This window comes from Mya arenaria, chromosome 8 (genome assembly GCF_026914265.1).
Source record: "Mya arenaria isolate MELC-2E11 chromosome 8, ASM2691426v1".
Classification (NCBI taxonomy): domain Eukaryota; kingdom Metazoa; phylum Mollusca; class Bivalvia; order Myida; family Myidae; genus Mya; species Mya arenaria.
This window is the reverse complement of record NC_069129.1, coordinates 63,249,134-63,492,926: the sequence shown is the minus strand read 5'-3', so window position 1 is coordinate 63,492,926 and position 243,793 is coordinate 63,249,134. Positions and strand designations below refer to the sequence as shown.

General features: G+C 38.1%; 12 protein-coding genes, 1 long non-coding RNA gene and 1 pseudogene across 16 annotated transcripts; 13 read left to right on the top strand and 1 right to left on the bottom strand.

Moving 5' to 3' along the window:
- Positions 1-8,591: 8,591 nt before the first annotated feature.
- LOC128244461 (sushi, von Willebrand factor type A, EGF and pentraxin domain-containing protein 1-like) lies at positions 8,592-71,481 on the top strand. The gene is made up of 3 exons (XM_052962463.1): positions 8,592-8,860; positions 67,133-71,310; positions 71,465-71,481. Exons 1-3 carry the CDS (start codon positions 8,592-8,594, stop codon positions 71,479-71,481), a joined length of 4,464 nt encoding a protein of 1,487 aa, XP_052818423.1.
- Positions 71,482-71,771: 290 nt separating this feature from the next.
- Positions 71,772-73,318, top strand: LOC128243474 (sushi repeat-containing protein SRPX-like). Its single transcript, XM_052961270.1, has 2 exons — positions 71,772-72,078; positions 72,750-73,318. Exons 1-2 carry the CDS (start codon positions 71,781-71,783, stop codon positions 73,184-73,186), a joined length of 735 nt encoding a protein of 244 aa, XP_052817230.1. The 5' UTR covers positions 71,772-71,780; the 3' UTR covers positions 73,187-73,318.
- Positions 73,319-76,726: 3,408 nt separating this feature from the next.
- LOC128244460 (sushi, von Willebrand factor type A, EGF and pentraxin domain-containing protein 1-like) lies at positions 76,727-82,498 on the top strand. Its single transcript, XM_052962461.1, has 3 exons — positions 76,727-76,732; positions 78,238-82,327; positions 82,482-82,498. The coding sequence occupies exons 1-3, from the start codon at positions 76,727-76,729 to the stop codon at positions 82,496-82,498; spliced, it is 4,113 nt and encodes a 1,370-aa protein (XP_052818421.1).
- A 290-nt stretch (positions 82,499-82,788) lies between these two features.
- On the top strand, positions 82,789-84,335 carry LOC128243473 (sushi repeat-containing protein SRPX-like). The gene is made up of 2 exons (XM_052961269.1): positions 82,789-83,095; positions 83,767-84,335. Exons 1-2 carry the CDS (start codon positions 82,798-82,800, stop codon positions 84,201-84,203), a joined length of 735 nt encoding a protein of 244 aa, XP_052817229.1. The 5' UTR covers positions 82,789-82,797; the 3' UTR covers positions 84,204-84,335.
- A 7,404-nt stretch (positions 84,336-91,739) lies between these two features.
- LOC128244459 (integumentary mucin C.1-like) lies at positions 91,740-93,795 on the top strand (annotated as a pseudogene).
- Positions 93,796-102,394: 8,599 nt separating this feature from the next.
- On the top strand, positions 102,395-108,952 carry LOC128243465 (chitinase-3-like protein 1). Of its 4 annotated transcripts, none has more exons than XM_052961260.1 (10): positions 102,395-102,410; positions 102,796-102,875; positions 103,143-103,341; positions 104,145-104,397; positions 104,674-104,777; positions 105,043-105,166; positions 105,428-105,613; positions 106,883-107,005; positions 107,271-107,520; positions 108,343-108,952. In XM_052961260.1, the coding sequence occupies exons 2-10, from the start codon at positions 102,812-102,814 to the stop codon at positions 108,513-108,515; spliced, it is 1,476 nt and encodes a 491-aa protein (XP_052817220.1). In that variant the 5' UTR covers positions 102,395-102,410; positions 102,796-102,811; the 3' UTR covers positions 108,516-108,952. The 4 variants fall into 4 exon arrangements, with proteins under 4 accessions (XP_052817220.1, XP_052817217.1, XP_052817218.1 ...); XM_052961257.1 differs by lacking the exon at positions 102,395-102,410 and adding an exon at positions 102,435-102,512; XM_052961258.1 differs by lacking the exon at positions 102,395-102,410 and adding an exon at positions 102,454-102,556.
- Positions 108,953-108,987: 35 nt separating this feature from the next.
- LOC128243460 (uncharacterized) lies at positions 108,988-134,450 on the bottom strand. The gene is made up of 19 exons (XM_052961251.1): positions 134,324-134,450; positions 130,967-131,066; positions 130,525-130,610; positions 129,588-129,652; positions 129,096-129,241; positions 126,389-126,516; positions 125,643-125,708; positions 124,193-124,265; positions 123,641-123,810; positions 122,784-122,972; positions 122,363-122,475; positions 119,440-119,975; positions 118,229-118,392; positions 117,518-117,641; positions 116,684-116,767; positions 116,340-116,510; positions 115,532-115,630; positions 113,420-113,537; positions 108,988-112,833 (listed from the first exon to the last, which is right to left on the bottom strand). The coding sequence occupies exons 1-19, from the start codon at positions 134,414-134,416 to the stop codon at positions 112,788-112,790; spliced, it is 2,571 nt and encodes an 856-aa protein (XP_052817211.1). The 5' UTR covers positions 134,417-134,450; the 3' UTR covers positions 108,988-112,787.
- Positions 134,451-134,486: 36 nt separating this feature from the next.
- On the top strand, positions 134,487-156,538 carry LOC128244458 (protein O-glucosyltransferase 2-like). The gene is made up of 6 exons (XM_052962460.1): positions 134,487-134,821; positions 138,904-139,109; positions 140,633-140,828; positions 154,189-154,212; positions 155,588-155,683; positions 156,442-156,538. The coding sequence occupies exons 1-6, from the start codon at positions 134,625-134,627 to the stop codon at positions 156,536-156,538; spliced, it is 816 nt and encodes a 271-aa protein (XP_052818420.1). The 5' UTR covers positions 134,487-134,624.
- Positions 156,539-159,170: 2,632 nt separating this feature from the next.
- Positions 159,171-160,330, top strand: LOC128244456 (uncharacterized). Its single transcript, XM_052962459.1, has 3 exons — positions 159,171-159,401; positions 159,651-159,953; positions 160,250-160,330. Exons 1-3 carry the CDS (start codon positions 159,171-159,173, stop codon positions 160,328-160,330), a joined length of 615 nt encoding a protein of 204 aa, XP_052818419.1.
- Positions 160,331-189,951: 29,621 nt separating this feature from the next.
- LOC128244455 (uncharacterized) lies at positions 189,952-194,339 on the top strand. The gene is made up of 3 exons (XM_052962458.1): positions 189,952-190,056; positions 192,308-192,410; positions 194,034-194,339. The coding sequence occupies exons 1-3, from the start codon at positions 189,952-189,954 to the stop codon at positions 194,177-194,179; spliced, it is 354 nt and encodes a 117-aa protein (XP_052818418.1). The 3' UTR covers positions 194,180-194,339.
- Positions 194,340-199,726: 5,387 nt separating this feature from the next.
- LOC128243479 (uncharacterized) lies at positions 199,727-200,903 on the top strand. Its single transcript, XR_008262840.1, has 3 exons — positions 199,727-199,741; positions 200,302-200,365; positions 200,788-200,903. It is a non-coding gene; the product is annotated as an uncharacterized LOC128243479 (long non-coding RNA).
- Positions 200,904-215,442: 14,539 nt separating this feature from the next.
- On the top strand, positions 215,443-220,600 carry LOC128244454 (heat shock 70 kDa protein 12A-like). Its single transcript, XM_052962457.1, has 6 exons — positions 215,443-215,457; positions 215,809-216,031; positions 216,964-217,163; positions 218,222-218,440; positions 218,741-218,885; positions 219,522-220,600. The coding sequence occupies exons 1-6, from the start codon at positions 215,443-215,445 to the stop codon at positions 220,598-220,600; spliced, it is 1,881 nt and encodes a 626-aa protein (XP_052818417.1).
- Positions 220,601-222,000: 1,400 nt separating this feature from the next.
- LOC128244453 (heat shock 70 kDa protein 12A-like) lies at positions 222,001-226,917 on the top strand. Its single transcript, XM_052962456.1, has 6 exons — positions 222,001-222,122; positions 222,901-223,129; positions 223,347-223,490; positions 225,076-225,294; positions 225,550-225,685; positions 225,845-226,917. Exons 1-6 carry the CDS (start codon positions 222,001-222,003, stop codon positions 226,915-226,917), a joined length of 1,923 nt encoding a protein of 640 aa, XP_052818416.1.
- A 6,318-nt stretch (positions 226,918-233,235) lies between these two features.
- On the top strand, positions 233,236-238,830 carry LOC128243461 (uncharacterized). Its single transcript, XM_052961252.1, has 2 exons — positions 233,236-234,446; positions 236,854-238,830. Exons 1-2 carry the CDS (start codon positions 233,793-233,795, stop codon positions 238,198-238,200), a joined length of 2,001 nt encoding a protein of 666 aa, XP_052817212.1. The 5' UTR covers positions 233,236-233,792; the 3' UTR covers positions 238,201-238,830.
- Positions 238,831-243,793: the final 4,963 nt, after the last annotated feature.

Genomic DNA, 243,793 nt, shown 5'->3' with positions numbered 1-243,793 from the left:
AGACTTACGAGAAACTAGAATCTGGTAGCATTGTAAAAGTCAGCTTAGTGGTTAAATTGAACTTAAAAGAAATGTATAGTTTGCACCTTTAACACCACAGGGTGACCCACCAACATTCCTATGAACTTTCATTAGAGTAGGTTCATGCATCTCTTTAAGCAACACGCTTTGGTGTCGTATGGCATGAAATACATTTAGTGGCATTTAACCTAAATAATTTCAGGTCACATGACACAAAGGCAGAAGTTAATTGCTATCAAATAAGTCTGACTGGAGCTACATGTGACATCAGATTTGCGATAGCTTCTTCTCTTATCAATGGACAATTGTTATGAAAGCTCGCAAACAGCCGATGTTTTCTATTGAACTTCCCATTATATTTACACATAAAACAACAATAACACTAATACACAGAGGGAAGAAAACATGCATTTAATTATGATAGTCCTAACCTGTAAAACGTGTGGTTATATATGAAATGTACAAAATATTAGGAACACGCCCTAGTAGTGAAACAATAACAAATGAGCTAAATTAGTATCTATAGTTTAATTCTTACACATTAATGACTTTAGTGCATGGTAAGATAACTTACCAGACTGCGTGACAGTACAAATATGAACAAAAGTCCCTGGAAGTACCAAAGGCAAGATATTATGATTGAGTCTCGGTGAACAAGTACAGACTTGAACCTCGCCGTTCGAGTGCTGGAAACATAATGCCCAGTAGTCCCAGGGCGGTGAAATCATAAATAGAACCAACGAGAAAGCAAGATCAACATAGAACACTTGTTCAACCACTCAAACATCACACCATACATACATACACTGAGAACATGATATTTACATGGACAGACACGTGACTATACACAACAGGACAGTCGGGGCGGAGTTACACTTGTCTCCACTCAGTACAGCTACTTGATACTAAATAGTTTAAGATACGAAAAACACGCTCGCGCCAATGTTTCCTATTGAACTGCGGATGCGCCCTATGTTTTTTTTCAACTGCACATATTTCTGACGGATAGGTAGATCGATAGATCTTTTATTTTCCTCCATATATCGAGACCATAACACATATATAGCAGGTTAAGTTGGTACCAAAAAACAATATTAATATATATATACACATTAATGCAGTGCATCTGTATATATATATATATATATATATATATATATATATATATATATATATATATATATATATATATATATATATATATATATATATACAGATGCACTGCATTAATGTGTATGTGGTCACCAATAGGGACAAGTGGGTTTCCTCCGGGTACTCCGGTTTCCCCCACAACACATGACCACACTCTCGCGTAAAATCGTGCAAACGAGAGTGATTAATATAATGTTGTATAACTTGTTTCACAGTCGTTGTAAAACAAATAAGTTTAAACTAAAACTAAATTTAATGTGTATGTCCAGGTTATATTGCTCTGATTTCACGCACATTCTGACATTTTGCTAATCCCCACTTAGCCAATTCACATTTAAACATTTTGCTAATTCCCACTTAGCCAATTAACATTTAAACATTTTGCTAATCCCCACTTAGCCAATTCACATTCTGACATTTCTGCCGAAATCACTATGTATTTATATAATGAATATTTCATCAATAGCCGAAATATGTCCGGAACAATGACGACCGTTTGTTTGTCACAGACGAGAGACTTTATAATACTATGGTTAAATAGTCGACATAACTGGCCCATAAGTGTAAGTTTCCTATGGTCTATAAACACTTCAATAGGGTGACTCATTAGTGCTTTTGTTTAGCTTTTTTCTGCATATGTTTAATGCAATACCTATGTGCTGCTTCGAGTTTAAATTTACCATAATCAGGGGCAAATCAAGGAATTGACGTTAGAGGGGATGGAAGTTATGGGCACATCATTTTGACATTCGCCCATTTCCTCTGTCTAGAAAATGTTAACAATTTCTAGTCCTATTGTGCTTTTTGTGCTTATTGTTTACTCTACAATAGTTTCATTAAAAAATGGACGATTTAAGGGGAAGGTGTGCGTGGGGTGTCTCCTTCTAAATCGTCGTGTGCTTGTAGCGCACTTCACGTCTTGACTCTCCAACGGTGTTTAGTGGTTAAAGGCGGCAACACAAACACGATGTTTGACGTTAGAGGGCACCACCCGTCTGACCGGAAAATAGCAACATTTTAACATGCCAGGGTCTTCCTCCAATAGTGGTTAATTTATGCTGCATTCTGGATGTTTTACTTTCACTTAAAATTTGATGAAATACTTAAAAAAGTAACAAGGTACAATAAATGTTACAAACTACGGCGCGATTGTGGGGGAACAATTGCTTATAAGAAAAAAAAATAAAGGTGAAAAAATCATTAAATACTAAATATGTATAAAAGCTGCTCTCTCACAGATGGACAGCTTTGACATTGGTTTAAGTAATTGTCTCAGAATCAGCTGATTTTGGTATCAATGCTTTCAACTTTGTCATATGAAATAACTCGAAATAGAACAGATCTAAATTTTTGGGAAACTACCAAGAAATTATTTTTTTGAAAAGCGTGTACGTTATTGATACCACAATGGCATCGTGTTATGTACATGTACCTCCATTTATAATATGTAACGAAACATGGAAAACCGTTTAAAGCACATGTATGTCACAACATTATTGTAGCTCATGGCATTCATATCATCACTGCGATTTAGGCTATGTTGCCCAACTTAATATTCAGCCAAGACAACACATTGGTGTTAAAGCCGATTCCTAGCCACTTATTGTAAGGGGAAATCTTTATAGTACCCGACGATATGTCCCTAAATGACATATGACGCGTGTTGAGTGTATTGTCATCACATTCACACCTCTGGCATTAGGGGTCTATCGTTGTAAAAACAAGACAAGCGGACTTTATAAACAAAAAACAGTGCTGTAGGCAAAAGGTTTTTATTCTCTTTTTCGCACTATTTTTTCGAATATTCGAATAACGATTTTGACATTCGAATACCAAACGTTTGATCGAATATTCGAATATTCGTTTGCATCCCTAATTTATATGCATGCAACTTGCCCTGCGGTTCGTGTTTGGACTTCGGGTCGATCCCTGAAAATACATTTTGCATCCATGATATCCCAATTTCTTCTTGTAAATGTTAGTAAGTGAAAAGGGCGGCTAGCGCGTAAGCTTTCCTGAATGATATATAATTGAGTTGCCTCCCTTTGACCATAGATTTCCAGTCTGCGGCTTCATTATAAAGGCAACTCCAAGATTTCACATTAGTGACACACATCATGATTTCATTTTGTCTTAGTTCGTGCTATTTAGTGACACTTAAGATGTTTTCACTTCTCCTTTAATAGCTTTTTTAAATTATACAGATATTTATGGTAAAATGGCGTCAATTGATTTGCGTGAAACATAACGTCGTGACTTCAATTTGGCTACGTCACTTACATAAGATCAGTCCCGCATTGTGGACGCTAAATTGTTGCATTTGTTCTCTGTATCTGTATCTGTGCTGATACGTAGAAGGGCCACTTCTGGCAAATATCTACGGGGGTAGGGGTTGTAGTAACGCTGTGGGAGAGCTTTTTTAAAGCCCTCGACTGTAGATGCGCACACAACACTGTCTTCCAGGTTTTTCCAATTTACAAGTGTTTCCACAAAATATGAATGCGTATACTGTTCAGAGTGAGCAAAGGGAATATTATATGAACGTGTGTTATTTGAAACACGTCTATCTATTAAATCAGACGTTAAAAAAAATCCGCGTTTGCCTTTGCTTATGCAGCGATTGTTTTTTTAGTCAGGTAAAGATCAGGGTCCACTGCCGGCACCATACCCCCTGCTATATTGTAGAGCATCACTAGTCTGTAGAATACACGTTTTTTCTAGTATTTCATAATCTTTTTTCAGGTATGGGTCCCATATAATTGAGCCATATTCTAATTGAGATCTTACGAGTGCAATAAAAGCAGTTTTCCGGCACGGAATCAACACTCTAAAGCAGTAAAAAGAACACAACTAATTTTTTTGAATGAGGTGATTTTTTTTATAATTTCATCTTAGATTAAATCTGTTTATCATTGTAATTTAGTGATATGATTATTAATTCGCTGTTGGTCCTTATTTTTTAATGTTTTATAAAACTGCTTTTCAAGTCAAGCCTAGCACACACTTTCGTTTACGATTGCTGTTTTTTTTGAGAACAAACTCTTCCTTTTTTGCGAGCAAGATATTTTAAAAGACAAAATATACGGCCGGTGTGCCACATGTAAGCGTCCACAACACGTCGATCGCTTTGTCGGGCGAAAGTATGAAGCGTCACTACTACGCTGTAAGCCTGTCGCGTAGCCATAAGACATATTTTCCGTAGCCAAGGCCCTACAGGCTCATCACCGGTTCGTCGCACAGTCTGTACAGATCTATTTTAGAAGTGCCGTAACACATACATCGACGGTCTCGCCGTTTGTCGCCAATCCGGACGTCCCCGGAACACGCTTTGTCGGTCCCGCCCTCTGTTGTACAGCCGGACGTCCCTGGAACACGCTTTGTCGGTCCCGCCCTCTGTTGCCAAGCCGGACGATCCCGGAACACGCTTTGTCGGTCCCGCCCTCTGTCATACAGCCGGAAGTCACCGCAACACGCTCTTTGGTCCCGCCCTCAGTAGCAAAGCTGGACGTCCCCGGAACACGCTTTGTCGGTCCCGCCCTCTGTCACCAAGCCGGACGTCCCCGGAACACGCTTTGTCGGTCCCGCCCTCTGTCGTACAGCCAGACGTCCCCGGAACACGCTTTGTCGGTCCCGCCCTCTGTCATACAGCCGGACGTCCCCGGAACACGCTTTGTCGGTCCCGCCCTCTGTCGTTCAGCCGGGCGTCCCCGCAACACGCTTTGTCGGTCCCGCCTTTGCTGTACAACTGGGGCGCACATAATAACACGTATCACTTATCTTGCTCCCAGACATGCAGGCTCTTTCAAACGTCCTTGTGACGCACATGCTCGATAACAATTCCACTTTCTTTGTTTAAAATACAATTATTGACATTTATTTGGTCCTACGTTATTCGTATTACATTTTACACTCGTGAACACATGCAATTGATACCGACATCAGATGTGGTTACCACTGGAATCAAAATACCATTTACATTGTAGGTATTTCTATCAAATACCAGAATACATGTATATGCCGGACAAGCGAACATCTGCCAACTGTGACATTTTCCAAGACTTCGTCCCACAAACATGGCCCAAACAATTCCGAAAACAAATTCCAAATGATTCCATTCCATGTTTACGGTATTTCCGACTGTTAAGGATACAAACAAGGGCGCCGCGGAGGGAACAGTAACGCTGGTCTGGTGGTTTGTTCCCACTTTTCAAACTGCTATTCACCGACCGCTAAGCACACAATACACCCCCGAACCCCGACCTCAATTTTTATAGGAAAAAATAGCGGTTGGGGAAAGTGGGAACACACCGTCTGGTGACGTTGGTGTTTTGCACAATCACCCCGACGATACCAAGCCGAACAGAGACGGTGACCTCACATGTTCTGTCGCAGGTGTGCATTTGTTATGCGTTGTCCATTACGAAATGAATGTTAAATAGGTTTTCATGTACTTGAAAAATATAACCCCAGAACCTGTTACATAAGTGTACACCGAATACACCGAATGCCGCCTTGATAGAGGAATAGCAAAGTATTAATATAAAAAGTGGCCCTGACTTAGAGGTTATGGTAAAATGCATTGCCACTAGTCATGATTAAACATTGTATAGTGTTTTTCATTAAAATCATTCAAGTAAAATAAATCATCAGCTGACATAATCAAGTAACGAAGGGCAATAACCCAGTATGTCATAAGCTGAAAAAGAGTAATGGTTCTCGTACACTGGAGTTTCCTTTCAATGGCAATTTGTTTCACCATTCTACCAAGTGTAATTCAAATCCATGCAGTAATATTCAATGGCGTTCCGGATAAGGAAGGGTACCAAAGGGCAACAAGTATGTAAATAGCTGAAGAGTTATGGTTCTTCTACACTGCATTTCTTTTTATTAAAAAGATATTGTTCATTACCATTGCGTGTAGTGTCATGAAATTAAAAAGTATGCTTCAGACAAGGAATAGTAGCAAAGGGCAATAATTATCTGATAATGGTGGACAGAGTTATAGTTCTTATATGCAGCATTTCCACTCAGTATGCTATGAACAAGTAAAATTGCAATGGATTGACCACAGGTTAACTACAATATATCCCTTTCAAAGTATGCTTGTCGGGTTTATTTCATGTGTGGGGTGTAAAGATTGAGACAATGTGTAATGGGTCTGATGTGCATGTGTATATAAACGCTATTTTAAGTTTAATACAGAAAGACAACATTGAACAAAAGATATAATTTCAAGTGTTTATTTTTGAACAAATGAGCATGTACGATCACGAATATCAGCAGCATATTGTTCTTACCTTAAATGGTGTAACCAAGTGGCACCTTTAGGTGGATATGTGCTATAATGATAATTATTTGAATTGCTATTGATTATGTGCCACAATATACATTTTCATTTTTCAGAACATCTTTCGCCGTGTGTTCGTGAACGTAATGACAATACACTTCCTTACAAGTCGATTAAGGACCATGGTCGGGTACTGGATAAAGAGTTACAGTTAACTGGATGATAATGTCTTTAAGACGTTGTTTTATCTACATCGTCCATATATAACAGTTATTATAAGTATATGCCTGACTGCGAATATTTTTGGTTTTGATGTAAAACCTGATTAAGTCTCTCAACTATCAATGTTAACAGGTTTTTATTTTCTTGGATACCGGACGTGTGTTTCCGGTCATGTGACAGATGCTGGAAAAACTCATCTTACACCCCCCATGTAAGATGAGTCACATGCAACAACGCGCCACTTCTTATTTCTTTTATTGTATGGTTTATGAAAAGTTTATTATGCAATTTATATAAAGCGGAATAAAAAATAGAAGTATACAATACTTTTAATTAAAATTGAAAATAAATAACCGTGTAAGTTCGATTTTTAAAGGAACTATTTGACGTCGATAGTGATTTAAAATTACTGCGCTTTATGACGTCAGTACACAACGTCGCACGCGCAAAAGTGCGTTTTCTACGTCAATTTTTCCACAAATTCATAATTTTGGATATGCAAGGAAATATATCAATCATGTTTTTTCCGGTTCAGATAGAAAAATCCGACCCTCGGGCACGCTGCGTGACCGGTAACTCGGCAATCCTCGTTACCGGCTTACGCGCGTGCCCTCGAGTCGGACACATGATAGATACTTATAATCTGTGATGTCTTGTATGCACGTGTAGTTTCAGTTCAAAATTCCACGCAACCGTGAAAGATGTTTCACGTTAATTTCTAAAAATTCGTATACAAAAAAAACTGCATTATAATGTCCATAGAGTATCAGCAGAGATCTGCGGAGATAAGGATCTAGGCTTAGACAAAAATATTAAATAAAGCTTGTGGCATACATTTCACTAACAAAATAGAAGGCGGGGGGGGGGGGGGTAGCTAGCCCTGTATTCATGCAATCTGGTGCAATCTGGTGCATTCTGAGGTGCTTTTTTATTTAGTGATGGAAAATGGTTTAACCAAGGATTGTTTTTTTCTAATTGGCCCGATCTGTACCAGATTATCCCCGATGATTTATTTTTTTGATCGGCCAGATTGTCGTCCTGAATCGCCTCCAATCGTCCCCATTTTTAAGCCGATTGAATTCCGACCAATGAACCACGGCGAGGGACGATTCACGGACGATCCTCGAGCGATCGACACGTTTCAGGGGCGCAAGTATGCAAAAGTACGCGCAAGTACCCGCAGGTACAAGACAAAGACCCGGTAGAGACCCGCATCTCGTGCGCAAGTGAGCGATGTTCGCGCGTTGTTCGGCCGAGAGGGCCGAAAATGGGCGATCCCGGCTCGAGAGAGGACGCTTTCGGCCGCTCTGCGGCCGATGTCCGCCGTCCTTACGCCGTTCTTCCCGCGATAGTGGCCGAATGTAGGCTTATGTTGACGCAGGTAGCCGCAGAAACCCGGAAGTAAACGTTCTTCGGACGATTTAAACGATCTTTGGCCGACTAAATTTGCCCAGAACGGCGAGAGATCGGTGTTTTTGTGGCCCGACTATATAAATCGAGCCAGATCGAAGCCTTTCACCATTTTCTGACAAGCCAGTGATGGTCATGTACCAACAAGCAGTGCTGGGGCTTGTTGTAGCTTAACAACTTCGTACTGCTATAGCACAGCAAAATGTTACAAGACTAGAAAGTATGCTGAGAAGAGGGAACAGGGTCAAGAGAAGATAAGCTAAAAAGAAGTAAGTTGTTGTGAATTGTTAAAGGTTTTTCACCTGTGTTTTGTTTTCAGTACCTGTTCTGAGAAAAGTTTGCAGTTTATTTTTTTTATTATAAAGATTCTCTGGCATTGGTATTAATTTGTACATTTGTTATTATTTATAATTACTTTGAGTAAATATATGCGTTGCTGTTCTGTTAAGTAACAATTAATTATTTGTGACATTTAAAAGGATTTCTATATGTTCTGGTGATGGTCGGGTGCTTAGACTCCGACGACACTACGCACGACCCTCGGAAGAGAGCGGCAGAGGCTAAACAAAAGCTCCAGAAGGCTCCAGAGGGCGGGCGAGACAAGTGGACCTTCAGAGGACTCTCGGGCTACCAAGGCGACCACGGGCCGACTGTTTTTGATCGGCTACTGGTTTTCAACTTGTTTAAAAACAGTAGCCGATCTCTTTTTAGGTACCCGACCCTCGGGGGACTAATGCGATCGCGCCAGATCTTACCCCGAAGATATAGGTTAGTGCACGTTAGTGCACACAGGTTCCCGACTTATTTTGCAAAAATAGGGCCGATCGACTTAAAAATAGATCCGGTACTCTCGGGACCAAAACATTTCACCAAGGATTGTGATGTCGTTTTCCAAGTAAATGCATTTGCATTAAATACATTTGAGAACGCTATGTATTATAGCCTTATCTGCGATATTTAACCTTGGATATGAACTTGTTTGCCAATAAACACGTCCGTGTTGGATGGTGTAACTCCGTGTTGGAAAGTGTTGCCTAATAATAAAATTCCCGGAAATTCTCCGAGCCATAAAAAAGGCGTCATGGCATGTGCACCAGATCAGAACCTTAAATCCGTTAACTCTTCTTAAAAGTTCATCTGAAATAAACGAATTGTTTTACTACAGAAATGCCGGTAATTGCAGTTATACATACCATAAAACGAGTCTCAACACGGATTTATTATACTGTTTAATAATGTTTTATTGACTATTACAAAAACTGAACAGGTCTACATAAGCTGCTGATAAGCCTCGATGTGAAGTTTTGGCTTTCAGAACTGAGTTCTGAGTTAAAATGGACAGTTTTGTTTTCATGTAGTCAAGTACGCATACTTCAACTTTGGCTGATTGTTTTGATAGTTTTTGTCAGAAGCAATTGGTTTCAGCCGTGTACTCGCGTATAGGCAGAACATATAACTTACAATCCAAAAAAGGATAATCGGCAGAAATATGTACCGCATTGTCATAAGCACTAGCGGATTATTCAGGCGATGGATGCACCCCCCCCCCCCCTAAAATTGTCCAAGTTAATGTATATATCGGAGTAAAATGTAAAGCATTTTTAAATGTTTTTTCTCAGTTTTGGGTTTAAGGGAGGGGCGAATGTCAAAAGGTTATGCCATTAAGTAACACGCCCTTTAACGTCAATTCTTGGAGTCGCATCTGATACGTACCTTGCATGCTACTATAGGGGTCAGTTTTGGGATCTAAGTTCGATGTAGCCAATCGGTAATCGTTGAATGAAAAACATATTCAATTAATAATTTCAAGCAAGTATGACCATGCGACTGATTAAGTCTGATATGGAATATAACCCCTTGATCAACTTTCAACGAGAGTCATTTGCCACGCAGTAAAGGGTAATTAATTAACGTTTGGGCGGGTAGAGTGAGGTCATTTATTAACGTTAAAAATTGAACCATCACCCGTTTAACAGATAATATTCAACGGGGTCAAAAATGAATGTTACAGCGGCGATAACATTAAACATTACGTATTGTGTATGATAATTCTGTTTTTATGTTTGCATGCGTGTACGTTTGCGTGTGTGAGCTATAACAGCCCTTAACCAAATGAAATCATAGAAACTATTGAATGTGTTAATTTATAATCAGTGCAAATTTGACTGAATAATGTACACTATTCTAACTCTAACAAAAAAGAATGTTGAATTATTAATTTAACATATTTAATAAACAATATGTTTTTTGGCTATAAATATAAATAATCAGAGTTTTATACGAAACGAAACCCCCTTAGGTTTCTAGTCCGGCCATCTTATTAACATAAACAATATTTTGATTTACGTCATATAAAAGTATAAAACGTTTTAATACAATAAGTATTGAATAAGAAAACACATATAGGGGTTTGATTAATTGATATTGCGCCAAAAACGAAGTCGGTATGGTCCAATTTTCTTGATATCGGGCGATTTGTAATGGAAATTCGAATAAATATATTAGACAAAAATCCAAAAGTAAATGAATAGTTTTAATCAACAATTAGAGATAGGCGCACTTTTTTCAGAGAATACGACGCCGGTTTTCCCGCGAAAACTGACGTTATAGGCGCTTTAAGAATAAAATACGTGAAACAAGAGAAAGAAAAATATATGGCCTTGAACGTTTTCACAAGACGTACTTGACGGGGACATTTCAAAACGGTAAACGAAGAATTGGTGAAAATATCCGCTATTAGGCTGCTGGAACGCAAAAAGACTCGTAGTTTGAAAATTATTTCAAATATTGAAAATGTAAAAATAGTCTCTAAATGATATTTATACCAATTTTCAGACATTCAAAAATTCGCACAGGATCGCGTTCCACCTTAAGACGATCTTTTTGCACAGTGCGATACATGTGGTTCATCTTTAAAGCTGCTTTGTAAAGTTTTTATATTTTACGACCACTATCGTTCTTTAAATTTGGTGATTTTCAATCGCATTACCAAACCTTACTATAGCTTGACTTTTCACAAAACTACATATAACCTTTTACTGATATTTAACTTGAGGTTTCCGACCCATATTTTTTTGGTATAATTTGAAAGATTTATGTAAATACTGCATTTCATATTCAATATAAATTACCGACTATATCAACCTTGTCAGTAGTAGATAAAATCATTTTTTGTACATACAAGCAATACTCTTTTGACTAACTATAAGGAACTTTAGAGGAAAATGTTTGCATTCAACCAAGTAAAATATTTTCGTTGTTGTTTACATAAAATAAATGAGAAAACTACGGTGAAATAGAGGTGATATGTGTGCAATTATTTTTATCAAGTGGCAATGACTCGTTCCGACGAGTTACTTACTCTTTCCCACAACTTAATATCTCGTTGTCACGACTTACCTCTATCGTGGCCCCGACTTAATCAACCAATCAGAAAATAGGCAAAAAATCATATCTTTTCTTGATTCCTGTTTGCTGATGATGTCATTCAAGGTTTGAAGAAAAGTTTTCAAAAACAGAACAGGTAATTCGCTCATAACAGTATATGATCATCCAACATCACTCACCGTAGATAAGTCTACTTGAGCTATAACAATATCACTGTGTGGGAACGGACACCAGATATAGCTCAAAAAGTGATAAATCGATAAGCGTTTGATTTTGACACATGGAAAGTTTTCAATCATTTTTTTGTATTTTATGGTTATATATTCATCCAAATCGAAGAGTTTTGAATAACTTGATCCTGTGCAATATACGACTTTGATGGAAATGTGTCTCCTCTTTTGTATAATAGCCCAATTCTCGCCGAAAGTTACATGATCGCTCACAAATGTTAATTTATGTGGTACGATTTCAACCATAAAACATCAAATTGAAAATAAGAATACAAACTAAATCGAGCGATTTCATTGTAATTACATTATCTAGTAATGTGTAAGATATCAATACGATATGTTTTGTTGTTACGGAGATATTCATACCTTTTGATGCCCTAGCGGTGTACTGGGTATAGATGAAGCAAATAAATAACTGCACAGGGGATAGCTATTAAGTGGACTGAGGATAGTAACGATGTATTTAGAATAACGAGACTGTTAAAATGAATACGGTCATTTACCTCTACGCGAGCTCGAGGGAAATTGTTCGATGTTGTCCATATCGAGGGATGAGAGCAAAAAACATGTGTTTTTTTTGTATCTGTATGCGCTTAAAACTGTTTTATTCATACAGATTAGTTAACCATGATGTGTTTTTCACAAGCACTACGTTCGAGTTGAAATATCTAAATATTTGAAATACGCCGGTAATCTGATTTATTGTGGAACACAAAACATATGGCCGTAGAATTTATTTGGTGTTTGCTATTCATATATATAGTATTGCTTTGTAAATCAAGTAGGTACATTATTGCACACAGAAAGTCATCAGTAGGGAATGAGATATTGTGATCACAGTTGGTTCACGTGAAGCTTTTGTCTAAGCTTGGGTCGATGTTGTTATTACATAGAACAAAATAATGGTCTCTGCTCGTTCACTTCAGTAAGAAAGTATATATTGTGACCAACCCCGATATTTAAGCAGCTTGCATATATACGTACATTTAGGAGAGCATGGATCAAACTCATTGTTTACTGAAGATATTGCTAATCTGTTCAAAGAATCGGCTTTTAAAACATTCTCTCAAAAAATAAGTAATAACATCTATCCAATAAAATATACATATAGCACGAAAAGGCCGTGGTTCGGCCTACAGTGCAAGAAGGCGCGGTCGCTATACAATAAAGCACGGAAAGCTTATAATATGAATAAATCGACTTCGAACAAAGAAAAATTACATATTGCGAGTAAGCATTATAAAGTTACAATGAATACGTATGTCGCAAAACACAAGCATACAGCAGAATACAAACTTCGAGAACTCCATTCAAAACACCCTAAAGATTACTGGAACCACTTGAACAAGGTTACCAACGTATCTAAACATGAGTCACCCCCTATAGACGATTTTTTTCATTATTTCAAAAAAATCAATGACGTCGTTGACGCGAATGATCATATATCGGATATTAACCACCCGAGCTTCTCTAGCGCCGAAACCGATCTGTTAAATAGGCCAATAGAACATGACGAAATTAACAAAATGATACTGAAAAGTAAGAATGGTAAAACATCGTCGCAGTTTGATAATATCAATGAATAATTTAAAGCCTCGCGCGCCAATATGGTCCCAACCTTCTGTACACTTTTCAATATAATTCTTGACACTGGTATTCTCCCGGATGTATGGCTAATCGGGACAATAAAGCCAATTTTTAAAAACAAGGGTTCTCCTACCGACCCCCAAAATTATAGGCCGATTACCATTCTTAGTTTTTTAGGCAAATTATTCACGTCTATCCTTAATGAACGCATCAACACATTCCTCTATAATAATAACTTATTAAACGAGAACCAAGCCGGATTTCGCGCAAATTATTCAACCTGCAATCATATTCTTACATTGCATTTCCTTATAAGTAAACTAAGGGCCCAGAAAAAGAAACTGTTTTGCTCATTTATTGATTTTTCTGCCGCATTTGACTCTGTCTGGCGAGCTGGCTTGTGGCATAAGCTAATGCAAACTGGCTTACAAGGTAAAATTCTCACAGTCATAAAACATATGTATAATGATATAAAATCATGCGTTTCCATCAATGGGCATCTGTCTCCTATGTTCCCAAGCTTTTGTGGAGTTCGTCAGGGAGAAAATCTTTCTCCGATTTTATTTTCTATTTACCTAAACGATTTAGAAGAATTCCTTAAAAGAACATGTTCTAGTGTTTCTTTAGAAGTAGATGCTAATGAGACAATTATGTACCTTCAGTTACTTATTCTCTTGTATGCTGATGACACTGTACTTTTTGCAGACAATGAACGTGATTTTCAAAAAAGTTTTAACTGTTTCCAAGATTACTGTTTGCAATGGAAACTAAACATTAACCTCTCAAAGAATAAAATAATTGTCTTTGGTGCCAGAAATCTGAAGAAATTTAACTTTAGCATTGCTAACCAAGCGCTAGAGATAGTCAAGGAATAAAAATACCTAGGTGTATATTTCTCGTCCACCGGTAGCTTTTTATACAGCCGTAAATATTTAATAAGCCAGGCTAACAAAGCAATGTATGCTCTATTTCTTAGAATTAATAACCTAGACTTGCCTTTGGACATACAACTGAAGCTTTTTGATTCTACCATTGTCCCGATTCTAACGTACGGATGTGAAGTCTGGGGTTTTGAAAACCTTGATCTGTTGGAGCAACTTCACTGTATTTTTTTGCGACGGATTACATATACTAGAAAAAGTACTCCACGGTACATGCTCTACTCGGAACTGGGTAGATACCCCCTTAACACCATAGTTAAAACCAGAATGATTAGTTACTGGAGTAAACTCGTTTCATCCCATGACTCGAAAATAAGTTTTATGATATATAAAGGCATTTTACATAGTAATAATTCAGCCTGGACCAGTTACATCAAGTCAATACTTGATTCAACGGGTTATTCATACGTTTGGCATAACCAAACAAGAGTACCTGTTAAACATATCAGTAAACTTGTGAAATCTAACCTTGTAGACCAATTTCGGCAAAACTGTTTTGAACAATTTAATCTTTCGTCTAAGGGTAAAATGTATTCTCTGTTTAAGTCTGATATTAAATTTGAGGAGTACCTTAATATTTTACCCAAATCCCTACGTTTTACATTCTTGCATTTCCGCACTAGTAATCATAAATTCCCTATCGAAGTCGGTAGATGGAGACAGAATGCTGTACCACATGTCAATAGAAAGTGTACGTTTTGTAATCTAAACGATATCGGTGACGAACTGCACTATTTACTTACATGTCCATTTTTTAATCCTACCAGAAAACAATACATAAGTAGTCGTTTTTACTCAAGACCTAATGTCTTACACTTTAGTGAAGTTTTAAATTGTAAGAACCCGGATACCTTAAGGAAAACAGCATTTTTTGTTAAAATCTTAGTTAATCACTTTAAACGAATCTGATCATGTATTTTATAGTTTTTCATTTGATATCTCATAACTATATCGATTATATTGTATCTTAATTCAAATAAATGAATTTGTTTTGTTATAAAAAAAATAATAATACTATTTAAACTAACCACATTCCCCTTACGTACTAATTATATTTGTTTTGTATAATGATAAACTCTAAACCTGTTGTGAAGCCGCCATTAACCCACATATTTATACCTGTGTTAACATATATATATTGCGTTTTCACATGCTTTTACTTAAATGTAAACTGTGATATAATAAAAGAATATTGAGTTGAGTTGGTAACGGCGTAATGTTAATTTAAAAAAAAATGCAATTAACGTTAAGTTTAAGGTGTTTAAGATTTCATTATTGTTCTTATCATGTTGATAAATGTACTACATGTAACATCAGACTCTGCTGAACAAAGGCCGCATATGTCATCTCCATTCGTCCGTCGTATGCGCATGTATGCGCCCGTCCGTCCGTACTTCCGTTTACATTTCATTAAACGAGCTCAAGGGCAGAAACATTGGCTAGTGGTCCTATACCAATTTCTTTTCAATAAGTGACCATGTAGCCAAAACAGACCCCGCCCTAGTTATTCAGTGACAACGGAATACATAGAAGCATTTTGTGATGAAGTTGAATATCGCTCATCCATTTGCTGAATTTTACCAATTATGTATCGTCGGAATGGTGGAAACTAACTATGCTAACCCAAAGAAAAAGATTGAAGTTGTAACACTTTGCAGGTTTAAAAGAACGTAGTCTGTTATGGATAAAGAATCTAATTAATCGGTTTTTAATGCAATGCTGTAGCCTTCTTAAAACACAAAGACTAGAGCAGCATTTAACAGTTAATATATCAGAGAACATGTATATGCGAATGTGAATTGTTACATAAAAAGACAACACTAAACATTGTAAATTATTTTTACGATTCTTTAAGACGAACATATTCATTGTGTGGGAACGGACACCGGATATAGCTCAAAAGGTGATAAGTAAACAGACAATTATGCAGTTGTTTTTCTTTACCAGAGGTAAGATCTTGCCGTGTTAACGCTTATCTACCGTATCCACAAATGAAGCAAGTGTTTGAACTGATAGCTGAATGCTTAATTTTGACTATGGTATACTTTACTTGCTTACGATTTAGCAGACCTCGAAAAATGTTTCTTCAAATCTGAGACGATCACCTCAAACTTACAGAATTTAGACAAGTATTGTTATTTTTAGGAAATATATCGAATAAATAAAAAATCTGAATCGAAGGATTTCACAAGCATAAGCTCAACTATTTTTATTGTAAGAAATGGCAATGTCACTTTTAAACTGTTAAAGATATGTCCTGAGAAATGTTCACAGTACTGTACTGGGGATAGCCGTATTATATAATGGGGATAGTTTCAAAGTTTAGAAATTTGTCCTGGTGATAACATGTAAAATGGGACAGAAATTGATAGTAACACTGTTAATATACAATATACATGTATGTCTATTTCGAAATTTCAAATTATCTGCAAAGGTGAGAGTAAAAGAAATAATGAGCAAACTTAAGTATTGAGCGGACACGAAAGTGTTACGGGCGGAAAGACGGACGGACGGACTGACAGACGGAGGCCATTCCTATAATCCCCTTCCCGCTATGCGGAAGGGGATTAATAAAGGTTGGTACCTTCTTTTAAATATTGTTAACAGAAACTGATGGAATAATTAGCAGTAAGCACTCATGGTGCATAGGTAAATAGGTTACCCATATACTATGACCAATAAGCCGCACCGTCAAATAGAGATGATCTTCATTTTTATTTTCTTGTGTAATGTAACACCCAAGGATCATTCCTGGTCAGTTTCTATTTTAAGTTATCGCGGCAAACTTATTTAACGGACCGGGGCGATTTTAGCTATTTTTGTACAGTACCACCCAACAATAACTACTGTATAGTTCCATGGCTCTCTGACCAAGATGCTTAGTTAAGATTTGCTCATGCATCAGCAACAACAATTTTGCTTCTCAAATGCTTATACAGACGTTCTGCCTCGTCAAAAGTGTTTGGGGGGAGACAGTTGTCTGCTGCCATAATGTATGAACACATGTCGTAGACAACTGGGTCGCAGCACACTGTGGACCGGAACTCGACTTGACCACGACAAGCATCAACTTCCTCCCTGGATGCGAAAGACATGTAGTCTCTTATATTCCACAGTTCGGGGAAGTTAAACATTCCATTTGGTTGTCCACATGGAACGTTGGAGTCTCTACAGCGCCGTATTGAATGATTGTTCCACATAGTAACCGCCAATGATAGCTCGCTCTGAAACATACGAACTTAAAAGTATAAGCATTTAATTACGCCGCCATATTGAAGTACTGGATAAAAAACGTTTCAAAAATTTAGATAATCTTATGCAATGTGATGTAAATGTAATAGTATGTAAACCTCAGTACATACGTTGCAAATTATGAATGAATTTTGGATACCGTAATTCCTCCCTTCAGACTTTTTATACAATAAGTCAATTCGTAAAACAAAAACAGTGCATGTCGCAAAAAATTGACTTATAAAATTGGAATACAATTGAGAGGAACAGTCGATCAATACGCATGGTTAATTATATCTATCTATGAAACTATAATAAAACATATCCCTAAATATAACAGGCAAATTTTAGGAAAATATATATCCCCCGCCGAAATGACAACTGTATACTTAGTATATGGTATTTGCACATTAAAGAGGAGTGAGCTACAATGAACACAATTTTTCTTACATACCTAAACTTTCAAATAAAACCAATACTATCATTTACATATGATATTCTTATGAAATAATCCCTGAAGAAGTTGTATTGTTAAACGCCTGTGTGCTTCAGAAATCGCGATCTAATATGTTACAATAAAAATAAACGTTCGCGATAATTCGTTAATTCGCGATAAAACGTTAATTCGTTATATACAAATTATAGGCAAAACCGAAATCTGTTTGAATAGTATGATCGCTCTCGATGTTTTCTTACTTTTATTATGGTACTGTTTATAGTCATATTATTAGTTATAAAGATTGTTGACAGGTTATATGGCCCTACATAAACGGTTGTTTGGAAATATAACTCGAGCCGCTAGGCGAGGGTTATATTGCAAACAACCGTTTATATACGACCATATAACCTGTCAGGAATATTAATAACGCATTTATAATACAGCAAGCATCTTTTTTAGTGATTTTTTTTAGATTTCTTTACAAATTGACAGCAGCCGTGTATATAAAACTTTCTTGCATATCAGACAGAATTATCTACTGTTTACACCGGTGCTAGAAAAACCTGTCTTACACCACCCATGTAAGACCACAGTGGCTTGATGACAAAGGCTCATTAAAGTCACAATAAAAAAATTCAACTAGCCAAAATTATATTTTATACATACTTGAACATGTATATCATCAATATAATACATTGCCATAAACATAAAATGAGATTTGAAAAAAAAATACCCTATACTGTAATATGAAACAAGTGAAGAATGGTATTTTTTTTTTCAAATCTCATTTTATGTTTATGGCAATGTATTATATTGATGATATACATGTTCAAGTATGTATAAAATATAATTTTGGCTAGTTGATTTTTTTATTGTGACTTTAATGAGCCTTTGTCATCAAGCCACTGTGTGTAAGACAAGTCGCGTGCTTCGAATGACGTCATCCCCGCGCGCCGTTTATGAATGAACTGCGTTCTTAGAATGACGTCATTTTGCCGTCATGAATGAAGTTGTAAATTCATACGCAACTATAAGAAAAAAGTGTTAAATGAAAATATTAGTTTTCGTGATTTCTTCTTATTATGATTAATAAGTCATATGCAAGAAAAAGAATCATACACCGGCTGTCGATACATACACGAATATCTAGCTCTCGGGTAACTGTTTAGCGGAAACCCGGTGTAAGATACTTATAATATAAACGTCACGATTATCCAATGAAAAGCGACGTTACAAATGTGCAGTATTATAAAGGGCACTTTACATGATGAACATACTTATTTTCAATTTTAACAGACCTCAAATGTAGCCCATTTCACTTTAAGGCTGTGTCAGTAAAGTAGTATTACCAACAAAATGATATTATATAGGCACCTTATTGTCAGTTATTGGCCCCCTACAATTGCCATTCCTGCATATATCATAATATATTTTTTTTACCTGTTTTCTAATCATATGCCCATTTTCCATTTCTCATAAATGCAATTTCCATAAATAATGCATTTTACAAAATAACCAATTTCTTGAATATCCAAGCTCCTTTCAATGGCTATTTGAAAGTAACAGAGGGCCATAACTCTGCTATAAACACGTGGATCACGGTGGGAATAAGTGTGTATCATCATCCCCGTCCATGAACAATCTCTTGTGAAGTTTCAATTAAATCTGGCCCATCATTTCCAAAATATGGATTTTTTTTTGCTTTACAAAATGTTTTTTTTTTAAGTAACAAAGGGCCATAACTCTGATATAAATAAGTGAACCATAATGGCATTTGGCATGCATCATCCCCCAATACATATACATGTACAAACTCATGCAAAGTTTCAATGAAATCTGACCAACCACTTCCTCGATATGGCTCCGGACAAACACTTTTCCTATATAAAATGGCTATTTCAAAATTACAAAGGGCCATAACTCTGTTATCAGTGGATGCACGCCGTGCATCCCCCATTCCATATACACACTCATGCCAAGTTTCACTGAAATCTGACTAACCACTTCCAGTATATGGCTCCGGACGGAGGAACAATGCCAAAACAATATCCATCCGCTTTCGACGTGGGATTAAAAACATGATGAGCAATTATCGGTAATGATATTGGTAATAATATTGAAATGGCAGTTTATAAAAAAGAAACCCGGACAAGGGAACATAAATATATTATATTCGCTAAGCAATACAAGTGTTAACTCTCGCATGGATGGATTTAAGTTTGCTTTTTGATTTACTTCGCGACACGCACATTACGATATATAAAATTAGAGCTCTATATCAATTACTGTTATTAATACATCAACATATAATTTCTGGTACGCATGCAGTTATCTGAAGGTGACATTGCAAAATACAAATTTATTGAAACTACTTTAGCAGAACTTGCAATCCTTAATGCCACCAAAGCGTTTGTCAGGCACTTCAGTAGGATAAAATTATTTTTCATAATCGAAGCCATAATGCATCATAAACTGTGTGTTATGTTGTAAATCGAAAACCATTCAAGTACGTACAATAGCAGTCATTTGTACATTATTATTTTTTGTTTGGTTCTAGGCAAAATTTCTTTCGGTCTGTCGGGCAATTGTTTTAACTGTCAGTCTTTAACTATCACTAAGACTGCAAGGGCAACTCGTCGCTCAGTTTAGGGCTATTTTTTAACATAATACATGTTATAGCAATAATAATCATAAAAAATAAATAAATAATAATAATAATAATAATAATAATAATAATAATAATAATAATAATAATAATAATAATAATAATAATAATAATAATATACTTGGAGTATCGCCATGAAGCAGAATTGAACGAGGCTCTTGTCTACTGCGCTACCAGAAAACTCGCTATCTTCCTGCAACTGCCTCAGCTTGTTCTTCCAGTATTGCACATGTTGTCTTCTCAAGTAACCCCACCAACATTCAATTCTTTGGTTAAGGGTACTTGCACATTCTATGTACGCGTTGCCGTTTTCAGCATTTCTTCTGAGCCACAGTTGCAGTTCTTTTACCAGAACATTTTCTGTCCCAAAATCACCTCTGATAACACGAGCGGTACCCCCATATTTTTCCAAAGACTCGACAAAGTACCCCGCTATAATACGTGGATTGTTATTTGTGTTGTAAACATTCAACCACATAACTTTTCTGGAGAATCCACATATACAACCATGAATGCAGAGTCCGTACGGTTTCAATTTGTCATATCCATCGATATGCCAAATAAAATTTGGCCCCGGCACATTGTAGGACCTTCTGTTGAACCGTCTGGCAGTGCGATGCTCAACACCTGCAAAAAAATCAATACACTATATTCAGCTTGTAAAAGATTCACACACAAGAAGAGAACTAGATCAAAGCATTGCGATGTGGCGATTGTTTTAACAGCTGTAACATAGGTTCTGCATATCGTCTTGATGTGGTTAACATTTGACACAAGGTGTATGAAAATCCTTCATGGGGTTTAGGAGATAAGGAGCGGACATGAAATTCAAGTCTCAAACCTTTGACCTCGAGGTGTGACCCTGACCTTTAGCCGGCAAACCTCGCATATAAGTTCTGCACATTATCTGGATGTGGTAAATAATTGATCCAAGTTTCATAAAAATCCTTCAAAGCTCTAAGCCTTTATTCTAAACCAGTGGGATTATAAGGACCTATTTAGATCTTTTATTGTGCATTATTGTAATACACCAGTCATTTGTAACCACCACCCTCGCCTCCGGGGAAGTACGGGTTAAAAAAGAATCGTGTTTTGACGTTGAGCTGTTCCGGGGCATAAGGCATGAATGTTATTAACTGCGTATCCCCCGCAGGGCGAAGATTTTACCAGAGGTCGGCTTGGTTAAAAGTCAATGCCCCCCGCTATTCTCAGGGGGTGGAGCTAAGTGGTACATATTCATGAAATAAACTGATTGTATATGTTCAGCATTATCATTATCTTAATATACCAAGGCTTACCATCAGGATCACAAATCCGCAAAATAGCAGCCACATCTTACATGCGTGTTCTCAATCCACTTTCCAGACAGCGTTGTCGCATTATTCGATAACCATGGCTATCCTGCTGGACCGCGCTCATGACAAAGTCAACAACCCTTCAAGAATCGCTGTAGTCTCTTCTGCTCAATGCTAACGATCTAAGTATTCTATGCAAATGGCGCAAGCTTACGGAGATTCCGTGCCGTTCGTACAATACATGCATAATATCTCTATACCTTAGCCCTTCGCGAAAATATTGAGATATCAGTAAATCTCTTTCTTCATCCATTTTGAACAAGGAAATGGCGTGATTTATATGGGAGATTACTATTACTATAAGATGTAACGGCTGTTTTGAATGGCTAAAAAATGTGTACGAAAAACTAAAATAAAATATGTATGCAAAACTAAAATAAATTATGTATGCAAAATTAAAATAAAATATGTATGCAAAACTAAAATAAAATATGTATGCAAAACTAAAATAAAATATGTATGCAAAACTAAAAAAAAATATGTACAAAAAACAAAAACCAAAAAAAAATATGTACGAAAAACAAAAAAAATACGTATGAAAAACAAAAAAAAAATAAGTATGAAAAACAAAAAAAATATTTTTTTTGCAAATGTCACTTTCATGCCACCGTAGATTTGTCAATAAACTTTGAAGTTGAAGTTTTTGTTACTTTCAAATAACCATTTCTGCCTGTATACAAAAACATGTCCAATCAATAATTGATGAATGGTCAGAAATAGTGTCCTCAAACTTGGTAGTTTGTTGATATTGACAAGTAGATGACCCCTATTGTTTTTGATGCCAATATGGTACTTCAGGAAGTATTTTTTCTCTATTTAATGTTTATCACTATACCGAAATTTGATCCCCACTTGAAAATCATTAATATCCATAGGTCACAATTAAAACATGTAACCCAATGAACAATGTTCTTTAATCATGAGCTAATTGCTTCAAGCGTTAACAGGCAAATTCGTGTGCAGAGGAAACTTTTTTTTTTAACAAGCACAAAATTTGTATTTAGCATTGACAGTTTCTTTGTAAGTCAATTGAAAGTTCTTTTTAACCATGATATATCAAATATTAAGTCACCATTCACTAGCGGATTGAGAGCGGTCCAGCAGAATAGCCATGGTTATCGAATAATGCGACAACGCTGTCTGGAAAGTGGATAATACTCCGAGTCAATGGCGTAGAGATGGGATGAACTAATACTCCGAGTCAATGGCGTAGAGATGGGATGAACTAATACTCCGAGTCAATGGCATAGTGGTCGGATGAACTAAAACTCCGAGTCAATGGCGTAGTGGTGGGATGGACTGTAATACTCCGAGTCAATGGCGTAGTGGTGGGATGAACTGTACTAATCAGAGTCAATGGCGTAGAGATGGGATGAACTAATACTCCGAGTCAATGGCGTAGTGGTGGGATGGACTGTAATACTCCGAGTCAATGGCGTAGTGGTGGGATGAACTGTACTAATCAGAGTCAATGGCGTAGTGGTGGGATGAACTAATACTCCGAGTCAATGGCGTAGTGGTGGGATGAACTAATACTCCGAGTCAATGGCGTAGTGGTGGGATGAACTAATACTCCGAGTCAATGGCGTAGTGGTGGGATGAACTAATACTCCGAGTCAATGGCGTAGAGATGGGATGAACTAATACTCCGAGTCAATGGCGTAGAGATGGGATGAACTAATACTCCGAGTCAATGGCGTAGTGGTGGGATGGACTGTAATACTCCGAGTCAATGGCGTAGTGATGGGATGGATTGTAATACTCCGAGTCAATGGCGTAGTGATGGGATGGACTGTAATACTCCGAGTCAATGGCGTAGAGATGGGATGAACTAATACTCCGAGTCAATGGCGTAGAGATGGGATGAACTAATACTCCGAGTCAATGGCGTAGTGGTGGGATGGACTGTAATACTCCGAGTCAATGGCGTAGTGGTGGGATGAACTAATACTCCGAGTCAATGGCGTAGAGATGGGATGAACTAATACTCCGAGTCAATGGCGTAGTGGTGGGATGAACTTATACTCCGAGTCAATGGCGTAGTGGTGGGATGAACTAATACTCCGAGTCAATGGCGTAGTGGTGGGATGAACTAATACTCCGAGTCAATGGCGTAGTGGTGGGATGAACTAATACTCCGAGTCAATGGCGTAGTGGTGGGATGGACTGTAATACTCCGAGTAAATGGCGTAGAGATGGGATTAATTAATACTCCGAGTCAATGGCGTAGAGAAGGGATGAACTAATACTCCGAGTCAATGGCGTAGTGGTGGAATGGACTGTAATACTCCGAGTCAATGGCGTAGTGGTGGGATGAACTAATACTCCGAGTCAATGGCGTAAAGATGGGATGGACTGTAATACTCCGAGTCAATGGCGTAGTGGTGAGATGGACTGTAATACTCCGAGTCAATGGCGTAGTGGTGGGATGAACTAATACTCCGAGTCAATGGCGTAGTGGTGGGATGAACTAATACTCCGAGTCAATGGCGTAGTGGTGGGATGAACTAATACTCCGAGTCAATGGCGTAGTGGTGGGATGAACTAATACTCCGAGTCAATGGCGTAGTGGTGGGATGAACTAATACTCCGAGTCAATGGCGTAGTGGTGGGATGGAGTGTAATACTCCGAGTCAATGGCGTAGAGATGGGATGAACTAATACTCCGAGTCAATGGCGTAGAGATGGGATGAACTAATACTCCGAGTCAATGGCGTAGTGGTGGGATGGACTGTAATACTCCGAGTCAATGGCGTAGAGATGGGATGAACTAATACTCCGAGTCAATGGCGTAGAGATGGCATGAACTAATACTCCGAGTCAATGGCGTAGTGGTCGGATGAACTAATACTCCGAGTCAATGGCGTAGTGGTGGGATGAACTAATACTCCGAGTCAATGGCGTAGAGATGGGATGAACTAATACTCCGAGTCAATGGCGTAGTGGTGGGATGGACTGTATTACTCCGAGTCAATGGCGTAGTCCGAGTCAATGGCGTAGTAGTGGGATGAACTGTAATAATCAGAGTCAATGGCGTAGTGGTGGGATGGACTGTAATACTCCGAGTCTATGGCGTAGAGAAGGGATGAACTAATACTCCGAGTCAATGGCGTAGTGGTGGGATGGACTGTAATACTCCGAGTCAATGGCGTAGAGATGGGATGAACTAATACTCCGAGTCAATGGCGTAAAGATGGGATGGACTGTAATACTCCGAGTCAATGGCGTAGTGGTGGGATGGACTGTAATACTCCGAGTCAATGGCGTAGTGGTGGGATGAACTAATACTCCGAGTCAATGGCGTAGTGGTGGGATGAACTAATACTCCGAGTCAATGGCGTAGAGATGGGATGAACTAATACTCCGAGTCAATGGCGTAGTGGTGGGATGGACTGTAATACTCCGAGTCAATGGCGTAGTCCGAGTCAATGGCGTAGTGGTGGGATGAACTGTAATACTCTAAGTCAATGGCGTAGTGGTGGGATGGACTGTAATACTCCGAGTCTATGGCATAGTGGTGGGATTGACTGTAATGCTCCGAGTCAATGGCGTAGTGGTGGGATGAATGTAATACCGTAATACTCCGAGTCAATGGCGTAGTGGTGGGATGGACTGTAATACTCCGAGTCAATGGCGTAGTGGTGAGATGAATGTAAGAGCGTTTTTGTTGATACCAAACCAGTTTCAGTTTTGGTGTCAACGGTTTCAGCAGTTTCGAACTCGGTTTTGATAGTTTGGCTTGAGGTAACAAATGCATGGTTTTGTGTACAGTTTAAACAACATGGCGGAGCTACTGCATGAAGGCATTATTTCCAATTATAACTATAACCTTTATCATTTAGCTCATTTGCCCATTGTAAGGCATTGTTATCAAAAGGATTGAGTTTCAACAATCGTGCTTGATCACTTTCCGCCATGTTGGTTTCAAAGTAAACTAGTTTTCGGATGGAACGAACCGATGAAACCGCCTTCGGTAGGGGTTTCAATAGTTTCGAAAACCGGTTTCGGTTTTCGTTAAAAAAACGATAAAACTTGTTTTGGTTTTATTTGAAACTGTAACAACAAATGCACAGTTCGTGAAACCGAAATAAAACCGAAACCAGTTTATAACCAACAAAAACGCCCTAATAATCTGAGTCAATGGCGTAGTGATGCGATTAATGTAATACTCCGAGTCAATGGCGCAGTGGTGGGATGGACTGTAATAATCTGAGTCAATGGCGTAGTGGTGGGATGAACTCTAATACTCCGAGTCAATGGCGTAGTGGTGGGATGGACTGTAATACTCCGAGTCAATTGCGTAGTTGTGGGATGAATGTACTACTCCGAGTCAATAGCGTAGTGGTGGGATGGACTGTAATACTCCGAGTCAATGGCGTAGTGGTGGGATGAACTGTAATAATCTGAGTCTATGGCGTAGTGGTGGGATGAACTGTACTAATCGGAGTCAATGGCGTAGTGGTGGGATGAACTGTACTATTCCAAGTCAATGGCGTAGTGGTGGGATGAATGAAATACTCCGAGTCAATGGCGTAGTGGTGGGATGGACTGTAATACTCCGATTCAATGGCGTAGTGGTGGGATCAATGTAATACTCCGAGTCAATGGCGTAGTGGTGGGATTGGACTCTAATACTCCGAGTCAATGGCGTAGTGGTGGGATGAATGAAATACTCCGAGTCAATGGCGTAATGATGGGATGAATGTACTACTCCTAGTCAATGGCGTAGAGCTGGGATGAACTGTAATACTCCGAGTCAATGGCGTAGTGGTGGGATGGACTGTCATACTCCAAGTCAATGGCGTAGTGGTGGGATGGACTGTAATACTCCGAGTCATTGGCGTAGTGGTGTGATGAACTGTACTAATCTGAGTCAATGGCGTACTGGTGGGATGAACTGTAATACTCCGAGTCAATGGCGTAGTGTTGGGATGAACTGTACTACTCCGAGTCAATGGCGTAGTGGTGGGATGAACTGTAATACTCCGAGTCAATGGCGTAGTAGTGGGATGAACTGTACTACTCCGAGTCAATGGCGTTGTAATGTGATGGACTGTAATACTCCGAGTCTACGGCGTAGTGGAGGGATGAATGTACTACTCCGAGTCAATGGCGTAGTGGTGGGATGAACTGTACTACTCCGAGTCAATGGCGTAGTGGTGGGATGAATGTACTACTCCGAGTCAATGGCGTAGTGGTGGGATGAATGTAATACTCCGAGTCAATGGCGTAGTGGTGAGAGGAACTGTAATACTCCGAGTCAATGGCGTAGTGGTGGGATGGACTGTAATACTCCGAGTCAATGGCGTAGTGGTGAGATGAATGTAATACTCCGAGTCAATGGCGTAGTGGTGGGATGAATGTACTACTCCGAGTCAATAGCGTAGTGGTGGGATGAATGTACTACTCCGAGTCAATGGCGTAGTTATGGGATGAACTGTACTACTCCGAGTCAATGGCGTAGTGGTGGGATGAACTGTAATACTCCGAGTCAATGGCGTAGTGGTGGGATGGATTGTAATACTCCGAGTCAATGGCGTAGTCCGAGTCAATGGCGTAGTGGTGGGATGAACTGTAATATTCCGAGCCAATGGCGTAGTGGTGGGATGAACTGTTATACTCCGAGTCGATGGCGTTGTTTTGGGATGGACTGTAATTCTCCGAGTCAATGGCGTATTGGTGGGATGAACTGTACTAATCTGAGTCAATGGCGTAGTGGTGGGATGAATGTAATACCGTAATACTCCGAGTCAATGGCTTAGTGGTGGGATGAATGAAATACTCCGAGTCAATGGCGTAGTGGTGGGATGGACTGTAATACTCCGAGTCAATGGCGTAGTGGTGGGATGAACTGTAATACTCCGAGTCAATGGCGTAGTGGTGGGATGAACTGTAATACTCCGAGCCAATGTGGCGGGATGTGGCGTAGTGATGGGATGAACTGTACTACTCCGAGTCAATGGCGTAGTGGTGGGATGAACTGTAATACTCCGAGTCAATGGCGTAGTGGTGGGATGGACTGTAATACTCCGAGTCAATGGCGTAGTGGTGGGATGGACTGTACTACTCCGAGTCAATGGCGTAATGCTGGGATGGACTGTAATAATCTGAGTCAATGGCTTAGTGGTGGGATGATTATAATACTCCGATTCAATGACGTAGTGGTGGGATGGACTGTAATACTCCGAGTCAATGGCGTAGTGGTGGGATGAACTGTAAAAATTTGAGTCTATGGCGTAATGGTGGGATGAACTGTACTAATCGGAGTCAATGGCGTAGTGGTGGGATGAACTGTACTTTTCCGAGTCAATGGCGTAGTGGTGGGATGAATGAAATACTCCGAGTCAATAGCGTAGTGGTGGGATGGACTGTAATACTCCGAGTCAATGGCGTAGTGGTGGGATGAATGTAATACTCCGAATCAATGGCGTAGTGGTGGGATTGGACTCTAATACTCCGAGTCAATGGCGTAGTGGTGGATTGGACTGTAATACTCCGAGTCAATGGCGTAGTGGTGGGATGAACTGTACTACTCCGAGTCAATGGCGTAGTGGTGGGATGAACTGTAATACTCCGAGTCAATGGCGTAGTGGTGTGATGGACTGTAATACTCCGAGTCAATGGCGTAGTGGTGGGATGGACTGTAATACTCCGAGTCAATGGCGTAGTGGTGTGATGAACTGTACTAATCTGAGTCAATGGCGTAGTGGTGGGATGAACTGTAATACTCCGAGTCAATGGCGTAGTGGTGGGATGAACTGTACTACTCCGAGTCAATGGCGTAGTGGTGGGATGAAATGTAATACTCCGAGTCAATGGCGTAGTGGTGGGATGAAATGTACTACTTCGAGTAAATGGCGTTGTGATGTGATGGACTGTTATACTCCGAGTCTATGGCGTAGTAGTGCGATGAATGTACTACTCCGTGTCAATGGCGTAGTGCTGGGATGAACTGTACTACTCCGAGTCAATGGCGTAGTGGTGGGATGAATATACTACTCCGAGTCAATGGCGTAGTGGTGGGATGAATGTAATACTCTGAGTCAATGGCGTAGTGGTGAGAGATACTGTAATACTCCGAGTCAATGGCGTAGTGGTGGGATGGACTGTAATACTCCGAGTCAATGGCGTAGTGGTGGGATGAATGTAATACTCCGAGTCAATGGCGTAGTGGTGGGATGAATGTAATACTCCGAGTCAATGGCGTAGTGGTGGGATGAATGTTCTACTCCGAGTCAATGGCGTAGTGGTGGGATGAATGTACTACTCCGAGTCAATGGCGTAGTTATGGGATGAACTGTACTACTCCGAGTCAGTGGCGTAGTGGTGGGATGAACTGTAATACTCCGAGTCAATGGCGAAGTGGTGGAATGGATTGTAATACTCCGAGTCAATGGCGTAGTCCGAGTCAATGGCGTAGTGGTGGGATGAACTGTAATACTCCGAGTCAATGGCGTAGTGGTGGGATGAACTGTAATACTCCGAGTCAATGGCGTAGTGGTGGGATGGACTGTAATACTCCGAGTCAATGGCGTAGTGGTGGGATGAACTGTACTAATCTGAGTCAATGGCGTAGTGGTTGGATGAATGTAATACCGTAATACTCCGAGTCAATGGCTTAGTGGTGGGATGAATGTAATACTCCGAGTCAATGGCGTAGTGGTGGGATGGACTTTAATACTCCGAGTCAATGGCGTAGTGGTGGGATGAACTGTAATACTCCGAGTCAATGGCGTAGTGGTGGGATAAATGTAATAATCTGAGTCAATGGCGTAGTTGTGGGATGGACTGTAATAATCTGAGTGTATGGCGTAGTGGTGAGATGAATGTAATAATCTGAGTCAATGGGGTAGTGATGCGATTAATGTAATACTCCGAGTCAATGGCGTAGTGGTGGGATGAACTGTAATACTCCGAGTCAATGGCGTAGTGGTGGGATGGACTGTAATACTCCGAGTCAATGGCGCAGTTGTGGGATGAATGTACTACTCCGATTCAATAGCGTAGTGGTGGGATGGACTGTAATACTCCGAGTCAATGGCGTAGTGGTGGGATGAACTGTAATAATCTGAGTCTATGGCGTAGTGGTGGGATGAACTGTACTAATCGGAGTCAATGGCGTAGTGGTGGGATGAACTGTACTATTCCGAGTCAATGGCGTAGTGGTGGGATGAATGAAAAACTCCGAGTCAATGGCATAGAGGTGGGATGGACTTTAATACTCCGAGTCAATGGCGTAGTGGTGGGATGAATGTAATACTCCGAGTCAATGGTGTAGTGGTGGGATTGGACTCTAATACTCCGAGTCAATGGCGTAGTGGTGGGATGAATGTAATACTCCGAGTCAATGGCGTAGTGGTGGGATGAATGTACTACTCCGAGTCAATGGCGTAGTGGTGGGATGAACTGTAATACTCCGAGTCAATGGCGTAGTGGTGGGATGGACTGTAATACTCCGAGTCAATGGCGTAGTGGTGGGATGGACTGTAATACTCAGAGTCAATGGCGTAGTGGTGTGATGAACTGTACTAATCTGAGTCAATGGCATAGTGGTGGGATGAACTGTAATACTCCGAGTCAATGGCGTAATGTTGGGATGAACTGTACTACTCCGAGTCAATGTCGTAGTGGTGGGATGAACTGTAATACTCCGAGTCAATGGCGTAGTGGTGGGATGAACTGTAATACTCCGAGTCAATGGCGTTGTGATGTGATGGACTGTAATACTCCGAGTCTATGGCGTAGTGGTGGGATGAACTGTACTACTCCGAGTCAATGGCGTAGTGGTGGGATGAACTGTACTACTCCGAGTCAATGGCGTAGTGGTGGGATGAATGTACTACTCCGAGTCAATTGCGTAGTGGTGGGATGAATGTAATACTCTGAGTCAATGGCGTAGTGATGAGTGGAACTGTAATACTCCGAGTCAATGGCGTAGTCCGAGTCAATGGTGTAGTGGTGAGATGAACTGTTATACTCCGAGTCAATAGCGTAGTGGTGGGATGGACTGTAATACTCCGAGTCAATGGCGTAGTGGTGGGATGAACTGTACTAATCTGAGTCAATGGCGTAGTGGTGGGATGAATGTAATACCGTAATACTCCGAGTCAATGGCTCAGTGGTGGGATGAATGAAATACTCCAAGTCAATGGCGTAGTGATGGGATGGACTGAAATACTCTGAGTCAATGGCGTAGTGGTGGGATGAACTGTAATACTCCAAGTCAATGACGTAGTGGTGGATGGACTGTAATACTCCGAGCCAATGTGGTGGGATGTGGCGTAGTGATGGGATGAACTGTACTACTCCGAGTCAATGGCGTAGTGGAGGGATGAACTGTAATACTCCAAGTCAATGGCGTAGTGGTGTAATGGACTGTACTACTCCGAGTCAATGGCGTAGTGCTGGGATGGACTGTAATAATCTGAGTCAATGGCTTGGTGGTGTGATGAATGTAATACTCCGAGTCAATGACGTACTGGTGGGATGGACTGTAATACTCCGAGTCAATGGCGTAGTGGTGGGATGGACTGTACTACTCGAGTCAATGGCGTAGAGGTGGGATTAACTGTAATACTCTGAGTCAATGGCGTAATGGTGGGATAAATTGTAATACTCCGAGTCAATGGCGTACTGGTGGGATGAATGTAATAATCTGAGTCAATGGCGTAGTGGTGGGATGAATGTAATACTCTAAGTCAATGACGTAGTGGTGGGATGGACTGTAATACTCCGAGTGAATGGCGTAGTGGTGGGATGGACTGTACTTATCCTAGTCAATGGCGTAGAGGTGGGATGGACTGTAATACTCAGAGTCAATGGCGTAGTGGTGGGATGAATTGTAATACTCAGAGTCAATGGCGTAGTGGTGGGATGAATGTAATAATCTGAGTCTATGGCGTAGTGGTGGGATGAATGTAATACTCCGAGTCAATGGCGTAGTGGTGGGATGGACTGTAATACTCCGAGTCAATGGCGTAGTGGTGGGATGAATGTAATACTCCGAGTCAATGGCGTAGTGGTGGGATGAACTGTAATAATCAGAGTCAATGGCGTAGTGGTGGGATGAACTGTACTACTCCGAGTCTACGGCGTAGTGGTGGGATGAACTGTACTACTCGGAGTCAATGGCGTAGTGGTGGGATGAACTGTAATACTCCGAGTCAATGGCGTAGTGGTGGGATAACCTGTAATACTCCGAGTCAATGGCGTAGTGTTGGGATGAACTGTTATACTCCGAGTCAATGGCGTAGTGGTGGGATGAACTGTACTACTCTGAGTCAACGGCGTAATGGTGAGATGAATGTAATACTCCGAGTCAATGGCGTAATGATGGGATGAACTGTACTACTGCGAGTCAATGGCGTAGTGATTGGATGAACTGTACTACTCCGAGTCAATGGCGTAGTGTTGGGATGAACTGTACTACTCCGAGTCTATGGCTTAGTGGTGGGATGAACTTAAATAATCTGAGTCTATGGCGTAGTGGTGGGATGAATGAAATACTCCGAGTCAATGGCGTAGTGGTGGGATGGACTGTAATACTCCGAGTCAATGGCGTAGTGGTGGGATGAACTGTAATAATCTGAGTCTATGGCGTAGTGGTGGGATGAAATGTACTAATCGGAGTCAATGGCGTAGTGGTGGGATGAACTGTACTATTCCAAGTCAATGGCGTAGTGGTGGGATGAATGAAATACTCCGAGTCAATGGCGTAGTGGTGGGATGGACGGTACTACTGCGAGTCAATGGCGTAGTGGTGGGATCAATGTAATACTCCGAGTCAATGGCGTAGTGGTGGGATTGGACTCTAATACTCCGAGTCAATGGCGTAGTGGTGGGATGAATGTAATACTCGGAGTCAATGGCGTAGTGGTGGGATGAATGTACTACTCCTAGTCAATGGTGTAGTGCTGGGATGAACTGTAATACTCCGAGTCAATGGCGTAGTGGTGGGATGGACTGTCATACTCCGAGTCAATGGCGTAGTGGTGGGATGGACTGTAATACTCCGAGACATTGGCGTAGTGGTGTGATGAACTGTACTAATCTGAGTCAATGGCGTACTGGTGGGATGAACTGTAATACTCCGAGTCAATGGCGTAGTGTTGGGATGAACTGTACTACTCCGAGTCAATGGCGTAGTGGTGGGATGAACTGTAATACTCCGAGTCAATGGCGTAGTAGTGGGATGAACTGTACTACTCCGAGTCAATGGCGTTGTGATGTGATGGACTGTAATACTCCGAGTCTACGGCGTAGTGGAGGGATGAATGTACTACTCCGAGTCAATGGCGTAATGGTGGGATGAACTGTACTACTCCGAGTCAATGGCGTAGTGGTGGGATGAATGTACTACTCCGAGTCAATGGCGTAGTGGTGGGATGAATGTAATACTCTGAGTCAATGGCGTAGTGGTGAGAGGAACTGTAATACTCCGAGTCAATGGCGTAGTGGTGGGATGGACTGTAATACTCCGAGTCAATGGCGTAGTGGTGAGATGAATGTAATACTCCGAGTCAATGGCGTAGTGGTGGGATGAATGTATTACTCCGAATTAATAGCGTAGTGGTGGGATGAATGTACTACTCCGAGTCAATGGCGTAGTTATGGGATTAACTGTACTACTCCGAGTCAGTGGCGTAGTGGTGGGATGAACTGTAATACTCCGAGTCAATGGCGAAGTGGTGGGATGGATTGTAATACTCCGAATCAATGGCGTAGTCCGAGTCAATGGCGTAGTGGTGGGATGAACTGTAATACTCCGAGCCAATGGCGTAGTGGTGGGATGAACTGTTATACTCCGAGTCAATGGCGTAGTTTTGGGATGGACTGTAATACTCCGAGTCAATGGCGTAGTGGTGGGATGAACTGTACTAATCTGAGTCAATGGCGTAGTGGTGGGATGAATGTAATACCGTAATACTCCGAGTCAATGGCTTAGTGGTGGGATGAATGAAATACTCCGAGTCAATGGCGTAGTGGTGGGATGGACTGTAATACTCCGAGTCAATGGCGTAGTGGTGGGATGAACTGTAATACTCCGAGTCAATGGCGTAGTGGTGGGATGAACTGTAATACTCCGAGCCAATGTTGCGGGATGTGGCGTAGTGATGGGATGAACTGTACTACTCCGAGCAAATGGCGTAGTGGAGGGATGAACTGTAATACTCCGAGTCAATGGCGTAGTGGTGGGATGGACTGTAATACTCCGAGTCAATGGCGTAGTGGTGGGATGGACTGTACTACTCCGAGTCAATGGCGTAATGCTGGGATGGACTGTAATAATCTGAGTCAATGGCTTAGTGGTGGAATGGATTGTAATACTCCGAGTCAATGGCGTAGTCCGAGTCAATGGCGTAGTGGTGAGATGAACTGTAATACTCCGAGTCAATGGCGTAGTGGTGGGATGAACTGTTATACTCCGAGTCAATGGCGTAGTGGTGGGATGAACTGTAATACTCCGAGTCAATGGCGTAGTGGTGGGATGAATGTAATACTTTGAGTCAATGGCGTAGTGGTGGGATGAATGTAATACTTCGAGCCAATGTTGCGGGATGTGGCGTAGTGATGGGATGAACTGTATTACTCCGAGTCAATGGCGTAGTGGAGGGATGAACTGTAATACTCCGAGTCAATGGCGTAGTGGTGGGATGGACTGTAATACTCCGAGTCAATGGCGTAGTGGTGGGATGGACTGTACTACTCCGAGTCAATGGCGTAATGCTGGGATGGACTGTAATAATCTGAGTTAATGGCTTAGTGGTGGGATGAATATAATACTTCGATTCAATGACGTAGTGGTGGGATGGACTGTAATATTCCGAGTCAATGGCGTAGTAGTGGGATGAACTCTAATAATCTGAGTCTATGGCGTAGTGGCGGGATGAACTGTACTAATCGGAGTCAATGGCGTAGTGGTGGGATGAACTGTACTTTTCCGAGTCAATGGCGTAGTGGTGGGATGAATGAAATACTCCGAGTCAATGGCGTAGTGGTGGGATGGACTGTAATACTCCGAGTCAATGGCGTAGTGGTGGGATGAATGTAATACTCCGAATCAATGGCGTACTGGTGGGATTGGACTCTAATACTCCGAGTCAATGGCGTAGTGGTGGTATGGACTGTAATACTCCGAGTCAATGGCGTAGTGGTGGGATGAACTGTACTACTCCGAGTCAATGGCGTAGTGGTGGGATGAACTGTAATACTCCGAGTCAATGGCGTAGTGGTGGGATGGACTGTAATACTCCGAGTCAATGGCGTAGTGGTGGGATGGACTGTAATTCTCCGAGTCAATGGCGTAGTGGTGTGATGAACTGTACTAATCTGAGTCAATGGCGTAGTGGTGGGATGAACTGTAATACTCCGAGTCAATGGCGTAGTGGTGGGATGAACTGTAATACTCCGAGTCAATGGCGTAGTGGTGGGATGAACTGTAATACTCCGAGTCAATGGCGTAGTGGTGGGATGAAATGTACTACTCCGAGTCAATGGCGTTGTGATGTGATGGACTGTAATACTCCGAGTCTATGGCGTAGTAGTGGGATGAATGTACTACTCCGAGTCAATGGCGTAGTGCTGGGATGATCTGTACTACTCCGAGTCAATGGCGTAGTGGTGGGATGAATATACTACTCCGAGTCAATGGCGTAGTGGTGGGATGAATGTAATACTCCGAGTCAATGGCGTAGTGGTGAGAGGAACTGTAATACTCCGAGTCAATGGCGTAGTGGTGGGATGGACTGTAATACTCCGAGTCAATGGCGTAGTGGTGGGATGAATGTAATACTCCGAGTCAATGGCGTAGCGGTGGGATGAATGTTCTACTCCGAGTCAGTGGCGTAGTGGAGGGATGATTGTACTACTCCGAGTCAATGGCGTAGTTATGGGATGAACTGTACTACTCCGAGTCAGTGGCTTAGTTGTGGGATGAACTGTAATACTCCGAGTCAATGGCGAAGTGGTGGAATGGATTGTAATACTCCGAGTCAATGGCGTAGTCCGAGTCAATGGCGTAGTGGTGAGATGAACTGTAATACTCCGAGTCAATGGCGTAGTGGTGGAATGAACTGTTATACTCCGAGTCAATAGCGTAGTGGTGGGATGGACTGTAATTCTCCGAGTCAATGGCGTAGTGGTGTGATGAACTGTACTAATCTGAGTCAATGGCGTAGTGGTTGGATGAATGTAATACCGTAATACTCCGAGTCAATGGCTTAGTGGTGGGATGAATGAAATACTCCGAGTCAATGGCGTAGTGGTGGGATGGACTGTAATACTCCGAGTCAATGGCGTAGTGGTGGGATAAACTGTAATACTCCGAGTCAATGGTGTTGTGGTGGGATAAATGTAATAATCTGAGTCAATGGCGTAGTTGTGGGATGGACTGTAATAATCTGAGTGTATGGCGTAGTGGTGAGATGAATGTAATAATCTGAGTCAATGGGGTAGTGATGCGATTAATGTAATACTCCGAGTCAATGGCGCAGTGGTGGGATGGACTGTAATAATCTGAGTCAATGGCGTAGTAGTGGGATGAGCTGTAATACTCCGGGTCAATGGCGTAGTGGTGGGATGGACTGTAATACTTCGAGTCAATGGCGCAGTTGTGGGATGAATGTACTACTCCGAGTCAATAGCGTAGTGGTGGGATGGACTGTAATACTCCGAGTCAATGGCGTTGTGGTGGGATAAATGTAATAATCTGAGTCAATGGCGTAGTTGTGGGATGGACTGTAATAATCTGAGTGTATGGCGTAGTGGTGAGATGAATGTAATAATCTGAGTCAATGGGGTAGTGATGCGATTAATGTAATACTCCGAGTCAATGGCGCAGTGGTGGGATGGACTGTAATAATCTGAGTCAATGGCGTAGTAGTGGGATGAGCTGTAATACTCCGGGTCAATGGCGTAGTGGTGGGATGGACTGTAATACTTCGAGTCAATGGCGCAGTTGTGGGATGAATGTACTACTCCGAGTCAATAGCGTAGTGGTGGGATGGACTGTAATACTCCGAGTCAATGGCGTAGTGGTGGGATGAACTGTAATAATCTGATTCTATGGCGTAGTGGTGGGATGAACTGTAGTAATCGGAGTCAATGGCGAAGTGGTGGGATGAACTGTACTATTCCGAGTCAATGGCGTAGTGGTGGGATGAATGAAATACTCCGAGTCAATGGCATAGAGGTGGGATGGACTTTAATACTCCGAGTCAATGGCGTAGTGGTGGGATGAATGTAATACTCCGAGTCAATGGTGTAGTGGTGGGATTGGACTCTAATACTCCGAGTCAATGGCGTACTGGTGGGATGAATGTAATACTCCGAGTCAATAGCGTAGTGGTGGGATGAATGTACTACTCGGAGTCAATGGCGTAGTGCTGGGATGAACTGTAATACTCCGAGTCAATGGCGTAGTGGTAGGATGGACTGTAATACTCCGAGTCAATGGCGTAGTGGTGGGATGGACTGCAATACTCCGAGTCAATGGCGTAGTGGTGTGATGAACTGTACTAATCTGAGTCAGTGGCATAGTGGTGGGATGAACTGTAATACTCCGAGTCAATGGCGTAATGTTGGGATGAACTGTACTACTCCGAGTCAATGTCGTAGTGGTGGGATGAACTGTAATACTCCGAGTCAATGGCGTAGTGGTGGGATGAACTGTACTACTCCGAGTCAATGGCGTTGTGATGTGATGGACTGTAATACTCCGAGTCTACGGCGTAGTGGTGGGTTGAATGTACTACTCCGAGTCAATGGCGTAGTGGTGAGATGAACTGTACTACTCCGAGTCAATGGCGTAGTGGTGGGATGAATGTAATACTCCGAGTCAATGGCGTAGTGGTGGGATGAATGTAATACTCTGAGTCAATGGCGTAGTGGTGAGTGGAACTGTAATACTCCGAGTTAATGGCGTAGTCCGAGTCAATGGCGTAGTGGTGAGATGAACTGTTATACTCCGAGTCAATGGCGTAGTGGTGGGATGGACTGTCATTCTCCGAGTCAATGGCGTAGTGGTGGGATGAACTGTACTAATCTGAGTCAATGGCGTAGTGGTGGGATGAATGTAATACCGTAATACTCCGAGTCAATGGCTTAGTGGTGGGATGAATGAAATACTCCGAGTCAATGGCGTAGTGATGGGATGGACTGAAATACTCTGAGTCAATAGCGTAGTGGTGGGATGAACTGTAATACTCCGAGTCAATGACGTAGTGGTGGGATGGACTGTAATACTCCGAGCCAATGTGGTGGGATGTGGCGTAGTGATGGGATGAACTGTACTACTCCGAGTCAATGGCGTAGTGGAGGGATGAACTGTAATACTCCGAGTCAATGGCGTAGTGGTGGGATGGACTGTAATACTCCGAGTCAATGGCGTAGTGGTGTAATGGACTGTACTACTCCGAGTCAATGGCGTAGTGTTGGGATGGACTGTAATAATCTGAGTCAATGGCTTGGTGGTGTGATGAATGTAATACTCCGAGTCAATGACGTAGTGTTGGGATGGACTGTAATACTCCGAGTCAATGGTGTAGTGGTGGAATGGACTGTACTACTACGAGTCAATGGCGTAGAGGTGGGATGAACTGTAAAACTCTGAGTCAATGGCGTAGTGGTGGGATAAATTGTAATACTCCGAGTCAATGGCGTACTGGTGGGATGAATGTAATAATCTGAGTCAATGGCGTAGTGGTGGGATGAATGTAATACTCTAAGTCAATGACGTAGTGGTGGGATGGACTGTAATACTCCGAGTGAATGGCGTAGTGGTGGGATGGACTGTACTTATCCTAGTCAATGGCGTAGAGGTGGGATGGACTGTAATACTCAGAGTCAATGGCGTAGTGGTGGGATGAATTGTAATACTCCGAGTCAATGGCGTAGTGGTGGGGTGAATGTAATAATCTGAGTCAATGGCGTAGTGGTGGGATGAATGTAATACTCCGAGTCAATGGCGTAGTGGTGGGATGGACTGTAATACTCCGAGTCCATGGCGTAGTGGTGGGATGAACTGTACTACTCCGAGTCAATGGCGTAGTGGTGGGATGAACTGTAATAATCACAGTCAATGGCGTAGTGGTGGGATGAACTGTACTACTCCGAGTCTACGGCGTAGTGGTGGGATGAACTGTACTACTCTGAGTCAATGGCGTAGTGGTGGGATGAACTGTAATACTCCGAGTCAATGGCGTAGTGGTGGGATGAACTGTAATACTCCGAGTCAATGGCGTAGTGTTGGGATGAACTGTAATACTCCGAGTCAATGGCGTAGTGGTGGGATGAACTGTACTACTCTGAGTCAACGGCGTAATGGTGAGATGAATGTAATACTCCGAGTCAATGGCGTAATGATGGGATGAACTGTACTACTGCGAGTCAATGGCGTAGTGATTGGATGAACTGTACTACTCCGACTCAATGGCGTAGTGTTGGGATGAACTGTACTACTCCGAGTCTATGGCTTAGTGGTGGGATGAACTTTAATAATCTGAGTCTATGTCGTAGTGGTGGGATGAACTTAAATAATCTGAGTCTATGGCGTAGTGGTGTGATGAACTTAAATAATCTGAGTCTATGGCGTAGTTGTGGGATGAACTTAAATAATCTGAGTCTATTGCGTAGTGGTGGGATGAACTGTACTACTCCGAGTCAATGGCGTAGTGGTGGGATGAATGTAATACTCTGAGTCAATGGCGTAGTGGTGAAATGAACTGTAATACTCCGAGTCAATGGCGTAGTGGTGGGATGAACTGTAATACTCTGAGTCAATGGCGTAGTGGTGGGATGAATGTAATACTCCGAGTCAATGACGTAGTGGTGGAATAAATGTAATACTCCGAGTCAATGGCGTAGTGGTGGGATGGACTGTAGTAATCTGAGTCAATGGCGTAGTGGTGGGATGAACTTAAATAATCTGAGTCAATGGCGTAGTGGTGGGATGAACTGTAATAATCTGAGTCTATGGCGAAGTGATGGGATGGACTGTAATACTCCGAGTCAATGATGTAGTCGTGGGATGACTGTAATACTCCGAGTCAATGGCGTAGTGGTGGGGTGAACTGTACTACTCCGAGTCAATGGCGTAGTGGTGTGATGAACTGTAATTATCTGAGTCAATGGCGTAGTGGTGGGATGAACTGTTATAATCTGAGTCAATGGCGTAGTGGTGAGATGGACTGTAATAATCTGAGTCAATGGCGTAGTGGTGGGATGGACTGTAATAATCTGAGTCAATGGCGTAGTGGTGGGATGAATGTAATACTCCGAGTCAATGGCGTAGTGGTGGGATGGACTGTAATACTCCGAGTCAATGGCGTAGTGGTGGGATGAATGTAATACTTTGAGTCAATGGCGTAGTGGTGGGATGAATGTAATACTCCGAGTCAATGGCGTAGTGGTGGGATGAACTGTAATACTCCGAGTCAATGGCGTAGTGGAGGGATGAATGTAATAATCTGAGTCAATGGCGTAGTTGTGGGATGGACTGTAATATTCTGAGTGAATGGCGTAGTGGTGAGATGAATGTAATAATCTGAGTCAATGGCGTAGTGATGCGATTTATGTAATACTCCGAGTCGATGGCGCAGTGGTGGGATGGACTGTAATAATCTGAGTCAATGGCGTAGTTGTGGGATGAACTGTAATACTCCGAGTCAATGGCGTAGTGTTGGGATGGACTGTAATACTCCGAGTCAATGGCGTAGTGGTGGGATGAACTGTAATAATCTGAGTCTATGGCGTAGTGATGGGATGAACTGTACTAATCGGAGTCAATGGCGTAGTGGTGGGATGAACTGTACTATTCCGAGTCAATGGCGTAGTGGTGGGATGAATGAAATACTCCGAGTCAATGGCGTAGTGGTGGGATGGACTGTAATACTCCGAGTCAATGTCGTAGTGGTGGGATGAATGTAATAATCTGAGTCTATGGCGTAGTGATGGGATGAACTGTACTAATCGGAGTCAATGGCGTAGTGGTGGGATGAACTGTACTATTCCGAGTCAATGGCGTAGTGGTGGGATGAATGAAATACTCCGAGTCAATGGCGTAGTGGTGGGATGGACTGTAATACTCCGAGTCAATGGCGTAGTGGTGGGATGGACTGTAATACTCCGAGTCAATGGCGTAGTGGTGGGATTGGACTCTTATACTCCGAGTCAATGGCGTAGTGTTGGGATGAATGTAATACTCCGAGTCAATGGCGTAGTGGTGGGATGAATGTACTATTCCGAGTCAATGGCGTAGTGCTGGGATGAACTGTAATACTCCGAGTCAATGCCGTAGTGGTGGGATGGACTGTAATACTCCGAGTCAATGGCGTAGTGGTGTGATGAACTGTACTAATCTGAGTCAATGGCGTAGTGGTGGGATGAACTGTAATACTCCGAGTCAATGGCGTAGTGGTGGGATGGACTGTAATACTTCGAGTCAATGGCGCAGTTGTGGGATGAATGTACTACTCCGAGTCAATAGCGTAGTGGTGGGATGGACTGTAATACTCCGAGTCAATGGCGTAGTGGTGGGATGAATGTAATAATCTGAGTCAATGGCGTAGTTGTGGGATGGACTGTAATAATCTGAGTGTATGGCGTAGTGGTGAGATGAATGTAATAATCTGAGTCAATGGGGTAGTGATGCGATTAATGTAATACTCCGAGTCAATGGCGCAGTGGTGGGATGGACTGTAATAATCTGAGTCAATGGCGTAGTGGTGGGATGAGCTGTAATACTCCGAGTCAATGGCGTAGTGGTGGGATGGACTGTAATACTTCGAGTCAATGGCGCAGTTGTGGGATGAATGTACTACTCCGAGTCAATAGCGTAGTGGTGGGATGGACTGTAATACTCCGAGTCAATGGCGTAGTGGTGGGATGAACTGTAATAATCTGATTCTATGGCGTAGTGGTGGGATGAACTGTAGTAATCGGAGTCAATGGCGAAGTGGTGGGATGAACTGTACTATTCCGAGTCAATGGCGTAGTGGTGGGATGAATGAAATACTCCGAGTCAATGGCATAGAGGTGGGATGGACTTTAATACTCCGAGTCAATGGCGTAGTGGTGGGATGAATGTAATACTCCGAGTCAATGGTGTAGTGGTGGGATTGGACTCTAATACTCCGAGTCAATGGCGTACTGGTGGGATGAATGTAATACTCCGAGTCAATAGCGTAGTGGTGGGATGAATGTACTACTCGGAGTCAATGGCGTAGTGCTGGGATGAACTGTAATACTCCGAGTCAATGGCGTAGTGGTAGGATGGACTGTAATACTCCGAGTCAATGGCGTAGTGGTGGGATGGACTGCAATACTCAGAGTCAATGGCGTAGTGGTGTGATGAACTGTACTAATCTGAGTCAATGGCATAGTGGTGGGATGAACTGTAATACTCCGAGTCAATGGCGTAATGTTGGGATGAACTGTACTACTCCGAGTCAATGGCGTAGTGGTGGGATGAACTGTAATACTCCGAGTCAATGGCGTAGTGGTGGGATGAACTGTACTACTCCGAGTCAATGGCGTTGTGATGTGATGGACTGTAATACTCCGAGTCTAAGGCGTAGTGGTGGGTTGAATGTACTACTCCGAGTCAATGGCGTAGTGGTGGGATGAACTGTACTACTCCGAGTCAATGGCGTAGTGGTGGGATGAATGTACTACTCCGAGTCAATTGCGTAGTGGTGGGATGAATGTAATACTCTGAGTCAATGGCGTAGTGGTGAGTGGAACTGTAATACTCCGAGTCAATAGCGTAGTCCGAGTCAATGGCGTAGTGGTGAGATGAACTGTTATACTCCGAGTCAATGGCGTAGTGGTGGGATGGACTGTAATACTCCGAGTCAATGGCGTAGTGGTGGGATGAACTGTACTAATCTGAGTCAATGGCGTAGTGGTGGGATGAATGTAATACCGTAATACTCCGAGTCAATGGCTTAGTGGTGGGATGAATGAAATACTCCGAGTCAATGGCGTAGTGATGGGATGGACTGAAATACTCTGAGTCAATAGCGTAGTGGTGGGATGAACTGTAATACTCCGAGTCAATGACGTAGTGGTGGGATGGACTGTAATACTCCGAGCCAATGTGGTGGGATGTGGCGTAGTGATGGGATGAACTGTACTACTCCGAGTCAATGGCGTAGTGGAGGGATGAACTGTAATACTCCGAGTCAATGGCGTAGTGGTGGGATGGACTGTAATACTCCGAGTCAATGGCGTAGTGGTGTAATGGACTGTACTACTCCGAGTCAATGGCGTAGTGCTGGGATGGACTGTAATAATCTGAGTCAATGGCTTGGTGGTGTGATGAATGTAATACTCCGAGTCAATGACGTAGTGTTGGGATGGACTGTAATACTCCGAGTCAATGGTGTAGTGGTGGAATGGACTGTACTACTACGAGTCAATGGCGTAGAGGTGGGATGAACTGTAAAACTCTGAGTCAATGGCGTAGTGGTGGGATAAATTGTAATACTCCGAGTCAATGGCGTACTGGTGGGATGAATGTAATAATCTGAGTCAATGGCGTAGTGGTGGGATGAATGTAATACTCTGAGTCAATGACGTAGTGGTGGGATGGACTGTAATACTCCGAGTGAATGGCGTAGTGGTGGGATGGACTGTACTTATCCTAGTCAATGGCGTAGAGGTGGGATGGACTGTAATAATCTGAGTCAATGGCGTAGTGGTGGGATGAACTGTAATACTCCGAGTCAATGGCGTAGTGGTGGGATGAATGTAATAATCTGAGTCAATGGCGTAGTGGTGGGATGAATGTAATACTCCGAGTCAATGGCGTAGTGGTGGGATGGACTGTAATACTCCGAGTCAATGGCGTAGTGGTGGGATGAACTGTACTACTCCGAGTCAATGGCGTAGTGGTGGGATGAACTGTAATAATCAGAGTCAATGGCGTAGTGGTGGGATGAACTGTACTACTCCGAGTCTACGGCGTAGTGGTGGGATGAACTGTACTACTCCGAGTCAATGGCGTAGTGGTGGGATGAACTGTAATACTCCGAGTCAATGGCGTAGTGGTGGGATGAACTGTAATACTCCGAGTCAATGGCGTAGTGGTGGGATGAACTGTAATACTCCGAGTCAATGGCGTAGTGGTGGGATGAACTGTACTACTCTGAGTCAACGGCGTAATGGTGAGATGAATGTAATACTCCGAGTCAATGGCGTAATGATGGGATGAACTGTACTACTGCGAGTCAATGGCGTAGTGATTGGATGAACTGTACTACTCCGACTCAATGGCGTAGTGTTGGGATGAACTGTACTACTCCGAGTCTATGGCTTAGTGGTGGGATGAACTTTAATAATCTGAGTCTATGTCGTAGTGGTGGGATGAACTTAAATAATCTGAGTCTATGGCGTAGTGGTGTGATGAACTTAAATAATCTGAGTCTATGGCGTAGTTGTGGGATGAACTTAAATAATCTGAGTCTATTGCGTAGTGGTGGGATGAACTGTACTACTCCGAGTCAATGGCGTAGTGGTGGGATGAATGTAATACTCTGAGTCAATGGCGTAGTGGTGAAATGAACTGTAATACTCCGAGTCAATGGCGTAGTGGTGGGATGAACTGTAATACTCTGAGTCAATGGCGTAGTGGTGGGATGAATGTAATACTCCGAGTCAATGACGTAGTGGTGGAATAAATGTAATACTCCGAGTCAATGGCGTAGTGGTGGGATGGACTGTAGTAATCTGAGTCAATGGCGTAGTGGTGGGATGAACTTAAATAATCTGAGTCAATGACGTAGTGGTGGGATGAACTGTAATAATCTGAGTCAATGGCGTAGTGATGGGATGGACTGTAATACTCCGAGTCAATGATGTAGTCGTGGGATGACTGTAATACTCCGAGTCAATGGCGTAGTGGTGGGGTGAACTGTACTACTCCGAGTCAATGGCGTAGTGGTGTGATGAACTGTAATTATCTGAGTCAATGGCGTAGTGGTGGGATGGACTGTAATACTCCGAGTCAATGGCGTAGTGGTGAGATGAACTGTAATAATCTGAGTCAATGGCGTAGTGGTAGGATGGACTGTAATAATCTGAGTCAATGGCGTAGTGGTGGGATGAATGTAATACTCCGAGTCAATGGCGTAGTGGTGGGATGGACTGTAATACTCCGAGTCAATGGCGTAGTGGTGGGATGAATGTAATACTCCGAGTCAATGGCGTAGTGGTGGGATGAATGTAATACTTCGAGTCAATGGCGTAGTGGTGGGATGAACTGTAATACTCCGAGTCAATGGCGTAGTGGAGGGATGAATGTAATAATCTGAGTCAATGGCGTAGTTGTGGGATGGACTGTAATATTCTGAGTGAATGGCGTAGTGGTGGGATGAATGTAATAATCTGAGTCAATGGCGTAGTGATGCGATTTATGTAATACTCCGAGTCGATGGCGCAGTGGTGGGATGGACTGTAATAATCTGAGTCAATGGCTTAGTTGTGGGATGGACTGTTATAATCTGAGTCAATGGCGTAGTTGTGGGATGAACTGTAATACTCCGAGTCAATGGCGTAGTGGTGGGATGGACTGTAATACTCCGAGTCAATGGCGTAGTGGTGGGATGAACTGTAATAATCTGAGTCTATGGCGTAGTGGTGGGATGAACTGTACTATTCCGAGTCAATGGCGTAGTGGTGGGATGAATGAAATACTCCGAGTCAATGGCGTAGTGGTGGGATGGACTGTAATACTCCGAGTCAATGTCGTAGTGGTGGGATGAATGTAATACTCCGAGTCAATGGCGTAGTGGTGGAATTGGACTCTTATACTCCGAGTCAATGGCGTAGTGTTGGGATGAATGTAATACTCCGAGTCAATGGCGTAGTGGTGGGATGAATGTACTACTCCGAGTCAATGGCGTAGTGGAGGGATGAACTGTAATAATCTGAGTCAATGGCGTAGTGGTGGGATGGACTGTAATACTCCGAGTCAATGGCGTAGTGGTGTGATGAACTGTACTAATCTGAGTCAATGGCGTAGTGGTGGGATGAACTGTAATACTCCGAGTCAATGGCGTAGTGGTGGGATGAACTGTACTACTCCGAGTCAATGGCGTAGTGGTGGGATGAACTGTAATACTCCGAGTCAATGGCGTAGTGGTGGGATGAACTGTACTACTCCGAGTCAATGGCATTGTGATGTGATGGACTGTAATACTCCGAGTCTATGGCGTAGTGGTGGGATGAATGTACTACTCCGAGTCAATGGCGTAGTGGTGGGATGAACTGTAATACTCCGAGTCAATGGCGTAGTGGTGGGATGAATGTACTACTCCGAGTCAATGGCGTAGTGGTGGGATGAATGTGATACCCTGAGTCAATGGCGTAGTGGTGAGATGAACTGTAATACTCCGAGTCAATGGCGTAGTGGTGGGATGGACTGTAATACTCCGAGTCAATGGCGTAGTGGTGGGATGAATGTAATACTCCGAGTCAATGGCGTAGTGGTGGGATGAATGTACTACTCCGAGTCAATGGCGTAGTGGTGGGATGAATGTACTACTCCGAGTCAATGGCGTAGGAATGGGATGAACTGTACTACTCCGAGTCAGTGGCGTAGTGGTGGGATGAACTGTAATACTCCGAGTCAATGGCGAAGTGGTGGGATGGATTGTAATACTCCGAGTCAATGGCGTAGTCCGAGTCAATGGCGTAGTGGTGGGATGAACTGTAATACTCCGAGTCAATGGCGTAGTGGTGGGATGAACTGTTATACTCCGAGTCAATGGCGTAGTGGTGGGATGAACTGTACTTATCTGAGTCAATGGCGTAGTGGTAGGATGAATGTAATACCGTAATACTCCGAGTCAATGGCTTAGTGGTGGGATGAATGAAATACTCCGAGTCAATGGCGTAGTGGTGGGATGGACTGTAATACTCCGAGTCAATGGCGTAGTGGTGGGATGGACTGTAATAATCTGAGTCAATGGCGTAGTGGTGGGATGATTGTAATAATCTGAGTCAATTGCGGATGGACTATAATAATCTTGGTCAATGGCGTAATGGTGGGATGAACTGTAATACTCTGAGTCAATGGCGTAGTGGTGGGATGAATGTAATACTCCGAGTCAATGGCGTAGTGGTGGAATGAATGTAATACTCCGAGTCAATGGCGTAGTGGTGGGATGGACTGTAGTAATCTGAGTCAATGGCGTAGTGGTGGGATGAACTTTAATAATCTGAGTCAATGGCGTAGTGGTGGTATGAACTGTAATAATCTGAGTCTATGGCGTAGTGATGGGATGGACTGTAATACTCCGAGTCAATGATGTAGTCGTGGGATGACTGTAATACTCCGAGTCAATGGCGTAGTGGTGGGATGAACTGTACTACTCCGAGTCAATGGTGTAGTGGTGTGATGAACTGTAATAATCTGAGTCAATGGCGTAGTGGTGGGATGAACTGTTATAATCTGAGTCAATGGCGTACTGGTGGGATAGACTGTAATAATCTGAGTCAATGGCGTAGTGGTTGGATGGACTGTAATTATCTGAGTCAATGGCGTAGTGGTGGAATGAATGTAATACTCCGAGTCAATGGCGTAGTGTTGGGATGAACTGTACCACTCCGAGTCAATGGCGTAGTGGTGGGATGAACTGTAATAATATGAGTCAATGGTGTAGTGGTGGGATGAACTGTAATAATCTGAGTCTATGGTGTAGTGGTGGGATCTTAAGAATAATCTGAGCAAAAAGACGTAATACTAAGATGCACTTTAAAAATCTGTTTCAATGGCTTAGTGGCGGGATCTACCGAATTATCTGAGCAAAGGGCGATATGCTAGGATTCCCTGCACTAGTTCGAGTCAATGGCGTAGTGGTGGGATAAACTTTAAGATTCTTAATGGCGTAATGCTAGAATACACTGCAATAATCTGAATGGCTTAGTGGTAAGATGTACTGCAATAATCTGAGACAATAGCTTAGTTGTATGATGCACTGCAATAATCTGAGACAATAGCTTAGTTGTAAGATGTACTGCAATAATCTGAGACAATAACTTAGTGGTAAGATGTACTGCAATAATCTGAGACAATGGCTTAGTGGTAAGATGTACTGCAATTATCTGAGACAATGGCTTAGTGGTAAGATGCACTGCAATTATCTGAGACAATAGCTTAGTGGTAAGATGCACTGCAATTATCTGAGACTATAGCTTAGTGGTAAGATGCACTGCAATTATCTGAGACAATAGCTTAGTGGTAAGATGCACTGCAATTATCTGAGACAATAGCTTAGTTTTAAGATGCACTGCAATTATCTTAGACAATAGCTTAGTTTTAAGATGCACTGCAATTATCTGAGACAATAGCTTAGTTTTAAGATGCACTGCAATTATCTGAGACAATAGCTTAGTGGCAAGATGCACTTATCTGAGACAATATCTTAGTTGTAAGATGCACTGCAATTATCTGAGACAATAGCTTAGTGGTAAGATGCACTGCAATTATCTGAGACAATGGCTTAGTGGTAAGATGCACTGCAATTATCTGAGACAATGGCTTAGTGGTAAGATGCACTGCAATTATCTGAGACAATGGCTTAGTGGTAAGATGCACTGCAATTATCTGAGACAATAGCTTAGTTGTAAGATGCACTTCAATTATCTGAGACAATAGCTTAGTTGTAAGATGCACTGCAATTATCTGAGACAATGGCTTAGTGGTAAGATGCACGGCAATTATCTGAGACAATGGCTTAGTGGTAAGATGCACGGCAATTATCTGAGACAATGGCTTAGTGGTAAGATGCACGGCAATTATCTGAGACAATGGCTTAGTTGTAAGATGCACTGCAATTATCTGAGACAATAGCTTACTTGTAAGATGCACTGCAATTATCTGAGACAATAGCTTAGTGGTAAGATGCACTGCAATTATCTGAGACAATGGCTTAGTGGTAAGATGCACTGCAATTATCTGAGACAATGGCTTAGTGGTAAGATGCACTGCAATTATCTGAGACAATAGCTTAGTGGTAAGATGCACTGCAATTATCTGAGACAATAGCTTAGTGGTAAGATGCACTGCAATTATCTGAGACAATAGCTTAGTGGTAAGATGCACTGCAATTATCTGAGACAATGGCTTAGTGGTAAGATGCACTGCAATTATCTGAGACAATGGCTTAGTGGTAAGATGCACGGCAATTATCTGAGACAATGGCTTAGTGGTAAGATGCACTGCAATTATCTGAGACAATAGCTTTGTTGTAAGATGCACTGCAATTATCTGAGACAATAGCTTAGTTGTTAGGTGAACTGCAATAATATGAGACAATAGCTAAGTTGTTAGGTGAACTGCAATAATATGAGACAATAGCTAAGTTGTAAGATGTACTGCAATTATCTGAGACAATAGCTTAGTTGTTAGGTGAACTGCAATTATCTGAGACAATAGCTTAGTTGTAAGATGTACTGCAATTATCTGAGACAATAGCTTAGTTGTAAGATGCACTGTAATACTCTGAGTCAATGACGTCCTAGTGTGTGCACGCCGTTGACACATGTTATTCATTGTATTATCCGTTTAATTATACACGTATTCTTTTATGCTTTGCATTCATTTCTGTCTTTTTAATCTTACTTAACAATTCTACAGGCTGTTGAATCTGTGTTACATAATCCTTAACTTGATTCTATATGGACATTTATAAGACTTGATTTGAATTAAATATAGAACATTACTGTAGTCAAAAAAACAATTGTTACATTATTGACAGATATCGCGTTAATGTCACTGTGTGAAATTACAAAATCCTATACTCTGAGAAATAAGTATTTACAACCAGGTGATTCAATATTTGATGAGACATATTCCAAACTGCTAAGTGTTGGCTCAATTTAACAAGTGCATACTTCAGAGGTGAAATATTGTCCAGGCTCATTACCAATGCATATCCAAACATCACGGTATTACAACTAGGTATGACATTGCGAATGTTCAAAATCAATATATTGACATCCCCGGTAAAATAAAGACATATTCCAATATAGTTTGAGACACATGAAACTGGTCTCGACCAGTTAGTAATTAAAATCAGCGACATTGACGCTTAATAAACAACAACAACAACAAGCACGACAACAACAACAGCAGCAACAACAACAGTTATAACAAAAACAACAACAACAACAACAACAACAGCATCAGTAACAACAACATTGCCACGATCTTTGCTATTGTAGTCATTGTCAGGTGACAGTTGTCAATGTCAGGTGATAGTGGTCAATGTCAGGTGACAGTAGTCAATGTCAGGGGATAGTGGTCAATGACAGGTGAAGTTGTCAATGTCAGGTGATAGTAGGCAATGTCAGGTGACAGTTGTCAATGTCAGGTGATAGTAGTCAATGTCAGGGGATGTCAGGGGATAGTAGTCAATGTCCGAGGATAGTAGTCAATGTCAGGTGATATAAGTCAATATCAGGTGAGAGTTGTCAATGTCAGGGGATGGTAGTCAATGTCAGTTGACAGTTGTCAATGTCAGATGACAGTTGTCAATGTCAGGGGATAGTTGTCAATCTCAGGTGACAGTTTTCAATGGCAGGTGACAGTTGTCAATGTCAGGGGGTGGTAGTCAATGTCAGGTGACATTATTGTTAATGTAGTATGATTTTCACAAGTCTGGACGATTAGATCTTACCATCAACTATGTAGCTCCATATAGAAGAACACATGTATATACCTACTCATTAATCATATATTTTCATCAAACATTAAGCTTAAAACGGCATTTTTATTTTTTGAAAATTCCATACCAAGTATGTCTAGTACATGTCGCGTACGTATGATTTGATGGCTACCCAAATATCAACGTGCAATCGGAGCATCTCGGCCATTTTCCTTCTGTCAATGTCAGCGGATAGTAGTCAATGTCAGGTGATAGTAGTCAATGTCAGGGGATAGTAGTCAATGTCAGGGGATAGTGGTCAATGTCAGCGGAGAGTGGTCAATGTCAGGGGATAGTGGTCAATGTCAAGGGGTAGTACTAAATGTCAGGTGATAATTGTTAATTTCAGGGAATAGTGGTCAATGTCAGGGGATATTGGTCAATGTCAGCGGAGAGTAGTCAATGTCAGGGGATAGTGGTCAATGTCAAGGGGTAGTACTAAATGTCAGGTGATAATTGTTAATTTCAGGGGATAGTAGTCAATGTCAGGGGATATTGGTCAATGTCAGCGGATAGTAGTCAATGTCAGGGGATAGTGGTCAATGTCAAGGGGTAGTACTAAATGTCAGGTGATAATTGTTAATTTCAGGGAATAGTGGTCAATGTCAGGGGATAGTGGTCAATGTCAGCGGATAGTAGTCAATGTCAGGTGATAGTGGTCAATGTCAGGGGATAGTGGTTAATGTCAGGTGATAGTGGTCAATGTCAGGGGGTAGTAGTCAATTTCAGGGGATAGTGGTCAATGTCAGGGGATAGTAGCCAATGTCAGGTGATAGTAGTCAATGTAAGAGGATAGTAGTCAATGTCAGAGGATAGTAGTCAATGTCAGGGGGTAGTAGTCAATGTCAGGGGATAGTTGTCAATATCAGGGTGTAGGAGTCAATGTCAGGGGATAGTAATAAATATCAGGTGATAGTGGTAAATGTCAGGTGATAGTGGTCAATGTCAGGGGATAGTAGTCAATGTCAGGTGACAGTGGCCAATGTCAGGGGATAGTAGTCAATGTCAGGTGATAGTAGTCAATGTAAGAGGATAGTAGTCAATGTCAGAGGATAGTAGTCAATGTCAGGGGATAGTGGTCAATGTCAGGTGACAGTGGTCAATGTCAGGTGATAGTAGTCAATGTTAGGTGACAGTGGTCAATGTCAGGTGACAGTGGTCAATGTCAGGTGATAGTGGTCAATGTCAGGTGACAGTGGTCAATGTCAGGTGATAGTGGTCAATGTCAGGTGACAGTGGTCAATGTCAGGTGACAGTGGTCAATGTCAGGTGACAGTGGTCAATGTCAGGGGATAGTGGTCAATGTCAGGTGACAGTGGTCAATGTCAGGTGATAGTGGTCAATGTCAGGTGACAGTGGTCAATGTCAGGGGATAGTGGTCAATTTATGTGGATAGTTTTCAATGTCAGGGGATAGTAGTCAATGTCAGGTGACAGTTGTCAATGACAGGTGATAGTAGTCAATGTCAGGTGATAGTAGTCAATGTCAGGGGATAGTTGTCAATGTCAGGGGATAGTAGTCAATGTCAGGTGACAGTTGTCAAAGTCAGGGGATAGAAGTCAATGTCAGGTGACAGTAGTCAATGTCAGGTAACAGTTGTCGATGTCAGGTAACAGTGGTCAATGTCAGGGGATAGTAGTCAATGTCAGGTTATAGTAGTCAATGTAAGGTGATAGTTGTCAATGTCAGGGGATAGTAGTCAATGTCAGGTGACAGTTGCCAAAGTCAGGGGATAGAAGTCAATGTCAGGTGACAGTTGTCGATGTCAGGTAACAGTGGTCAATGTCAGGGGATAGTAGTCAATGTCAGGTTATAGTGGTCAATGTCAGGGGATAGTAGTCAATGTCAGGTGACAGTGGTCAATGTCAGGGGATAGTAGTCAATGTCAGGTGACAGTTGTCAATGTCAGGGGATAGAAATCAATGTCAGGTGACAGTTGTCAATGTCAGGTGATAGTAGTCAATGTCAGGGATAGTAGTCAATGTCAGGTGATAGTGGTCAATGTCAGGGGATAGTAGTCAATGTCAGGTGACAGTTGTCAATGTCAGGGGATAGTAGTCAATGTCAGGTGACAGTGGTCAATGTCAGGGGATAGTAGTCAATGTCAGGTGACAGTAGTCAATGTCAGGGATAGTAGTCAATGCCAGGTGACAGTTGTCAATGTCAGGGGATAGAAATCAATGTCAGGTGACAGTAGTCAATGTCAGGGATAGTAGTCAATTCCAGGTGACAGTAGTCAATGTCAGGGATAGTAGTCAATGCCAGGTGACAGTATTGTGTATGTTCTGGTTGTGTTACAGCCTTATGATCAGGCACCCGCGACACATTTCAAGCGCAGATTCGTCGTTATTGTAGTTGGAGCAAAACTTTGTAATAATTATTGTTTAATTTTGGTGTTCTTAGCCATTTACTTTATTTTCAGAATAAAAAAATAACTATTCACCATCTTAGTGTCTGGCACGCAATAGTTTTACGATGTTTAGCGCTACTGCATTTAACTCAATGACAAAGTTTAACTATGGCAGTTGTTTCGTAACGGTTTTATCAGAATCTGTCCGGCGGTGTGATAGGCGCAGACATGCGCGTAAGCATTAAATAATTTTGGGAAGGCGTTTCTTTTAAACCTCGTCATGCAATGTAATTGATATCGATTGTTTTGTCGATTACGTCTCTTGTCTGTGGGACACAAACATACGAGTTATTCTAAGGCATGCCTAAAGTTTGGTTACATAATAACAAGTTCATATTAGGAATGCAACGAAAAATATAATTATCAATATCACGTGTCCTATTCACCGCATGGCGTTTGAACCCCATTAATAATTGAATTAAATGTTTACTTAAGTATTTGAAAAGGCCGGAGCTTCAGATCTTGCTGTACTATGTGAAGAGAAGTTTGGGTTTATGGAAGAAATGAAATCAGTAGAAACTGCTGAAAATAAATGTAAAGAGTAAACATATAATCGTGGAATTCCTGGAAAACTGCTTGTGATATAACAGAGTTTTAATTTTAATCCCATGAAAACAGTTTGATTAACATCATGGTAGAAATCGTTAATAAGTGAAAAAGGTAATTCAAACTACAAATACTTTGATTGATTTTACTAGACATTATTTTTACAATAAAATACATAGTTCATTTGGTTAAAACATTTCCTTTACAAACGTTTTACGTATACACGTGTAATTGTTTTATTGGGCTGTAACACATATATACGGATATAAGCGTCCATAAACAATTTTTTAATCATTTACTATTTAATCAACTTATTTGTTCTAAAAAAGTATTCGTTTTTTTTCAGGAAATGCGGGCATTTCTTGAAAACTTCGTCTGTAGAATAGTATACGTGTTTTCCATTTTGATATTTGGTAAGTTTTATCATGTTCAACTTGCATATGACGGAATGCTATATATTTATTATTGTACTCATTTATTATATATTGTCGACTCATATTCTATTACTGATGCAATTACCAAATTGATTTTCAAAAAATAACGTTTATTTACGAATACACACACACACACACGCACGCACGCACGCACGCACGGGTTGACGAGCCGCGAAGTAATATCGTCCCGAGAGCTTTAACTTGAGGGCCGATGTTACTCGGCCGGGCCGATATCACCTCCTGGTCTCATAACCGTGTTATTACATGTGGCGGACCAGTGTCACGGTCGGTACTTATGACGCCCTTGTCTGATGTTCTTCGTAAAGATAGATACTTCATCATGTATACATTAAACCAGCATATTCATAATCAACATTGATGGAATACATTGCTACACTACGTTATTAGATTTTAAATGTTCACCTCCTTCATAACAGTAATTGATTGGTGTAGTTGTCAGCATAACGTAGCGCTTCTATATGCTTGTATATGTGAACATGTTTCTAGTTAGTGCAAATGTACCCATATCAATACAGTTTTATTTACCCAATTCGCATATATACGACGACTTTTACCCTCGATCGCAAATATGTGCATATAAACGCAATAACCCACAGCGGAGCAAATTTTAATCATCTCGGGAAGCAAAAGTTGGTCTTGAAAATGAAGGATTGAATTAGATTTCCCACGTTACTACAACATAATATAGATGATTATTTTTTATCATATGTGAGTTTAAAAGGGTGCTGTTCCACTGATGTCGTAAATACTCTATTCTCTGATATTAGAATTATTTGTACTAAAATAAGCTTTTAACAGATATTGTCATTTTAGTCCACTTAATGAAACCTATTGATCATATATTTTTGGAAATGCATAAAGGTTAAAGATGTATGAATGTGGAATATAAAGATAAATATTTTAAACTGTGCGTGATATGTATTAAAAATTCAAATATTGTGTTAGATCAATGTCAGTATTTTCTTATTTGCTTAGTTTTTCTATTGGTTTGCGTTCAAGGGAAGGATAGAGGATATTAAGATGAACTTGCATGATGTTAATTCACTGTTTCTTATATAGTTTTGTCTTTATATAATAATAACTGTTATTGTTTTTATTTTATTTTTTATTTTTTATGATTATAATAATAATAATAATAATAATAATAATAATAATAATAATAATAATAATTATTATTATTATTATTATTATTATTATTATTATTATTATTATTATTATTATTATTATTATTTAAAAGCAATTCAAGATGGAAGTATAATGGCCATGACATACGATTGTGATTAATTAAATTTGTAATTTTGCATAAATCAGGAACACTGCATAGGTAAAGCACTAAACGCAATGAACGTTTTGTATTTTTGTATTGTAAACGCCATGATTTTGACTTAAAACCCTAAAACTAGTGTCAGTCATTGGCTCTATCTTGAATTACCTTGCGGAGGTTTGGGGGTACACCAAATCCAAAACGTTAGAACGAATTCAATTTAAATTTTGTAAAAAAAATATTGCGAGTGAAAACTAATACTTGCAGTGCCTGTGTAAATAGACAATTCGGCAGCTATCCTTTATATAAACTTGTATATCTGCGTAAAATACAATATTACACCTAAGCTTTTACCTCCGACACTAATATTATCAAAACATATGTTATCATATTTACACAAAAACAATATACTAGTATGACATTTCTTAACTACTAATGCAAATGAATAATCAAGTATCATACTTAATTAAAATTATATAATAATGATAAAAGGAAAACAAATCAGAAGTAGTTATGGAATAATATTATTGCTATAAATGACAAACTTCGTTGCACATGTCATACCCAGTTTCATAACCATGTCGATGAATTATTTCTATCCTGCTGTGAATACGCCGCGGGGTACAGTTGAATACACAATTTCTGGGCATCGAATTTCTACAAAATTTACATAAATGTTCAAAGAGGACCAAAAGATATTTAAAAATACATTATTTCAAAAAGTGCATTTGAAAGAGAAAAAAAATCTGCATCGTAATCCGCTTGAAGCTCAGCGATCGGATGTCTATAATTACTTTAAATAGCAAAACATTTTTAGCTCCTTCTTATTTCAATGTAACTTTTAATGACCAACAAAACCCTTAAAAAGGACCAAAATGTAAAAATCATACAATTAATACAAAACCATCATCTTCAAGGGCAAGAATTATCCTAACATATATGTAGGAAGTAAGTTGATCTGTTGAAAGACTAAGTAGTGAGAACTGTTTAACCATATTTTCCCTATATAACTTTAAAGGCACTTTCGCTTCAGCGGATTTCTCCGAAGTTGGAAATGTATGCAAAACTCCGTATATCTGTAAAGGATGTCGTAACTGGGTGTATACTGTTAAAACATATTAAATGATTTTGGTTTAAGCCATATCTTTGATAATGTTCTCAATATCGATATAAAGATATTCTTAGGAGTATTCAAATGTAGAATACACGATTGTTTTAGACAACACTTAGGAAATAGCACAGAGTTAGATGTATTCTAAACCAATGTAGAAAAAACTTAGGTAATTTGCCATATAGTTTTTAGATTTTATTTTTGTAGATTACGACTGTCTGTGTATCCACTTGGTTTTTAAATTGGTAGATACACAAAAAATAACAAAGCTGGGAACCAAGGATATTGTCCATGTTGCAATACCATTGATTTAGAAAAAGAACTTCACTTTGTTTGTGTTTGTCCTTCTTTATATCTGAATTCTTTGAATAAAGAATTGATAACCATTCCTAATGTTAGAACGTAATTTTGTACATTGTTATCCTTTTATACTAATGAAGATTTTACAACTAATGATATAAACTTTAATGCACCGCATGCAATTGTTATAGTTTTGTATATTTACTCATTTGTATGTTTTGTTTGTTACTATGCGTTGACATATTTGTACATGTATCAAATAATTTTAAACAATATGTGTTGTTGATAATGTACTCTGTACACGTCCCACTGTCCGCCTGTCTGTCTGTGAAAGCTACTTCATTGTGTTTAATGTACACAAACTAGAGGAATTTTGATTTAAAAATCACAATCCAGTTTTGCCAGGGGCGGTATATTTTGCCCTATACTGGAAAACGTGAGTAATAATGCATTCTCATTGGAAAAAGAATCTTAATAATATTTGAACAATATCGTTATTAATGATTGGTTGTATATGTGTATGGTTTCAGCAGCTGTTTCCGCACCGCCATGTGTAAATGTTGCAACATGTACTGGCTGCGTCTATGAGAGCAAATGCGAAACAGTAGCGGCATCCGATGAAGCAGGATGCCTTGACCTTATCAACACGGATTCTTCGGTGTACGCGGTATCATATATAGGTAATGATGTAGGCGGTATCATATATAGGTAATGATGGTACGATATCATATATAGGTAATGCTGGTACGCCGTATCATATATAGGTAACGATGTAGGCGGTATCATATATAGGTAATGATGTAGGCGGTATCATATATAGGTAATGATGTAAGCGGTATCATATATAGGTTACACACCACCATTGTCATTTCCTCTATAATTCAATGTGAAATGATTATTTTTAGACAACATTTAAAGGCATTTCGAGCGAATGCAGACTATGATAAACATATATATTCTTAAAGTACAAGCTTTAAATTACCTTTTAAGCCAATAAAAAAGGGGGTCAAGTTATTCCTAAGAAAAATCTCTCCACATGAAAAACAAACTCTAAAAATTGCACCGTCCGCCATGACAGTTCTTCCAAAATGACCTTTCAACTATAGGGCAGCAGTTTATGCTTAATCTCTATTCTAAATGATAAATCAAGCAATAATAGATACTCGAGGTATAAAAGTTTCAGGAATAATGATATTGTTGATTTACAGTGTATTGAGCATGTGAAAACATGTCTATCAGTCATAAAAACATTATTTTTTTATTGAGAATTTTCCACACAACGGAAGTACATATGACGCAATGGTGACGTCATACCTATAAGGTAATGATATAGGCGATATCATATATAGGTAATGATGTAGGTGGTATCATATATAGGTAATGATGGTACGCGGTATCATATATAGGTAATGATGTACGCGGTATCATATATAGGAAATGATGGTACGCGGTATCATATATAGGTAATGATGGTACGCGGTATCATATATACAGTCGAACCTCGCTATGTCGACGTCGGATAAGTCGACTTTCCGGTTATGTCGACTTTTTTTTCCGGTCCCGAATTTATTCCTTGTTATTCTTTATAAAATAAATCTGTTTGTGTCGATTTTTTTATCTCGACTCTTTCGCTATGTCGACCTCGTTTTTCAGTCCCAGTGGTCTAAATTCACACATTTCCTATGTTCTTGATCTTTATGTCGAACTGTAGATCGAGACGTAGGTGTGAAAATATTCATGACGGTTTGCGGCATGTCACAAAATATCGTGCGTGTCAATATAACAAACTGTCATAATTGGGGGTTACAAAAATGTTATTGGTAAGTGCGAATAATTAAAGTTGTTTGTTTATGTATTTAATTAAAGAGACATTTATTGCTCAAGCTCTTTGGTATTGTTTTAAACATGAACATTTTATTGATAAGATATCAATCCCGAATGGGAACAAAAAGAATAACTTCAAAATGTCAAATGTTAGTTCCACTGTTCTGGTCGACCAATTCAGAGAAGGACCCGGAATAAAATCTTACAATGTACAAATGTATGCAATTGTGGTTTTATATGTGTTTTGTGTGATCCATAAACGTAAAAGAAATACATTTGACACAAATAATTCTTCTTTTGTTTCACTTTATTTTTCAATATATAATATATAATAATTTTTATATAATAAGTTTGCTGTTTTCACGACGACAATATTTAACAAGACCGTTCAATTGTGGAGGTAAACATCGTACAATCCAACTCAAACGTGTTGGGATTGGTGATATTTTTTGTAATTCTGATGAGTCGACTTTTCGTTATCTCGACTTTTTTCACTAGGTCCCTAAAAAGTGAACATAACGAGGTTCGACTGTAGTAAATGATGATACAATGAGCGATTAAAATCAAATAGTTGTCGTTGAGGCCTAAGATAGTTGTCGTTTAGACAGTTGTGGTTGAGGCTGAGGCCCCAGGTAGTTGTGGTTGAGGCCCCAGATAGTTGTCGTTTAGATAGTTGTGGTTGAGGTCCCAGATAGTTGTCGTTTAGATAGTTGTGGTTGAGGCCCCAGATAGTTGTGGTTGAGGCTGAGGCCCCAGATAGTTGTGGTTGAGGTCTCAGATAGTTGTCGTTTAGATAGTTGTGGTTGAGGCCCCAGATAGTTGTCGTTTAGATAGTTGTGGTTGAGGCCCCAGATAGTTGTGGTTGAGGTCCCAGATAGTTGTCGTTTAGATAGTTGTGGTTGAGGCCCCAGATAGTTGTGGTTGAGGTCCCAGATAGTTGTGGTTGAGGCCCCAGATAGTTGTCGTTTAGATAGTTGTGGTTGAGGCCCCAGATAGTTGTCGTTTAGATAGTTGTGGTTGAGGCCCCAGATAGTTGTCGTTTAGATAGTTGTGGTTGAGGCCCTAGATAGTTGTGGTTGAGGTCCCAGATAGTTGTCGTTTAGATAGTTGTGGTTGAGGCCCCAGATAGTTGTGGTTGAGGCCCCAGATAGTTGTCGTTTAGATAGTTGTGGTTGAGGCCCCAGATAGTTGTGGTTGAGGCCCCAGATAGTTGTCGTTTAGATAGTTGTGGTTGAGGTCCCAGGTAGTTGTGGTTGAGGTCCCAGATAGTTGTCGTTTAGATAGTTGTGGTTGAGGCCCCAGGTAGTTGTGGTTGAGGTCCCAGATAGTTGTCGTTGAGGTCCCAGATAGTTGTGATTGAGGTCCCAGATAGTTGTGGTTGAGTTCCCAAATAGTTGTGATTGAGGTCCCAGATAGTTGTGATTGAGGTCCCAGATAGTTGTGATTGAGGTCCCAGATAGTTGTGATTGAGGTCCCAGATAGTTGTGGTTGAGGTCCCAGATAGTTGTGGTTGAGGCCCCAGATAGTTGTGATTGAGGTCCCAGATAGTTGTGGTCGAGGCCCCAGATAGTTGTCGTTTAGATAGTTGTGGTTGAGGCCCCAGATAGTTGTCGTTTAGATAGTAGTGGTTGAGGCCCCAGATAGTTGTGGTTGAGGCCCCAGATAGTTGTGGTTGAGGCCCCAGATAGTTGTGGTTGAGGCCCCAGATAGTTGTCGTTTAGATAGTTGTGGTTGAGGTCCCAGATAGTTGTCGTTGAGGTCCCAGATAGTTGTGATTGAGGCCCCAGATAGTTGTGGTTGAGGTCCCAGATAGTTGTCGTTGAGGTCCCAGATAGTTGTCGTTTAGATAGTTGTGGTTGAGGCCCCAGATAGTTGTCGTTGAGGTCCCAGATAGTTGTGGTTGAGGTCCCAGATAGTTGTCGTTTAGATAGTTGTGGTTGAGGTCCCAGATAGTTGTCGTTGAGGTCCCAGATAGTTGTGGTTGAGGCCCCAGATAGTTGTCGTTGAGGCCCCAGATAGTTGTCGTTGAGGTCCCAGATAGTTGTCGTTTAGATATTTGTGGTTGAGGCCCCAGATATTTGTCGTTGAGGTCCCAGATAGTTGTGGTTGAGGCCCCAGATAGTTGTGGTTGAGGTCCCAGATAGTTGTGATTGAGGCCCCAGATAGTTGTGGTTGAGGCCCCAGATAGCTGTGGTTGAGGCTCCAGATAGTTGTCGTTGAGGTCCCAGATAGTTGTGGTTGAGGCCCCAGATAGTTGTGGTTGAGGTCCCAGATAGTTGTGATTGAGGCCCCAGATAGTTGTGGTTGAGGCCCCAGATAGTTGTCGTTGAGGCCCCAGATAGTTGTGGTTGAGGTCCCAGATAGTTGTGGTTGAGGCCCCAGATAGTTGTGGTTGAGGCCCCAGATAGTTGTGGTTGAGACCCCAGATAGTTGTGGTTGAGACCCCAGATACTTGTCGTTGAGGCCCCAGATAGTTGTGGTTGAGGTTCCAGATAGTTGTGGTTGAGGTCCCAGATAGTTGTGGTTGAGGCCCCAGATAGTTGTCGTTGAGGCCCCAGATAGTTGTGGTTTAGGCCCCAGATAGTTGTCGTTGAGGTCCCAGATAGTTGTGGTTGAGGCACCAGATAGTTGTGGTTGAGGCCCCAGATAGTTGTGGTTGAGGTCCCAGATACTTGTCGTTGAGGCCCCAGATAGTTGTGGTTGAGGCACCAGATAATTGTGGTTGAGGCCACAGATACTTGTCGTTGAGGCCCCAGATAGTTGTGGTTGAGGTCCCAGATACTTGTCGTTGAGGCCCCAGATAGTTGTGGTTGAGGCCCCAGATAGTTGTGGTTGAGGCCCCAGATAGTTGTGGTTGAGGTCCCAGATACTTGTCGTTGAGGCCCCAGATAGTTGTGGTTGAGGCCCCAGATAGTTGTGGTTGAGACCCCAGATACTTGTCGTTGAGACCCCAGATAGTTGTGGTTGAGGCCCCAGATAGTTGTGGTTGAGGCCCCAGATAGTTGTGGTTGAGGCCCCAGATAGTTGTCGTTGAGGCCCCAGATAGTTGTGGTTGAGGTCCCAGATAGTTGTGGTTGAGGCCCCAGATAGTTGTCGTTGAGGCCCCAGATAGTTGTCGTTGAGGCCCCAGATAGTTGTGGTTGAGGCCCCAGATAGTTGTGGTTGAGGTCCCAGATAGTTGTGGTTGAGGCCCCAGATAGTTGTGGTTGAGGCCCCAGATAGTTGTCGTTGAGGTCCCAGATAGTTGTGGTTGAGGCCCCAGATAGTTGTGGTTGAGGCCCCAGATAGTTGTGGTTGAGGCCCCAGATAGTTGTCGTTTAGATAGTTGTGGTTGAGGCCCCAGATAGTTGTCGTTGAGGTCCCAGATAGTTGTGGTTGAGGCCCCAGATAGTTGTCGTTGGGATAGTTGTGGTTAAGGTCCCAGATAGTTGTCGTTGAGATAGTTGTGGTTGAGGCCCCAGATAGTTGTGGTTGAGGCCCCAGATAGTTGTGGTTGAGGCCCCAGATAGTTGTGGTTGAGGCCCCAGATAGTTGTGGTTGAGGCCCCAGATAGTTGTCGTTGAGGTCCCAGATAGTTGTGATTGAGGCCCCAGATAGTTGTGGTTGAGATTGAGGCCCCAGATAGTTGTCGTTGAGGCCCCAGATATTTGTGGTTGAGGTCCCAGATAGTTGTGGTTGAGGTTGAGGCCCCAGATAGTTGTCGTTGAGGTCCCAGATAGTTGTCGTTGAGGCCCCAGATAGTTGTGGTTGAGGCCCCAGATAGTTGTGGTTGAGACCCCAGATAGTTGTGGTTGAGGCCCCAGATAGTTGTGGTTGAGGCCCCAGATAGTTGTGGTTGAGGCCCCAGATAGTTGTGGTTGAGGCCCCAGATAGTTGTGGTTGAGGCCCCAGATAGTTGTGGTTGAGACCCCAGATAGTTGTTGTTGAGACCCCAGATACTTGTCGTTGAGGCCCCAGATAGTTGTGGTTGAGGTTCCAGATAGTTGTGGTTGAGGTCCCAGATAGTTGTGGTTGAGGCCCCAGATAGTTGTCGTTGAGGCCCCAGATAGTTGTGGTTGAGGCCCCAGATAGTTGTCGTTGAGGTCCCAGATAGTTGTGGTTGAGGCCCCAGATAGTTGTGGTTGAGGCCCCAGATAGTTGTGGTTGAGGTCCCAGATACTTGTCGTTGAGGCCCCAGATAGTTGTGGTTGAGGCACCAGATAATTGCGGTTGAGGCCACAGATACTTGTCGTTGAGGCCCCAGATAGTTGTGGTTGAGGTCCCAGATAGTTGTCGTTGAGGCCCCAGATAGTTGTGGTTGAGGCCCCAGATAGTTGTGGTTGAGGCCCCAGATAGTTGTGGTTGAGGTCCCAGATACTTGTCGTTGAGGCCCCAGATAGTTGTGGTTGAGACCCCAGATAGTTGTGGTTGAGACCCCAGATACTTGTCGTTGAGGCCCCAGATAGTTGTGGTTGAGGCCCCAGATATTTGTGGTTGAGGTCCCAGATAGTTGTGGTTGAGGCCCCAGATAGTTGTCGTTGAGGCCCCAGATAGTTGTGGTTGAGGTCCCAGATAGTTGTGGTTGAGGCCCCAGATAGTTGTCGTTGAGGCCCCAGATAGTTGTCGTTGAGGCCCCAGATAGTTGTGGTTGAGGCCCCAGATAGTTGTGGTTGAGGCCCCAGATAGTTGTGGTTGAGGTCCCAGATAGTTGTCGTTGAGGCCCCAGATAGTTGTGGTTGAGGCCCCAGATAGTTGTCGTTGAGGTCCCAGATAGTTGTGGTTGAGGCCCCAGATAGTTGTGGTTGAGGCCCCAGATAGTTGTCGTTGAGGTCCCAGATAGTTGTGGTTGAGGCCCCAGATAGTTGTGGTTGAGGCCCCAGATAGTTGTGGTTGAGGCCCCAGATAGTTGTCGTTGAGGCCCCAGATAGTTGTGGTTGAGGCCCCAGATAGTTGTGGTTGAGGCACCAGATAGTTGTGGTTGAGGCCCCAGATAGTTGTGGTTGAGGCCCCAGATAGTTGTGGTTGAGGCCCCAGATAGTTGTGGTTGAGGCCCCAGATAGTTGTGGTTGAGGCCCCAGATAGTTGTCGTTGAGGTCCCAGATAGTTGTGGTTGAGGCACCAGATAGTTGTGGTTGAGGCCCCAGATAGTTGTCGTTGAGGTCCCAGATAGTTGTCGTTGAGGCCCCAGATAGTTGTGGTTGAGGCCCCAGATAGTTGTCGTTGAGGTCCCAGATAGTTGTGGTTGAGGCACCAGATAGTTATGGTTGAGGCCCCAGATAGTTGTCGTTGAGGTCCCAGATAATTGTCGTTGAGGCCCCAGATAGTTGTGGTTGAGGCCCCAGATAGTTGTCGTTGAGGTCCCAGATAGTTGTGGTTGAGGTCCCAGATAGTTGTGATTGTAGTCCCAGATAGTTGTGGTTGAGTCCCCAGGTAGTTGTCGTTGTGGCCCCAGATAGTTGTCGTTGAGGCCCCAGATAGTTGTCGTTGTGGCCCCAGATAGTTGTGGTTGAGTCCCCAGATAGTTGCCGTTGAGGTCCCAGATAAATATCGTTGAAGCCCCAGATAGTTGCGGTTGAGGCCCCAGATAGTTGTCGTTGGGATAGTTGTGGTTAAGGTCCCAGATAGTTGTCGTTGAGGCCCCAGATAGTTGCCGTTGAGGTCCCAGATAAATATCGTTGAAGCCCCAGATAGTTGTGGTTGAGGACCCAGATAGTTGTCGTTGGGATAGTTGTGGTTAAGGTCCCAGATAGTTGCCGTTGAGGTCCCAGATAAATATCGTTGAGGCCCCAGATAGTTGCGGTTGAGGCCCCAGATAGTTGTCGTTGAGGTCCCAGATAAATATCGTTGAAGCCCCAGATAGTTGTGGTTGAGGCCCCAGATAGTTGTGGTTGAGGCCCCAGATAGTTGTGGTTGAGGCCCCAGATAGTTGTCGTTGAGGTCCCAGATAAATATCGTTGAAGCCCCAGATAGTTGTGGTTGAGGTCCCAGATAGTTGTGGTTGAGTCCCCAGATAGTTGCCGTTGAGGTCCCAGATAAATATCGTTGAAGCCCCAGATAGTTGTGGTTGAGGCCCCAGATAGTTGTCGTTGGGATAGTTGTGGTTAAGGTCCCAGATAGTTGTCGTTGAGGCCCCAGATAGTTGTGGTTGAGTCCCCAGATAGTTGCCGTTGAGGTCCCAGATAAATATCGTTGAGGTCCCAGATAGTTGCCGTTGAGGTCCCAGATAAATATCGTTGAAGCCCCAGATAGTTGCGGTTGAGGCCCCAGATAGTTGTCGTTGATTCCACAGCATCAGAGATAATTTATTACGATATTTGTTAACTTATTTTATTATTACTTTATATTGAGAAATTCCATAACATACACGTTCAAAATACCATTTACTGTATCATTACGTTATATATTGAAAGGTTTTGAGGCAATTGTGAAATGTATATGGCGTCGAAATTGTTACTCTAATCATAACGGGTATTAACATACCAATACATGTATTTAGTTACAAATATCCAGATTCAATGATCGATTATGGTTGTCCATTTCAATTCGATTATAGATTTTGAAATCTGTCTGATTATCCAGCAGGAGACGGTGCAAACCAGTGTTTCAGTCATACTTGCGAAGGAATAGTAAAAGCATGGCAAGGCGGACAAAATGGACAACAAAACGGACAAGATGTACAATATTCAAAATATCGAACATGTGCCTCAGGTAATGAATGCGCGAATGGTTGTAAACAATGTAATGAATGTTAACTTAAAAGTGGTATTGCAACCATTAGTGACAACATATATTTATAAATGTATACAATTACTGCATGTACGTTCCAATTATTGCTTAATGTTCGTCCAACAGTTATTCATTTAACATATACGTTTGGACCCCCCCCCCCCCGCCCAATGTGTACGTAACATACGTACACGTGAACGCATTTGTAATACTGACAATAAAAACTTATATCCAAAATTCACCAATTCATTATATCAATATGCATTTTATATAAAGTAACACCTGCTTCGTTTCAAAATACTGATTTCTGGACAGTGTTGCACTTACTATGACAATCGGACAAAGACGGCAATAGTCATACTGTATGCTGTAAATATATATGTTTTATTACTCGACAAGAGCATGGTTGCATATATATATATGTTTTATTTTTGTACAGCTTGTCCTTCACCCCCAATTACTATGAACGGAATGATTATACTGTTGGACAACAGTACGTTGGTTGGAAGTAAATACAAAGTCGCTTGCGATCCTGGTCTTAAACCGAAACCAGGCGGTCCACGAACATGCAACCAAAAAAAATCTGGAGTGGACTGGTCCTAATATAACGTGTGAAATACCTGGTGAGATTCTCTGTTATTTAATTGCAAGTCGACGTTGAATGTTGTTGTAAATAGTTGGTTTTATACATATACTAGTATATAGGTCCTTTTTCAGTTTTCAAACTAAGTAACAGATTCCTTAAAGTTTAATTTAAATGATAACTCAATTTCAAGCATGTTTTGATTCAAACTTTGGATGAAACGTGTGTTTAATAGAGACTGATCAAGTTGTGTGGCCAATATTATAAAGTCGGTGTTGCTCATCGTTTTGTGGTTCAAATGTTCATATTTTGCTGTATAATTACATCATCGAACATTTGTTTCAACATTACTTTTTTCGTTTGATAGATGCGCACAATGGTAGGTTTTATCACAAACACTGACCATACTTTATACCCTATGATACATTTTCAGAGTGTATACCGCCAATCCAGTACGGTGCAAATATAACGGTAAATGGTTCACGACCTGGCGATTTCGCATTTTATGAGTGTTTGCCGGATTTCAACATGTCGACCACAGATGCTAACCGGACATGTTTGATTTCGGAGTTATGGAGTGATCCCGAACCACTGTGTTTAGGGCGAGATTGCGGCGAAGTGGAAACTATAACAAACGGTTCTGTGTTGACCCCTAATGGAACACGGCATCCCTACAGTATATATTACGTGTGTGACGAAGGCTTTAACAGTATTGGAGACAGTATTAGAACCTGTCAGGTTAACGGGTCGTGGGATAATTTGAAACCTAATTGTAGCATAGTGGATTGCGGTCCACCTCCAACGCCTGTAAACGGGTCTATTGCGGAGCTCCTCGGCACTTCATATGGCAACAATGTAACATTTCAATGCAACTTTATGTTTAGGTTGAATGAAAGTTATTCAAATCACAGCACTTGTTTGGCAAATGGTAATTGGTCGCATCCGATTCCAACATGTGATCACATTCATACAGGTAGGCACATCTTATATATGTATTAATTGTTTTTCTTTCAATATCCTTTAGATCTTATTCCATTTACTAAACAGTTTTGATCAGTGCGTTTAAATCATATAAATGTGGCCCTGTATTCCCGTTGTATAATGAAACTTTAAGTGCCAAGCAATATATTAGTTCGTTCCTTATACAAGGTAATGTGTGATTGTTAATACAATACGTTTGGTCTTATTTAAGAATGTGGTATTCCCGAAAATGCATCAAACTCACAAGTAACCTTTACCGGTACTGGATATAATGACACTGCGACTTATACTTGTCACTATGGTTACACATTATCCACCAGCGAAAACAATCGCACTTGCTTGCTAAACGCAACATGGAGTGGACCTCCGATAAATTGTTCTCTTGTTCACTGCTTCACACCCGAACAGATACCTAACGGAAATGTTTCTACACCTTCTGGGACAGCTTTCGGACAGAACGCATCATATACTTGTAACGAAGGTTATAAATTAACTGGTGGTTCAACCATCACATGCAACGCAACAGGACAATGGAATGGTCCGGTACCGAAATGCACAATATACGATTGTGGTGAACGTAACTTAACAAAGGGCCTCGTAAACACATCCACCGGAACACAGTATGAGGCAACTGCTTACTTCTCCTGTAATGATGGATACTATCTGATGGGTAGTCCAGACGCTACTTGCAACGCAACAGGCCAATGGGACAGTCCTTTACCGAATTGCACAATATACGATTGCGGTGAACCTTACTTAACAGACGGTGTCGTTAACACATCCAATGGAACACAGTATGAGGCAACTGCTTACTTCTCCTGTAATGATGGATACTTCCTGACAGGTAGTCCAGACGCTACTTGTAACGCAACAGGCCAATGGGACAGTCCTTTACCGAATTGCACAATACATGATTGTGGTGAACTTAACTTAACCAACGGTAACGTAATTACATCCACCGGAACACAGTTTGAGGCAACTGCTTACTTCTCCTGTAATGATGGATACTTCCTGACAGGTAGTCCAGACGCTACTTGTAACGCAACAGGCCAATGGGACAGTCCTTTACCGAATTGCACAATACATGATTGTGGTGAACTTAACTTAACCAACGGTAACGTAATTACATCCACCGGAACACAGTTTGAGGCAATTGCTTCCTTCTCCTGTAGTAATGGATACTTCCTGACAGGTAGTCCAGATGCTACTTGTAACGCAACAGGCCAATGGGACAGTCCTTTACCGAATTGCACAATACATGATTGTGGTGAACTTAACTTAACCGACGGTAACGTAATTACATCCACCGGAACACAGTTTGAGGCAACTGCTTACTTCTCCTGTAGTAATGGATACTTCCTGACAGGTAGTCCAGATGCTACTTGTAACGCAACAGGCCAATGGGACAGTCCTTTACCGAATTGCACAATACATGATTGTGGTGAACTTAACTTAACCAACGGTAACGTAATTACATCCACCGGAACACAGTTTGAGGCAATTGCTTCCTTCTCCTGTAGTAATGGATACTTCCTGACAGGTAGTCCAGATGCTACTTGTAACGCAACAGGCCAATGGGACAGTCCTTTACCGAATTGCACAATACATGATTGTGGTGAACTTAACTTAACCAACGGTAACGTAATTACATCCACCGGAACACAGTTTGAGGCAATTGCTTCCTTCTCCTGTAGTAATGGATACTTCCTGACAGGTAGTCCAGATGCTACTTGTAACGCAACAGGCCAATGGGACAGTCCTTTACCGAATTGCACAATACATGATTGTGGTGAACTTAACTTAACCAACGGTAACGTAATTACATCCACCGGAACACAGTTTGAGGCAACTGCTTACTTCTCCTGTAGTAATGGATACTTCCTGACAGGTAGTCCAGATGCTACTTGTAACGCAACAGGCCAATGGGACAGTCCTTTACCGAATTGCACAATACATGATTGTGGTGAACTTAACTTAACCAACGGTAACGTAATTACATCCACCGGAACACAGTATGAGGCAATTGCTTCCTTCTCCTGTAGTAATGGATACTTCCTGACAGGTAGTCCAGATGCTACTTGTAACGCAACAGGCCAATGGGACAGTCCTTTACCGAATTGCACAATACATGATTGTGGTGAACTTAACTTAACCAACGGTAACGTAATTACATCCACCGGAACACAGTTTGAGGCAACTGCTTACTTCTCCTGTAATGATGGATACTTCCTGACAGGTAGTCCAGACGCTACTTGTAACGCAACAGGCCAATGGGACAGTCCTTTACCGAATTGCACAATACATGATTGTGGTGAACTTAACTTAACCAACGGTAACGTAATTACATCCACCGGAACACAGTTTGAGGCAACTGCTTCCTTCTCCTGTAATGATGGATACTTCCTGACAGGTAGTCCAGACGCTACTTGTAACGCAACAGGCCAATGGGACAGTCCTTTACCGAATTGCACAATACATGATTGTGGTGAACTTAACTTAACCAACGGTAACGTAATTACATCCACCGGAACACAGTTTGAGGCAATTGCTTACTTCTCCTGTAGTAATGGATACTTTCTGACAGGTAGTCCAGATGCTACTTGTAACGCAACAGGCCAATGGGACAGTCCTTTACCGAATTGCACAATACATGATTGTGGTGAACTTAACTTAACCAACGGTAACGTAATAACATCCACCGGAACACAGTTTGAGGCAACTGCTTACTTCTCCTGTAATGATGGATACTTCCTGACAGGTAGTCCAGACGCTACTTGTAACGCAACAGGCCAATGGGACAGTCCTTTACCGAATTGCACAATACATGATTGTGGTGAACTTAACTTAACCAACGGTAACGTAATTACATCCACCGGAACACAGTTTGAGGCAATTGCTTCCTTCTCCTGTAGTAATGGATACTTCCTGACAGGTAGTCCAGACGCTACTTGTAACGTAACAGGCCAATGGGACAGTCCTTTACCGAATTGCACAATACATGATTGTGGTGAACTTAACTTAACCAACGGTAACGTAATTACATCCACCGGAACACAGTTTGAGGCAATTGCTTCCTTCTCCTGTAGTAATGGATACTTCCTGACAGGTAGCCCAGATGCTACTTGTAACGCAACAGGCCAATGGGACAGTCCTTTACCGAATTGCACAATACATGATTGTGGTGAACTTAACTTAACCAACGGTAACGTAATTACATCCACCGGAACACAGTTTGAGGCAACTGCTTACTTCTCCTGTAGTAATGGATACTTCCTGACAGGTAGTCCAGATTCTACTTGTAACGCAACAGGCCAATGGGACAGTCCTTTACCGAATTGCACAATACATGATTGTGGTGAACTTAACTTAACCAACGGTAACGTAATTACATCCACCGGAACACAGTTTGAGGCAACTGCTTACTTCTCCTGTAGTAATGGATACTTCCTGACAGGTAGTCCAGATGCTACTTGTAACGCAACAGGCCAATGGGACAGTCCTTTACCGAATTGCACAATACATGATTGTGGTGAACTTAACTTAACCAACGGTAACGTAATTACATCCACCGGAACACAGTTTGAGGCAACTGCTTCCTTCTCCTGTAGTAATGGATACTTCCTGACAGGTAGTCCAGATGCTACTTGTAACGCAACAGGCCAATGGGACAGTCCTTTACCGAATTGCACAATACATGATTGTGGTGAACTTAACTTAACCAACGGTAACGTAATTACATCCACCGGAACACAGTTTGAGGCAACTGCTTACTTCTCCTGTAATGATGGATACTTCCTGACAGGTAGTCCAGACGCTACTTGTAACACAACAGGCCAATGGGACAGTCCTTTACCGAATTGCACAATACATGATTGTGGTGAACTTAACTTAACCAACGGTAACGTAATTACATCCACCGGAACACAGTTTGAGGCAACTGCTTACTTCTCCTGTAATGATGGATACTTCCTGACAGGTAGTCCAGACGCTACTTGTAACGCAACAGGCCAATGGGACAGTCCTTTACCGAATTGCACAATACATGATTGTGGTGAACTTAACTTAACCAACGGTAACGTAATTACATCCACCGGAACACAGTTTGAGGCAATTGCTTCCTTCTCCTGTAGTAATGGATACTTCCTGACAGGTAGTCCAGATGCTACTTGTAACGCAACAGGCCAATGGGACAGTCCTTTACCGAATTGCACAATACATGATTGTGGTGAACTTAACTTAACCAACGGTAACGTAATTACATCCACCGGAACACAGTTTGAGGCAACTGCTTACTTCTCCTGTAATGATGGATACTTCCTGACAGGTAGTCCAGACGCTACTTGTAACGCAACAGGCCAATGGGACAGTCCTTTACCGAATTGCACAATACATGATTGTGGTGAACTTAACTTAACCAACGGTAACGTAATTACATCCACCGGAACACAGTTTGAGGCAATTGCTTCCTTCTCCTGTAGTAATGGATACTTCCTGACAGGTAGTCCAGATGCTACTTGTAACGCAACAGGCCAATGGGACAGTCCTTTACCGAATTGCACAATACATGATTGTGGTGAACTTAACTTAACCAACGGTAACGTAATTACATCCACCGGAACACAGTTTGAGGCAACTGCTTCCTTCTCCTGTAGTAATGGATACTTCCTGACAGGTAGTCCAGATGCTACTTGTAACGCAACAGGCCAATGGGACAGTCCTTTACCGAATTGCACAATACATGATTGTGGTGAACTTAACTTAACCAACGGTAACGTAATTACATCCACCGGAACACAGTTTGAGGCAACTGCTTACTTCTCCTGTAATGATGGATACTTACTGACAGGTAGTCCAGACGCTACTTGTAACGCAACAGGCCAATGGGATAATCCTTTACATACAACTTGTTCTCTTGTTGACTGCTTCACACCTGATGAAATATCTAATGGAAATGTTTTTACGTCTTCGATGACAACATTTGGACAAAACGCTACATATACTTGCAGCGAGGGTTATAACCTGACCGGAGCGCATATAAGAACATGTCAAGGAAACGGATCTTGGAGTTTTGATACACCATCGTGCTTGCTAGTTGAATGCGGGGATTTGCTCCCTCCGACAAATGGAAACATTGCTGTTTCCACTGGAACGACATTTGGACAGCAAGCTGTATATTCGTGCCAACACGGTTACGACCTTAATGGAGCCAACACTCGGACGTGCACCGCTAACGGCACCTGGAGTGGATCACCGCCGGGCTGTATAGGTATTGTAGCAAATACTGATTAATGCTCAACTTCAATGAAAATGCATAACCCTTTTTATTTAAACAAGTGTATTGTGGAGAAATTAACGAGTCAACAAATGGTTATTGTTGACAAATAAGTAGAGCATGATGTGTTTAAATGACGATTGAAATATTCAAGAAATAGTGCGCTGATCTTGATCGACATATAATTGTTTAAGAAATTGGGTCCAGGCTTCAAGTAAAAAGTTTAATCTATATTGGTCCTAACCGTTCTACATGGTATTTTCCGCCTCTCTTCCGTGAGCTTACGAGCTATCAGAATCACTTTTCAAAGCCCCCCAAAATGGTATTTTTTTCAACCGCGTGTGAATCTCATCGGTGTATTACTGTCTCTAAAACAGGGACAGGGTGCTCTGTTTTTCCATACCATATGACCTCACATCAATTGCTAAAATGCGAGAATTATTCCCAGGCTTATAAATACTGACAGGGGACTGTAGCTAGTACTTAATCACAATAATTATTGTTTTTTTATATTATTCATATATATATATTTATCATAATCAAAGGTTGTTTTATTCCTTTTAAGTTAATTTGTGAAGGGAATTGTGGCCATAGGGTGTGGCATAACAACGCCCCCGTTGTCTTCGTAGAATATGTATAGTTTGTTTATTTTTTTCTTCTTCTAGTGTCCCTGGGAAAAGCAAGGACCACGCCGTCACCAAAGAAGCTGTACATAATGCCTTGTATATGTTATGAACACCACGAATGGGAGAATCTGACGCAAGAAGAGATCATAGATCAACTCGTTAAAGACCTGAGCATCGACGTGACCAATACGACACTCGCCCAGTCAAGGCTCATCAGTAGGTCAGACCCGAGAGCATCGTCTGCCGCTATAGGAACAGTTGCTATTAGTTTATTAGCTGTAATATTTGGCACTGTAGCGTGTTTAGATGTGTTAACTATATGGAAAGATAAACGGTTTTCCAGATGTAGAAAAACTATATCAAGAAGATGTCGTGGAAGAAAAATATATGATGTGTCATCCGTTCCACATGACACACACATTGAATTAAATGACCAAGACGATGTAAGAGAAAGAATAACATTTTCTTCGGCATAGATGCGTCAAATTATGCCATGTTGAGTGACTTAATCAAGTTTGATTATATAACGCTCATTTTCAATTATACGTTTTGGGTCATTTTGGAACTCCTCAGCTTTTATCCATCCAGGAAAACCTCAAATGCCGGTACATCAGTAGAAGTACTTCGTAAACTTATAGATAATAGTATAAATTATTTGTAATGCTTTAACTTGTATTTTGTATACTTAAGTTTAAATTGATTGCTAGTGAGGTGAATTATAACTGCATAAATAATTAAGAGATTCAAGAGTAAAGTCATTAAGTTTAGCTGTGAAATTGAAATTTCTACGCGATATAATCGTAGCGTAGTTAAATATTAAGATTTCTGACATTATAAACCCTCCGTAATCATCCGAGGTTGTTTTCGATGGAAAATGGCCGAGGTTTCTGAATGCGTTTTAAGTATATTAATAGTTATAAACATGTCTGTGTTTATATTTTTTGTTAAAAGAGTATAAATATTTGATGTGAAACAGTGCATAGATATAGCACAAATACGCCTGTTTGTTAAAAAGAAATGAAACGATAAATAATAAATAAAAACGGTTGACAAAAAGTTAAAAACCAACTAGCGTATTAAATTCTGGATCATTAGCCCAGGGCCCATTTTATGAACGGTCTCAAATCTGCGTTCAGTCTCTATGCTTAAAACTACAATATAAATCCTTTTTTTTCTTTCTTTTTTTGGGTGGGGTGGGGTGGGGTGGGGGGTAACTCTCATTCTTGATGACAACCTTTAAAGATGCACTCTTACTCTCAAATAAGATTTACCGCAATTAAAACAATTCTATTAGTTTTTTCTCATGAATATGTTGATGAACATCATTTCCTCTAGTCTCTAGAAATGTTATTCTAATTCAAAACATGTACTTGTGTAATAATTCAAAATATCAAGATTATAAATATTGTACTCTTTTGGAAAGCGTATTATCTCATTTATAATGTAGATTAATAATTTAAACATAATATTTATAAAGCAAAGCTTGTACTAAGGAATTAACTTTTAATGTACAACAATGTATATGCATGAAACATCCTTGTGCTCAGTTCAACTTGGTGTAAACCTCCTGTTTTAAACCACAATTAATTTTAATACTCAAATTATTGAAAGGCGTTTATCTTAAGACAATTTTCTTGGTTATTTCCATATAGTAAACATTTTCATTTTTCTTTAAATTGAACAAAGTAAATACGACTCCTGGTGTGCTACATTAAGTTAAATTATATTAAAGGAAAAGTAAATACCATTAACAAATGACAAGTGTTGCTTAAGTTTAACACTTGAATGTTAAACTTATGGTTGAACACACTATTTCCACAGCCAATTTGTAAATAAGATGTTTGTTTAAAGTTAAACGATAGACGGCATGGCGTCACGCAGTATGATCCGTCTGAATTTAGGCTATCATAACAGTCGCTGACATTAGCTTACTGTTTCGGTCTGTATCCCTGTGCCATGAAAGCTCATACACTGCAAGCAGGGAAACAAAAACTCAAACGGTAGTAGTAAGCGTTAACGTCAACGCGAAGTATAGGTGTTTGCGGCCAGTGACGCTTGCAGTGTAAGCTAACGTGAGCGACCGTTAGCGGTAACTGAACTCCGGGCTGCGCTGAGTTCAGTCAACGCGAAGTATAGGTGTTTGCGGCTAGCGACGCTTGCAGTGTAAGCTAACGTGAGCGACCGTTAGCGGTAACTGAACTCCGAGCTGCCCTCCAGTCAACGCTAATTATAGGTGTTTGCTGCTACCGTTTGCGATATGGTTCCCCGCTGGCAGTGTATGCGCTACGATGCATCAGGGAATTCAACATTTAATATTCTATTAAAATGTTTGTTCGAATATGTATGTTTTGCATTGTATATTTGTTGAAATGTCTGACCTAAATCAAATAAATAATCTGCAAATGTATACTTTCGATGACTACGTGTTATTCTATGCACGGTGAGTGTGGTAGTTTTATTTAACGGCGTCAATGACCTATCCATGAGCGTCGGCTCGGAGAGAGTTTTAGTACGATTGTAGGGTATAGTACACAAACAGAGTGTTACATTGGTCTTTATACATGTGCCAGGGTATAGAACTGGCAAACGGGACCTCCGTTTAGCGTCCCTCTCAGAAGACAGCTGGTATTTTTTATTGGTTAGGCGGGGTATCAAACCTTCGGCCCCTATATTCAAAAGAAAGAAAAACTGTTAAAATTGAAATTGATTTGACTCGTTCTTGCTTTATATTGAAAAAGGCGTTTTTACGTTCTTATATTAAACAGTGAATTACTCAGATCTTAATCGTTCTCTATTCACCCAAAAGCAAAACCTATTTTCCTAAACGTATTATGGTCTGTGTAATATATTTCCAAAACACTGCAGCTGAAGTCGGGTGAAAGACCTAATATTTTAAAATATATATAACGATCTTAAAAGTCCACTTTCACTGACAGACATTTATTTAAGGAATGAATTGCGGGGTTGATGTCATTATCGGGGATATGAACGCAATTGGGCTGGTCAAAGTACGCGTTCCGACCACTTATTTAAATTTGGTTTTTGACGGTTTTTGATGATATGTAAAAGTTATATGATATGAAATAAGCTCGTAATGATTAGGAATTGTCGGAGTAAGCGTAGCGAACGAGCCTTTCTTTATCATTAAGATATAAATTCCCGTCATCTAACTGACTAAGAATACAACCTCATTGGCTGACACATTGTACAAGCTAAATCTGACGCAGGGAGTGTGTATCGGATCATTGGCAGTAGGCGGACGTTTTTAAAAACACAATATATCTGCATAAGAAGAAACAGTCATCTTTTTCTTAAACGTGTTTGTGCTTTTGATCTATAAAAAAGCATAATGAGGTCATGTCACAATTAAAATAAATGTTGTAATTTCAAAAAGAAAAAAACGTCGATAATAGACAGTTTGATTAAACAAAATGTTAAACAAATTGTATAAATGGAACAGTATCTCAAGAGAGATTCTTATTTAAAAATATAGTGAATGTGGTACCGTCTTCATTAAAAACGGGGCCTAAATTCTTCCACATACTTACGAGTTTCTGGCCTAAATGCGTTGTTTGTTCTTCCCATTGATATCAAGCCCTTTGAAGTATAGAGTAAAAAAATCAAGCATGGCGTTGAGTAGAATTGGAAAGTGTCCCACTTTCAGGTATGATTAGTTGCAGCAATGTAGGTGACGTGCACAGAAACTGGCTGGCCTCCATTTAACCGGGGCTGGTCACATGTAGGTGCACATTGTACACAGTTCGTTTTCCACCAACGCAACATGATTGAACGTAGCAAGGACGTGGCGCAGACGCAGCATGGACGTGACAATTTTACATCTTTGATTTTCTCGAAGAACACGGCATCGTCGCAGAGTCCTTGGATTTTTTAGAACTCCAGGGATGCTGTCGGAACATTGTAAGGTGTGATTGGGGCATTTTACGTTTAAGATGCCAATCACCGTTATGACACAACCACTATTTTGGCTCTTAATTACTAGTATTATGTTGACCACGATGAAGGTACATTCCCCCTTTTTTATGAGGGGTGATTCGATATAAAAAGTAACCGAGTTTTCTAAAATTGATCAAGACTAGCTTTTGCTATATATATATAGATGCGTACTGGGCAATTTTGAGGCGTTATGAAAACACCCAAAACGCGCACAATTCATAGCTTTATTCATTTATGACGTTAATAGTTAAAACTGCGAGTATGAATATATATCAAATGGCATTCTCGTTGTTGACACGGCAAAAACACTGATTCTTTTGTTTTCAAACATTTGCCGAGTATTTAAAAACATACATAGAATTATTATTTTTCATTCGTATTTCATAATTGAGTGCAAGCATTTTAATATCACTAATTAACTACCCGATATTTCATCAACACACTCATTCTGATCAGGATTCAGGTGTTCAGATAAAAAACAGCCACTATTGGCCATACAAGGTTTTTCTAAGGTTTGACCTTGCATTTTTACCGAAGCTGACCTTGTGACCTAGTTTTTTTTACTAGAGATGACCCAAATTTGAACTTCATCATGTCACCATTAAGAAAATCATTCTAATCACGTTTTATCCTGGGGTTTTAAATATGTTGACGATCGACGACGGGCACCGGAAGTCTATCGCAATACCTTATATTGAGCTCTTCGTTCTCAGTTGAGCTAAAACTTAATACTCTCGCAATGGTATGCTTTACATGTATGTGCACGTGGAAACCGTGGTATGTTGCTACAACAAATGAAACGCTCCTCGTATATAACGTATTTAGGGTTAATACAATACAATAAGTATGGTGAATATTCAGAAATTACCAGTCAGGTGCCGAAATCAACATGTGACAGTGTTACAATGTATGCAATTATAACAGGTATACACTCATACAGGAGGTTATGTTCATAAACACAGAAAAAAAACATTTAAAATATTTTCAGTTTGTTGTTGGTCTATTGCGGAGCTCCTCGGCACTTCATATGGCAACAATGTAACATTTCAATGCAACTTTATGTTTAGGTTGAATGAAAGTTATTCAAATCACAGCACTTGTTTGGCAAATGGTAATTGGTCGCATCCGATTCCAACATGTGATCACATTCATACAGGTAGGCACATCTTATATATGTATTAATTGTTTTTCTTTCAATATCCTTTAGATCTTATTCCATTTACTAAACAGTTTTGATCAGTGCGTTTAAATCATATAAATGTGGCCCTGTATTCCCGTTGTATAATGAAACTTTAAAGTGCCAAGCAATATATTAGTTCGTTCCTTATACAAGCTAATGTGTGATAGTTAATACAATACGTTTGGTCTTATTTAAGAATGTGGTATTCCCGAAAATGCATCAAACTCACAAGTAACCTTTACCGGTACTGGATATAATGGCACTGCGACTTATACTTGTCACTATGGTTACACGTTATCCACCAGCGAAAACAACCGCACTTGCTTGCTAAACGCAACATGGAGTGGACCTCCGATAAATTGTTCTCTTGTTCACTGCTTCACACCCGAACAGATACCTAACGGAAATGTTTCTACACCTTCTGGGACAGCTTTCGGACAGAACGCATCATATACTTGTAACGAAGGTTATAAATTAACTGGTGGTTCAACCATCACATGCAACGCAACAGGACAATGGAATGGTCCGGTACCGAAATGCACAATATACGATTGTGGTGAACGTAACTTAACAAAGGGCCTCGTAAACACATCCACCGGAACACAGTATGAGGCAACTGCTTACTTCTCCTGTAATGATGGATACTATCTGATGGGTAGTCCAGACGCTACTTGCAACGCAACAGGCCAATGTGACAGTCCTTTACCGAATTGCACAATATACGATTGCGGTGAACCTTACTTAACAGACGGTGTCGTTAACACATCCAATGGAACACAGTATGAGGCAACTGCTTACTTCTCCTGTAATGATGGATACTTCCTGACAGGTAGTCCAGACGCTACTTGTAACGCAACAGGCCAATGGGACAGTCCTTTACCGAATTGCACAATACATGATTGTGGTGAACTTAACTTAACCAACGGTAACGTAATTACATCCACCGGAACACAGTTTGAGGCAACTGCTTACTTCTCCTGTAATGATGGATACTTCCTGACAGGTAGTCCAGACGCTACTTGTAACGCAACAGGCCAATGGGACAGTCCTTTACCGAATTGCACAATACATGATTGTGGTGAACTTAACTTAACCAACGGTAACGTAATTACATCCACCGGAACACAGTTTGAGGCAATTGCTTCCTTCTCCTGTAGTAATGAATACTTCCTGACAGGTAGTCCAGATGCTACTTGTAACGCAACAGGCCAATGGGACAGTCCTTTACCGAATTGCACAATACATGATTGTGGTGAACTTAACTTAACCGACGGTAACGTAATTACATCCACCGGAACACAGTTTGAGGCAACTGCTTACTTCTCCTGTAGTAATGGATACTTCCTGACAGGTAGTCCAGATGCTACTTGTAACGTAACAGGCCAATGGGACAGTCCTTTACCGAATTGCACAATACATGATTGTGGTGAACTTAACTTAACCAACGGTAACGTAATTACATCCACCGGAACACAGTTTGAGGCAATTGCTTCCTTCTCCTGTAGTAATGGATACTTCCTGACAGGTAGTCCAGATGCTACTTGTAACGCAACAGGCCAATGGGACAGTCCTTTACCGAATTGCACAATACATGATTGTGGTGAACTTAACTTAACCAACGGTAACGTAATTACATCCACCGGAACACAGTTTGAGGCAATTGCTTCCTTCTCCTGTAGTAATGGATACTTCCTGACAGGTAGTCCAGATGCTACTTGTAACGCAACAGGCCAATGGGACAGTCCTTTACCGAATTGCACAATACATGATTGTGGTGAACTTAACTTAACCAACGGTAACGTAATTACATCCACCGGAACACAGTTTGAGGCAACTGCTTACTTCTCCTGTAGTAATGGATACTTCCTGACAGGTAGTCCAGATGCTACTTGTAACGTAACAGGCCAATGGGACAGTCCTTTACCGAATTGCACAATACATGATTGTGGTGAACTTAACTTAACCAACGGTAACGTAATTACATCCACCGGAACACAGTTTGAGGCAATTGCTTCCTTCTCCTGTAGTAATGGATACTTCCTGACAGGTAGTCCAGATGCTACTTGTAACGCAACAGGCCAATGGGACAGTCCTTTACCGAATTGCACAATACATGATTGTGGTGAACTTAACTTAACCAACGGTAACGTAATTACATCCACCGGAACACAGTTTGAGGCAACTGCTTACTTCTCCTGTAATGATGGATACTTCCTGACAGGTAGTCCAGACGCTACTTGTAACGCAACAGGCCAATGGGACAGTCCTTTACCGAATTGCACAATACATGATTGTGGTGAACTTAACTTAACCAACGGTAACGTAATTACATCCACCGGAACACAGTTTGAGGCAACTGCTTCCTTCTCCTGTAATGATGGATACTTCCTGACAGGTAGTCCAGACGCTACTTGTAACGCAACAGGCCAATGGGACAGTCCTTTACCGAATTGCACAATACATGATTGTGGTGAACTTAACTTAACCAACGGTAACGTAATTACATCCACCGGAACACAGTTTGAGGCAATTGCTTCCTTCTCCTGTAGTAATGGATACTTTCTGACAGGTAGTCCAGATGCTACTTGTAACGCAACAGGCCAATGGGACAGTCCTTTACCGAATTGCACAATACATGATTGTGGTGAACTTAACTTAACCAACGGTAACGTAATAACATCCACCGGAACACAGTTTGAGGCAACTGCTTACTTCTCCTGTAATGATGGATACTTCCTGACAGGTAGTCCAGACGCTACTTGTAACGCAACAGGCCAATGGGACAGTCCTTTACCGAATTGCACAATACATGATTGTGGTGAACTTAACTTAACCAACGGTAACGTAATTACATCCACCGGAACACAGTTTGAGGCAATTGCTTCCTTCTCCTGTAGTAATGGATACTTCCTGACAGGTAGTCCAGACGCTACTTGTAACGTAACAGGCCAATGGGACAGTCCTTTACCGAATTGCACAATACATGATTGTGGTGAACTTAACTTAACCAACGGTAACGTAATTACATCCACCGGAACACAGTTTGAGGCAATTGCTTCCTTCTCCTGTAGTAATGGATACTTCCTGACAGGTAGCCCAGATGCTACTTGTAACGCAACAGGCCAATGGGACAGTCCTTTACCGAATTGCACAATACATGATTGTGGTGAACTTAACTTAACCAACGGTAACGTAATTACATCCACCGGAACACAGTTTGAGGCAATTGCTTCCTTCTCCTGTAGTAATGGATACTTCCTGACAGGTAGTCCAGATTCTACTTGTAACGCAACAGGCCAATGGGACAGTCCTTTACCGAATTGCACAATACATGATTGTGGTGAACTTAACTTAACCAACGGTAACGTAATTACATCCACCGGAACACAGTTTGAGGCAACTGCTTACTTCTCCTGTAGTAATGGATACTTCCTGACAGGTAGTCCAGATGCTACTTGTAACGCAACAGGCCAATGGGACAGTCCTTTACCGAATTGCACAATACATGATTGTGGTGAACTTAACTTAACCAACGGTAACGTAATTACATCCACCGGAACACAGTTTGAGGCAACTGCTTCCTTCTCCTGTAGTAATGGATACTTCCTGACAGGTAGTCCAGATGCTACTTGTAACGCAACAGGCCAATGGGACAGTCCTTTACCGAATTGCACAATACATGATTGTGGTGAACTTAACTTAACCAACGGTAACGTAATTACATCCACCGGAACACAGTTTGAGGCAACTGCTTACTTCTCCTGTAATGATGGATACTTCCTGACAGGTAGTCCAGACGCTACTTGTAACACAACAGGCCAATGGGACAGTCCTTTACCGAATTGCACAATACATGATTGTGGTGAACTTAACTTAACCAACGGTAACGTAATTACATCCACCGGAACACAGTTTGAGGCAACTGCTTACTTCTCCTGTAATGATGGATACTTCCTGACAGGTAGTCCAGACGCTACTTGTAACGCAACAGGCCAATGGGACAGTCCTTTACCGAATTGCACAATACATGATTGTGGTGAACTTAACTTAACCAACGGTAACGTAATTACATCCACCGGAACACAGTTTGAGGCAATTGCTTCCTTCTCCTGTAGTAATGGATACTTCCTGACAGGTAGTCCAGATGCTACTTGTAACGCAACAGGCCAATGGGACAGTCCTTTACCGAATTGCACAATACATGATTGTGGTGAACTTAACTTAACCAACGGAAACGTAATTACATCCACCGGAACACAGTTTGAGGCAACTGCTTACTTCTCCTGTAATGATGGATACTTCCTGACAGGTAGTCCAGACGCTACTTGTAACGCAACAGGCCAATGGGACAGTCCTTTACCGAATTGCACAATACATGATTGTGGTGAACTTAACTTAACCAACGGTAACGTAATTACATCCACCGGAACACAGTTTGAGGCAATTGCTTCCTTCTCCTGTAGTAATGGATACTTCCTGACAGGTAGTCCAGATGCTACTTGTAACGCAACAGGCCAATGGGACAGTCCTTTACCGAATTGCACAATACATGATTGTGGTGAACTTAACTTAACCAACGGTAACGTAATTACATCCACCGGAACACAGTTTGAGGCAACTGCTTACTTCTCCTGTAGTAATGGATACTTCCTGACAGGTAGTCCAGATGCTACTTGTAACGCAACAGGCCAATGGGACAGTCCTTTACCGAATTGCACAATACATGATTGTGGTGAACTTAACTTAACCAACGGTAACGTAATTACATCCACCGGAACACAGTTTGAGGCAACTGCTTACTTCTCCTGTAATGATGGATACTTACTGACAGGTAGTCCAGACGCTACTTGTAACGCAACAGGCCAATGGGATAATCCTTTACATACAACTTGTTCTCTTGTTGACTGCTTCACACCTGATGAAATATCTAATGGAAATGTTTTTACGTCTTCGATGACAACATTTGGACAAAACGCTACATATACTTGCAGCGAGGGTTATAACCTGACCGGAGCGCATATAAGAACATGTCAAGGAAACGGATCTTGGAGTTTTGATACACCATCGTGCTTGCTAGTTGAATGCGGGGATTTGCTCCCTCCGACAAATGGAAACATTGCTGTTTCCACTGGAACGACATTTGGACAGCAAGCTGTATATTCGTGCCAACACGGTTACGACCTTAATGGAGCCAACACTCGGACGTGCACCGCTAACGGCACCTGGAGTGGATCACCGCCGGGCTGTATAGGTATTGTAGCAAATACTGATTAATGCTCAACTTCAATGAAAATGCATAACCCTTTTTATTTAAACAAGTGTATTGTGGAGAAATTAACGAGTCAACAAATGGTTATTGTTGACAAATAAGTAGAGCATGATGTGTTTAAATGACGATTGAAATATTCAAGAAATAGTGCGCTGATCTTGATCGACATATAATTGTTTAAGAAATTGGGTCCAGGCTTCAAGTAAAAAGTTTAATCTATATTGGTCCTAACCGTTCTACATGGTATTTTCCGCCTCTCTTCCGTGAGCTTACGAGCTATCAGAATCACTTTTCAAAGCCCCCCAAAATGGTATTTTTTTCAACCGCGTGTGAATCTCATCGGTGTATTACTGTCTCTAAAACAGGGACAGGGTGCTCTGTTTTTCCATACCATATGACCTCACATCAATTGCTAAAATGCGAGAATTATTCCCAGGCTTATAAATACTGACAGGGGACTGTAGCTAGTACTTAATCACAATAATTATTGTTTTTTTATATTATTCATATATATATATTTATCATAATCAAAGGTTGTTTTATTCCTTTTAAGTTAATTTGTGAAGGGAATTGTGGCCATAGGGTGTGGCATAACAACGCCCCCGTTGTCTTCGTAGAATATGTATAGTTTGTTTATTTTTTTCTTCTTCTAGTGTCCCTGGGAAAAGCAAGGACCACGCCGTCACCAAAGAAGCTGTACATAATGCCTTGTATATGTTATGAACACCACGAATGGGAGAATCTGACGCAAGAAGAGATCATAGATCAACTCGTTAAAGACCTGAGCATCGACGTGACCAATACGACACTCGCCCAGTCAAGGCTCATCAGTAGGTCAGACCCGAGAGCATCGTCTGCCGCTATAGGAACAGTTGCTATTAGTTTATTAGCTGTAATATTTGGCACTGTAGCGTGTTTAGATGTGTTAACTATATGGAAAGATAAACGGTTTTCCAGATGTAGAAAAACTATATCAAGAAGATGTCGTGGAAGAAAAATATATGATGTGTCATCCGTTCCACATGACACACACATTGAATTAAATGACCAAGACGATGTAAGAGAAAGAATAACATTTTCTTCGGCATAGATGCGTCAAATTATGCCATGTTGAGTGACTTAATCAAGTTTGATTATATAACGCTCATTTTCAATTATACGTTTTGGGTCATTTTGGAACTCCTCAGCTTTTATCCATCCAGGAAAACCTCAAATGCCGGTACATCAGTAGAAGTACTTCGTAAACTTATAGATAATAGTATAAATTATTTGTAATGCTTTAACTTGTATTTTGTATACTTAAGTTTAAATTGATTGCTAGTGAGGTGAATTATAACTGCATAAATAATTAAGAGATTCAAGAGTAAAGTCATTAAGTTTAGCTGTGAAATTGAAATTTCTACGCGATATAATCGTAGCGTAGTTAAATATTAAGATTTCTGACATTATAAACCCTCCGTAATCATCCGAGGTTGTTTTCGATGGAAAATGGCCGAGGTTTCTGAATGCGTTTTAAGTATATTAATAGTTATAAACATGTCTGTGTTTATATTTTTTGTTAAAAGAGTATAAATATTTGATGTGAAACAGTGCATAGATATAGCACAAATACGCCTGTTTGTTAAAAAGAAATGAAACGATAAATAATAAATAAAAACGGTTGACAAAAAGTTAAAAACCAACTAGCGTATTAAATTCTGGATCATTAGCCCAGGGCCCATTTTATGAACGGTCTCAAATCTGCGTTCAGTCTCTATGCTTAAAACTACAATATAAATCCTTTTTTTTCTTTCTTTTTTTGGGTGGGGTGGGGTGGGGTGGGGGGTAACTCTCATTCTTGATGACAACCTTTAAAGATGCACTCTTACTCTCAAATAAGATTTACCGCAATTAAAACAATTCTATTAGTTTTTTCTCATGAATATGTTGATGAACATCATTTCCTCTAGTCTCTAGAAATGTTATTCTAATTCAAAACATGTACTTGTGTAATAATTCAAAATATCAAGATTATAAATATTGTACTCTTTTGGAAAGCGTATTATCTCATTTATAATGTAGATTAATAATTTAAACATAATATTTATAAAGCAAAGCTTGTACTAAGGAATTAACTTTTAATGTACAACAATGTATATGCATGAACCATCCTTGTGCTCAGTTCAACTTGATGTAAACCTCCTGTTTTAAACCACAATTAATTTTAATACTCAAATTATTGAAAGGCGTTTATCTTAAGACAATTTTCTTGGTTATTTCCATATAGTAAACATTTTCATTTTTCTTTAAATTGAACAAAGTAAATACGACTCCTGGTGTGCTACATTAAGTTAAATTATATTAAAGGAAAAGTAAATACCATTAACAAATGACAAGTGTTGCTTAAGTTTAACACTTGAATGTTAAACTTATGGTTGAACACACTATTTCCACAGCCAATTTGTAAATAAGATGTTTGTTTAAAGGTAAACGATAGACGGCATGGCGTCACGCAGTATGATCCGTCTGAATTTAGGCTATCATAACAGTCGCTGACATTAGCTTACTGTTTCGGTCTGTATCCCTGTGCCATGACAGCTCATACACTGCAAGCAGGGAAACAAAAACTCAAACGGTAGTAGTAAGCGTCAACGTCAACGCGAAGTATAGGTGTTTGCGGCCAGCGACGCTTGCAGTGTAAGCTAACGTGAGCGACCGTTAGCGGTAACTGAACTCCGGGCTGCGCTGAGTTCAGTCAACGCGAAGTATAGGTGTTTGCGGCTAGCGACGCTTGCAGTGTAAGCTAACGTGAGCGACCGTTAGCGGTAACTGAACTCCGAGCTGCCCTCCAGTCAACGCTAATTAAAGGTGTTTGCTGCTACCGTTTGCGATATGGTTCCCCGCTGGCATTGTATGCGCTACGATGCATCAGGGAATTCAACATTTAATATTCTATTAAAATGTTTGTTCGAATATGTATGTTTTGCATTGTATATTTGTTGAAATGTCTGACCTAAATCAAATAAATAATCTGCAAATGTATACTTTCGATGACTACGTGTTATTCTATGCACGGTGAGTGTGGTAGTTTTATTTAACGGCGTCAATGACCTATCCATGAGCGTCGGCTCAGAGAGAGTTTTAGTACGATTGTAGGGTATATTACACAAACAGAGTGTTACATTGGTCTTTATACATGTGCCAGGGTATAGAACTGGCAAACGGGATCTCCGTTTAGCGTCCCTCTCAGAAGACAGCTGGTATTTTTTATTGGTTAGGCGGGGTATCAAACCTTCGACCCCTATATTAAAAGGAAAGAAAAACTGTTAAAATTGAAATTGATTTGACTCGTTCTTGCTTTATATTGAAAAAGGCGTTTTTACGTTCTTATATTAAACAGTGAATTACTCAGACCTTAATCGTTCTCTATTCACCCAAAAGCAAAACCTATTTCCCTAAACGTATTATGGTCTGTGTAATATATTTCCAAAACACTGCAGCTGAAGTCGGGTGAAAGACCTAATATTTTAAAATATATATAACGATCTTAAAAGTCCACTTTCACTGACAGACATTTATTTAAGGAATGAATTGCGGGGTTGATGTCATTATCGGGGATATGAACGCAATTGGGCTGGTCAAAGTACGCGTGGAGTCGAATTTTTATTTTCCGACCACTTATTTAAATTTGGTTTTTGACGGTTTTTGATGATATGTAAAAGTTATATGACATGAAATAAGCTCGTAATGATTAGGAATTGTCGGAGTAAGCGTAGCGAACGAGCCTTTCTTTATCATTAAGATATAAATTCCCGTCATCTACCTGACTAAGAATACAACCTCATTGGCTGACACATTGTACAAGCTAAATCTGACGCAGGGAGTGTGTATCGGATCATTGGCAGTAGGCGGACGTTTTTAAAAACACAATATATCTGCATAAGAAGAAACAGTCATCTTTTTCTTAAACGTGTTTGTGCTTTTGATCTATAAAAAAGCATAATGAGGTCATGTCACAATTAAAATAAATGTTGTAATTTCAAAAAGAAAAAACCGTCGATAATAGACAGTTTGATTAAACAAAATGTTAAACAAATTGTATAAATGGAACAGTATCTCAAGAGAGATTCTTATTTAAAAATATAGTGAATGTGGTACCGTCTTCATTAAAAACGGGGCCTAAATTCTTCCCCATACTTACGAGTTTCTGGCCTAAATGCGTTGTTTGTTCTTCCCATTGATATCAAGCCCTTTGAAGTCTAAAGTAAAAAAATCAAGCATGGCGTTGAGTAGAATTGGAAAGTGTCCCACTTTCGGGTATGATTAGTTGCAGCCATGTAGGTGACGTGCACAGAAACTGGCTGGCCTCCATTTAACCGGGGCTGGTCACATGTAGGTGCACATTGTACATAGTTGGTTTTCCACCAACGCAACATGATTGAACGTAGCAAGGACGTGGCGCAGACGCAGCATGGACGTGACAATTTTACATCTTTGATTTTCTCGAAGAACACGGCATCGTCGCAGAGTCCTTGGATTTTTTAGAACTCCAGGGATGCTGTCGGAACATTGTAAGGTGTGATTGGGGCATTTTACGTTTAAGATGCCAATCACCGTTATGACACAACCACTATTTTGGCTCTTAATTACTAGTATTATGTTGACCACGATGAAGGTACATTCCCCCTTTTTTATGAGGGGTGATTCGATATAAAAAGTAACCGAGTTTTCTAAAATTGATCAAGACTAGCTTTTGCTATATATATATAGATGCATACTGCGCAAATTTGAGGCGCTATGAAAACACCCAAAACGCGCACAATTCATAGCTTTATTCATTTATGACGTTAATAGTTAAAACTGCGAGTATGAATATATATCAAATGGCATTCTAGTTGTTGACACGGCAAAAACACTGATTCTTTTGTTTTCAAACATTTGTCGAGTATTTAAAAACATACATAGAATGATTATTTTTCATTCGTATTGCCTCATTGAGTGCATGCATTTTAATATCAATAATTAACTACCCGATATTTCATCAACACACTCATTCTGATCAGGATTCAGGTGTTCAGATAAAAAACAGCCACTATTGGCCATACAAGGTTTTTCTAAGGTTTGACCTTGCATTTTTACCGAAGCTGACCTTGTGACCTAGTTTTTTTACTAGAGATGACCCAAATTTGAACTTCATCATGTCACCATTAAGAAAATCATTCTAATCACGTTTTATCCTGGGGTTTTAAATATGTTGACGATCGACGACGGGCACCGGAAGTCTATCGCAATACCTTATATCGAGCTCTTCGTTCTCAGTTGAGCTAAAACTTAATACTCTCGCAATGGTATGCTTTACATGTATGTGCACGTGGAAACCGTGGTATGTTGCTACAACAAATGAAACGCTCCTCGTATATAACGTATTTAGGGTTAATACAATACAATAAGTATGGTGAATATTCAGAAATTACCAGTCAGGTGCCGAAATCAACATGTGGCAGTGTTACAATGTATGCAATTATAACAGGTATACACTCATACAGGAGATTATGTTCATAAACACAGAAAAAAAAAATATTTAAAATATTTCAGTTTGTTGTTGTAGTACTTAAGAGTATAGCTTTATGATACAAGTGTTCATCCGTTCAAAGCTGGTTGAATAAAGCCCACGCCCTTCACAGAATAGTACAGGAATCACTCGACACTGGCTGGTTATCTGAAAAAAGTTAACCCCTTTTATTCCTATAATATACAACAATGAACTGTATAATACCGTTATACAGTGCAGTGGGTTCTGTTTTATATACAACTCCACGAACTTACAAACCTCGTAGAAATGAAATAAGGCATTTGCAAAATCATTCCTCATACAACACGAACTATCCTTGTCCATTGACTTACAAATGTGGGAATATAGATGTGTTAAATGCAAAACCCTATCACTATCAGAAAATATTAACTATGCCATCTAGTCAGGGTGACTTCTCATTCCCTAAATGTAATGTTAGGCTTAAAATAAGGTATTAAGCATTTCCTTCCCACGACCGACTCGAAAACAATCGGCCTGACCCCAATAATTTTATTGCTGCAAGAGGGAGAAGTCTTTTATTTCTATTTTGGATAACTATAATTTTGGAATAAATTAATAACACTATATCCGTAGTTTAGGGAAAAACAATATATACAAAACTATTTATAGACCGACCAATACTTAATCTACCCTGGGTCGTGGTAAAGGAAATATAATAATTATATGTTTTAGTGTAATGTATAGCTCATTATACAATTTTTTTCCGTCTATTCCTTTGTTTTATTATCAGCTGTATTAATTCAAATACAATCATCAAATGCAATCATTAAGCTGTTTAATATACCTGTAAATCTTAACCTCAGTCTGTAGTTTCCAATTACCCATTAATACACATGTATAACAATTAATGACACTTACTTTTGTCGACCCTCTTCCGAATGTCTTTCTGACAAATGGGGCACTTCTTAAACCGGAAGCAGCATTTCTCACATGACACCTTGTGCTTGCAGGGTTCAAACCTGACTGTGGCCTCGAGGGCCGAGCATTTATGACACATCTGTTTTGCAGTGGTGAAGATCTCCTTTTCAACCTTGGCTGTTTTGGGTCTCGTCTGATGCCGTTCTGGTTTTGTGGGTTTGCTAAAAGTTATTTTTTTATTGCAAATATTTGTTGATAATGTTTGCAATCAAAAGACAGTCGTATTTAAACAGTTATCAGTTATAATCGAAACTTTAGATTAAATATAAGTTTTCAGGTTTTACGACAGTCGTACACACAAATACCACATAGTATAATTACTTTCCTTAATACAGTACATCACTGTCACCATGAACATCACGTGACCATAGATACTATTAGTATTATAAATTATCTTAAATTTTAAATATATGTGCTTGTATTTTAATCTCAGTCTCTTGAAAATAATTGAAATTCTATAAAACTATTGAAACGAAAAGAGAGAAAATAAAATATTAAAAAGAATAAAAGTTTATAAAAAGTTTATATAAGGCCAAAAAGAATTATAATTGTTTGTTAAGGGTAACCTTCCCAAAATTTTAAGGTAGGGTAGGTAGGGATTTTTTTTTTTCAAAATCTGTCGTAAGTTCAGAGTGTTTCCTTGCACATGGCAGTCTTTCCTACATTACTGTCATTGCCTGACTTTGTTTTATCATATAAACAATAATTCTGATCGTCCAATTCGCATTTATCCGCCCTTCGTAACTCTCTATTCGCTAACGAATATTTTTTTGCTCAGAAACGGTAGTAGTTAGGGTCGGCGCATTTTTATAGGTAGGGTCGGGTTACCCGAAACAGACATTATTATTTTTTAGGCCTAATCCAACTGTAACGGTGACAGAGATCTAGTTCCTGCTTGACACTTCGTAGGAGATTGCCCTACAGATTGAATGTCAATCGGTTTTCTGTACGTGAAGGGGAGCAACTGCAATCTACGGATGGTGTTAACCTTCCATAACGGACATGATACTACTACTACTACTACTACTACTACTACTACTACTACCTACTACTACTACTACTACTACTACTACTACTGCTACTGCTACTGCTACTACTACTACTACTACTACTACTACCTACTGCTACTGCTACTGCTACTGCTACTGCTACTGCTACTGCTACTACCTACTACTACTACTACTACTACTACTACTACTACTACTACTACCTACTACTACTACTACTGCCTACTGCTACTGCTACTGCTACTGCTACTGCTACTGCTACTGCTACTGCTACTGCTACTACTACCTACTACTGCTACTGCTACTGCTACTGCTACTACTACTACTACTACTACTACCTACTACTACTACTACTACCTACTACTGCTACTGCTACTGCTACTGCTACTGCTACTGCTACTGCTACTACTACTACTACTACTACTACTACTACTACCTACTACTACTACTACTACTACTACTACTACTACTACTACCTACTACTACTACTACTACTACTACTACTACTACTACTACTACCTACTGCTACTGCTACTGCTACTGCTACTGCTACTGCTACTACTACTACTACTACTACTACCTACTACTACTACTACTACTACTACTACCTACTACTACCTACTACTACTACTACTACTACTACTACTACTACTACTACTACTACTACTACTACTACTACCTACTACTACTACTACTACTACTACTACTACTACTACTACTACTACCTACTACTACCTACTACTACTACTACTACTACTACTACTACCTACTACTACTACTACTACTACTACTACTACCTACTACTACCTACTACTACTACTACTACTACTACTACTACTACTACTACCTACTACTACTACTACTACTACTACTACTACTACCTACTACTACTACTACTACTACTACTACCTACTACCTACTACTACTACTACTACTACTACTACCTACTACTGCTACTGCTACTGCTACTGCTACTACTACTACTACTACCTACTACTACTACTACTACTACTACTACCTACTACCTACTACTACTACTACTACTACCTACTACTACCTACTACTACTACTACTACTACTACTACTACTACTACTACTACTACTACTACCTACTACTACTACTACTACTACTACTACTACTACTACTACTACTACTACTACTACCTACTACTACCTACTACTACTACTACTACTACTACTACTACTACTACTACTACTACTACTACTACTACTACTACCTACTACTACTACTACTACTACTACTACTACTACCTACTACTACCTACTACTACTACTACTACTACTACTACTACTACTACTACCTACTACTACTACTACTACTACTACTACTACTACTACCTACTACTACTACTACTACTACTACTACCTACTACCTACTACTACTACTACTACTACTACTACCTACTACTGCTACTGCTACTGCTACTGCTACTACTACTACTACTACCTACTACTACTACTACTACTACTACTACTACCTACTACCTACTACTACTACTACTACTACTACTACCTACTACCTACTACTACTACTACTACTACTACTACCTACTACTACTACTACTACTACTACTACTACTACTACTACTACTACCTACTACTACTACTACTACTACTACTACTACCTACTACTGCTACTGCTACTGCTACTGCTACTGCTACTGCTACTACTACTACTACTACTACTACCTACTACCTACTGCTACTGCTACTGCTACTGCTACTGCTACTGCTACTGCTACTACTACTACTACTACCTACTACTACTACTACTACTACTACTACCTACTACTACTACTACTACTACTACTACTACTACTACTACTACTACTACTACTACTACTACTACTACTACTACTACTACTACTACTACTACTACTACTACTGCTGTTACTACTACTACTACTACTGCTGTTACTACTGCTTCTACTGCTGCTGTTGCTACTACTACTACTACTACTACTACTACTACTACTACTACTACTACTACTACTACTACTACTACTACTACTACTACTACTACTACTACTACTACTACTACTACTACTACTACTACTACTACTACTACTACTACTACTACTACTACTACTACTACTACTACTACTACTACTACTACTACTACTACTACTACTACTACTACTACTACTACTACTACTACTACTACTACTACTACTACTACTACTACTACTACTACTACTACTACTACTACTACTACTACTACTACTACTACTACTACTACTACTACTACTACTACTACTACTACTACTACTACTACTACTACTACTACTACTACTACTACTACTACTACTACTACTACTACTACTACTACTACTACTACTACTACTACTACTACTACTACTACTACTACTACTACTACTACTACTACTACTACTACTACTACTACTACTACTACTACTACTACTACTACTACTACTACTACTACTACTACTACTACTACTACTACTACTACTACTACTACTACTACTACTACTACTACTACTACTACTACTACTACTACTACTACTACTACTACTACTACTACTACTACTACTACTACTACTACTACTACTACTACTACTACTACTACTACTACTACTACTACTACTACTACTACTACCTACTACTACTACTACTACTTGGACATTTCATATGTATGTGGTAAATAGCATATGCTTTGTTCAAATAATTCAAGTAAGTGTAGTATATTCCAGTAGTTGATTCATTATTTATATTTGTATTTTAAGTGTTTAAATATTTGTAGTATTCTACAATATGTTTATTCATATATTTGACAATTTAGATAAGGAAATAAATGTTTAATATATTTCAAGTAATACCATATAAATATTGAAATACGCAATGCAAATATCAAAGTTTAGAACATACCTCGTTTATGAAATTATACCACATAAATATAAGATATTGAATATTGCAACATTTGACTCGCCAAAATATTGGGGTTACGGTCTTTTTACAAATACAACGTACTTTTCAGTGGCATATTTAAGCACGCCCTCCCGAATGTGTGTTATTTGACAGCATGTGATGGGAGTCTGTCCTTTGTTGTTCCTCACTTCCAGGTTGGCGCCATGTTGGTACAGGAAGTTGGCAATCTTGATCCGCTCCACGTCCTCCGACAGGTTTCGCAAGCCCAGAATGTTTAACAGCTGATTTATGAAAATCGCCATATAAATACGTTTATAATATGTCAGTGTAGTTTGATTGTAGCTTAACGATTTTAAGGTGATATGACACACTCTCGAGTATGTATCCTAGAGTCCGTATAAACAATGAATGATTTTTGAGAGGTCATTATAATGTGCCCTTGGTGGGGTATGAATCTATTACCTTTTCGGTGAGAGGCGTGCACAAATACATCTACTGTACTCGCGCCCTCTTTTGAACAGTTATCAGTCATGCTGAAGCTTGGTAAATCAATATTGTATGTCGGTTTCTCTGGCGCAACATCTTGCCAACAAAAGTGACTTATCTTGACGTAAAATAATATAAATGTCTTCACCATCATTTTGAAATAAATCAAGTTTAAACTAAATTGTTCATTTTTTGCATTACAACCTTATTTGAATGTTCCCTAATTTACTTATTTTTCACAGTGTTTTTTAAAATATTCTAAATTAATGGATATTTGATTTAATAGTTTGCTGGTTTGTAATCTAAAAAAAGTTTCTAATATAGTTTTATTTAACATTATCTAAGTATTGGTTTAGCTTATAGACCATTAGTGAAACCGATCACAATGTTAGTATGTGTTATAGCAAGGTTTGTCCCAGGGTTCCAAGCTGATTTTGAAATTAAAAAATAACACATATAAGCTACAATTAGGCCTCAATAAACAAATTGAACACGTGCTCCATTTATATTCAATTAAAGATACACAGATAGTTGTTCTTACCACTTGGTCCGTCCGCCTCCCCATCATGCACATGTGTAAGGCCGTGTCACCGTCCTTGTCCTTCAAGTCAAAGTCAGCTTCTGGAAGTGTTACATAATTCCACATTCAGCCCTGACATTGTCATACAGAACCGTACGTACACCAAGAACTGTGAAAACCCACCGAAACATCGTTGTCCAATCCTTCAGTGCTAGGGAATACACATTGGTTAGTTCTGAACATTGCTTTGTTAACAAATTGAAATTACATGTATATGATAACTACAATGTTCTATGCTTAAATCTAACTGAATTTAATTTATACCAGCCTATTCGAGCTCATATGTGTAGTTTTAAACCTAACATATTATTTAAAACTTTCTCGAGTCGGCTTCCTGGGTCAAACTCACCAGTACTGAGTGTTCATGTTAGAGCACACAAGAACATCCCCGACAAGGGACTGAACGTTTGACCTCCTGGTCGGGAGGCGGGCACTTTACCTCTGTACCATCCCAGCCGTTTTAACTCAATTTTGCCTGATATAAATTAATTATCGGTCTCAAAGATATAATCTGATTTTTATTATTTACCGTACTCCAGCAATAGTTTCGTTATGTCGAAATGAGCCTGGGATGCTCCCAACATAAGAGGGTGGCTTTTTCATGTGTCCTTGCGTTAATGTCCACACGACCCTAAATATAAATCCACAAACCGGTTAAGGAACAAGTCACGAACATATTTCTTTAATTCTTATGAGATATTCGTTTGGTAAGTTGTTGACCTGACTGCGGGATGCACGAGTATTGTCCCTTTTACTGTACAAAAAATCAGATTTTGGCAAGCTTGAAATGAAGGGAACGCCAGTCAATTATATGATAGAATACATGTATATCATTGTTCATTTAGTTTTGAGTAACAATCTTTTGCAAGAGTAAACAAATATACTGTTACCATATACGTACTGCGTATAAATGACGAGGTTTACCCTCGGGGACAAACTTGCTCATGTGGGCAACTTTACACGGGCGGAAAATATGTGCATATAAACGCAAATACACATGGGGTAAATTCCCCCTCGAGGACAAACTTTTCCAGGTCTTGGGGTGGGGAAATTTACCCCGTTGGAATGTTTAGTCATATGAACGTTACGATTGATTTGCCTCGGGGGTAGTTCGATTTGGCGGAAGTACGAGTACATGACACATAAAACAAAACAAAAGCAGGAAATTGTTACAAAATCATCGATCCTTTTTTTTAATTGTCAGCAGACTGTTTCTACAAAAGACTGTCGCATTTACTTGAGAAGTTATCAACTGTAAACCACTTGGGAAGTTATCAACTGTAAACCATTTGGGAAGTTATCAACTGTAAACCACTTGGGAAGTTATCAACTGTAAACCCATGTTTGAGTAGTTGTGATGATTGATTTTAACATGAAAGCCGTGAATACGTGATGTTTAAAAGTTTCCTGATAGGATGACATTTTCTTTGCAACAACATAATATTGCTGAGTGAATAAGAGTGATAATAAATACAGGTATTGATGTAATACGTTACAATGTAGTAATATTAGCTTCAACTTTTTATATACTGTTCTTTTCAACACAAAATATTGGCATTTTATAAAAAAAAATAACACACACGCACAAAAAATCATTTTTCATCATACAGACACAGACGTCCAAAGTTGTAACGTGGGTATATATTCCTCCGATGGCAAAATTGCTCACGTGGGTATATTTGCCTCCGATGGCAAAATTGCTCACGTGGGTATATTTGCCTCCGATGGCAAATTTGCCCCATGTGCAAATGCTCGGCGTGTATAAGGCAACATTAATTAGAGGGAAATTTACCCGCGCAAGTCTTTATTTATTTATTTATTTTCTTACTGAATATTCTTGCAGTTACGATGGCATATAGAATATATTTCCAACTCGTCCTAATGCACCAGTCAATTGTAACCACGCCCCTCCCAGGTCCGAGGGTATACCGAGGATAGCCAGGGAAATGGGCCGTGTTTTTACCTTTCAGGTGGCCCCGAAGTGCCGGGTGAATGCGGTGGTTTTGTCTTCGCGCAAAATACAGCGGGGAATGGGCCTTACCTAGGGTCCCTTGGGTGCGGGGCCATTTGTCGGGGATTTCACCATCAGTTCGTCTCTGCAGGACGGGGATTTTACCCGGCTTTGCTGGACCGAAAGCACAGTCCCTGCTATTCCCCGGACCTGGGGGAGGGCGTGGTTACAATTGACTGGTGCATGAAGACTTGGTCATCAATCATTCGTGGACACGACATGCTTAGTCATGGGAAGGCGTCGGATCTAACGGTGAACGCGGAACGGCAACGTAATGGAACATGGAGCAACCGATCTGAATCCAGAAAACCTCACTGCTTAATTTTGAAGATCCGAGCCCTTCATTTATTCCGTCGTTTTAATTGAGCCTTTATATATATATATATATATATATATATCCATCCTAAAGCAAATTTATAATTACTGTTCATCATTATACAACAACATAGTGGTTTATAGCCGGGAACAATTTGTCCCACATATGCGATGTTCTAAACCGAGCCCAGTAAACAATGCTGTTTTGCACTGAATGATACGAGGTTAGTCATACACTCTATCTTACTTCTAATTTTAAAAGTACAAACATCTTCGTGGGATAGATACAGCTGAATGTCGATAGCTGGGACATGTATATCCTGTAACACTGCACCGTGGACGGATGCGGTTTAGTCTCAAGGAGTCAATCATGGGTATAACTATACAGGGAATCGCCGTAACTGGACGTACCTAGTACATGGCACGTAAAAAAGTAATCGGAAATTATTTAAAAACCTACGACTAATACGTTCATGACAGTAGGTCTGTTGTAAGCCACATCCAGACTTTAAAATAATAATACTTGGAATAACAATTAAAAAGAAAACTTAATTTGCCAAGCCTAATGTTTTAATGTCTTGTTATAACAGCTCTTTTCATTGGTTCTTCATTTGATAATACGCACATGATCGCACTTATGTAATTGCATGTCGCTTTCATTTGTTCGCGCTATTTAAAATTCATAACAAGTTAAAACCAAAACCGATTAAGTATTATACTCGTAATGGTATAGAACCGACAAGTAAACAAACAACATGCACCACATATATATTAACACCATAAATTTTATACAAGGGCGTAGCCAGACCAGAATTGATATTCTAGTGGTTTTCGGGGACATGCTCCTGTGCTGTTTATAATAATAATAATAATAATAATAATAATAATAATAATAATAATAATAATAATAATAACAACTTTATTTAACGAAGGTTACATACTAAGTGTACAATCATTACAGACATACTACTTATTTCCAGCATGGCCTTCACACAAAAAGTATTACAAAAACACATGTACTATACATATTAAGCAACATACAAAACATACAATCACACTATCACTATCATACATTTCTTCGACAAACACAACTCAGTTTAATATGATGATTATAAATTACAATAATTTCATACTGTAAATAATGTAGATATATTCAGTAAAACCACATTCAATCAATATATTTACATATTTGGTAGTATCCATTACAAGTTGTTGCAAGAATGTCATATACGTACATTAACACAATTCATGTAAACAATGAACTATTTATTATAATGTGATTTAAATAAAGTGTCAAGATTTTTTGTTCATGTGATAAAATTATTTTGCCAATAAGTAGCCTTTGAATGCATGTTTAAAGGCTGGTAGCTTATCTTGACATTTTATGTATGTAGGAAGATTATTCCAAATTTTCATTGCTTTATAGGCAAATGTATTTTTGATATAGTTTGTTCTAGGTTTTACAACAAAAAGATCCTTGTTTTCTGAAGAACGCAAGTTATAGTGCTCATTTTTGGCAAATGTTAACAATTCTGTGAAGTACGAAGGAGTCAAACAATTCATGCTTTTGAAAACAAGTAATGAGAGATGATAATAGCACCTGTCTTCAAAAGATAGCAACCCAGACTGTTTGAACATGTGTCCACAGTGGCTAGTTCCCGACTTCATTATTAGCTTAATCGCTCTTTTCTGAATGTTAGTGATTTTAGTGGTATCTGAGGAATGTGTAAGTCCCCAGACACTACAACAGTACTCCATGTTTGACATGATATATGCATTATAATACAATGATTTCATCTCGTCTGTTAAATAATATGCTATTCTTCTTAAAAGTGCCAATTTTGAATTAAGCTTATTCACTACAGTCTTAACATGTGTATGCCATGACAATGTCTGATCAACATGCACCCCGAGGACCTTTTGACATTTCACGTTTTCTACTGACAATCCATCTATTGATAGTTCAAGTTGCAATGCATGTTTTGCCTTATAATTAGTACATAGAATCATACATTTGGTTTTTGATGGATGGATTGACATATTATTTGTCTCACACCAACAGCTCACACTATTAAGACTTTTTTGTAGATCTGACTGAATGCTCAATATACTTGGACCTATTTTGTATAACGTGGAATCATCTGCATATAAGTCAATACATGAATTGGAAGAAATTAAAGGCATATCATTGATGTATATTAGAAAAAGTAAGGGACCGAGTATTGATCCTTGAGGGACACCCGACATAGTTTTCATTTTCTCTGAATTTATGTTGTTCCCTTTCACAAATTGCATCCTGTTAGTCAGATAGGACCTAAATAACTTCATAGACCTTTCTGTGAAGTGATAAAGTTTAAGTTTGTGTAAGAGTATTTCATGGTCGACTAAGTCAAATGCTTTTCGGAGATCGAGATAAATGGCCCCTACATAATCACCACTGTCTATACCCTTCAACCAAGTATCTATTCTTACTTGCCTATCGCTTTCACGAGATCAGTAAAAAAGAAACAAGTGAAAAACAGTCACGATTCAATAACATATCGATGTTATAAAGGCTTCGATGAAGATCTTTTTAAAGCAGATTTAGTTAACTCGAATCTGATCCTTATCGATTCAATAGCAGATCCAAACTTTGCTTTGGACATTTTTTATGATACAATTCATACTGCTCTTTCTGACCATACGACAATCAAGCAAAAGAGAATTAAACATGCGAGTCAACCGTTTTGGTTCTCGGATCAAATAAAACAAACAATTTTTTGAGGGATTATTATTTTTTGCACAAAGATTTTGAAAATTACAAAAAAACACGAAACAAAATTTCATCTATGATACGCAAAAGCAAGAAATCCTTCTATAACGATGCTATCAAAAATAATAAATCTTTAAAGTTTCTTTGGCAAAACCTGAATGATATCACAAATAACAACAAAGCACACCAATTTAGTATTCCAAATAAACTTATAATAAATGAAAAAGATATTGAGGGTACAGTGGAAATATTGGAAGCCTTAAATTCTCACTTCACCAATATATCTAATATAATTAAGAGAAAACCATTTGCTAAGGAACATTTTTCTACTCTGCAGAAATATCTGGATGAAAAATTGCGACATCATCAATTTAATGTGGAAAATATTACAGCCCTTGATGTAAAGCACATCATTGATAAACTTGACATTTCAAAGTCCACTGGTCCTGATGGAATAGGACCAAACATTTTACGCTATTGTGGCGATTACATAACATCTACAATAGCTTCCATCATCAATAACAGTATAGAAAGCGGTATATTTCCTGACAAATTGAAAGAAGCTTCTGTTGTCCCGATACACAAATCAGGAAATAAATACGAACCGGGAAACTATCGCCCTATATCCATTCTCAATACTTTATCAAAGATATTTGAACGACATATTGCGTCTCAGTTGCAAATGTTTTTTAAGAGAACGGATATTATACACAAAAATCAGTCGGGTTTCCGTCCAAATCACTCTTGTCAGACTGCATTAACCCATCTTATAGATACTTGGTTGAAGGGTATAGACAGTGGTGATTATGTAGGGGCCATTTATCTCGATCTCCGAAAAGCATTTGACTTAGTCGACCATGAAATACTCTTACACAAACTTAAACTTTATCACTTCACAGAAAGGTCTATGAAGTTATTTAGGTCCTATCTGACTAACAGGATGCAATTTGTGAAAGGGAACAACATAAATTCAGAGAAAATGAAAACTATGTCGGGTGTCCCTCAAGGATCAATACTCGGTCCCTTACTTTTTCTAATATACATCAATGATATGCCTTTAATTTCTTCCAATTCATGTATTGACTTATATGCAGATGATTCCACGTTATACAAAATAGGTCCTAGTATATTGAGCATTCAGTCAGATCTACAAAAAAGTCTTAATAGTGTGAGCTGTTGGTGTGAGACAAATAATATGTCAATCCATCCATCAAAAACCAAATGTATGATTCTATGTACTAATTATAAGGCAAAACATGCATTGCAACTTGAACTATCAATAGATGGATTGTCAGTAGAAAACGTGAAATGTCAAAAGGTCCTCGGGGTGCATGTTGATCAGACATTGTCATGGCATACACATGTTAAGACTGTAGTGAATAAGCTTAATTCAAAATTGGCACTTTTAAGAAGAATAGCATATTATTTAACAGACGAGATGAAATCATTGTATTATAATGCATATATCATGTCAAACATGGAGTACTGTTGTAGTGTCTGGGGACTTACACATTCCTCAGATACCACTAAAATCACTAACATTCAGAAAAGAGCGATTAAGCTAATAATGAAGTCGGGAACTAGCCACTGTGGACACATGTTCAAACAGTCTGGGTTGCTATCTTTTGAAGACAGGTGCTATTATCATCTCTCATTACTTGTTTTCAAAAGCATGAATTGTTTGACTCCTTCGTACTTCACAGAATTGTTAACATTTGCCAAAAATGAGCACTATAACTTGCGTTCTTCAGAAAACAAGGATCTTTTTGTTGTAAAACCTAGAACAAACTATATCAAAAATACATTTGCCTATAAAGCAATGAAAATTTGGAATAATCTTCCTACATACATAAAATGTCAAGATAAGCTACCAGCCTTTAAACATGCATTCAAAGGCTACTTATTGGCAAAATAATTTTATCACATGAACAAAAAATCTTGACACTTTATTTAAATCACATTATAATAAATAGTTCATTGTTTACATGAATTGTGTTAATGTACGTATATGACATTCTTGCAACAACTTGTAATGGATACTACCAAATATGTAAATATATTGATTGAATGTGGTTTTACTGAATATATCTACATTATTTACAGTATGAAATTATTGTAATTTATAATCATCATATTAAACTGAGTTGTGTTTGTCGAAGAAATGTATGGTAGTGATAGTGTGATTGTATGTTTTGTATGTTGCTTAATATGTATAGTACATGTGTTTTTGTAATACTTTTTGTGTGAAGGCCATGCTGGAAATAAGTAGTATGTCTGTAATGATTGTACACTTAGTATGTAACCTTCGTTAAATAAAGTTGTTATTATTATTATTATTATTATTATAAGATGGGTTAATGCAGTCTGACAAGAGTGATTTGGACGGAAACCCGACTGATTTTTGTGTATAATATCCGTTCTCTTAAAAAACATTTGCAACTGAGACGCAATATGTCGTTCAAATATCTTTGATAAAGTATTGAGAATGGATATAGGGCGATAGTTTCCCTATATGTACTATATACGCCCACTCCCGCCCCCACAACAACAACAACAAAAACACCACCGACAACAACAACAACAGAACATCAACAACATAAAACATACACACACAAAGGCTAATTCCCTTACCCCAAACCTAGTTTTGAATAGTTTTTTTTAACTTTTTAAAATACCATTTATGGAAATCATGTGAATGCCAGTGCCCACAGTGTACACATGGAGCTACGCCAGTGAAAAAATGTAAATTGTAAATCGAAATAAACCATCTCGTTGGTGGATGAAGTTGAGTGACATTCATGAGGCCTATTTTCTTGACATAATTAATAACCTTCAAAGCTTCGCGACGCAAGTATGAGTTTGAACCTGCGCAGAGGACGTATCAATTAATTACTAGTAAATATTGACGATTTAGATGATGAATCATAAGTTATCAAAACGGAAACAGGAAGAGTATATAACAGGATGGGACGGCCAGAAGACAGTCAACACTGCATGAACCGCCTGTCGATATAATATAATAAAATACAGCTTAAACTGGCAGCGAAACTAAGTTTTCATAAATGAGATAATTGAAAAATCACGAAACATTGTTCATCAGTACTTAAATTGTGTTTGCTTTTTCTTATTAACAGAACTGTCGCCAGGACAATGATAAACAAAATATGGATGACAACCGCTGTCACTCTGCTGATGGTATGCTGTCAATCTGAAGGTAGATAATTTAATAGTAATTATTATTATTATTATTATTATTATTATTATTATTATTATTATTATTATTATTATTATTATTGTTAATATTGTTATTATTGTTATTATTATTATTATTATTATTATTATTATTATTATTATTATTATTATTATTATTATTATTTTATTATTATTATTATTATTATTATTTATTTATTATTATTATTATTATTATTATTATTATTATTATTATTATTATTAACATGTAAATCTTAATTCATATTATCAGGAACCCATGACGAAACTGCCCCTGCACATGGCACGTACAAGCGCGTCTGTTACTATACTAACTGGTCACAGTACCGGTCGCCCCCAGGACGCTTCACCCCAGATGATATCGACCCACGACTCTGCACCCACATCATATTTGCGTTTGCCAAGGTCGTGAACAGTGAGATGCACACTATTGAGTGGAATGATATACAAATGTGAGTAAAATTTCGAGGATGAACTTAAAAAGAAATAAATCATACAGTTTAGTTTTACGTCATAGTATTTCTTGTTGTTTTAAATGTGTGTTTTTTGTTTAATTATTAGACTTTTGAATGGGATTTTTTTCCTTTTTGGATTACGTTTCAAATAAAAAGAAATGGTGAGATGAACTCAGCCGTTTTCAGTAACTTCATGTGAAAATCCAGAAAGCTTGAAGCCTTAAAATTTCTCCATAACCTTAACTGATGTATAGTACTATATATTTGAACTGGAACGAAATTGCATATTATTGAAAATGCATAAACATACATAAATATTATACGCACACACCCAAAGACTGCGTGAAAGTGTGAAAGTTGTTTAAATGGGAAGTCATAATGGTGTTTTAAGAAAATGAAATATTATTGCAAGAGGTGGAATGATTTCTGAGATACAACATGGTCTATCATGTTTTTTTCATTAACCGTACTATAACCAAATTAAATTAAGTGACATGTATGTATAATTGACCTTCATGGGGTGTTTTTACATAATGTTTGTCACTTGCGAACTAGTGGGGTGGGGGTGCACCCGGCGCCATCCCGAACCTTTAATAAACAAGTATGCACTGCACCATTTTAGAATAAAGGAAATATTCGGAAAAGGTCGGGGCGGGCTGCCCCGACCCCAATGGCCATGTTAAGAGCCGATATTTGAGTTCCTTGGGAAAAGGGGAGGCTCTATTTGTTCACATACAGTTTACCACCTTTTAAGTCCATGTCCTTTATCCGCCCTGATAGTAATATTCTTCATTTTACAGGTTTGAAAAGCTCAACGCTTTGAAAAATCGAAATCCGGGTTTAAAAACGCTTATTGCAGTGGGTGGATGGAATGCTGCAAGTAATGAGTTCACGAAAATGGTGTCATCAGTGGCGTTTAGGCGGAAGTTTGTTCTATCAGCGTTGGCCTTCATCAGTCGCTATGGTTTCGACGGCCTCGATCTGGATTGGGAATACCCCGGACAGAGAGGAGGAAAGCTCTCCGACAAACGAAACCTTGTAAAACTTCTTCAGGTGTGTGAGTGTGTATGCGTAATGGTGACCAACCTTTGCATTGAAACGATAAGATTTTTAGTTTCAGACTACACTTAAATATCATACGTGCCTTTTAAATTGTCTACCAAGGAAATTTAATCTCTATCACGGCAATAAGAGCTCGAAATAAAAATAAAAAATGTATCATTGATACCTCGAGTTCTGCATTACAGTTTTTAGCACTTTAACATTGCCTAGTTTTTTTTGTATTATACTACTAGTATCACAAAATTAATGTTGGTTGTTCCATGACAGCATCTGCACCGCGCGTTCACGCCGAAGCATTATCTCCTGACGGCGGCCGTTCCGGCGGGCAAGAAGAACGTTGACGTCGGCTATGACGTACCCCAGCTTGCCAAGTAAGTTTTTGGGACAATACACACATTGATATTGCAGTGTAATGGATGGCTCATATGAAAAGGATAAATTTGTGAATTGGAAGATCAGTTACGTTCTCGGTTTCCCCCGAGACCCTATGATCAGCCTTGACCTCCTCCCAGGGAGAGAGAAGTACACAGCTAAGACATTCCCTCGATGAAAAACTAATAAGACTAAAGGCTATGACCATTGTATTAAAATACGAAAACATAATTCAGTTGTATATGTCAATTGTTTCTCTTCCAGGTATCTAGACTTTATCAATGTAATGACCTACGACCTTCACGGTGGCTGGGAGCGGCAGACGGGCCTCAACTCGCCCCTGTACCCGCGGACGGGGGAAACTGGCGCCGAGCGGGAGCTTAATATGGTACGTCAGGCAGCATAACGGGATTGCAAGCAGGGTTTTAAAAATCGGGCGGTAGAATCTGTGACATACACGCCATAAACCCCATTTATTAGTAAACAACCTATTGCTCTGTTTTGGTACAAAATGTACACATTATTTCAGACGTTAGCTTTCGACTATACTGAATTAAACGTTGCATAAGACGACATCTCATGCTGCATTACATGTTATGCATTACACTTTTTAGTTTTTATTGATTTATTAATTAATGATCTGTTACAGCAATGGGCGGCAAATTACTGGGTAGCCAAGGGAGCGCCCCGCCACAAACTGGTGATTGGCCTGGCTCTGTACGGACGCTCCTTCGCGCTGACGTCCCCCGCACGGACGGACGTCGGCGCACCAGCCACCGGCCCCGGACCCAAGGGCAGATACACTGGAGAGGCAGGATTCCTCGCGTACTATGAGGTATGATAACTAGCTTATTTTAATCACCTTTGACGGTTAGGCACTCTGTCGATAATTGAACGGGGTTTCCTTCATTTATTTTCTGACGAAAAACATAACGTATTATCACTGTCGGATTTATATTTAATACGTAGACCATTGAATAACGTGGATATCTTCAGTTTTGCATCAGTTTGTTAATGCATGGTATATACTAGTAAGGCCTCAAAAATGTTTGGTTAGGGTAACATCCTTCGCCAAATTAGGTAGGGTAGGTAGGCTTTATTTATTAGGCTTTATATAAGAATGTCATTTTCATCAATGCGGAATGGTGTTAAAGTTATCTTCTGTATAAGCATTTAAGGTTTCAAACTACATATTTAATTATTTTTCTTAACATTATTTTTTAACATTTTTTTTTCAAACTGACAATAAAAACCGTAGGGTCGGGGCCTATTTCGTAGGTAGGGTGGGGCTACCCGAACCAAATGTATTTTTAGGCCTAACAGTCAGTTCCTTCTATAGTGTTAGTTGCTGGCTGTTACTAGAACATCCAGTTGCACTGATTTACGATCATCGACGTGATTCAATGTCATAAAAACCTGAATGATGGATGCGTCCAACTAACATATGGTCTGGGGTTTTTTGGCAGGTGTACTTCATGTCTACATGCAATCTATCTTTCCAAATCATTTTACTTCGATCAATAAATGCATTTGTTCACTAAATATACCGGCTAATTTTCGTCATTCCATTATAAAATCTAGTTAAGTAAAGTAGGGCAATCTGTACAATTCGTAGTTTAAGATGTATACAAAGTTCACACAGTTTATGACTTGTATCGAAAAGCCTGTTTAAATAGCGTTTATAAATTACGTAGCTGTATACGTACGCGTCGAAGTACTGTCGTTGTATCTGATAAAACAAATAACATTTACGTGGTCAAGTCTAACGTTCCATTAAAAAATCGTTATGCTTTAAAAGGGAGCAACATATTTCTATTAAAAGGGTTCGGGTTCTCGAATGGACTTAGACCATATAGAAACTAGACCAAGGTGGTAATGTAAGTGAACATTCCGGGCATTTGGCGTGTACGGATAATAAGCGCAAACGTTCGGGCGTAAAGTAGGTAGGCCGCACAAAGACCTCACATGACGTACACTGACGCGTCATACGACTCACATATGTTTGTTTCTTCTGTTGGTGGTTTCGCATGTCTCATTAAATATTTAGCTTTGACTCAAATAAAGATTGAATTTGACTTGTAATCTAGTGTGTTTTTTATGTCAGATCTGCGCGATGCAGGAAAGTGGGAAGGGGCGGACGATCTGGCAAGCGGAACAACACACGCCGTATTACGTTAACGGAAACCTCTGGGTCGGCTTTGACAACAAACGCAGCATCACGGAAAAGGTATTAACTTTGATAATGAATCAGTAACTCGCATAACTGGTCTTACACACTTACTAAAAAGGCAAAATTTATCCATATTATGGTTTCTGCACTCAGCGATTTATAACTTCATTGTATGCGATCTTAAACTGTTACAAACAACCTCCGTTTTAAACCATACCCATAATTAATGCCATTTTTACATTAGAGCAGTGACTGTTTGCTAGTATGGTCGAAGTCACTAACTATTGTACACACATTAATTCATGATTTTGATCAATCCCAGGTGAAATGGTTAATGGATAACAAGTTCGGTGGTGCGATGGTCTGGTCCCTTGACCTGGACGACTTCCGGCGCACGTGCCGCACCTCTATCGAACGTTACCCGCTTCTCTCCACCGTCAACCGTCTCCTTGCTTCCGGTCAGCAGCCAACGACGCCAGACAGACGGATTGAAACAACGACGTCACGACAGAAAAACCATACTGTCGTCACCACAACTTCGTCATCGACCACTACGATCCACTCCAAAACAGGTAGGTAATGTTAAAAAATGAGAATTTACTATCGAGCTTCAAAATTTATAACATGAACATGATCGATTTGTTTTAACTTTATAATGTTATGAATGCTGTTTACTCTTCAATGGCGTTTGGAATTCGACCCACAAATCAAATAAGCTAGTTGTCTGATAGCTTTGTTAACCACAATGTTTCAGTTTTTATGGTGAACCCATGTTAATTCAAAATGACCCTTTAATCCTAATCTATATCGAAGGTTTTGACTTGTTGATTACTAATATGGAAATAACGTGCCTGAAACTAAATTGTAAATAAAAGATAGTGCAGTTTGTGTGTGTGTGCTCTTTTTCGAACTGAAATAGGATCTGAAATAACATATATGCAATGTGTTGTTTTTTTCAAGGCCAAAAACGGCTTGTTTGTTATAATACTTTCTGTCTATTTAACATTTTCTTTCTATTGAAGGGGCTTTATTTGTAGAAAAACAAAACAAACTAAGTTTCTGTTGGCTTTGAAGATGGCAAAAATATGGAGTGTTAATGTCCTGTTTCAGATGAAATAAAGAGAAAATTGTTAACTGTATTAACTTTATGTGTAATGTATTCTGAGTCACTTTATTTACATACAAGTCACAAGCAAGCAAACCAATGCATTTGGGTGAGCAGGCATAAACATTTAACATAATTGCTTATCGAGTTGCAGAAGAACGTATGTGAAAAGCTAATAACACGTGCTTCACAGATTATTCGGAAATGGGCTGTGTAATGTTGAAGTATTCTTCTACAATACCATAAGAACATAATAAAAAAAACTTCTGTTTTCTCTTTTAATATTTAGAGTTCACCTGTACGGGAAAGACTGATGGGTATTACGCGGACCCAAGCAGCTGTAAGCGTTTTTACCGGTGCATCTTCCAGCGGAAGTACGAGTTCTCGTGCCCGGGTACGCTGGTCTTCAATCCAAACGCAGGCTTCTGTGATTGGCCAAGGAATTACCCGTGCAAACACTAATAAAAGAAATCCAGTAAAACAGTACTGTACAGTGATTGCCTGTCTCTGCCCAAATATATCTTATACCAAAGACGTTTACAAGCGCAATTTTGGAACTTGCACCGATAAGAGGTCTTTCGTTTAAGGTGGTTATGTAAAACCACAAAAAATAACGAGGCAAATATTGCGCAATTCCAAAACTCGTTCATTGCTTGTACATTATATTATTGTTTTCGCCAGTTATCCCCCAGGGTCTGTCGCCATTAGTTACATTCTTATTTTTACATTCGGTCATTTCTTTACAAATCTAGTCCAGAATTTTACTTGTTAATTTCTAAACCATATCATACTCTGTGTTCTACTGTTGCTTTACTACATGAAATTATTTATTTTTTATACATGTCTTTTTTTGTAATTTTATGTTTACATGTATTTCAATAAATATTTTGCTACTATGACACTCTCTTATTTGTTGTGTTGTAATGAAAACGGGACAGGGTTTTATCACATTTAATTCTTCATACAAAAAGACAACAAAGTTCATAAAATATACAAAAATCAACAAAGTCAGTGTTAAAAGCCCATTCACAGAGCCCGCAATATAGCCCATGTTAATCTCATACTTAAAGAGGCTGATTATTATGGCCACCTTTTTTAATTAACCAGGTATACTATCCATTTCGAAACATATTACATATACTTTATAGGTCAATATGCCAGTCTATTTGATTTTTCAAGTAAACCTTTGATCTAGTTTGTGAAACCCACTTCATTTTAAAGCTGCATTCTCACAGATTTAACATTTTGAAAACATTTTTATTTTTTGTTTTGGAACTAGCTAATTTTTGCGAAAATCCATGGAAGCCAGTTATATAAAGCTGCTGACAAAAAAAAACAAAAACAGATGGCAGATTTCTATATTTAAGTTCCAAAAAGGATGTTTTATGCATTTTTCTTAAACCGTCAGTAACATAAATTTTCAAACGGAAATATGAAAATCAACAATCTGATTTTTTGTCAGCAATCTTAAATCATTGGTTTGCAGAAATGTATGGAAAAATTAGCCCTTTCCAAGACAAAAATGGTATATCTGTGAGAGTGAAGCTTTAAACTTATGTTCTTGATCTAATAGTTTGTGTTTAAGATATAAGTCATAAGATGGCCCCATTATTCAATGTTACGAACTTCAGATGATCATCAGATAACCACTGACGTACCTCCAGATGTGACCTAATTGGTGTCATTAAAGATTAATCATCCTAGCACTTATGAGCCGTTACTCGATTAATAATCTAAAATCATCTTACATCAACCCAAAAACGTAACAAGAAACACTTATAAAACAGGAAACCAGCAATAATTCATTCTTAACCACCAATAAAATAAAAACATGAAATTAAAGGTCAGTGACCTTTAACTGAGGCTCATAGAATTACCAGCTGGTAAAAGCACAGACCTATAGACCTGGGGCGGTATTCATAAAACGTCTTAAGTCCTTTCATAACTTAAGTCACTTTCCTAATTTTATTATCTCAAGTCATATGAAATAAAATGTAAAGAATTTCCGAAATTATTTCTATTGACCTTATTGAAAAACATCCTTTATTGTTAAAAACACTTATACATTTCTTTTCATTTGACTTCGAAAATTTTAAAAAATCAACTTAAGATAGGAAATGATTTAAGAAATTTTATAAATATAGCCCAGGCTAACAGGCCCATGGTAATAGAGATATATATAACTAGGACAAAATACTGTTAAAAATGGATCACTTTGACATTCGTTGAAAATAGCCAAAGCTTAATATCAAAAACTATTTACTTAAAAAAACACACATCATTATTTGTTTTGTTCATGTAAACGTTACTGTATAAGTAAATAAGTCCACATTTCAAAACACTGTTTGCTTGTGGTAATGGAAGGGTTTATGTTTATTTCAATAACATTGTAATCAATCCTCTTACAATTTTTAATCCACTAGCTGTCACAATTTTTTTTTGGAATTTCAAATAAAAAATGAGGCATGCATCATCCCCTTAAATAGTTGTTTGTCAAATTCACAGTTCTTGAGTTTGACATCATGTTTAAACAAAAACAAAAATGTATGTTGCTTCTGACATAACATCTTAATGCACCAGTCAATTGTAACCACGCCCCCCCCCCCCAGAAAATCCCGGGTTAAAGCCTCGCCCTGTGGGGACAAACTGCTGGAAAAATCCCCGCCAAATGCCCCCGCACCTGGGAATACCTAGGTAAGGCCCATTCCCCAATATATTTGGAGTGAAAACAAGCCACCGCATTCAGCTGGCACTGCGGGGTGAATGACAGGTAAAAACACTGCCAATTTCCCCCGCTATCCCCAGTATACGAGGGGCGGTGGTTACAATTGACTGGTGCATACCATGTGAACTTGTGCTGACTTTCAATAAACCATAATATTTTTCAATTCAATATATCAAATAGTTTGACAGTCAGAGAATTGTTATGTGATAGATGAAATTATTTTATAAGAAATTCAATGTTTGGAATGACCTGTGCTCATATGATAACGGTAAAAATAACTACAGTATGAGATTTGCATTGCTGGTAATTTAATACTGATATGCAAGTTTTGTTGAATAACAGTCTGTTAATATAAAAACAAACAGTATTTACACATGTATCAACATCTATGGTAGAAAACTTCAAAATCTTAAAGACATTTACAGTAAATACTAGAGAAAAATATACGTTTAACAATGTTTTAAAAATTCAAAACACTCCACAGCAAAACCTATCAAAATGACAAAAAAATAACAATCACAAAATAATGACAACATGTCCGCACCGGAACCGACAGAATGTCAAATTCATCTTACTTAGCAAGAAAATCTGTCAGTCTTGAAGAGCTTGACTCATGCTTAACTTTCATCATTTGTATCTAAAAATATTGAAACCAGCTTTATTACAGAAAATAACAGTTCCAGTGTATGTATACCACGTGATAAATTACGTCCTTTATGCTACATCGGAAGGCAATATTTTGCTTAAAATGAAGACTTTAAACAAAGTTAAATTTTCATTTACTACACAATTTTACACTGAGTTAATGGTCCTTTTAAATTATACTTACTAAAATGCAACATATATAGAATAGGAGAGTTAGACATGTTTGTATTCTGCTCTGTATACTTTTTAACCTTCCCCATAGGAGAGATGTTATAATGTTAGCTTTCAGCTATCTTTCCAATCCTTATCATGATATGTGTTTATTATGTGTTGTTTCAATGTATATTTATTAAATCAATATTTTTTAACCTAAACGTTTCAATAATGTATATATGACAAGGTTGATATGAAAAATGACCACGCCATAGTCACCATGCTCTTGACATATACATGTCAGTGATGTCACCATAAACCAATTATTCATAATTGTTTAATTTAGTCAAACATTCCTTAAATCATCAAATGCACATCAACTTGAATTTCAATAGATTCTCACGCTGAATAACCTTGACAGAATGAAAGTACTATTAAGGAGATGATTCCAATGAAGTGTAATTTCAATTGCTTTAAATACAATACACAAAATGATCAAATGAGCTACTTTGAACACTTAGAATTATGTCTCAGTGAATCAACATGGCCTTGATGCATCATCAGTGCTTACACATGTATAAAAACAACAGATCATATACCGCATGTCGTTACAAACATCTATAGATATCAACAAATACATGGAATTGTTTCAATGGTTTTGATTTCTATCTTGTCAGACTCTTCATGAAGTGTTTAGGGTTGGTGTTTCTGGTAAATATTAACTGCAAATTAATTTAAATTTATGAGGTTCTTATTTCGCACTTGTTTGGCATTGGTCAATTTTCAAAATTTTTGCAAGATTAAAATTCACCACAACAATGTAAAATTATATTCATCAGCAAAACTCGGTAAAGTTATATTCACATAGATTTTACATGTATGACTTGGTTCACAAAAATGTCATAAATACTAAATGAAAGTTACGAACCAACAGTATTTTTAAGAAGAAGTCTAATACAAGGTTGACAAACTACTAACATCAACTACGTCACAGAGACCCTATCTTGAAAAACCTGGGCCCATTACAATATCCTGCCCTGACAGTAGCTGTGAGCAGACTGCATCATTCAGCCCAATCTTCTCTCATTCAAGAGAAAATTAAAATCAATCATTAACAAACTGTTCCAATAAAGGAAATTTATAATAAATAAATGCATGATCCCATACACATGGAGTCACAATACTTCCAAATCCTCCGGTCATACAACTATTCAGGAAGCATTCAATGTGTTGTTGAACTCTCTTGACTTGAAAAACCTGAAAATAATATCCAGTAATATTAATATACATGTTATACACAAATACAGGTTGGTAGATATTTACGCTCATGGGCAATATGTTTAGCAGACTGCAAACACAAGACCAAATAAGTAAATATAACTCAACTTACAGAAGGACAAAAGTAGTGAACTTAGCTAGATCATCTGTGAAAGTCACATAAGTTCTCAAGACAGATGGATAGATGGACAGACGATAAGAGAATCTCTAAATGCCTACAACCATTTTTTAGGGGGCATAAAATGAACCCATTGGGGATAAGTAAAATTTGAAAATACAAAATTTTAATGTACGTACAAAACAATTGACAAATAACCTAATTGTCACAATCCATTGAGTATGTCCCATTTGTGAAAACACGGACAGCAATAATTTGATTAAACATAAAACATTACAGCTGCACTCTGACAGTATTGACTTATTTTGGCATCAATGCCTTCAATTGAGTCATACATGTTTACGAGAAAAAAGGTTTGTTCCATGACAAAAAATAAAAAAGTTGTCAAAACAGTCAATTTGTGAGAGTGCAGCTTTAAAAGACATTATATTTATTATGACAGCTGACCTGTTGAGTGCATCCCCACCCTTGTCTTTGATCACAGCACGTGCAGTTTTGTTCTCCCGGGCAAGTGTTGTCAATAGCAACTGGAAACAGCTCTTTGTCTCCTCGGCAACTGTGTTTGCTGTACAAGATTGAAATATGATAAATATTATCAGTGAACATCAATTAAACATAGACATTATTGTTGAGATTAACTCAACTGAAATCAAAACACTTGAAACCCTACGTCTAACCTCAATAAATAAGGTGTTTTGTATAGAAACATACAAGCTAACACCGGAAGGCACCCTCTTCCTTCACATATTTATATCATGTCAATATGTCTCCCTATAGAAATGAGGTAATCTCTTAAAATAACTTTAACTTGAAAAAACTGACTGGTTTGTGGTCACTAAGCCGGGCAAGTGAGTTTCCTAAGGGTACTCCGGTTTCCCTCACAACACAAGATCACACTTTTGTATTACACCATGCCAAAGCGAAGGTGATAAATATAATGTTGTTATAACTTGTTTCACAATCGTTGTAAAATAAACAAGTTAAAACTAAACCCATTATTTTTTCTGTTAATATACACATATTTCTATACTCTGATAAGACATGCAAATTGATAAAACGCCTAAATCAAATTACGACTGCCTTTGCTAATATCCTATCATTTAAAGCTGCACTCTCACAGATTGAATGTTTTGACAACTTTTCTTTTTTTTGTCTTGGAACGAACATTTTTTTTGCGAAAATCCCTGGAAACCAATTTTATAAGACTGCTGGCAAAAAAATCAGATTGCAGATTTTTATATTTAAGTTAAAAAATTGATGTTTTATGCATCTTTCTTAAACCATTAGTAACGGTTTAAGCCAGAAAACATTAATTTTCGAACAGAAATATGAAAATCTACGATCTGATTTTTTTGTCAGCAATCTTATATCATTGGTTTGCAGACATTCACGCAAAAATTTGCTCTTTCCAAGACAAAAAATAAACAAGAGATGTTTGTCAAACATTATGCTCCCCCTGAGCGCCATGTTGTCACGATTATATAGACAATTGAATGAAATTTGCATGGACTGAAATGACAGCTGATTTGTCACCGACATTGGATGCCGTTGAGGCAGTTTCAAGATTATGACCATTCAAAGTGTGAGGATAGAGTATGTTATGACCATGACCTTTGACTCTATGACCTCAAAATCCATAAGAGTCATCAGCTGGTCACCAAAAACCTGAATGTCTAGTTTGAGGGCCATGGGTGCAGGCATTGTCAAGTTATCACACAGACAAGCTTTTTTTGTTCGAGGTCACTGTGACCTTGACCTTTAATCCAATGACTCCTAAAATATACTGGTCAGGCCCAGCCTCCATGTCAAGTTTGATGATCATAGGTCCAGACATTGTTGAGATATCACTGGGAGAAGTATTGCTAACTTTTTCGCATTAAAGGTTGCCCTGACCTTGAACTCTGGCTCGAGGACCCAAAATCTAAAGGGGGTCAACTACTAGTGAGGGCCAACCTTCATGTCAAGTTTGATGACCATAGGTCAATGAATTGTTAAGTTTGCCTTCAAGGTCACTGACGTTGACCTTTGACCCGATGACCTAAAATCAATAGGGGTCATCTACTGGTCAGGCCCAACCTCCAAGTCAAGTTTGAGGGCTATGGGTGCTAGCAATGTCGAGTTATCACTCGGACAACTCTTCATCATTTAAGGTGTGTGACTGTGACCTTGACCTTTGGCCCAATGACCCCAAAAAACAATAGGGTTCATCTACTGGTCAGGCCCAACCTTCATGTCAAGTTTGATGACCATACTTCCAGGAATTGTTGAGTTATCACTTGGACAAGCTTTGGTCTACCGACGGACTGACCGACATGTGCAAAGCAATATAACCCTCTTCTTGGAAGGGGGGCATAAAATGGTTTATCTGTGAGAGTGCAGCTTTAACCCAAAAATACAATACTAAATCAAACTTTATGAGCATTTCCTTCTCAAGGGTTAATGTGTGACTAGTAAGTCTAGTTAACAATAATGAATATATCGGGATGGCTCAACGTCAGGTATATTGTTCCTAATACAAGAACAGCCTCCAATCAGAGAATCTAACATTATCCCTCTTACGTTTGACATCTGAGATGACCTTGATCATGGAAGGCAGCCAGGATGATGCCAATATCAGGCCCGGCAACTCCCCATACAGGGGAATACAAGCTGCAAACGCTGAAAATAGATAGTTTTATCCGTTATAGAATATCATGTGTCATATTCTATCATTTCATGCTTTTTAGAATATCATGTGTCTTATTATATTAGTTCATGTTTTTCGGTGGTTTAAGGCAGCTGTTCAATACAGCCTGAATGCTTTGCAGAAGGGTTGCCCATAAATTTTTGCTAATTTCGGGATCATTTATCGATAAAATGGGTGAAGCCTTGCCATCAGGCACACTCCACATGTATTTCGCAGAGTGGCAACTGAACAGTTGCAGTTTAATGCTGAAAACTACTAGCCACAGGCCGACACGGAAGAATGCCACTAGTTCTGAAATTGACTCCTAAATGTCTCCCAATCGTGCCGAAAGGTTGCGGAAATATAGCAGAACATGCTGAAGAGTTGCGGAATCATCTTGTGGAGCATTTAGCATTGATTCAGCTTTCTTTAGGGACCGCATGGCATGGTTCAAGATTACAAAGCCTCGCAAAAGGCTTTCCTAAGATGCCGATGATGTTTAATTTAGATTTTTTATATTCTGGAATATTCTGACAATCTCAGACAAAACAAACAATAGATAGATCTAAAATAATATTAATTAAAATAAGTTCATTTCTTTCACAAGAGAAGGCCTTAGAACATACATATAACTTGTTAAGGAATTGTATAATCATAACATTTTTAGAAATAATCTTAATTCAACAATTATTCTTAGCCTACCTTGCATGCTAAGGAACCATGTTTGTGAGATCTGTTCCCAGACGACCTTGTACGGCTCAACAATGTCAAGGACGGCTCCCTTCTTCTTGTGTCGCGCTGTGTAAGCCCCGCTCAGGAAGCGAACAGACGACTGGTAAAACTTTTTGATACTCTCAGGCTCTAGAAAGTCTCCTGGAATAACAGTAATAATTTTTTTAATAGAACTTAAATCTAATATGTTTACTTAGGGAATCCTAGCAAGAGTTTAATTTATCACTGTCCAAGCTCTTTGAAGCACTTAACATGGTTATAAGCAATGAATAGTGATTAACTGACACAAAATGGTGTTAAATTGTGAGACATACCTGCAGTTTTATTGAGTGCTCTCATCAACATGAGTCCTAGGGTGATCAGATGGGACCACAGCACTAACAGCTTGTCTTCATGTTCTGGGAATATACACACAATTGAGATAGTGCTTCAGATAAAAACATGGCACAGACATTCGCTTGAGTGAGATTTGATTTACGTAATATTGAAAGCATTGACAAAATAAATACATGTAAATATATTATTTGGAAGCCATTAAGACTTCTGCCAAGAGAGTCCCAAATGTTGCCTGCTTTTTATCAATTGAAAAAGGGACATAACTCAAGTATTATGAAATTCAGAGTTATGTGCTTTGCTACACCTATGCATACTGTTACTGGGGACATGTGTAGAATGTTTCATGTGAGTATTTTCAATGATTATTGAGTTATGGCCAAGTTTATGGTTTACTTGACTTTAGACAAGAATAACTATACGCCTGTTACTACTAGAGTTACCTGCCTTGCTACACATGTGCATTTTGTCATGGATAACATGTGTACAAAGTTTCAAGTGAATATGTTTATTTTTTTTGTTATGGCCAAAGTTAAAGATTATGCCACATTATGATAATGAAAACATTGTCAACTTGCTAAGGGCTATTCCTTTTAAAAATATAACACCCAAAGGGAAGGCACTTTTAAACTATACCACCCCCCGAAAGAAGAAATTTTAATCTTTTGGGGTCTAATTAACGAAAAAAGCCACCCACCCTTATACTATTTAAATAATTGCCTTCCCCCCATGGTTTATATGTTTTACTGGAATAGCCCTAAATATAGGTGTAACATATTTCTTCATGATAACAATCTCCATAAAAATTAACAAACCTATGAGATGGATGCCTTTGACAACCAATAGAAGGATATGAGAAAATTCCTTGTTCTCGGGTACGACAGCCGGCTCAACGATGATCAAGTTCAGGAATATGTTGCACAGGATCACAAGGCAGGACTGCAATATGTCAAAATATCCCATCATAGTTGATGCATTTACCTTAAATTCTTCGTATTTTTTACACTGTTCACAGGCTCATAACCAGATGTGATTATGATTTACATATAAAAAAAAACAAAGATTTGATAGAAGGTTGATTGGGAAAAAAACACATGTTATATGCAATGTGTCACAAGTATAAAAGATGCACTCTTACTCCCACATGAGATTTACCACAATTAATACTATTGCTTTATTATTCCAAAAAGGATGAATAAATGTCGAAAACAATGGTTCTAATGAAGGATACCTATTTTGATTTGAACAAAATGAGCATAAAACATGGTATTTCTACCTTATGAGGCTATAGTAGACCACAGTAAATTTTTTAGCATTCATCAATCATTTAATATTTTTGCGTATTCAGCTATTAAATACACGGTTACAATCTTGTTATCAGTAATTAATATTTTCTATAAATGCATTATTTAGTAAGTAGTTTAAGGTTTATCAGACAATATTTATGTTTATTATACATGTGTATGCATTGATTTTGAATAAGAGTGTTACTTTAACTTTTATTTTTTGAGATATGACTGACTAACCAGTGTTTCCCTGCCCCTGGCTCCGTGGGTGATCAAGCGTTCCCAGGCCCTCCACATGTACAAATCAAGCACACCCAGAGCCCCACTCTCCAACAACAGCTTCCGTGGCTCTTCCTCTGCTGTCAGGTGACACAGGCCAGGTAACAGGTAGTGCAGGATGTCAGCTATAAAGTAGAAATGGAGATAAATTAAATCTTACGTCTGTAATTACTCGATTTTAAACGACTTACATGTGGCTTGTTTAAATTTTTCAAGGTCCTGTTTTTCGTTTTCGCCATTATAATGGGGTTTTAAATTTGATAAGCAATCCTTTAAACATGCTGAATTTTAAATTTGTCACCATCACTTTGCAAAATTTGTGAATATCAATTAATTCAATGTGAGATCAATTAATTTTATGTACATCACGTTTTAAATCAACAAATTACTACAAACAATAGTGTGAAACACATCAGATAATGGAAAATTGCTGCTGTAATTTGTCTTGCGTTAACACGAAATTTTCTGGCGTATCAACACCAGTGTCCACAAAAACTTTTTTTTTTTTGCCAGTACAATAAATACATTTCCAACAATTTATACATAAAAAAACTAAAAGTATGAAGGCCAAGAATAGGCCTAAAAAATAAATACATTTGGTTCGGGTTACCCGACCCTACCTACGGAATAGGCGCCGACCCTACCGTTTTTATAGTCAGTTTGAAAAAAAAATGAAAAACTAAAAAAAAAAAAATATTTCGTTTTTTTTTTAATTGCTTTTTAATATTAAGTTTAAACCTTAAATGCTTGTACAGAAGATAGCTTTAACACCATTCTCCAATTATGAAAATTATATTCTTATATAAAACCTAATAAAAAAAAAAAATAAAAAAAAAATAAAAAGCCTACCTACCCTACCTATTTTTTTTAAGGATGTAACCCTAACCAAACAATTTTTTTTTTAGGCCATATCAAAAATTTGTTGATGACTTTATTTTGTCCTATAAGTCAACAAAATGTCCTACTGGAGCCACATAGACATCAGACAAAATGTCCTGCATGCTTAAAAGAGTTCATTGAAAGGCATTTTTCTCTCAGACTGGAAATAACCTTGAAATCCTATATTTTACCAAATATTGCATTGTTATATCTGGTTAAAGAATTTCAAGCACTTTACACATCATCCTCTTAGTAAGTCTTCCTACATGCTAAGAAAAACGTAAATTCATTACCTTTAACATGTAGCTCCTGCAACTCTTCCTCAGTGAGGATGTCTTTCTCAAGGTTAGCATCTCTAACCCTCTCCTGCATTGCGTCTGTGTACCCATCCTCATTCTCTGCATCTGTTGACACACCTTGAGACTTTGTCTCTGGTCCAGTCTTGTCTGGTTCCCCCTCAACTTCAGTATGAGTGTCTATCACAGTATTTATGTCTAAAGTGTTCCCATTGGATTTCATTTCTACATCAATACTTGGTTTAGTAATATCCTCTAGGTTTTGATCCCTTTCAGATTTCTTCTCACTATCTGGTCCACTATCACAGTCCATTTCAACCACTTTCCCTTCTGTTTCACTGCCATTAGATTGTCTTTCACCATTTTTCACTGTGTCACTTTCAGATTTGTCCTGTTTGACTGGTTGTTCTGTATTTGAGCTACTAGTTGCATCAGCTATATTTTCATTACTATCAAGTTTAAGATCACTTTTCACTGTCTCGGTTGAAGCATCTTTACAGTCGGGTTTATTTGATGGGGGAATGCACATTTTACTGCAAATCAATGATAAGTAAATTATCAATTTTTATCAAGAAAAATACTATTTGTTCTTTTCCGTCCATATTAAGGGTGAAAGCGAAAAGGTTCTATCTGCTTCTTTATTTAATGTCACTTAGAACCTTTTCGCATTCACCCTTCCATTGAAAGTACCTTGATGATTAATCAAGGGGCATAACTTGATAATTATTAAAGGGACTATACACCAGATTGGCACCAAGACAATTATTAAAGGGACTATACACCAGATTGGCACCAAGACAATTATTAAAGGGACTATACACCAGATTGGCACCAAGACAATTATTAAAGGGACTATACACCAGATTGGCACCAAGACAATTAATATTTACATTAACACTTCATTCCTTAACGATGGTTGTTGTTTATCAATTTCAAATTTCAAATTTTATCTGTATAAAGTGCAATGGCATTTTCCATCGAAATCGCGTGGGTTTGTTGGATACTTCTGTCCTGTCATTGGGCGCAATAATACTAATGGGCGGGGCATATTTACTATGGAACTATTTTTTCAATGAAATCGTAGTAAAATTATTGGCAACATGCAAAACTGTTATCTGCAGTAAAGCAGTTAAAACAAGATAAGCAATGTTAATTTGATTAATTTTAATATAGATGATTTCATGATGGATGGAACAGCTATTTTAACCATTATTTGTTTTGATAACTAATTTAAGCCTGAAAATAAATTTTGTAAACATGTTCTTGATAAAATGTACAGCATCTTAGCATCAGAGAAAAAAATATTTGAAATTTCTTTGTTCATTGCATACGACGTAATGGAATCATGTCCATATATAAAGTCGTATGTTCTGAATAAAATTGACAGAAATAACTAAAGTTCGGAGGAGTTAGTCGTTTTAGACATAATTTAGTGCTTTTAATAGTCAAAATAATTGCAGAAAAAACTATTTAGTAAACACATTAGCTTGCCAGGAAAGACAACTCAGTAGAAAATATGTAAGTTATATGTGGTTTATTTCATGTTTTGGTATTTGTATGCAGCTACATTATATATGCTAAAATATGCTTTTGTGCAAAAGTTTGCATCGTTGACCAACTTTCGGTCAGAAACCAGGTCGCTCAGCCTTCATTGTTATGATGCGGACCCTGAGAGCGCATAAGTAAAACAAAAAAACGGGCATTAACGGCACGTGAATTTACTGAATAATGCACGTTTTCTATAGATAACGCCCGGGTTTTTGCGTTTTAATACACCACGATAACGGACCGAAAACACACATTTTATGCAATAATACGTATTTATAATATTCTTGACCTTGAAAAGATAGAAAGTAAACATATAAATAAGGAACTATTTTATCTGTGCATTCATTGTGGTATAAAATTAGGTTACGATAGCTGTTCTAATTTACCCACCGTTGAGAACAACGAGAGAAAGAAAAAAGAGAAAATGCTCTTGAATAATCAATTTATTTTAGCAGAAATGTAGATTTAAATGAATGTAAATATAAGTATTAAATTCTGACTCCACCCATTTTGAACAGCCCCATTGCATACCATACTCCAATAAAATGCAACATGTCGAATTTTAATCCTTAATTAAAGGGACTTTACACCAGATTGGCACCAAGACAATTATTAAAGGGACTTAGCACCAGATTGCCACCAAAAAAGTTTCTTTCTGTAACGAATCTCAGGGCAATTATTTAATAAATGTTTTACTCTTTGATATTATAATTGTAAAAAAAATACCATAATCATAATGTAAAAAAAAAATCAAGTCGGAGACTGGGTTTCGAACCGGTGACGCCGAAATTGCAGTCCACTGTTGTATCCACTGTGCTACGAAGGCTTATCCTAAATGGTTGGAATAAGCTGTATACCTAATTTGATTATATCACGTGATAAAATCTACTAGCCAATCATGCATAAGGAATGAATTCTACTAGGTAGACATACCTAGTTCTCTTTTTTTAATGGAAAAATACGAAAAAACTGCAAAAAATAAATTAATTGTGAACTATGTGGTACTTCAGTTAGTAAGTTTCAATGCATTGTACACCAAGTTTATGTCAGTTTTCGACAATTTTCTTTTTTTTTTCACTAATTCATCATACCGAGTCCAGCCCCTTTAAAACAATGGTTATGGGCTTTTCTATTCATGTGGTTATTGTCAATGGTAAGACCACTACAAAGTTTCATATGAATATTTTGAAAGGTTTTAGAATCATGACCAAGGTTAAAGATTTTGCACCCAATCACCAACACCAAGGCCATGACAATCTCTTGGACATTTCTTGTTTCTCAATTTTTTGTTTCTCGATAATAAGACCAGCTAATAAAAGTGTCTGTCCGTGAAATGACTCAACCTAAAGACACATAATTCTGTGATATTTACCTGAGTTGTACAAGGAAGGGAATGAGATCGTAGATTTCCTCTCGGAGTGCGGCGGTCTCCTCCGCCATCCAGGCTCCTAACACACGCACCGTTGCCAGCAGGATACTGTTCCACTGGATAATTCAAATAAAGTTTATGATTCACATGTATTAATTGCATTTTGGGGACATAAAGAGTCTAACTTTACAAGGACTGATTTCTTTATAAAACTTAAGTTGTTTTACGGCAGACGGGTTCAAATGCAGGTTTGAAATTTGCCAGAAGGTATAACATATTTTCATTTGGCAACTCCTTGCATTAAACCCTGGACAATGTGAAATCACTTACTAAGGGTTTACAGCTAATCTTTGTCAATGACCAGTTATATATTTCAGATTTTTCAAAATATTAACCCCAGAAATTCACATTGAAATCTACCGACCTGAAGTTCTGGTGTGAGTGCCACCCTCTTGAGAAAGTGTATAACAGCCCCGAACGCACCCACCATGGCGCTGTGTAGTTGAACAACCTGCCGTTCCTCAAGGTCCAGCGGTGGACCAGACGACAGATGGTTGATCACATTCTCCAGGTAAGTGTAGCATGATGAGAGTAGTCTCCCTTTGGTGTTTGCCTGAGAGGGGTTAAATGGATCAGCAGAAATTACACATGAGAAAAGTTGAAAGTAGTACGGTATATTGTCAAACCACTTGTCAAAAGTATTTATCATCACCTGCAGGATAATTGAAATCTCTCAACTAAATAATAGTTTCAAATATTCTTCATTCTCATTCATCAGAGGTTTGATAATGATAAATCTACCAGTTTTTGTGGAACACATAGCATCATCATTCTGGTGTATGAGAATGATATACTTAAATCAGTACATGTTCAAAATTTTCAGATCAAATTGTTTTATTTTCAGATCAAATTGTTTTAGCAGGATTGCTTAATTAATACAGGTGTAGAAGAAGCAGTACCAAAAGCTAACAGGAACAATGCGAGTGGATACCAATACCTGTCATTTATTTTCATTTGGTCAAAGGGCAGGGATTTACAAGTAAAGATATACAGGAGATCATGTACCCGTAACTATTTGCTAAATGAATATTGAAACAAGCAACACCTGTATTTAGCTCCAGCTTAATATCATTAACTTTATTGAGTAATGGGCATAGATAAACATTTTTGTAAAACAAGCAGCAACAAGTATAAATGACAAAAATAGAACAAACAATCTTAGAAAAGTAAAGATGCTAAACAGACAAGGAAGTTTCTTATCCGTATTAGCAAGTTGTATACCTGTGTGAGATCTGTGTCTTCCAGCACCATTCTGACCTCAACACAAGAGAGATGAGTGGTGAGTAGGAACAGTTTGAAGTCGGGTGTGTACGGAGGCTGGAGAGAGTAGATCCCACACACCTGCACCATCATGGACGCCAGCTTCAGGGCCGGCTCACGCTGCTCTGAGCCTGTCAGTGCATTATGAGAATGTTAAAAACAGTTTTGAAGTCAGGTGTGTACGGAGGCTGGAGAGAGTAGATCCCACACACCTGGACACCAGATCCAGGGCCGGCTCATGCTGCTCTGAGCCTGTACATACATTGTGAATTTTATTTAACCTGAATTTGGATGCTTATCAAATCCAATTGAACTTTTAACATAATAATTGTTTTTTTGCATGACTGTCAGATTGGTGGTAATCTATTGATTTACTGTGATTTTAAAATGTTTGCTACAATGCCAGGTAGACATGCACCCAATAACAGCCTATGACTGAACAATAAAGTTAAACTATTAAACAGTTAAAATATAGAAGACATCGTGATTGAAGTAGCCAGTCCTCTTACTCACCTATCTTACTCCGCATGATGTTGTCAAGGCCATGGACAATCGGTCTGATCCATGGAGGCTCCACAGTTTCCTCCTGGGGTGATATTTAAATGAGACTAAAATAAGTTTATTTGAAGTCAAAAAATATTTCAACTCAAAGAAATATGACAGACATGATGAATACACCAAGACATTGTCCTGATACCGGAACAGTCAAATGCCTTTTTTTTGAATTAACAACAAGAGCATGTGCATTTTAAACCGACTAAGAAATTTCATAAAGAGTAGATGCAATACTTAAATAGCTTCTAGCAACACAGTATTTTGCAGACTATTTTAATTTTTCATGGGTCATAACTATTTTTCATCCGCAAATTGCAGGAACACAACTTACCAAGCCAACCACCGTTTCTATGAAGTTTCATGAAAGTAGGTGCAATACTTATGGACAGACAGAAAAACAATATGTCTGCCCAACATACATGTAGGTATTGTAAAGAGAACATAAAAATATATCCACAACTATCAGAAAAATTGTTACAGAGTCGTTGTTCAAGATAATTGAGCAAGTGATGCACTGCTTGGCACTTACAAAAAGCAGACCAATCTTTTTTCCATGTACACTGTACATTCAAACATGTTTCTATAATTGCTTTGATCAAACAACTTTTACTCTCGATTCTTTTTTTACATCATTTCCACTCAGTATCTTTATGGAAATGTTGAATGTGTATGTAAAAAACCAGCTGCAAATGCCACTTAAGCAACTCTTCGAATACAGTCGAACACCATTAATCCGAAATCGTAGGGACCCCAACAAATTACTTCGGAATAGCGGTGTTTGGAATTAACATTTTTAAAAAATGACAACACATGTATGCATTCTGATTGTTCGGTGGCGGGTCGAGTGAGCAATGCGGCGATCGAATCAGATGAGATAGACATTATCAAATGATATTAAGATTAAGTTAACCATTATGTACACACTACATCACCTAATTTTCTGAAATCGATGTTTGTACCATACGCGTGTTCAATGCCATTCTTTAACAAGCGCTAATTGTGCTCCATTGTCACCTCAAGCCAATGTTTGAGTGTATTCACAGAATGGTGTGAAAAAACTTCGACCTGATCGAGTTCGAAATAAGAATTGATAAATAGGTGTGAAAAACCAAATCGGGTGCGTTATATTTACTTCGGAATAGCGATTACTTCAGAATAGCGTTTTCGAAATAAAGACCAAAAAATAAGTTAAACAAAGAAGTTGTAAAATCAGGACCGAAAAATACTTTCGAAATAGCGATAATTTCGGATAAACAGTGTTCGGAATAGCGGTGTTCAACTGCATGTGTTCCAGTTACTCCATTGATAATAATTTATTTACTACATGTAATTATAAACCTATTATTTGTCAACAGATTGTGTTAGTGACAAGTGGTGACCAATACATGGTTATTCCCATATTACTTACCTTATCATTTGGAGCAGCAGACAAAAGGAACACCAGCGTTTTACACATTTCAAACTTATGGATACTCTGAAAATAGTTTTTATATACTATGATAATGAGAAAGAGGATTCCACAATCCAGCATGTAAACCAAACCATCTTTTATTGGGTGATATTGCTTGCTTGGAGTTTATTACAAACATTACACATTTTCTTGTTTAACAGTACACTTGTTTTTAAATAACTATAAAATAAAATGATGTCATTCTCAATTTCAACATTTTTTCCAAAATGTTCCTCTTTCTTATAAATGTATTATGCATCAAAAATAATTTTACAAATACCGTAATTTCAATTGTTGCCATTTAATATAACACTTTCTGAAACTTGTTACAGAAAAGTTGTTTTGATCATTTTTTAAGTTTTCCTATTAAAACTGGTTTCATGAATTCTTGTATTGCATGACTACTCAATTAAGAATGTATATTTTCTGAAGCAGTAGGTACAGTAAATATACAATGTTACATGTGCATGAGTAGGATATGAAATCTAAGGTATGTTAGACAAAATGCTATCACATAATAATGTAACTTATGTAAGTAATGATTCAAACCAGCTACCTTCATACTGTCAGAGTGAGAAAACAATTTTTCATTCTTTATGATTTAATGCGAGTAACAAATGAATACATGTAACTAAGCACAAATACATACATGTATATACAAATCATCTGCTGCTTTCAAAAGGGGCCTAACCACGAGTACATACCTCATCCTCTACAAACTGTTTGCCAAGGAAGTTGACGTACTTATGGTAGGACCATTCAATCCCGTCCCAGGTGTCTGGCCCAAAGCACGACACCATGCAGCAAATCAGGTCGTGGGCCTTCTCATAGCCTGAGGAAAAAGAGGTAACATTTACATGCAGCAGATCAGGTCGTGGGGCTTCTCATAACCTGAAGAAAAAGAGGTAACATTTACATGCAGCAGATCAGATTGTGGGGCTTCTCATAACCTGAGGAAAAACAGGTAACATTTACATGCAGCAGATCAGGTCGTGGGGCTTCTCATAGCCTGAGGAAAAAGAGGCAACATTTACATGCAGCAGATCAGGTTGTGGGGCTTCTCATAGCCTGAGGAAAAAGAGGCAACATTTACATGCAGCAGATCAGGTTGTGGGGCTTCTCATAGCCTGAGGAAAAAGAGGCAACATTTACATGCAGCAGATCAGGTCGTGGGGCTTCTCATAACCTGAGGAAAAAGAGGTAACATTTACATGCAGCAGATCAGGTCGTGGGGCTTCTCATAACCTGAGGAAAAAGAGGTAACATTTACATGCAGCAGATCAGGTCGTGGGGCTTCTCATAGCCTGAGGAAAAAGAGGTAACATTTACATGCAGCAGATCAGGTCGTGGGGCTTCTCATAGCCTGAGGAAAAAGAGGTAACATTTACATGCAGCAGATCAGGTCGTGGGGCTTCTCATAACCTGAGGAAAAAGAGGTAACATTTACATGCAGCAGATCAGGTCGTGGGGCTTCTCATAACCTGAGGAAAAAGAGGTAACATTTACATGCAGCAGATCAGGTCGTGGGGCTTCTCATAACCTGAGGAAAAAGAGGTAACATTTACATGCAGCAGATCAGGTCGTGGGGCTTCTCATAGCCTGAGGAAAAAGAGGCAACATTTACATGCAGCAGATCAGGTCGTGGGGCTTCTCATAGCCTGAGGAAAAAGAGGCAACATTTACATGCAGCAGATCAGGTCGTGGGCCTTCTCATAGCCTGAGGAAAAAGAGGTAACATTTACATGCAGCAGATCAGGTCGTGGGGCTTCTCATAACCTGAGGAAAAAGAGGTAACATTTACATGCAGCAGATCAGGTCGTGGGGCTTCTCATAACCTGAGGAAAAAGAGGTAACATTTACATGCAGCAGATCAGGTCGTGGGGCTTCTCATAACCTGAGGAAAAAGAGGTAACATTTACATGCAGCAGATCAGGTCGTGGGGCTTCTCATAGCCTGAGGAAAAAGAGGTAACATTTACATGCAGCAGATCAGGTTGTGGGGCTTCTCATAACCTGAGGAAAAAGAGGTAACATTTACATGCAGCAGATCAGGTTGTGGGGCTTCTCATAACCTGAGGAAAAAGAGGTAACATTTACATGCAGCAGATCAGGTTGTGGGGCTTCTCATAGCCTGAGGAAAAAGAGGTAACATTTACATGCAGCAGATCAGGTCGTGGGGCTTCTCATAGCCTGAGGAAAAAGAGGTAACATTTACATGCAGCAGATCAGGTCGTGGGGCTTCTCATAACCTGAGGAAAAAGAGGTAACATTTACATGCAGCAGATCAGGTCGTGGGGCTTCTCATAACCTGAGGAAAAAGAGGTAACATTTACATGCAGCAGATCAGGTCGTGGGGCTTCTCATAACCTGAGGAAAAAGAGGTAACATTTACATGCAGCAGATCAGGTCGTGGGGCTTCTCATAGCCTGAGGAAAAAGAGGCAACATTTACATGCAGCAGATCAGGTCGTGGGGCTTCTCATAGCCTGAGGAAAAAGAGGCAACATTTACATGCAGCAGATCAGGTCGTGGGGCTTCTCATAGCCTGAGGAAAAAGAGGTAACATTTACATGCAGCAGATCAGGTTGTGGGGCTTCTCATAACCTGAGGAAAAAGAGGTAACATTTACATGCAGCAGATCAGGTTGTGGGGCTTCTCATAGCCTGAGGAAAAAGAGGTAACATTTACATGCAGCAGATCAGGTTGTGGGGCTTCTCATAGCCTGAGGAAAAAGAGGTAACATTTACATGCAGCAGATCAGGTTGTGGGGCTTCTCATAGCCTGAGGAAAAAGAGGTAACATTTACATGCAGCAGATCAGGTTGTGGGGCTTCTCATAACCTGAGGAAAAAGAGGTAACATTTACATGCAGCAGATCAGGTTGTGGGGCTTCTCATAACCTGGGGGAGAACATTTATTATTTTTAATTCTTGCAACTGAGATAAATCACGAAATCTGTCCCAATTGCTAGATGAGAGTCTGAGATCAACAGATAACTTGAGATAAGACTCTAGTTTCTCAGAACATCTCAAGTCTCTTATAACAAGATTAAGCTTATCTCACTATTTTTGTATCTATACAAGTTGTGTAGTTATAATATTTTTAAGAGGTTTTAAAACTTTCAAAGGAAATTATCTTCATGATCGTCGCATTTAACTTATTTTTATTCAGTAAAATCAAGAGCAAGTATGAATTTTGGCTTAATAAAATAAGTAACTCAAGTTTGTTACAATTAAAAACTTTCAAGAAATTGGGGCCAGATCATGCATCTTTTCATAACCTAGTGCAGAAGTGATGAGAATATGCTTAAACATATTTCATCCTTGATGCAAAGCAATCAGTTTATGTATGGAAAACAAACAATTTATTTTATCTCAATGATCATAACACTGATTTCTTGATGTGGTCTCTCACCAAATGTTTGTGTAACAACAACATCGCAGAAAGCTGCCACAGTGCCGGCGGCCAGCATGGTCTCAAGGCCAGTCAGGGACTGACTGAGACTGTTGAAACAGTCGTACGTGTCATCTATCAGCTGTTCACCGTCAACGTCTCCCTCACTGGCAAAAATGTAAGGTTTAATAAAAAATACTGTGTAATACATGTATCAAATCTGGATTTAATATTATTCTCTAATATTTGTTAATATAACTGATTGTTTGTTTTTAACCAAAGGCATGTATAATCATTTGCTGATTTTGCTAATGAATTTAAACTGAATTGATTGTATCATTGTATCAAAACAATCGTTCTGATAATGTTGTTGTTTCTATGATTTATTTATTTAGTTTCAATGTGTCATCCTTAACATATACAGGACTTTTGATAGTAACTTAGTTTGTACTATATTCATGGATAATATACAGTTTAACTTTACACATGTTTAAAACAGCACAAATAACTAACCTTGGGTTTGTAACAACTATGTTGTTGAAACATGCCACATTTTCTCTTAATACTAGACTCTCAGCCTGTAATGTAAATAAAAAACAAATGATGTACATGTATTCATGAGAATGATGCTTAAGCCCTCAAATACTCTTTAAGTCAGGATGACATACACAGGCAGACCAACCCATAAAAAATCCAATGGGCGCAGGCACACACGAGCAGATCTACCCAATATGCAGGCACACATGTGCTGATCAACCAATAAAGCACCCAAGGGGCGCAGGCACACATCTGCCGATCAACACATAAAGCACCAAATTGGAGCAGGCATCTGCGGATCAACCCATAAAGCATCCAAAAGGCACAGGCACACACATGCTGACTAACCCATAAAGCTGCCAAAAGGCGCAGGCACACATGGGTGTATCAAACCATAATGCAGCCAATGGACGCAGGCACACATTTGCCGATCAGCCCATAAAGCTGCCAATGGACGCAGGCACACATTTGCTGGCCAACCCATAAAACACCCAATTGACGCAGGCACACATGTGCGAATCAACCCATAAAGCAGCCAATAGCTGCAGGCACACATGTGTGGATCAACCCATAAGGCAGCCAAAGGGGGCAGGCACAAACGTGCGAATCAACCCATAAAGCAGCCAATAGCTGCAGGCACACATGTGTGGATCAACCCATAAGGCAGCCAAAGGGGGCAGGCACAAACGTGCGAATCAACCCATTAAACACCTAATGGGCTAAGGCACACATTTCACCATTTAAAGATTTTAAAGATATTTTAAGAAACTATATTTTAAATAATCACAGTAATCAGTTATTTGTTTAAGAATAATAAAAAAATAGTCCTTAAATGCTTACACCATCTTTTTTTCAAAACTGCTATTTAAAACTATATGAGACTACTGTGACAGTTCTAGCTATTTCTTCGTACCACTTGTTGGTCTGTGCAGAGAGCTGATAACACTGACAATGCCACTGATTTGTAAATGTTGGCCGGGCAATCTGCTGGTACATTTTCTGAAAAGTAAACCTCTGGTATAACACCCCAACTCAAATTTCCCTTTTTTCTACAGACAGACAGCTTTTGACATTAAAACAACAACAGCATCATGATAAGCGGTAAGTTACAATTATACATAACAATTTCATGCAGCAGCAAACCAACAGTACTGGTTACCTGGGAAAATTCAAAAAAACAATTTCGTCTTACATTTGGGACAGCCTCCCTCTCGTGCATAATATTGAAATCACAAGTAGAATTGATTGAGTTTACTGTTTCAATAACTATACAAACTTAAACAAATCTACTTGTGTGGAAACCCCAGAGCAAGATAGGCAAATTTACCAGTAAAATAGCAATTTAAAAAACTTACTTGTTTTCAATAGTCTGGAGATGAATTTACTCCCAACAGCATCCAATATTTGTCTTTTAACTTCTATGTCACATTTGTCGCTTTTTGTTATTTTTGCAACCTGAAAGTTGAAGGAACAAAAGCTGTCACAATAACAGACAAATGTCCAAGAGTTAGATGTAATAAAGTCCATGCTTCTGACACTCATTTTCACTTATAATGGCCCTATGGAGCCTAACACAAATTCATAGTAATGAGTTAAGACTATCATACATGTACCTTAACTTCTAAAAATATTTTTTAAGTTTTATCAACTGTTAAAAGCAAAATTCACCTGTAATGTTTCAACTAGATATCAGCATGTGCCATGTTAGTTATCAGGCCAAAAAAAAAAAAAATTGTTTGTTTAGGGTAACCTTCCCAAAATTTCTAGGTAGGGTAGGTAGGGATTTTTTTTTTCAAAATCTGTCGTAAGTTCAGAGTGTTTTCTTGCACATGGCAGTCTTTCCTACATTACTGTCATTGCCTGACTTTGTTTCATCATATAAACAATAATTCTGATTAAAATCTGCATTTATCCGCCCTTCGTAACTCTCTATTCGCTAACAAATATTTTTGTTTGCTCAGAAACGGAAAAAAATAGTTAGGGTCGGCGCATTTTTATAGGTAGGGTGGGGTTACCCGAAACAGACATATTTTTTTTTAGGCCTCATGTAGAATTTCAAATATATGAAAAAGTAGATGAGACTGGAGTATGTCTAAATGTACCTACATGTATGTGTAATGGATTGAGTGATGTGCCTGGCTCAAACTAAAAAGGGAAAAGCCATAGAGTGGAAGAATGTATTGTGTGTTTACTATAAAGACAGGGTTGTTTCATACTAATTTATTTAAGCTCGTTTGTGATGAAAGCTGTTAGCTTATAAGATCACTTTGGAGTCCATTTCCTGGGCAGAAACCAATACTGTGTCCTTTATGAGAGGCCAGGAGAAAGTACCCCTTGGGGAGATCAACCCACAACCTCTTGGGTGAGGGGTGGACACCTATACCACTAGACCACTCTCATCCTTAAAGACAGGGTTGCATTTTAATAGACAGGGTTGCATTTTAATAACTTGGTATATACCAATATAGCTGGTATACTGAGTGAATATTAATGCATACTTTGATAAGGTTTACGTTTACGTTTTTTTTTCTTTATTCAGGATTGTTGGGATAAGAGTGAGGTTTGTGCATGTAAACTGGTTTAAACCCCCCAGTAAATTTACATTTTACTGACTGTTCCAAGGCGGTACCTAACAATCCTTGGTATACACACCTAGATTTTTTATACCGTATAGATGCACTGTGTTGTTTGAGGAGTTTTGTGATGTTGTTCCATGTTTCTTGTTTGTGAGCTTCACTAATTCAATAAATGTACCTCAATCTTGACAATGCATCAAATAATTGAATTAGTGTTGAGGGCTCACCCCAAGCCGACATTTGAGGAAGAAGGCGCAGACTGAAAAAATCGCGCTCCCCCCCCTCCACCCCCATTTATTTTTTAAAGTAAATAAATTATTAAGCTAAAGGTCACTGCAATAAAAATCGTTTTTTACCTGAAGGTAACCTTGACCTTTGACCTTTTGATCCCAAAAAATGGGTCACCTACAAGTCATGAACAACTAGCATACCAAGTATGAAGTTCCTGGACCCAAAGGATCTTAAGTTATTGAGCAGAAACGGTTTCTTCACCTCAAGGTCATGGCGACCTTGACCTTTGACCTAGTAACCCAAAACTCAAAAGGGGTCATCTACTAGTCATGACCAACTAACATACCAAATATGAAATTCCTGGGTCTAATCGTTCTATAGTTATTGAGTTGAAACGAAGTGTGATGTACTGACTGACTGATTGACGGACAGGGCAAAAACAATATGTCTCCCCATGAATGGGGGAGACATGATAAAGATTTCAAAAAGGTAAAAAAAGAGAGAAAAATATTTTCTGACTGTTGAACATAACATTTATTTAATGGATAATAAGAATTATGCATGTACTATTAATTCTGTTATTCAATGCATCCGAATATGCACTAGCGATTGTGCAATGACATTTTTCTCTTTTCTACTTTCAGTTTCAATTACAAGTTCCGGACATAAAAACAAAAAACTTGATGTTTCTATTGCCAATATTCCTATAATTGATCTTTAATATAAATGGCATAGCAGTTCGAAGGTATGTAGAACCTTACTGTACTGTACACTGACAATGATACAACTGTGTCAAACAGTTCAACTTTCACTTTGATTAAATATGTCAGGAAGTAAACGGGCACCTGTTTCACACTCATTTGAGACAATGTTAGTAAAATGTTAATTTTCTGTTATGTATTTAAAACTTAAATATCTTTGTTTTAATTTTAGCTAATAAGTAAAATATATTTAAATGAAAAACATAAAATACCGAATTTGATATTGATATATTAGCATTATTGTTTTTCTCAGCCATCATAGTTAGCGATATCTGCGAAAGTTATCCGTTTATTTACGTAATGGGCAGAGTCATTGACAACATTGTATGATTGAGATTGACTGCTGCTAATGGACACAGTTACTGGTTAGAAACAGATCGATAATCACTTGTCACTTCGGGCGTTTGTTACTCTTGACATGTGTTTATATACATTAAATGAATAAACAAACATTCAGCTCATGGCTTGCAGCCCTGAATCGCAGAGCAATTTCGCTTTTTGATCATTTTTTTAACTTTCGCCATTGCCAAGGCGACTTAGTCACTGGAGTCTCCTGGTAGGATGTATTCTTGAGTAATGAGCATACAAAACACAATGCTTCGAGTTTAATATTGGTGTGTTGTTATTTTTTATTCACATAAGGAAAAAACGGTAGCCCAGTCAGGCTAGTTTCTGCAGAAAATTGGTAGCCCGAGCTGAAATCAGGTAGCCTAGAGCTATCGAGCTGGGGCCAATTTCAAACACTGGGTAGATATAAAACTATAATTTTTGTGATTTAGCCAGTTATACATAGTGACTTTGTATACAGTTATTTAAATAATTATCACACTACACTTTTTCTAATCTAAGAATTCATTGTTGGAGAAGGGTGTGGGCAAAAGTAAAAAAAAAAAATGTTACTAAGTTGGAGTAAGCCATGACTTCATAATTAGCAAAATCAGAACGTTTCAGGCAAAATAAATATTTGTACAATTTATCATAGTCTTTCTTTGGTAGATTATAATTATTTTTTAAAACTATTATGATTTATCAAAAAAACTATATTTGTTAGTAGTTTTTGTTTACAATTGCTATCGCGAAATTGCATGACATATGCATATATTGGCTTTTATGTGTTATCAATGAATTTTGCAACTCTACATACCATTAATAAGGCTGCAAACTTTTCATTGTCTGAATTTGCTTCTTTCAAAGCTTTCAGATAGTTCGAAACATCTGTATTTTTCTCCGTTTCCATGATCAAAGTCAATCAGTGCGACCGGAAGTACAATGAGTTGAATATTCCTCTGCATCAACAAAGCGCTTGACATCAAAGTGAAAGTAGACAGAGTCAGGAGAAGGAGTCAGAACTTTGTGGTTGTTTGTTGTGATGTTTATTGTTGATTTTCGTGTTTATATCTTTGCTACAGGTGTAATTTGTTTCATCTAAAAGTAAACAGCGAAACATGTTAAGTTTATATCACGTTGTTTCTTTTTGTGTTATGCTGTTGTCAATAATTTCGTCTGCACATTCCGGGAACACAGACACAGAAGAAGACATAGACTGGTCAAAAACGAAAATATGGGGACCGGGGTTAAGAGCAGACTTTTGTGTACCAGCAAGATACTTCTTTATTCAGCTTATAAAGTTCAACGGAGACAAGTGAGTATCTTAAAGGCCTAAATTCTGCACCTGTCACTGCATGTACCATACTGGCATACATTGATAATTTTCTGAGAAAAAATAGGATAAAAAATGTACAAATTTAGGTACACTGAATTAACTGTCTGCCAAAATATTATTAAGTACATGAGTGGGATAAATGTCCAATGCGCACTCTATGATTTAAATTGTTGCAGTATAGACGTAAGTTTAAATTTAAAATATCTTTACTTCTTTAAGTTGAAGTTTAACAGATAAAATATCATTTTTTACACAAGTTATACATCATTTGAATGAAGGAAATTTGAAGGTATGGAAAATTACAAACATGAAATTTGATCATCAAAAAATAGCTTAAAAGTTCTACAGTGAGTTCAAAAGAGTTTGTTAGTGAAAAACAAAAAACTTGTTTGTAAAATTGTTCATGTCTTTTTCTTTCCACCGAAATCTAAATGCATACACATAGGATAGAGAAACGATTTTCTTTTATCTCCATTGTTGTAGTTACCTATCAAAGACTATGTGTTGACAAATGGAATTGTTCCTCAATTTCTATTTGGACAAAATGGTGACTTTTATCATTTATATATTGGTATTTGAATAGCCCACATTACATACATATTTCGAAACTGGCTTAATTAATCAACCATATATTTTCATCTAAAAATTACTATATGCTATGAAATTTAAGTGTCAATTGTCTACACAATGGACTTGGATATAGTAATATTTAGTAAAGGATATCATTATATTTTAAAAACTAAACTTAATATTTTCCAATGCTCAAACAAAGACCTTGTCAAGTTGTGATCGATATGTTCAGATTTGGTTTGATAGATAGTGTTAATTCACAGAGCAATTTAATATTGTTGCTGATAATTCATACATCAAGGCAGTGGTCGAAATTAGCACAAGCCCGTAAGCCCTGCACTCAGGTAAAATGCTTTGTGGGCTTGCTCAAATTCTGGATTTAATATAATATATAGCAGGGCTCTTTCAAAAATTTGATGCCAAGCAATAATATAAGAATTTGGGCTTGTTAATACAAAAGACTTATTTCAACGACTGTCAATTTTTTATAATTACAACTTTAAATTAAAACATTAGGAATTTACAAAATTGTAATTATGATAATAGATATGAAATCATAGGTAAAGAATGTCATCAAACTGCTCCATGATAAAAGTGTGCACATTCATTAGACAAAGAAACCATGAGATACAACATTAGGATGCGTTCAATGCTTTGTCAAAACAAAATTGCTGTTGTTGCTGCGTGATTTGATGAAATGTATTGCTATATCTATCAGATATTCATGTAATTTGATTGTGTATGTAACTATATATTTCTAAATTATTTAATTATTAACAGTTCTTTTGTGTGGTTACAGTGCAATTTACAGCCTTCTGAATGCTATCAAGCCTTGCGAAAGTTGCAATTTTCCCTTAAAATATACCATTTTTCTAATCTGACAGTTAATACAGTTTCACTGAATAAATAAAAAAGCAACATATTTCTTGAAAAACAAACAAGTTCTGTACAAGACCCTTCCCAAGCAATAGTTAGTGTTTATTTTTAATCTTTGCAATGATTAAGTTGACAGGCCAAGCACAGCCCAGAGCCAACTTATCATTTAGAAGATGAAAAACAAATGCTTACTTTCTTAGTGTGAAATGCGGTGTAAATGCCTTTATATTAGCCAGTGCACATGCCTGAGGTTTCTGAACCCACTTAAGAAAAAAAAAATATCCAAATGAAAACTTGACAGTTGTTTTCTTAACTAAATGGAAATTTGGCACTTTTGGAATCTGCCTTATGGATTTTTTGATTGTCAAAGCTCTTGTAAATGCCTACTATGGATCTGTCATGTGATCCTATTGGTGTAGGCATGAACACTCATACAGTGAAGTGTAGTTATAATAAGTATGCATATTTGCTATTATATCAGCTATTATGGCATGGTGTTGTATTTCAGCAATTTTGAAAGTCAGAAATTTTCCCAATTCGGAAGTCAAAAGTTGTGATTCAGATTGTAGATGAATTATACCATAATCTTTCATTCTAAACTGTTTTTTTTCCTCAGAAAATCACTGTTATATTGTATCCTTATTTGTGCATGATCTATAGATAAATGTCACACATTTTGAATTTATATAAAACCCATTTACCTACCTGAACGTAATGTTTATTTTAATTAAGAGCTGTGACTTGGTGAATCACTCGTGTTTTTTCCCTTCTGGCAAAGGTGTTTTTCTTATTTGACAGGAATATATGTTTTTATTGTTTTAACAGTTGTTATGTTGATGGTTGACTGACTACAGTATCAGGCTAATAATACTGACCTGCAGATTAAAAAATCATTTTAAAATTTAGCCTCTGTCTTTGGTTTGGGAAGAAGAAGAAGTTTACTCCTCCGGTGAGGTCCCAATGAAGTGCCTTTGTTGAAATACTTTACATTCAACATATTGATTACATTAGTTAATTTTTGTCCATTTCCTAATTATATAAGTTTGGGCTATACAACTCATGGGGCCTCAAATGTGGAAATAAATGCAGCTTGTCCATGAGGTGGTACTAAATTTGTGTTACAATGTACAATCATTCATGTTACAAAATTGTGCACTAATTAATGTTACAATGTGCAATAATTCATGGTAAAATGTGCAATAATTCATGTTCCAATGTGCAAGAATTCATGTTAAAATGTTCCTCTCTGTTATAATGGTGTTGATGGCAAGGTTTTGTCCCAGGTTGTGGTTGATGTATAGTGAGGTGAAAGTCACTGCATCAAAAACACTTATGGTCTTTGTCAGATTTCTGTGAATTCTCCCTCAATAGCATCAAACATCTTTTACAACAAGGTCTATATGCAGGTCTCACAATTGATGAGATCTCAGTATATTTATTGCTGTTTGCAGATGACGCAGCTATTTTGTCAGAGGCAAGGGAGGGATTACAAGAATCTTTAAATGAATTTAGCACTTATTTTAGCAAATGGAATTTGACAGTCGATGTGGAAAAAGGTTGGCGTAAAGGTGAAAGTGATAAGTGGACTTGTAATGATCAAGCTGTTGATATTGTCAAATTGTTTAACTACCTCGGTGTTGTATTTTCCAGTGGTGGATCTTCCATGCAGGTGGCTAGCACACTGGCTGGCAATGAATTGCAATCTATCAATTCGCATAAGGCCTTGCTCAAGAAATTTATTGATATTACATTTATTCTATTTGATGCATTTGTTTTGTCTAGTTTGAACTATAATTCAGAAGTGTGGGGCTATATTCAGTCGGGGTGATAGAAAGGGTACATAGAAAATTCTGCAAGTGGGCTCTAAACCTCAAACACACTACAAACTCCTTGTCACTTAATAGAGAATATTAAAATCTATTATATATTGAGCAGTCCATTGGTTTCTCAAGTTATACAATGAGAAACGAGATAATTGTATTCTTAGGGCAACTATTACGGAGCAATACAGAGAACTACATGATAACCCACAAACTGGGTTGCTTATGTAAAATTTATTTCAGTCATCTGGGTTTGTGGTCAAATGGCTATATCCAGAGTCTGTATTCCTGCATTTGTCCCAAGTTCACAGACAGATTACAAGATGAGTTTATAAACATACATTGCAGTGATTTTTACAGACCAATTTAAGGCCAAGTTTTGGGGGATCATTGCCAGTTCTTAAACATACTTTTTTTCCAAATTGAAAAATTACATTCCCAATTTCTGTTTTGTAAAAAAATAATATCATAAATACATTGGACTCAAAAACGGATTTTTGTAAGGACAAATTGGTGTCTTCTGAAAGTACAAACTTGATCACATTCATTATCTTTTCGGCTTTTTTTAAAAAGCATTCTTCTTCATTTCCAGGCAGAATTGGAATTCCCAAATTTCCCAGTCAGATTAAAGCGCTGGCGCCATTCACAAAATGATGAAAAAACAACACTGCATTGGGTGTTCAAATTTAAGAACACTCTGATTACAGTTTTCTTAGTTATAACTTAGACTAGATTTTTATCATAAGCATTATTTCTATAAAGCAATATAATCTATAAATTCCACCCTTTACACAGTTACACGCAGTCTGCAGGTGAGAGGCCTTTCGAGGTCGGGCTTTCCCAGGTGGGGGGACAGCGTGTGCGGGTGTATATGCGGGTCCTTGACAAGAAGGACGGCATGTACCTCATCACTTTTCGCATCTACGAGACACTCAGAGATCTGCAGATCACCATCACTAAGGACGATAAACAGCTAGGAGATTCACCCTTCTCACTGACAGGTGAGATTAAATTATCTATAAATGAAATTATTGAGTGTCCCTTGTTCGTTATCAGCATTGGCGTGAAGAAGAGAGCCTTGCTTTAACATACCCATATAGCTGTGTATGATGGTAAATTACAATAATTGCTGTGCCTTCAATAACTAGGTTTTAATCATTTAGTGTAATTAATGTTTTTAGTAGAAAAAAAATGCTGAAAGTAATTGTTTGCTTCCAACTTCTAAAACAATTTTAAAAACAGGCATCTTGTTAACATTTATTTGAAACTTAATTGTATTTTATTCATATAGCTTTCTCATTAATACTACTATTAAAACTTTGAGAAAATTGATGAAGATGAATATAACAGGATAACAGGAAAAATTAGCGGTAGCATTAATCAGTTTTTATAACTCTTTAGTGCCAGAATGCTTTCTCATCAATACTTCTATCAAAAGTTTTAGAAAATAAATGAAAAAGAATAACAATAAAGAGTAGACCATTAATACATTGTTATTACTCAAAACTTGTTTCTAATTGATTTAGGACTATGATATGGGAGAAAAGCCATCTGATCTAGTCAGCTGTTTTGCTACCCACACTTAAGTTGTCACCAACTACCTCAATTTATTACTTTATTACTTAAGCATGTCTTCTTACAGCTTCCCTAGGCCTTTTAAAATAACCTTCGTGATAAGTGTTTCATTACCACTTTCATATTTAGATAAAACTTTCATAAAAGTAGTAAATGGATGATCTTGTGCACTCTGATATGGCGTGGCTTAGAAGCCGCTGTCGTAAGGTCAATTATGTTGCAAAATTATTATATTTTAATGTTTTGTTTGAACTAACTAAGAACACATTTGTCCCAAGGATAATTACACTAAGATTATCCATTTGAAAACAATGCTTTTATCAGTACTAAAATAGAATATTGAATCACAATGTTTGTATTTAATTAATTAAAATGCTTCAGTTTATAGGCCCTCTGCCAATGGAATCACAAGACAGATTCTAATAGAATCATTTAGAAAGCCAAAATGAAAATCAACGTTATATTAGGTCAATAGTTGTTTTTATATGGAATTACATTGGCAGTTCAGCCATGCAGGCTGACAAGTATAAAGATATTTGCAACAACAATAAGATAGCTGGTTTTATATTATTTTGTGAAATAAACAAATTGGCAGCTGGCCAGTGCGTGCCTGGCTGATACAGATTTTATGGTTAAAAAAACAAAAATCAATGATAATTTTTAATAAGTTTTCCATATAACAAAAACAACTTTGGTTTATTTTAATAATATGCATCAGAATTGATGTACTTACACAGCATACCGGTATTTATAGGCAATTAGATTTATCTTGATCTGATAATTAATTTACTGGAATGTTAACATTTGCTAAAAAATATATCAGGTATTGTTATTTGTTAAACAACAACATATTACTTTCATTGGATTAACAACCATGGAATTATTAAATTTACCTTGCTCTATGGACAAGACCATTTATCACGAGACAATCAGAGCCAAATATTTTCAGGCCCAGTCCTTCAAGATCAATGTTACTGTCCTCAACCCAGCCTACAGCAATGGTATGACACAATGTCCTGCCCCCAGTCATACACTCAGATCGAGTCAGACCTGTCCATTTTTCATCAAGTTGACCTAGAAGAGACTGCTGCTGAAACGATACAGCGGTTTAATATCTCCAGGATCTGGGTACTCAATAAGATGAGGTTTACCTTTGAGTTGTTAAAAACTGATTGCAAAATGTCCAAAAGACTATATATTCTATTAAATTTGTCCTGAAAATCTTTGAATTCATGAACTTTTCTGCATATTTATCACATTTATGACTATATTAAAGGTTGTGTATGCCTCAAATGAGTGTTTACAGGCCTTTTTCAAACTTTAACAGTAGTGGCAGATAGTTTTATTTGTGTAAAACATTGCTTTTGTGTCTTGCTTGCAGATCATGATGTGCCAATAAGCTCCAGTTAGCTGCGGCCTTTTCCCCAGGCGGTAGTCCTGCAATCTGAATCCAGGAGATGCAGCTCTGAATCCAATATTTCAGAAGAATGAAGATGTTAGTCAACTCTGTAGTGTTTGTTTGTGTGTAAATGATTCCAATGAGTGAGATTTATAGCAAATCAGGTGTAAATAAGCATCTTATAGACAATAGTGAAGTGCTGTACTCTGAATTTAATGCCAAATCTAGCCTTCAAAACAGATTCTTAAAGTAATTTTTTTTTAAAAATGGGCATAATAATGCTATCTCTGCATTTTCTACATCATGTAGCCACCTCATACATGAAAACACTAGCAGTTGTCATGAATCTTTAAGTTTTGGTGTGTTTTTTGCCATTTCCTTTGTTGCGCCATTTGTCCCGGAAGCCAACAATTTGGCATATAGTGTTGTTTAGACTGTCTATTAACACATTATCACTAAATTTCTTGTGTTAAACTGAACAGTTCTGTTACCTTTGTATATAAGTGGACCAGAAAAGCAAAATTTTGACAAGTTGAGGCATTTCAGTTGGGCTCTATGTCATTTTTTATATAAAACACTAAGCCGATGAAGTGGAAAAACCTTATTTTGCTTAGAAAAAATCTTAAAAGAGTAGGCAGGCCAGTTTTGTGGTGCTGTTCTATAGACACCATTAAAAGCTACAAGGAAAACTTTACTTGGTCAAATTATTCCAATGCATAAGGAAATAATGGCTCTTCAAAGGTTTGCGGCTTAACATTTGAGGGAAATGGCTGTTTCTGCTTTTTATGAAAATACCACAGGTGCTAATACTTGTCTCATTCATTTAGTGTTTGATATATCATTGCCAAACTTTCAGTATGTGTTGCATATAGCCTGAAGCTGAACTATAGGAGTTTTGAAGTCTGTTTCTGAAAAAATGTTGCTTAAATAGGCTCAAGACCACAGTTATCTGCCCCCCGTTGACCAAGATCCGGATGTGAATACAGAAACAAAGAGTGCTTGTGTTCAAGTATCAATATTTTATTAAAATTGAATGAAAAAGAAGCAAAAAATGTTCTTTTTGCAGAGAACTTGACTGAAGTTGACACTCTATTGCAGAAATTGATAGTTTTCAATGTAAATATTGGAAAAATCATAGCTTGTGGAAGTCTGAAAATTAGTTGTTTGTAGCCGATTGACTCCCTGGCGGAAGGGTTATGTATTTGAACTCAATTTTGACAGTCGGGTCAATGGTTAACATGGTGTTTTCTTGTGATTATATTTTGTGTCTTGAATTGTTCTAGAGATGCCATGTCCTTGTTTTTCAATTGGGGTGTGTATAAAGTCAAAAGCCAGGTTAGTGTCTATATGAAACATATAGTAAAAATAACTGTGGTCTCACGCCTGGAGATAGACCTCGTAAATAGTAGTTTAACCCTATACCGTGTTATCACAGGCCATTGTATCAAAACAGCCTATCCTTTATCACTTGCATATACACCTTTTAACCGCTCCGATACAATTTTTACCTCGCTGCCGGTCAAATGCCGTTTCTTTAGAGTATTTATTATACTTACGTTGCTTCGTTTTCATATGGTCTATAGCTTTTCCATTAAGATATTGCATTCTGCAGTACATATGTAAAATATATTTAATAAAAAAGTGTCCCAATTTTCGACTAATGTGGGTGTTAACGTAGTCCAATCGTTGTAAAGCTGCACTCTAAAAGATTAACAGTTATGACATTTAACAAATATATCTCGGAATCAGCTTATTCTGGTGTCAATGCCTTCAAATCAGTCATGCAAGATAAGTCACAATAGAACAAATCTCAATTGGTTGAAAAACTGTGGTGAATTTTATTCTTCGTAAAGAGTTAGTAACATTTAGCCATAAAACATCAATTTCGAAACGTTGATATGAAAAACTACGGTTTGGTCTTTTGTCAGTAGTCTTATATCACTGGTTTCGACAAATTTACGCAAAAAAGTGTCATTCCTAAACAAAAAAAAACAGTTGACAAAACGGTCAAAATGTAAGAGTGCAGCTATAAGGTGTCCGATATACAAGTGATCGTGTCATTTCATCGAGCAATTGGCGAGTTTGTATAATATGGATGTATTGGTGTACAGTGTGATGTTAGTATCATAATATAAAGGGAAATGCTTGCTCATATCTTATATGTACAATAAATGACTGAAGCTACACTAGAGAAAAGGCTTAGAGTTTGTGTTTCTGTTCTTGAAATCAATTGAAATTAAATTATGATAAAAGGCTTATTTTGCAATTATATAAGGCCGAAATGGCGTGCTTGTAACGTTATTCTTCGGTATAAGTTTAATGTGATATTTCTCTACACATCACAACCGTTTGAATGGTAATTAAATAATATGTGGTTGAAGACAATACTTTCAACGAATGACAAAGTGATAGTTAGACATGAAGTAAAATTTAGAATGGGCTAAGTGAGCGTAGAGAACGAGCCCTTCTTAATCATGAAAATATTATCTCAGGTCATCTTATTAGAATACAACCTCATTGGCTGACACATTGTAAACGCGAAAACTGACGCAGGAATTGTGTATCGGATGATTGGCATGTAACGGACCTTTAAACAACCGCGAAAGACGAAATTCTTAATGATTAAGCGTAGTACTTAATAAATGCCTATCTGCAATTGCATTGACAGACAATTTAGGCTGTATTCTAAATTGAATGTGAACTGATATGAACCTTGTTATGACCATTCCCCAATTAATCAGTTCCGGCCTGTTAGGGTCAACCTGTTGTAGTGGAGGCGGAATGTCCGGCTTCTGAACGATGATAACGATGCACTAAGCAGGACAGATTTTTTTCTTAAGATATATAAGAAGAACTTTTCCAAAGCTAACCAACAGCAGTGTTTCTTTTGAACATGGCAGGATTCGGTATGTGTTACTATGTTCTTTTTTAACCAAATTAAACTGCAACGGCTTTTAAGTGTATTTGCCTTAAATTGTAGATTACGGTATTACGTTTTTTTTATTGAAGTATCATGTCAGATACATTTTTACAAATTTGTCGTATGCTTGCTGGCAACATAAAACAGAAATATTTCACTCCTCAATGGTACATTGGTACAGTAAAAAGGGGCAGCTGACTGAGCTTTATATATTTTACAAGAACAGAAATTACAACTATTAGTCGCAACGAAATCAAATGTTATATTTTGCTTATAAATGTGATATGATCATATTGAGGTAAAATAATAAAGACTTGTGAACAGAATGTGTTTTTGTAAACAATTAATTGTTTAAACTACGCTTTCAACGGGTCTGGGAATGGCGCGTTTCTACAATTTCGTGTAAAATGTTTGTGTTTAGATAAAACTGTTTTTTCCAAGAAGTATGTAAGTGAATTTAAATAATGTTTATAATGTTCTCATCATGACTAATATATTTGCATGACAACCTCCAAACCATTTTATTTTCAGCATTTACAATAGCGATAGTAATAGTGAGCTGCATCTTTGGTGAGTAAATATAGTCAATGTGTGTATACCACGTGATAAATTACGTCATATATGCTACGTCGGAAGGCAGAATTTTGCTTAAAATGAAGACAATATCTTTTCTTGTACAAGACCTTTTTCAAATGAAACAAAGGGCAGTCTATGCCTCTTAAAGAGCCCCGCATTTGTTTTATCATCGAAATTTGATAAAGTCATCAGTTTCATCAAACACTTCGACAAACTTGTTTCCAAAATCATGTTTTGACAGTGCTCCGTCAGACGGCCGTATTGTGAAAAGTGTTTTAAGTAACTAAACTCTCAATCAAACTCTGGTAAAAGGCCGAAGGCAAGGATCTGTAAGCGGCGTAGACTGCGCTATATTTCATTTAAAATGGTGAAGAAATAGTGAAAATATCTTTGTTTAAAGTATTTTTTTCAAATGAAAGTATTGCCTTCCGACGTAGCATTTATGACACAATTTATCACGTGGTTCACACACACTGGTAGTGATAATAATGTAAGTTGATCGTATCAATCCAGTTGTGAACTACTTCATTTTTACCAACATCAAAAGTATACGCTTTCTATAATCATGAGGGTCCTATTAGTGAATGGTGTGAGTAAATGGTCAAATCACTGTTAATACAAAGCGACTTATCATGTATATGCATGCGAAGGTTACAAGCAATACATATCACACATACGTTTATCCATAACCCTACGACCTAGTGCAATGCGGCTATATAGAGCATACTAGGTTAGTGACATAGATAGAGAAAATTTACTTTACTGTTAAGATGTGTCCTATAAAATGTTTTAACAAGAAATGAATATAATAACAATGTTATTGGAACTTCATTCGGATCTGGGAGGTGGTATTCCATTCTTGTACTCATAGTACATGCTTATTGGACTCGAGCACATAACAGCCTTTTGCAATGAGTATTCTGTTCACGAAATAATTTTAGTACAACACAAATTCAATTTCATAATATAAATTACATCCACATTTCATGATATAAATTACATCCACCTTTCATGATATAAATTACATCCAATTTCATGATATAAATTACATCCAATTTAATAATAAAAATTACATCCACACTTCATAATAAAAATTACATCCACACTTCATAATATAAATTACATCCACCTTTCATGATATAAATTACATCCACACTTCATGATATAAATTACATCCAATTTAATAATAAAAATTACATCCACACTTCATAATAAAAATTACATCCACACTTCATAATATAAATTACATCCTTATTTTATGATATAATTTACATCCACATTTCATGATATAAATTACATCATCCACATTTCATGATATAAATTACATCATCCTTTCATGATATAAATTACATCCACCTTTCATGATATAAATAACATCCAATTTCATGATATAAATTACATCCAATTTCATCATATAAATTACATCCACATTTCATGATATAAATTACATCCACCTTTCATGATATAAATTACATCATCCTTTCATAATATAAATTACATCCACACTTCATGATATAAATTACATCCACATTTCATGATATAAATTACATCCACATTTCATAATATAAATTACATCCACATTTCATGATATAAATTACATCCACCTTTCATGATATAAATTACATCATCCTTTCATAATATAAATTACATCCACACTTCATGATATAAATTACATCCACATTTCATAATATAAATTACATCCACCTTTCATAATATAAATTACATCCAATTTCATAATATAAATTACATCCACATTTCATAATATAAATTACATCCACATTTCATAATATAAATTACATCATCCTTTCATAATATAAATAACATCCAATTTCATAATATAAATTACATCCACATTTCATAATATAAATTACATCCACACTTCATAATATAAATTACATCCACACTTCATAATATAAATTACATCCACATTTCATGATATAAATTACATCCACACTTCATAATATAAATTACATCCACATTTCATAATATAAATTGCATCCACACTTCATGATATAAATTACATCCACACTTCATGATATAAATTACATCCACATTTCATAATATAAATAGCATCCACATTTCATGATATAAATTGCATCCACACTTCATAATATAAATTACATCCACATTTCATGATATAAATAACATCCACCTTTCATGATATAAATTGCATCCACACTTCATAATATAAATTACATCCACATTTCATGATATAAATAACATCCACACTTCATAATATAAATTACATCCACATTTCATAATATAAATTACATCCACATTTCATGATATAAATTACATCCACACTTCATAATATAAATTACATCCACATTTCATAATATAAATTACATCCACATTTCATAATATAAATAACATCCAATTTCATAATATACATTACATCCAATTCCATAATATAAATAACATCCAATTTCATAATATACATTACATCCAATTCCATAATATAAATAACATCCAATTTTATAATATAAATTACATCCAATTCCATAATATAAATAACATCCAATTTCATAATATAAATTACACTCACCTTTCTTTCTACTACAATGTACTACCAACTGACATTTCTCACTCTTTCCTTTAAAGCTGTACTTTCAGATTGAACGTTTTGACAACTTTTTAACTTTTTGTCTTGGAACTAACCAATTTTTGCGAAAATCCATGGAAACCAGTTATATAAGACTGCTGACAAAAAAATTAGATCGCAGACTTTTATATTAAAGTTAAAAAAATGATGTTTAATGCATTTTTTTAAAACCGTTAGTTTAAGCCATAAAACACTAATCTTCGAACGGAAAAATCAAAATCTGCGATCTGATCTTTCGTTAGCAATCTTATATCATTGGTTTGCAGATATTTACGCAAAATTTTGCTCTTTCCAAGACAAAAAATAAAAAAGTTGTAAAACTGGCAAATCTGTTAGAGTGCAGCTTTAATAACGGCTAACACAAATAGACATCTCAATTATTTTCTCAATATTTGTTCTACACGAGCAAAATCTTGGATTTACATTTAAATCAGGGGCGGCTTAATAGAAAACAATGATCAGAACTAAGAACTATTTACGTTATTCAAAACGAAAAACGCACGTAGACAATGACGTCAACGTGCAGCGTTTGGGACTGAAGTAGGACTTACAATCCTATACTGGGTGAGTACCTGAATCGGAACACTTTCCGCACTTTTTGAAATATTTTTAGTTAGATTTGCACCACAGCATACTAGGATTCAAGACCAATGGGTTGATATAAATGGTGTTTTTCAAGATACTTCCAATCTGCATGAAATGTACTTTATTAACAGCACAGTCAAGGACTGCCATTTTTGTCCCTGGAGTACCTAAATATGGAACAGTTTTAATTCGTATTTATTTTTGTGTTTTATTTTAAAGTTGTTGCTACATGTTTTGTTTAAGTAAACTAAAAAATTATTTTATTTCCAGCTTGTCTTTTTGTCAGTAAAATTTGACGATTTAAGTAAAAAAAAATACAGACTGTGCCAGTATGCTGTAATTGTGGCAAGCATGATGTCGGTTCTCCGAGTTCCATGTATTGACATTTGAACATAAACAACTTTGAATGATAGCAGCATTTTAAATACATACCGGAGTATCATGTTATTTGGGACGTGTATTTAAGGCAAGCGTCTATATTGATTAAAATCGTAAATAAACAGTTAGATCAAAATCGGAAAAACGCTTTTATAACGGGTGTTCCATATTTAGGTACAGTTCCGATTTAGGTACTCAACCAGTACGGTCTTTTTCACACCTTTGTTTTGTTTAAAACCACCGATCACTGTTATGAGTATTTCTTGTTTGTCATTATTTCGTTTTCACCAATTCAGCAAAAAGTACAACTCCACATCTGGGTATATATTGAAGAAAATGAGTTTCAGTACAAGCATGCGAGTACAACTACACATCTGGGTATATATTGAATATATTGAGTTTCAGTACAAGCATGCTAGTACAACTCAACATCTGGGTATATATTGAATATATTGAGTTTCAGTACAAGCATGCTAGTACAACTCAACATCTGGGTATATATTGAATATATTGAGTTTCAGTACAAGCATGCTAGTACAACTCAACATCTGGGTATATATTGAATATGTTGAGTTTCAGTACAAGTATGCGAGTACAACTCAACATCTGGGTATATATTGAATATGTTGAGTTTCAGTACAAGCATGCGAGTACAACTTAACATCTGGGTATATATTGAAGAAAATGAGTTTCAGTACAAGCATGCGAGTACAACTCCACATCTGGGTATATATTGAATATATTGAGTTTCAGTACAAGCATGCTAGTACAACTCAACATCTGGGTATATATTGAATATATTGAGTTTCAGTACAAGTATGCGAGTACAACTCCACATCTGGGTATATATTGAATATATTGAGTTTCAGTACAAGCATGCTAGTACAACTCAACATCTGGGTATATATTGAATATGTTGAGTTTCAGTACAAGTATGCGAGTACAACTCAACATCTGGGTTTATATTGAATATGTTGAGTTTCAGTACAAGTATGCGAGTACAACTCAACATCTGGGTATATATTGAATATGTTGAGTTTCAGTACAAGCATGCGAGTACAACTCAACATCTGGGTATATATTGAATATGTTGAGTTTCAGTACAAGCATACGAGTACAACTCAACATCTGGGTATATATTGAATATGTTGAGTTTCAGTACAAGTATGCGAGTACAACTCAACATCTGGGTATATATTGAATATGTTGAGTTTCAGTTAAAACATGCGAGTACAACTCAACATCTGGGTATATATTGAATATGTTGAGTTTCAGTACAAGCATGCGAGTACAACTCAACATCTGGGTATATATTGAATATGTTGAGTTTCAGTACAAGCATGCGAGTACAACTCAACATCTGGGTATATATTGAATATGTTGAGTTTCAGTACAAGCATGCGAGTACAACTTAACATCTGGGTATATATTGAATATGTTGAGTTTCAGTACAAGCATGCGAGTACAACTCAACATCTGGGTATATATTGAATATGTTGAGTTTCAGTACAAGCATACGAGTACAACTCAACATCTGGGTATATATTGAATATGTTGAGTTTCAGTGCAAGCAAGCGAGTACAACTCAACATCTTGGTTAGGGTATATATTGAATATGTTGAGTTTCAGTACAAGCATGCGAGTACAACTCAACATCTGGGTATATATTGAATATGTTGAGTTTCAGTACAAGCATGCGAGTACAACTCAACATCTGGGTATATATTGAATATGTTGAGTTTCAGTACAAGCATGCGAGTACAACTCAACATCTGGGTATATATTGAATATGTTGAGTTTCAGTACAAGCATGCGAGTACAAAGGAAAGATCTATGAGCAAGGCGAGGTGTGGACGGATGGATGTGACTATAATTGTACATGTGTTAACAAGACAGTCGGCAGCTACCAATGCAGAGATATGTAAGACATTATATTTTGTATTAAATTATATCGTCATTATGACAGCAAACAAGAATTGTGACAACATATTCATGACAAAATATAGTGCGCTTCAGAACTTCAGCTTGCATACTGTAAATGCTGTTGAAGGTTTCGTCGTATTATGGCCTGAGTAATCAGAGTTTAATGTCTAAACTATTGTCCGCCCGTCTCCTGTGCTTGCAAATAATATACTGGTTGTTTATAAACAACAATAGTGAAATAGGGAATGTCTCATTTATGACAATGTCTATATGTCCCCGGTTAAAAACCTATATTTGTTATATCAATGTCAAGACGTCCCTGTTTTAATATAAATCTCTTTAATTAGATGTCCCCCGTCAATATACGTACCATTCGGATGCACGTCGGTCATACCGCCAGGGAAATGTTGTCCTTCGGTGTCCTGTCCCGGCCATACAGTGACCGCAGGCATGACCACTTCTCAGACAGTGGAGCCGTGTACAGACAAATTACAATCGTGTCATTTATTGGATCAAAGCTATTACTGCATTGGAGAGTACTATAATTGGGCGGTGGAAAACTGTCGAAACTATTGTGGTTATTGTGACGTGTTAAGTACAAGTAAGTCATTGCAGAGCTTTTCAATGCCCAGTAGGTTCTTTTCTCAATACATTAGTAACGTATTAGGTGAATGTAGTCTTTTCTTGAAATTTAAAGCAATATTCACCAAATGTATTTCCATATTTTCAAAGATGAACCTTTTGCTTTATAAATACTTTTACATTATTACTATTTTATAAACTTTTACAATTGAAATAAATGAAAAAGTTACTGATTGGACACTTTTTAACTGAAAATAGAATATGTAGCCATATAAGGAAAATAGTATATTTTAATAAGACATACCGCTCTTTTGAACACTATTTGCGCAAATTAAGATATGCGTTACAAGTCTAAACATTTATATTACTTCGGGCGCAAAACGTACTCCACAGCGCCACCACTATTCGACACTAGAGCAACAGCGCCACCACTTGAATTATTATGTGCATATTTCCTTTTTAAGAAGTGCTTATTAGTTCGGTTGTGTTCCGGTGTAAGTTCTTAGCATAACTGTTTAATTTTGCTATGCACCAAAATGTACTTACGGTGTGTGTAAGCATCGAAGTGTACTTTAAATGCTTGCAGATCTCAAAATATGCACCGATTTTAAGTCCGATTCGGGAGAATTTTAATCAATCACAACAGTTCGCACAATAATGAAACGAAATCGTTGCCAACCTGCAGTTAACGTGTTCTTACACGGTACCACATTGTCCGATTTACGGAATATATAAAAAAAAATCAAATGAAATATAAATCATAATCACTTGTGTAGAAGTAAACACAGCGCACAGCTGCACCACGGAAGTGTCGACGGCTAATTTTCTAAGCACCAGCATTTAGTGGTGGAGCTGGCGGTTAGTGGTCGTGTAATACTGTGCATGGTTTTGATATTCATTTAAAAAAGCTGCACTGACTCAGGAATAACCCCACAAACAATCTTTATTACAAGTCAAACATTCAAACCATTCAGATACTAATCATCCCGCTTGATTACTACGGCCGATTATCATTTTTAGAGGAACTTCTTGTTTATTTTTAAGCCACCTTCCCGCCATGTTAGTAGATCATCTAAGAAATTGCTTTTGCTTATCAAACGGTTAACCAACTTGCCTTCAAATAGGAGTAAAGGAAATGTGTTAGTAAGCGAGCCCTTGGTGAGCTACTCAACATATTTTCTGGACGAGTTGAATAAAAATGTGTAATAAATGACGACGAGTGCCAAATTCTTTTGATCACATGCCTTCTCTAGTATTAAATAACTAAAAACATCTACTTAAAGTCTTTTATCTAATTATATGCCGAATACCACAAACTGACAAGGCAATGATTCTTCTAGCGATACATGCATTGCATAAAACTAGTACCCTGTTGATTCTACAATGAAAACTAAATGCGATCTTTTTAATACAATAAGTAAAATAGATATTGAGATTATTTCCAGTAATGCTCACAAAATAAAGACTACAGTTTTTAACGATATTTGCATTCTTTTAATTGATGACATCACACCGGTTAGATGACGTCATAATTTGTAATATGTTCAGAAATTGACGAAGGTTTAGATTATATTTTTATTAGAAATCAAGAATGAATTCAATTTTTTCCCTAATGATTTAAAGCGACTTGTTCATAGTTTGTAAAATGCATTTTCTACGAAAGAAAAGTATGACGAAACAAATCATAAGGAGTGTTTTTAAGGCTGCACTATCGCAGATTGAACGTTTTGACAACTTTTTTTATTTTTCGTCTTTGAACGAGCCAATTTATGCGAAAAAACATGGATACCAGTGATATAAATCTGCTGTCAAAAGATCAGGTCGCAGATTTTCATATTTAAGGTCAAAAATAGATGTTTTATGCATTTTTTCTGAAACCGTAACGGTAAACGTAAATAACGGTTCAGCCATAAAAAATATTTTTCGAACGGAAATATGAAAATCGGCGATCTGATCTTTTGTCAGCAGTCTTATATCACTGTTTTGCAGATATTTACGCAAAATTGGCTCATTCCAAGACAAAAAAATATATATATAAAGTTGTCAAAACGGTAAACCTGTGAGAGTGCAGCTTTTGAACTAAGATATTGAGAGCCGACAAATGTTGATATTTTCCTAAGTTTTGTCTTTAAAGACCACACTTTGGAAGAACGTTAGCAACGCAATTCGCAAAAAGGCTGTTGCGTGATTGTTTCATCACATTATCACGTGATGTTACCAATGTCTTCGATAAAGTTTAAAATCTCAAATCATAGTTATATCAGACCTTTTGGCGTCGAGTTTTCTTATTTTTTTCTTTATTGTTCCGGCGTGGGTTCGCTCCCCACTAAAACCAGTATATCTTTTTGTACTTTACGGATTTTTCTACAGTTTCTGTATTAAAGAGCTAAATAACTATAAAATAAGAGTTTTCTGATGCATTTTTGAGTAAACTTATTTTTAGTCCAAAAACATTAGCGAGTCCCTTTAAATGGAATACTTTAGTTCACACTTCATCATAAAAGCAAAATAAAGAAATAATCACATGAATTAATGGAATACTACATAATTAAACAATTATTGTTTCAAATTAAGTTTTTTTTACAAAAAAGTGATGTTCTATCGTTTTATTAATCACGTGTACTCCAAATAATATGTGTTTTATATTAAACTGAAAACAAGCTATACCATTTTTTATATATTTTAGCTATTAGATACAAGTATGAACTTTGTGATTGAATACAATTTGACGCAACTTTTGAAATGCATTATGCCATAAAACATGGTGGTAGCGTATGAAATACCAGAAGTTTTGGAATTGGTCAAGTAGACAAAAGTGCGGTTGCACTGTCAATAACTTTCGTAACTCAAGGCCAATTCAAGTTCAGTTTTGCAAATGACGGCAATTCAGAAGTTAAAATAATTAAAATATTTAAAATAATATATCTCTTACTAACCATATTGAGTATTGGTCTGGTCATTTTTTATCTGTTTAATGTGAGTAGATTTAATCTTGTTATGTTAGCGGATTTTAAAGTCATCGGGTGACCTTTGTTAAACTGTGTATATCAATATTTCAAGTATGCCAATTGCGTGCCGTCTTAACTTGAGACCATAAACTGTTGCAAGCAATACGAATATATTCAGTTCAAAATTTCAGTGATTTTTTTTTATTGAGAATCAACATACCAAATTTATATCTTCATTATGTAGATTAATTCCATCATATATGCTACCTCGGAAGGCAACATTTTGCTCAAAACTCTCAATCAAACTCTGGTAAAAGACCGAGGGCAGGGCTCTGTAATCGGCGTAGACTGCGCCATGTTTCATTTCAAATGGTGAAGAAATAGTGAAGTTATCTTTGTTTAAAGTCTTTTTTTTCAAATCAAAATATTGCCTTCCGACGTAGCATTTATGACGCAATTTACCACGTGGTATACACACACTAATTATGTAGATAAAGAATGCTGATAAGTTACAATTATTCTAAGCAAATTGTGTGTGGTAAATGTTTAACATAAGGAAATATGTTAACATGCTTATATGTTCTCTTTTTAGACACCAACAACACCGCGCCTCCAAGTAAGTGACGTGCCGATATCTTTCGCATTTATCTTCTAAGATATATCGTGCATTTGTATACTTTAAGTCGTCATGTTGAATACTTGCTTTAGATAGGTCAGTTACAAAGTATAGTGTACATATCACGGGGTTAAAAGGTCTTTATGTGAACGTAATCTGTATGTGTGTTTCGGACAATTTTCAGACGGACAATATCGCTAATGACTTTAAAAAAATTGTGCATTGTAAGAGTAATGAATGATACATATACTGATCACGTAAGCACTTCCTTACTAAAGTATATTCATTATTTAATGCTGCACTCTCACAGAATAAACGTTTTGACATTTTTTTTGGTCCAGGAACGAGCCCATTTAATATATGAAAACGGAAATATGAAAATCTGCGATCAGATCTTTTGTCAGCAGTGTTATATCACTGGTTTGCAGACTTTATGCAAAAATAGGCTCATTCCAAGACCAAAAAAGTTGTCCAAACCGTGAATCTGTGAGAGTGCAGCTTTAAAGCGTGAATGGGTGAACAAATGTTACTCTTTTGCTTCATCCTCCATCTTGCTTGAGCTACTCAATAAAGTTCTAAACGGGCTTAGAATACAGCCTACATTTATAGCCAATGAAATTGCAGACAGGCATTCATTATGTACTATGCTTAATTATTAAGAATTTCAAATTTTGCGGGTGTTTAAAGGTCCGCCCACTACCTCTCATCCGATACACAATCCTTGCGTCCGATTTTGTGTTGACAGCCAATAAGGTTGCATTTCAAGTCAGTTAGATGACATGAATTAAAATCTAAATGATTTAGAATGGGCTGAGTGAGCTTATCCATTACGGAAGTATAGATATACCAAATCTTTATGCTATTATCACGCGCTTTGTGTTGCAGCATTTGTAATTTAGCGGGAAAACAATGAGAAACACCAATGTCCGTCTGAGAAAAATGTCCGAAATATCCATCAACGTTCTGTTTTTCATATGACATAAAAGTAAGTGTAATAATCACCAAGGGCTCAACCCATTCCTAATCGTCACGATTTAACTTAATAAATTATATCTAGTAGATCGATAGACGGAATAAAGAACATTGAGATTGTACAAACAAAAATTATGATGATATTAATTGGTCCTTGATAACATACCTTTTGATCCAACGTGGCCTTTAATCATTTTGACTTAGTTTTTTAAACGAGAAATGCTCTGTTCAATTCCATAAAGAGTTAATGCTATGTTGAGCTGAACAATACAACCTTGAATATATCGTATGCATGAAAGTGTACGTTAAATTCGATATAGAATAACTACATAAGCTTGCAATTGGATGAAGATGTCTGAACATTTACGACCATATATTCATTTTAAGAAACTTGTGCGTACAGAGGTAAATACTACGACGAGGGTGACTCATGGACGGACTGTCCGTTCCACTGTACCTGCGTGGACGGCTCGAAGGGGAACTTCAATTGTGAAGATGTGTAAGCAAACAATAGATATACACATTTTTCTCAGGACTAAACATTATAGTTGGTTTTTCAATATAAGTTCTAGTTTTTAAAATGATAATTGACCCGTTTTATCAGTTAAATGTACACATTTAACAAAGTAAAAAAAATATTTGAAATTTTAAGTTATAAACTTTGGACAGAACTTATTTGACCATGGGTGAGTCGATAAAAAGCAAGCTGTTAGTCAGTTCAACAGTAAACACTTGACAGTGTCCTTTCATGAAGCGTTAAAATTGAATATGGATAGCCGACTGGGTCGGTACAGGCACACGGCACACGAAACAACACTAAACGAAACACATAGAACGTTTCAATATCAACAACAGGGTACAAGTTACAACAATCATGGCGGTACATGTTCTGCCGAACAATTCTAGATCGTGGCGAACCTTTGTACTTGTAAATTAGTTCAACAAACTGCAGTCACAATTGCAATTTGATACCGTCGAAGCTGGAAATGGCACACTGTAATCTATCAACGAAATCATTGACACACCAAGACAATTTGGATTTCAGTTTCAGTTCAAATTTAGCGATTTTACAACGTAATACATATACTTATTACTGGACACTCTTTTGATATCGTTCATCACGCTATTGTGAACTCGTGCGTTGTGACAACAAGGCCAATTTTTAATATTTAAAATTAATTGAACGCTAAACAAAAATACTAACAGTAGTATTCTTATTTAAAAACATGACTTATAATCTGTTTACATCTGTTTTAGATGCAACCCTATACGCCCGCTTCCGCCCGTCTGTCAGGAGTCGACGGATTGTTGTGCCAAAATTGGATGTGGTGCCACAAACTTCGTTGGAAAGTAATTCAACCAACATCGACTGATCCTTGTTATTCTAAAACTATTATCAACCTCCTATCGCTTTTGTGACAAATTTCATTAAAATTATCAATGAAATATAAATAAATATGCATACAATTCACATGTGTTACGTTTGCAAGCATTCGGGGCAGTAGATCATATAACTCATATCGAATCAATTTGTTATGCCATTTTTTCTGTGTTCACGCATTGTCATATTACTGTGTGTACACAATGCCATATAACTGTGTGTACACAATGCCATATTACAGTGTGTACACAATGACATATTACTATGTATACACAATGCCATATTACAGTGTGTACACAATGCAATATTACTGTGTGTACACAATGCCATATTACTGTGTGTACACAATGCCATATTACTGTGTGTACACAATGCCATATTACTGTGTGTAAACAATGCCATATTACGGTGTGTACACAATGCCATATTACTGTGTGTACACAATGCCATATTTCTGTGTGTACACAATGCCATATTACTGTGTGTACACAATGCCATATTACGGTGTCTACACAATGCCATATTACTGTGTGTACACAATGTCATATTACTGTGTATACACAATGTCATATTACTGTGTGTACACAATGTCATATTACTGTGTATACACAATGTCATATTACTGTGTGTACACAATGTCATTATTCTATGTTCACACAATACTATTACAATGTGTTAACGCGATATCAGTTTACTATGTTTATGCATTGCCACACTACTGTGTTTACATATTGCCATACTTCTGTGTTTACACATCACCAAACTTCTGTTTGCACATCGACATTCTGATGTATTTACACAATGCCATTGTGCTGTGTTTACACAATGAAATTCAGTGTTTACACAATACCATTCGACTGTGTTAACACAATGCCATTCTACTATTTTTACACAATTTCATCTAATAGCCACAGAAAGATTGTGTTCATCGTAAATGGAAGGATTGACAAAAATATGTCTGGTTTTACGGATATTTTCAACTCGTACAGCCTGACAAGAAATTCTGAGATTTGGTGGAGTGTATTAAAGGCCTCCTCACACATAAGCGAACCCCCCCCCCCCCCCCCCCCCCCGACGTCAACATGCGTGTACTGGCGAATGGGACTTGAGTTAATTTCGTTCCCATTAGTATATGTACGTTGTACATCGTTTGATGGTGTTCGTATGAATGCGTTTGTGAGCTTCGGCTTCGGTTGCGATAAGTCTTGTTCGTCGGAAAATTTTGAAAATGTTGAAAAACTTGTGGCGAATAAAAGTTTTGTCTATCATTCGTTAAAATTCGTTTCAATACGTTAACCATTCAGAATGTCTTCGCATAGCGTTCGTCAACTGTCGTTTGAGTTTGCTCGTTTTCAGGTCGTCATCAGCTAATTTGCATATCAAGCGATCGAGGACGATCCCATGACGAATCTTTGCGATAGTTTGCGAATTTGTACGAAATGTAGCGAATAATTACGTGTTGTAGCTAACTGAATCCGAAATTTCATTACAAATTGAAGCGAATTGTGACGATTGGTTGACGTTAAGAAAACGAACGGCAGACCCTTGCATACGAATCATTACGATGGGTAACTACGACATACGAATCAACGCGAATCATTACGCATCTACATTTCTTGAGTAGTTTTAAGTATCTGAACAGTTTTGTGTATTCCTGAATTTCATATATAAAAGGTGGAGGTTAAATACCAAGATTATTTGTTATTCCTTCTTCAAAAATGGAAGATCTACAACGCCTGACGCTGCAGTATGTGGCTGCTATGGCCCACCAAGAAGCAACAACTTAACATCCACCAGTTCATCAGAGGCCGATTTAGGGGAAGAAGAGGAGCCAGAGCATGTCGCATCTGGAGTAGACCATGGCTGAATCCCGAGAGACGGCGCCAATTTGGCATCTACGATCAGCTCATGGTTGAGCTCAGAAGAGAAGATCTTGGAACCTTCAAGAAATTCCTCTGCATGCCAACTGAAATGTATGATGAAATATTCGAGAGGATCCGCCATCGCCTCTCGAAAGAGCACTCCTGGTACAGGGAGCCCTTGGATCCAGGCCTCAAATTAGCTGCCACTATACGCCACCTGGTTTCTGGTGTCAAGTACTCAGACATGCAGTACTCATGGAGGGTCGCTGAGAATACGCTCTCTGAAGTAGTTAGAGAAGTCTGTCATGTGAGGAATAATATTATGTTGATGAGGTTATGACAGCCCCCTCCACACCTAAAGAATGGAAACAACTGGCTGATGGGTTCCTCAAGAAGTGGAACTTTCCAAATTGTGTTGCTGCCATTGATGGCAAACATATAGCCATCAGAAAGCCTGCCAGCTCTGGTTCCTTATATTATAATTATAAGGGTTTCTACAGCATTATCTTACTTGCCATTGTCGACTCAGACTACAAGTTCGTGTGGTGTGACGTCGGTGGTGAGTATAAGACCACATAAATTTTACTACATTTGTAATTATATAAATTATATATTGATTATTAATTATATATTATAAGTATTGCTATTTTCAATGTATACTGACACTTTCTTATCATTTTGTATTTTCAGGATATGGTTCAAGTGGAGATGCCAGGATCTATAATGCATCAGAATTCCTGGAGATGATGCAGGATGGTTCCATTGGATTTTCAGACCCACAGCCCTTTCCCAATGACACCGTCGACATGTCCTTTTTCTTGGTGGGGGATGACGCTTTCAGCCTCAGTGAGCACATGCAGAAACCCTATGGACAGAGAGCCCTGACCGGAGAGAAAAGAATTCTCAACTACCGGTTATCCAGGGCTAGGAGGGTATCAGAAAACGCCTTTGGCATTTTGGCCAATCGATTCCAGGTAATTATCTTTTTTTGCCAAACATACGGTCGAACTTCGCTAGCTCGAAGTTCCAAGGACTATTCCCTGCAACTAATATAACGTGCTTACACAACAAAAACCTTTATGTTTTGGGCCATAAATAATTTGTTCGATAAGCATAAATTCGAACCAACCGAGTTCGACCTATCGAAGTTCGACTGTTATTTCATTTATAAAAGAATTTTTTCACGTTATTTTTTACGCATGACATTATTTCGGTCATTTCAGATACTCCTGTCAAAGATGAACCACAGTCCATCCACAGTGAGACTAATTGTCAATACATGCTGCATTCTACACAATTTGATGAGGATGAGGTACCCCAGTATGCAGAATGCACTGGTTGACCATGAGGACAGAAGTGGCGACCTGGTCCCTGGGGAATGGAGGAGAGATCGCAAATTGGAGGATACCAGGACTGTCAATATCAGGGGCCACAACACAGCAAGCAAAAAAGGGAAGATTGTGAGAAATACTCTGAAACACTGGGTCAACTCTCCAGCTGGAAGTGTGCCATGGCAAGACAGGATGGTGCCAAGTTAGAGGTTAAAATTAAGTGTAATTTAGTGGAAATAAATTTAAAAATAATAAAGTATTTTTATTTTCGAAAATAGAATTGTTACCTCAAAGTCTAATCTAAATAAAGAAATGAATCGAAATACAAGTTCAAAATATTGCATTTTTATTTAAATTATTGGGCTTAATAAGAGAATTAATTATACAAAGACAAGAAATTTTATATTCAAAAATTATTTAATTAACAAAAACCTGCAATCATCATACAATGATACAAAAGCAACAAATACAGTGATCATATTTCTCCTCAGGATGACCAGGCTGCTAATCAGACTGCACCTCTGGTTCCTCGAGTTTCTCTTGCTCTACAGAAGCAGCCTTTCTCGCTTTAGACGTTTTTCCTCTTCCCCTTGGCATTCCTTTGCAAAATATTTTGTAAAACTTAAAAAAAAATGAAAATCAAACAGCACTATGACGTGGTGTTGAGTCAGAGAAAATTAGGAGCAAATTGACCCCACCTGGTTTTCGCAAGTCATGTATAGCGTCCGGTAACGGCCGGATGATGAAATACGCTTTCGGAAAGCTTCGGACGGATTCGGATGCATGCGCAAAGTGGCGCTTTAGTTCGCATGTTTGCGTTCGTAGTCGCTAATAAAAAGAACAAATATTGTTCGCGCGACCGAACGCATTTTAGCGAACAACAGTTACCGTTCGTCACACTTCGTAAATCATTCGAAACAAATAGTTCCCCTACGTTTAAATAATTACAGTTTGAATATTTCAGCCGACCTGCAAGTAATGAAATATTCAAATAAGCTAATATTTATGTGTACAAATGTATGTTATTATTTTTAATGAAAATTACAATGTAATTTTTGTAATAAGTAAGTCAATGAAAAAACTAAATAAATATATATTATGTAGGGATTTGAAACTGAACTTTGACATTTTCAAAGCTTAAGAACATAAGCTAAGGCTTTAAAGAGTTTCAAATGGGAGTTTTCATTAGGGGTGTGCTACCTTAATAACTAAATAAAGACATGGAAAATTATTAGTTTTATAACTTTATTTAAATTAGACCACATCGTATCCGGGACAGCTTGTGTGTATTCGACAGCATATTTATTTCCTTGTGTAATGTTCTATTTTATTTTGTTTGAGCATCTCATTCGTACAATGATATTATCATTATGAGTTTGCTTGAACACATAGATTTATACCTTCAAATTAGTATGAATGCTATGTCGAAAATCTGTCTCTAAATGGCTGTGTCGTGTCTTTCAGGAGTTCGTGTTTTTAATCAGACTTTATTTATTCATTTGCATATTCTGTCTGTATCTGACCGTTGAGTACTTGAACTTAGTTTATAAGAGTATATTATTGTTTTAGTTATTCTTCCTCGTCTTTCAGATCGATGGGTGAATGCGAAAAGATTCTAAGTGACATTAGATAAAGAAGAAGAGAGAACGCTTTCACCCCTCGAGATGATGCTTCCGCGTGTTGGGCTATATAACTTTGGTTTTGCTTTGATTGATAAATATTGGGACATTTATGTTGGGCATTTTGAGGTTTTACCCTCCAGTGACCCCATCATTTGCTGACCGTTCCATGGCGGTAACACCAACAGTTATTTATAATTACAGGGGAGGTTATAGAAAATTAACGTAAAAATGGGGCGTAACTTAGGAACACCACCTCTTGACATTTGCTCCTACCTCAGACGCGAAGTTTAAATAGGCTTAAATGACAGCAAGGGGAGAATAAAAAAGATATTTTAACAATTTCTAGTTTGAATTTTTTTTGAGTATATGTTTTCCTTTGTTTCTCCGATATTGACACAAAATAATCCGCTAGGGAAATATTTATTTCGATGCATGTGTAGTTTGTCTTTGTTGTTTAATGTTTAGTGCCGCTGTGTGTGTCTCTCGTGTAGAGTATGTCGGCCTAAACCTTGAACATTTAAACAGGCTGTTCGTTTAGATGTTTAACTTCTGACCTTGTCCGTTCTCTCTCTCTCTCTCTCCCTCCCTCCCTCCCTCTCTCTCTCTCTCTCTCTCTCTCTCTCTCTCTCTCTCTCTCTTGTATTGTGGTGCCATTTAGTCCCCTTTTCAAATTTGATTTAGGACAAGGTAAGCTATTGGTAAACATGTTATATGTTCTTGTTTTTTAATTTAACCTTAAAGAGACACTCATATTCATACACAATTATAACAAACATAAATTTTAAGTGATACATTTTTAACTACAAAGAAATTTTGCATTTATGGAAAATATTTATAAATTATAACAAGATTGTAACCGTGTATTTAATAGCTCCACACGCAAAAATATTTAATGATTGGTGAGTGCTAAAATATTTGCTCTGATCTACGATAGACTCGTAATGTAGAAATAGCTTGTTTTTTGCACCTTTATTTCCAATTGAACACGGCATCCTTCATAAAAACTATTGTTTTCGATTTCTGTTCATTCTTTTTTGTATATCAAAACAATTGTATTAATTTTGGTACATCTTATTTGGGAATAAGAGTGCATCTTTAAACAGCCAAAGGTAAACATTACCCGCAGTTACTCGTAGTATGCTGTGTAAACTAAACAACTTTTGCTAGTTGTCATTTTATTATATAATAAGTAATTGACAATTTACAACAATAATATAATTAAATCAGCTATTATGCTATAATTATTGATATAATTATTATACTGAACTGATTTATTTATGGAGTTTTTTCCCTGCGTTACCGTGAGGGAATCCCTAATCCCATCGCTTCTAATTACGCTCTAGAAACAAGAATATCTGCTGGATTCTAGCGATAAATAAGATAAATCTGAACATGTTTCTTATTCCTTCTGTTAGAATTTTGTATATATAAATCGTATACTATTCACCTCTATCTATCTATATGTTAACAGTGGTGGCACAGTTGTTTCTATTTTATAAGTTAATATTTCTGTCATCCTTTCATGTGTTAAGGCGAATAAAATTAAAAATATCTAATTGATTGTTCTACCCCTTACCCTATATAATTTAACCGTTTTAAAATTATTTATTCTTGATCATACTTATTTCGTTAATCTCGATTATGTCGAAAAGAGATAGCTAATAGAAATATGCTCCGGTCCATTTATTGAGCAGAACCTTATCTCATGGACCCCGTTGGAAATAAGCTTTTGTACTTGTGCAAAGCTCTACGGGTTATCCTGTGCAATGTCATTTATTATGTTAAACTTTATTTGGTTATAAATTAGATAGCTTTATCGTTAACACCAGAAGAAATACTTGTTTTAGTAGATCTAGTATTATGTATTTCATGTTAAACTTTCTGCGATATAACTTATTAGGATTCTAAATATCATGCAAATACAATATGTGATATACCTTATATTGATTAAAATGTACTGTTATTGACATGAATAAAACTACTACTACTACTACTACTAACCATGACTGACTGTTTTGAAAGGCCATGAGAAAGGGGATTAGAATATACCGTCTTGAATAAGAGACGGAAAACTACACCGCTCTAACCTTTTAAGTTCCAAAGGGTTGGTTTTCTCATTTAAAAATGCAAACGAATTTTTTAAAAACTCATTGTTAATACCATGTTAAGGAATATCGTTTTTAAAAATAAAGCGTGTAGTTCTACGATCTTTCTTGGACTTAAATACAGTTGATCATTCGTTATAATTACAATTCTTGCTATACTCAAGAATACTTCAAAATGATACAGACATCATATTGGTGGGGTGACTTTCAGCTCAAAAGGCCACTATTAAAAGGGGTAACCCGGACCCCCCTTTGCTACATTTCATGTTATATACCAAAATAACCGGGAAGGTCTGAAGTTTATCAGACTGCCGGCATAAATTGGCATAAATGGCGGCGAGCCGAGAAAATCCAAGATGGCCGACAAAGATGGCCGCCAAAATCTGAAAATCAAATTTGCTCTTTTTTGCCTTGTTAATCGACCTTTTCATCTCGTTTCAACATTATTTTGCACCTAAACTGTAAGAATGATCATAGTTTATGCTTTTTGGTGATTACATAGGGGGAAAACAGGGAAAATATAATTTTTATACAAAAAAATATATTAAAAAATGCCCAAATTTTGCAAGGGAGTGTGGAATTCTAACATTTATCTTTTGAAAATTGCATCCAGTAACTTTTTCTTGTATTATAAGATAACTTTAATTACTTATACATAAATGAATATGTTTTTATATGAGTTTTAACCAATTTTTATCCAATCAAAAGCTGTTTCATGTGGGTCGGGTAAATTGAAGCGGTTCTGAAAACCGGACCAAAAATTGTGAATTTTCTTTAAGTTTCATTGTGAGGAAAAAACTGCTAGGTTGCATGCAACTGACACCTGCAATTATGTGGTATCAAAGCATGATTATCAGGGTAAAAGCATACATTTGCATAAACAGTGGCGAGCTAAAATTATCCAAGATGGCTGACCTTTAGGTTGGATTCCCGGCAACATGGACAATTTTTCATGATTATATTTATAATAGTATTAAAAAGTGTATAAGAAGATGAAAGTTTATTAATGAACAAATAACAAAATAGTGATATTTAAACAATTATATTATTTTTCAAAATGAATTAACTTCATTAAATCAATGATGGATAACATAATGACTTCCAAGACGGTTGCTAATATTTGATATCTTTGACAAAATAGCAGTAGGCACATACAAATAATTTTTACCATTTTGCATATGAGTATACACAAGTGCATCTTAATAACACTTCTGGGAACTAATAAAATCATAAAGCTAATTTAGCAATCTTCTAACTCAACATCTGCAAGTTCAGTAAACAAGTTCTGACATGAACTTGTGTTTGTCAAGCACCCCTTTCAATCGCATGCTTCGGTACAAGGTTGCTCATTCGAACAACAAACACAATCATCTTTGCATAAATTACAGCGACTACAAACCAAATCACTTAGCAATTCAGGGGCAGCTGCAGCCTGCGTCATCATCTGAGGAATAAAAAATCCTGAATGTGGATCAACAGTATAACCATAGTCCACTGGATCAGCCAATGGTGTTGGGGATAATGCACCTCTCCAGATCAACAATTGGCACATACATCGAAGCAAGTGAAGCATGAAACTGTCATTGGTTGGAGGAAGTTTCCTTGGTTTTACTTTTGTTTTTGCAAGAACAAGATTTGTTCTTAAAACATTCAGTGATTTACAATTGTTTTGCCCATACAACAAGCCAACAAAAACAACAGCTGCTGCCTTTGTCTGAGGTAAAAGTGTGGACTGAGCCCCAAGGTCTACAAGATCACTGACTTGCTCTGCCAATTTGGAAAGCTCTCTTTTTACCAATACCAAATAATGAAGAACATGTATCACAGCCCGTGATACAAAATACCGGTAACAATATTTTAGTAACTTCTGGCTGAAGAGATTCAACTGCGGAATAAACTGGAATATACCTTGTTCGATCAGAATACGCCCCTTTACGACCCGTTTTGAAAAATATCTTTTCAACTCTCAACCGATCAAAATGATGTACAAGGAGAACAAACACGTCGGTGTCCGGACTAGCAACAACAATTGTATTTACACCTAAATCAGATGCATGTGCAACATGAACTATCAGTCGAAAATCTGCTTCCTCCTGGTCGGATGTTAGGCCACCAACAAATGCTACTGACAGACCGGTGACTTTTAAAGCCTTTGTACCCATACCACCAGCAACAAACAATGTCTCACCATTGACAAGAATATCATGGGCATGCAATGCAAAGTGTTCTGTATAAAGTTTAGTCAACTCACTTTTACTCTTAGTGCTGGTCAGTATACTTTTCCAGTCCCTGATCTGCATATTTGGTTGAATTGTAACTGGCGCATGGGAAAGAGTTTCATCACGTTTTTGGCGCGTTTGGGCCTTCAAACTGTTAGTCATATACCTATCGAAAACCACATGGATGTGTTTGATACCATAACTGCTGGCTAATACACATCTCCAAAACTCTGAAGCCATTTCCGAGTAAGTGATTTGTCTATTTGATGAAGGTTGAAGCATTTGGACAATAGCCATCCCATCAAAGACAATACAATCAGAAGCAGCTGGGATACTGTAAATAACCTAATCTTTAACAAGACCTTCAATTTTGTCTAGGAAGTCGGATTTCTTTGTCATTGTTATGGAACCTTCATCAGTGAACAAACTAAGAGGGACTGGGGCATTTTCAAATGATAAAACCCGTTGCAAAGGCACCTTTTTGAATGTATTAATGGCTAAAAGCCGAAGATACATCTCCTCACCATTCATCTGAACAGATTTTGTGGCCGTTCGAACAACAGACTTAGACAGAGCCATGGTTTTTATTTTAACCCGTGTCATTGGATCAAAGAATGACTTTTTTGTTGACTGGTCTTCTTCAACTATGAACCTCTCACTAACAAAGGTTTGCAGCAATCGTTTGCCTGTATCATGACAATTTAAAAGGCTCTCCTCCACCTCAAGCAGGGCTGCTACTCCTGTAGCAATGTTTACTAGCTTTTCAGGGGGAGACGAAAGAGAAAACCGATCTATAAATGATTCATTCTCAAAAAGGGACAACATCTGACTAACTGCACTATTGTATGCATTTGTATGGAATGGAGTGTCTGTGTGATGTTTTGTTGATGTGGTCTGTCTGCGGTTTGCAAATGCTATGGCATACTTTGCGGTTAACGGCCTTCTAGTTTACTCTTTTGTGGAGTTTTATCAGTGTTGTTGCCACTTTCTCTGAAGTAATTACTGAGACAGGCTTTTTTGCGATGATATCTCGCTTCAACTGCAACAAGATCACCACTACACACAAGTAGCCTAGCATGTAACGCATGGTCATTTTTGGCTTCAGTCACTTTTAAAAGTTTGGTTATGAGTATAGAATTTTCATTTGTGGAGCCTTCCACTTTCGACCACTCATTTCTATGTTTGTTGCTACATCTTTTACTACAGATAAAACAGTTCTCTTTCCAATCAAATTCTTTTTTTGTGATCTGGTAAATTTGTTTGGTGTGTTGTCATTTTGTTGCTGATATTAATTTTCTCTTTTTTGTAGTGAATGGGACCGCCTCAGAAACGTCCATTATCAAACTTTCATACTGAAAATATAGTGGATATATTTGAAGGGATATAATTTACAGTTGCATCGTTTTTCATATATAGAATAGATTTATTTGCATTTCAAGCATATATTGTAATATTTATACTTATTCAGCTGTCTTATAGTGAACATACATGTAAACACATGTTTTTGAACCATTTTCACTCATAACATTATTGCAAATTATCAAAACAAATAGTCTAGGACACTCTCAATTCAACTTTTCAAGCTTCTGATCACATAAATAAACAATCCATCCATCTCTTAAATATTTTAACATTTTATACATGACAAAACACACTTACTATGTTTAAGAAGGAATAAATGTTTAATATTCATTGTAATTATACTCACTTTAGTGTCAAATGTTGAAAAAATGCCTTTGTTTACATGTTTTTAAATTTTCCCGCCGAAAAAACTTCCACGGTGCTGATGTAAAGTTTATCCCTTGAAAATGATCCTACCTGTATAAATGGCTTTTTATTTATAAAATCCTTAAATTAATATGTTTTGATCATACATAATTATAGATGGCAGTTTTGCAACTTAACAGTCTGTTCTCTCTAGTATATTCTGAACTAAATCCTGACCTGGTCCGAATTTAAACCACTTCAATTTACCCCACCCACCCAAAAACAGCTTTTGACAATTTAATACTTGGTGATAGATGGAAACAAATTTGTAAATTATGTATAAATGTTTATAGTTATCTTTTAATCTAAGAAATAGGTAATGGGTGCAATAAATAAAAAGATAAAAATTAAAATAGTACCCTCATATGCAAAATTCTGGCAAAAATTTTACTATTTATTATGAAAAAATTGTAAATCTTTTATATTTTTACCAAGTTACATCCTGAAAAGACATAAACCAACTATATTCTTGCAAATGAGATGGAAAAATATGTAAAAATAAGATAAAAATTATATTAACAAGGCAAAAAAGAGCATAGCTGATTTTCAGATTTTGGCGGCCATCTTTGTCGGCCATCTTGGATTTTCTCGGCTCGCCGCCATTTATGCCAATTTATGCCGGCAGTCTGATAAACTTCAGACCTTCCCGGTTATTTTGGCATATAACATGAAATGTAGCAAAGGGGGGTCCGGGTCCCTGTTTTCAAAAGTGCTGAAAGTCACCCTACCATATAGGATTATCACTGATATCACCATGGCAATTACATTGCATGTTTTAATCAAAAACCATTATGTATATTATGTGTTTTCCACTGCTTTGTCGAAGTCATGGTGCATCTCGCTGTCATACCTGCGCTGCTTAAATTATGGAATCCGCGTTACCCCTGCATTATCATTAATGGCGTAAATGCTTCACCCTGTCGGTCACTATCTCCATCTTCGAACAGACCGCCATTATATTAAATTGTCGGCGTGTCTCTAGTGTATGTCTTTGTTTCCTAAGTTGTTGTCATTTACATCTGACTTTGACTAGGTTTATGCCCTGGGCTTATTGTTAATGTGTGGACCCTTATAATTACTTTGCTGGTCAGCTTGCATAATTTTGACAGACACAAGCTATGTGTAGACAAGGCCTGAAACAGGTCCAACATCGCTGATGCCCCTAAAGGGTTGGATTTGGAAACCAACATTGCAGCTTATATTAATAACCCTGAAATGGCCGATTCCCCGTACCAACACCTACACGGGGAGGAAAGCATTAATAAATGCATCATTTCCAATTACATTGTGTAGTTTTGCAGCATGGTTCCGGTTAAAATAGGTCAATGTAGTGCGAGACATATTTTTTTGAAATAACTGTTCAAACAGAAATTCAACAGGATTCCCATTTTATATAGGAACGTTTCAATGAACATGTTTGAAATATATATTTCATGCAGTCTTAGTTTAAAAATTGAATGATTTGTTGAATCAGGCATCAATAAGTATTACATATTTATCTTTAGAAACGATTTCAAATTTCCACCCGCTGTGTTCATTTTGTACGCAAGATATGTGAATAATGTCTTGTTTTGGATAGTTATATTTATGTGAGCCATTTCAAGTAAGCCACATTTTCAGATGCTATTAGTTAGTCGAAAAAGAGCGCGGCGATATCATACGAGCCAATCAGAATACCACCGGCATTTTCCTTCGTAAACAACGTCGGATGTATATGGGTGATTTACAATTGCAGAATTATTTACATTTAACTACGCTAGGAATGGATCGCGTATTAATTGTAATTTATCAGTTAAGCCTGAGGTCTTTACTGTTCGCAATCATAAAGCAACTGTGCACCAGATGATCAATTTGCAAGAAAAAAAGAAAATTGTCGAAAACTGTCATAAACTTGGTATAAATGTGTACAATGCATTGAAACTTACTAACTGAAGTACCACATAGTTAACAATTAATTTTAGTTATTTCAGTTATTTCGTATTTTTTCATTAAAAAAGATTACTGGGTATGTCTACCTGGTGAATTCATTCCTTATGCGTGATTGGCTAGTCGGTGTTATCACGTGATATTACCGAGTTAGGTCTATAGCTTAATTATGTCTCCCGATTAGAGTAAGCCGTCGTTGCTCAGTGGATACGACGCTAGACTGCAATTTTGGCGACACGGGTTCGAACCCGGTCTCCGACACATTTTATTTTACCTTTTGGTACTTTTTTTACAAATATGATATCAAAGCGTAACATATTCTATTAAATTATTGTCCTGAGATTCGTTAGAGAAAAAACTTTTTTTGGTGCCAATCTGGTGTACAGTCCCTTTAATGAATTATGCAATAATGCACTTCAAGTGGAATCAATTTGAACTTATTTATTTAAAAAAGCACTTTATAACATTACAACTAATGAATATTAACTTATTTTTGATATACTGGCATTTATCCAAGACCCTTCGTAGTGTGGAGATGGCCTAGGTGCCCCGACTGTTTACGAGTCTTGGCCAACCAAGCATAAGATTTGTAATTGCGCATAAGGCAATCACGAATAATTAACAAGTAAAGCGATATGCATCAAGTTCAATACAAATCTTAAAAAAAAGTTTTCATTACATGTAGCTCTTAGTGTTCAAATGAAAACAGTCGTAAGTGATTTAATGTCAATTTATTGTATGATGCATTTTGGTCCCAATCAATATGGGAGTCCCTTTTGAAGGACGTATTCGTGTACGATATTGTTGTGTTTTATCGTTTTCTTGTTTGGTACCAACGGAATGTGTACCGTAGGTAAAGACAATGGTTTAATAATATTATGTTTCGAACAGTTGACCGTCGAAATGAGTTCCGGCTTCATCCTTTTATTCATTCTCGCCGCAATTGGACCAGTCGCCGCTGGCAATTGCAACACTGCCCCGGATGTAGACGGATGTAGCGTTAAAGTAAATAGATGGGACCTGCCACCTTTCTTCTGGGATATTTTCGAACCTGGCTGCAATAAACACGACATCTGCTATTCCTGTGTAAGACGATTTGCTTGTTTTAGTTCTAAATGTCATATTAGAGGTAGTGTAGTATTTCTATTTGCTGTGCACTGTAATACAGGTTGCAATATTTTTGGTTTAAGATCTAATGCAACTGTTCTCAAATTCATTGTTAGTAATCCTTGTTTAAAAAGCGCATGTGTTCATTGGTCACTGATGTTAGTATTCTTGTCTAAGCGATGAACGCGTGTATGTTTCAGAAATGCTTATTCTCAACGTGTCACGCATGAGCGTTTTCATGTTTCAGAGGTGCTTGTAATCTTTGAATATGATTTTTCAGGGAGCTTATTATGGAGTGTCGAGAAGGTTATGCGACGACCATTTGTACGCAAATAACAAAAAATTATGTTCCACCAATACAAAAGTAAGACATCTATCATGGTGTCTGCAGTTTGCCCGAGAGTACTACTTGGTATGGATTAATTTCAAGCATTCCTATTATAAACAAACGTCACCGGGATGGTGCAGCCAATCCTACGTAGCAGATTGCATTTTTTAAGCGTCTCTGATTGTGTGATGAATCAACTAAACGTGAACATGGTTTGTATTCGGAACAGACAATTTAGCTTTGCCAAACAACAATAATATGCTTTATTGATCAACTATTTGACGCGATACTGAAACAATCATATTACTTCTACTTTACAATGGACAAATGCCCAAACTAGCCCAATAAGGACCAAAGTCGACTTATACGAGTTCTTACCGTTTTAATTGGCAACAAAACTGCCAAATACGGAATGTGAGGAATGTGGTCCATTTTTATTACCTGTTGAAACTCGCCATAATATGAGAATGCTGTAAATTATTAAATTTGGCAGCCATTTTGTTTTTTTCATTTTACCGACTGTTTTAAAACTGTGTGCCTTGTTTAAAACATATTTTAATTACTAGCTTATTAAATCCTTCAACCACTTTGTTATTACAATTGTGTTTAACCTGATAGTAGGTTTTATAACAATTATTTTTGGGGAAACCTTCTAAATGGACGACGAAGGAGATAACGATTTACGAATGTATCACAAAAATATGCTTCATTAAAATGTACAGTGCATTCGGCTTTATTCATAAAGCTGTGCAATGTCACTCAAGACTTTGCATGTCAAAACCAGTAAGGTCTAGCCTAGAAAAGCAGAGTCCATGAATGAAAAGGGAAATAAGCTTAATTAATAAGGCAATGTTTTAGAATGATTTAAAACAGACACATTGGTTCAGGCCAATACTGTTAACCTCGGACAAATTATTCCGCAAATATGAAATCACCTCATCATGAATCACATTATTATTATAAAACTGTCGAAGAGCTTATTCTCAAAGGCAATGGCGTAGTCCATACGGCAATTATATACGCCCTGGCGCTCTTATCTATTTCCCTGTTACTTCCTATTGAGCATGGTGTCTTTTAAGCTTTCTTTTCTTTCAATTTAAACATATCAAATGCAACGGACACAAGAGAAATACTTAGCAGAAAGTTAAAATGCGAAAAAAAGAAAACAATGTACAGTAACCCCCTTTTTCGATGCTAGTGGTAACCAGAAAAGAGCGCGGCGATTCCAAGCGAGAGTCTATATTCTGGCACAATTTAGCGGAATGTCTAGGCCACCATTTACCATAACCACTTTTTATCAAATCAATAAATTATAGTATTGCGACCACTAGACGCAACATATAAAGAGAAACCAGAATCGCACTTTAAACCATTTTTTTACCTACAGTGTTGCAAAAATATTTCAAATTAAAATAAAAAATGAATAATGTACCTAGAATAAAGGTTGGTGTCCAAAGTCCAAAAATATAAAATATTTCTTCACTGGTCCATGTACTTTCAATGTACACAGAATCAAATTCACATAATATATATACTAGTATATTGAATACACTTCATTATTATACTGTTCATATCCAACAACACTTTCAGAATATCAAAAACATGTATACAATATTCATAGAATATTTTAATTAAGTCCAAGATTTTATCAATGTTATCACACTAGATTTTGTTTCACTTAAAGCTTTACAAAAAGACCCAATTTCAAAAATGATTGCTCTTTTTATACATAAGAATGTTCCAGAGCATACCACAAACATCCTCAAAAGATGTATCTCAAAATATATAAGAGTCTTGCTAAATGTCTATACATGGAATAAATATATGATTCTAGAACAGACTAAACTAATCCTGGGAAATGCATTAAGGGAAAACCATAGTGCACTTTAGTACTTCTCCCATCTCAGATAAGCAGATCCAAAATTTGAACATTCAGAAAATTCTTATCTTGCCCACGGGCAAAGATAAAACAAGTATGGAACTCCTTTTTTATTGTCATCTCACAATGACCCCTGACGTTAAAGACGTTCGTCTGTAGCATCATGGAAATCTTGTAAACCGTAAATATTTAAAATCATAATTAAACTTTTCTAGCTTTGAATGGCACCATATAAAAATTACGCTCCATTCAAGAATTAATGCTGCACTCACCACAGAACTATTTAAAGAAGGATTTGACTATTTACATAATCTGAATCACTGCGCGCCTATCCATGACAACCACGGTTTTCACATATCTATACGCACAGTATTTTCACTACACACAAAAGAGTTCCAGCGAACAAAATACATTTTGTTGGATTGAGGAGGGAGAAATGGCATATACCATTGCCGTTCGTGTACACTATTTGTGTATGTGTCTTTTGAACCTTTGCAATCACAAGTTTATGAAATACAGTAAATGTATTGCAATTCATAATGGTAAAACAAAGCAGACATGACCGTTATTTATAAACAATGTTAAAACAACGGTTTTGATCAAAAGCATGTGTGTTTTAAACTTCATATTCGGAGGCAAAATTGCATTTGATCACAGTATTTGCCTTGTTGTTTAAAAACACCTTTTGGGCCGTGTTTTTACCTTCCAGGTGGCCCCGCAGTGCCGGTTGGATGCGGTGGTTTTGTCTTCGCGCCAAAAATAGCGGGGAAAAATACCTAGGGTCCCTTGAGTCGGGGCATTTGGTGGGGATTTTACCAGCAGTTCGATCCCGCAGGACAAGGATTTTACCCGGGCTTGGCTGGATCTAAATTCAAAGTCCCCGCTATTCCCCGGACCTTGGGGGCCGTGGTAACAATTGACTGGTGCATAACTAATTCACGAGAAAACGATTATTTATCACATAACAAAGAAACAACAAAACATCTTTCTTGAAATAAACCTTGAAGCAATCAAAATATAGCCACAAAACGATGTTGTAATAGTGTCCAACATTTGGCCTTGACGGTATCCGACCAACAAGAGCTATGAAATTGTACCTGGTAACCCGTGATATAAAGTGTATATGCAACGAATTACGAAAATGATTGCGTCATTGGTGGCCTAGTTGGGTATTCAATAGGTTACAAACCACTAAATAAATTCCCTATACATTATTTAGTGAATTGAACGATTTACACGGGAAATAAGACTAATTTTTAATGTTTCCCACCCCTCAACACCATATGTGTGATGAAAGTTCCCCTTGTGTTCTAGACTAAATTAGAAAAAAATACGTTATATAATATAAGACATATAAAATTGGTTAAATGTGACAACTGTTTGTTTTATAAAGCTGCACAATCCCGCGTAACGGGACAATAACTGCGGTAGAAATGCAAGCCAAAAAGGTAAATCAAGTAGATCCAGCATGTTTATCAGGGTTTTCAATCAAAAATCATTTAGCTTCAATACCTACAAGGGTGGAGAGTAGCCAGTGGACTAACATGGTATGACCATGGTTTGCTTCACTGTCATATGTAAATAAAAGGATAAAAAAGCATGTAGCTCACTTCGGAAATGGTGTTATTTGCCTCGAACTATTACAGCAATAGTACTAATGTTTTAACCCCCGTTTGCACATTTCTGTTACACAGATATTTTTTTTAAGTTGCAGTGGCCATCAAGGTCCGCAATGTGTACCCGCGTTAGTGATGGTGGCAGTTCACCTGCATGACCATTATAAAAACATTGACTTTGGGCCAATAACCCAAATCAAGCTTGCCATTCCAAAACATTCGTAAAAGAAGATATTTAATGTAAACTGTTCTTCTATTTTCAACTTCATTGACCTGAATTTGTAAAAAGTTCACCCGCAAATAAGTGCTAGTCGAACTCCATATGCTTTTGCTACACAAACATCATTGCCATTTTTTCCTATATTGTATAAGAGCTACTCTGAATTAGAACCCATAAAAGCCCAAAGTGGAAGCAATCAATCGTTAGCTGTTTTTCTTTTTCAAAAAGGGTCGTAACTCAAAAAAGGCAGCTACCTATGTGCATGTTGTCATTGGAATCATGTGTACTAAGTTCCATGTGCTTATTTCGAACAATTTCGAAACATGGCCAAGGTAAAAGTCTTTGCACAAAAAATCACGCCGACGATACCAATACTATCATATTTTCTAGATATGTGTCTTCGAAAAGAGACAAGCTAAAAAGAATGAAAAATAAGAAACTGTTATATTATGTATTCAATTTAATAGCTCATGTATTCACATTCTGAGTGGTATATTACAACCAGAGACTACAGAAGGCATGCTGATGGTTTCAATCGATAAGGCAATGGAAGCATCCAGGTCTAGGTAAAATCACATGATAGTTTTCTATTACGGATAAGTACATGTAAATAATGATAATGATTGAAATACAAGCTTTCAATGGTGAGTGTTAGAAAACAAACATTGTCTACGATTATCGTAGAACAGCTAAATACATCCAATTGTCACCCCGGTGTGACTCTGAAGATCGTTAATGTCGTTACGACCCTAGCCCCTGTGGTTGGGTGATGCTTAACTTTTATCGCATCTTAAAACGATGTTTACCATTTTGATAAATGTTGAAAAACATTTCCCCATCGTATAAAATCATCATTTATACGTCAGAGAAGTATATGCAATCAAATATTTTAAAACCCGAAAATCGGAGTACTGAACTGAAATTGCCCCGAAGCAAATTAAGCACTTCGACCCCAAATTAGATGACATAACCCAAATCGGCTGACAGCCAACCTTAAATAGTGTCAACACAGACATTGTGAACGATAGAAAAAGTAAAAAAAACAACAACATTAAACACGTGAAAACATTTAGATATCGGGATAAGCCAGCACAAATGAATAAATACTGCATTAACATATCAATTAATTCTGCGCCATTATATTTGTATGTTCACTCCAATAAAAAAAATTTAAGCATTAATGATTACCACTAAGCTGCAGAGGTCGAACCTCAATAGATGAGATCTTACACAGATCATATACTGGAATTTTGAAGGAATTCCTAACAAAGTAAATTCATCGGAAATTTATGGATATACACATAAGATTTTGGGTTATGCTGTGTCTTTAAACAAGTTTTAGTTTGTGAGCCATCCATATTCAATGAAATAAATGACTGACTAAATATGATTAAAATGAATGTAATTAACTTACGATTTCGACATAGGTTACAATATATAGAAACATTTTATTACTAAAAATTCGTTCCCGCGAAAATGAGTATCGATTCAACCAGTTTGATTATCACGACACGTGAGGGAGATTATTTCATAAATGTCCAATGAAGACAAGCACGTGGACCATTGACGCCATTTGAACGAAATTTTATAATGCCGACATGTAGGAAAAAATACACATGCAAATTTAAGCGATGAAAACGGAAGAAAGAAGTTTTACCGTTATTGACACGCTCTGTCTTTTAGTAACGAGTGATTCTTAAAACCGTTTACATGTTTACCGGAAGTTAACAGTAGGGTAAAAAGCAGTGAATGGAGTGGTGTGTTGAAACTTACTCTATTATATCTAGTAGATCGATAGACGGTATTAAGAACATTAAAATTGTACAAACAAAAATTATGATGATTTTCATTGAACCTTGATACAGATCTACTTTTTAATCCAACGTGGCGTTTAATCAGTCTGACATAGTTTTCAGAACGAGAAACGCTCTGTTTCATTTCATTTCACCTGAAATGAACTAAAGTGACTAAAGAGATAATAAAACTAGGAATGTGACTTAAGTTAGGAAAGGGACTTAAGTTAGGAAAGTGACTTAAGTTAGGAAAGTGACTTAAGTTAGGAAAGTGACTTAAGTTAGGAAAGTGACTTAAGTTAGGAATGTGACTTAAGTTAGGAAAGGGACTTAAGTTAGGAAAGTGACTTAAGTTAGGAAAGGGACTTAAGTTAGGAAAGTGACTTAAGTTAGGAAAGTGACTTAAGTTAGGAAAGTGACTTAAGTTAGGAAATGACTTAAGAAGGTTTATGAATACCACACCATGTTAGACAAACTACGGTCATAATTTTAAATTATTACCCAAACTGGAAATGTCACACTGATGTCAATCAGATCACTCAAAAGGTTGAGCAATATAGGCTAAATCTTTAAAATTAAAGAGTTTCACGTGGGGGTTTTCATAAGGAGTGCTACCTAAATAACTATATAAAGACATGGACAATTATTAGTTTTATACCTTTATTTAAATTAGACCACATCATATCCGGTACAACTTGTCAGCATTCTACATCATATTTATTTCCTTGTGTATATATATTTTTTCTTTTCTTTTTTTAAACACATAGATTTATACATTCAACTTAACTTTTGAGAGCTATGTCGGAATTTTGTCCTTTTATGAATGTGTCGTATCTTTCAGGAATTCGCGCTGTTAATCAGGCGTTATTTATTCATTAGCAGATGCTGTCTGTATCTGGCCGTGGTTATGCTTCGTTGTGTATGTATGAAAAAAGAAGTGTAACGGAAAGAGGGGCCGTGGTTGCCGACGATTCTGGTCGTTGATGATAAATAATGTATAAGAAATGTATTTACTGATCTAGAAATCCAACATGGCCACCAATAACGGAATCACTTCGTAACTCGCTGCATATGCACTTTATCACCTGTTACCAAGTATAATTTCATACCCCCTTGTTGGCCGGATACCTTCAAGGCCAAAAGTTAGACACTATCCTCACATCATTGCTTCGTGGCTATACTTTTATTGCTTCAAGGTTTGTTTAAAGAAAGATATTCAATGTATATATTGATCATTAAAATCCCCTGCTCAGTTTCAAGAAATTTGTTGTGTATTTATTAAAATTTTGTGTTCCAGTGAATATCATACCGCAGAACCATAGCTTTGGTAATACGTGCCCTGTAAATACTCGTTTGTATTGTATCTTTTATGCTAATTACCAGACAAACTGTATTTTTTATGACTTATTCAAGTCGGTGGGTGAGATGAGATTCCAATGTCATCAAGGTATTATCATAAAAAAATGTATGCCAATTGAACCTAACATTACAGAAGTCAAGAATTGTATTCAAATTATGACTGAACAGAGTTGAAATAATAAGATGAGGTGGAATATTGCTTTGGTAATGTTAAACGATATGTTTGTTTGCTGCTGCATTTGATAAAACAAAGGCCATGCCCGGATTTCTCGAAACCTCTTAAGTCCCTTATAATAGGATTAAGCTAAACTTACTATTTTTGCTGTTCTATAATATGCGTTATATTTACAGCTTTAAGTGGTTTTAGAATTTTTTTAAGAAAAATCTGTATGCTAATTAGAAGAAACCATTTTTTATCTATCAAAAACCATTATAAGTATGTATTTAAGCTAATTGAAATAAGCGACTTAAGCCTGTTAAGCTTAAGATGTTTCGAGAAATTGGGGCCATAAGTCGCTTATTATGCAGCAAGTAATACTATAATTGATGTATACATGTTTGTTTAAGGGGGAGCTGCATTATACCAGAAACAACTGTACAATGTGAAGAAATTGATATTGGAAACCATCTTTAAAAGTACACTGTTTACCATTTTTAAGTCGACAATGTATTTATACGGTATTTACTTTCGTTTAAGTATATGTTAATAGTTCCTTTTGGCGATCTACAGAAAATAGAGGCCGCAGAATACGACACCCTTTACTGTCAAACATAGTTACTTCGCGCATCTGCAGAGGTCAGAGTGGTTTATGAAAAAAGACTACTTTCCCAAATCATGTAGATCGAGAAAATAAATGATTATATTCACCGTCAAATCTACTCTACATGACATGGACCAGCAGTAAAAAGGTGCGAACACCATGGAATGTTTACAGCATGTCAGACCGTTATTATTTTAAGAGGTATTGATACAGTCTTGTTGTTGTTTAAGTTTTGCATATAAACTTTATTGACCAAATAAAAAAACAACATTAAAGATTTTGATGGGAAAAGCCGTGCAAAAACTTTTAATCATTGGTCATACATTCAGATAATCACATTATATTTGATACATTGAAGTTGATGGTTATTTGAGAAGAAACTGATGAAGTATTCATCCGTTTGTTTGCTTATTTTATTATAAGTATCGTTTACTCGTGAATTAGTTAAACTTGCAGGTGCCATTTCGGAGACGAAGCGGCTGAAGGTAAGGAGAGCTAACATGTGTTTAAAATACTATATGATTGCATAATTTGTTTTAAAACCACAAGGCATATATTGTGATCAAATGTAATATGTTTTATCATACCTTTATGGGTTTTTTATTTGTTTATCGCTTTGAATAGCATTGTTACATGTTTATGTTTATTGTGTTGTTGTTTAGAGTGTGTTGCTAGTTGCTCTGTCTCTGTTGCGTTTGGTGGTCATTACAGTAAAATATATTGATTTGATAAAAAGTGGTTGTGCCAAATCCGGCTTTAATTTGCTCGTATATAGCCCTCGCTCGGGTAAGCCGCGATCTTTCTTGATTACTACTAGCATCAAGAAGTGGGATCCGGTTAATCATATTTTTTCGCATTTTTCATTTTTTTATAAATATTTTCTCCTGCGTCTGTTGCATTTGATACCTACATGCTAATTTAATTGCAAAAAACTTCAGTCTACTTAAAGGTGCGGAGAAATAGATTAAATTAATATGAAGAGAGCACCTGGCCCAAAAGTACAACTCTCCTTATATGCCCTATACGTCGAATGGACTACTCAATAACCATTGAGAATTTTCACAGTATTATAGCATTTAATGTATGCGTTCCGATGATTTATAGAGATTTATCAGTAAACTAAAAATGATATTTCACTTTTTCAAACAATGGAAATATCAATTTTATACTTTTCACTGTTTCGAAAAATTTAGCCCGTTCTGCTAACGAAATAAAACAATAGCGCGCACAGGACCGGGACACAACATTGACTATTTTATTTCGGAAATGACATTACGTTCGCATACAATTTTGGTCAATTTTCGATTGAATGCAGTTAAATGCCTGATGATACTTCTTTTAGGCCTATAATTAAAAGAACAACCGTTTGTTTTAGCGAAAGATCACAATATGTTTTACCTTGCGAACACCAGAAGTATATAATTCACTTGTAGCTGCACCACTAGTAAAATATATAACTGGAGCATACTCGTGGATATGAATAACGACCTTACACTGAAAGCAATACATCCTGACACGAAGGATTGGCTGCACCATCCCGGTGAAGGGTCCTTATAATGGGACTTCCCGAATTCCCTCACGGCCGCGTAGTAGTCAAAGGTAACCATCAGACACCAGAGTTCGTTGCTTACGTCGGGATTGGTGACACATGTAGCTCTAATATTTTGGACAAAACGGGTGTCGCAAGTAAGTCGATCTATCCCATAATTACTGCCCTGAAAATTTACACGTGCATTGCTTAAACAACGAGGAAAAGAATTACCTGAAACATAAACACGTGCATTGCTTAAGCAAGAAGTATTTACATCCCTTAAATATATGCGCATTCATCGCTAAGATAAGGAAAACTAGCATCTATGGCCCATGAACTCGTGCATTGCTTCAACAAGGAGTACTTGCAATGCAAGTGATAGCAACCTAAAGTACTGCACACTAAAGGCCACACTACTCTCTAATATGACACCCAGGTCCCAAAGTCCCTTACAACAGGATTAAGATAATCTCACTATTTTTGTTTTTCTATAAAATGTGTTATATTTACTTCTTCAAGAATATTTAATAATTATGTAGAAACAATCTGTATGATTTTCAGAATAAACTTTTTTTCATTTATTATAATCCATTTTCAGTATGTATTTTGGCTTATTGAAATAAGCAACTTAAACCTATTAAGCTTAAGAAGTTTGGGCCAGAACAATAACAAACAAACTCGTCTTACACAGGAATAGCAGATGTCGTGCTTATTGCAGTCAGATTCGAAAACGTCCTTGTAGAAATATGGCAGGTCCAATGGAATGCTACAGCCGTCTACATCCGGGGCATTGTCGCAAACGCCGGCGGCGGTGAGGCCAAACGCTGCGAGAAATAGCAAGATGACGAAGACTGAACGCATTTTGACGGTCACCTGTGCAAAAGATATATCATTATTATAAAATCATTGTCGGTATCTACGGTGTACATTTCTTTAATACTTAACAAGATAAGTATGTATCCGAATGAGTACAAAGATATAAATATCATACTTCAAAAGGGAGTCTATTAAAGATTTGCACTAATGCAATATCCAAATATCCCCAATTCGCCAATATAAGTAATAGGTTGGGTTAGCCTTAAATATTCCGCTATGTTTGGCTCGTATACAATCGCAACACCTCGGCCATCTCCGCCATACGAGGAGACTCGGGAGGATGCCAGTGCATTAGTTAAAATAGTTCGTACAATTGATAACATTTATATTAATTAATTGTAATGTTTTAACGTGCAATTTTTATTTATAAGTTCAAGTTGATTCCAAGTTTAGTGTATTTTTTTGCAAAAATCATTAGAGTTGCTAAAAGGAATGTCCTAAGCATTGACTGCTAAATTGGAATAACTATGAGATCTTCTTGCAGCGTAGTTAAATGTAAAGAATTTCGACAAAATTAACCGTCCATATACACACGAAGTTGTTTCCGAAGGACAATGGCCACGGTGCTCTGATTAGCTCATATAGTATCGCCGCGCTCTTTTCAGATTACTAATAGCATCGGAAATGGCTTACTCTAAACGTTTTACATAAAGAATAACATTCCAAAAAAGAAAAGAAAAAGAAAATTGAAGTATGTTGGTTGATTAATATGTGGCTGTCTCGCCGGGTCACTTGACCAGCATAGTTATAATAAGGGAGCACACATATAATATACAAACATCCCAGGGCACAAATATAATAAAGATCGAATGAAAATGACGAGGTGATAGGCCACAAAACGCAGACAATTACATGAGACATGCCAAAACTAAGACTGCCGACTGTCCATTAGAGATAGGTGACCATGACCGATAGGCTGAAAATTGATGGCTTTGATAACAAATTAGCTGACTAAGGGTACCAACCAGTGTAAAACTGACGACGGAGCACCAATTTTGGATACCATGCCATGACAAGATACAAGGACTTGGGGCAGGCAGATGTGACAACCAGAGGTATTTTGACTATACTATACGTATCTTCCATGGCTGAGAGTGTAAGATAGGTTCATTCTGACCCGAGCGTATGGTGTTTTGCGGAAACGGGTTTACCAAGTTTCCACAAAACACCTTGCGCGAAATTATTGGATCTACTTTTCTCCCATCTCAGATAAGTAGAGCCAATAATTTAACCATGCTACAAATTCTTATCTTGCCCACGGGCGAAGATAAAATGCCCGTATGAAACTCCTTTTTAATGGTCACCACATTGTAATTACCTCCCTTGTTAAAGACTGTCGTCTGTAGCATCATGGAAACTTTGTCTTGTTGCAATATTTCGAACGCTAACTAATAATTTCTCGCTTCAAATGTCACCATAAAACAGTTTTCACGCACCTTTCAAGAAATACTGCTTCTTAATCACTCTTAAAGACCGATTTGACTATTAACATCAACACAAATATCCATACGCATTTATTTTCACTACGCACAAAAAAGTTCCAGCAAAAAATACATTTTTACTTAATTTTGTTTAACTGAGGTGGGAGAAAAAGCATCTACCATAGCCGATCGTGGTAAGATAGGTTCATCCCGACCCTCGCACAGAGTGTTTTGCGGAAACTCGGTTAACCTCGTTTCCGCAAAACACCCTACACTCGGGTCGGAATGAACCTATCTTACACTATCGGTCTTGAAGATACTTATAATCTGAGGTGGGAGAAAAAGCAGTTCGTAATAAGGCTGGCAAACACATAATATATATACATATATATTATGGTCTTTGATAAATACATGCGATAAATATGTCATTGATATACAGGCAGTTGTAATCCTGTATCACTTAAAGTGTTCTTGAAATAGCACGTATTGTATTCTTAACGTAGAAGCAACACTTTTTTTAATGCAAAAAAAGATCGTAGTACTACATTTTCAAAAAGCATATTCCTTAAGATGGTATTAACAATGAGTTTTTGAAAAGCTGTCTAGAGGGGTAAAGTTGTTTATGTCTCTCAAGCAAGAGGATGTGGGTTTTTTATCCCCTTTCTCGCAGCCTTTCAAAACTGGAGTCGGTCATGCTTCTGCTGAAAGAATGGACTGAAGCGTAATTCTATTAGCTATCTGTTTTCGACATAATCAAGATTTAAGAAATAAGTGTGATCAAAAGTAAAGAATTTTCAAACGATACAAGTATATATATATAGAATAAGAGGTAGAACTATCAATTAGATATTTGTAATCGTATTCGCATTATTACATGAAAGGATGAAAGAAACATTATCCTTTATAAAATACACACAATTGTGCCGCTGTTAACATATAGGTAGAAAGAGGTAAATAGTATGCGTTTTTACATTAAAAAATCAAACAGAAGGAATCAGAAACATGTTCAGATTTATTTTAATCGCTACAATTCAGCAGATATCCTCATTTTAAGAGCATAATTAGAAGGAATGGAATCACATAAATGAATCAGTTAAGTACAATAATTATATCAATAATTATATCATAATATCTATCTTAATGATACACTAATTGTTATTAAATGCCAATTACGAATTATAATATACTATGACAACTAACATCAGTATTTAAATTTACACAGCATACTACTTGTAACTGCGAGTAATGTTATTCTTTTGCTGTTTCAGGTTAAATTTAAAACATATGACTACATGTTTACATAAATTACCAATTATTTACAAATTCCTTTATTTAATATATGTTTCAAGTATGACGATATATAGTTATCAAAGTCATTGCTCATCGTTAGAACCAAAATCGATCATTAATTATGTATAATTAAGTGTTTACCTTAGGCTAGTAGCTCTACACGTGGAAGGCGCGGCTATTTCCACTGATGCAGAGGCAGTTCCGTTTAGTTATATACCTTTTTCGTAATGCATTATCTCCATATAAGGATATGTTTTAACTTGTCATGTGGTATTGGGAATAAGGAAACAAATGCAAAATAATCAAGTATGGTACTACTACAAGGGGGATGACGTAATTTCGTTTCATGCAAACATTAAGTGAGAAAAATGTTTCATGGCAAACAAAATGGCGGATTCAGAATGAAAAGTACCGATTCTGGTACCAACTTTTGCCTGGTAAGTGGACTTTTTTTTTTAAATTTTAAAAAATGTTTGCGTCCAGTATGTGGCGAACATACATTTTTCAAAATTTAAAGAAAAAGTCCACTTACCAGGCAAAAGTTGGTACCAGAATCGGTACTTTTCAATCTAAATCCGCCATTTTGTTTGCCATGAAACATTTTTCTCACTTAATGTTTGCATGAAACTCTCCCTTGACTACTTGTTTCGCCCAAGGAATCCAAATAATCTTCCTTAAGATTTTCATCAGTTCATCTTTCAAAAAAAAATACGTGAGGCCTTTGAAGTCGATTGAAAGAGTTTTATGTTTATGGATATTTCAAATACCTCTGGATGACTTAAGGTTGTAAACATGTTGTAATTGCTAAAGTTTATTGTCAGCGGATGATAAACAACAAAAGAAACTCTTCCTTCTTTAGGACAAACACTATAATAAATATTCTCAAACTACTTCGGACTAGATATTGGTAAAACAATCTTTTTATACAGCCCCCGCCCCTCCCTTCATTCTTACCCATTTAAATTTCGGTTTTCGGTTCTAATGTAGGAGCGAATGTCAAAAGGTGGAGTGCCCCCGCTTACGTCAATTCCTACATCCGCCCATATAATTATAATTTAAGACGGTTGGGGTTACCGCCATGGAACGGTCGCGAGGGTGGCATGACGGTTAAACTGGTGCCGTCGCGAGGGTGGCATGACGGTTAAACTGGTACCCTCGCGAGGGTGGGATGACGGTTAAACTGGTGCCGTCGCGAGGGTGTATGACGGGTAAACTGGTGCCGTCGCGAGGGGGTATGACGGGTAAACTGGTGCCGTCGCGAGGGGGTATGACGGGTAAACTGGTGCCGTCGCGAGGGGGTATGACGGGTAAACTGGTACCGTCGCGAGGGTGTATGACGGGTAAACTGGTGCCGTCGCGAGGGGGTATGACGGGTAAACTGGTGCCGTCGCGAGGGTGTATGACGGGTAAACTGGTGCCGTCGCGAGGGGGTATGACGGGTAAACCTGTGTCGTCGTGAAGGGGGTATTATGGGTGAATTGGTGCTGTCGTGAAGGGGTTATGACGGGTAAACTGGTGCCATCGCGAAAGTGGCATAAGGGTTACGCTGTGGCGTCGTCAAGGGGGGATGACGTGTAAACTGTTGCCCTCGTGATGGAGTATGACGTCTAAATTGGTGCCGTCGTGAAAGGGGGTATGGCAGGTAAACTGGTGCCGTCGTGAAGGGGTTATGGCAAGTAAACTGGTGCCGTCGGGAAGGGGGTATGACGGGTAAACTAGTGCCCTCGTTAAGGGGGTATGGCGGGTTAAGTGGTGCCCTCGTTATGGGGGTATGACGGGTAAACTGGTGCCCTTGTAAAGGGTGGATGACGGGTAAAACTAGTGCCATCGTTAAGGGGGTGACGGGTAAACTGTTGCACTCGTAAAGGAGGATGACTGGTAAGCTGTTGCCCTTGTAAAGGGGGGGGTGACGGGTAAACCGTTGCCCACGTTAAGGGGTATAGCGGGTAAACTGGTGCCCTCGTGAAAGGGGATGACGGGTAAACTGTTGCCCTTGTAAAGAGGGTTTGACGGTAAACTAGTGCCCTCGTTAAGTGGGTATGGCGGGTAAACTGGTGCCATCGTAAAGGGGGAATGACGGGTAATCTGGTGCCGTCGTAAAGGTGGGAATGACGGGTAATCTAGTGCCCTCGTTAAGGGGTATAGCGGGTAAACTGGTGCCATCGTAAAGGGGGAATGACGGGAAATCTGGTGCCATCGTAAAGGGGGAATGACGGGTAATCTGGTGCCGTCGTGAAGGGGGAATGACGGGTAATCTGGTGCCATCGTAAAGGGGGAATGACGGGTAATCTGGTGCCGTCGTGAAGGGGGGAATGACGGGTAATCTAGTGCCTTCGTTAAGGGGTATTGCGGGTAAACTGTTACCGTCGTGAAGGAGGAATGCCTTGTAATCTGGTGCCATCGTAAAGGGGGAATGACGTGTAATCTGGTGTCATCGTAAAGGGGGAATGACGGGTAATCTGGTGCCATCGTAAAGGGGGAATGACGGGTAATCTGGTGCCTTCGTTAAGGGGTATGACGGGTAAACGCGTGCCTTCGTGAAGGGATATGGCTAATTAACTGGTGCCGTTGTGAACGGGTATGACGGGTGAAGTGTTGCCTTCGTGAAGGGGTATGACGGTTAACTGTCAATCTTGACACTTGAGCGACAGTGAATCGACATTACAACAGTAGCTAATTATGAGATGTCAGTGATTTTGAGAAGTGACTGTGAATTGAATGTCTGGCGAAAACAAACGATGACAAGTACCTTTCTGAGAGCAGAGGAACAATAAGCAGTACAAGAGGTTGGCGGTTTCAGTGTTGGCATGGGCTGTATATCATTTTGAGGTACATTTTGTAGCCAAATATACATTGAACTTTTTGCCATCAACGTGTGTCAAGATATATTGATACTCTTTGCCAAACGAAAAAATACCAAAGCAATATGTACTTTTCCTACATCACATAACACGGGTCGAAAATGCTAGACAGATCTGTCGAGGGGAAATAAAATGTCCACCCTAATCCTACTTACCGACAGAATAACATCAAAAAAACAAATCTTTATAAGAAACTCCGGATGTAAACACGTTCTAACGCCATAAACAAGAGATTTGTAAATGTAGTGACAGATTTACTTAAGTTGTTATCATTGCTACCTAGTGACTTGTTATTTCATCTGTAGTAAATTCTTCATGACTTTAATGGGAAAATTCTATTAAGAATGTTGGTTTACGACAACATTGTAAAGCTAAATGTATGCAGGTCATTTTTCGACGAGAGACATTATTTTTGTAGTGTTATTCTTTTGAACGATTTGCAAAATGACGTCAACGTTTACAGAGGTTGTTAGTTAGAGAATGTATGCATTACATACGTTAATTAATTATTATATTCAAAGAAAGGGCATAAAAATGCTTTATATTTATATATATTTATATTAATAATATTTTTATTATCGTTCGGCGATAACCCGCTAGCTTCACTCCGCATGGCGGTTAGGCCGCAAAGCCGCTTATTTCACACCGCTAGGCCGCCAGGTTGTTAGACCGCTTACCACATGAACATCTTTAAACCTACGATGGCACTGCAATAGTTGACATATGTGTGATGAGAAAATATTGTCAACGTCATTATATTCACACTCCGTTTGAAAGACGTTTTAAATAGATAACAGGCAATTGCTACTTCAATTAAAGACGTACCCTTACTCCCACATAAGATTTACCCGATTAATATAATTGTTTTAATATAACGAAAAGGATGTATAAATGTCGAAAACAATGGTTTTTATAAAGGGTACCGAGTTTAATTTGAAAGAAAGATGCAGAAAACACGGTTGTTCTACCTTATGCGACGATAGCAGATCGCAGTAAATATTTTAGCATTCACCGATCATTTAATAGTTTTTTTGCGTTTTCAGCTACATACAGCTACGTATTAAAAACACGGTAACAAACTTCAGTAATTAAGAGTTTCACTTCAAAGTGTAAGCTGTTCTTCTTTGGTCTTATATTTATTTCTATAGCATAAAGACTCATAGGTCATCGAAATTTGTTCTGCAGTTCAGCTTTGAAGAAAAGGGCATTATCGAATGTAAAACATGTATTATATAAATCAAGTGCGTTCGAATAGGTGTAACCGTATTGCAAATATGATATTTGCGACGGAGTAAACGAAATTAATTGTCTAACTGTTTTTTAACCCGAGGTCCGGGGGTTTACCGGGGATAGCCGGGGATATGGGCCATGTTTTTGCCTTCCAGGTGGCCCCGCAGTGCCATGTGAATGCGGTGGTTTTGTCTTCGCGCCAAAAATAGAAATTAATGGCCTAACCTAGGGTCCCTGGGGTGCGTGGGCATATTTGGCGGGGATTTTACCAGCAGTTCGTCCTCGCAGGGCGGCGTTTTCCCGGGCAAGGCTGGACCGAAAGTCAAACTCCCCGCTATTCCCCGGACCTTGGGGGGACCGTGGTTACAATTGACTGGTGCATTAAGGCTTCACCGTTGAGATCTATGCACTGTAAGAAACGTCGATAATTTCAAAATCAAAACACAGTTATTTCTAGTATAATCAGCCAACTTTCTTGATGATACCAAAGTTTCAATAGTTCTCCAGGTATTAGAAACAAGTTAATATTATGGTTTGAGAGCATAAGCTTATTTGTCAGTCGAATACATTAGAATGAACGAGTACATCTTCTTGACAGACGGCCATGTGTTCTTTCAATGTAATTTACAATTTCATTTCATGTCAAAGGTATTATGCATAATACCCTGCATATCAGTTTTGGACCATTGAGATGGTAGTTTCAGTATACGCATGTTCAGTGTAGTAACATGTGATTGTGAATGACTCACTGCATTTATAACTTCTACCGCTAAGTCTTGCTGCAAATTGTTTGTCGTAACATAACAGTGTAAGTTAAGCATTAGGTTTTCTATTTGTTTTTCTGATCAAGTTTCTCAAAAACAGTATTTTTCAAAATAAATTCCATAAAACAATGACCTTTACGGCCTACACGTGTTATTTCTTTCTCTTTTCTCGAAATGATATGAACTTATACGACCACACTAAATCTACCTTGGACATAGGAGGGGCGATCAATCATATTTTGTCTGACCTTACTAGTGTACTTGTTTATATATTTCGTCGTGCGTTATACATATTTGGAACATTTGTAGTTCCATATTTTAACTGTTTATTTGTAGTTCCATATTTTAAGTGTTTGTTCTACATTTAACTTTCTTAAAGACCCAACATAGTATTTACTCATCAAACTCATTAAGGTGCTCATCTTTAATTACTTAAAATGTCAAAAATCAGCAATTGCCGTGCATGTGTTCAGTTACATAATTATGTTTACTTCACTTATACATTTAATAGTTGATGCTGTTTGTATCATGTTGAATTCTTGAAGTTAATTCATTCATAGTTGATACGAAATTTTGTTCGTTTAATTACGCCTTTTCTTTTAATGCTGTTTCCGATTAGGCGGATGTGTTTAATTTTGCACGTATTGATAATAAATGTTTGAGGTTGACCGCTCGTTAACTGGTTTAAACCCAATCTCCTACTTAGTGATCTCCCCTGACAAGCGAAGTAGATCTCTGCCACCATGAGCGAGTATACCTGAATTTCAGCTATATAAACATTTTTAATGTAAACTCTCTTTTAATATTTTTTCTTCTCTTTTTATATTTGTAGCATCAAATAATTGTTCAAGGCGCATTTAGGTTAAAATACAAACAAAATTAAAGCTGCACTCTCACAGATTGACCGTTTAGACAACTTGTTTTTATCTTGGAATGAGCCAATTTTCGCTAAAATCCATGGAAACCAGTTATATAAGACTGCCGACAAAACATAAGATTGCAGATTTTTGTATTTAAGTTCAAAGTTTGATGTGTTATGTATTTTTCATAAAAACATGAAACATTAATTTTCGAACGAAATATAAAAATCTGCGATTTAATCTTATGTCAGCAATATTATATCATTGGTTTGCAAAAATTTGTACTTCAACTGATGTACAGGCATACATCCGAGGTTGTTTTCGATTAAAATGGCCAAGGAGTTCCGAATGATGTTCCTCGTTTCATCAACCATTGCTGTCAATAAACTGTCCCTATTAAACTGAGACTACTAGTTCTATACTTCGGATGTATTGCCTTCTTCAGGAGGGTCCGTCTTCAAAAAATGTATACTTAACATGTTCATATGACACGTTTTTGAAGATGGGCTACATATCGTGCATTTCCCTGTGATGTGTGCCTTTAGATCTAGTCACTGTAAATGTCCTAAGCTCGTGACCGGGGCGACATCTTCCACAAGATAATGGCGTATATAAATGCTGATCATGTGCACTTTAAGCATTACCACACATGAACAAAATGACTTGTTCAAAGATCTTTACATCTGCTACAATTTTGAGCACATTGCTAGTGTTGTGCTGGACTCAAACTAGCGATGTGTCCGGCCAAGGAAAGCAATATCAAGTATGTACATAGTTATAAGTTACTTAATGTTTAGAAATCTAGTTTCATTGTTAGGTGACCTATATTAATTGAAGTAAAATACGTTTTCCACATTTGTTTACAATATTCGAGAATTTTCTATTTATTACATGTTTAAAAGTTTTAGAATAATAAAGATTTTTATAGAGTTTGAGAAAAAAACCTTGGGGAAGGTTTTAGTATGCTTTTGAACATTTGTATTTGATAAATTATTAAAGGCCTAGTTTAAGGAATGTTTGGCATGACAATACTCTGCTTTGCATCTCCTGCTAATTGCACTGATGTCACAGTAGGGGCCAATTTCCTGGGGTTTTTTTTGTTTATTGGTTCAGGGTCATTTAGGGTCCATTTCTATAATAAAACTTCCAAAACTGCACAGTAAGATATTCAGATAGGAGATTTGATAAGACAATTAGGCAATTAGATTAAGATCAGTACACCGACATTGTGTACAATACACGGTTGTTTGGCATGGTTTTTGTTGTTGTTGTTTGTTGTTTTTTTTGTTGTTGTTTTTTTTTTTGGGGGGGGGGGGCACTTATAGAAGGATTAAACTAGGCCTTAAAGGGCAAACGTCTCTGATATGTGGTCTTTGGGTGAAATTAAACTATGAAAACTTGGATTGTATTAAATTGTACAGTGTAAGAGTGTACCGAGCGAATGTATTCTAAAAACATTTTATGGCAGAAATCACAAACACAGTATATATTGTTCTGTGAATATCATAACCTTTGAATTGTTAATAAATAATTTCGATTGGGCTTCAAATAATCAAAAACAGGTTTTTTTAAACTCATTTTCACTCTGGAAAAATGTTCTCTGCAAGAAGTCTTGATTTATTTATTAACAATGAATTACAAAATTGCCAAATCACCTTAAATCTGCAGCTATGAAGTGGTTGCCTACAAACACCAGTGCAGACTCTTATCCGAGCTTTCCCTGTATATCATAGAGGAAGGCTCACTTAATTTATGTTACTAATTCATGCTATAACGCATCACAGGATAGCCGAGCTGTTTTAGTTTGACGTAGTCGAGAAATGTTCACTAATTTTAGTTTTGCCTGTGTATGCTATAACTACGCTATACATGACAGCAGAGCTTTCTCGGTATATACATAGAGGAAGGTTCACTTACTCTTTAGTACTTATTTATACTTTAACTACGCCTTAGTAGATAGCTGAGCTTTCTCGGTATGTACAAAGAGGAAGGTTCACTTACTTTTTAGTACTTATTTATACTATAACTACGCCTTAGTAGATAGCTGAGCTTTCTCGGTATAAACATAGAGGAAGGTTCATTTACATTTTAGTACAGTTGCTATAACTACGCCTTAGTAGATAGCTGAGTTTTCTCGGTATACACATAGAGGAATGTTCACTTAACATTTAGTACAGTTGCTATAACTACGATATAACTACGCCTTACTAGAAAGTAGAGCTTTCTCGGTATGTACATAGAGGAAGGTTCATTTACATTTTGGTACAGTTGCTATAACAACGCCTTATTTGTGTGTAGAGCTTTCTCGGTAAATACATAGAGGAAGGTTCACTTAACATTTAGTACAGTTTCAAAAACTACGCTATAACTATGCCTTTCTAGAAAGTAGAGCTTTCTCGGTATATACGTAAAGGAAGCTCACTTGTTTTATTTTACCAATTTAAATGATATAACTTGAATATGGAGTTTAACAAGCTGTAAGTTGGAACTATGACTCACCAGACAACTGAGCTTTCATACTTCGGAATGCCCCTAGTAGGGCACTCGAACCCGCAACCCCTACGAGGGACGCTGTTAACGACCTTACCAACTGAGCAAGCCGTCACATAACGTTCACTGAAACACGTCATACGGCGAACAGTTAACATTTGACTATTTCGTTTGAACGTTTTGTAAATCATAGCATGTTTGTATAGTACAATATGTATTACCTTTTATAAGTATTAACATCTTTCCACGTGGCGTTGAAAAATAGAAAGCTCATTTTGAATGTCAAATTACATAAGTTACATGTGAATGTATTATATTTGTTTGCACGTAGTGAAGTTTTACTTAATATTCTTTTTTCATCGAAATACTTGTGATCCGACAGAACTAAATCATCAAGTACGTAATTGCCTTTCTGTGCATACATGTACACACCATTTAAATACGTATGAACCTTTCTATGGTGTGACAATGCAACCAAAATAGTATACCTTTTTTTAAAAAAAATGTATTAAAAATGCATCCAGGCAGACGATCCTCAGTGCCCGGCATTCGATCCGTGCCAGCTGCCGCCTTGCTGGGATCCAGTCCAGGACCCTAATGATCCCTGCTGTAAAAAATGCCCCAATGGTAAGTTGCTTTGACCCTAATGCCCCCTTTTGTAAATTATACCGCAGTGGTAAGTGTCTATAAACTAATGCCCCGTGCTGTGAAATATGTCCCTTAGGCGAGTGTCTTGTCAAGTGTCTTTGATAATAATGTCCCGTGCTGTGAAATATGTCTGTATGGCAAGTGTCTTGGCAAGTGTCTTTGACCCTAATGACCCCTGCTGGTAAATATGTCCGTATGGCAAGTGTCTTAGCAATTGACTTGGCAAATGTCTTTGATACGAATGGGCCCTGCTTTGACATATGTCCCAATGGTCCCAGTGTCTTTGACCCTAATGTCCCCTGCTGGGAAATATGTTCAAATTGTAAGTGTCTTTGCAAGTGTTTTTGATACTAATTAATGTCCTTGCTGTGATATTTACCTATGGCAAGTGTCTAAGCAAGTGTCTTTAATACTTATTAGTGTCCCCTGCTGTAAAATATGTTTCTGTGGCAAGTGTTTTTGATACCAATGTCCGCTGTAAAATATTTCCCAGTTGTTATTTCTTTAACCTTAATGTCCCCTGCTGTGAAATATCTCCAAGTGGTAAGTGCCATTGGCCTTAATGTCCCCTGCTGTGAATTATGCCCAAGTGGTAAGTGTCATTGACCTTAATGTCCCCTGCTATGAATTATGTTCAAGAGGTAAGCGTCATTGACCTTAATGTCCTCTGCTGTGAAATTTATTCAAGTGGTAAGTGTCTTTGACTTAATGACCGCTGCTGTGAATATGTTAAAATGTTGAGTGTTTTACCCTAATGTGCCCTGAAATGAATTTTCTCAAAATGGTAAGCGTCTTCCACCCTAATTGACCATTAGGACTCCTTCTATGAATTATTTCCCAGCGGTCACCAAGTTTCAAGCAAATCGAATAATAATTTCTGAAGTTACATTTCATCAGACATAGATGTGTGTCATAACCATGGGCACGACACACCTATCGCACGGCGATCATCTGCCATTTGAACCTGGTACATGACAATAGTGCAACAAATATTTTCATGAAATATCATTAAGTACTAAAGTATATGTCTACATCTGCAATATGCCGGATTATAATAACGTAAATAGGGCATTCTGCTTGTGTCATCATGGATTTGGTACGACTGTCACAGTTTTTAAACATGACTATATGCCAACAAACAACCAGGCAAGCCATTTTGTATTTAGCTTGATTCACCGGTTATGCATGTAATGCACCAGTCAATTGTTACCACCCCACCCCCCACCACCCACCCCCCTCCAGGTCCGGGGATTAACAGGGACTTTGAATTTTGGTCCAGTCAAGCCCGGGTAAGATCCCCGGGCTGTGGGGATGAACTGCTGGTAAAATCCCTGCCAAATGCCCTCGCACGCCTGGGACCCTAGATAAGGCCCATTCCCCGCTATTTTGACGCGAAGACAAAACCATCGCATTCACCCGGCACGGCGGGGCACTCTGGAAGGTAAAAACACGGCCCATTCCCCCGGCTATCCCCGGTATACCTCTAGACCTTGTGGTTACAATTGACTGATGCATAACCAGAAATAGCCAAGTTATATGACCTGCCTGTCCCGGCTATGAAGGCTCTACACTTCCTTACACAGTCATATAATGTACTTACAGGTAAAAATTGTCGAGCCCCTGATGGAAAAATAATTGCACAGCACGGAAGTTACTCAATAAACTCCACGCATACTTGCAACTGCGGGGACCTCGATGCAATCCCATTCGGTCAACAGATGGCTGTCTGCTACGTCCCGTTAGGCTAGCTCCGCACTAATCTTGATCTAGGGGAATGTATCGTGCCGACAGTACATTGGTTCTGTAATTTGTATTCAGATACCTACTTAGGTGCATGAATTGTATAGTATTATCAATTACCTCAATGTTTTCATGTTGTGCATGAATTTCAGTGAATAAATGTGTTGACTTGACTTGACTTGTAAAAATAAAGGGCAGAACGCCAAATATTGTCGTATGTTGATTTTGAAATAATGAAAGGGTCATGGAGAAATCGAAAAAAAATCAAAGACGACATAACGCGATTAAAATGGTATTGTTACGTAGCAAAACATATAAGCAGGGCAGAATTCAGGCATCATAGTCGGAAGTGGTGGACCTATTTTTAATTAAGCCTCAAAATTAAAAGCTTTGGGTTTGTTTAGTTTTCGAATTTCATCTCGAATGTTTACAAGACTAAAATAGTTCAGCCAAACTTTATCGAAATTATCGAAATAGTACATGGTCTAACATGGTAAGCACACAAACACTGGCACGTCAAATACATGTAGTACATGGTCTAACATGGTAAGAACACAAACACTGGCACGTCAAATACATGTAGTACATGGTCTAAAATGGTAAGCACACAAACACTGGCACGTCAAATACATGTAGTACATGGTCTAACATGGTAAGCACACAAACACTGGCACGTCAAATGCATGTAGTACATGGTCTAACATGGTAAGCACACAAACACTGGCACGTCAAATACATGTAGTACATGGTCTAACATGTTAAGCACACAAACACTGGCACGTCAAATACATGTAGTACATGGTCTAACATGGTAAGCACACAAACACTGACACGTCAAATACATGTAGTACATGGTCTAACACGGTAAGCACACAAACACTGGCACGTCAAATACATGTAGTACATGGTCTAACACGGTAAGCACACAAACACTGGCACGTCAAATACATGTAGTACATGGTCTAACACGGTAAGCACACAAACACTGGCACGTCAAATACATGTAGTACATGGTCTAACACGGTAAGCACACAAACACTGGCACGTCAAATACATGTAGTACATGGTCTAACACGGTAAGCACACAAACACTGGCACGTCAAATACATGTAGTACATGGTCTAACACGGTAAGCACACAAACACTGGCACGTCAAATACATGTAGTACATGGTCTAACACGGTAAGCACACAAACACTGGCACGTCAAATACATGTAGTACATGGTCTAACACGGTAAGCACACAAACACTGGCACGTCAAATACATGTAGTACATGGTCTAACACGGTAAGCACACAAACACTGGCACGTCAAATACATGTAGTACATGGTCTAACACGGTAAGCACACAAACACTGGCACGTCAAATACATGTAGTACATGGTCTAACACGTTAAGCACACAAACACTGGCACGTCAAATACATGTAGTACATGGTCTAACACGGTAAGCACACAAACACTGGCACGTCAAATACATGTAGTACATGGTCTAACACGGTAAGCACACAAACACTGGCACGTCAAATACATGTAGTACATGGTCTAACACGGTAAGCACACAAACACTGGCACGTCAAATACATGTAGTACATGGTCTAACACGGTAAGCACACAAACACTGGCACGTCAAATACATGTAGTACATGGTCTAACACGGTAAGCACACAAACACTGGCACGTCAAATACATGTAGTACATGGTCTAACACGGTAAGCACACAAACACTGGCACGTCAAATACATGTAGTACATGGTCTAACACGGTAAGCACACAAACACTGGCACGTCAAATACATGTAGTACATGGTCTAACACGGTAAGCACACAAACACTGGCACGTCAAATACATGTAGTACATGGTCTAACACGGTAAGCACACAAACACTGGCACGTCAAATACATGTAGTACATGGTCTAACATGGTAAGCACACAAACACTGGCACGTCAAATACATGTAGTACATGGTCTAACATGGTAAGCACACAAACACTGGCACGTCAAATACATGTAGTACATGGTCTAACATGGTAAGCACACAAACACTGGCACGTCAAATACATGTAGTACATGGTCTAAAATGGTAAGCACACAAACACTGGCACGTCAAATACATGTAGTACATGGTCTAACATGGTAAGCACACAATCACTGGCACGTCAAATACATGTAGTACATGGTCTAACATGGTAAGCACACAAACACTGGCACGTCAAATACATGTAGTACATGGTCTAAAATGGTAAGCACACAAACACTGGCACGTCAAATACATGTAGTACATGGTCTAAAATGGTAAGCACACAAACACTGGCACGTCAAATACATGTAGTACATGGTCTAAAATGGTAAGCACACAAACACTGGCACGTCAAATACATGTAGTACATGGTCTAACATGGTAAGCACACAAACACTGGCACGTCAAATAAATGTAGTACATGGTCTAACATGGTAAGCACACAAACACTGGCACGTCAAATACATGTAGTACATGGTCTAACATGGTAAGCACACAAACACTGGCACGTAAAATACATGTAGTACATGGTCTAACATGGTAAGAACACAAACACTGGCACGTCAAATGCATGTAGTACATGGTCTAACATGTTAAGCACACAAACACTGGCACGTAAAATACATGTAGTACATGGTCTAACATGGTAAGCACACAAACACTGGCACGTCAAATACATGTAGTACATGGTCTAACACGGTAAGCACACAAACACTGGCACGTCAAATACATGTAGTACATGGTCTAACATGGTAAGCACACAAACACTGGCACGTCAAATACATGTAGTACATGGTCTAACACGGTAAGCACACAAACACTGGCACGTAAAATACATGTAATACATGGTCTAACATGGTAAGCACACAAACACTGGCACTTCAAATACATGTAGTACATGGTCTAACATGGTAAGCACACAAACACTGGCACTTCAAATCCATGTAGTACATGGTCTAACATGGTAAGCACACACACACTGGCACGTCAAATGCATGTAGTACATGGTCTAACATGGTAAGCACACAAACACTGGCACGTCAAATGCATGTAGTACATGGTCTAACATGGTAAGCACACAAACACTGGCACGTCAAATACATGTAGTACATGGTCTAACACGGTAAGCACACAAACACTGGCACGTCAAATACATGTAGTACATGGTCTAACACGGTAAGCACACAAACACTGGCACGTCAAATACATGTAGTACATGGTCTAACACGGTAAGCACACAAACACTGGCACGTCAAATACATGTAGTACATGGTCTAACACGGTAAGCACACAAACACTGGCACGTCAAATACATGTAGTACATGGTCTAACACGGTAAGCACACAAACACTGGCACGTCAAATACATGTAGTACATGGTCTAACACGGTAAGCACACAAACACTGGCACGTCAAATACATGTAGTACATGGTCTAACACGGTAAGCACACAAACACTGGCACGTCAAATACATGTAGTACATGGTCTAACACGGTAAGCACACAAACACTGGCACGTAAAATAAATGTAGTACATGGTCTAACACGTTAAGCACACAAACACTGGCACGTCAAATACATGTAGTACATGGTCTAACATGTTAAGCACACAAACACTGGCACGTCAAATACATGTAGTACATGGTCTAACATGTTAAGCACACAAACACTGGCACGTCAAATACATGTAGTAAGTGTTGCAGTCGAATAGAGTTGACATGTGGGATTTCTTTAATCTCGAAGCCACGACGTACTTACTCGTTTCAGCGATTTAGTTAGTCTTGGCTTCAGCTTTCTATCTTGTGGACACGACTTAGTTATAATGCAGATGCCACGAGATAACTAGTCGTGGGAAAGAGATAGTAAGTCGTGGCCACGACATTCTTAGTACGTGGGAACGAGTTCGGTACCAATCATAAACTTATTGAAACACATGCATATGCCAGACCATCATAAAGTGTCGTTAAAAGAGTCGATTACGTTCGCTTTCGTCTGGCATTTCAATCGCAATCTTGTGAAATTATTTGATAAGTCGTTTAACGTCAGACTTAAGTCGTTCAAACGAGATACGTCATTTTAATGAGATGAAAAAGATAACACGTATGTCACCTCTATGCCGGTGTAATTGTTAAAAAAAAACCATTTTAATCTATCAATCCCAATTAAAAGAGCGTGGTGGGTGGGGCATAAGCTAAATAAAAGAAAGTTATGGCATCGTGTGGCGACACACGTATTTAACATTATCATAAACCACAGCACGTACATCCCGTGAACTTAGGCAATATCCTTCCGCCGAACGACAATTCATTCAAGCAGACGACAATTGGGAAGTTTTGCACCGAAATAGCTGGGTGGATAGTTTTGGTTATTTCGGTACAAAAGTTCAAGTTTTTTCCATTTTAAATTTAGACCTTAGCTTTACACTAAAAAAGACATAAGGTTTTTACGTTCTTTTGACTATATACCGATTTGACAACACGCGTCTCACGTAATGAACTCTGCACACAAAAGTAAACATACAAACCTCGATGTAGCCGCTATCCCGGAACGTCTATGCATCTAGTTGAATTCGTAATGTGTACGATACTTTACGATTGTGTAACTTGTTTATTTGAGAGCAATAAAAGTCGTCATTAACCTAAATATGCAAATAAACATAATCTACGTGCTTTGGCTTTTTGTACCGTAACAGAAGATTGTTCAAGGTTTTAACCGCTATAGGTCAATTTAAAACCGATGACCCCTATGACAGTGAAAACTTTGGTTTAAAAAAATCAAAACAGAACTCAGGCCCTTATAGTGCTTAAACAAAGACGTCCACTACAAGAGACATATCCGGACTTCCCGGTGCTTAAGTTATGTAAACACATACTAAAATACAATTAAAAAACAAATTCTTAGGATAAATATCTGATATATACTATACTTCCTTTAATGGGACACTCACATGCCGATAAGAAAATTACCATAGACTGCAATGAACAAATAAGGGAAAATAGTGAGACACTGACTAAAATTCCTTGACACAATCTTACTAGAAAATATATAAATATATTAAAATAGTGGGTAAGATTATCTACCGATGAATACAAAATATTGACAATCTCATTGAAAACAAAGTTCGTAGTCATAACTTAAAGCAATTCAAAAGTTCCATACAGACTAGAGTAAGCTTGCTCTCACCAAAAATAAAATAGAGCAATCTCATCAAATGAAAATAGAAATCTGGGAACTGAATTTATAGACAAGAAAAAATACCCGAAACAATCAAAGCACTGAAAGTGCTGAGGGATGGTGCCTCTGGTGTATGTGCAGAAAAATATACAGGGAGAGCTGCCTGGTGTCGTTGTTATCATCTATTGACAGTTTGGTTATTTCAAGAGCCAACTTTCGTCATGCATGACTATTTTTTATGAATGCATGTTAAGCAAGCGATCACTTCGTACGAAGCTGCATGCGAAGATTTCTGCGACCGTTTTATTAACGCTTTCGTACGTAATTACTCTTCAAAATGGGGAAGGATCGGACGAAACTGTAAACAAACCGTAGATGTGAGTATACTAAAAAAATCGCAAATAGTGATTTGATCTGCTTCGCTTTTCGAATAATCAAAATAGACATTTACTATTTACTTTGATAAATACAGTGGGTGGTAACGTTTTGTCGACTACGGTTGCTACGGCATGGTTTGACCCGTTTAAACAGCTGTTTCCTGTGTCACATTGCAATGTTTTCAGGTTATGACACATTTTGATACCAACTATATTCATTTCTTATCGCTTGTATTGTGTATAATAATTGTTATGGCGTTAACATGTTAAATAATCACATCCCAAAAGGTAAATGTACTATTACGTTCGTTAATTCGTTTGTTCTATTCGATTGAAAATCCCGGAAGTACAAATTTAAGAAAGAGTTTAGTTAGCGAATATTATTTGAACTGTTTCCTTAAGGTATGTAAGTTTACACACTCAAATATGTTTTAATATACAATTCTATATACTAACCAGTATACAAATGATATTTGTCATTACAAATAGGTAGACCTATTGTCAATTACAGCATCCTCTTTGTTTGTTATTGATATGATTTATTAAGTTTTTCATTGCAGGCAATCTTTTGAAAGAAAAGCTCAGTCATCTGAGATGCAGTGTTGCAGCACTGAAAAGCATTGGGTATGACTGTATATCTCAGCGTATGATTAAACCAACTATTGCAAAAACTATGCAAACAGTAATCGGGGAGTAGGATTATTATTATATTTTTAGAGTTATTAGACCCAGTCTTTCAAAAACAGATGCAATTGCCATTATAACATAGTATGAAATAAGAAAATACTTGCTACTGCTTCTTGCAAACTACCGATTTTTTACCAATATATGTAATCTCAATACAAACTATCACTGTCAAGGCAGGCATTTCATTTGAATTTGAGAAATGGCTTTTAAAAAACAAATTTGTACTGTAATGATTTTTTATCTCTTAAGATAAATATGTACTTTTACAAGAAATATTATCAAGAATTGTATTTGAAAAAAATCTTAGACCATTTTTTTTTATGGATAATAGTAAAGACTATGTATCTTCTATTTTACAGGTGCCCATCATAGTGTTTCTCTTTGCCTGCAATCAGGATACATCAAATGACCTTTGAACTGTGTTTTCCAATTTGGGATTCAAACACATGCCGTCTTGGGTAGGAGAAAGTCAGACAGACACTTGTGGCTATATCACTATACTTCTTCAATTCTTGCTTTATGAGTGATCATGATGTGAAATAAAACAAAATGCAGTCATCTTTTTGTTATATTAAATAAGTTATGAGCAAATAAAATATTTCAAACATTTTATTAATTCGTTATTTTGAAAAACAGTCTGAATAAACATACATGTATACCAATAGACAAACAAATAATTGGCAAAGAATGGGCACAAAAATATAAGAATATTGAAGTTGGAGATTTATTGTTAATATTGATTTTAATGTGACAGAAAATGCCCCAATTTGCCCAAAAGCATTGAATATCAATTGACAATGCTTGGATTTACAAAATCTGCCCAAAAGAGTATAGATTTGTGAGATGCTGTTTGGTATTTGTTCATAAAAGTCATGATATATAAATCAAAGTTTAAAAAAAATGTTGCAAACATAAAACAGTGGAAGATCTGATGTCATGTTAAAATGATATACTTGTATAAGCTATAAAAACTGTATATGAGCAGATTTGTATGGAAATATGAGCTTTAAGTATTACTTCATTCCAAAATGGTGACCTAGAAGGTTTAGTTCCTTGTATTGGTCAATGTTATATTGTTCACTTAACAGCTTGAGGTAAATGCAAGATATAAGACAGTCAAGTTCAGAAACTGCTCAACAGTTATAATAATAAACCCTTCCCCTCAATATGATGTACATTTGTGGGAAGTTATATCAAATCCTTCAAGAGGTTAAAGAGACATGGAGCAGACACAATTTGTTACAGACGGACAGACAGACAACTGCAGCTAAAATAATTAGTCTATTTCAGGAGGAGACATACTTAGCCAAATGGTTCTTGAGAAAAAGTCATTAAAAATAATTTATAAAAAGTACAATAAACAGGCAGTCATAAAAGTTAACATGAACACTAACTTAGGCTTAAATGAGCTGGATGAAAAATGTCTTAAACAAAATAATTGAGAAGTTGCCCAAAATGTTACAGCTACATGTAAGAAATGAGCCAAGTATCAACAAGAGATGTTTGTCAAACATTATGCCCCCACCTGAGCGCCATGTTGTCAGGATTATATGAACAATTGAATGAAATAAGCATGGACCGAAATGACAGCTGATTAGTCACTGACATTGGATGCCGTTGAGGCAGTTTTAAGATTATGACCATTCAAAGTGTGAGGATAGAGTGTGTTATGACCATGACCTTTGACTCTATGACCTCAAAATCCATATGAGTCATCAGCTGGTCTACAAAAATCTAAATGTCAAGTTTGAGGGACATGGGTTCAGGCATTGACATGTTATCACACAGACAAGCTTTTTTCAATCAATGTCACTGTGACCTTGACGTTTGACCCGATGATCCCTAAAATGAAAGGGACTCATCTACAGGCCAGACACAACTCCAAGTCAGGTTTGAAGGCCATGGGTACAGGCATTGTCAAGTTATCACTCGAAACATTTTCGCATTCAAGGTCACTGTGAACTTGACCTTTGACCCAATGACTCCTAAAATCAATAAGCGTCATCCCCTTGTCAGGACCAACTTCCATGTCAAGTTTGATGATCATAGGTTCAGGCATTGTTGAGAGATCCCTGAGAGAGGATTTGTTATCTTTTTTGCATGAAATGTTATTGTGACCTTGACCTTGGCTTGATGACCCTCAAAGTCAAGAGGGGTCATCTACTGGTCAGGCCCAACCTTTATGTCAAGTTTGATGACCATTCAGACTGAATGGCATGATTGGTCCTGGAATTGTCGAGTTTGCTTTCAAGATCACTTTGACCTAGGGGTCATCTACTGGTAAGGCCCAACCTCCGAGTCAAGTTTGAAGGCCATGGGGGCAGGCATTGTTGATTTATCACTTGGACAAGCTTTTACCATTCAAGGTCACTGTGACCTTGATCTTTGGCTCGATGATTCCCAAAACCAATAGGGGTCATCTACTGGTGAGGCCCAACTTCCATATCAAGTATGATGACGAAAGGTCTAGGCATTGTTGAGTTATCACTCAGACAAGCTTTAAAATTAATTTATCATTCAAGGTCACTGTGACCTTGACCTTTGACCCGATGAGCCCTAAAATCATCTACTGGTCAGGCCCAACCTTCATGTCAAGTTTGATGACCATACGTCCAGGACCGACCGACATGTGCAAAGCAATATACCCCTCTTCTTCGAAGGGGGCATAAAAAAAAATGTCTTATTATGCACAGCAGTGATTACATTGACAGAGACATTTTTCCTTTGAAGTATTTATAAATTGAGTCAGTAGCTGAGTCCTTGGATGACATAACACTGTAGTATGTTGGTTATAATATTTGTTTCCTTTTTAAATGATATGCCAGCATGTATAAAGATGGTCTCTTCTTCCTGTATAGAGTCAACATCAAAGTTCACAGTAAATAGATTCATGTGAGTTGCACGAAGACAGATTTTTCAAGTTTATACAATTTACAATGTTGAATTGATGTAAGTAGTTGCTCAGATCACGGCAAGGGTGAACTGAATCAGAATGAATCCATTGAAGGTGTTGAAGCAGTTTCTGTTTGAAGGCTGTTCAACTAAAGCACAATCCTTTGATATGAGATGGTGGCATAAACTGTTTTGTGAATTCTGTCCTTGAAAAGTCTTTGGTAGTCTCAAGTATCACCTTGAAAAACAATTAAGATGAATTTTGTAGAGATTGGAAAGTCTATTGCTCTTTCGGTAACTTTCATTCTAGGTTCTGAAGTATTTGTGACATGGCGCTGAGTCTCTGAAACGAAAAACAAAAAGTATTTAAGAGCAAAACAAACAATGATTTCATTTGTTTTCTTTGAGGCTGCACTCTTACAGATTAACAGTTTTAATAATATTTTATCTTTTGTCCAGGAATGAGCAAATTTTGTGTAAACATCTGAAAACCAGCGATACAAGAATGCTGACAAAAGATTTTATCACAGTTTTTCATATTTCTGTCGCAAATTAATGTTTTTGAAAAATGCATAAAACATCAATTTTTGAAAATAAATATGAAAACTTGCAATGTGATTTTTTCAGCAGTCTTATATCACTTGTTGCTATGCATTTTCACATGCAATGTTACATATATACAGTATCCAGTGATGTGGATCATTCCATATATATGCTGCACATCTTTAATATTATAATTATAGAATGTGCATCAAACTATATGCATGATAAGCTTAAAAGTTTGTATAAAATTGAGATTTAGTAAAAATGCTACAAACTGACTGTAAATACATACATAATGCACGATTTCCACTTGATTCGCTCTTGTGGTGTATTTACTTTTATCTTGCTTATAAAAACACGAGTAAACCGGAAATATGGAAATTTATTTACCCATCCAGAAACCTGCAATTCTGTGTAACAATCCGTCCCGCCTAGTTACCTCCATCTTGGATCCATGTCAGGATCTGAAATAAAAAAAAATGAATAATCTATTTATTTATAAACAGGCTGTTTTTTTCTGAAGCTTAAAATATGGTTGACATTTTTCTTTAAATGCAAGGTGGTTTCTGTTTTAATAAAGCCATTGCTTGAGCTCAAGTAGTCATCAGTCGTGGGGTTCAAGATCTGAACCTGTCCCACTTTTGCACCCAGGTTTACCGTACTACCGTTCATAAGTGTGTCCCAGTACTAACCCACAAATGTCAGATTGTTTGCAAATTAAGTTATCAGGAACAGTTTGTCGAGCTGGTTGAACAATTCAACTGCAAGCTTTAAGTTATTTTAATTTCTAAGGGCCTGTGAGCCAAGTTGATAGAGCACAAACTTGCAAACAGGGAGTCCCCAGTCCAAGTCCCATTACTAGCTGCAATGTTTTCAGAACGGCAATAAAATTGAAAAAAAAAATGTAGTTTTGGACAAACAAGTCTCCCGACTGTGACCAATAGAGCTTCTGCCTACCTTCTGGCTGCTCTGGATATTTAAAAAAAAATACTTTTTGACCCATCCCACCCCCCGCATTTCAGGAAATTAACGGTGGACTTTTGTTCTATCTATAATTGATTTAGTATGTTATATTTTGGTTACCTTGTTAAACTTGTTTTATTAAATGAATAAAAAACATTTTAAAACTGTTTATGTACTAAATTTTATTCGATATAATAAAATAAATATCATATGGCAGCATCGAGGGACATTCAGCTCTCGGGTTGACAATATCAATGCCACACATGCTGCCATATGATATTTATATAATGTCCAATGCCCAATGTCGTGCCAGCACGACTTTCACTTTTGAATGTCCAATGTCGTGCCAGCACAACATTCGATTTTGAATGTCCAATGTCCAATGTCGTGCCAGCACGACTTTCACTTTTGAATGTCCAATGTCCAATGTCGTATGTTTAGCTAACTTCACACAGCTAAGTTATGTTTATTTGCAAAACTATCCTTATTAAAACATGTGCAACCTTTTTTAGTGTCAAGGTAGTTAGAGAAAGGTAGTTCTTAAAATTGATGTTTTCACTCCTTAGTTTGCAGTGAAAATATCATATTGATATTTATCTGTTGTTATTTCACTGATTAAATTCCATATTTCATCAATAAACATGAAAAATATAATAAACAAACAAAATAGCAAGGTGACAATATGTCAGATTCCCCAAGTGATCTTATGTCAATAAAATGCTTGTCTAAATTACGTTGGAAACGTTACAACAGTTACTTAAACACATACGCTGCTTAATAATTAAGGAGCTGTAATATACATTATTTTGGATGCCTAGTCACATAGTAGGAAATATAGGCAATGAAATTGCTGATCAAATTTCAAAACAGGCATCAAAATATGGAACACCGCCTCCATTGGGTTAAGACATGCGCCATGCAGCGAAAGGCCGAAGGACCCAGCAGCTAGTTGAATAATGGGAACAAATTGCCTGGCAAAGTGTCTCATAGGACTGGCCTGTGAATGGATTGGGTGTCACTACAATAAACTAACTATTCACCTATAGTTTTATTAACATTAAATTAAAAACAGAACAGAACAGGCAGTTATTTCGACGTATACAAGTGTACATCATCGTAACCCATCAGGCGTGTATCCAAAACACAAAAAATATCGTACAAAAACACAAAGAGATAAAGTAAAAAGTATACACAATACTCAGGACTGAGTGTGCCTTTATTACAACTTACAAACAATGTGGCTTCAAGGAAACGTTTAATCACATTTTCTTTGGATGTTCGCACATAATAAAAATACACCGATAAAGTCTGAGTAACTTAAATATGCCAGTTGTTAACAGGTATCTTAACGCAGTCCCCCGAACACAATATTTCCGAGACAGTTAGTGGACTTGTGAAAAATAAATGTCTTAAACAAAATATAATACTGGCCAAACAAAAATGATATAATTGACAGATTATGTTTAGAAGAAGAAGAAGAAGAAGAAGAAGAAGAAGAAGAAGAAGAAGAAGAAGAAGAAGAAGAAGAAGAAGAAGAAGAAGAAGAAGGAAGAAGAAGAAGAAGAAGAAGTACAGGCAAATCTATATTTTTCTTTCAATGATATATTTTACACTAGTTGACCCAATGGGGAAAGCCCTCCAAGATGAGCGATGAATAGACGAGAGCCGTATGAGGCGATAAACTTAACAAAGAAAAGGTTATACGTTTGATAACGTACAAAGCACGTTTGATTTATGTATATCAAAATGTTTTTTATCATCGAACAAAAAAAACATAAAGACTATCCCAATGCATGGAAATGGATTACAACCACATTCTTACAGCGTTGACCAAACTACACCAGCCTATTAGTTCATTTTCTATGAATAAATCCGCGACGTGTCTCCAATATCATGTTCTAAAATTAAGTACAGCACGACTGATATCCGCTTTCCAGATACTTAAAATAAAACAAAAAACAAACAACACATAAAATATGCTTTAAGTCTTTGAACTTATTATAATTAGAGTGTTTTTTGCGACATCTTAAAACATGACAACACTACATGAGTACCATTTTAATAATAACTCCTCCCTTGTTAAAAAATGTTATAGAGACACAGCTATTTATTGCGCTGCAAATAAAATCGATCAGCTTTGGGTAAAAAATCATAAAGCCGAAAATAGTGCCAAAACAGTAAAATTGTAACTCTAAATAAAGGGTTTCACACAGGTCTTATTTAAAAAAAATACATTCCTTTATATAGAAGTGCAGTCAAAATATAGACGTTCACTTCTATTTACATCCACAGAAAGGTGATGCACCTATACAGATAGAGGTTTACCTCTTGAATATACGTGTAGCATTCGCACATGCGTTCACATGCTGTGCAACAAGCATTACCCAAGGTTGAGAAGGTGGATGAACTCGTGTGCATGCAATTTTCTATAAATATCGAGAAAAACCATTTGGCTAATACTTCATACTAAGTTAATACTGTTTATCTGTACATTGTAATGTGTTGATGGCCTTTTAGCCAAAAAACCTAATCATTTTCATGTCATATACTAAATACCAAATATCTAAGCTATGGATATTCTGGTTTTTGACGAGATGTTTTTTGTGGTTTAGCACTGTAATTCATAAAAAGCAAATGAGTATCAGTGATGGTGCTTGGCTCCAGGGAAGCGGTTTAAAGATTTTTTGAAGACCCCTTGAAGTAATTCATAGTAAACATTTACCCTCGCATGCTTCTGTTTTCTGATAGTAATACCAGTTTAGCTATATGGGTAATACTTAAGGACCTATAACTAATGCTACAGGTTTTTTGGATATGAATACGTAGAGACCCACAAGTATGTTTTTTGATAGCTACCTTAACCATACTGTTAAATTTGGATGCATAATGACCCCATGAAATGTTGGTTTCATTTTGCTTCTACATTCTATACATGACCAAGCAGATCTTGTCCTGAGTAGTTCTGCTCTATATATCAACCGCAGTTGTACATAAAAATATCCTATTTTGAAGTATTTCAAGAACAAAAAGTGTTGTTTTTATTATTTTGACTTTTTCAAATTCAACCCTTTCAAATGATAGCAAATACAAGACATCCAAATTCGGATACCTGAATACATTTTCTTCTCTTTAAGGTTTTGGAGAGAGGACAGGAGGGACGGCGTGCGGCAGAAAACAGGCGACCAAAAAAACCTTTGGCACTTGAAGTTCATTTCCTATAAAATTCGGGTTGAATGTAACCGTAGTTGTTGATGTGAATGCAAACAAATATCTCTTCATCTAAGGCCTTGTAAAATATTAAACGTGATTCGTCTCGAGACGGAGATATGAAAGCTCAAAAAACAAAAAAGCATGATATAAAGTGATATCATGTTTGTTTATTTTTTTTGTAATTTAGAATGCATATCTCTGTCCTCACGACATCTCTTTTCATTGCATACACACATTTGTATATAACTATGGTATGAAAATAACAGCCCGCACTTGGAATGCAATGTATGCTGTATGACTAAACGGCAGAGAAGACAGACACATACATGCTGTTATTAAAACAAGCAAATCAGATCAGTTGAATAATGCGTGCGATGTTAAAGCTTGATGACGTATATTTGTGAGTGACAGTCATTTGGATTTCTTTTAGTTACACTGTTACTATTTGTTAATGTATCAGTTAGCTTATTCAAGTCCTCATCAGTTAAGTCAACACTTTGGTCTATGTGATCGTCTTTTTTCAATTGTTCACCTCCATTCTTCATCAATTTTACATTCTTGGAGTCCTGGGAGTCCAATGTAACTCTGTCTGAAATAATGCCAGTTTTCATTGGATTGTTTTTTGAGTCAATATTAAATGCAGTGTTGTCAATTCCAGTAGCTGTTATCGACTGTATTTTACTACGGTGTTCATTGACGGCGTCGTTGTTGTTTTCTATAGCGTTAGCAACTCCTTGAATGTTTGTAATTTTAACATATATTTTATCTGGACTGTTTATACGATCGTATTCAGGCAGTGAGGACCGCTCTGGTCGTTTTTTCTTTTGGTCCTTTACAATTATGAAGATAAGTCCAATAATGCAGGGAATAAGGAAAACAGCACCGGCTAGTATCCCAACCACTACTCTCTGAATGCTGAGATTCACTTTCTCACATTTATTGTGTATAATGGTGGTAATATTTGCGAGCACTTCGAGGCAAACTAAACTATCTTCCTCTGGTTGAAACCGTATAACCATCTCAGTTTCAGATACCTGGAGAATGGGAGATTTATACTGGGTGTTGCCATCTAGGTCAGTAATTCGAACACGAAATCCAAATATTTGAGTCGTTGTTTGATTAAACGACCAAATAAGGCTCATTTCTTCCCCGGGCACGTCTACATTAAGCAGCAGAGGAAGTGTGGTTTTGTTTTCGTCTCCAGAGCGGTTGTTCCATTGGATAGCGGACGCTAACGTTGCTGACAGAATCATCACGGTCAGGCTGATTGCCTGGTGTAACATCAGGCCGGGTTGGCTGCAGTAAATTTCGATCATTTTATATTAAACGCAGTAAAGCGTAAACTTCAATTAGATAAAGATCTCTTAAGAATTTATCACAATGTGTTGCCTTATGCAGGTATATTTTATGGCAAATTTGGAAAATGGTAAATGAATCTTACACATACATAAAATATTTTGAAAAGGATTTTATTTGCAGCAGTTTAACGACGTTTGTTTAGTACAATGCAGATTACTGAAAGACAGCTTAATAAAAAAAACCATGATAAATGTGCTGTTCCCTTAACCCTAACGTTCAGACTCGATTACATGTATTAGTTTTTACCGGTTCAGCTTTATTGAAATACAGATAAGAACTGGATATGTTTGTCTAATAAAGTCCATTATCTTTAAATCTGCTCAAGTCTGGCTCTCACTGTCACGGTTTTGACTACAATCCACCCCGATAGATCGTCGCCATGTTATGCACCAGTCAAATGTAATCACGGCCCCCAGGTCCGGGGAATGGCGGGGACTTTGACTGTCGGTCCAGCCAATCCAGGGTAAAATCACCGCTCTGCAGGGTAAAACTTCTGGTCAAATCCCCGCCAAATGCCCCCGAAACCCCGGGATAACCGGTAAGGGCCTATTCCCCGCTATTCTTAGCGCGTAAACAAAACCACAGCATCCACTTGGCACTGCGGTGCCACCTGGAACGTAAAAACACGGCCCAATTCCCCCGCTATCCCCGCTACACCCACGGGCCTGGGGGCGTGGTTTCAAATGACTGGTGCATTAATCGTGGTAAGTCTTAGTAAGAAGGAATGCATGGGCTCCAACCCTCCCTTCGCACAACTGTTGGCGACATCCCCACGACGGGAGTACCATGGAAACAATGAGTTACGATCACCGCAGTTTGAAATGGTTTGACACCGTAATGGTCTTCTAAATGCGATAACATTACGAACACTCACGTTTATAGTAAGCTTGTAATACGATTGATGAAGGAAAGTACAAGCAATGCTATTTTACGTTTTAAGGTGGTTGAATGCATATTGACCAATAGTAAAGAGGTCAAAACTATATTATTTGGTCGGTATTCATAAAACATCATAGTCATTTCTTATAATAAGACGAATTCCTTCCTTTTTCCATGCTAAATTTTAAGTAACGTAAAGGTGTTGTGGTTTGGTTTTTTTTCAAAATAATTGTAGAAAACAGTATTTTAGATGTTATTCAGTTATTGATTAAACAATGGGATCAGTAAGATACTATACAAATGCTTGAAGTTTTATGGATACCCTGGTAACTGATCAAAGTTCGTTTCATTGGCCTACAACCTGGCCGATTTGCAAGAAGAAATTGTAGTGCATGGAATTTCTTTTGCCTAGCTTGCAAGCACTTCGACTAAAAAGAAGAAGGTGTGTGAATTATGATGTATATACACGATAAACATAAACTCTAGGAATTGCTCCGAAAATTATCGTAGAGAATCGTGATATATCGTACAGCAATCGTAGGGAGTGCGATAATCGATACCGTATACTTAACAGGTCGTTCTGGGGTGAGGGTCACACTTGCCTTGCCATGTAGGGGTGTAAGAGAAAAAAGTGACGATCAACCAAAATGACCAATATTATACAAATATTCTCGATTGTGTTACGAATTTACTAAGATTTGTGAATGGTTTGAAAAAATAATGCATCACGGCTCACCACGACTCGCCACGGGTCACCACGACTCGTCATCACTCACAACAACTCGCTAATATTCACGACGACTCACAACGACTCACGGTGACTCACCATGGCTCACCACGACTAGCCATTACCCACCACGACTCACCAATATGCACCACGACTCACAGCGACTCACGGTGACTCACTACGACTCATAACGGCTCATAACGACTCATAACGAATCGCAACGACTCACCACGACTCACCACGTCACACCACGACTCACCACGACTCACCAGGATAACAACGACTCGCCACGACTTGCCACGACCCACAACGACTCGTCACGACTCACCACAACTGACCACGACTCGCCTAGGTTAGTGATGATAAGCTACAAATATATTCACGACTTGTAATGAAACACCACGAGTCACGATTTCATACCGACTCACGATTCTATACCGACTCACGATTCCATACCGTGTGTAAACGTAGTCAAAACTGTTAAAGTGAAAGCCATGCTTTAACTAAACTTGAGGTGATTTTATTCGTTTTAAAAGCTGTTTGCTATTTAGCGCGATTGCGTAGAAAGCTGTCAAAGCTTTTATGGATAACTCTTGACTCCGTTTCCTGGGTAGAAGAACCCAGTACCGGTATCCCTTTCCAGAGGTTATGGGTATATGCTCCTTGTGGTACACAAACGGCGAACATATATACCATTGGTTCAATCCCACACTTGTTAATATACATTGAAACAGTAATATGTGGCATATACGCGATGAAAGGTATATGTCCGTCATCATTTAAGCTTATATTAAACAAACATATCTTTTACGACGAAAAAGGAAATGACACAGAACAATTTCGATTAAGATAAAGTGAACATATTTAGGTAATAATTATAGCATAACAATGTTTTACTTACGTTAGCACGTGAAAAAAACACTATAACCCTTGATAGTGAACACAAATGTGCACATAAATTCTGTTTGATAAATATTTACTTGTTTATCAAACCAAGCGCACTGATAATGAAAGGCAAAATCATTTTAGCATCGCATGTTGTTATCTTGAAACGATAAGTCCCGAGGCAGAATTATTTAGTAATATGCCCTATAATCAACTTGAGGGTCTTAAATAACGGGCTGTGTAAACAAGAACTAGGAGTGATACGTGCGGGTGTTCTAGAGTTGTCTAGGGACCATGGTTGATAAAGAACTTGGGAGCCTTGCAAGCATTGACAGCCAACTCAAGCGTATGGAAACTTTGCCTCCTGGTCGTTTAAACTAAGTGAGCCTATCTATATATGTATACCACTGTGAACCATGTCGAGCGAACGTAAACTATAGTGTTTTCTATCGGCTTCGACTATACTAGGAGAGTCTTGCAGGCATTGTTAAACAATTCGGGGGAATTAAATATTTTTGGTTGATTACTGGTATGGGTCGTTATTACTGGGCGTCTAATCGACATTGTGAAATAATTCGGGCGGATGTAAACTTTTGGGGTTTAACGAGTCATTGTCGATTATATTAGGATGGTGTAGCTGGTATTGTGAAACCATTAGGGCACATTAGGGTGGATGGACACTTGGAGGCTGTTACGAATCAGAGTTACAAGTTTATATACTAGAAGGGGGTAGCTGGTACGGTGAACTATTTCGGTCGAATAAAAACTTTGGGCCTGTTTTGGGGCAGGGTCTTAAATTCGATGAGAGTCTAGCTGGCATTGTGAACTGATGCGAACGGATGAAAACTTTGATGCTGTTTATAGATCAGGGTCGTTTATACAAGAAGGGCCTAACTGGCGTTGTGAATCAGTTTGAACGAATTGAAACTTAAAGGCTGTTTATGGGTCAGGGTCATTTATGCTGAGAGAGTCCAGTGGGCAATGTAAACTAATTCGGGTTGAAAGAATCATTGTGGTTGTTTATGGGTGAGGGTCATTTATGCTAGGAGAGTCCAGTGGGCATTGTAAACTAATTCGGGCGGAAAGAATCATTGTGGTTGTTTATGAGTGAGGGGCATTTATGCTGGGAGAGTCCAGTGGGCATTGTAAACCAATTCGGGCGGATATTATCCTTGGGGCTGTTTACGGGTCAGGGTCGCTATACTGGGAGAGTCAAGTGGGCATTGTGAACCAATTCGGGCGGATAGAATCATTGGGGCTGTTTATGAGTGAGGGTCATTTATGCTGGGAGTGCCCTTTTTGCTGAACCATTTCAGGTGGCTTGAAACTTTGTCGTTGCTTATGAGACACGTCGCTCATACTAGGATAGTCTTGATGGTATCATCTACAATTTTGCACGTATGGAAACTTTGGGCTTTTTGCGGGTCCTGACTGATTATTCTGAATGGGTTTTGCTGGCATTCTGAATCATTTTATGCTGATGGAAACCAGATTACTGTTATATGCATTAGTTGGCTTAGCTACCTACAATAGCTGTCCTTTGGGTTGTTAAGGGGTCAGGGTATTTTACTAATGGTTTTCCTAGTTGGCTTAGCTGCAATAGCTGTCCTTTGGGCTGTTTAGGGGTCAGGGTCTTTTACTAATGGTTTTCCTAGTTGGCTAAGCTGCAATAGCTGTCCTTTGGGCTGTTTAGGGGTCAGGGTCTTTTACTAATGGTTTTCCTAGTTGGCTTAGCTGCAATAGCTGTCCTTTGGGCTGTTTAGGGGTCAGGGTCTTTTACTGATGGTTTTCCTAGTTGGCTTAGCTGCAATAGCTGTCCTTTGGGCTGTTTAGGGGTCAGGGTCTTTTACTGATGGTTTTCCACTTGGCTTAGCTACAATAGCTGTCCTACTGGCTGGGAGAGTCCAGTGGGCAATGTTGAAACCCATCTTTTGGGCTGTTTAGGGGTCAGGGTCTTTTACTGATGGTTTTCCTAGTTGGCTTAGCTCAATAGCTGTCCTTTGAGCTGTTTAAGGGTCAGGGTCTTTTGCTGATGGTTTTCCTAGTTGGCTTAGCTGCAATAGCTGTCCTTTGGGCTGTTTAGGGGTCAGGGAATTTTACTGATGGTTTTCCTAGATGGCTTAGCTACAATAGTTGGCCTTTAGTCTGTATAGGGGTCAGGGAATTTTACTGATGGATTGTCCTAGTTTGGTATTCTGAATTATTTCTAAATGGAAACCAGAATAGTAAGGTTGGTTTAATTGGGCTGTTTAGAAGTCAGGCTTCTTTGTACCTGGATAGTTTGCTAGCATTATCAGTGAGTGTATACCACGTGATAAATTGCGTCATAAATGCTACGTCGGAAGGCAATATTTTGCTTCGATTGAAGACTTAAAACGATTATAACTTTTCATTTTCTTAACCATTTTAAATGAAACATAGCGCAGTCTATGCCGCTTACGGAGCCCCGCCTTCGCTCTTTTACCAAATCATAATTGAGAGTTTAGTTTCAACGGCCGTTGAAGGAGCACTGTCAAAACATTGTTTTGGGAACAGGTTTGTAGAAGTGTTTGATGAAACTAATCACCTTATCAAACTCCGGTTATAAAATAAAGATTGGGCTCTTTAAGCGGCATAGACTGGCCTTTGTTTTATTTAAAATGGTGTAGTGAGCGAAAAGTTATTTTGATTTAAGTCTGTATTTTAAGCAAAATATTGCCTTCCGACGTAGCATACATGACGTAATTTATCACGTGGTATACACACACTGATTATGAACACTTTCTGAGGGGTGGAAACCAGAATAGTGATGCATGTATGAGTCGGTTAAGATATCTAAGATGTATCTAAGGCTGTTTACGGGCCATTTATATTGATTTTTTTATTTAAAAAACTGCCCTTTAATAGGTTGAGGGTCGTGTTGGTAGCGTGTTGCATTTTTGAAATAAGAAATAGGGATTAGTAGAGGTATATGCTCGAGTTGGTTAAGGGTACAATGGCTTTAATCGAAACGATCTCTGCGAGAACGAACTAAGCATTGGGTTTTCATATTTTCAGCTACAATGCATCTTTAAAAAATATATTTACACGCTTGTATATAATATGTTTTTAAAATGTCATTAAATTACGTTGATTTCAAAGATACATTTTTAAATACTATCACGTGATTTGCTGAACAGTAGCTGCAAAGGGGAGTAACCGCTGTATGGATTTAACTGTAAAGTTATCTCATACAGTTTTGCAATAATTACAATTTTAAAGAAGATTCCAACGAATGTGACGAATATTTTTTTCTTTGTTGCTGTTGTGACGAATGATGATAATATCGATCATTCTAAATGTAACGATAATAAATGTACAGATGAGGACAGCTTGAAATAAAAGTCTTGACATTTAAACCAACGACTTATCTGGGGATCAAAAGATTAATAACCGAGGCTTAAGAGAAACTTCTATCAAACTATGTGGTAATGTACATTTAAATAACTAGGGTAAATATGTGAGAAATATACATTTGCAATAACAAAGAAAACAAACAATCTAGTATCACTTTAAGCTTGATACATATTTCAATAGGATGCCGGGTAAACGGGTAAGTGTAAAATTTGATATCATTACATAGTATAAACGTATATTCATATTATTTTAACAAAAATGATAATAACAATGAGGAAACATTACCGAATTAAGAAATTAATTCTTAAGAACTTATTAACCCCTGAACATTTTGATATTCTCCATATTCCAACAAACCTATATTATAACTGCACTTGCATATTGAAATAATTGGGTGCCATGGATCTTTTCCTTTCTGAACCTATAGTTGATTGTAGCATAACTATGTCCGTGCTATTCACTTATGCCACCATAAACTAATAAAGTTGTTAAAACATGTACTTGATGAGAATGAGGCTGTTATAAGATACCGACCAATAATTTCCAGCGTCCAAAGCTGGAACGCCACAAGACGACACTGCCGTCTATCACGCCGCGGTTCCCGGCGGTTGAGCGTCAGAAGACGAGCGTTGATATTGAGCCGCGACCGGCCAAGTTCACCGAGGACAAAGAGACCTTCACACATGTGGCGGCCATCGAGATAGGGACGTCATATTCTGGTTACGCGTACGCGCCCCGGAAAGAGGGGAAGTCCGTAGCCAAAGATATAGGTCAGTTTGTGAATTAAGCTTCAATAAAAAAGTTTATATGGATGCGCCTATTTTATTTTCTATTTATATCGACGTCATTAACGACATTAAATATTGTGTGACGTTGACGTTACTTCCTTTCTGTGAGTGTTTGTATCTAGTTTAGATATAAAAGTGTGAAAAAACTGATTTTGTTAATATAAATAAAGCTTCAAAATATGTATTAAAGATTTTTTAATCTATATATTTAAGCGCTAATGAAGTAACTGTATATTTTCATGACCTACTTTTGGAATATTCATTGGCTAAAATATATAACAGTAAATACAAAAGTATATACCATATCGTTTCCATTTTTAGCGTCCGCGGACGGATAGGTTTTAGAAATCTATATAATAAATGAGCCAGGTCCAATATGAACTAAGGAGGCTCTGGTGTATTCTGTATAGCATGTCACTTATTTAGTATTCGCTTTTTTCGTGTGTTTTTTTCAGGATATCTAAACAGGTTTTCGTACTTACAATTTTGTATGGCTTCAATCATATGAACACCTTTCAATAGGCTTGCACTTAATAATATGTATATAAACATACACAAAATCACGTGCATACGCATCCAATTCAGTTAAAAGTTAATGAACTCGACAAATCAACTCATTTAACCGTTCTGGTTCGTAGCAGTTTCGTCAAACGTAAGACGCTGTCCAGGGTTTTAAAGTTCAAAATCTGATTATCGTGTCATACTTAATGACATTGTTCAAACGTCGACAAGCATCGTCGGATATTCCCGGTACTAACTTACGGTCTGTGATTCTAAATATGTACCGTTTGTGCCAGCCATGGTAGTCATATATATGCAAGCATGGATTGAGTCATTTGAAAATAACTTTTTTAAATTGATTGCCATAAGAAATAAGCTGTGTCTAGTTCACGTTTCTTTCTTTCCGTTGTTAGTAATGAATCAGGCGTGGCTACAGACGGACCGGGCCCTCGAGACGTTACGTACACCCGCCTGCTTGCTCCTTAATGAGAAGAAGGAGTTCGAAGCGTACGGGTACGAAGCGGAACAGGCGTACGGGCAGTTGGTTAAAGACGGGAAACAGAACAGATGCTTCTACTTTCGACGCTTTAGACACAAACTTCTCGGCGTAGAGGTTAGATATTTTAACATAAACGAGGAAGGGGTTCAATGAATAAAGTTAGATATTAGAGTACGTGTTTGTACTAGGCTTTATATAGAGTAAACTTAACGTTGATATTGCATAACCCGCACGACATTATGACGTAATTATTAAAGATTCACTCTAACTCCCAAATAAGATTTACCACAATTAATACAAATGTTTTGATTCACCAAATGGATGAATAAATGTCGAAAACGATGGCGGCTTTTTATAAAAGATACAGAGTTGAATTTGAAAAAAAAGGTTCATTTAACACGGTATTTATTCCTTATGTGAGTAGGAGATCATAGCTTAAATACAATAGTTCCTCAGTAATTAATGTTTTCTATAAATGCATTATTTAGTAGGTAGCTAAAGGTTTATCGCTCAAAATTGATGTATTTTTACATGTGTATGCATTGATTCTGACTTTAATATTACCCGTCCATACGATACAAACATATATGGAAACCAGGCATGACCAATTTACATTATTACCAATGGCCCGATGGAATGACATCGTTATTTGTACACCGAATACCTTAAAGATGCACTATTACTCCCAAATAAGATTTAACACGTTTATTACATTGGTTTTTGTTTTAATATACCGAAAAGAATGAACAAATGTCGAAAACAATGGTTCTTATGAAGAATACCGAGTTAAATTTAAAAGAAATGTGCAGAAAACACGGTATTGCTACCTTATGAGACCATAGTTAATCGCAGTCATTCTTTTAGCATACACCAATCATTTAATAGTTTTGCGTTTTCAGCTATTAAATACACAGTTATAATATTGTTAATAGTAATTAATATTTTCCATAAATGCATGATTTAGTAAGAAGTTGAGGGTGTATCACTCAAAATTTATGTTTGTTTTACATGTGTATGATTTTTTTTAATAAGAGTGTCACTTTAATAAACACACACCAAGCTTTCAAATAGTTTATCAGTTATACACGTATATTTGAATCTATTTGGCGATTTCACTGTTCACATCTCAAGTAAATAGTATCTGTCCCTTACGTTCTTAATTCCCCCTCTAGGATCTCCGGCTGAACTCTCACATTACGGAAGAGAACGGGAAGACGATGCCCGCCCTCAAGGTGTTCTCCATGTCTTTCCGCTACCTTAAGTCCCAGCTGCTCAATGAGCTCTGTCTCCACGGCCTCGACATCTCCGTGGACGACTTCCGGTGGGTCATTACAGTGGCCGGCTTCTCAGACGATCGCACTAAGCAGTTCATCAGGCGCGCGGCGGAAAAGGTGGCCTTTTAGTATAGACTACTAGTTATAGTTTTAGTTATTTTATTACTTCTATTATTTGTTTCAGCTGTTTTGTACCATTCTCATTCATCAGGTTTGACAATGATGATTCTAACGCATCATCGCTCTGGTGTAACAGTTCTAGAATATTTGAACGTACAACACGGAAACAATGACTTTTAATCAATATGCATCATGTTCTTCATACTAACTAAACATGTCAGACAAATCAAAAGTGTATCATACACATTATATGACCTATGTCAAACCTTTTCAAAAATCTCCATTTCCCTCCTGTAGGCCGGTCTACCCAGGCGGCAAATTATACTGTGCCTGGAACCGGAAGCAGCGTCGCTGTTCTGCCAGAACCTTCCCTCTAACGCCTTCTCCGAGAAGATTCCGATCCTTAAAGCCGGGGCGAAGTACGCCCTTGCTGACATTGGGGGTAGGGACACCTAATTTTATTTGTTCAGTTGGTTAAAACGTTTCTGGTATGTTTGGTTGGTGCTGAAACGTAAACATGTCAAATCCTTTAAGAAATATGCTGAATAAAAATAATGGTTACTGGTGTCATGGATATAACCATGTGAAGAAGACTGTGTTTGTATTTTGCAATGAGGAACGTAACAATACAAATTACTGACAGTCGAACCCCGTTGGCTCGAAGTCCTAGGGACCGGCGAAATAACCTCGAGCCTCCAAAATTTCGAGCCAAGCGGGAATGTTCACCTTCAGTATATAGAATTCGGTGTTTTACATCAAGTTCGAGCCAACGAGGAATTCGAGCCAAACGAGCTCGAGCCAATGGGGTTTGATTGTATTACTATTATGTCTTGTGTGTCGCAATCCTTGGTTGGCAGGCACGACGAGGTCACGTTTGACGGCATCGTAGGGTCGTGTCGTTTGGCATATGCATGTCTCGATGTCTCGTTAAACAGAATCAGTTCAGCACACTAATTATGTTCTGATATAATTTTGGTTATTGTCTCATTGAAATAGGTTTGAAACATTTAAAGGAAATTTTCATTATAAACACTGTTTTTGCAATTATTTGTCAGTTGATATGTCCTCTACCATTCAGGTGGGCTGACAGATATCGTGATGCACGAGAAGAAGCGAGATAGCATTCGGGAGGTGAGCCGCGGCGTAGGCGCCAAGCTGGGCGGCGGCTCCGTTGATAACATATTTCTACAGTTCCTCTACAAGCTTCTTGGTGACAAGATCGCGGAAGACTTCGTCAACCTACACCGGAAGGACTTCCTAGCGTTGATGCGCGATTTTGAGAATCAGAAACGTAACGTTACGCCACTGACTACGACCTACATCGAGCTAAAGGCTCCAACGTGCCTTCAGGTATTGTGCCAGAAGGCTCAATATAATGACAATCTGGCGAATGTGATTTTTCGATCAGTTTACAAAGGGCGGGTCAAGCTCTCAAGTAACAAACTCAGAATTGATGCTGTTGTTAGCAATGAATTCTTCAGAGCGACGACAGTTGAGATGACGAAAATCATCGCACACTCTCTCACGAGTCTCAAAACTGCCAGAGACGTTCCATACCTCGTTTTAACGGGTGGATTCGCGGAGTCCCCCGCTGTTCAGGAGTTTATGAACCAGGAACTTGTCGGAAAGACTCAGATTAAGCAAGTTATCGTGCCGCCTGATTCCGACATCGCAGTTTTGAAGGGCGCTGTTATATACGGCAACAATCCGGCAGGAATATCAAGCAGAGTACTCCGTAATACCGTCGGACTACGTATCGCTCGACTTTTCAACCCGGAAATGCATCCACCGGATAAAAAGACCGTCCTCGCAAACGGAACAGAATATATTTTAGACATATTTTCACCGTTTCTCACTATTGGCACACGGGTACCTACGGCATTTGTGTCGCATCAGTCCCTCACGACAACAGAACCGAATCAAAAGAAAGTTGAAATTGACATTTACTCTTCTTTGGGTCTGTCACATAATTTCGTGAGTGACGAGGGATGCTCACAGCTGGGGAAAATAGATTACCCGATCCCCGGGCCGTCCGAAGAGCCGAGGCCGGTGTTTGTCGACGTCGTTTTAGGAGACACTGAAATAACTGTCATCGTCATTGACAAGAAGACTCAGTTACAAACTAAGTACTATTTTCCTCCCCTTAAGGACAAATAGATAATCACCCCAAGCCCATAGTGTTAGGTGCAAAGGTTTGTGTCATTAATGTGAATAATGATGGTTATGATATTTGTACCAGTATAACTAACATTATGTATTCAGAAAAAAACACTGCCAATTCTCCGTTCGTAAATTCATGTACATTCGAACCCCGTTGGCTCGAAGTCCTACCGGCGAAATAACCTCGAGCTTCGGAAATTTCGAGCCAAGCGGGAATGTTCACCTTCAGTTTATAGAAATCGGTGCTTTACATCAAGTTCGAGCCAACATGGAATTCGAGCCAAGCGGGAATGTTCACCTTCAGTTTATAGAAATCGGTGCTTTACATCAAGTTCGAGCCAACATGGAATTCGAGCCAAACTATTTCAAGCCAACGGGGTTTGACTGTAGTATAAATATAAATAATAACATTCTTTAAGTATTTCTCAATGACATGATATCTTATCATGGTACCATCGCAGGAATCGGGTTACACCATTTAAGTTTCGTCTGTTGGAATTTATTATAATAATATACTGAAATAAAAAAATGGCGAATATAACACACTGACTACTTAAATATTAGAATCTGACTAGTGAACATCTCTAATGTATGCATATGGTGTCCAACATAAAAAGTGTCATGTTTCTATAGTGATTTCACTGATATGAACGGACAGCTAATAATGCTACTGTTTAGTTAGTGAAAATTGTCGTCCGTAATAAAAATTCCGATAGCATATAATGTACGTGTTGTTTGCTAATCCCTCCAGTAATCCTACTGGTTTTAAGTACGGAAAGATTAATGCCTTAAATCTCCCAGGAGTATGTTTCAGGCAGTTTGAGTTTATTTGTTAATCTGTTTGCACAAAACTTTGAGATTACAAAATGCAGGTAAGTTTTTAGTATATTTATTACCTTTTCAATGTGTGTGTTTTTTTATCAAATGTTTGATTAACAAAGTTTACGACAAAACAGTTTGCTATTTAAATACAATATGACATTTTGTTGACGGGTGGTCTTTCAACGAATGATCCATTACTGTAATGATATATAGTTGTATGCTACGGTCACATATCCACCAATCATCGGATATCCCGATACACACTACGCTATGCTTCGTTGTGTATGAAGTGTGACGGAAGAAAGTACCGTGGTTGCCGACGATGATATCCACCGGTCCCTGTACAAATTGTCTGTGGGAGAACAGCGATTGGAACTAAAAAATTCCCTCTAGAAGCTCCCGATGGGCTCTGGATAGTCACGATACCATTTAGTCCGACGTGAGCCCATATGGACCCTTTCATCATTTCCCTTGTCAGCTAATCATAACTTTGTTTTCCATAATTTTCTAGAGAAAGAAAATAAACTCATGAGGCGTTTTTAGACGGAAAGTCCACCCGCCCTGCTGCATGCGCCATGAGTGTTACGTCAAGCACACGGTCACGTGCCTCCGTGACGACCATCCCAGATTCGAGCTTCACTGTGGTCGTCGCTCTAGACGTCGGCACGGCGTATTCAGGATACGCATATGCATTCAGGTATTTACCATATGCGTCGCTCGTGACGTCGGCATCGCGAACTCCGGAAACGTTTACGTTTACAATGATATTTCAAATATGTCGCCATTGACGTCAGCACGGTGTAAACCTAATACGCTTATACTAACGGGTATGTACCAAATACTAGTATGTCGCCATCGACATTGGCACGGTGAACACCTGATACACTTATACTAACGGGTATGTACCAAATACTAGTATGTCGCCATCGACATTGGCACGGTGAACACCTGATACACTTATACTAACGGGTATGTACCAAATACTAGTATGTCGCCATCGACATTGGCACGGTGTACACCGGATACGCTTATACTTACGGGTATGTACCAAATATGTCACCCTCGTTCTCGACAAGGCCTACTCCGGATACGAATATGCTTATGGGTATGTTTCATATATGTCTTTAGTAATAATTACAACATATTAGATACATTCTAGAAAGGGCGGAGCTAGTGAAGCGTTGTACTGTAGGCTTAATTCAAACACAGTTAATATGGTGATAGTGTTCACTGTGTTATTATCAAGTAACTGTGTTTACCTTTATTTCTAAACCCTTAATGGTTCTTTATAAGGATTAGAGCAATTCTTTAAAATAAAATCTTAGCTTCTTTCAGACACACTCTACCACGGTATGAACTTTTGGGTACAGCCAAAAACATTTATTGTAACACATATGTATTAATTGTTACTTCCATATGTGGTAAAGTAATTTTTAAAAGTTCAACAAATATCCTTTTGCACCTTTACTTTTCAGAAAGGAAATGGACGAGAACATGGATAGCGTGATCATGAACTCCCCCTGGACGGGCCCCGATAAGTTGTCCACATTTAAGGCCCCCACCCACCTCCTCCTCAACGAGAAGCGCGAGTTCGAGGCGTTCGGATACGAGGCCCGGAAGAGGTACACCGAGCTGTGTAACCAGGGGAGACACGAGCGATGCTTCTACTTTAAACGCTTCCGAACAAAACTTTTTACCACACAGGTAGCAATTAGCGAATTTAATTGTGCTTATAGATGCAGCCATGCGTCTATAAGGATACAATTTACAATTTTAAATGAACAATGGTCAATTATTTTTTATTTTTTTAAATTAACCTGTCAATCATCTATTAATTTGTGATTATACACTATCCTGGCAAGCTTAAAGCATGCTGCATGCTTTAAAATGGCAGCCGCACTCTGCATGCTTCAAATGGCAGGCGCTCTCTGCATGCCTCAAAAAGCAGGCGCTCTCTGCATGCTTCAAAAGGCAGGCGCTCTCTGCATGCTTCAAATGGCAGCTGCTCTCTGTATGCTTCAAATGGCAGCCGCTCTCTACATGCTTCAAATGGCAGCCGCTCTCTGTATGCTTCAAATGGCAGCCGCTCTCTGCATGCTTCAAATGCCAGCCGCTCTCTACATGCTTAAAATGGTAGCTGCTCTTTGCGTACTTCAAAAGGCATGCGCTCTCTGCATGCTTCAAATGGCAGGCGCTCGCTGCATGCTACAAAAGGCAGCCGCTCTCTGTATGTTTCAAATGGCAGTCGCTCTCTACATGCTTCAAATGGCAGCCGCTCTCTGTATGCTTCAAATGGCAGCCGCTCTCTACATGCTTAAAATGGTAGCTGCTCTCTGCATGCTTAAAATGGTAGGCACTTTCTGTGTGCTTAACATGGTAGATATCCGTTGCATGCTTTAAAACGTCTGCTCTTTGAATGTTTTAAATGGTAGACTCTCTCTAAATGCTTAGATTGATATGCGCTCTGGCCATGCTTCAAATGGTAGGCCCTCCTTGATGTTTTAAAAAACACCTGTCTCTGAAAGCTTAGAATGATAGACGCTCTGTCCATGATTTAAATGGTAGGCATTCTCTATAGGCTTTAAATGGTCGGCGTTCTCCAAATGCTTTAAATGGTAGGCGTTATCTAAATGCTTTAAATGGTAGGCGTTCTCTGAATGATTTAAATGGTAGGCGTTTTCTGAATGCTTTAAATGGTAGGCGTTCTCTGAATGCTTGAAATGGTAGTCGTTCTCCAAATGCTTAAAATGGTAGGCGTTCTCTGAGTGCTTTAGATGGTAGGTAGGCGTTCTCTGGATGCTTTAAATGATAGTCGTTTTCTAAAGGCTTTGAATGGTAGGCGTTCTCTGAATGCTTTAAATGGTAGGCGTTCTCTGAATGCTTTAAATGGTAGGCGTTCCCTAAAGGTTTTAAATGATAGGCGTTCTCTGAATGCTTTAAACGGTAGGCGTTCTCTGGATGCTTTAAATGGTAGGCGTTCTCTGGATGCTTTAAATGGTAGTCGTTCTCTGAATGCTTTAAATGGTAGGCGTTTTCTGAATGCTTTAAATGGTAGTTGTTCTCTGAATGCTTTAAATGGTAGGCGTTCTCTGAATGCTTTAAATGGTAGGCGTTTTCTAAATGCTTTAAATGGTAGGCGTTCTCTATCTGAATGCTTTAAATGGTAGTTGTTCTCTGAATGCTTTAAATGGTAGGCGTTCTCTGAATGCTTTAAATATTAGGCGTTCCCTAAAGGCGTTAAATGATAGGCGTTCTCTGAATGCTTTAAATGGTAGGCGTTCTGCAAAGGCTTTAAGCGTTCTCTGGATGCTTTAAATGGTAGACGTTCTCTGAGTGCTTTAAATGGTAGGCGTTCTCTGAATGCTTTAAATGGTAGGCGTTCTCTGACTGCTTTAAATGATAGGCGTTCTCTAAAGGCTTTAAATGGTAGGCGTTCTCTTAATGCTTTAAATGGTAGGCGTTCTCTATTTGAATGCTTTCAATGGTAGGCGTTCTCTATTTGAATGCTTTAAATGGTAGGCGTTCTCTGAATGCTTTAAATGGTAGCCGTTCTCTATCTGAATGCTTTAAATGGTAGGCGTTCTCTATTTGAATGTTTTAAATAGTGAGTACTCTTGTTGTTTCCCTTACGTCTTGAAACTCTGCTTAAGGTTCTCAAGGCCTCGCACACGTTAAAAGACGAGACAGGAAAGTCGTTGCAGGCCATCCGTGTGTTCGCAATCACTCTGCGCTTCCTGAAGGGTCACCTTCTTAATACACTGCGCATGCGCGGGAAGGAAGTATCCACTGAGGATATAAAGTGGATGGTCACCGTCCCAGCCGTGTGCAACGACTTATCAAAGCAGTTCATTAGGCAAGCGTGTGTTCAGGTACGAACATACATGTTTCTAATAAGAAATCAGAGATATTTGTTAGACTCCAATGAATTGTTCACATTTCCAGCTGTGAATATGTCAACAACAAGACGTTATCATTTAAGCTATGTTTTTATTTATATAAATGTAATAAACAGTCTCAATATCAATGTTTATTCCTGCCTCCAGTGCCAGTTTGTTACGTCATTTTAAATGAGCTTAATTCAGTAGAGGCAGAAGCATAAACCCTTTGTTACTTTTTATCGCTAGGCTGGTATACCAGGTGAGCGGTTAAAGATCGCCTTGGAAGGGGAAGTGGCGTCTGTCTACTGCCAGCACATGCGCGGTGTGGGCAAGCTCCCGATACACGCGGCTGGATGCTCATACGTTGTCGCTGACATCGGGGGTATGTGCAATCTTTCTCCAAAATAGCTATATTTAACCACATGTTCGTTTTTTTTATTTCTGCGATATTTACAAGAAAGCACAAATAAAAGTATATTTACGGAGAATAAAACGTATGTGCTGTGCGGTATAACATGCAATGTTTACACATTTTTCCCAGGGGGCAAGACTGACATCATTCTCCACCATAGGCGTCCAGACGGGCGGTTAAAGGAGATGAACAAAGGCGGTGGTTGCATGGTTGGCGCCAACCAAGTGGAAAACGCCTTTCTCCAGTTCCTTCTGCGCGTCCTCGGCGCCCCCGCCATGCGCGAATTTCTTGACGACTGTAAGGTCGAGGTGCTTGAGTTTCTGCAAAGTTTTGAAGCTTCCAAGAAATTGATCACGAGCTCGCAAACTAAACCTGTAACTGTTTTGGTGCCAGTTGGGTTGGAACGTATATGTAGGAAGAAGCACAACGGTGAAGACATGAGTGGAATACTGCAGAAATCAATGTACAAAGAGAAGGTAAAAGTTGTTGACAATCATTTCCACTTCGATCCAAGTCTTTGTAAAGACTTCTTTCGCGTGGCGTGCTCCGAAATCGCAAGACATATACGCAATGTGTTGACGGATAAAAACGCCAAAGAGTGCACGGTTCTCATCCTGGTAGGCGGTATGGCAAGTTCGTCCATGGTTCAAGATCTCATCAAGCTGGAACTAGAATCGGGAACCAGCATTCAGCGGATATTTGTTCCACCGGAGCCAGAGTTAGCGGCCTTGAAAGGAGCCGTGATGTTCGGCCATCAGCCGAAATCTATTTTTCAACGAGTAATTCGTTACACATACGGTCTACGAAAGGCTAAACTCTTCAACCCCGACATTCATCCACATGATCGGCTTGTATCAATTCACGGCGTAGATTTCATCACCGATGTATTCTGCCCGTTCATCTCCGCCGGGTCCCGGGCACCTGTCGGTTTCATGTCATACGACTCCCTGACGTCAATAGAACCCATGCAGAAAGTGATAGAGATAGACGTCTATTTCTCTCCAGAGTTAAATCCCACCTTCGTTAATGACAAACACTGTGCACTGTTGGGAAAGATAGAATATCAGATCCCCAACCCGTCGAAGGAGGAGAGAACAATATACGTTGAGTTCATCTTCGGAGACACGGAACTTTTCATTAACATCACTGATAGAAAAACTGCGTCTAGATTTAAAAACTCATTCCCAGAAATAGAGAAATAATTGTGTACATATGTTTAAATATACTTTTTCATATAAATTATCTTAGAGTGGTATTTAAAAGCGAGTGGTGAAGTCAACTAAGTGTCTTCGTCACTTATTTCGAACGTTGTTTCTTTGACCTCCATCCGTCGAATTCGTATGCATCCAGGGCCAAAATATAGATGTTTTCTTTAACTTTTTACAAGCAGTATACAACACTATAGACACAGTTGTGTCCGTTCTGTCGCTGAGGGAAACTGCTACTCCCAGGGTGCATGTATAAACGGCGTGGCTATACGGACGTAAGTCATGCTCGTCCCCCCTAACTCAATAAGGAATACGGTATTTGAGACATTTCCGAAAATAACCATGAACTATTTGGGACATTGAGTTTAAAAACATAATCTAATTCTGCATTGTATGGTAAAGATGTATGCCATTTAATGTACACTTCTTTTCAGATCCATATGTCCAAGTTCATAAACATAATAAAGTTATCTTTGTTTATTCAAGATTTGGGATTTGCAATTTGTTTCTGTTCATCCTCACCATATTTGATTATATAACTCATAGTTATATACCACTATTTATAGTATGTATATATGACCTGTTCATCCACTAAGTTTGTGTCATAATGTGTGGCTATAAAGACGATTAACCTGATGCAGGCATTGAGTATCTATCTGCTCTGTGTATATAACAAAGTTGTAATAAAAGGTAAATTGTGTTTTTGACCATTGACCTATTATAAGTAAGATCTTGACCCATGTGATCTTGAGGCTCGATAAGGCCTGCACGAGGGTTGGGACGGATCTATATTACACAAACGGCCATGGCACCCGCGTTTTCTCCCATCCTAGTTAAACACAATGTAGTCTATATGAATTCAAATTATTTTATGACGGTAAAGTTGGAAGGTAGTTGGTAGTTGGGGATTCGAATAATCAACTACTTACCAGTTGCCAGTTGGGGATTCGAATATTCAACTACCTGCTAGGTGCCAGTTGGGGATTCGATAAACACTGTTTTAATTCACTTTTATTGGTATATTCGCCAGTCGGATATTCGACCATTTCCAGTCGATTATTCGTGAATGTTCAACTGCAAACCAGTCAGTAGTTGGGGATTCAGTTTATGTCTTTATGTATGGTTTTAAAGGTCACATATGGGAAAATTAATCGTCAAATGTTTCTGTATACATGTACACATATGTTTCTTTGCGACAAACACTGTTTTAATTCACTTTTATTTGTATATTCGCCATTCGGATATTCGTCCATTTCCAGTCGATTATTCGCGAATGTTCAACTGCAAACCAGTCAGTAGTTGGGGATTCAGATTTTTTCTGTATGTATGGTTTTAAAGGTCATATATGGGAAAATTAATCGCCAAATGTTTCTTTATGCATCTACACATATGTATCTTTGCGACAAACACTGTATAAAATCACTTTTTCTCGTATATTTGACAGTCGGACATTCGACCATTTCCAGTCGATTATTCGCGAATATTCAACTGCTTACCAGTCAGTAGTTGGGGATTCAGATTATGTCTATATATATGGTAGATGCATAAAGAAACATTTGGCGATTAATTTTCCTATATGTGACCTTTAAAACCATATATATAAACTTAATCTGAATCCCCAACTACTGACTGGTTTGCAGTTGAACATTCGCGAATAATCGACTGGAAATGGTCGAATATCCGACTGGCAAATATACGAATAAAAGTGAATTAAAACAGTGTTTTTCGTAAAGATACATATGTGTACATGCATAAAGAAATATTGGCGATTATTTTATCCATATGTGACCTTTAAAACCATATATATATAGAGAGACATAATCTGAATTCCCAACTACTGACAAGTTAGCAGTTGACTATTCGCGAATAATCGACTGGAAATGAACGAATATCCGACTAGCGAAAATACGAATAAAAGTAAATTAAAACAGTGTTTTTGTCGCAAAGATACATATGTGTACATGCATAAAGAAACATTTGGCGATTAATTTTCCCATATGTGACCTTTAAAACCATACATATAGACATAATCTGAATCCCCAACTACTGACTGGTTTGCAGTTGAACATTCGCGAATAATCGACTGGAAATGGTCGAATATCCGACTGGCAAATATACGAATAAAAGTGAATTAAAACAGTGTTTGTCGCAAAGATACATATGTGTTCATGCATAAAGAAACATTTGGCGATTAATTTTCCCATATGTGACCTTTAAAACCATATATATATATATATAGACATAATCTGAATTCCCAACTACTGACAAGTTAGCAGTTGACTATTCGCGAATAATCGACTGGAAATGAACGAATATCCGACTGGCGAAAATACAAATAAAAGTAAATTAAAACAGTGTTTTTGTTGCAAAGATACATATGTGTACATGCATAAAGAAACATTTGGCGATTAATTTTCCCATATGTGACCTTTAAAACCATACATATATACATAATCTGAATCCCCAACTACTGACTGGTTTGCAGCTGAACATTCGCTAATAATCGACTGGAAATGGTCGAATATCCGACTGGCAAATATACGAGAAAAGGTAATTTTATACAGTGTTTGTCGCAAAGATACATATGTGTAGATGAATAAAGAAACATTTGGCGATTAATTTTCCCATATATGACCTTTAAAACCATACATAAAGACATAAACTGAATCCCCAACTACTGACTGGTTTGCAGTTGAACATTCGCGAATAATTGACTGGAAATGGTCGAATATCCGACTGGCAAATATACGAATAAAAGTAAATTAAAACAGTGTTTGTCGCAAAGAAACATATGTGTACATGCATAAAGAAACATTTGGCGATTAATTTTCCCATATATGACCTTTAAAACCATACATAAAGACATAAACTGAATCCCCAACTACTGACTGGTTTGCAGTTGAACATTCGCGAATAATCGACTGGAAATGGTCGAATATCCGACTGGCGAATATACGAATAAAAGTAAATAAAAACAGTGTTAACATATATGTTCATGCATAAAGAAACATTAATTTGGGGATTAATTTTCCCATATGTGACCTTTAAAACCATACATATAGACATAATCTGAATCCCCAACTACTGACTGGTTTGCAGTTGAACATTCGCGAATAATCGACTGGAAATGATCGAATATCCGACTGGTGAATATACGAATAAAAGTGAATTAAAACAGAGTTTGTCGAATCCCCAACTGGCAACTAGCAGGTAGTTGAATATTTGAATACCCAACTGGCAACTGGTAAGTAGTTGATTATTCGAATCCCCAACTACCAACTACCAACTACCTTCCAACTTTACCGTCATAATTATTTTTCATCTTTACCCGTGGGCAAGATAAGGATTTCTAGCATAGCCAAATAATTTGATATCTACTAATATTGGTGGACGAAAGTGATATCCGACTTCGAGGCTGCTAGGTTAAAAATCAATGATGATAAAACAAATTTGTTCAGGTTAGGCATAAAACCTTCCCACACGATATGTTTTCATGCCGCCGGGTATGTTTTTTTTTATAGTATTTTAGACATGACATCATGAGATTAACAGTCTTCATACGCGCTTTTTTTAGTTGAACACTTTGGACTCGATTGAAAAAAACATTACCGTGCCAAATCGGCTTGTGAACATCAAATGTGTGCGGTACTCTGCGCGTGTGGATTATTCTGACAAGCCGATGGTACATAGTATAAGATATTGTTTTATCTATATCCTTTCGTATTATACTTCAAACTATGTATATGTATATTCAAGTACAAAATGTAATTCTAATATTTATTTACAAAGGACAGAACAGAACATTAATTAACCGGGATGGCCGAAAATCAAACAAAATGAAAGTTCCCTACTGAAAGCTTCACGGGCCTGTCACACTTAGCCGATTTGGCTCCCTGGAGCTATACGGGAGCACAAATTTGGCGATTTTCGGGGATCGGTACCAGTTCGGTAGCGCAACGGTATCTCATCGTTAGTTCTCATCGGTAATACATCGTCAGGACATCGGTGACAAAATAAACAATGGTGGGCAACGGTATAAACTTTTGAACATGCTCAAAGACTTCTACCGATGCGTTTCCGGAGCGAGGAACGGAATTACAACGGTATCCGGTATTACTCCGCTAGAGCTCCGGTCGACGTTGACACACCAATAAGAACATCGAAGGCGACGGAAAAGTGGCAATCGGTAGAACATAGGCTCTTTCATCGGTAGGACAACGGTAGAACAACGGTGTAACAACGCCGGTACTATATCGGTATTGCTACGGCCAACTGTGCCTTTTCGACAGAGCCCCGCCATTTTTCTCGCCGTTGTTTTGTGCGCTCCGGCTAAGTTTCGACTAGGTACATCGGTAGTGTGTGACATACCTTTCAGAATAGAACAAATGAAGTATGTTACCTGAGATAATGACATAAAAACGGCCCTACTGGGTAATGTCCGTTAAGGTAGGCAATCCATCCCTCGCAGGCGACATAGCTTTGATTGCAGTTACTCCCCTTCATTTACATGAAGTGTATGGATATGAATGCAGTCAAATCTAACAAGACATAATATTTTGGGAAATGTTATTATACACATGCTATTGACTCTTATGTTTTGTTTTACGATATTTCGTAAAAACACTTTTATCGCATTAATAAATGCTCTATTTTCATTCAAAGCTTGTGTTACGTTTTCCCTTCATCCATACGAGTTCGACACGGTCTGTGACTTAGTACCTTGACGTTGGGCAATACATAAAAGCAAACCAGCGTTTCAGGGGAACAAAGATTCGAAAAAGCAATTGTACAATTCGATATTTAAAGACAGAAATATGAATAGAAAAAATCAACAACAACAACAACAACGAATACTATGAAAGTATTTAACATGATCCCTTGCAGGAAATGTGGGGAAATGAATAGGAATAAACTAAAAACTACATGGGTGGCAAAATTTTGCTTAAAATGAAGACTTAAAACAATGATAACTTTTCTTTTTTGCACTTTTTTAAATGAAACTGAGAAGGGCTGTCTATGCCCGGAAGCGTCTTTCGCTCTTTTTGCTATGTTCCCTTTTTGGTTGTGGAGCGATTGTTTACCGGGCGTGTTATACTGCTACTATGATCACGTTGTCTTTTCGATTTATATTTGTTGATTGGCGAGTTATAACAAATTTCAAATGTATGTCGACTTGTTCACTTTATTACTTAATCGGAAGTCATTAAGTACCGTTCTGTATGCTATTTGCATATAATCAGGTATTGCACTAAAGGTAGTTAAATAGTCCATGTCAGGTTCATTATAAATGACCACATGTTTAACCTATTTGTCAACAAAAAATAAGTCAAAAAATGGGCAAGTCGATACAATTTCGAAAACATGTTTTATATGCAGCGTTAAGGCGACAAAAAGCAAAGCGACAAGACTATATGGTCACATCATTTGTATGTCCGATATGTGCTTCCATATTGTTTTTTTTTTTTTTAAGTAGGCTACATTCGGAACTCCTCGGCCATTTTATCGAAAAAAAAACGATAAAATGGCCGAGGAGTTCCGAATGTTGTTTTCGATAAAATGGCCGAGGAGTTCCGAATGAGTAGGCTAAATGGGCATTCGGAGCTCCTCGGCCGAGGAGTTCCGAATGCTGAATGGGCTCTTTGAACGGAGCACAAAGCATAGCTTTATTTACACTTGGTCTCAAAGGAACATAATACAAAGACATGGACTCATGTTACAAGCCTTGGGTGTGATTTAATGGTGATAAATATCAATTTCAAGTCTGTGCTGAAGAAATGTACAGTATACCATAAACTTAAACATAACATTAACCATAAAAGGAACTACAGGTATATATTGAAAAAAATGGCGCATACCTTATCAGAGTTATTACGCATATGTTTAGCACAAAATAACTCTGCCATTAATATTATTGAAAAATTTCTGTAAGACTACAGAAATACTTGATACCCTTTTGATATTTAAACATTATCGAGAAGTGTGTGTGTGAAAACTACAGCAATAGTTAAAACGTTTTTGATATTCAAATAAAACAATATGCACATGTCAAGCACATACTGCTTTCTCATATACCCTTCATGACCTTGTTTACAAATTGATCGCAGTTTTTCCCCTTTTTAAAAAGATATATTTGTTTTAAATATTGTCTTAGTGTTTTAAGCACCTCATGTAAACTATCATTATCATTTGCAAAGTGAATACTGAAATGACAATGTTAGAGGTACCATAGTCGACGCTCTGGCTATAATAATCTAACGCATTGGGTTAGGGTTAGGGTTAGCATGGATTGCATGGGACAAATTATAATATGAAACTCAGAAGTAGATTCAGGGCCAGTTTTATTAAACTTCGTACGAAGTCTTCGTGGCCTACGAAGTGATCGTAGATTTCGTGTATAGTTCATGCGTGGTTTTACTGAAAAATAGTTCGATAATTACAATAAGACTAATTTCAGGTACTGCCACAAAACATAGGCCAATAGATAACATCATACCACGTAACTTGTAGCTGCATGTACATGTACATATTATTATCAAGTACAAACTATTTTTAAACATTCATGTATGTAACTGATAACATGTGTACAACTTATCCTAGTTTTATACGACTATGTTTATGTCAACGCGTCACTTAATTCTGTTCCGCTATTTATAGCGGTGGTGGAGTGGCGGATATGCATTCGCCGACTACTCAGTGGATATTTTAAACTACGGTAGTGTCTTGTGTTTAACATGTTAAGGGTATTTTCTGTTTTGGTTTGCGGTTCTGATATTCGATAATGAAGGAATACGCGTTTGAACGTTGATCGTTTACTCATTTGGGGGTCACCTCGAAGTCTTTTAATGTTAAACATCTAAGGAAATAGTAAAATGATGAAATTAAGGTTAATACTGAAATACAGATCTAAGAAATATTTGCGATGCTTGGTGGTGATCTTATTGCTGACATTTATGATATATTGTAACTTCACGGTCCGTCACGTGTACCGGAACTCCGGGGTGGCGGTCGCCTGCAGCATCCCCCGGCTGGACCCGTTTGACGCCAGCATTCTGCCCTACGTCTGGGAACCAGCCCCTCTCACGTGCGACGCAGGACTCATGCTGTTGGTCTCTGACCCCAAGGGTCTTATACAGTGGAACGACACCGCGCTCAGACTGGCGAGAATAGGAAAGGGACACCTTCCGACGTGTATTTACCGTGTGATTGAACTTGGAAGTGACTTCAAAACTAAATACGGACCGGAAATAACATTCAGACCGCCGGCTGTTATTTCCTCAGAGTTCTTTCAGGTTATATGTAAGAATAGTAAAGGGGAGGCGGTGTTTGAGAGGATTTTCAGTGTCATCCATGAGGGAATAGGAAAGAATCATTCCACCCTCCGGGATGATAACCCGGAACGTCTGAGTGTGGTGTTACTGGGTATAGACTCCGTGTCCCGGTCCGCCGCCATCAGGAAGTTACCAAGGACTGTGAAGTACCTCACTGAGGAGTTGGGCTCATACGACTTCCGCGGAATGATGAAGGTGTGTACAAGGCAAAGCTGTCTCTAGTTGAAATCCATATTTGCATTGCATCTTGTGGCAAGATATATACATGTATTACATGTATTTTGAAAACAGTATACATTTACATAGTTTTTTAGTTTTTTTCTGAACAAAATGTTAACTACGTATCAAAGAGTCAATAACAATTGAATCATTGGTATTAAATTCTGTGAATTTGCCTGTGCAAGAGTCCGACCCCAGACGAGCATTTACAACTATTGATACAGTTGCCTTAAATAGTGCCAATATCTTATAACAATAAGAGTTACTGCCATCTGTGTAGCGGATTCCTCCACATCAATATTTCTTATATGTTTTAAATAATACTATCTGTTTTACATGACGTTCTGGCATTAAATCTCCATCAATTATAACAGTGCCAATGACTGGTAATGGTTAATATCATTTTCGAGACATTCAAAAAGGTCAAATTAACAATAGTTATTAGCGAACTAGCTTTTTTACGGGTTAAAATCATTTCGTGACGTGAGAGATCGATTTTTGGAATCCAATTATAATGAGATTGTGTCGATATGTTTCTGTCATGCTCGCAATATTTCTATTTGTTTTATGCTTATAAATAATGATGAGCTAAATATGCTTAAGTTAAATAAACATTCTGTTCTGTTCAGTTTTGAACATGTTTGTGCACGCGAATCCCACTCATGAAACTTGTTTTGGCTGAACAGAATAGCGTGGCAATGATTTAGTCTGAGATCTAATCGAATAAAGATTTGAAGCAGAAAATGACAAACTATCTTCGTGTTTCTAGAAAAATATGGTCGTGCACCATCATGCATATCAATAGTTGTAATGAAAACGTTTGAAAACTGTACACAAATATACAATGCAAGTTCAAAATCAAGGGTTTGAACATAATCGTATGAAACTTTCAAGTAGCTTAAATTTGTGTGTTTGGTTAGTGCGATATTTTATTACTGTTTGCTATATACGTCAATATTTGCTCCTGATAGGAGAGGAAATAAATGTTTGATACCCAATGAACTAGAGCCATCACTTGAGGTCGTAAGGGCCCCAAACGATAGTATATTTGGAGTGGGGATTTCAAGAGGATTTCAGATGTATGTACATGAATGTAAAAAAAAATAATTATGTACATATTTCTTAATCATTTAGATTTTACTTCAGGTCATCTAACTGACTTAGAATACAACCTCATTGGCTGAAACATTGTCAACGCAAAATCTGACATAGGGTGTCTGAGTATGTAGGCGGATTTTTTTAAAACCCGAAAAAGGTGCTATTCTTAATGAGTAAGCCTAGCCTTTCAGCCATTTCATTAGCTGAAAATGTAGGGTGTATATGAAGGGGGGTGGGGTTCAAGAGGATTTTTTCAGATGTATTAACATGCATGTAAAAGTTTTGTTAAAAAAGAGTAAATTATGTACATATTGTCCAAGAAAAAATAACATAAGCGCAAAAAAGAGAGAATTCAATGGACTTAAAGGAAGATTACTCTGTGAGTTACCTATGGGAGTTATGGTTATTCAAATCGGAATAAACCTGGGGCCAAAAACTTATTTTTCGAGGTTCACTCCCTTTCTTGAATATTTTGTTTGGAAACAAACTGCTATTAAGTAATTGACATCAACTAATCATAATTCCTGATAAGAGCGATTTTGTTAAAGTTGCTCTCAGAGATAAGATTCTTGTACAACACACAAGTTCACATTACAGCAACATCATCAAAGTCAACCAAAAAGAAAGCCTAGCTATCATAGTTCTAAGCATTCATTACTTCTGTTCTACTATTGGGGTATCTTGACAATGGCAATGTGGCAACGAAAACATACATTTGCTATAAGGCCATCGGTCCATTGTAATTTACACAAATACATAATTTTAATATTACATATCCAATCCTACGGTCAATTTCGGTTTATCGCGGTAGCGAAGTAGATGGAAGGTTGCCTCTATGCATATCGAGACTGCGCAAATAAATCATCATGTGTATTTTAAAGCTGCACTCTCACAGATTGACCATTTTTACAACTTTTTTATTTTTTGTTTTGGAAAGAGCATATTTTTGCGTTAATATCTGCAAACCAAATAAATAGATAAAAGATTGCTGACAAAAAATCAGATTGTAAATTTTTATATTTCCGTTCGAAAATTAATGTTTTATGGCTTAAACCTATAAACGGTTTTAAGAAAAATACATAAAACATCTATTTTTGAACTTAAATATAAAAATCTGCGATCTGATTTTTTGTCAGCAGTCTTATATAACTGCCTTCCATGGATTTTCGCAAAAATTGGCTTGTTCCAAGACAAAAAATAAAACAGTTGTCAAAACGTTCAATCTGTGAGAGTGCAGCTTTAAATCGGCATTTATCTCAAATGATTCTGACATGTACATTTGCAGGTGGGTGACAACACGTTCCCTAATCTTGTGGTGCAGCAGGCGGGTGTGTTGGACCCCGAGGACATATGTTTGTACTCCGAGTGTGATCGCCTCCCACTCATCTGGCGTAACTTCTCGGCTCGCAGCTACGTCACAATGTTTGCAGAGGACTGGGGCTACGAGGCGACATTCACCAACCATCGACCGGGCTTCCGGTCGCCGCCCACGGACCACTATATGCGGAATTTCTGGCTCGCTCTGGAGGAGCAGGCCGCCAAGGTTGGCGTCGATACGCTCAAGTCCATGCTCTACCCACTCGAGTGGACAAACCTCAAATCTCAAGGCGCTCTCACCGCGCGCCGGTTGTGCTATAAAGACGAGTTTAGATATAAAATATTGCTGAATTATTTGAAACAGTTCATGACAGTGTATAAAAGCAAACAAAGATATGCATTAACTATGGTAAATTCCGTTGCGCACCAAGTGGATAACTTTGTATCCTATGCAGACGAAGGATACCTCGATATACTAAAATGGCTGAAGGAAAACGGCCACCTGAAGAACACGATGCTAGTATTTTTCTCTGACCACGGGTCACGCCTGGAGCGGATACGGAACACGCTAGTGGGGCGGCTTGAAGACCGGATGCCCGTGCTGCACGTGGTCCTGCCAGATCACATCAAACACAAATATCCGCATATACACAACAATTTGATTGTAAATAAAGATAGGCTGATATCGCATTGGGACGTTTATAAAACTCTAGAGGATGTTTTAAATGGAAATTTTAAAGCAAAAACAGATTTCCTTGAAAAGCCTGGAGGGATCAGTTTGTTCCGGGAGATCCCGCCGGGCCGTTCATGCGTGGACGCGGGGATCCCGGACATGTACTGCGCGTGTAACGCAATAACGCTCCTCGATCCTCGCGGGAGTCCGGCAGTGCAGAGCCTAATATCAAGACTGCAGGCACACATGATAAAGGAAATAAACGGCTTTTTAGAAAGCCACAAAGAATGTGCGAAGTTAAGAGTGCATAAAGTGCACGAAGTAAGACATTTGTCGAACGGCCTGCATTATGCGACATCAAATTACGGGTTTTACTCCACAATATTCGGTATGTTCATGTCACCGGAAGACGCCAGCGTGCGGTACGAATTGGTGCTGCAGACGTCTCCCGGATGTGGGCTGTTCGAGGCCACCTACCGCCTGTCTCCCGCCGAACAGCCGGTCAGACTAGGTAACATTATCCGCATAAACAGGTATGGCAGTCAGGCCGACTGTATGGACGTCGGGCACCTGAGAGTGTTCTGTTACTGTGGTAACGAGACAACTCCAGGGACGGGAGAGTGTTCCGGTGAAAAGCACTGACATGGACCATTGGCGTCGCACGGATAATAATGTGATAAATAAATGTTTAAACGTTTATGGCATTTCTTATGCAATCAGTTTATCTTTGAGAGGCATCGGCTTTAACATAAATGTTAAAAAAATACCAAAACTTACTTACAAATCATTTAAAATCATTTGAATAGTACACATGAAAGATGATTCGTCCGGAGTCGTGAGTAGCTAAGCTATATGATCATTTGAAATAACTTTAAGAGGCAGAATACATTTGAGCTCCTTCTTAGTTCGATGTTACTAAGGTGACAATCGAAAACCTATAAAGTGAGCAAAATGTAAAAATTCATAGAATGAAAACAAAAACATTATTTTAAAGAGCAAGACATTTCCTATCATACATGTGTGAAGTAAAAGATCCGACGATTTACGCATACGTGTGGAGGGGGTTACGTTCTATTGTAAACGTAATATCTATTATTACGTTTTGTGTCAGCAACCTAAACAAGTGTAAGAATTGTGGATGCCTTTTGACGCCATTTTATTTTGGAATCAATTGAAAGGTTAACTGATTGCAAACACGTTGTTTGATCTTGAAAGATTGAACAATATGTCATTTTACGTTCGTTTGTGTTGAAATAAAGAACAAAAATACAATCCCATCTATCTGACATGTACATACGGTCATTTAGTTCGCATATGAGTTTTCAACAAGCCATACCATCTATCAAAGAGATAAACGGTTACCCTTAAAATCAACCTTTATGGTTAATGGCATATTGAATAAAAACTTATTTGAACACAGCATACCTATAGGCCCATTAAACAACATGTACAATATTGTCCATGGTATAGAAATGTTTTACAACCGGGGTTTGTATTATTTGAATAGGATTTGAATTTAACTGAATGAAACCTGAGACAAGAGATCGACAATTCGCAAGGCTGAACTACTCGAGTACATATCTGGTTTCGTTTTATAGGACGCGAGTTAGACTTTTATGTTTACAATTATTACAAATATACTGAAGATCTCAAATTTCACCTTGACAGATCTATGACTGACCTGACTTAACAAACTTGAGTTATAAACAGTACTGCCCCAAATCAGCATTGTAACAAATCTCATGTGATGTAATTTAAGAATATTGACCTTAAACATACACACCAATCTGACGGTGTAACATTAAATTTTGACTCCGTCAAGAGTCCTTTTTCAACGACAACATTTTAACATTATTTTTTTTATCAGGAGTCGTTGAAAACTACTCAGTGTTAAATTGTGACCAGTAATCGTATCATTTTAATGGTTTATAAAATTTAAATTAAACGTTTATGATAGTGATCCAGTGTCCGTAGAAAAAACAAACACCTGGGACTCTTAAAAGAGAACAAGCGACTTCCGCAAACTTACTGGCTAGCTTCTTTACACACAATTCCGCACGAGCTCGGATCTATGTAGCTTTCTAGAGTGATTTTTAAAGCTGCACTCTCACAGATTGAGCGTTTTGACAACTTTTTTTTATTTTTTTCTCTTGGAACGAGCAGTTTTTTGCGTAAATATCTGAAACCCAGTGATAAAAGACTGATGACAAAAAATCAGGTCGCAGATTATCATATTTCTTTATTAAATTTGGAATGGAAATATGAAAATCTGCGATCTGATCTTTTGTCATCATTCTTTCATCACTTGTTTGAGAGAGAATGAAATACATAACTATTCAGGACGTACACCATCTATATTAATATATACAAAACCCTATTCTTCATAGGCGGAGGGGTTGGAATTCATTCGCTCCGCACGCCCGAATATGTGTATTCCGAAAATAACATCAGGAGAATCATATAATATCGGGACAGTCGGTTCGTTTCGTAGATAGACTAATAATACTAGAAAAAGAAGGCCTGCAGTCTACAGGCTAAAAACACTAGAATACACAGCAAGTGTTTCCGGTCAAGGGACTATACCGATTGTTTGATTTCATAAGAGGAATTATTAAAAGTGCATTAAATTTTTTCTTTTATCTGTTCAGCTACAGAAACAAAAAACTCAACAATTCAAAGAGCTCTATTACCAAATTTAAAGGTCTTTTCCATTAAGGTACCTACATGTACATTTACCAAACTTTTCTGACTAGTTTCAGCAGAGATCAGCGGAGATATGGGCCAAAAATAACCAACACTAACAAACATTTCTTGCAATCCAACACGTGTTAATCTCATCTTGTATCTCATAAGTACCATGCATGCAACTATTTGGTCAGTTTTTAACGTTGAAAATGACCCGACTACAGTTTGGATGATATTCAAATATTGAGGTACGGATAATATCCTCCCCCCCCCCCGGATGATTGCCCCCCCCCCGGACATTAGCCCCTAGGACCATAGCCCTCCCGGATGATAGCCCCCCCCCCCCCCCGTCTTAGTGAAAAAACGGACGATATCCCCCCAATATTAAAATGCATATTATAACCAGTTTATTTAAGCAAATTTGCAAAACAATGATTTTTATTATAAAATGAAACAACCCAAAGGCATAAATCAATGAATGTGATATCGATAAGGACGTGGTATGGTCTTTATGGACGTGAGCGGACTTTGGACATGTTAAAAAAACGTAGCGATGACGTGGTCGAATCACGACGTAGTAAGAACTTAATAAGAACGTATTAACGAAGGCCTGGACGTGGTGACAGCGTAACAAAAACCTAGTAGAAACTTGATTTACGTAGTGCAAGCGTGGTACTCGACGGGAAATATTGAATGGCGTTCTCATCGCGTTGTCTCTAGGTTGTCAGTGCGTTCTTGCTCACCCAAATATGCCAGTTATAAATAAAACACGGTAATTCCATCTTAATCACATTTACAAATAAATTCAAGTCACAAGTCGTCATGAGGACATGACAAGCACTTGGTAAGCGCGTGATGCAATCTTCCTCGTAGTAAGAACGTACAAAGAACGCATTGGACGTGGTGCGCGCGTAAAGATGCGCACAGTAAAAACGTATTTAAAACGTGTGAGACACAGTGAATGCCTGGCAGAGACGCAGTATAAACTGGAGTAAAGCATTTTTAATATAACCGCGTCCTTGCTGCGTTCGTCGAAATGTCCAGGACGTAATGCGGTCTTCATCTAGTGTGATGATGGTATAAATGACGTCATGAAAATATCACAATATTATGACGTAATCTGACCGGGTCACCATTAAATGAGAACAAATTATAATAAAAGTGTAGTGTTTTTGATGTGATTCTTGCTGGATATTATTTCAGTATTCATTCCCCTTATAAACGATAGTAAAGGCCAACTGCTCGTTTGCTTACAAAATTTCTAAAATCGCTGAATTAAATTGTGTAATCGTGAGAGATCCTTTATTAATATTCTCGGTAAAATACAGCAGGCCCCAATTTCTCGAAACTTCTCAAGTCCCTTATAACAGGATTAAGCTAAACCCACTATTTTGTCTTTCAATATTTTGCGTTTTATATACTCCTTTAAAGGTTTAAATACTTTCGACAGGAACTATCGTTACAATTATCAAACTAAACCATTTTTCATTTATAAAAAATCACTACAAGTATGTATTTTGGCTTACGGAAATAAGCAACTTAAGCCTGTTAAGCTTAAGAAGTGTCGAGAAAATGGGTCCAGTACTGTTGAAGTACTTCTAGTTTAGAAATCTGGATTCTAGATAAATTTACCCAAAATGTCTTCCAAGATGCACTATTTCTCTTTTTTTAGAACACGTGCCATTTCACTTTTAATAACTTCAAATCCAGAAATGCACGACCAAATTACAGCTCGGACAAACCTTGTAGAAGGCCGGGCGTGACTTGGACATTTGACCACATTGATTTGAGGATACACTTACTGCACTGTAGGCGAGTGAACCATGGGTCTATTTCAATAACGATATGTCATAAAGTTTAATTATCTTACGATCATATTTCGCTATTGGATATTTATCTGTAAAAACCAAACTTCAGCCAATATCAGAGGTTAAATCACGTTTGAGGAAACAAACACTCGTCACTTGTGATGTATCTTCGGATTTAAGACCACTGAAGTAACGCAATTGTTTTTTTTTTATTGAAACCGAGCCCAGGGCCTTAAAGCTGCACTCTCACAGATTTTACCATTTTTGCATTTTTTTTTATTTTTTTGTCTTGGAAAGAGCATTTGTTTGCGTAAATATCTGCAAACCAATGATATAAGATTGCTGACAAAAGATCAGATCGCAGATTTTCATATATTCGTTAATGTTTTATGGCTTAAACCGTTACTAACGGTTTAAGAAAAATGCATAATACATCAATTTTTGAACATATAAAAATTTGCGATCCAATTGTCATGGATTTTCGCAAAAATTGGCTCGTTCCAAGACAATAAATTAAAAAAAGTTGTCAAAACGTTCAATCTGTGAAAGATCTTTAATGATACTCTATAGATAAAAAATTGTCAATTTAAAGGCCAACACTCTGGAGTGAATTGTGTGATCTAGCTGTTGATCAAACTTGTTTCGGATATTATGTCCGTGAACATTGTTACCAATTTTAATAAAAGTTGGATAACATCTCAAGTTAGAGACCGGTCAAGTGTATTAAATTTTGGTCATTTTTTTTGTTAAAGAATGATAGAAAAATAAGAAGTGGCCCTTTGTTGGGCGGTGACCCCTTACCAGTTGGGCTTTTTCAGCACCGCCAAATTTACCAGAAATGCCAATCTGGGGTGCAAGAAAATATTCTGCAGTTGTTTAAGGCCTCAAATAGTCCTATTGGTGACTGTTCAACATATCAAGATGGCATAACATGAACTGCGCGTAGAAGTCGTTGGGGGATTTTAAAACAGCCTTTAACATTTATTATATTTTTGTTGTGATCACTAAGGCCTCAACAAAGGGTATGTTTCTGGCATCCCGATTGATCCCATTTATTTACCATTAACTCGAAACAAAAAAATACCATAAAAAATCATTTGCAAAAAAATCTGTATCTGATTTTTTTGGCCGAAATATAGTGCTTTTGCTAATTTCATATCTAGATTTTTTTCAGAAAAAAAACTGGATTAGTTCTTTCTGCCATATGACAACGAAAATGCTCTTTGACAATAATTTCACTTACCATATTAAAACAAGAGGGCCATGATGGCCCTAGAACGCTCACCAAAGGGCCACAACTCTGTGATTAAGCATCAATAAAAATGTTGCAATTAAAATCTATCTTTACTGATGACGATGCCTTGTTTTATATTTATAAAGGGTTATGCAACGAAGCTACCTGCAAAAGTTTCATTAAATTTGGACTGGTAGTTTCAGAGATTTTTTTGAAGCAAAACAGTGAGTCGGCCATTTTGTTGTTGTTGTTGTTGTTGATCAATTTCAATGCCTTGTTGTATTTTTGTAGAGGGTCATGCAATGAAGCTTCCTGTAATGTTTCAGTTAATTTGGCCTGGTAGTTTCAGAGATGTTTTTTAAAGCAAAACAGGAAGTCGGCCAGTTTGTTGTTGTTGTTGATCAATCACGACCCCTTATTCTATTTTTGTAGGAGGTTACCCAAGGAAGCTTCCTGTAAAGTTTCATTGAATTTGGACTGGTAGTTTTAGAGGAGATGTTTTTTAAAG

Excerpts from the sequence above, each read along its gene's own strand:
- LOC128244461 (XM_052962463.1), top strand. The coding sequence starts at position 8,592 with ATGGTCGGGTGCTTAGACTCCGACGACACTACGCACGACCCTCGGAAG. Across the intron at positions 8,861-67,132 it reads ATCTTACCCCGAAGATATAG|CGAAAACAATCGCACTTGCT; the intron begins GTTAGTGCACGT and ends ATTATCCACCAG.
- LOC128243474 (XM_052961270.1), top strand. The coding sequence starts at position 71,781 with ATGACAACATTTGGACAAAACGCTACATATACTTGCAGCGAGGGTTAT. Across the intron at positions 72,079-72,749 it reads ATCACCGCCGGGCTGTATAG|TGTCCCTGGGAAAAGCAAGG; the intron begins GTATTGTAGCAA and ends TTCTTCTTCTAG.
- LOC128243473 (XM_052961269.1), top strand. The coding sequence starts at position 82,798 with ATGACAACATTTGGACAAAACGCTACATATACTTGCAGCGAGGGTTAT. Across the intron at positions 83,096-83,766 it reads ATCACCGCCGGGCTGTATAG|TGTCCCTGGGAAAAGCAAGG; the intron begins GTATTGTAGCAA and ends TTCTTCTTCTAG.
- LOC128243465 (XM_052961260.1), top strand. The coding sequence starts at position 102,812 with ATGATAAACAAAATATGGATGACAACCGCTGTCACTCTGCTGATGGTA. Across the intron at positions 102,876-103,142 it reads GGTATGCTGTCAATCTGAAG|GAACCCATGACGAAACTGCC; the intron begins GTAGATAATTTA and ends TCATATTATCAG. Across the intron at positions 105,167-105,427 it reads CCGAGCGGGAGCTTAATATG|CAATGGGCGGCAAATTACTG; the intron begins GTACGTCAGGCA and ends GATCTGTTACAG.
- LOC128243460 (XM_052961251.1), bottom strand. The coding sequence starts at position 134,416 with ATGGAAACGGAGAAAAATACAGATGTTTCGAACTATCTGAAAGCTTTG. Across the intron at positions 129,653-130,524 it reads TCTGCACAGACCAACAAGTG|GCTGAGAGTCTAGTATTAAG; the intron begins GTACGAAGAAAT and ends TTTACATTACAG. Across the intron at positions 115,631-116,339 it reads ATGGTTCCTTAGCATGCAAG|CGTTTGCAGCTTGTATTCCC; the intron begins GTAGGCTAAGAA and ends ATCTATTTTCAG.
- LOC128244458 (XM_052962460.1), top strand. The coding sequence starts at position 134,625 with ATGTTAAGTTTATATCACGTTGTTTCTTTTTGTGTTATGCTGTTGTCA. Across the intron at positions 140,829-154,188 it reads TGGGTACTCAATAAGATGAG|ACACCAACAACACCGCGCCT; the intron begins GTTTACCTTTGA and ends TTCTCTTTTTAG. Across the intron at positions 154,213-155,587 it reads CAACAACACCGCGCCTCCAA|AGGTAAATACTACGACGAGG; the intron begins GTAAGTGACGTG and ends TTGTGCGTACAG.
- LOC128244456 (XM_052962459.1), top strand. The coding sequence starts at position 159,171 with ATGATGCAGGATGGTTCCATTGGATTTTCAGACCCACAGCCCTTTCCC. Across the intron at positions 159,402-159,650 it reads TTTTGGCCAATCGATTCCAG|ATACTCCTGTCAAAGATGAA; the intron begins GTAATTATCTTT and ends CGGTCATTTCAG. Across the intron at positions 159,954-160,249 it reads TGCCATGGCAAGACAGGATG|GATGACCAGGCTGCTAATCA; the intron begins GTGCCAAGTTAG and ends ATTTCTCCTCAG.
- LOC128244455 (XM_052962458.1), top strand. The coding sequence starts at position 189,952 with ATGACTTGTTCAAAGATCTTTACATCTGCTACAATTTTGAGCACATTG. Across the intron at positions 190,057-192,307 it reads GCCAAGGAAAGCAATATCAA|GCAGACGATCCTCAGTGCCC; the intron begins GTATGTACATAG and ends AAATGCATCCAG. Across the intron at positions 192,411-194,033 it reads CTGTAAAAAATGCCCCAATG|GTAAAAATTGTCGAGCCCCT; the intron begins GTAAGTTGCTTT and ends ATGTACTTACAG.
- LOC128244454 (XM_052962457.1), top strand. Across the intron at positions 216,032-216,963 it reads GTCCGTAGCCAAAGATATAG|TAATGAATCAGGCGTGGCTA; the intron begins GTCAGTTTGTGA and ends TTCCGTTGTTAG. Across the intron at positions 218,441-218,740 it reads TCAGGCGCGCGGCGGAAAAG|GCCGGTCTACCCAGGCGGCA; the intron begins GTGGCCTTTTAG and ends TCCCTCCTGTAG.
- LOC128244453 (XM_052962456.1), top strand. The coding sequence starts at position 222,001 with ATGAGTGTTACGTCAAGCACACGGTCACGTGCCTCCGTGACGACCATC. Across the intron at positions 222,123-222,900 it reads GGATACGCATATGCATTCAG|AAAGGAAATGGACGAGAACA; the intron begins GTATTTACCATA and ends TTTACTTTTCAG. Across the intron at positions 225,686-225,844 it reads CGTTGTCGCTGACATCGGGG|GGGGCAAGACTGACATCATT; the intron begins GTATGTGCAATC and ends CATTTTTCCCAG.
- LOC128243461 (XM_052961252.1), top strand. The coding sequence starts at position 233,793 with ATGATGAAATTAAGGTTAATACTGAAATACAGATCTAAGAAATATTTG. Across the intron at positions 234,447-236,853 it reads ACTTCCGCGGAATGATGAAG|GTGGGTGACAACACGTTCCC; the intron begins GTGTGTACAAGG and ends GTACATTTGCAG.